This window comes from Alligator mississippiensis, chromosome 2, assembly GCF_030867095.1.
Source record: "Alligator mississippiensis isolate rAllMis1 chromosome 2, rAllMis1, whole genome shotgun sequence".
NCBI classification, from domain to species: Eukaryota; Metazoa; Chordata; order Crocodylia; family Alligatoridae; genus Alligator; species Alligator mississippiensis.
The window spans coordinates 124,189,390-124,445,234 of record NC_081825.1 but is presented as its reverse complement, the minus strand read 5'-3'; the positions used below and the strand labels follow the sequence as shown (position 1 = coordinate 124,445,234).

Below are 255,845 nucleotides of genomic sequence, written 5' to 3'. Positions count from 1 at the left end.
ACCCTCTCTGGTTGGCTGGGAGGGAAAGCATGTTGCTAACACATTCTTTAGTGAACCTTTTGAAGGTTTTTGATAATTAGCATCAACCAGAAATAAATAGTTGAAAGCTTTTACAACTATTTCATGGATGATATTCTGAATAAAGTGAGGCAGTTATTTTATTTAAAGACATGTGATTCAGCCAACTCAAAACTATTTTTGAATTCAGAGTCTACTATTTTCAGCTGAATTTTTTTTTAGGGCAAGGACCACAAATCCAGTGGTAGAGGTAGTGGTACCCTTATACCAATAACCCAATAGTTAGGGCACTTAACCAAGATACGGGAAACTTGAATTTGAACCCATGCCACTCACCTAAAAGGGAGAATGCTCTAATCACCATGTTGGAGGCACTTTGGGTTTGCACTCTCATCTCTAGTTTTACAAAGGTTATATTTGGGGTGAAGTACCAGAATATGTATATAGAAAGGTTAAGATGTTCATTAAGATATTACAATACCACGTGACCATGCTATTCAATGTGAAATACTGAATAAAAACTTGAATTAATACAAATACCTGAATATGGGAATAAAAGTCAAAATATAACTTGCTTGTTATAAGAAAAACAATTTAAAGCAACAAACAACCTGGGGGTTTTGACATTATGGAAAAAAGCTGGAGACTGTTTTTACAAGGAAACAGTGAAGACAAAAAACAGACATTGCACTTTGACCAGTATAAGTGATCAGAAACCAGTCTATACCCATAACAACAGAAGTTAGGCACACCTAGACTGATTAAAAAATGGCAGAACCCAGTGTAAGATTTGCCCTCTACCACCCAAGGGTGAACATGCTATTAAACTACATCACTTATGGAAAAACCACATAACTTCGACCGATTCCACCTCAGGCTTTTTGAATGTCTGTATCTAGCGATAGAGCAAAATATTTTTTCCTGACAAGCACTTATTAATACCCTGATATACTTTGTATAGATAGAATTTGTACACTCTTAAGAATTTGTGCTGAAGCATAGCCTCCTCCAGAGATGGGCAATTATTTGGGCCTGCGGGCCACATAGGTAGTTTCAGGGATGGGCCAACCAACACCCCACCTTCCCACAACAGCCCACAGCCCGCACATCCTGTGGCTCCTCACCACCATCAGTGGAGTGGCAATGAAGCAGAGCCATAGGGCAGCCTGAGCATGGGCTTTGGGTGGTTGCAGCAAGAAGGGCCTGGTAAAAGTGAGGGGGAAGCGGCTGCTTTTCACCCATGCCCAGCAGCAGCTTCTGCCCAGTTGCTGCTGCTGCTCCTCACGGATGAGTTGGTCCGGAGCAGGCACAGGGTGGGCCGGGGTTGGGGCTGTGCACGTGGGTCCTGGCTGGTCTGGAGCCGGCCTGCTCCAGCTGAGGCAAGTGCGGAGTGAGCAGGGGCCAGGGCTGGACATTCAGCTGCTGCTGGGCATTGTGCTTGTGGTGGTGGTGACAGCATTGAAGAGGAGCCACAGGGCATCCTGGGCATGCCAGACTCTGGAGAGCTACAGCAAGGAGGGCCTGGCAGTGGTAAGGGGAAAGCGGCCATTTTTCCTTTACTCCCAGCAGCAGCTTTTGCCCAGCTGCTGTTGCCACTGCCGCCACTAATTGTGGGCAGGTCCAGAGCAGGCAGGGACAAGCCAGGATATGGGCTGTGTGCACAGGTCCTGGCTGGTTCAGAGCTGACCTGTTCTAGTTGGGATGGGTCCAGAGCAGGCAAAGGGCAAGCCAGGCCAGGCCAGGGCTATGCACGCAGGTTCCCACCAGTCCCAGCAGTATGTGCCACAGGCCAGATGGCATCCCCTAAAGGCCAAAGTCCCTCTGCAGGCCAGATTCAGTCCATGGGCCATATTTTGCCTCCCCCTGTTCAGTCTATGGATAGCAACAAACATCAGCTCTGCTGTTTGCTCATTATCTCTTTAAAAGAATTAAGTGACAAATGTAGTAATAACAACTTTACTAGATATCTCCTGCCACAGAAACAGCATGGCTGCTGCAGGGGCATAGCAGCCCTGCTCCATGCCTGGAGCAGCTGGATGGCACCTGCGGCAGTGCCACCTCCTGCCATGCTGATTGCAGTGGTGTGAGATCAGCTTTGGCTGTGGCATCAGCTGCTTTAGTGCCCCCCTTCCACCCTCACAATTAACCCTTTCCCCCCGAAGCACATAGGACCAAAAATGTATCCTTGAGGATGTCCAATTGTTAAGAGGTTCTGAGTCCATAGAAACAAAGCTGCAGAAGTCAGATGTAGATATTCAGTGAGGTTGAATCCATGGGTCTGAAATCCTGTGCCTGTAATCCCATTTTGAACCTTCCCTGTGTTGTCAGGTGGCATGGACCAAGGCTTTGCATTCATGTCTGTTAAATTAATATTGCTACAAATTCTTCCCCTCCCAAAGTCATGTCACGTGACATCTATAGGTATGACCAGTTTGGTGACTCACTGCTGCCTAAGAAGTTAAACAAAAGTGTATGGTAGGAAAGGATTTGTACAAGGAGTAATAAACACAAAGCTGCGTCTAGGTCAGATGGTCACTTACATCAGTATACTTTGAACAAGTTTTCAACAAGTTCTTCGTTAAGCAGAGAAGACAAGCAGATCCCCTTGGTACTGAATAGAAAATAGTTGAAGTTAATTTGTCCTGGCCTCACAGTGTTTGGATTCCCCTGTAGCCCCTCCCTACCAAGCAGCAGCTTGCTGGGGCTGAGGCTCTGGGGTCTCGCTTCCTGCAGTTGTCCTTGCGAGGCTGCACTGCAGTGCAGCCTGGGTGGGGGGGCACAGGGAAGGGGGCCGGAGTGTCTCCTCCCCCAGCCGGTGTGACAGTCAGCAGCTGGTAGGGTGCAGGGGGCTGGGGAGAGGGGCCACCCAGGCAGCCTCCTGGGAGGCATGGAGGAGCACCCATGGTGGCCAGGCTTTGAGCCCACCCCACTGAATGTCTGTTTGGTTAACTTGCACTCTTATAGTGCTTTAAGTAAAGCACAATAGAGTGCTTCCACTGGGGGCTTTTTGAACACTCATACACAGCCGTTTAAGTTCCATCTGCCAACAAATTTGCCTAGGCTTGATTTCTTATGAATGCCCCTAACAAATTATATTATACCTTCATTGGATTTCTGAATTTCTTGGCCTGGCAGTCCAAGGATGACTTTGGGATGTAAAAGAAAAAGTCCAATTGACTTCCAATAAAGTGTGTGTTCCTAAATCCTTTATTGACTTTTGAAAACTTTTGTCCCAGCATAGAGCTCACAACTACCTCAAACATAGAAAAGGCTGAAGTTGACAATTTTTTAAAGACGCAAAGTAAAATTTGAAAAAAAGCTTTCAGAATGAATTCACTTTCTTTTAGGAAGGGAAAAAAAAATCTTCAGATCCAAAATAGCTAGCTCAAAGCTGCAGACAGTACTGTTTGTAATAAAATGCTTTTCATGCAGTTGTTTTCATTAGCCTATATAACAGGTGATCAATTCACTTCTGAGCAATTTTTAATTCTGGCCAGTGATTAAAGAGTCACAATCTACCTCTTGGTTCCATTCTGTTCAAAGAGGTATCTTATCAGTCTTAAAACTAGTCCAACAGGGAGGGACAGAGGCCAGGAACCACCCATTCACTGATTTTTTTTCAGCTACATGCATGGTGATGGCAGAAGAAGAGGGTGTGATCTCTTAGATCAGGGGTTTTCAACCTTTTTGGATCAGTGCATCCCTGGCGGCTGGACATGGAGGAAGGATTACGGGGGTGGCATGTGTCTGGATGTGGAGCTGGGGGTGAGGTGGCTGCATGTGGCTGAATGCAGAACTGGGGGGGGTTGGCTTCCTTTACCCCTTGCATCTGGCCAGGTAGGGGGCACCTGCGCAGCAGCATGGGATGCTGTGTGGCAGTGCTCCATCCATGCTCACCCACGCATACCCTTTAGGGCATTCTAAAGTACCCCTGGGGGGTATACATACCCCTGGTTGACAACCCTTATCTTAGATGAAGCAGCAAAGTGGAAAAAGCAGGGGCAACGTTGGACCCCTGCTGAACCAGATGGGGCAACTGACAACTGACGCCCAGGAAAAAGCCAACCTATTAAATAGGTACTTTGCGTCGGTGTTTCATCAGCCCCATGGGACACCCGTGCCCGCTACAGGGCCGGGAAGTCCGGGTGAGGGTGATCCCCTGCCCTCCATTAATGCTGACTTTGTGAAGGAACATCTTGAGAAGCTGGATACCTTCAAGTCAGCCGGCCCTGACAATCTTCACCCCAGGGTACTCAAGGAGCTGGCAAGCATCATAGCCCAGCCTCTAGCGCGGATCTTTGAAAACTCTTGGCACTCTGGTGTAGTGCCCGAAGACTGGAAGAAGGCCAACGTGGTGCCTATCTTCAAGAAAGGGAGGAAAGTGGATCCGGCTAAGTATAGGCCCATCAGCCTGACTTCTATCCCAGGGAAGATCTTAGAAAAGTTTATTAAGGAGGCCATCCTTAATGGACTGGCCGACGCCAACATCTTAAGGGATAGCCAGCACGGGTTTGTTGCGGGTAGGTCTTGCTTGACCAATCTCATTTCCTTCTACGACCAGGTGACCTATCACCTGGACAAGGGAGATGAGATTGATGTCATATATCTTGACTTCAAAAAAGCCTTCGATCTGGTGTCCCATGATCGTCTCTTGGAGAAACTGGCCAATTGTCGCCTTGGGTCCCCCACGATCCACTGGCTGGAAAATTGGCTCCGGGGTCGGACCCAGAGGGTAGTAATTGATGGAAGTCACTCATCGTGGTGTCCTGTGACCAGTGGGGTCCCTCAGGGCTCTGTCCTTGGACCCATACTGTTCAACATCTTCATTAATGATGTGGACACTGGAGTCAGAAGCGGACTGGCCAAGTTCGCCGATGACACCAAACTTTGGGGCAAAGCATCCACACCAGAAGACAGGCGGATGATCCAGGCTGACCTGGACAGGCTCAGCAAGTGGGCGGATGAGAATCTGATGGTGTTCAACACCGATAAATGCAAGGTTCTCCACCTTGGGAAGAAAAACCCGCAGCATCCTTATAGGCTCGGCAGTGCTATGTTGGTTAGCACTATGGAAGAAAGAGACTTGGGGGTCATCATTGACCACAAGATGAACATGAGCCTGCAATGCGATGCTGCGGCTAGTAAAGCGACCAAAACGCTGGCTTGCATCCATAGATGCTTCTCAAGCAAATCCCGGGATGTCATTCTCCCCCTGTACTTGGCCTTAGTGAGGCCGCAGCTGGAGTACTGCGTCCAGTTTTGGGCTCCACAATTCAAAAAGGATGTGGAGAAGCTTGAGAGAGTCCAGAGAAGAGCCACGCGCATGATCAGAGGTCAGGGAAGCAGACCCTACGATGACAGGCTGAGAGCCCTGGGGCTCTTTAGCCTGGAAAAGCGCAGGCTCAGGGGTGATCTGATGGCCAGCTATAAGTTTATCAGGGGTGACCACCAGTATCTAGGGGAACGTTTGTTCACCAGAGCGCCCCAAGGGATGATGAGGACAAATGGTCACAAACTACTACAAGATCATTTCAGGCTGGACATAAGGAAGAATTTCTTTACTGTCCGAGCCCCCAAGGTCTGGAACAGCCTGCCACCGGAGGTTGTTCAAGCGCCTTCATTGAACACCTTCAAGATGAAACTGGATGCTTATCTTGCTGGGATCCTATGACCCCAGCTGACGTCCTGCCCTTTGGGCGGGGGGCTGGACTCGATGATCTTCCGAGGTCCCTTCCAGCCCTAATGCCTATGAAACCTATGAAGTGATGTCTTCAACATCCTTAATCCTCTGCATGACTTTGCAGAATGGATGGCAGTCTTTGTAAATTGAATTATATAGTCCCCAAAGCCCTAGTGAGGTTAGCAACTGCACAGATGTAACGTTTTATTAAAATCAAATCAAAATTTTGTTTTCTTGTAGCAGCAGTCAATTCTTTGTTTTACCTGCAATTGGCCTACTGCAGTGTTATTTGCTCTTTCTGGCAAAAACAGAAACTGTCTGAACTATGAAACAGAAACTTTCTGATTGTAGTCTTGACCAGGGGTGCTCAACCTCCCATCCAATGGCCAAATGCAGCCCACAGAGCCATTGCCTGTGGCCTGCAGGGCTCCTCCTGGGTGAGGAAATCTGGTGGTGGGGAAGCAGGGGTCATTAATGGCCATGCCATGTCCCCAAACCTCAAGTCCTATACACCCCATTACAGCCAGGCCATGGCCTCTTCCTCCCATCCCACATGGCTGAGCCAAGCCCCCCTTTCCTCTGTGGGGCCAAGCAATGCCTCGTTTTTCCCCTTGCAGGGCTGGGTTGGGGCCAGGTCATGACCACTCCCTTCCCAGGGCTGGGAAAAGTGCCCCCCACACAGGGTTGGGGTCAGGCTGGTCTGCCCCCTAGTCCCTCTGCTGGATGTGGCTGCCACGCTGGCCCTGGTTACTGGATTAAAACCACCACCCAGCCTGTGGTCAGACCAGGCACTTCCCATCTGGCCTGCCAGGAAAAGAGCATGAGCACCACTGCTCTATACCAGAGAGTGTTAGATCACAATTTTGTAGCTTGCAGGATTTATTCTCTCATCATTCAATCACAACATGACTTTTAGTAACATCAGCTACTGAAAACTGCAGGGTTCTAAATACTTGCCACAGAAAATGCTCTTAGCTATAAAATTAAGCTGTTACTAACTGAAAATCCACTCGTCATTCCCTCCCCTCCATAGCCACCATAGTCCTTTAATCTGAGCCCTCATAGAGAAGTCTATCAAGCCTTACATGTGCTCAGTTGTACATTTCCCCTGGGCCCAGTCTCCTTTCTCAATACATTGTTCGCCTAAGGTCAAGCAGGCCTGTCCTTTGACTTATTTCAGCTCAATTGCTTTGTTCAACCCTTCTGAGAGCCCTGTCTGTGGGTTTATTTTTTTGCTGCTTTTTCACTAGACACCTTAGCCACCTCTCTTGTGCTGCTCCCCTCTTCTCCAAACACACATTTGACAGTTCTACATTCCTGTGACTGATGTCACTTACCCATTTCTGTCATCTCCGATCAGGCATCATGACCTTTGGCACTTATAGCTGTGCTGAGATTATGGACTATCATTTCTTTGCCTGTTAAGAAAAGGCCACTTTCCCCAACAGCCTCTTTCTGCCTTTTTGATTCCATTCTTCTGTGCCAACCCCTACTGTTATAATTATTTTTTGTGTGCTCAAATTTTCAGAGATCCTCTGTTTCTGTCTTTTGGAAAGTATTAGTAGCCTGCTGTAATGATCATTATTAATGTGACATAGCTGCTAAATTAGCAGATTTTAATTAAGACTCTATAGTCCTCATGGCATTTTTCCCTTCATAAAGTATAGTGTTTGACTGTGCCTGACGTTAATCAGTAACTCTGCAGTAATGCGTAGGTTTCAGAGATCTCTCTTGCTGATACACAAGAAGCAGTCACAGATTTGCATAATGTATTCCCTCAAGTTCAACAGGATACAATAGTGTAACAGAATACGATGTAGGATAATAATATGGGGATACAAAGCAGAGACACATACAGCTCAGTGGAACAATTCCAGTTATTTTGATAGCTAAAAGAAATATAATTTATATATAAAAATGTTCAGGTCTGTTTTTCTGAAAGTAAAAGTAAAACAGAGACTTTAATTAGATAACAAACTTAAATGCATGCTAAACAGCAGGTGTAGAAACTGGACAAATCTGCAGCTTGCATCTGTTTTTGAAGGTCAGTTTATTTCTAATGCTGTGACATGACTATTTTCTCAAAGTTACAGTCTAGGATATTCCTGAATAGGTAGTTCTTTGAGCCATAGAAAAGGCATATAATTTAAAATGAATAGGGACAGGAGAAGCTGTAGAAGGTTTTTAGCTTTCTTTATAGGAAGCTCAGAGGGAAAAGAGTTTCTGATAAACTCAAAATTTCTACACAAAACTTTGAAGAAATCAATTTTTCTCTGCTTTTCCTTCTGGGTTTTTTCTTTCCCACTTACAGTTGTTTATATTTCTGTAGTACCAAGGAACCCCAGGCATGTACCAAGACCCCTCATGCTGGACAAAAAAAAAAATGTCCCCTGCCTGGCTTACAATCAGAGGTGAGAGAAATAAAAAGGCAAGAGTTGGCTATAGAAAAGGAAATACAAGGAAACACTGAAACAGCACGATCAATGATCATATTCCCTGCTTTCCCACCCACCACACATTAAAGTACCTGCAGACTTCTTAGTACAATATTTTGACGTCACACTTGCCAAGTCTGAAATCAGTGCATTTCCAATCGTGGACCCAATTTGGGGGAGTGATGGATTTCATAAGGGTAATTATGAAAACTAAACCATATACTAAATGAAAAAAGGCAAATCTAAGGAAACCAAGAGCAGGCTGAGAAGGAGCATATAAAGAGGTTTTTTTTGTTAAAGGCAGAGGTTTAAATTCAACTTATACACTAGCTAGCCTGTATCATCTTTATCATTGTTAAACTCCTTTCTTCCCTTTTTCCTTGCTACACCCACCTTCTTACAAATAAGACAAATTCTGTAGCATTGGGAACATGTTACTATAATAGCCAAGGTAGATGCAAAGTTCTGGCTTTTCAAAGTTTAGTTTTGGTTCCAAGTTTTCCATAAAACGAAAATCGAAAAAACAAAAACAACACCCCTCCTCCCCAAACGAGACTTGGTAGGCAAATGGGGGTGAGTAAGAAAAGTGTTTTGATAATATTAATCCTAATTTTAGTATCCAAATTAAGTATCAGTGTAAGAAAAAAGTTAAATGAAACTAAGTTTAAAAATATTTTTCAACTGCATCCTCCTGAAATTTCAGCAAAATGGACTAGTTTGAATGCAGTGTTTTGATTGTTTTCTGAAAAAACTACATGAGTTTGTGAACAAGCTCTGGAGTGCAGCTCTCACTCTAGCCAGTTGATGCTGGCCAACTAGCACAAAGCAACTGTGCACCTGGAAGTAGTATTCTGCCAATTCCTGGAGCTTGGTTTCCTATACTCAGTCCTTTAACTACTGGAAGCATTCAAGTCATAATCCTGATCCCAGTGCTACAGAGTCAGGCACAAAGGGCAAACCTACATTGCAGACTGAAGATAACATAGTGTAGCACCTTATAGACTAAGTGGCTCAGAAAGGCATGAGTTATAGATGAGTGTAACTTAGTAGTACACAAATTTAAATGATCTAATTTAGGTACCAGGAGCAGTCAGTAGCACAGTGCTAAGGAGCTGAGCTGTGTAAGTTACCCCTAACTCTAAGGGCAGACAGTCAAAAAGCCCAAGGCTGTATTGACTGGATCTTCACAGGTTAGTCTAAGCTGCATAGATTGAACCAATAAGCAAATGAACAGACATTCACTTTTGATTCCAGAAATGCAGCCACATGCCTGCAGCAGCCCAGGCCACAAGCCTGCAGGGAAAAGAGCACACCTTGCTCAGGAGGAGCAGACAACTTGGACCAAAGCTAGCCCACCCACCCTGCAAGAGGGTCTTGTGAGGGAGGTGCAAGGCATCCTGGGATCCTGGGGGACTGAGTTAACTTGACTCTGGGAGGGGATCTGGGACAGAAGTTCAATAAACTAATTTAACCTAAAACAGTTAAGTCTGATACAACATCCATCCAGGTTTATCTTAAACCAAGTTGGGCCATTTTGAAAGTGGTTTATGTGCACTGAACAGTTTCCAATCACTTACACTGGTTTATGTGTAATTTATATCCCTAGCCAGAAAGATCTCTCTGCTGCAATAGCTAGGTAGCTTCTTATACCCAAGCTACCTTGACTTTTTCTACACTGTAGTCTGCAATGGAGACATACCCAAGTCACTTTGGTGTCTGCTCGAGTTACTGTAAATCCGGACTTTCATTTCCCTTCTGCCCTGAATGGCTTGTGGTGCTTATTATCATGTAAAATCAATAAGACAATGTTCTTAAGTTATGTTCACAAAAATGGAGACAGAGCAAATCGGAAGGCAAATGTTACAATTCACTCTCACTTTAAACACCTTATCAGGTTAGAGTTATAGTTATAGACTTTTGAATTCAGTGAAGAATACAGCTTACATTGCTGGAGATGTGCACATGCAGGTCTAACCTTACACAGTTTATCATCAGCTTTGTTAACATTTTTTCAGGATCTAAGGACTAAGACCCATATAAAAAAGTTCTTTCCTACTTCTACCCTTTTTACTTGGTCATCATTTAAGTTCCAGTTATTTGCTTTCACCCAGTTGTGCAGTTTAAAATCTGACAGGTGCCTACTCTGACCTTTTGTACAATGAAGGATATGGAATTTCTGCACCACTAATTCCTGCAACCAGGGTTGTCCCTGGTGGGGGGTGGGGGGAAATCAGGGTGGACTGTCCCGGACCCTGCACATTGAGGCACCCCACGGAGCCGGGTGGAGTGGTGGTGACCCCACGCTACCGCCAGCTTCGTGTCCGGCTGCTTGGCACCCTTCCCCCCCTACCGAATCCACCACCTCCAGCTGCTTGGTACTCCCTCCCACTGCCAAATCCACAGCTGGCTTCTTTGCATCTGGGGCATAGCCCTGCACAGGCTGATTTGCCTCGGGCCCTGCACCCTGCTCAAGATGCCTCTGCCTGCACCAACCTTAATGCCATGGCTGAATTAGGGAATCCCTCTGTTAGTAAATCAGCTAATATTGAGAACCTCATGTGCTGGATAATTCACTGTATTCCTTGGATAAATATTCCAATGTTTCTTCACTCTAAGAAACAAAATCTACAGCTTATTTTTAATTCCTATGTATCTAGCATTAACATGTTATTCCATTATGTCATTGGTTCTCAACCTTTTTAGAACCAGGGCATCCCTCCATACTTTTCTGAATTTGGTAGCACTCTGATTGAAAACCCATTGTTCTAAAATCTTAGTTTATTTACTTTATCTCTACACTGCCACACCACTGCTGTCCCACATGCCTGTTTCTAGGAGGGGTATACAAAACCAAACTGGGAAGCAGGTGTGGCAGGTGCAGGAACTCCTACTTGCATTAAGTTTATTTAGACAGAAATGCCTGGTTATTGCTGCATCTGCTTCCTGGTTGAACTCTGCACACCCCTCTTGGAAATAGATACATGCAGGAAAGTTTCCTCTGGCTGTGGCCAGAACTGAACCAGCATTGGCATCATGGTACCCTAGAAAGGGTTGTGAGCACCCTGGGGTGCCACAGTTCCCCAGATGAAAGACATGACTATGTCTACTTTGTCTCAGCATAATGATAGGAATATTCCTAACCTACAACACACATTGGTGTGAGGTTACTATAGTTTCTAGTTGGTATGTGTGCATAACAACTTTGTTCAACACACAATGTCAGTTAATGCTTATCAAAAGGCAAATCAATTCATTCTCTTACCCAGTGGGTGAAGTTTTTATTTGCAGTCCTTGCCCAAATGTTTGTCCAAACACAAATGTATTCAATCACTTTTAGACACGTTTATTAAATTCAACGGTTGTGTTTATGCTTGGATTATTAAGTTTTAGAGAGCAACACTGGAAACACCCTGTGGAGAAGGTGGTATTAGATGTATCGGAAAGAGCAATCAGCAACAGTCATGGACTACTTAGAAGTAGGACATGACCATACAACTATAAAACATGCACCCAGCAATGAAAATATTTTTCTTTAGCAACCCATCATAAAAACTGTATTGTGTCACTGATTGTGACAAATCCATATCCACCTGAATGTTGTTGGCGAGTTCCTCTGTTTGGGAGAGGCAGCTTCTGGCATGAAGTTACTGATGGCAACAACAAAACAGAAATGGGTCAGCAACTCTGCGGTGGTTTAAATATTGCTTTAAGTGCTACAAAATATATTAACTGGATAACCAAACATAGTAGTTGTACCTTTCAGACATTAAGAGAATATAAAATTTGCAAATCTAACTTGAAGGGTCAGATTCATTGTGGTTCCTTAGGCTCATACGTGGGAGTTAGGTAGAATATAGATGCCTGAGTTCCAAAAATCTGTATCAAATAGACCTTCACTAGTAGCCACAAAATGCATTAGAAACCCAATTCATTAGATGCCTCCATTTTTTTTTTTTACTTCAAAGTAGCCTAAGCATATAAAACTGGAGCTTTATGGCATACCTGTAAGTGATTTAGATGGAGTCCTGAAAACTGAGCATTTCATGGTGTTCAGCTCCCATGCAAGGTTCATTGCAATTCAGAGTTTTGCTAGTAGGGACATAATTTCTGCTGAGTGGCAAGAGAATCCCTTCCTCCCCTGTCCAGCCCCACCCACCCACCATTCCCACAACTGTAATTCATACTGATAGTATTAAATTCAGCTCAAAACCTATGTTGGTGCTGACCCATCCAATAGGCTAGCACAGGGGTTTTAAACCTTTTTAAAGACATGTACCCCAGCTGGTGGCAGTGGCTGGATGTGGAGCAGGGGGGTGGACACATGCACATACACATACAGAAGCAGAGATGCACACACACACACCGCCCCCTAGTCACACATTTCCCCCCCCCGGGACCTCCCCCTCCCCTCCCCCACTCTCGATCACCATGAGGCATCCCCTTTCTCCTTCTTCCTTCCCCCTTCCACCCTCCCCCACCCCCACGAGCTGGCCCCAGCTCCATCTTGCTCCTGCCTGGCCTGTTACACTGCCCTGCAGGATCTGCTGCTGGCCTGTGTCTGTGAGGCTGCACACATGCATGGGACTGGGCCAGGTTAGGCCACGAGCACTGTTCCTCCGCAGGTGGGTGGTGGCACTGGGAGGGTCAGCTGTGGGGCACTAAGGTGAATTCTGGGGGGGCTGTAGCCCCCCAGGACTCCCCCCAAGCACCACCATCCACCTGCAGAGGCACAGTGAAGCACTTCCAACCCCCTCCTCCCCCTCTCCCCAGGCTTGGCACTGTGCAGCACTCCTGGCTGGTCCAGCCCCAACCTTGCCTCCCCCAGCCCCACTGGGGAGGGGCTCCACTCCTGGCTGCTGGGAAACCATTGTGAAAGCCAGGATTTTAAACTAACCACCATTTTTGTCTCCTTGCTAGGAGACAAGAACACTCCAACTTTAAAACCCAGCTTTCTCTTCTCTGATAATGAGTATCTGGGGCCCCTGGACTTGTGCCCAGCTGGATTGTGCATTAATCTACCAGTGCACATGCAGCTCTGTGGGCTGCTGATGGGCCTTGCATCCGGCCAATCGTGCATTTCCTGTCAGCAGCCCGCAGAGCCACACTTGCTACTGGCCATGGGAAAGGGGCATGCGGCAGCGGCACAGGGTGATGGATGGCAGCAGCAGCTGCCACATGCAAGCTCCCCTCCCGGTGTCCAGCCAGTTGGGTGACCCCTGTGCGCCCCACAGAATGACGCCACTGCCCACTCCCCCCCGGCTCTGCTCCTGGGAGATGGCAGTGTTGGGTGGTGGACAGCGGCACTTCATTCCTGCACACCCACGCATACCCCTAGGATCTTTCCAAGTACCCCTAGGGGTATGTGTATGCCTGGTTGACAACTCCTGGGATAGCAGTTGGAGGCCCACATCTCTCACTTCCGAGGACTGTACCCTAAATCACCAAACTACAGACAATACTCAGTAGACACAGGTTCTTTGTGTCTCGGCTGGGCTGAACCGATTCGAGGCGATTCAGAATTTACCCGTTCGTCAGGGCGGGCTGGTGAATAGAGAGGCTGACAAGCTTAATGGTTGCAAAAAACTTTACTTACGTCGCGGGTGGCTGCGACGGAAACGGTTCAGTCGTCTGGACAACAATGTAAGTTGCTCCAGCTGGCGAGGCCAATGCCAGTAAACTCGTCCATAATTCAAGCCGGCAGGAAAAGGGCACGTCTGGGACTGCGCTCGGTGACGGGAAGAAGGATCGATAGGTGATCAGTCTATCGATCAGCTAGCCGCAAGTCGGATCTCTAAGAGGCACTCTGCAGCGTGCTCAAAGTTCTTCGACTTGGGCGGAAGTTGTGCTAGTTTTTAAACGGCCAGCAAGCCAATTACCGGCCGCCACGTGTGAATAATTTAGCACTAGCCAATTGCGGGGCACGAATTTGCATCCGAATGGCGGGAACTCTTTGCACCGTGCACCTCCGTGCTGCAAAGAGAATGCATCCTGCAAAGACAGCTGCAAAGTGGCGGGAACTCTTTCCTGCATGCGGGTTCTTTATGCAGCAAAAACCCTCACTGTGCAAGAGGCTCTCATGTGTCAAGAAAATTCCATAGTGCCGAGGCACCAAACTCATTGGGTTATGACACTTTGGATAAATCTGATATCTTTTATTAGACCAACTTAAATAGTTGGAAAAATTCTTCCTTGCAAGCTTTCAGGTATAAACACTCTTCTTCAGGCAAAGGAAGAATCTGCAGCATGTGTCCTCTGTCTGAGGAAGGGTGTCGGTACTCAAAAGCTTGCAAAGAAAAATTTTTCCAACTATTGAAGTTGGTCTAATGAAAGATATCAGATTTACCCAAAGAACCTTGTGTAACTATTTTGGATGCATGCCTAATTATTCTGTTCTTGGTAGTCTTCCAACTAGTACCCAACACTACATTACTTAACTTGTAAATTGGCTTGTTTATCTGTTTGCCTTCTGCTGCTCCTGGGCCATCTTAACTGAATGTCATATTTCCTTTGATAACAGGTAGTAACAAGTTAAGAGACCCATTCCAACAGCCATGATCCTTTAAAGCCCAGGACCTGCCTGCCCTTATTGGAGAACTGAATGTTCAACCTCAACTATGAAAAAGTCACTAAAAACAGACTTAAGACACTGTCAGAACAAATGAAAACAAAGGGGTACACTGGTCATGAGTCAAAACAAAGGAACTCCAACAGAAGTACCCAAAGACAAAGATATTATTCCCACTACCTAATGATGCTGCAGACTGCATTTTTGCAGATAGTCACATTGAGACTCCCACTGATGAGAGCTCAACCAGCAGCCAGGCTGGAAATGCTCCTGAGGAGTGCTCTACCAATACGAAGATTTAAACTACTTTTTTTTCCTGGATGCTGGCTGTATGTTTCCAATGAACAAGGGAATACCTTGTCTGCTTGGTATTTAACTCCTTATTGCCTATCAAAACTACTCAAACTGCATCCATATAAGGAGAGGATATCTTAGATGCATGTTTGGTCTGATACAGTTAAGTCACTGAAAATAAAGTGACCGCTAAATTCCAGAAGCATCCGTAAGTAGCAATGGCCTAAAATAGACTAGATACCAGTTCAAAAGAGTAAGCATTGGCTCAAAGGATGAAACAAATATGCTGCAATTCACAATAAAGAGAAAACAAAGGAGTAGAAGAGAAGCTGGCGTTCCACTTTCTCCTCATTTAATTCTTGGAGTGCATCTTCAGCCATGGGAAAGCTGTCTGCAACTCAGATTCGTTTTTAGTTGTAGCAGTCATTTTGTTTTTCCTCTCAATTTTTACACCCATACTTTATAAATCAAAATCTTAGCAGCAAATCAAATAGTCTACACTGTTTTGAGTAGGAATTCATAACTCCTCTGAAATTATAGGGCAAGGAAAACTATTTTCAATCTTAAGTAAACATTGTTGGCTAAAATTAGATTTATCATCTATTATGTAGCAAGCACAGTACCATACAGTCAAAATTGATGTGGACAAAAAGAAAATACTACACGCAACAACCCTAAAATTTCTAAGTCACCTCCGAGCAGAAGGGATGGCCAGCTCCATTATAATTATGCCATCTGGGGCACAGGCCATGTAAAAAACAAAAACAAAACACTTGTCTTCAAGCTGCTTAAATGATACTTGGAAATACCTTAAGGGTTTTTAACTTGGCTCCCTATGTTTGATTGTATGTAAAAAAAAACAAACAACAAACCAAACTAACAAAAACCAAAACCCTCAAATACAGCAGTGTAAGGAGGGAGTCTCTAAGAATATCAGTGTTTTGGTGACAACCGTGTTTAATAGGTTGCTGTGTTTAATAGGTTGTGCTTAATAGGTTATTTATGTCTCTGTTATTGTCAAGGACAAAAAAGTACATTTATCAGCAGTGTGACAAAATCAAAGGGTGTTGGGATGTTCCCAGAGATACACCCTAGGCATACTCATTCAGCAAACAGAACCCAGATTATTAATTTGCTCAGAAATCATAATTTACCACAGGCACTTTGGTAAATAGAATTAAAAACAAAAGTGATCAAATGCTTTGGCAACAGAGTATTGCAAATAAAACTGACTAAATTAGGGGTTGGCAACCCCTGGCACGTATGCCGAGCATGGCACACAAGGCCATTTTCCTTGGCACATGGTGGAGCTGGGGCAGGGAGGCAGCAGCTGTTTGCAGCCTTCTGGATGCAGCCGGTCCTGGCTCTGGGTAGCTGCTGCCAGCCGGGAGACCAAGCTGCTCCCAGCAGGTGGCTGGCTACCCCAGAGCCTGGGCTGGCTGAAGCCAGGAGGCTGCAAACAGCTGCTGCCTCAGCCTTGGCCCCAACAGGCGCAGTGCTAGCACCTGCTGCCTTCCTGGAGCCCAGGGCCAGGAGACAGCTGGAGCCGGAGTGGGGAGGCAGCAGCTGTTTGTAGCCTCCCAGCTGCAGCCGGCTCAGGCTCTGAGCAGTGGCTGATAGCCATGGAGCCTGGGCTGGGGGGCTGTTGTGGGGGGACCCACACAAAACAAATACACAAGATCAAAACGGAGTATCAAGTTTTATTTATTGTCACCAGGTTTACAATTTTTAGACCATCTGATTTTTACCGTAAAAAAAGGCAACATTTATGATCATCAACTATGCAGTGCATCCTTCCATGTACCCGCTCCCCTTGTTTTATTTTTCTGGCATGCTGGCACCTTCCAAGGTAGGCATTGTTGGGTTTTTTTCAGCACTCTAACCAGAAAACATTGCCTATCCCTGGACTAAATCTTTACCCTACATTCAGACTACCACCTAGCCCTCAGAAATTCCTGTGGAAAAAAAATTCTCCTGGGATTAACCTCCTTTCAGTCACAGACAGCCACCTGAATTGGGGACCTCCATTGCCCCTTTCTTCACAGGGAAGGAGAGATCCTCTCTCTAGCAATCCCCTAATGGTCACCGTCCCCAGAATAGTCCACACAGGCTGGTGTGTGAGATTTTTCTAGTTGTAGCATTCTGTGTTTATACATGCAAGAAGGCTCTCCAAAACTGGTAAAACATGTTTTAAAAAGGGTAAAAAATATTCTAAGTGCCACCAGTTAAACATGATTTACAGTACACTACATTAATTTGACACCCCTATAAGTTTTTTTTTTGTATGAGTTCTAACTTATCACTCAATGTCTAATTAATAAAAACCTGGTAGCCGGTTTGGTAACTAGGGTCTTTAGCAAAAAAAAGATGCTTATTTAAAAAGGAAATGGAACCTAACTTTGTTGGCTAGAGCAATGTGAATTAATCACAAGCATTCCCCATCAGCAACAAATTGTGGGATGCAATTTAAAATGGAGTTTCTTTGTTGGACTTGTATTCACAATTCTTGTAGGAGCTGTTTGGCAGAAGTGTACATTTTCTTGAGAAATGTACATTAAGCCCAGAAATTTCTGTACTCCCCACAATTAAACATACTTCCATTTTGGGGTCTTCAGAAAATGTAAATTACTTAGATTTTAGCCACTTAAAGGCCTGATTGAATACCTGTCTAAACGCAGCTGGAAAGTTACTGCACTTGCAAATTTAGAAGCAGGGCCTGCTTAAAAAGTCAATCCCAAATGTTAAGAGAACCAGACCCTCAGCCAACATAAATCAGTATAGCTATTCTCCTTGAGACTGTAGAACTTAATTTCAATCTAAAAAAAGGGTTTCCAAGATGCTAACACACATTACCCAATGACAGCATTAAATGCTTCCACTTTTGCAGAATGGTTTGGACACTGCTTTGATTTTTATACCGCTGATGATATTTGAATGGGGCTGTGCATTTTTGATGTCACAAGTAGGGAGTGGGAAAGGATTTGTACTTTAGTTTAAATTTCTTGGAAAGAAGCAATATGTTGTGCAGGAGTTAAACAAAAATAATAGCACAGCTAGAAAGGGAAAAAGAGATGGCTTTTATCCCAGAAAAGAGAGGTTGAAATGAAAGACAAAAGGATAAATGAAGAAAAATGTGCTGGAATAAAAAGATACCGTGCTGTATCATTTTATGTTAAATCTGGCTCTGCAGGGTTTGGAAGCTTTGTGCTATTTTTAATACTCAGGCTATCATTTTCCCAAAGCACTTGATTGAACACTGAAGGACAAAGGTATCATTCTGAAGGGTGTAGCTGTTTGTAGCGAGGTAGCCGTGGGATCTTTATTCTGTTGATTCAGTGTCTCTTCAGATCAGATGAATGGCAGAAAGCACATCTGTCAGCAGCTTTGCAAGTTCATCTTTATTGCACACTGCCATGCCAAAGCAAGCAGGTCAATAGCATCTTAGTGCTACTCACTGATGGACTGTATCCTCAACATCAGGGATACAGCCAGGATTGGATAGATTTTTATATTCTACAATCCTCCTCACACATACTCCCAGTCTCCTGTTCTCCAACGTTTTAAATCTTGCCTGTGGAATTTAATTGGAAATGAATGGCCTTCTCACTATCAAGCTATTTTATTGTTCCGGTTACCTAAATTGTGTTTCTAAGAATACTCCCCAACTGAGTTATGGGTCTGTTTCTAATAAGCATTACAGAGACCTTCAGGAGTTGATTAGAAGGCCAGCTCCCAGAAGAGAGTGCTTGTTATAAATATAAACTGGTCGGAAAATTGTTTTTATGTTACGGGCAATTCTGTTATTTCAACATTTCTCTTCAGAAATGGAAAAAAAAACATGTTCATAAAAGCAGAATTTTAAAAAATCCAAACTATTCCAATTTTAACCTTTTAAAATGCTAAATTGTATGAACATGCATTTACATCCAATTAAAAAGGTAAAGTGTTCATTCTAAAATATACAGGATGTTTTAATGTTGAAATGTTTTCTTTTTTCAACAAACACTGACTTGAAATTTACATTTTCCTAAATGTTTTAGTGTCAACAAAAATATTTCAATACCATCATTAGCCAACCTCACTTCTAACTGATATTTCAGTGATAGCTATGTTGTATAGTTCCGAATTCGTTATGAACCTTTAATTTTTTAATGTATGTACAAGCAGATTAGTCAGAGTTCACTTAACTTACCCAGATTCATTTTTTTTAAAAGGTGTAGTTTTGGGATATTAGGTCAATAAAGATAAATAATGGGAGTGCTGAATTAGCCAGTTATTCAGGCTAGTGAAGGCAGCAAAACAGGCAGATAGTTCTGTCTTATGAAAGACAAGGTAGCGAGTACTTTTAACCAATACAAAATACATGAATGTTTGAATATGTCAAAAATAAAGCTTGTCTTTAGATGTTGGAATCTACCTCGGAAGACAGACATGCATTACTTTAGGTAAAGGTGGAGCTTGAGAACTGCTTGACACAGAAAGAAATTCAGCTTTGCCATGACAACAGGCAATAATTGCTCAACAGTATCTTTAGAAATAGAATAGTTAATTGACTGGCAGTAGCTGATATCCTTCCAGAACACTAAATGTGTCTAGATTTAAGCCTTAGGAGCAGGACGCAGATGTTAGGTACACCTCAGGCCTGTCCAACAACCTTAACTCACTTCCCTTAAGCTGGCAAATGCCACCAGGAATGCAGTATAAATGTTTTTTATGACATGAGCAGTCATGAGTAAAGACTGCATAAAAGTGCCATTTTGTCTGGAGAGTTGTGACCTATGGAATGAGAATGCATGAAAACAAATAAGAACATATATGTCCTTCACTGTGAGAAATAGCTGTAAATAGTGAGGTGCAGAGATTTCCTGAACTGCATCTTGAGGACAGGGGCATCTGCACCAGAGGGATTAGATCCCTCATTCCTATGCTAGTTTATGGATTATACAACTAGAGATACATGGGCTAGGTACAGACATTCAAAGAGCCCAAGGTGGAATCAGTCTAAGCTGTGTGGTTTTCTGTAAGCAGTGTAGTTTGATTGGTAGAGACCAGAACGTACATTTGCCGTTGGGGAGGGGACCACAAATCTAAAACCAGGTTCTACTATTTTAAAACCAGTCTATGTGTACCAAACTTCTGTTCTGTTATGGGCAAAGACCAGTTTCTGATCAGTCATACTGGTAAAAGTATAATGCGTGTCCCAGCCTCCCCTACAGGTAAAAGTATAAGGTGCTTCTCTCAGCCTCCTCTACCCTACTGGGGACAATCTGGTGCATGCTGGAGTGCATACAGAGGTGTGCCCTGGAGTACAAAGCAGAGGCACAAATGTGTGCCACTGCTTTGTGTGTGCTTGGAAATGTATATCTCTGCACACTGGAACACACCCCATGTAACCTTCTCCAATGGAAGGGGTAGAAGAGATATGAAGAGGAATATTTACCTCAAAGCAATAGTCCCATACAAATCAAATATAAAGATAACAGGCAAATTATCTGTAAATTAGGCAGGTTGCTTTTCAACCAGTTTATTAAATGCAACTCCTTATTGCTGACAATATGGCTGAGGAACATCTTGAGCAATTGATAGTAGCTTGCATCACAACTCTACCTTGTCCTTTGTGCATGACTTGTGATAGGGAGCAACTCTGCCACTGTTAACATTTCACCCCTGTTCATATAGAAAGCCTGGTGCATGGTCTACAGAAGCATCATTTTTTTGGATTCAACTGCCCATTTTTGAATTCAGCTGTTTGTGCACTGCTTAGTTTTTCTATTGAACTTTGGGAAGAGAAAAATATTTCCATGAAGGTTAGGGGTCTTAAATGTTTTATAATGTCTGACATATTTCAGAACTTTTTTCACAGAAAGTAGTGCACTTCCAAGGGAAAAAATGATAGCTGAGGCATGTAGGTATACTAGTAGTAGACTGTCCAGACCCATTAGAAAAAAAAAACAAACAAAAAACACCATGATTGAGGGTCTGAATGGTCTAATGACTAATACCAGAAAAGTTAGCGCTCCAGATAACGCACTATGAGGAAGAAGTAGAGGGGTTTAAAGCCGTCTGGGATGGTACAAGATAGTCTGTAACAAACTTTCTGCTAACTCATTCTAGTGTCAACATGCCCTATTTTTGTCTACTTCAATCTTCTTCTATTCACCACTAATCTAGAAATATAGAGGCAGTGGCCTGGTAATCAGGTAGCTCATTCTCTGAATAGTCAGAGGTGGTAAAAACAAAATACATCCAATTTTGGGGCAGGGAGCATCATCTGCTTTGTTTGTACGTCGGAACAGCACATCCGTCTGGTGAAAGCCACTTGCTGCTCCAACAGTTTAAAATGATCAATCAAAACAGGGATCATGACAGATGATGCTGAGGATGCTTTGAGACTTGATTTTTCATCTTTCTTGCAGAGGAAGATGCAGAAAGCTACTTCAACTAGCTGAGGCTGAGAAAGAAGAGCCTGAATTGAGAAGTGGGATGGAATGAATAGAGTGTGTGTAAGATGTCAGTTTTGACTGGTCAAGTCGAAACAACTGGGCTCGGTCCTTGGACCGATACTCTTTAATGTCTTCATCAGCGACTTGGACGAGGGAGTGAAATGTACTCTGTCCAAGTTTGCAGATGACACAAAGCTATGGGGAGAAGTGGACATGCCGGAGGGCAGGGAACAGCTGCAAGCAGACCTGGACAGGTTAGACAAGTGGGCAGAAAACAACAGAATGCAGTTCAACAAGGAGAAATGCAAAGTGCTGTACCTAGGAAGGAAAAATGTCCAGCACACCTACAGCCTAGGGAATGACCTGCTGGGTGGCACGGAAGCGGAGAGAGATCTTGGAGTCCTAGTGGACTCCAAAATGAACATGAGCCGGCAGTGTGACGAAGCCATCAGAAAAGCCAATGGCACTTTATTGTGCATCAGCAGATGCATGACGAATAGGTCCAAGGAGGTGATACTTCCCCTCTATCGGGCGCTGGTGAGACCGCAGTTGGAGTACTGCGTGCAATTCTGGGCACCGCAATTCAAGAGGGATGCGGATAACCTGGAGAGGGTCCAGAGAAGGGCCACTCGTATGGTTAAGGGCCTGCAGACCAAGCTCTACGAGGAGAGACTAGAGAAACTGGACCTTTTCAGCCTCTGCAAGAGAAGGTTGAGAGGCGACCTTGTGGCTGCCTAAAAGTTCATCACAGGGGCACAGAAGGGAATTGGTGAGTATTTATTCACCAAGGCGCCCCCAGGGTTTACAAGAAATAATGGCCACAAGCTAGCAGAGAGCAGATTTAGACTGGACATTAGGAAGAACTTCTTCACAGTTAGAGTGGCCAAGGTTTGGAACGGGCTCCCAAGGGAGGTGGTGCTCTCCCCTACCCTGGGGGTCTTCAAGAGGAGGTTAGATAAGCATCTAGATGGGGTCATCTAGACCCAGCACTCCTTCCTGCCTATGCAGGGGGTCGGACTCGATGATCTATTGAGGTCCCTTCCAACCCTAACATCTATGAATTTATGAAATTGATGATGCCCAGATATAAAGTCACAGAATATCTTCAGCTTTCTGACTTGTAATGCAATAAAGGCATCACTAGTACTTGGATGGAAAGATCTGGTCATTCAGATGAGATCTAGCTATCATAGTCTAGTCTTCTTAGTGCGAGCCTCTGAATGTAAGTTACCAAATCATTCCAATGTCGGACACTTGCTGAATGCATATGTAAAAGCATAGAAACGAAAATGAAACTAAGTTTGCATTTCAACATTGTATGAAAAACACTACATGGCCTGGAACTTTCTAGCCCGACAGGCAAAGTTGTTTCACAAGAAATGCCAGGGACCTTGAATAATAGAGATATTGCTAGTTAGAACTAAGGACCAGCAGAGTTGTCAGTGTAAATCTGAATTACACTGAATTGTCCTGGAACAAGTATACACACTTGTTAAACAACATAGAAAATCCAGCAATAAATATGCTTACATACAAATTGTTAGAGTAAGGCCCTTAATGCATTTTCAAATCTAATTCTTATCTCTTAGCAACCAGTGAAATTGGACCAGTATTCTGATTTTAGAGGTCCTGTGCTAGCAGAACTACATAGATATGAGAAGCTTGGGCAAGCAATAAAAAATGTAGTATGCCACTTACATTGTAGAACCTGCACACCTGCAAGATCCATATAATTTGCATCTGTTGCCGATAGTGGTCTTTTCAGTTTAGGTATCTAGTTTAAGGATCAGTAGACAATTAACAATTGATAACCAGCTCAAATAGCTCACTTGATAGCTCCGTCTCTGAGGCATATTCCCACACTCTCATTGTCCCAGATCACTCTCTCAGCTATACTGAACAATGACTCCAAATCAAAACTGAGACAGTTGCACTAACAACGGCAATAATAGAAGGGCCTCAGTCATGCTAAAAATTTAACATTCTTTGTCCACATTTCCTTTAACCAAGAAATCCTCTAGCATGGTCTTAGTAAATAATGAGAATAGTTACCCTATAATACTTACAAATACATTGCTGCTTAAATGGATTTTGAGAGGGAACTGTTATCATTGTACAGTGAAGCCTTAAAATAATGGAAAGTGGTGAAGCTGAAATTTGACACAATAATAAAAAGTGTCACATAGGTGTGATTAAATTAACCCGCACCCTGAATTTCTCAATGAAATCCTTTAGATTGTCTGATGAATCTTTCAGTTATTCCATTGAAAGATGTCAGGTTAAAAAGCAGTTCCAGAATACAGAGACAGAATGCAGGCTCTTCAAGGCAGCATACCACAGAAGCTTTACTGGGTACAAGTCAAAAGGCATCTATGCATATTGGCCACAAAGGAAAGTTTCAGGAAATGATTATTTGCCATTGTAACTAATGAGGTGGCAACCCAGTAAGGGATACTGTAATGAATTAGTATGTATACCACTTCCTTTGACTGGAAGAAATCAGAACTACTCAGCTTAGTGTCATTAGCTGTATGCAGTTAACATCTGAGAGCATCTCCTTTTGTTCAAGTAGTACAGACTTTTGCTTTAGAACAATGGTGCTCAACCGTTTTTCCTGGTAGGGCAGAAGGGTGATGCCCAGTCTGTACATGGGTTGGATCTGACCAGTGGTCCTGATCCAGCACCCAGGGCAGGCCAGGCAGGCACCATCCAGCCATGTAGTTGGGGGCAGAGGGGGAGTGGGGGCAGACAAGTCCCAAAATGGCTTCATAGGGGGAAAGTATCTAATCTGGCCCCATAAAGAAAGGGCATATGGTCCAGCCTTAACCTGACTTCATAAAGGAATGATGAGTAGGCAGGCCCTGACCCAGTCCCATGAGGGAAGGGGGTGCAGCCTGGCCCCAAGGATGAAGGGGGCACCAGACAGCTCCAACCAGCTGGGAGGGCTTGGGGTTTGAAAATTTGGCAGGGAGGAGGGTGATGTATTAATGGCCACTGCTGTTCTGCTAACCAAATTTTTGGAAGCTGGGGAGCCTCACAGGCCAGGTAAGAAGGCTCCATGGTGCACGGGCTGGAGGATGAGCACTCCTGCTTTAGAAGAATGCTTGGAGTAACCGTGATGCCAGTCCCAAATGCTAAAAAACTCATAACTCCCATGCACAAAAAAGAAGAGTTGCCAGCTATTCCAAGTGTATAGAACAATGTGGTTTTGCCACCTTTTGTAGGAGTTCTTGCTGAAAGCCGCAGTTAGGATCAAATTGCACAGATTTGTGTAGGATACTGCCTATTGGAGCAGAATTTCCAGCATCTCCTCAACTCTACAGTTCTAATTCATTTTGCTTTCCCCAGCATTGCAATTAATATTCTCCTCTTCCCTCCCCAAATGCACCATTAGCTTTGTTCCAGGCAACTTTTCCCTCATAATCCCAAGTCTATGCTGTATACCGTCTTGCTATCTGACAGTATACATTTGCTCCTTCTGAAGCTCCACATTTTCTGAAATCTTTTCTCCCAGGTCAGGTTGGGGGGGGGGGGGAGGGGAGGGGGGAAGAGGCAGAGGGGGGCGAAGAAGAAGAGCTTCACTAGGATGCTTTTTTCACCATTGTCTGGCCCAAGGGATAGGTAAACAAACATCTCTAAGAGGTGGACAGATGAACAGCTTTCCCCCACAAAGCTTATGTTACCAGGAATATATAAAGGGGAGCAAAGAAGAGGAAGATTGTGCTTCCTCTTCCCTGAGAAAAAAAAAAAAAAGAACAAACCAGAACAAAACAAACCCTCTGAGCTTCTGTGCTCCTTGCTACTTATTCATAGATTGATTCACAGATTGTTAGGGCCTGGAAGGAACCCTGTAGATCATCGGGTCCAGTCCCCCTGCACTAGGCAGGAAAAGACAACTAGGGTCAAGTGACTCCAGCGAGGTGACTGTCCAGTCTCCTTTTGAAGATTTCTGGGGTCAGTGACTGCACCACCGCTAGAGGGAGTTTTTTCCACAGTCTTGACACCCTGACTGTGAAGGAGTTTTTCCTGGAATTGAGCCTGAAGCAGCCTTCCATAGCTTCCCCAGGGGTGCCTGGGTGAACAGGTGTTCACCAAGTTCTTGATGTACACCCATGATGTAGCAGTAAGTTGTTCCCAAGTCCCCTCTCAGCCTTCTCTTCTGTAGGCTGAAGAGGCCCAAGTCCCTCAGCCTCTCCTCATATGGCTTGGCTTGCAAGTCCCTATTCATAAGAGGGTCCAGAGGAAAGCCACCCATAAGTGTTTCTAATGTCCTTGTTGAAGTGCAGCGCCCAGAACTGGATGCAGTACTCCAGCTATGGTTTCACTGTATCACTTCCTTAGTTTTGCATAAGATGCAACCATTAATGCATGCCAGCGTGGTGTTTGCCCTGCTGGCCACAGCATTGCACTGCAGGCTCATGTTCATGAGATGGTCAATCGCTACCCATAGGTCCCATTTGGTCATGGTGCAAGTCAAATTATCACCACTGAGCCTGAAGGTATGTTGGGGATTGTTTGCCCCCAGATGGAGCACCTTGCACTTCTGAATGGTGAACTTCATCTGGTTCTGGTCTGCCCAGCTCTCTAGCCTGTCCAGGTCCACCTGTATCTGTAACCTATCTTCTGACATGACCAACTCCCCCATAAACTTGGTGTCATCCACAACCTTGGCCAGTAAGCTTTTCACCCCCACATCCAAATCATTGATAAAGATGTTGAAAAGCACCGGTCCAAGCATGGACTCCTGAAGGATACCACTGGTTACTTCTCACCAGGACAACACAGATCCATTCATGAGACCTCTCTGGATCCTACCATGAAGCCAGTTTTCCACTCACTGAACTGTTGAGCAGTTAAGCCCACAATCTACTAATTTTTCCCACAAGGATATTGTGGGATACTAGATCAAAAGCCTTTTGAAAGTCTAGGTATATAACGTCAACCTTCTCTCCTGTGTCCAGGTGGTGAGAGAACTGTTCATAGAAGGAGATGAGATTGACAAGACCTACCCATGATGAAGCCATGCTGGCCGTTATTCAGAATCTTACCCTCAACAAACTTATTGCACATCGATTCCTTGATGAGTTTTCCAGGATTTTCCCTGGGATAGAGGTTAGGCTGACTGGCCTATAGTTGTCTGAGTCTTCCCTGTTCCCCTTCTTGAAGATGAGCACAATCTTGGCCCTCTTCCAATCCTCAGGGCTCTCCCCTGTGTGCCATGATTTCTGAAAGAGTTTTACCAGGGGTTCCACAATGACCTCAGCCAGCTCCTTCAACACTTTTGGGTGAAGTCCATCTGGTCCTGCTGACTTAGAAATGTCTAGCTTTTCTAGTTGGGCACCAGCTCAGCATCCACAGCGGGAAGGCATCCTTATCTTGCTTGTCTTTCTCCTTGGTCCGGTGAAATACCAAAGCAAAGTGGGCATTCAGGAGTTCAGTTTTTTCCTGAGTGTCCGTTACCAACTGTCCCGAGGTGTTGAACAGGGGCCCCATGCTTCCATCTATTTTCATACATACTTAAAGAAAGACTTCTTATTGTCCTTGACTCCCTTGGCTGACTTAAACTCAATCACCGCCTTGGCTTTCCTAACCATTTCCCTACAAGTGCAGACCACTGTTGCATAGTCCTCCTTGAGGACTGCCCCTAGCTTCCACCGTGTGTACACCTCTTTTTTCAAGAGGACCACTATAGAGGGCTACACCCTGCACTGAAGGGACTGAGCAGGGAGAAAAGGCAGAGGGGTAGCTCTCTCTGTGAGGCAGTAGTATACCTCTCTGGAGGCTGACATAGGCTCCAAAGGTAAGCAGCTTGAAACCCTCTGGGTCAAGTTGGGGGGGGGGGGGCAGGTGAGAGAGACTTAAATGTGGGCATTTACTACAGGCCTCTGAACCAAGGAATTTCTCTTCTTTGGTTGTAGAAGAGAAAAATATTTAAGAACCCCAAAGAATCATATTGTTCTAAAAATGTCAGAGTTTTCTGAGATTCAGCTTTCAGTGAAACAACTGGATTGTCAACTCCACACACCTTCAAAGTCTAATGGGATACAGTCATAGCACAGATTTTTGGACCAATTCTTTTAATCCCAATTAAATGACATCCTGGGTATCTGTACAATTGCTCTGGATAGGAAACATGCAAATATTTGATGAACACTGTCCCAAGAGCCGTTTTCTGTCTTTTTTTTTTTTTTTTAAATCCACAGGACCATAAAGGACTACCTGTGTTGCTGAGTCTAGTTCCTTGTAGGCCAAGTTTTCAGACAGTAGTCAGACATTTTGAAACCATTCATACATCTGATCGCAAACTCTCTCTCATTCAAAAGTTTATACCACAAGTGAGTCCATGTCTACACATTTGGCCTAAGGCTACACAACCATTTAGGTGTCACTTAAGAGCTAGAACAGGTCTTATGTGCTGGTACTAGATACAGGCCTTAATAATTTCACCCTGTTTGTAAGGCTTTCTACAGCGTTCAGTCAGAGTACAGAGAACACATATATGACTAGCTACACCACAAAAATGATCAGTAAATAAAAAAAATAAACAAGCTGTTCATAGATAGAATCACAAACTATTCATTAAGTGCTCAAAAACACATTCAAGAAAAAGGGGAATGCTTTGTGACACATTTGGTTACAAAGTAAGCCTACAGCAGCACAGCTTGTTTGAAGCTGCTACTGCTGGAGTCAGTAAATTAAAATCTCTTGTGTAATATTATTAAGCACACAGATGAGCTGCCATGCTTGTATGGTACTCCACTAAAGTTAATGGGACTCCCCATAGGGTAGTAACACATTTAAATCTTTCATTTGCAGGAATGAAGCTTAAGTCTGTGGCAAATGGTTCAACCAACTCCAGTTAAGAGAGATGAGCGATCTCTTCAGAAGGTCTGCATTCCTAAACATGTCAATCTTTAATTGAAAAGCAAAAAAGTACTGTAAAGATAAAATGCACACCATAACTTGCCCTGATCCAAATTTGCCCTTACAGACCCTGCAGAAATCTGAGACCATGCTGTTAGCTTTTGCTGTCCACAGCTGAGCATGACTGCCCAGAAGCCATTCCATACTGTACAAGGTCCTCCCCAAACTCTCCAGCTGTGAAGCTGACAAGCTTAAACAAGAGCTATCCTTGGCAGAGGTCACAGCTATCACTGAGGGCCTCATCACAAGGAAGGTGCCATGCCTTGACAAACTGCCTATCAAATTCTACAGGGTCTCCTACCCTACCCCTCAGACTACACTTGTGAATTTTCCAGGAGGGTCTTGAAAATGGGATCCTATTGGTCAGCTGCCAGCAAGCAGTCTTCATGATATCGTCAAAGAAAAAGTATCTCAGTGACAGTAAAAACTGGTGACTGGTATTGCTTCTGTGTACTGATTACAAAATCCTGACTAAACCCTGGCCAACTGGCGCAAAATAGTCATGGCATTAGTCATAGGCCCTAAACAGAGGTACTGCTTATCCAGAAGAACCATCCAGGGTAACCCATTTCTGCTACCTAACTTGCTGGCAGATGTGGAACATTTCAGTCTAAACATCAGCCTTGTTTCCCTAAATTAATAAAAAGCCTTTGATTGGGTTAACCATGACTTCTTATGCCAGATTCTGGAAGACTTTGTCTTTAGGACCCTCTTCACCTCAGCTATCCAACTCCTGTACAGACACATCTTTAGCCTCCTGAAGGTGCACAAAGCACTATGTGCCCCATCCCAGCATGCAGGGGCTCTCCAGAACACTCCAACCTCTCTCCAGAACACTCCAACCTAACCATAAAGCCACCATTCCATGCACTGCAGAAGTGTCTCATGGGCTGGCCCTCTTATTGGCTACAGTCCCAGCTGCTGGCCCCTCATTTATGGGTCAGTAGCTCACCTCATTCAAGTGTTTGTGTGAGCAGTGAGGGTGATGTTCAGTCTATGATTGAATGCCAGTGGGACTATGAGTGCACCTTCTCAACCAAATCAACTAGGCAAAAAGCAACACTTCTTTTTTTTTTTTTGACACTCAGCCTCCAGACCTCCCACGATGCCTCTGCTAGAGTTGTGATGACTTCAAGACCCTGATCATTTTCCACCAGCTTATCTAGTAAAGAACTGAGAAGGCGTCAGTAAAGAGGTTAAAACAGACTACAGTGATTGTGTTGGTACCTGCCCAGCCTCTCCAATTGTAGCCAGGTCCTGGTCATTAAGGCTAGGGACAGACATTCAAAAAGCCTGATCCTGAATCGATTCAATCTTTGCAGGTTAGTCTAACCTGGGTAGATTAAATTGGTTTTGTAACTGCACAGACATCCCAGAAATGCAGGCACATGTCTGCAGTGACTCAGGCTAGAAGCTGGGGGGCGCTAGAGCAGCCCTCCCTTCCTTCCACAGCATGGAACTGAGGGGAGTGTGGCCAGGCTCTGGCAAGAGCTCCAATTAGCCCAGCAGTGAACTGATAACAGTGTTTATCACCCAATTAAGAAAACAGAGTGACATTACCAGCTACTTGCTGGTTCTGCCTGTTGATTCAGCAGGGACTGTAGCCAGCATGTAGTCTGCTAGCTAATACACAGACAGCTCTCTGCAAGGCAGAGGGGAGGGGGGAATTCTTGCTTAGAAGGGAGTGGTGAGGCAAAGGGGAAAGCAGTCCACAGTCTCTGGAGCTGCAGCCAGGGAGCAGAGGGGTGGGGCCAGCTGTGCTGTGGAGCAGAGAGCCCAGCCCAGAGAGCATGCCAGGATGCTTGGGGAGTCTGATTTAATTTAAACCAGCAAAGGGTATGGGACAGATATTGCATAAAGCAGTCTGAGCCAAATCAGTTAAGTCTGATACTCATTCGACCAGGTTTTTCCTCAGACTGGTTTATGTGCACTGAACATCTTTTCCGTTACAGGTTTAAATCGGTTTCTACACAAACTGGTTTAGGTGATCAATGTATGTCCCTAGCCTAACAACCTGACATCTGCTACTCTGTGACACAGGTTTGCCATCTTGGATCTGCCAGTCACCTTGTTCATAAAGCTCCAGAAGCTCCTCTTCTAGAACGTGCACCACTGGCTTCAGTAGGCTGCTCTTTACCTGCCCACCCAATGAGGGGTATCAAGGCCTAATCAACCATGTGACTGCTTTCTGATGCAAGTCTTTCAGTGCCTGCTCTTCGCTGGTGAACATTTTTCAATGGCAGTGGCTGGCCTTTGCTTTCCTGCATTGGGTGGGGGGCTTCAACCTTAATCAGAAACTCTTCCTCTTGGATCCTGATCACCTAAGCTGGGACAACTATGATAAAACCAACCCAGAGGCTCATTCTACACTTCCCTGGTTCTTTATGATCCTCTCCCTCCCTAGAATTGCCAGCCATCCCTTGATGGAAGAAAAGCACTCTGGGGAGGTTTCCTAGTGTCCAAAAGGGAAATCCAATAGTACTGACCCACAACTGGGTGATATCTCCAGTGTTTTTTCTACTTTCCTTGCTCTAGCAGTTGTAACTGTGGTTCTATAGCTCCTTATCACCTTATGGGCAAGAAATAGGGTATCCTGACACCTCCATAGCCAAGACCCATGAGTTACAGGTTGTACTCTGTCTCCATTTACTGTGCCTCCTAGTCATCCTTGTTTTAGTCCTTGGATCTCTGATCCTCGCCTCCTTGGGCCTTAGCTCAGCAGCCTCCCCTTTCTTCATCTGGGCCTCAGCCCTGTGGCTTTAACTCCTCTCTATTCCAGACCATTCACTGTAGGAGAAACCAAAAGGAAAAGCCATGGCATACAGAGCACACTACCATGTGGCTTCCCAACTACGCCTCCCAGCCCCTCCCATGGTTATAAAAACAAACAAAGAAACCCCACATCAAACCTTACTGGGTAGTCCTCAGTAAAAATCTTAATCCCCCTGGGTTAACACAAACAGTCCTCAAATCCTCACTTCTTCAGGTGTACTCACTCTCAGCTAGCAGAAGCTCCCCTTCCCTTAATGGAATCAAGTTCCTCCTATCTTGTAGGACAGTTCTATTCTGCACTATAGTTAGGGTCAGCATGTCCCTCTGACATAGAAATGAGTCTATATACAGGCCAAGCCCTCTCTTTTCTGGTCATTTGACCTGGCTTGCTGTTAATGGAGCCCAGGTGCTGCTAACTCCCGAATCAGCAGCCCTAAGGCCCATTGAGCCATGTTGCTCGCACCTGTACTTTGAAGCTAGGCTCTTTGCAAGCAGTACTTGCTCCATTTGCTCTATCCTGCTCCACTCTATTCTAGGTCAAAGAGTATGGATCCTCTATTACAATACCATCCTTCCCTTGTACTGCAGCCTTATCCAGGCCTGGGACTCCTCCTGACTGAGACAGGTGCTTGTGATTTGCAGGGATTCTGCAGGAGCCCCTGATCCATAAACTGGCCTTGTAGCAGTGGGGACTGATTGTTTCCTCCATAAACCTCATCACTTTCCTGATCTGGTTACACACTGTGAAGCTGATCTACTGTCTCTACTCAGCCCACTTTGCCTGGCTCTCAGCAAAAGCCCTGGCTGACTGGCTGGGCCTACACTCTGTCTACTTTGCTTCATATGTCTTGGATGTAGTGAAAGCTGCCCTCCTCACGGATGCAGCTGCTGCCCAGGGGGACCATCTCTGCCTGCAATGAGCTGAATAGCTCTTCCCTCTGACCCCGACATTGCTTCTTATTTCCCCAGCTGCAGACAACAATGAGCATTGGATCCAGTACTGTGCTGTCCCCTCCATATTCCCAATGAGAACAGTGTTGGGATCTGTTTTGAGAGCCTGTCTGGGAAAGCACTGTATACAGGGACAGTCAGAATGCATCATGCCCATGTCCTTACCAGCTTTACACTTCCTGGAGGCTGTGCCCAGTGGCAGAAACACTGGAGCAATCCTGCCTAGCCTGGTACATCCTGTACAAACTATCCATCACTAAAACAACTGGTAGCCACCAGTGACATCTGCTGCACAAGGTCCTGGCTGTGGGTACCATTGTCCACCACTTAGATGCAGCAGTGTTGGAGGGCTGCCCTTTCTGCAAGAAAAGAGTGGAGGATATTTTCTTCCATACCTTCTTGGACTGTCCCTGAGTGCAGCCATACTTTTCTGCCCTCAATGCCCTGTTGGGCATTCTAAACTTAGAGAAAACGTACCTGTTTCAGAGAAGTCTATCCAAACTGAGTAACTGATGGGAGCATGATTTGCCTGGCCAATTTCTTGCTGGACCAGGCCAAGATGGCAACCCAGAAAAGCTGCAGAAACCAGCTCACAGGGGCCAGCTCCAATGCCCATTAATTATTCCACTTCTTGGTCTGGGCATACCTCATATTTGAGTCTGGACACTTCACCTTGCAACAAAATGTGGATCACCCAGGGCTACATCCTGGGCCATTGAGGAGGTATTGGAAGAAAACTGACACCAACATCAAGAGCTGGGAAAAGTTGACTGTTAATCAAGTCCAATGGCATTGCAGCCTTGACCAAGTGGCAGCCCACTTCAAGGTAAAATGTTGTGCCCTTGAAGCAGAGAAGACAGAGTAGAAAAAGGAAAAAGACACAAATCTTAGCCTAAGACTTACTCTCCCCTGTGAAAAACTATAACTTTTGCAGATGGATTTGTGGTTCAAGGATTGGACTCAAGTCACCTCAAGACTCAATGAGTCATGGTAGAGATCACCATTGAATCAAGGAATTGTTACTGCTACCATCAACTCTAAAAAGTGGAAGACAGAGAGCTATGTGTAACCTCATGTAGGAATCAGGATTTCAATCTCTGGTGATATCATTATTGATAATGTTTTTTATTAATTATTTTTATAATAACAGTTTAAAATAATCAAAAGCATCTTTCTGTCTCTTTTTATACTTCCAACTCCTACTCCTCTCTGCTAGCCACATGTATTTTCCTATGAATTTTGAGGAAAAAACCATCCTTTTAGAAAAGGAATAGAAATGCTTGGATTAGCTGCTAAATGAGTCCTTACTGACCTTTACTTATGAATAAACAATGGTGCTTTTCCAGAATGGATAGGAATTCATTGTATTCAATGAATGTGTCGTTTTGTTGTCAGACAAAAACCCAAAGCAGCATCAAAGCACATTATTCTGTGTTACTTTTACTCAGTACACTTTCTGCATCTTGTGGTTCTTTACAAAGAGTGAAATTCATTCCTGTACAGAGGATTGGCACACCAATCAAATCTAGCCCCCTAAACAGGGCTTCAATGGAATGTGTGTGATGCTTATTAGGCTGAGTTAAATTTTGCCGGCTGTTTCGTTTTGACACTGTTTCAACTTGTTTCGAGCTCAAAACAGTGAAATCAAAATGAAATGAAGGGCTTTGAAACAGCCTCAAAACAAAACAAGGCCAGTTGAAACATTTTGAAACATTTCAAGTTTCAAAGCAGCAGCCAGGTGGTGGGAGGCAGGGAAAAGCCAGGGCTGAGCTCCAAGCACTCTGCAACCCCATGTGGCTCAGCTCGGTGGGGAACACAGCCCTGGCTCCCCCTGCCTCCTACCATCAGGCTGTGCTCTGTGGGGCTGGTGGAGCCGATGGGAGTGCAGTGCAAGCTCTGTCTACCTCCTTCCACCGGGCTGCACTCTGATTGGCTGCACCAGTCCCACAGAGCTCAGCCTGGTGGCGGGCAGAGCCGGTGCTGCATGCTGCCTCCCACAGGGCTGAGAGCCACTGGGTGCTGAGCCCGGTGGAGGGAGGTGGAGCATAGCCCCAGTGCTGCATGCTGCCACCCTCCACTGGGCAGCAAGCCACAGCACCAGCAGTATGCACCACCTGCCTCCACCAGGCAGTGAGCTGCTGTACACCACCTCCCTCCACCAGGCTCAGCGCCCAGCAGTTTGCTGCCTGGTGGAGGGAGGTGGTGCATAGCACTGGCACTGCACTCCACCTCCCTTCACCGGGCTCAGCTCCCAGTGCTGGTCCCAGGCATCAGTGGCAGCCTCCCACCTGCAACCCCAAGATGTATCTGCTAGACTCCTCTGGGAGTGTGGGCAAAACTCGAAACAGCATCAAAACAGCAAAACTGTTAGGACGAAATGAAATGAAAAAGTGCTTTCAAAACAAAACTGAACTCAAAACGAAACACTGTTCCATCGAAATGTCATAACAGAAGTTGAAGCACACATTTCTAAATCTTATGCCTTTCACACACTCTTGGAATTGCATCTTAACCGTTGTTTGTTTATTCTTCTACACTTTTCTAGTTGGATGAAGGTATGAAGACTCTTTAAAATGTAATACCCATTTTATCCAAATGGTTAACACCCAAGAGAAAAGAGAGGGAGGTAGTTAGTGACGGTGGTCTGAAGTTAGGCAAAACTCAGGGCAGGGTGACATCTTATATACTAACTCAGTAGTACCCTACCTTCTTGCCCTGTAGGCTGGTCTATGGCTAGTCTGTGGACGGGACCCCACAAAGGCCTAACTCCACACACCTGGGCCCAGGCCCACATGTTTAGGCTGGGCCTTGTGCCAGCCTGACCAAAGGGACTGCCTGGCTCCAAAGGGGCTGCCTAGCAAAACAGTCCTGCTTATAAACATCAATTTGATAGGAGAGATCCAGGTTTCAGATTTTTAACAGCAGGGAGAATAGCTAGGGATTTTCCTGTTCCTCCAGATTGACCCTCTAACTTAGCCTGTGAGGCATTCTTTTGACAAATGACATGACCTGTTGCTTCCCCACCTTTTGCTTATGGAGGAAGCAGGTTTCTTTCTCAGAATCCCACAGTGGCTAATATCTATGCTGCCATATAAGTGGCCCTTGTTACTGCTATTCCTCTTCACAGAAACCTAGTCACAAACCTAGTCTCTCCAAGGTGTTTCATATAAGATTTTGAAACCTATCAGCCAAGGATTAGATGCTAGCTCAGCCACATTGCTAATATCAAGATAGGCCAGCTCCCAAAACAACATACTTCTTATTTTATGCAAACAACTGAACACCCTGTCTATTTTAATTAACATATTTTAGTAATTGCAAGCACTGGATTACCCTATTTCACAATATTAATTATTTTTTCTTTCATAACCTTAATGCTGCGGCATTAACAAGGGTATAAATAAGAAGAACCCAACTTTATATTATAAAGAATTTCCCAATGTGTTTACAACCAATGTCAGAAGATATGTTTCAGAAACAAAGCCAGATATTATAGGAATAGAAATGCATCCTTAGCCAAGGGAATGCTGGGCTGCTCCCTCATATGGCATGGGAGAGGGACTTCTGAAGATATTATGGAGGAATGAACCTTTTAATGAAACAAGGTTCTTGTGTGCTTCTCAAGAGAAGTTACCTAAGATTCTGCTCTATTATTCACTCCTACTTAGCCCTGCCTCTATGGGAAATTCATGAAGCTTTTTTTCCTTATGTGCAGGGAAACCACATGCACATAACTAGCACAAACACCATTCTTCATTTCACACATTTAAGAAGGGTTGGAGGTACCACAGACCTAGACCTCAATCTCTCTCTCCTCTCAGGAAATTTTAAGAGTTCTGAGAGTTAAACTTCTTAAACCTGAACCACTCTGCTACCCTTTGAGCCTCTATAGCAAAGGCAGGCAGTTGAAATCTTTCCTGTAAGAAAATGAATCATTGCCTGGAAATGCTCATAGATGCAGCACATGGACTATCCGACAAAAATTAACAGTGAATATGATTTTGTTAATTGAATGATTGCTGTTGCATGGCCAAACACTAGTCAAGAAAACTCCTAATACAGCTATTCAGATCAGAGTTCTGCTCATCCCATAAGTTAAAAGTATGCTTTCTCTCTAAGAATTGACATTGTAACAATACATTTTTTAAAACAAATCTGGATGTAGTGCTGATCATGTTTATGACAAAAAGCTATGGCAGAGTAAGCTAGATGGTATTCCTTTCTATGCATCCTCAATTCCAAACTGAGTTTCAACTGTAGTCAGTAACACAACCAGGAATCTGCCAATTCTTTTTTACTTGGTTTGAAGCATGAAGCCTGATCCAAGAGGAACATAGGATTTCCTGGGGTAGCAGATATAAATACACTGGGAAATTACCAGTAAACGTGATCAGAAACCAGCTCGAATCTGTAGCACAACAGAAGTTCAGTGCACATCAACTTCTTTCAAAATGAGCAAAACCAGTTTAAGATAAACCTGAATGAATGCAGGATCTGACTCAACTGATTTGGTTAAATTGTTTTATTGAACTTCTGTCTCAGATCCCCTCCAGATTCATGTTAACTCACAGTCCTCCAGCATCCCAAGATGCTTTGCAACTTTCCCACAAATCTCTCACAGGGTGGGCAGGCTATCCTTGGCCTAAGCTGGCCTAAGCTGTCTGCTCTAGAGGCCCCCAGCTTCTGGCTTGGGCACCACAGGCATGTGTCTGCATTTCAAGAATCAAAAGTGACTGTCTGCTCACTTTCTCATCAGTTCAATCTACACAGCTTAGACTAACTTGCTAAGAGTGCACTGATTCAGCCTCAGGCTTTTTGACTGTCTCTACTTAGTCTAAGTACATGTACTCCACAAAATTGTGAACCTATTCTATTATGTAGCTGCATCTGTGCTAGCAACAGTGCAAGTGTTAATGTAAAGTAGGGCAAGACATTTCATGTTGATGACACAGCATGGAGGGTGTCTGAAGAGGTCTAGATTAATATTGACACTGCAGTAAACTACATTGTTGCTGAAAAACAGAATTCTACAACTAAATACAAGTATCTAGCTGATCAGTGAAGCCAGTCAGTTAGGTATAGTAGTTGGAGTCTGAATTAATTCAGGTATAAAATTGAAGACAAAAAATTTCCTGGATCCTATTAATAATTTGTAAATAAGTATCATGTAATTTCAGGTGTCTGCATCTTTCTTGTCAACAAGATTTAACATACACCAAGCAACACAGGTTTCTGTGTTGATATCTCTGCCCCACATACCACTTCTCCCGTCCCACAATAAATACAGGCAAAAAGCAAAGAAACAAACAAAAAAGCTAAAAGCCAAATCCTTATTTCTGTAATACAGGAGACAAACCAGAAAGGCAACTCACACATGTTTAAATCACTGGGGTCTTGGCGTGAGACTTCCTTTGCAGAGATAAAAGAAAATAATGGCTTCTTCTCGATAAGTGATGTGTCTTCAAACAAAACATCATGCCAATGTTTTAGAAATGTCTGGTTGTAAGAGAATTTTCTCCTGCAGAAGTAAAAAACTGTAGACAATATCGTATTAAATTCATAGTAATAATTTTTGTTTTAGAAGCACTTGTCAGAATTAAATTTGAATACGTCAAAATCCTTTTCTGAGTTATCTGTGTTTGTTTCACAGAGGAAACAACCTTAAATTACATGATGGCTTGCTTGGTAATGTTGTAATCCTATGCTTCCTTCAGGGACATAAATAGGATCTCTTTCTGGCATATTAAGTTAACCACAAAATAAGTGTCTATTTTCGTTAAATTTAATGCTGACTGAATAGACCTGGACCAACGGGTCTCAACTTTTTTGGACTCAACACACCTCTTCATAACTTTGGTGAATTTAGTGGCACTCAATTTCAAAAACAAATGTATATGTTATAGTACTTACCTCCTGGCAGATGGGCCAGATAGTGTGAGTGGGGCATCATCCAGCCACAGACAAGCCTGAGACTGTACTGATCTGCCTAGCTTATCCACTTATCTCCTCACACCTGGCAGCTTTCAAAGGATCTGGGGGCAGCCTAGGGTGCCTCTGCACCCTAGCTGACCTTGACATCTTTAATGATACAGTTGAAGTAAACAGCACTAGATTGTGACTTGCTATATACCTGAAGGAGAAATTAAGAATGAGCAAGTCATTGTTTAGATACATCCTTCTCTTCATCAAAACCTGCTGGCTGATTTAGATCTCTCTCCAGTAAACATGCTAACTTTTATAATTCCTATTCCTTATGCCTTCCATTCAGTGCTTAGGGAACATGGGAACCTCTTTTGGGGTTACAATTTCCACTCTGACAGCTGGTTGTGTAAAAGCTAGACCTAATGATGCTGAACATCACCTCACTGTGACCCATACCCATTCATGGATTTGAGTTACTCAGTTTACTTTTTCTGTGCAGAAAAGTGGGAAGCTGGAAAGCAATCGTTAGAAGATGTTGTGGATTTTCATGTAATTCCTCATGTGTAATTCTCTGTCCAGGGTGCCTGAGCCAGTGCAATGTGGAGATGCATTGTAATTTATTACTCCTACAGAGCAAGTAGCAAATTACTGACATACGAGGAGTAAGAAAGAGGGAATTCTAACTCTAAGTAACCCACACACTTTCCCTAATCATTTTCCCCCACCCCATTCAACGTACCATGCTAGCTGGACATACTCTTGGGAATCAAGGGATATCAGTTTAGACAAAGGACTGGAAACAAAGGAACATGGTACCTAAGTGATTGTGGGGTATATACATATACCTGCTGGAGGAAAACAATTCCAGAGTCTTGGAGAAGGGGCGCTACACACTTGTCTGCAACACAGGTGACTTGCAAAGGGTCAGGGGAAGGCTGCTATTGACAGGAGTCATCATATACTTTTTATTCTTAGAATATACTGTTGTATGGTTGTCATTTTGGGAATATAAGGTGCTTGGTAAATGAAATTATGCCCGCATCATAACAATTGAAGACATAGTATAAGAGTTATGGCGCCTTTTATATTCTTATCCCAGAGTGAATTCCAAAAGTCACTAGGGCATAAAACCTAATCCTACTGACCTCAACTTCAATTGAGCTGGATGGTATCATAGGAAAGTATGGCTGGAAGAGACCTCATTAAATCATCGAGTCCAACCCCTTGCTTAAGGCAGGATCATCCCTTACTAAACTATCCCAATCAAGTGTCTGTCCAACCTGCTCTTAAAAACTTCCAAGGATGGAGATTCTACAATTTCTCTGAGTAGCCTGTTCCAATATTTGACCACCCTTATAATCAGAAAGTTCCTCCTAATTCCCAACTTAAATTTCCCCTGCTGAAACTTGAGGCCATTGCTTCTAGTCCTGTCTCCTATGGCTGCAGAGAAAAGCTCATCTCCATCTCTCTGAAATTGTCCTTCTTGAAGACTGTTATCAAGTGCCCTCTCAGTCTGCTCTTGTCCAGTCTAAATTACCCTCTTTCCAAACTGCCCAAATCTTTCTTGAAGTGTAGGACCCAAAACTGATTACAGTGACCCTCCAAATGAGGCCTCACCAGTGTTGAGTCACTATGTAATAACTCACATAAAAGCACAGGATCAAATCCAGATGTATTGGACAAGTACCACTGTGTCATTGTGTTGAAAGTAGCTTTTTGCACATTTTGGACCATATTGTGATGGACACAGGTGGATGTTTTATAGGAGGAAATGAAAGAGAATGACAACTAGGACACTAGGGTTTGCCTTAGCTCTTTCTTCCACACACTATTGAACTTGCATCTAAATGGTCAGCAGAAGGCTAACAGCAATGAAAATGAAGTACTTGAGGGATAATGTCAACATTGCTCTGAAGATTCATCCTTCTATCTTTGAATAACTATGCAAAATCACAAGAAGAAAATATGAACACAGACCATAAAAAGGCAACTAACATCCTGTACACCCAGCAGAGGATCTGAGACTGGTACCACCGGAGGTTAATGCTGTAATGCCTGAAGGAACCACTTGCCAGGTTGTATTGCAAGGAAGAATACTTGTAATAAGCCTAAGGGTCACTATTAAAAATTCACATGATACCAAATTAGACAAGGGACATGTCAATTCTTGGGGGTCTCTGGTAAATGGAATCCTAGGGGCAACAATGTGTATCTGCAAAATGTAATTGCATAAGTAATCACTATTATTATAACATCTAGTTATTTCTACAGGCGGGATAAACTATGCTAGATCTGAGTTGACATTTTAGGCAAATGGTGGGAAGTCAGAGGGAGAAGTTCTTTTCCAGTGAAGCACAGTCCACAGAAGCAGTCCAATATTTGGATGGAATAGCCTCTGAAGATACTTAAAACTGCTCTTCTACATTTCTCCTCATACATCTTTCCCCTGGATCAATAGCAAGCTTCTCTGAGATGCTTTGGAATAGCATCAATTCCTTTGCTAATATCTGTCTCACCCATGAGGCTAGCCCCCGATTGCTCTTGGATGCTTTTCAATATAATTCACATTGGGGTATCAACACATTCGTAACTTTAGGGACTGAGAAAAAATATTTTCCATGATCACAAACTACTATTTCCTTGCATTAACGACTGGTCACTTTCAGCTGTTTTCTTCATGCAGTACCCATTTGGACACTTCTCACTTGACTACTTGATCTGTTCTAGTAGCAATAACTACAAATGCAGAAACATTATGTGATATACAACTATTATACATAATACAAAATACATATGGTTTTCACACTGGTTTCTGATCCTCAGAGCATTTCTGCTCCTAACCCTGTTCCCTATTTTCTGCATTTTGCTTTTTCAGGAGTTGATTTTCTTTACATATCTTCCCCCTTACTATTTTAGAGATTTTTATTAGAAAGGGATAATATGAAATAATCTCCAAATGTTCTCAAAATAAACAATTCAATAAATATGAGACGTGTTGCCATTTCTGAGCCCACAGAAGAACTGCTGCTCCAAGAACTTGAGAGAACTGACCTACAATCTGCTGCAGTGCCGCCAAAGATGATGCTATTCAAACTGTTCAAATTAGACTGCCCCTGCTGTGACAGCAGTTCTAGTATTCATGCACCACTGAACTTCCAAAATGTAAGTGTTTTATGCAAGCCATATGGAAGTTGTTGGCCCTACTAAAGAAACAGAAAGAGAGACAAGAAAGAGGCATCTAAGCCAATCATTTCATTTAAACTTTTCACTAATCTGGTCAATAGTCCTTTGATTCAAATTGCTGTTATATCAATACTTTGGTTCCAATACATTTGTTATTAACTTATCCAATAATGTTTTATATCATTTAGGTAATGCTAAAGCAGATTTGTAAGTGCTAAATTACAGTGATAAGATAAGAAAACCAAAACTTGGAGTGAAAAAGATATATTTTTATAAAGTTCTAGTGACCTACGATAGTATATTACAATGTTACAAATAGGACTTTCTAACCTGTATTTCTACTGAGTTTATTTCTCTTTCCTTTGACTGATCAGTAATGACAATAGGTATCTCGTAGTCTTTTGCATGGGACATATAAGACATGTTAACTGTACTTAAAACTTGAGAGCTCATGTGTTCAAGCAATAAAACACATACTAAGTGCAATCATATCGTAGCAAAATTAGGACTTCACACACAAGGAGCATCTCCTGATAGTTTTAAGCAACACATGTTCAACTATCATCAGACCACTCCACAGAGATAACAGCAATTTGTGTTCCTCATCAGCTAAGGACCCTTCTGCCATACCAAGCCTCTGTTATTGGTCCTAGCCCTTGCACCTCCCTCACCAGAGCCAGGCCAAGACTGTGGTGTTGTGTGAAGGCTGAGACTGACAATAAGCGAGCTGTGCATTTAAGAGATTGTGTTAGAGGTCCTAGTAAACAATAGTATGCAGCTGCTCAGAATATGTTCTAACTTTTAATAATGCTTACTACAGTCTACATACAACAAGTGATAAGTGTCTTTTACCATCAGGTCCTCATTCAGAGAAGGCCTGAGCTTGCTCCTGTTGAAGCTAGTGGTAAACTAGAGGGGCTCATACACAGTGATCAGGCAGGGCAGAAGATTTTCACATGTCATACACAGCATACTGTCTGTGCATTTTCTGGCTTATGTGTATCCAGAATGGTTGGACTTTATTAGGTCAGAAGAAAATACCTTCACCTTTGAGCAGATATCCAAAAAGAAGAAACAGCCAGAACCAGGTAATTAGCCATCTAGCTCATTGAAATAAGCAGGAAGGTATATTGTTCAGGAATTAGGCTCTGGAAATGGAATTAAACATCTACAAACCTGCATCAATCTGGGCCATATTGTCTCTGTTATTTTCTTCACTGTAGAATTTTATGGTTAGAGAGAGTAAATTATCATTGTTGATTTTATGGTTAGAGAGAGTAAATTATGAATATGCTCAGCTGTAGCTTCTTTCATCTCTGCACTGACCCCTACCCCAAGCAATCCTATAAAGGCTTCTTGCAGTCACATCAAACTCCTGATTTTATTTACAATTGGCTAAAAATTCCAAAGGGCATTCTCAGCCAGTGTCACCAACTAAACAATGCCCAGAGAAGTGCCAAGGGGCAGCTCCCAGCGTTTAAGATTTTTTCCCCCAAAACAACTTTGGCATCCAAGACCAAAACAAATTGTGCTTGCCTTGGCACTTCTGCCTCATTGGCTGGCTGAGAACATCATGAGTACTTTACTGCTCTAATAAATTCCTTACAATAGGCAAGACAAGACTGCAGTTTTTTTGACTTTCCAACTGCCACAGCCTTCTGATGCAGCTGGTTGGCTTTGTGATTTTTTTTGACACACAACTTGGTCCAAAATACTGCTTATATTTGTCCTGAACTCTGCTTTTGAGATCATACAATTGCATTTTATTCAAGTACTGTACTTGCTTGAATCTGTAACTCCCTCCCCCCCATATGTGGCACTTGCTTGGCAGACACTCAAATCCACTAAAATGGATTGCCTTAGTCAGCCATGATGGGGGGAGGAGGAAGAGAGAGAAAACAATCTAAAAGCAAATGTACTATTTTTTGCACAGTCACTTCTCAAGGTAGAAGCACATCTATACTTTTGATGGGAGGAAGGGAGAGAGTAGCACAAAGTTATATAGATATAGATACATAGATATAGATCATTACTGATCAATGTGTAGTGTCAGACCAAAGATATGAAGCTGCAAACTGTATTACTTGTACTCTGAAGAAGTTAGCCACTAGGGATAGGGACAGACAAACAAAAAGCCTGAACATGAATAGATTCATTCTTAGCAGGTTAGTCTAACCTGCCTGGATTGAACCAGTTTGCAATTGCATAGACATCATCTCTGGACTGAAGAAATGCAGGCACATGCCTGCAGTGGCTCAGGCTAGAAGCCAGGGGGCACTAGAGCAGACCTCCCTTCCCTTCTATGGTACTGAGCTGGGGAGAGCATAGTCAGGCCCCAGCTAAATGCTCTGATTCTGGAGGGGTGACCCCCGCCCTGCCTGCATCGTCCCAGGCTTTTCCCCGCTCACTGCTCAAGGGGCAGAAGTGTTGCCAGACCCTAGCCCCAGGGTAGCATTCTGAGGCAAAGGGGTGGGGGGGAAAAGGGGGAGTGGTGTGTGTAGTGCATGCATCTGTTGATGATACTGAGCTTTTCAATCTCTCTCTCGCTACCTCTTCATACTGTCTGCAAACCGGACAGGCAAGGGAGCCAGCATGGAACTGATAACACAGCATTTATCTGCCCATCAACGAAACAAAAGCCTCTCTCATTAGTTCAAGCTCTTCTTAAACAGCTTTTTCCAAGGAAGGAACACAGGCACATTACCAGCTGACCTATTGATTAGCTCGAAAACGGACACTGTTCTGTCTATCTGTCCCTATGGAATTGGATATAGACACCCCTCAGCATTAGCTAGCATACCACATGCCTAGGGCCCATGGGGTTGGGATCTGTGCTGTGGGAGATAAGAAGGAGGGAGCAGGGCATTCCTGAGTAGCAAGCAACAAGGAGGGCGGGGCAGGGGGAAGCCTGGCAGGCCCTGCTGTGCCTGCAGTCTCCACCAGAGCTCTGGGTAGGGAGCAGAGGGGCAGGGACAGCCCTGTTCTCTGGAACAGACAGTCCAGCCCAGGGCTGCAATGCATCTGGGATGCTGGGGGTTTCTGGATTAACTTAAACCAGGAAGGGGTCTGGGACAGACATTGCATAAGCTGGTTTCACCCAAATCAATTAAGTCTGATACTACATTCAACCAGGTTTATCTTAAAGCAGTTTCAGCCATTTTGAAACTGCTTTATGTGCACTGCACTTATGTTGTTACAGGGTTAAACCAGTTTCTGACCACTTAAGTCCATTTGTGTGTAATGTGTCAGTAGCCTAGTACTTCCTGTCAAGTTCACAATGAGCTACTGATAAAATAGCAAATGTATTTACTTAGAGTTATACTGAATAAAAGCCCATAGCTAGTCACTACAGTACCCTTCACATATTTGAAGATACAGATACCCCAAATTCATTCCATTGTTAACAAAACTGCAGCAGACTATGCATCCATTTTTCTCCTTTTTTTCTGATACATGGGGGAAGGGAAAAATAGGATTTTCCCAGTTTTTCATGACATACCACCGCTCTAGTAGCTTGTAGAAGCTAAGTCTGTTAGAGAGCTCATAACTATTTAAAGAGAAATGACCGATTTTTAATACTGCAGGTGTCATTATTGATTTTCATCATGAGTTGTGTTACACAACTGACCACTGAAGAGTAGCACAGCATAACATCGGAAGATTGCTTATCTTTGTGTTACTTTGCTGCTTGTGTGCCCTGGACAAATAACAAGGCCTCTAATCAGGTGTAAGAAAAAAAAAAGTCTTCCATCACCTTCAGGTCCTAGAAAATGATTTACTCGGGTCTAGAAAATAGGCCTTGGGTAAATCCCTGTAGTCAAACAGTAGCCCTATATTAGGCGTACCTTCACTTAGAGAAGCTCTGGCAAGTTGTAGTCTCTTAAACAAGTTCTTGGCCTCAAACAGGCTTCTCCCCACAGATACCAAGAGAGAGCCACAAGTCTGTTTTCAATACCGACCAGGTCTACTTTGGTTCTGCTCCTTCCAAGCATGACAGTCACAGCAGGTGGAGTGGGGTGGGGCTGACTAAACTGACAACAATCTCCTTCCTGGAGATTAGCTACTCTATTGCAATCCCGATAGGTTATATTCATATTCCATGGCACACCAGAATCAGGGTGACACATTCTTAGTCCAATAATAACTTGTGTATAAAATGGATATTTATTTTCTACCCAAGCATCATGGAGAAATGCAAGACATGCATTAGTCCAACACCAACATTTAAAAATATACCTATTTTTACAAGGCAATGACAATTAGAAAGTCAGGAAAAGTTCTTGTAAACTAGTGAACTTCAATGATCTGCTTGCCAGAACAATGCAACAGTACAAGTCAACATTTGCTGTTTCCTTTTTAAATATGAAGTATAATAAAAAATGACCTTTGGCACTTTGAGGTGTAACAGCCCAACAAGGCAATCTAGGTGCAAAGCCCCTCTACTGAAATCCAAAATTCTTTAACTGTAAATGACATGTAAGCTGTATTTCATTAATAAACTCTTACTTACTAAATGAGTAAGTCTCAAAATGGATGATTCTGACATGCTTATAAGAGCTGAGTCATGCTGGTTGAAATTTACCCACAAATAGAATATTGTACCAACTCAGCAGCCCCAGAACTGGCACGAGAAGCAAGGGAGAGTTCTCACTTTTATGTAGAAAAGCATAGGGGTTAGGGTCATAAGCCAATGGGCCAAAGGGAGGTAAAAGGTAAAGAAACATCAACACTATGGTAATATCTGAGGCTAGGGACAGACATTACACATAAATCAGTTTAAGTGATCAGAAATTGATTTAAACCTGTAACAGAACAGATGCTTAGTACACATAAACCAGTTTCAAAATGGCTGAAGTTCATTTAAGATAAACCTGTCTGAATGAAGTATCAGACTTAACTAATTTGAGTCAAACCAGTTTATGAAACGTCTACCCCAGACCCCTTCCTGGTTCAAGTTAACTCACAGTCTCCCAGCAGTTTGTAGCCGTGGGCTGGGCTGTCTACTCTAGAGACCAGGGCTAGCCCTGCCCCTCTGCTCCCTAGTTGGACCAGTGAAGGCTGGCTGACAAGGGGGAAGAGGGGGGGCAAACCCAGCTGGAGATGCAGCCCAGTCTGCAAGGGATGACTGCCCTCCAGGCAAACAGCAGCTGGGATCCAGGGCTGTGAAGAGGGGTTAAAAACCTCTTCCCCCACTCAAACTTACTTCTGGCTGCAGCTGTGGACTACGAATCCCAGACGCACCTGGAAGCAAGAAGAGGAAGTGATTAGCACCCTGAAGAGTCCTACTGCTGTAATTCTGGACTGCAAATCCCAGAGACCTCAGGGCAGCAGGAAGAAGTGAACACACAGCCAGAGAGCCATTCTCTAGCACCCCCTGGCTTCTGACCTAAGCCACTGCAGGCATGTGGTTGCACTTCCTGAATCAAATGTAAATGTCTGCTCACTTCTTTTTCAATTTAATCTGTGGAGTATACTAATCTGCAAGGATTGGATCGATTTAGCCTTGGGCTTTTTGACTGTCTGTGTTTAGCTGTACGTAACATCTTAATTTCCCCCTCATACCTCTGGAAGTGTACTGAAACAAGCCTTTAATCCCTAAAGTGCTCAAACAGCAGCCTACGAGTCTGGGTCCAGCTCCTTCAGTCCGCAGTCCTGGCTGACAGAGCCAGTGGGATCTCCAGCTCCACTGTACACTCTTCTTTGTAGAGCTGACCAAATTCCATGTGCATGCTGTTCTCTCTTTCTCTTACTTCAGCTTCCTCTTCCTTTTTCTCCCCCTGTTCTCCCAGCCCTTCAATTTCTGGGAGTTGTCCAAATTAACAGTCAGCACAGCTCTGCAGATTGCCCCTGGTTCCACCTGTTATTACACACATTACGTTCACATTACAATATGTCCTGTGCTGCCTAATTATTCCCTTAATTCCACGCTGTCCTTTATTTTGGGAAGTGTCTAAATGGCATGGTCTACCCTTGTGTTAGTCAGTCCTTAGCCTGTTTAAAATCTAATTGGTTTTATTTAAGATTCTTACAGATTTTAAACCTCTATGAAACTCAAATCTGATTCACATAACAAAGGATTTTCTGAATACTGTTTTGAAATAGAAAAGATGCTTCTCTCTTTTAAACATACCATGTTTCCCCCTTTAAATATTCTTTTTCTTTCACTTTTTGGTAGTTCAACTTCAAAGCACTTACTTTTTGAAAAACTTAACATAATGGATTTTGTTTTGTTTTTCATTCTCCCCCTTGAGTGTCTAATTCTTACACCCCTTCTCACTTTAAGTAGTGCCCTACTCTATAAATCAATTCACAAAAGGTCAGCAAATGGCTCAAAACAATTGTGAAACATCTTCTACAAGGCAAATAACTTTCTTTATTAAGAGAAGCAAGGTTTATTTTGGTGATATTTTTATTGGACTAACTGCATACTTGAGATGTTAGACAAGCTTTCAGGCACAAAATATCCTCAGGTATGAGGAAAGTCTTAGCAAACCCCTTTTGTGCCCAAAAGCATGTTTAACATCTTTCTCAACTGTGCCCTGAAGCATGTTTAACATCTTTCTCAACTATACAGTTGGTCTAATGACCAAAACTTTAAAAAATGTTAAACCTTGCTTTTTTCATATTTCCTGAACTATCACAGCTGGAACAACACTCCAACCTTTCCTTATGAAGGTAGGAGGTTGCTTGAAATTCAAGAAAAAATACAGAAGGAAAACAGAATGGATCTGATGGCTTCCTACATATTGCATAGTATACACATCTGATCAAAGGAGCATCATCTTACAGCACACATTTCCTCAGGTATACATGAGCACACAAATTGGAAGGCAGTGGAGACTTTCTATCATACAGAAAGTAGGTTTACTTTTTTATTATTTTTTTATTCAGTGGGAATTAAACACAGTTTACACACTTGTACATTGATGTAAATCTATCTGACTGAATCCTTCATTAGTACAACACAGTAGGGCATGGAGGCAAAAACATATTTGTGCTCCTCCCCAATCCTGGGAGTTTTGCAGAGTTACACCACAGCTTGGCCTATATAAAACAGAAAGGTCCTATATTTGTTCCTGGGGATTGTCTGAATGAAAGGCTGACTGTCCCTATCAGTCTTCTTTACTTATATCAGCAGCAAAGTTCAGTGGGGGGGTTATGTTAGTTATACTGGTATTCACCTGCTGGGGACTCCCACACAGGGAAAGAATCTTTAGGTAGTCATTTCTGTCAGGTTTCTGAAGCTGTGCTTTTATAGACCAGTGCAAAGGAATCAGGAGTACAGCAAAGCCCTGGCCCAGCAAGTTGAGTGGAATAACTCACTTACAGCAGTACAAAGCACCAATGCAAAATCCTATCAACTTAAAAACAGATTTAAAAACACACCTCAAAGTGCCGATGAAGAGTTCCAGCTTAAGTAAGTGTGTTACTAAGAAATAAATGCATGGTGTGGAAGACAGGAAATCATCTGGGCTGTAATTACAGTTTGTGGCACTGCCCAAGAAGTTCCAGTTAGTAGGGATCAGAACTGTGCTGCTATTGAATAGATCGAGGCCTTGAGCAACACCCATTTCATTGCCCCTATTAATTCTACACTGTCAATTGTTCATTCAAACAGGTGAAAATGAGAAGGCTCAGAACATATTTAACTCCACCTTTCTCTGCTTAAGCTAGCCATGAATCTGGCAGTAGTGAGACTGATGCTGACCTGAAGGTATCTGCTCATCAGGGACAGGAGGTACTGTTGGGGTAAACAAGCAAGATTCCTATTCATGCCCAAAGAATGCATACCAGATCTTTAAAAGCAGGGCCTATCCAATAACTGAATGTTTAACAAGAAGCAAATACTCATCTCTTTGTTGTTTCCAAAGGGAAGTGTTCTCGGTCAGCATTCTCAGAAACATCATCAGATTTCAAGCCATTTGGTTTAGTGTCTGCATCTTATCTTGCTGATTATGTAAGAAATATACAAGGGTTGCTCATTAGAAGTATGATCGACAGAACACTGAAAGCGTTGTGAGTAGTTCTGTTAACTCAGTGAGCCTTAGATCAGGCCCAAGACCTTCAGATCTTATGCCAGGACATCATAAAGTATCTTGTTTGATGTAGCTTCTGTAAACCTGATGTTTTGGTTCACTTTTTATCCTTCACAACAGATACCTGCTCCAAGGGCATTAAAAGTAAACACAGGATGCATCTACATGAGAAACTATGTCACCGTAGTGGTGAGCTACATCACAGCGACGTAGCGTTGGTGGGCACAAATGGTGACACCAATGCTACATCACCATAGTGATGAACCATGTCACCATAGCTTGTTGCTATGGAGATGTAGCATTTACATATAACTGTGCACCATCGGGACTGTGTAGTACCAGCAGGTACTGCACAGTCATTTAGGGTATGTAGTGACTGCCATATGTAGTCAGGGACACACCCACAGGGACAAAGATGGGAAAATTGTACTACCTCTTCTGTACTAGTGTCAGATGCCTTTGTACTCTAAAGATGTTTCCAATGCTTCTCTTTTCTCTGAAGTCCTGTGTATATTTAATTTGTGAGTATTTCTCTAAAGTCTTGTGTACTGAACAGCTTCCCTGGGACTACCTCCCTATAAATGGTTCAGTTTCACCTCGTGTCAAATGTATTACATCATTTCCTCTGATGTCCTTGTCAAGCATTCCCAAAGAGATGAAGGGATTTAAGCCAATATTATGCATTGGACATAATTCTAACTTGGCCAGTTGAGAAATATTTCCTGAAACTTCATACCAGGCTAGTGAACACTTCAATGAAATCCATGACTATTGCTGAGACAAGAATCACCTCCACCCTCACCCATATGACGTAACATTACTGCAACACTACCACCATTATTACAGTAATTTTTAGTAGCTACTTCCTCCAAAGTGGCTGCTGTGACATGTTGCTATGGCTACATGTTCCTTTTAATTTTACTGCCTGTTTTTCAGTCAGTCAGCTCTGTATGGGTCAGGTTAGGATGTCAGGCACAGACAGAAGTGCAGTTCCCTGCTGTAACTGAGAATGCTTTGCAGGAAGTGCTGTGAGTTACAACAATCCCCTGGACCCAACAGAAGTTCACTGTTGGTTCCAGGGGGAGGGGAATCTAGCTGCTGGCTGCAGCTGGTTTCCCCTAGCAATGGCCCTTCCTCCCTGCTATGCTGCAAAGTTTTCAGAATGGGAGCGGGGAAAGGGAGCAGAAGGAGCTCATTGTAGGGGTTCCCCACCCTGTGCTGGAATGTGGGGTGGCTGAATTGGAGCCCACCCACCTCTGAGGGGCTCCAGTACATCCACCCCACCCTCCAGTGAGGGCTGAAAACCCCCGAGACCAAACTCACTCTGCTCCCTTCCCTCCCTGCCCTCCCCCCCTTCTGAAAACAGGAGGATCCTTCTGGATGCAGGAGGAGGGGTGGATATCGTATACTTAGACTTCAGGAAGGCCTTCGATATGGTATCCCACCCCATACTAGTGAACAAGTTAAGAGGCTGTGACTTGAATGACTACACAGTCCGGTGGGTGGTGAATAGACTAGAGGGTCGCACCCAAAGAGTCGTGGTGGATGGGTCGGTCTCGACCTGGAAGGGTGTGGGCAGTGGGGTCCCGCAGGGCTCGGTCCTTGGACCAATACTCTTTAATGTCTTCATCAGCGACTTGGACGAGGAAGTGAAATGTACTCTGTCCAAGTTTGCAGATGACACAAAGCTATGGGGAGATGTGGACACGCCGGAGGGCAGGGAACAGCTGCAAGCAGACCTGGATAGGTTGGACAAGTGGGCAGAAAACAACAGAATGCAGTTCAACAAGGAGAAATGCAAAGTGCTGCACCTAGGGAGGAAAAATGTCCAGCACACCTACAGCCTAGGGAATGACCTGCTGGGTGGCACGGAAGTGGAGAGGAATCTTGGAGTCCTAGTGGACTCCAAGATGAACATGAGCCGGCAGTGTGACGAAGCCATCAGAAAAGCCAATGGCACTTTATCGTGCATCAGCAGATGCATGACGAATAGGTCCAAGGAGGTAATACTTCCCCTCTATCGGGCGCTGGTGAGACCGCAGTTGGAGTACTGTGTGGAATTCTGGGCGCCGCACTTCAAGAGGGATGCAGATAACTTGGAGAGGGTCCAGAGAAGGGCCACTCATATGGTTAAGGGCTTGCAGACCAAGCCCTACAAGGAGAGACTAGAGAACCTGGACCTTTTCAGTCTCCGCAAGAGAAGGTTGAGAGGCGACCTTGTGGCTGCCTATAAGTTCATCACGGGGGCACAGAAGGGAATTGGTGAGGTTTTATTCACCAAGGCGCCCCCGGGGGTTACAAGAAATAATGGCCACAAGCTAGCAGAGAGCAGATTTAGATTGGACATTAGGAAGAACTTCTTCACAGTTCGAGTGGCCAAGGTCTGGAACGGGCTCCCAAGGGAGGTAGTGCTCTCCCCTATCCTGGGGGTCTTCAAGAGGAGGTTAGATAAGCATCTAGCTGGGGTCATCTAGACCCAGCACTCTTTCCTGCCTATGCAGGGGGTCGGACTCAATGATCTATTGAGGTCCCTTCCAACCCTAACATCTATGAATCTATGAATCTATGAAAACAGTGACAGGCTGGCAGGTAGACAGTAGTTACAGAAGACCTTCTGTTTTGAAATGTCTTCATCTAACCCCTCTTGAATGGTGCAAAAACATCACCATGAATTTTACTAGTTTAAGTATTTAAACATATGATTTAAAAGTTTTGAACTACTTTGATGTTTGCATCTTAATGATGATTTAATTTTCCCTAAATATTTTGCTGAACTAGTACTGCTAGTGATGGTCCTCTGAATGAGATGAAAAATAGTTTTGTTTTGTTTTTAATTTAAACAAGGTTATTTGAGGGAAATTTAAATTTTAAGGGAACTTTGCTCTTCTAATTAAATGGAAGTCTGTGTTATGCAAACCATACAGGTTCCTTTCTACAATCCAATATGGGGCAATGGTGCTTTCCCCAACCTTACATTAGAAGGATGTACAGACCTTACTCATATGGGCATGGACTTTGTAGGATAACACATGATGACAAATACTGTAGAAGGTACACATTGCTTTCTGTTCATAATTAATTACCAAAGGAGAGAGAATATAGTCCAGTAAACAGAGAACTTGTGTGCTTCATGACTTGAAGCAACTCACTTGACCTTTTTGTTTCCATTTCTCCTCTACCCATTGTAGGTTGTCTGTTTAGATGGCAGGGTATTCAGATCAGGAGCTGTTTCTTACTATATTTTTGTATAGAACTTGGCACAAGAGACTTCTGAGCTTGGTAGGAGCCTCTAATAATAAGAGTTATTGTCACAAAGGTTTTTATCTGAGCTCCAAATTAACTAGCTATCCCATCCACAGTAGAAAGATTGAGTTATTGGTCATATAAAGTTGCAGCATGTTACCTGTTACTTGAAATATCCATCTTGATATAGTTAGTAGGGGTGTGCGAAGTGGGCCCTATTTGTTTTGATTCAGATTCAACCTGAATCATAGACAGTAATTTGATTTGTTGATCTAGATCGCTGTCCCTGACTCGATTCGGCCGAATCCGAATCTGAAGATTTGATGCTGATTCAGAGAATCAGCGATTCGGACACAAACACAGCTTTAAAAGTTTCTTCTATATACCTTGAGGTAGCAGGTACAGCTCGTGAATGCTGCAATGCTGGGGTGCATGGAGCATCCCACAGGAGTGCACGGGGGCCCCCCACATACTTAGTGGTAAACACAGAAGTGGACCAGAAGTACTTCTGGTCCACTTCTGGGTCTGCCAGGGAGTGTGCTGGGCCCATCACCCTTGCCCCCCCCCCCCCCCCCCGGCTTGGCGATTGGCCACAGGGGGATCCTGGAGAGGACTGTGTGCTCCCCGACGGATCTGGAAGTAGACCGGAAGTGCTTTTGGTCCACTTCTGGGTCTGCTGCTGATCACACTGGGGAGCCCCCCCTGCTTCTGTGGGATGTGCCATCTGCCCCAGCATTGCAGCACTCACGAGCCCCCGCTACCTAGAGGTATGTAGAAAAAACATTTAAAGCTGTCTCTGTGTCCGAATCTCCAAATCTTTCTGAATCTCTCTGAATCAATTTGGAGGGTTCCAATTCGATTTGGAGAGATTAAAGGGTCCTCTGATTAGATTCAGATTCAGAGATTTGGCCACTGAATCAGGCCCAATGTCTGCCAAATCAAATCAGGGACCGAAACTTTTCACAGCCCTAATAGTTAGACTTTAATCTAGTAAATGCAGTAAATTAATTCATTAAATGTTTAGCAGCATGTACAATAGTGTTTCATAGCTGTTAATGTCCGTGTCCCTTTTCTATGTTTACAGTCTTGAATAAAATCACACAGGCAGAGTGTTAAAGGAATCCTGCATGCCTGCTTTCAAAGGTGTTAGAAAATGTCAGAGGTGGTTCCAGAATCGTTTTTAATACCAAAAGCACAAAGAGCAGCTGTGGCAACTCTCTGTTTTTTGTTTCAGATAGGATCTGGCTGGTGCTTGCCAAAAACCGTTAACTTCTTCAACAAATGAAACACAGAGCCTAATACAGGGGTGGGCAAAATGCAGCCTGCAGGCTGGATGCAGCCTGCCAGGCCAGTCTATCCAGCCCGCGGGGTCCCTAAAAATTTTAGAAAATTAATATTGATCTGCCCTGACTACCTGTCATGCAGCCCTTGATGACTTGCCAAAACTCAGTAAGTGGCCCTCTGCATGAAATAATTGTCCGCCCCTGGCCTAATACCTTGATGTAATGATAGCTATCACTTAAGTTCCTGAGGTGACCAGGAGTACAGCAATAAAACTAGACTAGCTGATTTCTTTACAATTTTGAGGGGTCTCAGAAAATCTAGATATATTCCATTAGAAGAAACCATGCCCCCAGAATGAAGTACTTTAAGGTAGATAAATAATTAGTTAGAACATTGTCATCAGTGGCTAGGTGTCTAATTGGGAGGAGGTAACAAGTGGGACCCAGGAGTGTTCTGGGTCCAGTACAGTTTAATATATCTTTATTAATGATTTGAAGGATGGGTTTGAGTGTACATGGAGCAAATAGAGCAGATGACACCAAGCTGGGTGGAGTTCCAGACACTCTGGAAGGAAAGATTATGATTCAGGCCTTGATAAACTAAAAAAATGGTCTGAAATGAAATGAAATGTAATAAGCACAAGTGCAAAGGCCTGCACATAGAAAAAACAATCACATACAGAAATATAGCCTGGGACTGGCTGGACTGCAGCACTGCAGAAAAGGTAATAGTGGACTATAAGCTGAATATGAGCCAGCAGAGAGCTCTCGTTTTAAAGAAAAGGCGATAGAATACTGGGCTCTATTAATAGGATCACTGCTTGCAAGTCAAGGGAAGAGCTTCTTCCACTCTTTTTGACTCTGGTGAGGTCTCATCTGGGGTACTGTGTCCATTTCTGGACACCACATTTCAAGAAAAACATGAAAAAATGAGAAAGAGTCCAGCAAAAAGCATCAAATTTGAGTAGAAGTCTAGGAAACATAACATCTGAAGAAAGGCTGAAGGAATCAGCATTAGTCAGTCTGGAGAAGGAAAGTCTGAGGGGTGGGGGGTATTTGATAACAGCCTTCAAATACCTGATGGCTGTAAAGAGGATGGTGACAGATTCCTCTCTCTTGCCACAGGCCACAGGAGAAGGAGGAACAGTTTTAACAATGCAGCAAGAGATATTTTGGTTGAATAATAGGAAGAGTTTGCTAACTTATTAACTGTTGATAAGCCCTGGAACAGACTGCCTAGAAAGGTTGTGGAACCCCCATTCCTGAAAGTTTTTAAGAGCAGCTTAACACTTGCATGGCTTAGATAGGGATGGTCCTGCTTGGAGCAGAGATTAGGTTTAAATGCCTTCCTGAAGTCCCTTCCAGCCCTATTTTCATGTGAAGCTATGATCCAATCTGCAATAACATTGGAATTGTACTACTAGGGCCTTTTAGAGGGATTTAAGCCTGTGATTGTTGAACAATGGAAAGATTTAAAAAAAATGAATAGAAATAGCAAATGTGATGTGGGGCCAATTCTCCAATGGTGAAACTCTACTCATCTATGTAGAACAGACCATTTTGAGCTCTATTCCACGTAAGAAAAAAAATGGAGGAGGCAATATGCTCTTTTTAACCACTAGAGTTGTGGGGGCATTGCTGCTTATTTCCCTTTATCCTTCTGAGACCATATATTCCAAAAGATGATTTAACCTTAAGGGACATCATTGAATATTGAAGAGTCCATATTTATTCCTATCTCTTAAAAACAAAACCAAAGTGCACTCAAAGGCATGGCGCAACTTACAGAGTTTTCAAATTGTGCAGCATGTGCTTACACTAAATGTGTCTTTAAAGACTCTTTCAGTAGTCTGTTGCCATTATTTGAATGATAAGGAGCTGTTCTCAACTCTCTATTTCCATATGGAGCAAAAAGGCTTCCAGGTGTCTAACAACTTTGAACCTCCTTGCAAATCTAGCATAGACAGATGCTGAAGTATTCTGTAGGAGGAGAAATAAAATCCCAGTTCCAGATTTAAAAAAAAGTCGGGAGCTTTGCCTGATGCCAGTAAAAATCTAGGAGTTTCATGAGCACTTATTTGAACAAGAATCTCCTACAGTTAAAACTTTACCTAAGAAACTGCCCATGCCAAAATATCTGGAAATTTGAATAATTGATTCCTCTACCCCTCCCCCACCTTATTTCATTTTTGGTACTGACTCCTGGCGGATGTTTGGCACATTAAACCAGCCTTTTTTTAACCTTTTCAGACTTAAGGCATGCCTCAGAAAATGCAAGCTCTTACATTTCTCTCATTTTTTTTAACTACAGAAAAATAACAGAGTAATTTTTCTGTTGCAAAGAACACAGAAAGACCATAATACATAAGAATGTTTTGGCATTATGGATTCCTATATGAAATTTCTGTGTTTATTTTGTGAGTCATGTGCAAGTGTTTGTACACCTATCAGTGCTCATATTGTGTGGTACCCAGCAGCACTCCTAAGAGGATCTCATGTGACCTCAGTCGAGAAACACCACATTAAATTAATTTGTTGCAATTAGAGGAAGCTAATCTCACTGGTCTGCTTGCTCATTCTTTGTGTTTTGACTGCTTCTTTTAAGTTACACTCCTGGAGGAAGAGGCTTGCGGGAAAACTATAATAAGCATCCTTAATGGACACTGGCTTCTCTTGAAATCTTTTGCCAAGCAAGTAGTTCACTAGCCTTCTGTGGAACAATCTCAGCAAATTAAATGAAACATATACAGTATGACAATGTTCCACATTTTCCACCAATGATTCAGATGCATCTCCTTCAGTCTTCATTTTAGTATCTACACAGTGTTTATGTTTAGTTAAATGGAGAATCCAGAAAATGACCCTTTTTTTGTTATTATGAAGCAGGTAAGTATGTATGTATATATGTGATTTATATCTCAGTTTCTGTCTTCCTCCAAAAGTTGTTTCCTACAGCAGAGAATAACCTCAAATAAGAGGCAGCAGTACTTAATTTTTTCGATGGATGTGTAAAAAAACCCTTTGTCTCAAATTCTACTGTGTAACACTGGAGTTTATTACATGAGGAGCAACGTGAGCCTGAAACCAGGCACCCAGAGCAGCAGCGTCACAATAGTCTTTGTACAAACATTTGAACTACAGAAAACGAACAATAGCTTTCATTATCTACAAACAGCCTAACTAAACAGACCCTTCTGGGTAGTTTTGTAATTGCTACAATAAAACCCTTTCTCCCTATGGACTCACATTAAACTTCAACTTTCTTCTGTTGTTCAATACCTAAAAAAACCTTACCGACTTTTAAGCAACTCATTCATAATTTGCTAGTCTTATCGCTATGTCTGTAGCAAAGATCTGAAAGAAAAGTTTTGAACTACGTAGGGAAAAAATTCTTTTATGATGAAGGAAGGCAAATAAATTCTGAAAATGATTGCTGCTTGAATTTTCTGAATTGCATGTTTAGCCAGAGCATTATCATTGTCTGGACCCTGAAACTGAGCCTGAAAAAAATACATTTCAATCATCTTTCCATCAGCAATGTGAATGTTTTAAAAAATATTTAAAAGTTATTTTTATTTAAAAAATAGGTAAGGTGTGGTTACATTGTGACACCGTAAGAGGTGAAAGAGGTTGAGTAGAGGACTGGAATAAAAGTTAAGTAGAGGACACACAGTGCGCATCCAAATGCTACATTTAGATAGACCTAACTGGGATTAGGGTGATCTAACTGCGGTTCTGTATAGATGTTTGGGGAGGTTAGATTGAGAAAACAATGCCTGACCTGATCTAATTTAGTTTGTCTGAAGCAGTGAACTAAAGTAGATTGGGCATGAGATAACCCACTCTACCTAACATCTGTACAAATTTGGAAAGCAGTCCAGGCCTAGGAAAGCCCAGTTCTTCCTAACTCCCACCCTGACCAGACTATTTTTAGCCCCCTGACCTCCTACCCCCAGACAGGCAACCCAGGGACCCACCAACCTTGCCCCACAGACCTGCCAGCCCCACTCATCCCATCAAACCCCACCTCACCCCTGACTTAGGTTGGGTGTCTGGCATAGCTCCCAGCATGCGCAAACATGTGTGCAAGCTGCTGCAGATCTACAATCATACATCTTAAAGTAAGCCATATGATTGTAGATCTGGTACAGCAAATGGCTGCATGTACCCTTAGACTGTAGATGGTCTGGGATGTTATGAATGAGTCATAAGAACTGTTCATATTGTTTCATGAACAGCACTTTATGCAATAACAAAGGACTGCAGGAACTTGGACCTTTATTTAAAGTGCCATGTGCTCAGTATTGTTGCATGCATCCATAATGTAAAGTGTGTGTTTGGAGATATTGTGAAATTCTGCAATTACATGGAACTTCTTGATGTCATCCTTTTTACTTACTACTGTATATCAGCCAAATTAGTCAGTTCTTAAGCAGGTAAAACACCAATATTTGGTCCTATCTATATAACCATTCATATAATTATATTTCATTATTACTTATCTATTGAGCAAGCCTCTAACAGGTATATAAACAACGCATGGTTTATTGGGTATGAACAGAGCTAGGGTTAACTCATGGGTTCTCAAAAATCAATGTGGGGACTGGAGGTAAAAATTGGCTTTTAACGTGCATACATAATTAAGTTATAGAACACATGGCTAGTTAATGATTGACATTATAACAAGCTTCTTGTTTGTGAAACCTTGAAAGATGTGACTGTCTGGCACCAAATATGGATGTCATTGTGTTAAATGAGACTGTTGAGTCCGTGACAGGTACAAGGTGCAATGAAGGGGAGAAAGTGGTTTTAGAGCTAAATACAACTGATTTTTTGTGATCATTACAGTGGCACAAAATAGCAAGAGTAGGATTTTATTTTAATTCTTGAAGCACAGCAGAATGCTGGCACTTAATGCTAGAGAGTGAATTAGCTATGAATCATGCCTCTCTTTGTGTTAAGAATATTAGAAATCATCACATACAAACTGTGAGGTGAGAAGTTAATTGTGGCTTCCTAATCTAAAATCTCCTTTTGTCTCATTATAGCCAAAGACAAAACTTCCATGGCATCAACAAGAGCAAGATCACATCCCTTAGAGAGCTTACTAGGCAGCACGGAAAATCTCTCTCATTCTAAATGCATATATACAATGTATTATATATATATATATATATATATATATATATATCTCATACTACATACCCTAATGCCATACCATACCATATATTAAAAGATGGGGTGCATGTTTTAAACAAAGAAACTGATTTCCCAAAAGTTTGGTCAAAAGTCATTCTTCCTTCAAATTCGAAGATGACCATGACATCACTGGTTGGTTTGAGTTCTGTGAATATGTGAAAGACTGATTAGGCCAATTTGTGCTTTGAACTATCTAGGGCACACTGGGAAAGAGATGCTGCTCTGAGTTGCTTGATCAAAAGTATGGCTTGGCAAGTCAATAGCTGGGCAGGCATCATGATTTCATGTAAGCCTACTGCAATTTCTGATTGTGTACCAACACTATATCCCCAAGCTTGCTGAGTTAGTCTTGTAGTGTATGCAAACATGTACCATCATGAACGGAACAAAGTGGCTTTATGTATCTTATAACTTGATATTTAAATGAATTACTTTCAGGGAAAATACTTTTTGTTTCATTTTGTCTTCCCAATACAACATGTGTGTTTATTGGATAGCTATGCAAATAAATACAGTAATATATACCACAGTAATTTGGGTAACACATTTTGCACTTATTATACTATTATGAAACAAAATCTTTAAAAAATAATTACTGGTAAATGTTTGAAACAAATTTAAAAAAACCCCACGGAGATTTATTTTAACCATATGGGTATTCATAGCTAGATTTTCTAAAGGGTTCACTAGCATCCAGAAGCTTTTGTTTAGTCATTAAAATGAATGGCCAAGTTTAAAAAAAAAAAGCTCAATTCTTACTATGCTTTAGTTGAGCCACTGGGTTCTGAAAACTTTTGACAATCTGACCTTTAAAGCTTAATTAAAGGGCCAGACAGTCTTCAATTACAGTCATGCAGCCCATTGACTGACCACGTATTCCAGAAGTTCAAAAGGGCAGAGTTTGACTTGAAGTCTCTAAGTCTAATGTTATTTTAAATGAATACACAATGACTTACTAAGTCTAATCTGCTTACACTAATGCATCAAATTAGTATTGTTATTCTAGAATTTCAGAACTGTGAGAGAGCATGAGATAGCACTGAAGTGGCCTCAGAAAGCATTAAAATATAATTAATTATGTCCTGCAAGTTACAGTTCTTGAATCATTAACAAGTTTGGGAAAGCCATTACAAGGTTAGATAGGCCTTGCTTTGCAATAGAGCAGTACAGCAAAACAAAACAGACATACCGTAACCTATTTGGGTGTAAACAGAATTTCACCTGATATAATACACCACAAAAGATACTTGTTTTCAAGCTTGGCTGAAATGCAGGCCTTATAGCACATCTCTGCTGTGAATTTTATTACAAAATAACAAAAAAAAAAAGATTATTTGACTACATAGGCTAATATATAAAGGCCTTACAGTACTGGATTTATCTATTTTGAGCAATGTCTCAGCTTTTGTTCTGAGTGTTATGAATCAGTACCAGATCATATATAGTTAGTTCACACATGCTATCCATTTAGACAGGGAGTTTACATCTTTAAAACTGTCTCTGTTGCACAGATAAATTAAACCCTGATTAGCATCAGCATATGAAAAGCAAACTATATAGTGACCATATTGCTAGAGCTCTTTAGTAGATAATATATATACAGCTGGACATAGTTGAAATAAAAAAGATATCTATGCCAATCATAACCTGGAGCAGTGTAGAACAGCAAGCAACACAGTTTATGTCTATACCATCCATACAGTTGGTCCACTAAATATATCACCCATAAGGATTCTTACTTTGTATCTTCTGGACCATCATGGCAAAAATATCATCTCAATGCTACTGAAATAAAAAAAGGAAATTTAAATAAGCTTACACCTAGGGTTGCCTGCCTAATGTCTGCTTATTATGTACTGATATGTACACTGCATATATATGTACATGCATATATTCATTGCATGTGTGGAGAGATAAAGTGATCTGCCCACATGCTGATTCAATCCCTTGGGTCTGCCTCAGTTTTCTTCAGTGGTAAGAGCAAAGTAACCAGCAATATTTCCTAGGCATACTAAGAGTATCATTTAAAGTTAGTTATTTTTAGGGTTCAGTCCTGCAAACACTTATGCATGCACTTAATTTTAAGAAATATCAAGAAATATAAACTGTGGTATTTGCTGTTTGTACTATATGTTATTGGTATTCTTTATAGGGCAGAAATGTCATGATACATTGTACACTGTATTTGTGTCTGATAATTGAGACAGCTTTTTATTGAGCTGGAAGTGTTCCTTTAGTACAACTGTTCCCTGTTGAACAAGGTTGCATGTCAGACTGGTATATAACTTCATACTCATCATACTCAGTGCCTGACCACACACATCTTTAAAGATGTGTTTCTGGAAGAGGTAAGACAACATTCTGAATTTAAGTCACACACTCTTGGACTTTAGTGAATCCTTCATAAAAAAAAAAGACAGAGAGAGAAATTTATAGCAAAGTCTATAAAAATATTTGATAGTGTTGTTTCCACTGGACACCCATTAGGAAATTTCTACAGAAAAGTGATTAAATTGTAGAGATGTATTATTATTTCCTTTTGGAAAATATATGAAATACAATTCTGTTTTTATAAATTTGAAAAAAAATACCAATGAACATTTTGCTATTTTACTTTGATAAAATAGTCTTAGACTAGAACAATAGAAAGGACCAACACAATGAGCACAGCATGTGCAATGTGGTGAACAAGGTACTTCTGATATGGTGGATATCAGTACTGAAATTTCTTGACATATCCTGGTATTTTTCTTACAACAGACAGGAATGACTAAGCAACTGGCAGCATGCTGGGAAGTCAGTGTGTACTCTGTAACATCAGGTAGTGCTACAGCTAGCCAGATTCATTGCATTACTCTGCTCACCTTGACTTACTCACTTTTGGGATCACCTTTCTACTGTGGAAACTTCAGAGGTGTACAAGCTTGCCTTAATAAGTAAGTATTAAATCAAAGTATAAGTTAGTTTTGTAAATCCAAGGGTTTCTTAAAACAGTGCAAACAAGCAAAGAACAGCACAAATGGAAACATGCTAACATAATGCTAAGAATGTGTATCTACAGTACCTACCTCAAGGTTACTTTCTTCTAAATCAATTAACTTTTCTTTATACAGACTCTGTAACCACTTTACCAATCATAATCATTTTCACATTTATTCTGTACTGGAAGGAGTACTGTACTGGAAGGAGTAGAAATGTCAGGTTGAATTCTGTAATCTAATTCAATAGTTGTGAGGTGGTTTCTGAGGTAACCTTAGCAGCCCAACTCTTCTGTCATTTATTTGCATTGCAATTTCAGTGTTGCAATTCTAATATATATATATATATATTTGTTTTTACAGGGTCATACTCATCAGTATACATCAGCTGTGGTAGGCTGGGTTGGTGATGCAAAGCATCTCTAAATCTAATTCAATTATCTGGTTAAGATGAATTTATAGCTATCTTGTTTCACTGTAGTGGCTCACAGCAGATAGAGAGAACTGGTATATTTTGCCTTGACTATTTAGTCATGTTCTGCCATCAGTTATATCCTTGAAACTCTGTTCAGGGAAGTTGCCTGGGTGTAACAAAGAGCGGAATTTGTCTTTAAATGCTTCAATGTTTCTGATATTTCATTACAAGATGTTTCATTACATTCACAGCATGTTTAATATACAGTGTTCAAACTGTCTTGTAATTCATCCAGTCATGAATTCAGTGAGTCAAAGTACCCACTTATACTGGTACTTAAAACCTTTGTATCTGTTTCTGAGTTATGGTTAAATGTTCATCGGTATTAGGCTAAATTTTGCACTGACTCACTGCTATGCTCAAAGAGAGCTAGTTAACCATGTTAGGCTGAAGTCAGACAGAAGACAGGATACATTTGCACCTCATAGGCTAAATAAATGGGAAATGTATACAGTAAGCTTTTGTGTGCCCAAGCTCACTTACAGATGCTTTCTGATTACTGCTATGCTGCCTTTATGTGCTTACTAATCATTCAGCAGAGTTTATCACCCATTTAACTGAGAGCAGAATTTGGGTTAGAATGTCAGATGAGAGATTTTCCAGGACAGAATGATGCAAATGTAGTGATGCTCTTGACAGTTCTAAGAGAATCTCAGTCCAGGGTCATTCATAGAATCATAGCATCATAGAAAATGAGGTTTGGAAGGGACCTCAGGAGGTCATCTAGTACAACGCCCTGCTCAAAGCAGGACCACCCCCAACTAGATCATTCCAGCCAAGACTTTGTCTAGCTGGGTCTTAAAAACCTCCAAGGATAGAGTCCACAACCTCTCTGGGTAACCTGTTCCAGTGTTTTACTACCCTCCTAGAGGGAAAGTTTTTCCTAATATCTAACCTGAACTTCCCTTGCTGCAACTTGAGACCACTGCTCCTTGTTCTCTCAGCTACCACCACTGAAAACAGTTTAGCTCCAACCTTTTTGCAATCATCCTTCAGTTGACAGCTGCTATTAAATCCCCCCTCAGTCTTCTCTTCTCCAAACTAAATAATCCCAATTCCCTCACTCTGTCCTCAGAAGTCATGTGCCTCAGCCCCTTAACCATTGTTGTTGATAACTCCTGGACTCTCTCCAATTTTTCCACATCCTTTCCATAATGGGGGCCCCAAAACTAGACACAGTACTCCAGATGTGGCCTTCTCAGTGCTGAAGAGAGGGGAAGAATCATTTCCCTTGATCTGCTGGCAATGCTCCTACTGATGCAGCCTGGTATGCCATAAGCCTTTTTGACAACAAGGGTACACTGTTGACTCATACCCATTTTATCGTCCGCTTTAAACCCCAAGGTTGTTTTCTACAGAGCTGCTGCTTAGCCGGTCAGACACCAGCCTGTACCAATGCATGGGCTTGTTCTGTCCTAAGTGCAGGACTTTGCACTTGTCCTTAATGAACATCATGAGATTTCTTTTGGTCCAACCCTCTAATTTGCCAAGGTATCTATAAATCCTAGCCCTGCCCTCCAGCATATCTCCCAGCTTGGTGTCATCTGTAAACTTGCTGAGGGTCCACTCTGTCCCACCTATATACTAATGCTAGGAGCATGGGGAACAAGCAGGATGAATTAGCGCTCCTGCTAGCACTAAACACCTATGACTTAGTGGGGCTAACAGAGACCTGGTGGGATTCATCCCATGACTGGGCGGTACATATGGAGGGCTATAGATTGTATAGAAAGGACAGGTCAGGGAAGAAAGGGGGGGGGGGGTTGCACTTTATGTCAGTGAGCAATATACATCAACCCTCATCAAGACAGAATCCAAGGTTGAGGAAGTAGAAGGATTGTGGGTTAGGCTACATGGGGGGCAAGGAGAAAGGGATTTGGTGGTAGGGGTCTGCTACAGACCCCCACACCAAGGGGAAGAAATAGATGCGGGGCTCCTGAGGCAACTCTCGGAGACCATAAAAGCTAAAGAGGCGGTAGTCATGGGGGACCTAAACTACCCGGACATCTGCTGGGAGACGCAGACAGCAAGGTCCCATCGCTCACACAGGTTTCTAACCTGTATACAGGACCTCCACCTGACACAGGAGGTGCATGGTCCCACTAGGGGGAATGCCATACTGGATCTGGTATTGGCAACAGGAGATGACATGATAGGAGACCTCCAGATCGGTAGCCATTTGGGAGACAGTGATCACCTAATAATAGAATTCAACATAAGACGGCGAGTGGGTAAGGTAACTAGTAGGGTGAAAGTGCTAGACTTTAGGAAAGCTGATCTCAATGCACTCAGGCGATTAGTCAAGGACGCACTGCAGAGTAGGAGTTTTGAAGGGATGGGAGCCCAAGAAGGGTGGCTGTGCCTACAGGAAACGATCCTTCGGGCACAAAGCAAGACGATCCCCGAGCGAGGCAAAAAAGGGAAAGGGGCCAGGAGGCTTCCCTGGCTGACCAGAGAAATCCAGGGCAGCCTAAGGGCCAAAAGGGGAGCACATAAAAAGTGGAAACAGGGTGAGATCACTAAAGATGAATATACCTCCTCTGCTCGTGCTTGTAGGGAGGCAGTTAGGCGGGCCAAAGCTACCATGGAGCTGAGGATGGCAACCCAAGTAAAAGACAACAAGAAATTGTTTTTTAGATATATTGGGAGTAAAAGGAAGGCCCAGGGAGGAATAGGACCACTGCTAAATGGGCAGAAACAATTAGTGACAGATAGGGGGGACAAGGCTGAACTCCTCAACGAGTTCTTTGCCTCAGTGTTCCTAAGTGAGGGGCACGACAAGTCTCTCACTGGGGTTGTAGAGAGGCAGCAGCAAGGCACCAGACTTCCATACGTAGATCCTGAGGTGGTGCAGAGTCATTTGGAAGAACTGGATGCCTTTAAATCGGCAGGCCCTGATGGGCTCCATCTGAGGGTGCTGAAGGCACTGGCCAACATCATTGCAGAGCCACAGGCAGGAATATTCGAACGCTCGTGGCGCACGGGCCAAGTCCCGGAGGACTGGAAAAGGGCTAACGTGGTCCCCATTTTCAAAAAGGGGAGGAAGGAGGACCTGGGCAACTATAGGTCAGTCAGTCTCACCTCCATCCTTGGTAAAGTCTTTGAAAAAATTATCAAGGCTCACATTTGTGACAGCCCGGCAGGGCAAATTATGCTGAGGGGAAACCAGCATGGGTTTGTGGCGGGCAGATCGTGCCTGACCAATCTAGTCTCTTTCTATGACCAGGTTACGAAACGCCTGGACACAGGAGGAGGGGTGGATGTCGTATACTTAGACTTCAGGAAGGCCTTCGATACGGTATCCCACCCCATACTGGTGAACAAGCTAAGAGGCTGTGATGTGGATGACTGCACAGTCCGGTGGGTGGCGAATTGGCTAGAGGGTCACACCCAAAGAGTCGTGGTGGATGGGTCGGTCTCGACCTGGAAGGGTGTGGGCAGTGGGGTCCCGCAGGGCTCGGTCCTTGGACCGATACTCTTTAATGTCTTCATCAGCGACTTGGACGAGGGAGTCAAATGTACTCTGTCCAAGTTTGCAGATGACACAAAGCTATGGGGAGAAGTGGACACACCGGAGGGCAGGGAACAGCTGCAGGCAGACCTGGATCGGTTGGACAAGTGGGCAGAAAACAACAGGATGCAGTGCCAGGGCCCTGTAGCTGCTCATGGCCCTGGGGCCCAGGCTTCATACACTACCCAGCTAGGCATCAGCTCCAGCCCCAGCCCTGCCCAACTCACTGCCTCCCTCCCTATGGTGGCCTTAATCTTCCCTGCCAGATTTACCTGCAGGAGCTGCTCTTTAGGCTGCCTGGCAGCCATGTGCATATACATGCACATAGAGCTCCCTATCTGACCTCCCTTCTTCTGCTCCCCTCAGCCCCCTGCAGGTTGGAACTCTGCTAGCTTGCAGAGAGCTCTGCAAAAGTGGAAAATCCACGTCTTTCAGTTAAAAGGGAAAATCCATATTTTTTTCCATCTTTCCGTGGAAAACAGAAAACCCTGTTCATAAGACACTGCCACTTGTGCAAAGCTGTTCATTGTATTCCTAAGAGCAATACAGAATACTTTTAAGTGATCATCTAAAGACAGTTGCAAGGCTCTTGAATGGTTCATCTTGTGGATTGACCCTGGTACCATGCACGGTCAGCAGCTATGCAAAGCCAGCACATCTGGAAGAGTGTGGATAGTGATATAAACCATTTAGGGCAACAGTGGAACTCCATTCCGAGTGAACTCACACATGCATATCTATGGAATTTTCTACCTGTGTCATACGAATTCCTGGAACTGATCCCCATAACTATCTGAGTATTTTGTTGCCTGTTACATGTCTACCAAGCCTGTGTGAATCAGCCAGTATTCGATCCAGATTCAGATCCAGCTGATTTAGGGGACAGTGATTTGATTTGGTGATTTGGATCACTGTCCCGAATTGTTTCGGCCAAATCGGATTTGAAAGATTCGGTGCTGATATAGTGTGATTCGGCCATAGACTATAATGGGGAATTGCTAAAATACCTATAACTTTGTCATTTTTTTGTGGAATTGGATGAAAACAGCAGGGATGGTAGCCCATTCTGAGGGCATGAAGCCTCCCAAGTTTCAAGAAGATAGGTGCAGGGGTTTCTGTGAAATTGCACCTCAAACTGTTGACAGGGTGAGGCCACAGCTGGAGTAGTGCATCCAGTTTTGGGCTCCACAATTCAAAAAGGATGTTGGAGAAGCTTGAGAGAATGCAGAGGAGAGCCACGCACATGATCAGAGGTCAGGAAAACAGACCTTATGATGAGAGGCTGAGAGCCCTGGGACTCGTCAGCCTGGAAAAGTGCAGGCTCAGGGCAATCTGGTGGCCACCTACAAGTTTATCAAAGGTGTTCACCAGGATCTGGGGGAACATCTGTTCACCAGAGTGCCCCAAGCGATGACAAGATTGAACGGTCATAAACTCCACCGTCACCAATTCAGGCTGGACATAAGGAAGAACTTTTTTACTGTCCGAGCCCCCAAGGTTTGAAATAGACTGCCGCCAGAGGTGGTTCAAGCACCCACTTTGAATGCCTTCAAGACACATTTGGATGTTTATCTTGCTGGGATCCTGGGATCCCTGCTGACTTCCTGCCTCTGGGGTAGGGGGCTGGATTCGATGATCCTTCAGGGTCCCTTCCAGCCCGAATGTCTATGAAATCTATGAAACAAGGAGAAATGCAAAGTGCTGCACCTAGGGAGGAAAAATGTCCAGCACACCTACAGCCTAGGGAATGACCTGCTGGGTGGCACAGAGGTGGAAAGGGATCTTGGAGTCCTAGTGGACTCCAAGATGAACATGAGCCGGCAGTGTGACGAAGCCATCAGAAAAGGTAATGGCACTTTATCGTGCATCAGCAGATGCATGACGAATAGATCCAAGGAGGTGATACTTCCCCTCTATAGGGCGCTGGTCAGGCCGCAGTTGGAGTACTGCGTGCAATTCTGGGCGCCACACTTCAAGAAGGATGCGGATAACCTGGAGAGGGTCCAGAGAAGGGCAACTCATATGGTCAAGGGCCTGCAGACCAAGCCCTACGAGGAGAGACTAGAGAAACTGGACCTTTTCAGCCTCCGCAAGAGAAGGTTGAGAGGCGACCTTGTGGCTACCTTTAAGTTCATCACGGGGGCACAGAAGGGAATTGGTGAGTATTTATTCACCAAGGCGCCCCCAGGGCTTACAAGAAACAATGGCCACAAGCTAGCAGAGAGCAGATTTAGATTGGACATTAGGAAGAACTTCTTCACAGTTCGAGTGGCCAAGGACTGGAACGGGCTCCCAAGGGAGGTGGTGCTCTCCCCTACCCTGGGGGTCTTCAAGAGGAGGTTAGATGAGTATCTAGCTGGGGTCATCTAGACCCAGCACTCTTTCCTGCTTATGCAGGGGGTCGGACTCGATGATCTATTGAGGTCCCTTCCGACCCTAACATCTATGAATCTATGAATCTTCCAAGTCATTGATGAAAATATTAAACAAAACTGGCCCCAGGACAGACCCCTGGAGCACTCCACTTGATATTGGCTGCCAACTAGACATTCAGCCTTTGACTACTACCCTCTGAGCCCAGTGATCCACCTTACATTCCTGAGAGTCTAGTTTCCCTTGCCACTGCATAGCTTGCCTAAGCTTTGGTCTCTGATCTTGCTTATGAGCATTAACAGGATAATAATAGTTTAAGCAGGATAATCTTTATAATCCACCTTGGATTATGTTATTATCTGGATAATCAGGTGTTTTAGGCAGCAGCAAAGCACTTTAGTCATACAAATTATCCTTTCCTTCAAGGTAAGAGTACTCTAATGTAATATCAATAACATTTCCCAAACTGTTTCTAGGCTTTTGAACTGAAAGAGCTGTGTCCAAACTACATCTAGCATTTATATATGAACTTTCATTTCATATACAATCTTATTGCAGTATTTTTCAGATAGATCTTCAGAATAGGATTATCCATTAAATCTTTGGCCACTATTCTATCCTGACTCATCCATCCCCCACCATACTGGCAGAAGATTAGATTATATCCAAGGCCTACTTGTTAGTACAGTGGACAAAAAGAGGAGCTAATATAAGCAAGGGTGGTAGTTTTAAAGTTGAACTAGATTTGAGTCTAGCCTGGGGCAGTTGTACAGGTGTAAATGAGGGCAGACTTTGGCTCACCTAATATAAATAGATTGAGCTGACATTCACTGCCAAGGCAGATTTCAGGCTTTTACCTGAGTCAGCAGTTTTGTCTAGGAGTGAACAATTCAAGCATGAAGATTTAGATGGAACTGTCTATACTGAGCACATGTTATTATAGCATTAATAGGAAGAACAGAAATATTTGTGCAGCTCCTCCTTGGGCTTCCAAGTCAATTTTTCTGTGTAGATGATTGGCACAGTAGCCAGATGGGAAATGTGTTACATAACATCCGGAAGAAGTCATGCAAGTACTTCACTGCCTAATGTCCCGTGTACAGGAAATTAGAATGATCAGCACAGGTCACCTTCAGATTAGCTTGTTACTATAAGGTTCTTTACAGAGTATTGTGTGTCAACAACCTTTTTATTTTTCTCCCAAACCAAGAGGTATCATCAGTAACCATAAATTAACAAAAATTGAATTTGGTGGTAGAAATGCAGCCCTATTCAAAAAAGCAGCACAAGACCTATAAACCATTTAAGTCACCTGTTAGTGATATTTTATTTTATTCACTGAGAATAAGTTAGTGTTTGTTCCGAGTCGTAGGGCTAGAATCTATTCTGTTAGGTGCTGAAGTGTAATTCTATTCCACTCTGCTTGGGATCCTAATAAAACCACCTTTTGTAACATGCCATCGCCTGAACCTAAAAACAGGTTCTCGTCCATTTAGAAGGTACACAGTCCTTTTCCCCTTTTCTGTCTACAAATTTCCAAACTCCCATGGCCTATGCTGTCCTTAGAGGAACTTCCTGCATCTTTGCAGTCAGGAGTGAGGCATTCTAGAAGAACAGTATATATTGTCCTATAGATTAGTGGTTTTCAACCTGATGTCCATGGACCTCTGGGGGGTCCACAGACAATGTCTAAAGGGTTTGCAAATAATGACTATGATCAATCAAAAGTCTGTGAATACCCACACTTACAAATCAAAGGGGCTCACACCTCCTTTCAAAATTTCCAAAGGGGTCCACACCTCCATTCAAAAACTTTTAGGGGGCAGCAAATGAAAAAAGGTTGAAAACCACTGCTATAGATAAATAGAAAGCTGTATTTGCCAAGAATATATGGCAATATTCTAATTCTACACAGTGTTAGAGTGTAGATTATGATTATAAACAGATTATTTTCACATAAACAAATCACAAACACCTTGATCAGCATACCTCACCTGGGCTACACAAAACTTCACAGCTATGCCACAGTTTTTCACAGGACAGGGATACAGTAGCAACAACAGAACTTATTAGTGAAAATATTCGCAGAAGAACAGAAAATATTCCTGGGCCCTACAACAGGGGTACCAAACTCATCAGGATCTGTGGGCTGGTTGAGTGGCATGGGGCTAATTTGCAGGTTGGATCAGGGCCACAGACTGGTCCCGCCTGCCAGTGCACAGGGCAGGTGGTGTGGTGCCACATGCAGCGGATGCTCTGAACCAGTCTCAAGCACCACATGCAGTGTGCACACCAGCCCCAGCTCCACACTCCAAGTACAGCACATGCCAGACTGGCCCCACATGCCATGTATGTTGTGTGGGGCTGAGGCCAGGGCCGGTGCACACTGCACGCAGCACGTGGAGTGGACCAAGACATGTGGCACGTGGATGCAGTCCAAGACCCACAGGCAGCACCGCAGGCTGGACTCTGCAGACCATATTGTTGACACCCTTGCCCTACAGAATCCCTCTGAAATATTCTTGGACTTAAAGTGTGAGAAATGTTGTCATAAATTCATTGTAGTTGCCAGATTGTGAATGCCAGTAAACAATCAAATCTCATGTTTTGGCATCAGCATTAAACAGGTACAGTTTGCAAGTGCCTCTTGAAAGGTGGTGGCAAAAGAAATCAGAATGACCATGTGCACAAAATGAGGTGGTTGTGACTTGTAATCAAAAACTATCACAGGAAAGCATGAGCTCTGAAACAACAGTTACCTTTTTAACACCATGGTCTGAAACTTAAATCAGTGGTTCTCAACTTTTTCAGTCTCAACAAACCTAAGGCAGCTCTTGATAGACTTGAGGCATGCATTGTAAAATGCCAGCTCTTAATTTACACTTTTTTTGTGACTACATAAAAACAACAGAGCAATTCTGCTGCTGCAGAAACTCAGAAAGACCACGATAGAGACCTGTGTGGGTCTGATTTTGCAGGCCCACTACAACTTGCACCCGAAATTATAGAACTGGACTCGAACCTGCAACCCACATTAACATCTTAGCCACGGACTGGCCTAACCCACTTTAAGCAAACTTGCAAACCAACCCATGTTTCCCTAAATGACATGGGCGGCCACTGTATGTGGCCCCCATTGACACATTCATATGCTGACAGGCCTGACGCTTTCTTACTCGAGAGCCAAACACCAATGAAGTGTGACTAGGATTTGGATGTCTTGGCTTTGTGCTTCAGCTGTGAACCTAAGTGGTAGGAAGAGACCAGAACGTGGCAGAGATTTCAAATTCCTGAATGTTGAATTTATGAAACCCATGTCTGATATTTTTGTCATGTGTGATTGTTTATCTATCCAGTATGCTAATTTATTTTATACAAAAATCCCTATCTTAAAATTTTCACACTATGTTTTTGCTTACTATGCTTTTGTCTTTGCTGTGTTTGGGTCACTAGCTTTTCATTTTACATTTTTTTTTCATGCTATATATTGTCAGGATACCGGATGCAGAAGGGCATTATTTCTGTGGGTTATACCAGGGGACAAATGTAGCTGTGGGTATACACTAATATAAAAACAGTGACTACTGATAACAAGCACATTCCTGTCCCACTTTCATTATTTTCTGTGGGACAGATATATTATGTAGATGGGAAGCTCTATGTAGTACTGTCCTGGAATTGAAACTATTTGTCCAATCATGCTTATTGTAGAATGCCAATACTGTCAAGTTGTCTGTTATGACTGAAAGATACTTGAAGTTAGAGAAGCCAATATTGTAATTTAACAGAAGGGATGTGAGATGTCAGACTCCAGGTCTTTCAGGATTTTGGGTCTATGACAGGGAAGCTGGAAGCTACAAGAACCCCACTGAAGCTGAAATTCTCAGAGGTTTGGGGGTCTCAGATCAACAGCTGGGAATACTGAAATGCTGGAAACACTACTTGGGCTCTCAGGATTTCTATGCACCCTATTCTAAGAAGAGGAGCTTCTAAGGACTGCTCCTCATGCCTCCCATCTCCCTAGAAATGGAAATTGGGGCATACAACTTCTCCATTTGTGTCGGAAAAAATATAACCAAAATATTTTATGGTTTCTGGAAAACATTTTCCTCATCTTCTTTGCAAGAAATTTTGGAATGTCTTACTTTTTTTTTCCAATTCTGAATAGAGAACCGGAGGCATCACCTTATTTCTCCCTGATTTTTCATAGTTCATGAGAATATAATATGGGCCTCCATCTTATTTCCTCCAGAAGTGCTGGCCCTATGAATCTTCCCTGCAGTAAATGATCTGCCTTAGGTCAAAATCTTTAGTGAGAAGTAGTATTATTTCTGTGGGGGTTTGAAATTTCCCTAAGAATGTGGCAATCAGGACTCATAGTAGAGATGATATCTTTTATTAGACCAACAAGATTTTTACAAAATAAAATCTTTAATTGCAAGATTTTGGGCACAAACACCCTTTACTAGGCATTGGAGAAAAGATTGTAATAGTTCTCTTGAGTAGAAATGAAAGTTCATACTTCAGAGGATTACACAGAGGATTCAGTAGATGGAAAACTCCTCTGGGCAGTCAGTTCATAGCTGGTATGGAGCATCTCACCTCCTGTGAGGATCTGTGATGAGGCAAATTACCTTGAAACAAAGGCAGGAGCAGGATCTCAGGTTTCAGGTGGTCACAGTTGTTTCCTGCTTGAAAAATATGAAGATTTTGTTTTTAAAAATGCATGTGTTACACTTACTCTCTGAGCATGTTGTCATTGACACAAACTACTGTTTACCTTACTTCCCTATTTCCATATAAAAAAAGACCTGCTTAACACTAGCTACTTCCCCACGTTGTATATCGAAGGAAGTAGTTGCTCCATCATCAATGACACCAGGAACACTTTTTCCACATATTTACTGTGCTTTTTCAAAGCATTTCAGTAACCTCTGTGACTAGCTTTTGCAATTTATTTCACAACCACATCAGCTGAAATTGCATGCCATTTCATAAATGTTTCTTACATTATAATTTGTATAGATCTATTTCATAGCTAGCTTTCAGGAACTGGTCACAGTAAACAAGCGCAGGATAGTTTGGAATAGGCTTATGAGTCACAAACAGCATTGTGCCCCTACTAGTTATGCACTTGCAAAGATATCAGTTCATTATATTTCTTCTCTGTTGACTTCACTTGTTTCAGCTGCATCTTAGGCCCCTAGACCAGCTCTGCCAGTGTAGAGGGGGCTGAATGAGAAACAGCAGATCTCTATGAATGTTTGTAGAAGAGCAAAAGCCTAGAGATGATCACAGTTCCACACTCTAAGGGCATCTGTTCTGTTCAAAGAAAACCCTTTGTGTGATTGTCCCCTGTATCAGGCAGCAACCAGTTCTTTGTCTTTCCACAGAGAAATTGCTACACTAGCACTGCATCTTGCTCAAGCTAGTGCAAGGTTATGTAAAGCCATGCTACTTTCTATATCATGCACATGACCAACTGTCTACATCAGGCGTGGCCAACCTGTGTCACAAGTGCCCCAAGTGAACAGCCTCCATACATCACATGTGGCAGATCAGTGAGGGGACAGGCAGCACAACAACAAATAGGGCATGAAGCAGAAAGCAGAGAAAGAGATATGGTAGGGGACACAGAGCAGGAAGCAAAAAGCGAAGCAGGAGATCAAGCAGGGAGCACACAGTAGGAAGCAAAAAACAGAGCAGCAGATCAGACAAAGGAAGGGGGTTAGCATGGCATTTGGGAAGGTTGCAGGATTAATTTGTAGTATACTTGCCTAAAAGGTTGGCCTTTTCTGGTCTACATAATCCATAGGCACCAACTTTTATTTTTGCTGGTGGGGAGGGGTAGGAGCTAAGATGATGAACATATGGAAAGATTTCATTTCAGGTGACAGCCCTCTTCCTGCAGTTGGCCAACACCCTGGGGCTCCCACGTACTTAGCTCCTATGCCATAATATCACCACACAGATGGCAGACCTCAGTGAAGCTTCTTGTCCCAAGAATAACTTATTTCCACGTCTGTGCAGCCAAGATGGTTTGTATTTTCCTCTGTGATACCTTTCCTGCAACAAAGGGCAGTGGCATTTTTCTGTACAAAGAATGTTTTGCCTCCCTCCCTTTTCTGCACTGCATGTGTAATCAGATGACTAAATGAATTATTGGATAGTTTATTCCCAAAAAAAGTGAGTGCACACATTTTTACACCCAAGTTTAGGCTGAGAAAGAATTAAGGGCTTTGATTAACAAAACTAGCAAAGATGAGATGTCTCCACTTTATCCAATCACCCAGTGGTTAGAGGCACTCACTAATGAGGTGAAAGAGCAGAGTTCAAATCCATTTTCTACCTAAGAAAGTTTGAACCACCATTTTTTACAAGAATGTCCTAACTACTTATCAATGAAGTATTTTAGGATAATTTTTTCAATATCTAACCCTTCATTTCCATTGTTTTATTTTTATTAAAAATACCTGAAATTTTTGCTTAGCAAGCAAAAGTAAAATATATATGATGTAAGTGTAGATCAAACTGAATAAATCATTTTGTTTGCTTTCTTTGTGCTTGGTGTCTGAAGTAAATACATTTTTACACAGCTCTAATGATTATCAGACTGGGAAGCCTATATGCTCTTTGGGCCTACCGAGGAGCCATCATCACTCTTGCCTGGGGCATGTTGCATAAGATTTTTCTCTGATGACCTAAGTCCTGTCTTCTTTCTCAATGCTCAGTTTATAACAGCTGTTGTTTCTCAACAGCTCCAAACTTTGAGGCTTTATTGGGTCTTCATTTCTATGGAAGGTTATTTTCCCACCTCTGGTTCTTATATGGGAATTTTCCTGATCCTCTCCCTCCTCCATTTCTCTAGCATTTTTTTGTTCATTACCAACACGTAGGATTCTTTGTCTGTTTCTTTTCCTATATGTCACTTTCTGCTGCTCAGTGGTGCATTCAATGTAATGTGCCGGGTTCAGTGGGGTCTATTTGTGGAAATCAGCCTGCTGTTAACACTATACGGTGCTATATCTCTGCACCTCACTTTTCATTCTGGACATATGTTCCATCCAAGAATAGTATCCTGGAGCATTATGATTTCTCTGCGTCAGGTTGCAGGTAGGAAGGATGGAATCTCACCTGTAATTGATACTGCTGCACTTGATGTGGTTAATCCGCTAATCCAGTTACTCCCAAGGGATGTGCCATGACATACTAGTGTGCTACATAAGCAATGGAAGTATGACAAGAGATCCCCCTGTGTGAGGAGGTAAATGCTCTTCTCCAACTGACATCCTGTGCCAGTCCTAGTAGGGCTGTGTGAAGCTTCAGTCCCTTATTCAATTCAATGGTGATTCAACCTGATTTGGTGGCTGAATCTCTGAATCCAAATCAAATCAGGAGATCCTGTAAACTCTCTGAATCAAATTGGAACCCTCCAAATCAATTCAGAGAGATTCAGAAAGATTTGGCGATTTGGACATAGACATAGCTTTAAATGTTCTTTCTACATACCTCAAGGTACCAGGCAGCTCATGAATGCTGTGATGCTAGGGTGGATGGCATGTCCCACAGGAGAGCAGGGGGTCCCCAGCATGCTCGGCAGTAGACCCAGAAGTGGACCTGAAGCATTTCCAGTCCACTTCTGGGTCCGCTGGGAAATGCGCTGGGCCCTCCCCCCCCCGCCGCCCCCTCGGCTCGGCGACTGGTGCCTGGTGGGGCACTCGGGGTCCCCCCACAGCTGATCGCTGAGCCAGGGGGGGTGGGGAGTGGCCCCCTGCATGCTCCCCAGCAGACCTGGAGGTGGACCGGAAGTACTTCTGGCTGTTGCTGCCAGGCTCATCCCTGCTGCCCAAGCATCCTGCCCTGTCTGCCCTGCAGCCACCACTGAGTTTGGAACCTGAGCAGGCAGGGAGTGTGACCAGGCAGCTGGGATGGGACTGTGCCTGGGAGATGAGCAGGCTGGGCTGGGAAGAAACTGGGATCTTGGGTTGGGGACAGTGTGAGGCTGAGGCTGAGGCTGAGGCTGAGGCTAGGGCTGGGGAAGAGCTGTGATCTGCTACCTGCCAGCTTGAGCAACAGGCATGGGTTCCTTCTGCAGATCTGCCATTTTGATTCCCTCTGCCCTAATGCATTCTCTCCAAAACCCAAAAAATTCACATTCACCATTTTTGTTGCATTTACTTTTTAGACTGAACACACACACACACACACACACACACACACACACACACTTTGTGCACTTAGCCAATGACCCTAAAGTACTTTGTAAATGGTAGGGCCAGATTCCATTCCATCTATTAGGGGTGTAAGTGGACATATACATCTAAGTACAATTCTACTGTACACTGCTTAAGCCCCTGAAAAAAGTGGTCAGTATAAAAGGTAAATAGGTTTTGTTATGTTTTTCAGGGGATATTCATAAATAAATGACTCACTTCAGCCACAAATATGGGAAAGAGTGATATTGCCAGACAGGCAAGCACAGACTATACTGTAAAAAAAGTAAAAGTATATATACATTGCCACTAGCAGATTCAACAGAAAGTAACTTGATACACACATGCAGATTCAACACATATGCATATATCCAGGTTTTCCCTCTCTCTCCCCCAGCTACTTTTTTAAAATTGTCTTAAGCATAGATGCATTATACATTAATGGATTTAAAGAGACTTGAGCAGGACAGAAGAAAATCATGTTTAGGTCCCTAAATCTACTTACATGCCTAATAAGTGGAATAGAATGTTACCCTTGTTGTAGAAATTTGGCCAACTTACTATACCCAACAGAGGCATGAGCATGCCACGCTGCTTTACCTGGGCTGCTTCCTCACCTGGAAGCAGTGCAATCACACTTGCATAAAGCCATTTGTCCCCTAGCAGCACTAATTAGCCTGCTGTAAGTATTTCATGGAAACAGCTATTCTCCACTGAAGAGGTAGTCTCTGATTTATCATTGAAGAAGTGGTCTGTATTGGTCAGTGCGTTGCCGTGCACTTGAGGGTGCTGTTACTAGATATAGTACATTTACTTTGTAGACATAGTCAGTATCTCTGCTTTACTACTGAAGCAATGAAAGGAAAAAAACAAAACCAAACAACCCAAGGGTATACCCAAATTCACCAAGAAGGAGAGCTGCCAAGTGTGAACAGAATCCTAGTCCTCTGCCTTTGTGTTCCCACCACTAGGTGGGGCTTCTTGTTTCTTATAACTTAATTAAAAAAGATAACATCTTGTATTTCTTTTGTGGGAAACAAAGATCAACATGTTAGCATACAAAAGAAGAAAATAAAATTGGAACTGAAAGCATAGGCCTTAATGGTATGCCTCTTTATGGTAGAGAATAGGAGCTTTCAGCTGTGCAGAAATGTCCTTCTGGGTATTGCCCCCTGTTATCCTGACATGGTTACAGTACACTATACTATGGTTATTATCAAATGCTGTCTGCTGTGGAGAGTCCATAGGAAGCTAGGCAGAGAAGAGTGAGTTAGTGAAGCATCAGCGCTGACTTATGCCACTGCCCTAGAACATGCGTTACGGCAAAAGATAATCAACAATTGCTTTTGCTTTTCAGCTCTCATACCTGATCCAAACAGTGAAAACTGGAATCAATGGCCAAGGGACAGCATAAGAACTGATGTTATTAGCCCTTGTAAAATGGCACCATAATAAGAAAATAATTTTCATATTTCAGTGGCAGCCCGTAATAAACAAAATCACAAGGATTTGACAAAACAGAGAAAGATCTTGGTGGTTTCCTTTTGAATTGTGTTTATAAAATGCATTTTGTTTGGTTTTGTTTTAATTTTTGTTATTGTTCCTGTATGGGCATAATGCTAATCTGGTTAAAAGTTTAAGCCATATTGTTTTGGCTTGCATTTTAGTCAGGTAATGAATAGAACATGGCACAGAGAAGATATATACATTTTAATTTTATCTTTTGTATAGGCCCATTGTTTATTTCAGCCTGCCTATCTGAGAGTCCTTGCACTACACGCCTCTTGTTGCATTCCATTTGAGACAAAGGCATATTTTAGGGATGTACCTCTCACAAAGAAGTATTGATGGACCAAGAATCAGAGTTTAGACAAATGACCATTTTATTATAAACACAGCCCAACTGTTTAAGCTTTTCTTGTCTTAGGGAATAAAAATTTCATTATTCATCACTGTGGCTCAGCAGCAAGCGATTCCTCCCCCTTCCATCACTTAAAGAGCTACTTCAGAGAAATGCAACTGAAATGTTTCTGCTTTTCTGACTCTCTTCTTGCAATATTTACTTTTACTTCTCAGCTTGGTCCCAGAGATGATCAGTAAAAGAGGCCCTTAGAGCCTGTTCCATCAAAAGCTAAGTCTTTGAAAAGAATCAGGCAGCATTTTCTATGTCCATCTGCTTACCACTAACTGGTTTCAAGATCTGTCATCTTCAGGTTCATCATCTCCTTTCTGCTTAACTTTTGTCATTCTGGGCGCATATACACAAGGCGCTTAATGCCCATTGGACTCATTCTACTGCATATTAGCACAGCTGGCAAAAACTGTCTTAATGTCCAGCAGATTAGTCCAATGAGCGTTAAGAGTGCCCTTCCTGAAAGCACCAACCCCCTCCTTTACACCAATCATAGCTCTCCTCTCCTGTTTCCTTATACCTCAAAACTGCCCTCATTCATTTTTAGCCCCTTGAGAAGGAGCTGTCTCAGCTACTTCACACACACAGAGTAGATTATCAAAATGAGTTACTTTTGTCTGGCCCCCACCTTTAAGAGTCTTAGCATCAAATTCTGGTCTGAATCATGGCTTTTTCCCCTCCTTCTCTCCACATATAGTTTTTTTTATATTCCCCCATCCCTGGAAACATGTCCTCTATTTCAGTACTCATAGGGGTCCTTCAGCGCACAGGTTTACTGTACAGAAGAAGAAATCACTTATCCATGTTATACAGTTTCCCCTGTCTCTAGGAACAAACTTTATATAATAGAATCATAGAAAATTAGGGTTGGAAGGGACCTCACAAGGACATCTACTCCAACCCCCTACTCAGAGCAGAACCATCCCAAAGTAGAATATCCCAGCCAAGGATTTGTCTAGCTGGGTCTTAAAAGCTGCCAAGGATGGAGAGTCCACAACCTCTCTGGGTAACCTGTTCCAGTATTTTACTACCCTCCTGCTGAGAAAATTCTTCCTAATATCTAACCTAAACTTCCCTTGCTGCAGCTTAAGACTATTCTCCTTGTTCTGTCATCTGCCACCACTGAGAACAGTCCAGCTCCATCCTCTTTGTAATTCCCCTCCAAGAAGCTGAAGGCTGCCATTAAATCTCCCCTCAGTCTTCTGTTCTCTAGACTAAATAAACCCAGTTCCCTCAGCTTCTCCTCATAAAATCATGTGCCCCAGCCTCCCCACTATTTTCATTGCCCTCTGCTGGACTCTCCAATTTGTTCACATCCTTTCTGTAGTGGGGTCCCAAAACTGAACACAGTACTCCAGATGTGGCCTCACCAGTGCAGAATAGAGGGGAATAATCACTTCTCTTGACCTCCTGACAACACTCCTACCAATGCAGCCAAGTATACCGTTAGCCTTCTTGGTAGCAAAGGCACACTTTTGGGTCATAATCATCTTATTGTCCACTGTAACCCCCCAGTCGTTTTCTCCAGAGCTGCTGCCCAGCCAGTCAGCCTCTAACCTGTACCAGTGCATGGGACTGTTCCATCCTAAGTACAGGACTTTGCCCTTGTTGAACGTCATGAGATTCCTTTTGGCCCAATCCTTCAATTTGTCTAGCTCACTCTAAATCCTAGCCCTACCTTCCAGCATATCCTCTACTCCCCCACAGCTTGGTGTCATCTGCAAACTTACTGAGGGTGCACTCTATGCTATCTTCCAGGTCGTTGATGAAGATATTGAAAAAAAACTGGCCCCTGGACTGACCCCTGGGGCACCCCACTTGATACCAGCTGTCAGCTAGACATCAAGCCATTGATCACTACCCTCTGAGCTCAATGATCCAGCCAGTTTTGTATCAACCTTACAGTCCATTCATCCAGCCCATACTTAGCTTGCCTGTGAGAACATTGTGGGAGACGGTATCAAATGGCTTGCTAAAACCACATCCACTGAGCCAGTCACCTCACCATAGAAGAATCAGGTTGGTCAGGCATGACTTGCCCTCAGTGAATCCATGCTGACTTCCCAATTATCTTCTTCTCCTCGAAGTGCTTAGAAATGGATTCCTTTAGGATCTGCTTCATGATTTTTCCAGAGACTGAGGTGAGTCTGACTGGTCTGTAGTTCCCTGGATCCTCCTTTTTTCCTTTCTTAAGTATAGACACTATGTTTGTCCTTTTCCAGTCATCCAGGAGCTGTCCCGATCGCCATTAGTTTTCAAAGATGATGGCCAGCGCTTCTGCAATCACATCAGCCAACTCCATCAGTTCCCTCGGGTGCATCCCATCCAGCCCCCTGAATTTGTGTATGTCTAGTTTTTCTAAATACTCACCAACTTGTTCTTTCACCACTGTTGGCTTCTCACCTCCTCCCCAAACTGTGCTGCCAGGTGCAGTAGTCTGGGAACTGACCTTACCTGTGAAGAGTGAAGTGAAAAAGGCATTGAGTACTTCAGCTTTTTCTGCATCCTCTATCACTAGATTGCCTCACCCTTCAGTAAGGGACCCACATTTTCCTTGATCTTCCTTTTGTTTCTGACATACTTGTAGAAACCCTTCTTGTTACCCTTACTGGGACAGAGTGCAATTGTTCAGATTTTTTCAGATTTCCATGTCCATTGTCCTGGGGTAAATCCTAGAAAGGTTCACAGGGTAAGAAATACTAACAGCTTAATCATGGAACAATATATGCCTGAATGGTTGTTCTGGGATTACATCACTAAATCAGTGGCAGAAAAGTGACAGTGCATTCAGCCATTCACTGAAATTTGGCTGAGACTGAGATTATTGGAAGTTTTTTGATTATTTTTTTACGTTTTTCAGATGATGAATGATTTAGTTCTCCGCAGGCAGCTGAAATAAGGGAACTGTCCTAAAGACTTAAATGGCTGAGAGCAGCTTGAGGAGGAGAGAAAAGAACAAACAATAGTTTAGGAGAAGGGGAAAACTCATCAAGAAAACTTCATGAAGTCTTGATCACATTGTAGTTTTGCCAGAAGAACTTTAGTAACACCATCTTTAATAGCAGGATGGGTTTTAACATCAGTTCACAGCCTGGTGGCATATGTAGACATGCCCACACCTTCAGCCACTTGCCATGGCCCCTTCAGCACTTCACACTTTTCCTAGGATCCACTTTGCCTCTGCTGGCACTGTCCCTCCAGTGGAGACATGCAGATCCTCCACAAGTTATGCAGAATAAACAGAAGCCAAGTGGATGCAAATGTCCTCTGGCATCTGCTAGGAGAAATTTTGGCAGTAGACACAGTTTCATGAAGAGAAGCCTTTACTCTCCTTGAGATTCCTCTGTTTACTCTCCAATTTTTTCCCTCTCAAGCAGATGTCACTTTTATGAGTGACCCACAGGCTACTGCTCCTTAAGTCAACTTTCAGGCATTTGAGATTGCTTTAACTTACTGGAAAGTCTGGAACACAAAAAGTATCTGGGGCAGGAAGAGGAGCAGCATTGAATCTAGTTTAATATATTTGAAAATGTTTTCTTCCTGCTGCACCTCCTTCTTTCTTGAGAGAATTGTTAGGAATCCAGGGCACTAAGGTTTTAGGTAGCTACGTAATATATCTGGAAGAGCTTGACAAAGATGACAGGGGTTTTATGAAAGTTGCTCTGACATAGAAGCCATCTTTTCAAGAGACATAGCTTCCATAGAATTAAGAACAGATCTATACAAAATGTATACATGACCTCAAAGGTTTGGTAAGCTAACTGGAACTCACTGATGGGTCTGGGAAGTATGCAGGCTTTACACATATAGGAATAGGGGACACACGTATTTTGGCAGCTACCATGCATAAGGGCAAGGGGTAGGAAAATGAGTAATATTTGATGCAAAACAGAAAAAGAAAGACTGCTTTAATAGCAGATGCTTGGATGGAATGATTCCAATATTGTGTCTACATGAGGTATTAAGTGCAGTGAAAGTGGCAAAAGCAGCCAACTGCAGACCACTTTAAAGTACAAAGGGATTGGGTGGTGCATGTTCTGTCATAATATACTGTCAGCTTAATCTTGCTTGTAGGAGGAAATACAAAAACAGGCATACAAAACAAATTACTGTTTTGTATATGGTATGCCAAGGCACTGAACGTCTATGAAAAAGCAGGAGGAGTTTTTTTAATGGTGTGGTGACTTTTATACAGTTCCCTTCCACTGCCAAAGTAATAAAAATACTGACAGGTCACATTAGTGACTAACATCACTGTTAGCCACATTAGTGGCTAACATCACTGCAGCAAGGCCTGCTGGAAGATGCTTATAGATAGAGAAGACCCACTGCCTTTGCTTGCTCATGTCAACAGCTATGTTGCCCTTACCTTTAAAACACATCTAAATTTGCCATATTTTTGGCTACCATTATTGTACATCAGTTAGGTCATTCTAGTTCACACTCCCTCACTTCAGTTTTATTATGTTTTGCATAAAATAATGATAAAATGCATGAACAGCTCTTGAAAATAGGGCTGGAACCAAGGATTCCTCCATCTCAGGTGCATGACTTCACTGCTGGTCTGAAGAATTATGCTCAGTCTTGTAAATAAATTCTTTAATTTGGTACAAAAGAATGGAAGAAACCTTCTGAGTCACTGATTGCAACTTATCTAAGCATTCTAGGTATATCTTTGAATCCTGTTTATCGTCTTATCAAGCTCTTCCTTAAAAGCAGCAAAGCAGCATAGTTTCAACAGGAGTGAGCGAGACTGCTCAACAAACACGTTAGAACAATCTTCCAGGAAGTAGGAAATTTGGGTTTAAGTGTACTCAAAGAAAGGGACTGAATGCCAATTTCCCACATCATGGGGGAATGTACCAGTTGTTGAGGTATTCTATAAAAGGGGAAAAACACTTCTTCTTTTGGCCATCTTTAAAAAAAAAAAAAAAGTACCCTTCTCTTCTTCCCAGTAATGACTGAAAAGATCGAGGTGCCTATGTTTTAGGAGATTGATAACCAATGATTCTCTGAAGTGGAGGCAGATCTTCTTAGTACTAAGCAAAGAACCTAAGCCCCAAGAAAGGTGGAAATTAAGATGATTCCTGCTCTCCCTATTTCTTTATTGGATAGAGTAGGTGGCTCCCATCTTACTGTGAATGTAATTGTATATCCAACTGACACACCTAATTCTTCCCATGCTCAGGATAGCAAGATTAGGTGCTTAGTTCAGAGCTGGAAATTCAACTACAGAGGCAGGGGATCCAAGTCGGGCACTGCAGTGCTTCATATTGTGGCACTTTCAGAGCCAAAGTGCTTAATGGACTACCTGCCTGGATGCATGTGATTCATCTCCTGAACTCACCAAGACTAGAAGTAACTTTATGCATTGCTGTGTGAATACTAGTAGGTGTTAAAGGCCAAGGGATGGAGTGGAAGAAAGTTTAGAAAGTGGGTCAAAGGCTATTGTAATATCTATTGTTGACCCAGATATGGAGGTTTTATTTGACTGATTAATAAACTCTAAAGGGAAATGGTCTTCAATTCTTACAGGTTCATATAAACAATACAGAGCAAGTGCCATGCTTCAGGCAGCATCATACTTCAACCTGTCAGCCTCAGTTTTAATTTTTTTTATTTCCCATGTGGCTTGTCACTGCTGAAGGATCTCATGAGAGCTGCAGTGCTCCTGAATCAGGATTTGACACATGCTATGTTGGCAAGTGCCATTTGAAGGCAGCACGGAATGTATGCTCAATCTCTCTGTTATGATACTGCCTAACAAGGCTTCACTACCATACTCAAGATATGAAAGAGAAATCCATCAGGTTATTTTATAGATGTGCTAACTAAAGGTAGCCCCTGGCTGGTTGTATAATGAAAAAGCTTACGTCTAAATATTTTATTATTTGGTTTTTAATGCCATATTTACCCAAATTCAAGACTACTTTTAATTTAATTCAAACCTGCCCAATAATTAAATTCTACACATTTTTTTTAATAATTTTCCATGTATAGAATCTAATTTACTAGAGGGTCATCTTAAATGCATCCCCCTCACCACTCAGGGAAGATCCCAGACCCCTAGCCCTTGCTCCCCTGCCACTTGTGCTTCCCTCAGTCCCTTTGCCTGCCCCCACCAGGCCACTTATCCCCTCCTGGTGCCTGCCTTGCCAGCTAATTGACCCCCCACCCTCACCCCCACACCTGATGCCACTGCTGCTTACCCTGTGCAGCTGCTCTGGCCCTGGCCCCAGCCCAGGGCTGGTAGCAGTTACAGCTGCCACTCTGGCTTCAGGCCCAAGTTGAAGTCAGGGCTAGAGCCATAGCTGCAGCAGGGTTTCCACACATATTCCCCCTTGCACCATGCAGTCTTCCCCATGCTCCCCCCACTCTGTAGCCCAGGGGGAGCACCGGAGAGGGGTTGTGCACTGCTTTCTTACCTGTGCTTCTCCCCCCAACCCCCTCCACCAGGGTTACTCCTGCACCCCCCTTGTTGCAGGAGTTGCTCCAGGTTGGTATTTAACACCAAGATGAAGGGTTCCATGCCTTCCCACCCCCACCCTTGAATGGGGAAAACCAACCCCCTCCAAAACCCCCCCCCCAAAAAAAACTTTATCTTGGATTTGAGTAGAAATGGTAATTAGTTTGCCTTCTGGTCTTTTATTATCGTATTTTGATTGAAAGCAAAAGTGATCATTATGAATTTAAAATATTGTTAATGTTTAGTCAGTTTTTTAAAAAAGTTGGGCTACAGAATTTAATGGGATATGGGCTTGCTCAAAAATAACCGCATTGAGGTCTTTAGGTAAAAATTACTGTTTGCAAGAAGTGTTGCTGCCTCAGCCTTTACAAGTTTTAAAACAAGCCAACAAACATGAAAGGCAGACCTCTCCACTGCATTTAACTTAACAAAAACATGGGGTTCCTTTAGGAAGTTTGAATCAATATTTGGTTATTTAAAATTTGATTACTCGACAGTTAAGGAATGCTCAAGCAAGACTGTGGCTGCCTTTGACAGTCATCTACAATATGCAAACAGAAACACACACACCCCTGTTAATTAACTCAGTGTTAATTGGTCAGTCAGGAACAGATTAGTCTCATTCTAATTAGCACTCCCTTGGAAGCTCTACCCCAGTCCAAGAGTTCAGCCCTACTTACTTAATCATTTCCTTTGGGCAGTTGTATGATGCAACCTAAAGAGCCATACCAATAAAATAATACAAACCTAGATAATTTAGAAAAAATAATCACCATTATGTGGTGCTTAAAAGTGTTTAAAGTCAAGATATATTCCAGAACCAAATTTTTTACCATTTCAGACAAGGAGGTCATTATGTGCCAGTTATTGAGCATCCAACTCTGAATCCACAGCAATGAATTCTGCTACAGGAACAGGGAGTCTAACAGACATAGCAGTGCTTAGCGAGTGGTGCTCTGTCCCTTTTAGGATCAGGGCCAAGGTGCCTAATAGCTGCATAGACTATTTTGATACATCAAGGATTGTGGCAGGTACTCTTATAAAAAGCTAAGATATATTCCTGAACTATTAATCTTACTGTTTAAAACAAGATAACTAATTGTCAGCAAGTCAAGTGTTCTAAATTAGCAATTTAGATCAGTGTTTTTTCCAACATATTTTCTTCATAAAGTCTTCATATTTTCCCAAGCAGGAAGCAACTGTGACCACCTGAAACCTGTGATCCTGCTCCTGCCTTTGTTTCAAGGTAATCTGCATCCTCACAGATCCTCACAGGAGGTGCAAAGCTCCATACCAGCTATGAACTGACTGCCCAGAGTTTTCTATCTATTGACTCCTCTGTGAAATCCTATGAAGTATGAAATTTTATTTCTACCCAGGAAAACTTTTACCATCTTTTCTCCAATGCCTGATGAAGGGTGTTTGTGCCAGAAAGCTTGCAATTAAAGAATTTTTTTGCATAAATCTTGGTAGTCTAATAAAAGATATCATCTCTACTACGAGTCCTGATTGCCTTTTCCTCTAGACCAATATGGTTACAACCTGGATACCTTTTCCAACATATGGCACTCGGGAGGAACCATGTTGCTTTGGTCAGAACAAGCATTTGTCCATTGTAGCATCAGCTGCCAGGAAACCATGCTCCAGTCTTTATATGACAGGCTCTACCTCCGGGGACAGCCACAGCACCCACTAGGGACCACACTATGCCCATTCTCCTCCTCTGGCTTCCCTGATCTGGTCCTACTCTCTCACCTGTCAGACCTTGATTCAAAATTAAGGTATTTAGAAGGCTGACTTCAGAGAACCAAAGTTCAGCTTTCAGTGCCTTGCTCTGCCCTGCTCATCATTAGTCTACTAGTCGGCCCATCCTCACATACCAACTTCAACAGGACTCTCTCATCAGTCTCTGAGGAAGCACCTAGCCTTCCAGACCCTCAACTGGGTTCTAGCCCGCAACTCATGCCCCAAGCCACAGCCTGGGCTGCAAGTGCTGGGCTCCAAACCAACAGCTCAAGATACCAGCATGCATCCCTTGCGTCTCCCCCCTCCCAGATCCCTAGCTTCATCTCCCTGTGCTGGACCCTTAGAATACAGCCCCAAACTGTTGTGTGCTTCCCTAGAACTCCCTGTAATAGCACCCTCAGCACCCACTCATGGCCATCGCCTGTCTTTTAAGCCACCCTGAGTCTCACAGGATAACACAAACCCCAAACAACAGAAGCAAAACACATAACTTATCTTCTTGTCTACTGCTCCTGCAAAGCTCTTTCTGTTATGAGGACCTACAGCAAAATGAGCTTTAGGTTTATATGGCCTTTCTGTCCCCTCCTCTCCCGCAACCTCTTTCTGGTCACCTTGCTACAACTGGACCTGCCTTGCTGTGAATAAGGCTCAGGTGCTGCTAATTCCCTATTCAGCAGTCCAGTGTCCTACTGCCTGCAGTCCCCAAGCTGAGTCCTGAAGTCCACTTAACTGTTCTACATGCACCTGCTGCCCCTTGCAGTTGGTCTCCTTGCAGGCTGTATTTGATCTTCAGGGATTCTGGTTTTCCCTGATTAAAAAAAAAAAGTCCCCAATTTTAGGTTTAAAAAAACGTATCCGAAAATCTACATTTGTCCATGATTAAATTGAAACACAGCTATATGTATATCTATATATTAGTGGGGTTTCATTTTAATCATGGAAAAATGGGGATTTTGGGTTACTATTTTTAATCTGAAAATTGGAGATGTTTTTTAATCATAGAAAACCAGGCTCCCTGTTGATCTGTCACTATAACAGGGGCTCTTTAGCTTTTTGCTGGTAGCCTACATTCTGCCACCCTGTTCCTACTTGTTCCAAATGACAGGGGACAGGTCCCCTGTTACAGTGATAGCAAAACCTCATTGGAAAACAGCCCCACAGACCCTAGGGGTCCTCCCAGCCAGAGACTCCTTCCTGGTCAGGTAGGATTGCTAGCTTGGCTAGAGGTTGACCAGGTCCTGTGTATGGGGAGTGCGTAAACAAAAAGGTACATAGAGTGGTGTAGCCAGGACCCCAGCAGGAGTTTCTGGAGTAGGTGATGAAGGAACTGCACCCTGGGACACTCCAGTTAGACATGCATTAGGGTCTCCCTCTGCTTATAGGAGAGGCAGGTGTCAGGGGAGTCTGAATCACACCAGGTATGTACCCATGGCAATGGCTCTTTGGAGGAGCCACCATCTGAGGTCTCTGGTGGCTCATGGGATGCCAAAACTAAAAAGAGATAGCCTGTGTACCTGGGCATGCTGTCACAAAGAAGCCTCTGTAGCATTACCACCAACTTAAATCACCACATGTATCTTTATCCCAAAAATCAGTCCTCCAAAATTGGGGTGTATATCTTAGGTGGGGAAGCTGCATTTTCTTCACTGGAATAGAAGCATGGAGTCGCTGTGGTGTAATGGCTGCTGAAATGGCTCCTGCTTCTCTCTGGTCCAGCAAGCAGTGGGTGTAGAGTCTCATATTAACCATCTGACAGTTGTTAAGGAATTTTCAGTAGCTATTAGCTAAACAACCAAAAGTGGCTACCAATTCCTTTGTGGCTGTGAGAGAGTTAACACTGAAGCCTATGCCTGAAGCAGCAACTAAGCTGCTCGGGACAAGTTCAGATGGCTGACCACATCAAGCTCAGATGGCTAACCACATTATCTATGAATGCCCTTACGACCCTCCTTTGGGTGCCCAAGGTCTTACTGACGTTCACCATTCTACCTATATCTGGCTTTGTGGCTCACATGCTTCTGACATATGAGTGTGGCAACACTCGCTTCATCGTCGTCATTAGAGCAAGTCAGCTGCTATGACTGGAAAAATATTTTTGCTACATTTTTCCTTCCAAAAACAGAGTGTTTGTTTTATTTGGGGGTGTGTAGTATGCAAGAAAATATGGTATGATGCCCAGAAGAGTTAACTCAAGAAAAGATGCCAAAGAGGAGAAATTTTGGCAGGGGTAATGAAAAGTAGGATTTTAAGCAGCAAAAACATTTTTTTAAACATTGTAAGTGTAACAGTAATATGGGTCTGGCACAATATTATGATTTCTGATTGGCATGTAGCATAGCTGCTGTCATTTAGCCTTCTGGGCATAGATGGATTAATGAATGGGCCAGCTGGGCCCAGACCTAAAAGCCTCCAGATGCCTAAATTCCCCCTCCACCTCCCATGCCTAGGAAACTGCCCAGGGGATTCCTGCCATTACTTGAGTCCAGTATTGTCAGGTATGTGATAATTAGTCTTAATTTTTGACTCAGTTCTCATTCACTCTCCTGGGCAGTTACAGTGAGCAATATAAAGCAAATAAGATTTATTTGCATGCTTATTTGCATATTGTACTCCAGGAATATGCAAATAAACATGCAAATAAGTCCTTTTCTTATTTAGTTTATATTCCTTACTGTAAATCGCCAGTCAGCATCAGTGAGTAAGACCTTCCACAGCAGTAAAGGAAGAGGTTTTAGCTCTTGGGACTTACCAATCTTTTTCTTGCTCAGGATCCCAGAATCTCTTAATTGATCTCTGCTTCTGGGATCTTGCAATAGGTCAACTATTATAGTGACTACTTATCTCAAAGAAGAAAAGTCTAAGTTATAAGGTTAACATTTAAAATGAAAAGGACCCTTCACTTAGGGTCTAAGCATAAAGAAAAATGTTAAGCTTTCTGTTGCTGAAAGTCAGCAGTTTGCACTGTTGCCACTTCAGGATCAGTGCTGGAAATCTAACCTTTGTGACATCTTTAAACTCTCTGCACCGTTCACTTAGCTTTTTACCTGTTAGGCTTATTTCAGCATCTTCTGAGGAGTTTAGACGTCTGCCAACAACTAAATTTGACAATATAGCAATGAGGAAATGCTGACAAGCCTAATCCGCATTAGTTGTATGGCCTCTAGCTGCCTAAACTATGATTTTTAATACCTACATTGTCAGGCCCTTAATCCTGACACAGTATTCTTTTGTCTTTCATGTTTGTGACAGAATCAGGCTACATTTATGCAGTGCTCAAATAACTCCCAAGATCAGAATCCTCAATACATCCATCAGATGAAGTTCATACTATCACTGTTCCTAGATCTCTATATACTTGCAGCATCATACCTAGACTCCTGGTGGCCCAAGGGGAACTTCTAATATTGGGTCCCCCTTCACCAGAAATAATAATAATAATGGTTGGACAACGGGAAAAAAAATTACCATGTTTGGGCCACCTTTCTGTCCGGGCCCCGGGTAGCCTCCTGGTTCACCCATGCCTGTGTCCAGCCCTGTACACTTGCATGGATTATATGCAAAGCCAGCACATATAACTATACGCAAGTAATAGGAATTGGAAACCATTCCTTCCTAACATATGCCTATAATGGTCCAAAGCAGGATAATCACCAGGGAACCTAGTTTTCTCTGATTTAAAAAAATCCCCAATTTTTGTTTTTAAAAAAGTAACCCAAAATTCACATTTTTCCATGATTAAAATGAAACATTAGTGTGTCTCTGTGTGTGTATATCTCTCTCTCTATATATATATATATTGATATATTAGTACTGTTTCATTTTAATCAAGGAAAAATGTGGATTTTAGGTTACTTTTTTTAAATGAAAAATTGAGGATTTTTTTTTAACAGAAATGCAGGATCCCTGATAATCACACAGTTCTGATGAAATGAAGGATGTGATCTTACTAGCCAAAGAGGTTTAGAATTTTATGCGTAATCTGTCTCCAATTAAATGTACATAAAGGGAGCAGAAACAATGTTTCTATGCTCCACTAAATTAACTAACAAACATAACAGTCTTATGAAGAGCCCTATTAAGATGTTAATTTATGATTTTAAATGAAAACATATAACTATGTTGGTCTCTTGAAAAGTGGGGAGCTAAGACGACAGATATTTAATAAAAACAATAAAATTGCTGGATTGGTGTTGTGGAGAAGATGTGATTAAAAATTGAGGTTCTACTAGTAGCATGCTCTCTGTACTTGCCATTACATTAGCTTCTAATGATATCGTACAAAATACCACCTATGTGATTGTGAGACATGCAGGATAAATTCTGCTGGGTTTAGCTGTTAGTGAACAATTCACCACTGTAGTGAAAAGATGCCAGAGAGCTTCAATGGAGCTGTAATGCATTTTGTTGGAGGTGGCCAATGTGCCTTATATGCTTTGATTTTAAATACTGAAATTAAAACAGCTTAAAGGGTTGATTTAGGCCCAGATCCTAAAAGACAGCTAGGCCTAACTGGACTTGGCTTTTCATAGAATCAAGCACAGGCACACCCCAGTCAAAATCCTTAGCCCTGGTTGCACCCAATACCCAATGCCTCTGAGAAAGGCTTAAAAGAACCCCTGGTAATCAACACACCTCAGAAGCATGGGAAATAAAGATAGTAGAACATCGGCATAGCTATGCCTAAACCATCCTGGACCTCTTCTTGAACACTTCCAATGATAGAAAGTAAAAAAACTTCCTTAGGCCGTTTATTCTACTGCCTCATTGTTCTAACAGTGAAGACGTTTTTCTTGATATCTAGTCTAAACCTACTTTGCTGCAACATCAAGCCATTATTCTGCATCCTATTGTCTGCAAGAGAGAAAAGGGGTTTTCCCCCTTCTTTATGGCAGCCTTTCAGGTATTTGAAGACTTCTATCATATCCCCTCTTAAGTGCCTTTTCTGCAAGCTGAACATGCCTAGCTCTTTCAGCCTCTCCTTGCATAACTTGCTTTCCAAGCCCTTTATCACTGTTGTCATCTGCCTCCAAACCCTCTCTAACTTCTCTGTGTCCTTATTAAAATGTGGAGCCAAAAACTGCATCTGTTGGCATACTTTATTAGCTTCCATCATGCATCATTTTGGAATGAGCACCACAGTTCTTGTCAGAAGGAGCTCTTTAGACTCCATAAAGACAAAGTTCACCTTTGTACTGCCTACTATCCTCAGTCCGATGGCTGGACAAACAAATTGAGCAGGTCAACCAGATTTTGGGACAATAATTTGCAATACATATTTTACAAATATTTATCAGCATTTTATCATGCTTCCGTTATCTATCCATTGGCTAATTTTTTATTGTAGAAAAACGGAATCATTTCCCCCCTTTTTATTATTTTAAAATATATCATCTTTCTTTTTTATTGGATTTTAAGCAGGGGAAGAGGGTGAGTGTACTGCCTTTTCCCTGTGAATAGTTATTTGTCTACCTCTTTCTGGTAGAAATGTGATGGATGAAACAATGCTTACTCTTTTTATTCTCACCTCCTATACAATTTTGTACTTTTTTTCAGCCTATATTCAACCCCTGATCTGTTCTCAAGATGAGGCCACCACAAGTCAACATAGTATTTCAGGCACTCTTATCAAAATATTAATTAAGTTATTATAATTCAGTATTGCCTTTCTTCTTAAACTTGTCAAGGACTGGTGTGTGGGTGGTCCAGAGTTACGCTTGGAGCAGGACTGCATGCTGGGGTTCTAAGCCAAAAAAGAAGTACAAACAGTAGGCTAAAGTCAGGAACTCAATTGCATTAGAGTGGCTGCATTTCTCTCCTCATACTTTCTTATAACAATGCAGATCAACATTTTACACAATAAAATTCCCAGCTGCTGCTGCCACTTTAAGAACAGCTGGGACAGGCAGAGTGTGGGGTAGTGGCAGCACCAGCTCAGCCAGTGACTGTTTACAAGTTCCCAGATTGAGTAAGACTGCTGCCCTACTCCCCTGTCCCCTGTCCTGTTCTTGCAGAACCTGTGGACACCCCACCTCCTCCCTTCCTTCAGGGTTTGTCCCAGGTGCCAACACTGCGTGTTACACCACTGCCAGCCAGCTGTGGACAGCTGCAAATACCATGCTGTCCAACTGATCAGACACTCAAGGCCTTTCAACACAGGACAAGGTTTGTTTGTTTATACAGAACTTTAGCTTTGCACATCCTCCAGACAATGCAGGTAATCACTACCTAGGACTTGAACAGATTATTCAGTCTATTATCCCTATCACATTGGAAGGGTGCCTGCAATGGGGTTGCACTTGATTTTCCATGTAGTACTACTGAAACTCCACAGGGAGCACTCCACAAGTGCTAGAAGGTGGTAATGAGATGAGCAAATCCAGGTACCTGACATACCTACACAGATATGCCCTTGGCATGATGTAACTCACCTAGGCCATGCCCAGCATGAAATCCTGACTCCTATGCAACCATGACTTTTCCAGAGTCGGTCATAAAAGGACTGAGAGGATTGCTCAAAACCATCTACTCAATTCGTCTTCTTCATATCTTGGGTGTCTCTGCTAAGGCTAAGCTTTGTCTCCAGTTCCTACCCTGAGACCTACCTAAACTTTTACACCTGTCTGGGTTCTTGCATATCCCAACTTCTGCTCTAGTTTTTCTTTCCCTGAGCATATCCCACTTCCTATTAATTCCCTGTCTCTGGTATAGATCAGTGGTTCCTGACTTTAGCCGACTATGTGGACTTCTTTTTTGGCTTAGAACCCCAGCATTCAGTCCTGCTCCAAGCATCACTCTGGACCACCCATCTACCAGCCCTTGACAAGATCAAGAAGAAAGGTAATACTGAATTATAATAATTTAATTAATATTTTGATAAGAGTGCCTGAAATATTCTGTTGACTTGTGGTCATAGCCTGACAAAAGTATAAAACTGTATAGGAGGTGAGAATAAAACCAGTAAACATTGTTTAGTCCATCTCCTTTCTACCAGAAAGAGGTAGACAAATAACTATTTTAAGGGAAAAGTTAGCCCACTCACCCCTTCTTAAAATACAATAACAAGGACAGATGGTATTTTTTAAAATAATAAAAAAAGAAAAAAATGATGCTGTTTTTCTACAATAAAATTAGCAAATGGATATATAATCGTGGCAAGGTAAAATGCTGAGTAACATTTGTAAAATATTTTACAAATAATAAAAAAAAATCTATATTACATTGGATAAGATCAATGTTTATTTATAATAAACTTTCATGCTTCAGGGCATAAGTCTTCCGCTACCTGATGGAACAAAAAGAAGATTGCTACATATGTATGCTTTACCACTTTGTTGTACTGTTTCTTGGGGGGGCGGTTTATGCTTTTCTCTGCAGCTTCCCTATGTTGAGGGAAAGATTCTGGCTTGGATGGAGTATTGATTTGTTTTAGAAAAGCAGTCCTATGTTCCTGTATACATTCCTACCTTTAAAAAAAATCATAGTTTTACTTTTACTGTATTAACATATGTATGCTCATTTAAGTAAACAGGTACTTGCTAGTGCTAGTGCGCTACTCTGATAAAGAACTGTAATGTGCATGACAAACACTGTGCATACAACCTTATTTATAATGAATGTTACACAGTCTGGGAGGGCAGCTTTTTACTACTCATTAGTCTAATAAATGTGTTACTTAATGTCTTTGCCTTTGTTTTGGATTATTGTTTTGGAGGAAAAGAATCTGAACTAATAATCAGAAGCCGCATCTTACAGGAAAAATATAAAAAAATACATCTGTCAATCTTGCTTGATTCTGCCAATCTTTGTACTCCTAACCCCAGACTGTATCATCATTGTGTGTGAATGTTTGTGTGATCTAGTCAGACAACCTGTAGTCTAGGTAAACAGTTTACTTACAAGATGTATAGCCTAGTTCATCTTATTAAAACTAGACAGTGCAACATACAATTTGTCACCTGCTTAAATTCAGTCATCATGAATTCTAATGTTGTAATGCAAGGCATGTACTTAATTTCTGTTGCTCTAATATGAGTCAGTAGCCAACTGGAGCTGTATTGTAGGATCCAGATAATGCAGGTTGACTAAGAGAAGACACATATGTATTGTTTACCTTGGAAAAAATAGCTGGCTCTAGAGGGATACAGGTGCTCAATTAGAGTGGTGTAACTTTTGTGCATAAAAATATGTTGAAGTCCTTTTTTTGGTGGCATACTGAAAGGAGCCTTTTCTCTCCATTTTGGTAATACAATTTCTGAACTTGTGGTGAAAATTTGGCACACCATGGCAGGATCAAGAGGCCACAGACAGTTCCAGCTTTCTTAGGGTTAAGGAAGAGCATCTCTCTTTTATATATGTTCTGAATTTGCTTGGGAAGCAGAACTTGGTTAACTGGTCCTTCAAACGACGGACCGTGGTATTCATGACACTACCAGGCTTGTATACTCTGGTGTCAAGATTTCCCCCTCCCCACCCCTAAGGAGCTACTACACATCTTTTCTTGTTAAGCAAATTGAGTTTGCAGAGTATGGGCCAACAAGCGGTTAAGATCCAGATGCTGGGGTCTTTTGTGCTGTCTGGAACAAACAAATTGAGCAGGTCAACTAGATTTTGAGACAATAATTTGCAATATTTTCTCGATTGGATGCTTGGATTTCCCTCCTCCTCTGAACAGACCTTGCTCATAACAATGCAGATTGCAATTTTACACAGTACAATTTTCCTTTTAAACCTAATGATTGCAATCTCTGATTTGAGCCTGCTCTGCCTGAGACTTCTGCTATGTATCTAAGGCTAAGCTGTTCACTTTCAGCATGTTCAGCAGGAACTGAAAGGCCACTTGTGGGGCACTTGCATAACTAGGGGTGGCAAGAGGGGCACCCACCCCAGCCATGAAGAATATCTCTGTGGAATATGAGCCATAGGGGGGTCGTCACTGGGTTGGAGCCATCAGGATGAAGGTTCAGGTTGCGCCAGGATGGTTGCACTTGGGATATACCAAGCCCTATACCAGCGTTTCTCAACCTGTGGGTCGTGACCCACAAGGGGGTTGCAAGACTATATGACAGGGTTGTGTGTGAACTTGAAAAATGGATTCTCTTTAAAGGATAAAAAGGTGGGAAACCGTGGCTTTTCCCTTGCAGGCTGGCAGAGTTTCAGCTTGTGAGGGGCTGCTTGGGGCCCTCCATGCTCCCCCCTTCTGCCCCACCGCTCCACCCCCTGCCCCACACATTGGGGCCTGGGGGCAGGAGTAAGGGGCACTGGGTTGGGACTGGTGTTTACAAATGGGTCCTGGTACAGAAGAGGTTGAGAACCACTATGACACTAAGTAGTATAGCTCTTGTTCTTTATGGGGGCAGGAGGATTTCGGGGTGGGGGAAAGTGGAGGGTCCAGGCATTTGGTAGCAGGGCTTGTTCTCCACGGGGATTTTGGGGTGGGGGAAGGTGGAGAGTCCAGGCATTGGGTGTACTAGGTAGCAGGGCTTGTTCCCCATGCGGGAAGCACAGTGTTGGGTGGGGGGTGAGGTGGCAAGGCCAGAAACGGTCCAGATCCAGCTTTCTCCCAGGGCAGCAGCACAACCCGGGCCCAGCAGCAGGGCCGCCCTCCTCCTCCTCCTCCTCAACTCCACCAAGTTGTGGCTGCTGCGGGCTAGCGCCCGCGGGGCTGATTGGAGGAGGGAAGCGACGGTCCCTCCTGCCGGAGGCGGGGAAGAGGCAGCTGCCCCCGGGGAGAGGCGCCCCCGGGAGCGGAGCCCGGGCAGTGCCGGGGGGGGAGGCTGAGCCAGCCTTGCCTGGCCCGGCACAGCGAGCCGGCAGCATCCTCGTGCCCGCGGCGCCGAGCCGGAGCCAGGACCAGGCGCGGGCTGAGGCAGGGCGCGGAGGGCGGCGGCGTCGGGATGCGGAGCTGAGCGCCCCGGTGCCCAGGGCGGAGGCAGCGGCGGACGGGCGGGCGGGCGGGCAGCAGCGCTCCCCGCGGGCACCGGCCGGCAGAGACGCGGGGCGGGGAAGGACCACGCCTTCCTCCGCCGAGCCTCGGGCACCGCCACCCGCACCCGCACCCGCACCAGGGCGGCTCGGCCCAGCCGCGGGGCAGCGACTCCTTCTGCGCCGCGCGCGGCCCCGGCCCCGGAGCCAGGTGACAGGCGGCGGCGGGGCCGGGCGGGTGCGGGCTGGGGCAGCACCAGTGGCCCTTGGGCGGGGGGTGTGGGCGTGTGTGCGTATGGGGGTGTGTATATATGTGTGTGTGTGGGGGGGTGTATATAGGTGTGTGGATGTGTGGGTGTGCGCGCGCACACACGTGTTGCGGTGCCTCTCTGCAGGTGCCTGCACGACTTGGGCCCCTGAGCTCAGGGCAGGAGGTCCCTCTCCCCCTCCCTGCTCCTGTGAGGGGAGGGTGCAGCAGTCCCCCTGGCACAGGAGGGACAGGGGGTGTCCCTGGGGCAGGGAAGGGGAGGGGTTCCCCTGTGGAAGGAGAAAGACAGCGACCCAGCCAGGGCGGGGGATACGGTGACTCTCTGAGGGCTCCTGGGGGGTGGGAAGGGGCATCCTGGGGGTGGGTGGGTCAGTGGAGAAGTGGGGAAGAGTCCTGGTGTGGCACAGCACCCTTGGGTGCAGGTGGAGAGGGGGAAATGGGGCTGTCTTGATGCTGGGTGTCCCTGGACAGAGGAGGATCTGGGAAGAGGATCCAGTCTGGTTTTCCCCTCTCACGCAAGGGATAAGCCCTTCTGGCAGCAGGCTTCAAGGGGACCCTGTCTTGGGAAGGGTTGTCAGAGTGCAGAGGCAGTGGCAAGAAATGCTAATGAATCCCATTCCTTCCCGCTGGGGAGTTTGGGAATGAAGCCCAGGAGGTAGAGGTATCTGGTGGGAAAGGGACTATCTGCATCTGGCATGGTTCCTCCACTGCAATAAAGGAGGCACCCTTGGATCCCATCCTCAGCCAGGTTCAATAATGTCCTATTATCTTACCCAGCAAGGGTCATTAAGTGAGGTTATGTGGCAGGTTTAAAGATCAGCAGTGTTACCTGCTGCAATGCAGCTTAATGGGAAAACTGCTTTGTTTCCATTTGATTTATGCCTACACACACATGGGCTTGGTTCCTTATGTGGGGTTGCCACCCTCATTCATGTCTTGTGGCACCAGTGACCCAGTCTTCCAGCTTGAATGGATCCAGTTAAAAGAACTGAATCCTTCTGTGGATACTCAACAAGTTATCTAGTGACCTGCAGATTTATAGGTATGGCAGGCAGTCCAGTTGCCTGTTTGACCCTCCCAACATATCGCTGAAATGTGCTGCCCTTGCCGTGAATGTTCAGCTCAGCTTAAAATGCTTTGCTGTTTGGTAGAGAGTGTTACACAACTTTCGATTTCTGTGCCCTTCTTAATTAAGTATTAGAATCAGCATTTGGGAGAGGAAGCTTTAATTACTTGAGGTGCTTTGTTTCACTGGATCTGAATACCATTTAATCCATTGCCTTTCAAGTTGTCTGAAGATGAGTAGCACTGAATACTTCAGAGCAAAGGATCTTCATGGAAAAATCAAACTGTAAGAGTCATGATTCCTCAAAATAATCTTTTGCAAACTAAATACCTAGACTTTATTTATTTATTTAGTCTGACGTGAAAATCAAGGGGTTTTATTTATTTTGGGAATCATTTAAAATAATATCAGTCTGTTTGAATACAGTCATTTTACAAAGATAAGATTGAAACTTAATGGCTAATCTTTCAACTGCCTGCCTTTAGCAATATTCCTAACAGCTATTGCACAAGGTCACTTAGGAACTTAGAACAGCTGAAAACCATGATTCCAACCGGAGACGTATGCCACTACCTCTAACTTCAAATACCCTTGTCTGTCTTGTTTCTTTGTATTATTGTTCTGAAGACTCAGTGCTTAATATTAAGGTGATTTCCTTAGTAATTAAAAAAATGCATTAAAACTTGATGTTCCTTCAGACTTTACATGATATAATGCAAATGTGTACCTGTGAACTTCTGGAGGGGGTGAGGGAAAAGGATTTTTATGTAAGTAGAACATACTTTCTGTAAAATTTTAACAACTGGATTATTGGCCTGAAAGGATCAAATTTTATTTTGATTTTTGTGCAGTGTCTCACTGATATCAACAGGAGTTCTGCCCACACAATAAAGGAGGAACATGGCCCTCTGACTGCACCACTCTTTGTGAAGCATTTAAATTTATTTAGTTTGAACATCTAACTTGAGAATCAGATTGGCATGTTCTTTGTAAATGGTTCATATGGTAGGGATTACTGCAGTGCCATAAGCAGTTGTATCATTCTAAAATCAGATTTGCATTGAGAAATCTCATGTCTCATGACTGAACAAATCTCATGACTGAACAAAAAGAAAAAGAAACACCAGGACTCCCTTGTGCATAGAGGTTTTGTCATAGAACCTAGTTCAGTGGAAGACTACTCTGTAGGAATCTAAGAGTGGAGGATGTTTCACAAAAGCAATGATGTGCATGTGACTAACTGGTCCGTTAAGTTCATGGATACATTGGCTGCAAGTTCTACATAATGAATGGCTGTATAAGCCACTACTGTGGTTCACTGGCTGTAATAGCAACTGCAGACTGAATTTGTGGATATCCTGCATCCTGGTCTGAAATCAAGACCAGGATTCTCTAACACAGTGGGTTTCAATCTGTCTGACAGGCATGCCACAAATTAGTCCCATACCCTCCCTGAGTGCTACTCTGATACCATTCTCCTGCTGCCGGATCAGTTAGTTTGCTTTCTGCTTCCTGCCTTGCGCTCCCTTGCCCAATTAGCTCCTCGGTTTTTTGCTCCTTGCCCTATCTGCCACTGTGTTGCCAAATGCCAGTCTCCTCCCAGGCCTACTGTGTGCTACACATAGCTGTTACCCATCCCACTTGTACCACGTGTGCCACAGGGTGGCTACCCGCACTCTAATAAGTTTGTATTAGCCTCTTGTGTTAGACCTGTTTGTTACAGCTGCTTTTTGAAAGGCTGTGGGCATTCAAGACTGTCATCTTAACATGATTTTTATTGCTTACCTATTTATATCTTCGATAACCGTAGAAGTAGGTTATCAACCCACTGAAATCACTATTTCATTCTAACTGGTTTATATGGGAGGATCCCAATGAATTAAGAAACAAACATGAAGTACCAAGCATTATGAGTACTTTGTAAAACACTGTTAAGAACCGTCTTAAATCACTGCATTATACTTTTATCACCAACATTTCACACAACAGCTTCCAAAATAAATTTTACTACCAAGTCACTGAGAAAATCAAAACTTTTATCAAAATTTCTTCCTGGCATTGATGGTCAGTCTGTTACTAGAGATGCAAATGTTTATGTGAGGAGGTTTGTCAATGCACATTACCGTCTGTGTGATGCTGTAGACATTGTTAGTACACATGGACAGACCTTTTTTACACCTGTTGTCTTGTCTAGAAAATGCTTCTCACTTAAACAGTCCTCCTTATCACCTTGATTATTAAACATGATAAGCATTCTTGTTTTCTCTTCTCCTGTTTACAGAATGTTCCCTTACTTCTCCTTCTCAACAGGAAACCAAGCATTCAGTTTTCCAACTACCAGACTTCCTTTTATTTTCCTGGCCAACCTCCTCTAGTGTCTACAACAGACTTTTCTTTCTCTTCTATATCTTGGACACATTTTAAGCCTTTCTTCCCAGCATACTTCAGAAAATACATAATTATGAATGCCAAACAGCTCTTACCACAAAGAGACTAGGATCTGCGAGCAGTCAGGAGCCACGTGCTTTCCTTTAGCCAGCTGACATGGAAGACATCAGCTTTTTGGACAGGTTTCCTCCCATCAAATGTTACCAAGAATTTCTCTCAACCCACCAAGATCAACTGCTCATCTCAAGGACCTAACTTGAATAAATCCTTTTGTCAGGTTATCAGTGATCTACCAGGGCATCACATTTGAATGCCAGGAGCTATTAGGGACTTTGCTGTAAAAATATACTGCATGTGTTCAACAGTGGTGTTCCCAAATGAAATAACTCCTCAAACTTCCATCTCAGCTTAATTTTAGTTTCTCAGGGTCAAAATCTAATGTTGTGTTTGATTAATAATTGTTGACTAAAGAAAAAAATGAAATAACCAATTCCTCATTGTTTTGTATTTACAACTTTAAAAATCAAACATATTTGCAATCATTAACAGAAAATATCTTTAAGCTAACACTGTGGCAAATTTAATTAAAAGTTTATAATGGATAGTGCTTCTAAATGTTGGTATTTTTTCTTGATTATCATGTTTTATTTGTTTGATAAATTATGGCTAGTTGAGGGAATAAAAAGAGTTTGCTATGAAAATTTCTTTTGTGAAGAACTCTATGTGCCCAGGATGAAATCCAGTGACTATGAGAGATCTGGTAGTTTGGAGCCTCTAAGGCCAGTACAGCTGGCAGAATTTAAATAAGTTGACTTTAAAATTTAAAACAAATAGGAAGTGCAAGTGTAGACCTAGGGCTTAAATGCTCAGTGTACTTCCTCTGTGGGAATTTCTTTCTAGTCTTCAAACTTGCCTATTGCTTTATAAAACAAATCTCATATTAAATTGCCTTTACCACATTTGCTGCAGCAGAATCAGTGGATTGGAGTAAGGGAGGGTGCTTTGTTCTGGTAGCTGTAGCACAGCAACTGTCTTAAAGAGCCTTAGTTGTACGTATAATTTGAAAGCAATACTAGAGAGAAAAACCAAAACTTTTCAGTTATGTTTTAGTGAAGAATTATGAGCATTACTGTGAAACTACAAACTTTACCTATGACCAAAATCATCCCTTAAAATAGAAATTTTAATGATTTTTTTAAATCTGTAGTTTTATGAAACTCATCAAATAATTTAGTGTCTTTTGTCATGTATGTGGGCAGAGCTTTCATTTGTGTTTGTTCTAAAGTACTCAAAGTTTTATTTACTAGGAACAATGTGCCAAACTAAACACATTCTAGACCAGTAAGCTTTTGCTAAATATGTTAAAGATGACATTTTTTTAGCTCCACCTAATGGAGCTAGCTAGAGAAAAATGTCTAGTTACTTAGTTCAGCCTGATTTTGAAAACAACTGGAATGTATGGTTTCATTAGCATCCCCATGTTAAATATCAGATAATTTAGATATTTTTGTTTACATCAATTACTGCATATAGACAATTGAAAGTAGATCTGAAAACATAGTACTGAAGCTTTGTCAATGGAGAGTAATGCTGAGATTTTGATTTCTGAAAAGATTTTACAATCAGTAAACAATATGGCCCAAATATGATTACAAAAAATGAGGTCAAATTAATTAAATTGATTTTCCAGGATAACCATTTTAGAATTAACATTCTGATGCACATGCACATCATACAATCAAAACTAAATGTAGTTTTCCTTTTGTTGGCCATATGCTATTTTCAGCCAAGGGGGAGGGAGTGAGGTTGAGGAGGGAACTTCTGCCTCCTGTTTAAGTGGCTGCAGCCTCCAGCCCATGCTGAGCCCAGCCTCCTGATGTGACTGGTGCCTGTCTGCCATCACTCCAGCACTGATCTGTAGTAAGCACCCAAGGCTCATGCCCTGGTTATTCAGCCCTAGTTACCCTACTGAGTGGCCCTACTATGTACAGCAGTATTACAACACAACTCAGGTATTTGTGTTAGACACAGTTTATTTATTCACTCCTAGATGAGAACAGGGTTTAATGAGATGCTGTTTTATTACTGATACTTACATTTGTTTCACATACAGAGTTGAGTACTCAATGCAGGTGCAGCACAACTTGCGAACTTTGAATTCTGTAGTTTATTTTAAACACTTATTTGAATCAGTATTCTCACTTTTGTAAGGTCTAGAATTTGAAATCTTACTCAATTCAGTGACACACAAGTAGTCCCACTGAACTCTGTTGTAAGTGTTGTACCATTATGTGTGTGAAAGAGTTTGTGCAATCTTATGAAAACAGTCATTCACAGTATGTACTTACTTCATTTTGGGGAAATAAACTGGTTTTGTAACAGCTTTGAAGAAAAAAAAATAGTATTTGCTTTAAAAATAAATAAAAGTGACTTGTGTATTTTTTACCTGTAGCTAAGGTCAGGGAAATATCAAGCATGCCTGAACCAGTGAAGGGGATCAGAGAAGTGGTCTGGTGCATTGCCTGATGTGGATATATGTAAGATGATAGGAGGAATGAGTATTTTGGAGAGAGGACACTTTGTTCACATTCAGAGCTGGAGTGGCTTTTGCAATCTACTTGGTGTTGATGTCAGCAGGTACACAGGCTTGTTGAGAAGGTGGAGATTCTGAATGCTATTGTAAATGCCAATTTGAGATGTGGTGTACATGTGTGGGTGCTAAATGGGTATACCTCCTACAGCACCCTTGCGGGCTGGGGAACAAACCTGCCCTACCAAATGCAGATAGAAATATATTTCCTATGCCTCCTCTTCCACTGCTGCTGAATAAAGCTTCTCCTTCCCTCACTTCCAACTTTAAAAAGTACAAGGCATGATCTAGTTATTAGAATATTTCTTGGTTTCTGGCATTGATTTAATACAATTAGTTGTGATTGTATAATAAAAAAGCAGAAATAAAAAATGGTATAATAACAAAAAATCTGTAAAAAATCTATCTTAATGGTCAAGCTGTTGAAACTTTTTTTTTCAGCTGTTACTTCTTATATTTAAAATTTTGCTAAAAGTCACAATTTACAAAATTGTAAGTACCTGTCAATGCCTGTGGCAGGTTGATAAAATTAGTTTGTATCACTCAAGGATACCTGTCCAAATAAAATATGGTAAATGCACACAACTGATGAGAGTTCTAAGAGTATTTAACCCACTGGGGTTAACAATAGGTTAACAATATGCAATATGAGTTTACCTGTGAACCCGATTCAGCAAAAATTTCTTTTCTACTGCAGGGACGTAGTTAGCTGTGTTAGTCTGAAGTCAAGCACAAGGCAGGGCAGGGTGGCACCTTAGGTGGCATCCAGATATGCAGGGTTGTATGGCTTGTGGAGCAGCAAACCTCTTCATGACACCACAAACCCCATGGGCAAATATTAAAATGTGCTCCGCACTGCAAATTTGCAGCATGGGGCCAAAATTTGCTACCAGGATTTCCCTGTAGCAAAAAAGAAAAAAAAAAAGAAAAAAAGAAACAGAACAAAAAGTGGCATAACACATGCACAACAAGTGTGTGCCGGCACGCATAGAGGACAGGCCGTCCAGAGCAACCCTGTCTGCCACTCATGATTCTGTGCTACCTGACCCGTGCCTCTGCTGCTACAGGCCACTAGGTGAGGCCACCTAGTGAGTAGTCTCAGCCTCCTGCTCTCCCTGTCTGAAGAGCTGGGAGAGAGTAGCTTGTCCGTTGCAGGACAAATTGTCCTGAAATAAAACACGCATGAAGGGGCATGCACTGCAGCAATTTGTGCCACTGCAAATGCACACCTCTGAATGTCTGGATGTGACCTTAGAGGCTAACTGGTTCAGAAACGCATACACTTTCATAGGCAACAGCCTACTTTACCAAAGGCTATTACGAAGACGTGCTTTGTAGCAAAGAACATCTTTTCAGCACCTGGTAACACCTTAAAACCATCAGATGGAGCTAATATAGAGCACAAGCTCTCTCTAACTCAAGGGTTGGCGACCACCCCCAGAGACACTGGATTTGGTCCACAGAGTAGGAGCTTCAGTGGCAGGAGTCTTCAGCAGTGGGAAGCTTTGCTTGGACCATGCTGTGCCATGCTGTGTCCAGGGGCTTTGTCCATGCTGTGCTGCAGCTAGGCAGCAGAGAGAGGCAGTGGCAATGACGGCAGCTGGGTCCTGGCTTCAATCTGCCTTTGACCCAGGAAGGGTAATTCAGTTCTACCTCCAGAAAGCATTGCTGATCTCTGCTTTGTTTTCTTCTTAGAGCAGCTACATCATAGAGAAATGCTAATTGTTGGCTGTGCTGCATTTCTCTTTAGAGGCTGATCGAAAGTTGTGGGGTTTTTTTAGGACGTAGACCTATAACACATTTATATCAGTGTATTTTATGTTACTTTTGCACACCAGTATAGATTACACCAGGAACAGTTAGCCATTTCACGGCAGATGCACACAACTGTTTTTACAGTAGATGCTAGTATGACACCTTGTCAGTAGACAGTGAATGAACAGGTAATATACTCTGTTTGCCTTGAAGAAAGAGCTACCCTGAGGTAGCTGCAGACACATGACACTTATACCTGTGTTATGTTCTTTGGTATAGATTTACCCCTGATTTTTTTTAAGTCAGTCTATACTATATTCAAGTATGTTTATATTCAAGGAGTTTACTTTTTCTGTGCCGTCTTTGTTTACACCAGAGTAAAGGACAATTACACTGGAGTAAATATGTCATTATTATTATTGTTATTCTTGTAATTGTTATTATGACCATTATTACAGTTGTTATAGTAAATGTTATCATTTATATTTATATCTTGCCTTATCTAGAAAGCCTCAAAATGTCTATAATAAATGACAAACAATTTTTTGTATTCTTAATTGCGAACTGTATTAATTTAAAGAATTTCTAAACATATGTCCAAACCCTTAGGTGTATCTGCTATTTAGAGATTACATACTTGCAAACAGAGTGCATTACAAAGTGCCAAAATATTACAACATTTAGCTAAATTCACTACCTAAAAGTTTATTTTAGTAAATTGTGGGGTTTGAGACCTGGAATCCAGGGAGAGTGGAATTTATGAGAAGTCTTTATGTGTTCTAAAGTTGTATGCACAAATAGGGATGAAATATTGAAATTAATGGGATTTTGGGCATTTCAGACCTTTTCTTCATGGTAAAATAGCCAGTAAAAGGTTCCCTGCTCCAAGGACTTGTCAGGTTCACTTGGACTCCTTTATTGCTTATTTCTTATACTGTATTCCTATACACTTTGTTTAGACTTGACTAGGAGAGGGAATTGATGCAGATGATAAAACTGGCAGTCTGGAAGGGCTTTCTTGCTCTGTGAGGATATTCTGAAATCCCCAGTGCAATTTCCTTCATTTTATACTATATGGAAGCATCTATATGAATGGCTTGTGCCTCCTGAGACTTGGGGGGGGGGGTACAATTTGTGGTTGACAGTGTTGGCAGAGGGGTGGCAAGCGGTGACCACCCACAGAAGCCGGAAGCCAGCAGCGGGAGTGGGGTTTGTTAGCAGTGACTGCCTACAGAAGTAGGCGTTGGTGAGACCGTCCCTCCTTTCCATCTTTCCTTTGATCAGCTTTCCTTTGTACCTTTCTTCACCAAATTCATTCTTATGCTTGACTGAGGCAGGAAACTAAAAACAGGGATCATTGGCTTCAGATAAGATAGTTTACTTCACTCTGTTCCCATTCTCATCTACTAGTTTACATGCCTATCCATTACTATATTCCTGGTCTGTTAATTTATGCATTTTCCACATATATCCTCTTCCCTGCCTTTCAGATCATTTCTGTTTCTGCACATTTTTCCTCTCTCATTTACAGCTGCTGTATACATAAAGTTTACACATTTAGTTTGCTATAGACTGCCAGGAGGGGAGGGCCCATGTGGGTATCATCTGATAACCATTTCCTGCCTTGTGACTCCATTTTATTTACTCATTGGTAGCAAAGGAGAACAGGGAAGCAATCATAAGGACAAATTATTGCTGTTGGATAGAGGAAATGATCAGATGGGATACTTGTTCCTATACCTATTGCTGCAGTTGCTCCATCTACTGGTAGGCTAGAGGAAGATTTGATACTTCAAAGTCTAGCCAGACAAGGTTCTTTGGGTAAATCTGGTATCTTTTATTAGACCAACCCAAATAGTTGGAAAAAATCTTCTTTGCAAGCTTTCGGATATAAATACCCTTCATCAGGCTTAGGAAGCATCTGCAGTTGGTATTTGTGTTCTGCCTGGATGGAATGAATAGTAGAGAAGCCAGAGGCTGGGCTGGTCTGCATGCAGGAAAGCCAGTCAGTAAAGATGTAAACTGAGGAGTCAGTGGGTTAGAGACAGGTTGGCGGTGGGAGGGTGGGGAATGAATGCAGCTGGTAAATAGTGGAGAGGTACTTGGGGTCTAGCCAAGCACCAGGGCTGTCCAAAAGGCAGCCTGCAAGTTGCATGCAGCCCACGTGTGATTAATTCATGGTTTGCATATTCCTACCAGGCTCTCACTCCTGTATTGTTCCTATTGCTGCTGTAGTTGGATTCTCTGGACTCCTGCTCTCTCCTCCAGCTTCTGCTTCCTGCCCCCACCTTGGGAGTGGGCAAGTATGGCTTGCAGGTGACCAAGGTGCCTGTATGGTGGGGTGCCCCTGTGGCACGTGGTGCCCAGCTGCTCAGAAGTTGGGCAGCCTTCCTGTAGATGATAGGCTGCTCTTGGGAAATCTGTTTACCTTCCTGAGTAGGCCAGGTGTGGTTTATGTCCGTCTTCTTACTCTGTTTCACACAAAAACTCAGTTCATTGGGCCAGTGAGTGCAGTGTCTGACACTGTAGCCAAGTGACTTAACTGGGATGTGAAAGCTCTATAGGGGATATTGAGAAAACATACTCCAAAATAACTGGCAACTTATTTTTAGGCATTTACCTGGGAAGCGGGAAACTGTGGTTCAGTCATTGTTCTGAAGCAGGCAGGGGAGACATCTGAACCTTGCTTTAGTCACTGGGGTATTCTGAAGTAGTTGAAGGAATGAGTATTTTTAACCACTATGTTCATTTCTAGAGAAAGTTTTGGTTCTTGTGAGTTACCATTTTCTGATTAAAACATACATTTTAAAAAAAATTCCTGATTACTACTACACATAAGTTATTTTTTTAAAGATGCTGAGCACTCACAACTATCACTGACTTAAAGTATCTAGTTATACATTTCGGCATCTAACTTAAAGCCAAGTTGAAATTTTTGGCCTGGAGGTTCTGTAGAATAATTTTGAAGCAATAGAATTCTGGATTGCAGGTATTTTTCCAGCTGTTAATGTATCGAGTGGGTTTTACAGAGATAAACATTAAAAAGATACTGGGAAATTTCCAGATATATACAAAAAAAACCTGTTCTAAACTCATTGTAGTAAATGGAAAATGTCTCTATTGACTTCTGTGGAATTTGGAATAAGCCCTGATTTCTAAAAGGGGTCTTGTACAACTGGCTTATGCAGTAATTCATTTGCTGTAATAATAGTATTTGTAATATTGTAATGCTTTGTAATATTCTGGGTATGTGGTATTTTTCTATGAAAGCTATGCAGGCAGGATTTACATTAACTTTTCGAAGGCGGTATCAACCTACTGTAGAGGAAGTCATGATACCCAGCTTTGTTGGGAGAGACAATAGCACAAGTATCCATTGTTTGTCTTAAAAGTGATACTATTACTTGCTGGGAATTGGAGAGATTTTGTTATTAGGAATCTGGTTGGCATTGGAGGCTGAAACCCTTTTACCCTGCTAGTTAAAAGGCCTTCCATCCCACATATTCTCTCCTATAGCTCCTTTCCCTGAAGCCCACTGATCGTGCATAGCAGTACAGTGGAAGTGGAGGAGATTTATTTATTATTTATATTCAGTAATAAATGATTTATTTATTCTTTGTACTCCTGTAATCCCAATCAGACCAGACACCATCATGTTGGGTTCTGTGCAAAGATAAAGGAAGAGGTTAATTGTAGGGAGGTAAGGTCTTAACAGTAATTTCATTGCCTGATCAGGACATATTTAAACAGTCTCATCCAATCCAAAAAGGGAAAAAATACAGGGAAGGAGAAAGGTAAAAAATATGCTTACATGGATTAGTTACATGTACAAGTTGCATGTAAAAAACCCCCAAACAAACCCTTTTTAAGGCATAAAAATACGTACTAACAATTCCATAAATCCTTGCTCGCCCCTTGCGAATATAATATCCTGTCTCCTGGGTAAAATTTCAGCAAGAGGAATTGTGGTTTGAAAGGCAGTGTTATATAATTGGTGTTTCAAATGGCTTGGGACTTGTATTCAAGGGATTCATTTTTTTTCTCACTGCACAGAACCATCAAGGGAGAGGAGCAGATTCAGCATAAAGTATTGTTGTTGGGAACATATTTACAATGGTCTTCCTCTCATCCCTTCAGTCTGGTCACTGTCTCCTTAAAGTGAAAACATAGGTGTTACTGTTTTTCCCCCTTTTTTATGACATAATGTCTTATTTACCTACGTAGATAAATTTACCATGTGGGACTTCCTGGGCATGGGCTGTTGGTTGGGCCACTAAGGAGACTCTAAGGAAAGCACTCTTAAAGACAGTTAAGAAATTTCTCTCTCAAAGCTAATAATTTTGTGGGCTGGACTGTAGTCTGTTACATAATAATCTATGTCAACTAAATACTGTAGTTAACTTTGAAGTACAGTGCTAATGTTTCCTTTGTAATAAATGCGTATTATTCTAATTGGTATAATTATGATAATTGGTTTACATCAACTTTAAAAATTGCTCACTTAGTTTTCATTATTGTCTCAATTTCATATGAGTATGAGAATGATTTAAATTCAGTTTTCATGGTTTTAAATTGTTTCAGAATATAGACATTTATATTTACTTGATCTCTGTCTGACTTTTTTATTTTCATTATCTCTACAGTTATAATGACATAGCTAGACACTATGTAGTTAGGAGTGCTGTAACCAGAAGTAAAATATCAATTTCAAACCATTTTTATTAATTATTTTTTATATTGGTAGAGTGTCCAAAATGGTTTTTAGGTGCTTTTCAAACACAAAGGAAGCCACAAGCCTTTTTTGCAAAGTGTGCACAAACAGATTTAATGATAGGTACTTGTCTTGATAGTGATGGGGGTTTTTTTGTTTATTTATTGTTACAACCAAGTTGTGCCTAGTAACTTCTGCCCTGACAGCTGCAGACTTTCCATTTTCCTTTTTGGGACTGGTTCTTCCCTTGACCCAGACCAGTGACTATGCCTACTCCCCATCTCCCGGTTTTAAGTTAAGCAAACTAAATTTTCCTTTCTTGCTCTGTTCCCTTCAAAATTAACCCTTTTATCTTATCACTGATCTGACCTTGATCTGTCTTCACTGTTGACCTAGAGTTTAACAGAGAGTATCTTTACATCTCTAAAATTTGGCTGCTACAGTTTCAGCACTGGCTAAGATCACTACACCTCAAATATTGGGGGGGTAAAATTGGCACAAATCGCATACCTGACTCTAAATCAGGATCTGGATCTTCATGGGGATTTCAGTTTCTTATTTAGAGAAGAAGCATCTGAACAGTAATACGTAATATTATATACCAGTTGTGGACAGCAACTCCAGAACAAACTTTGCTAGGTGAGGCTTGTTCAAAAAATGACATAATAAAACAAATGAACAAAAAAAAAAATCTTCCAGTGTCCTTCATAAGTGACCTTTCACAATAGAAGATGTATGGATTAGTCAAGTGTGCAGTCAGCTTTTTAGGAAATTGAATTATGTTGTATTGCATTAGAGATCACAGAGCTCCCATATGTTTCATGCACACATAGCTATCCCAAGTCCTCTCTGTTGTAAAGGAGACCTTTGTTCCTTTTCATTTCTGTATGTTCCTTGGTTTGCACGTATAATGTATCTTTAAAAGTTCAGAATGCCTCCACAAAATCAGGGCTATTAAAAAAAAAAAAAAAAAAAAAGGTGAAGACAGTTGAAAACTAAAGGTCAAAAGGGCATAAATTGCCCTAAAAAAAAAGATGGCAGCATCTGTTGTATGCAATAATATGTGATATTCTGAGCAGCAACATTTGTAAGAGGCAGGAAAACAGATTTATTCTGGGATGTATTTTCAAATCTAAATTCTTAGAAATCAAAAAATGCCTTGTGACAAACAGTAACTGTCATTGATACTGAAGACAAGGAGTTACTTTAGTTGAGCTGAATAGATGAAAACTTGACAGCAAACATCATCAAAACATTATATGATCGATAGCAAAGATCATCAAAACATCATCAATGCATTTCATATTATTTTTATTATTTCCAGTTTATGTCTATGATCTGTCAGCTCTGATATCTTTTGCCCTGCGATCATGCATTAATGTGAAGTATTAAAATTTACTCACTCATTGGGGGATGAGGTCAGAAATAGAACAAAGAAACTCTTTCTTGCTGTTTTAATTCTTCTAGATCCTTGGCTGTCATCTGATGGTGTGACATGGGGATAGCTTGTACCACTCTGGAGCTGGCTGTGAGCGAGAGTGCGGGGGGAGTCCAAGGCTTTCTTCTCACCATCCGAAAGTTGATTTTAGAAGGAAAACCCAGTCGGAGTGAAACGAGGTTGTTGCTAGTGGTCCCAGAAACATGGGCTTTCAGATTTTTCAAGTGGCTCCCCACGCTGGGCCTGCAACATCATGCTGGGCATCCAGCCAGTGCTGCCTGCTCTGCAATATCAGCCGCTTAAGGTTTCTTCTCAAAATCTATTGCATGAACATCAAAATGAGCTCTCATTTTGCTCCCCTGCCACTGCCCACAGAGTCAAGCTGCTGTCACAGGCCTCTCACTGGGGGAAATGGTTTCAAATCAGTGGTGTGTTGGTGATACCAGGTTAAGCAAGGGTTGCTGGTATTACCTGGCTCCTGTGAAAGGTTTCCTCCCTCCCAGCAGAGGGAGGCAAAACACCCCAGCTCTGTGAGGGGAATCATCTCTGTCACTTCACTCCTGAGCGACACACTGGTGTCAGATGCAGATCAGGAAGGTGCCTGCTCGTGCAGGGGGGCCGTAGGTAGGCCTTGTTCCCTTGAGGGTGCGGGTTTGCTCCCTGCACCCCCTTTGTGCAAGCAGCTGGCTCCTTGCTCCTCTCGACGTGTTCATCTGCATGTCTGCTGCTGGGCCAGGGCAGGCTGGGACTGAGCTGCTGCCATTCTCTGCCACCTCTTCCTGGGTCCCTGACCCGGTCCCTTTCTCTGACAGCTTTGGTTTGAGATCTCCTCTCCTGCCTCCCTGCCGGTGCTCAGCAGCACCCCGCGGTGCAGCCAAACCCACAGACAGGCACTGCAGGTAATGGGATTTCTTCTCTTGCTGCATGCCCTATTCGGCCTCACACATGCCTAACACTCCTCCTGCCTCTGTTCAGCAAATGGTAGCAGAGGGGACACATCCTGATAAGTTAGTCACACCACACGTTGCTTTCTCTGAGCAGAAAAGCAGTGGGAGCAGGGCCACCGTTTCCAAAGAAATACATTAAGCTGCACTGATATAATTTAAAATTTGTACTGATAGTTGTTTAATCTTTTTTTTCCCCCTCACCTCCCATCGCTGGCATAAATTCATCGCTTCTGATTACTGCTTCTTGTGCAACAGGGCTGGAGCTGAGAAACAGTGCGTGTAGACTTGAGCAGGTGTCAGGAGACTCCCCCAGGAGAGCCACAGCGTGCCAAGATCTATTCTAGGGAGTGTACGATGTTTTCCAAACCCCGTGTGGTTCCAGGAATACAGGAGGGAAAAAAAAAGCAGAAACACTGTTCTATTTGGCTTTAGATATCCTGCCACGTATCTTATTGTGTACAATGAAATGTAAGATCCAAGAAATATAACATCTTACAGCAAGGTTTCTAATCCCTATTATTCAAATACACAGGAAAACCTAACCAAAATCTGTTCACTTTCTGCTATACCACACCCCCTGGGGTGATTGCAGTTGAATTCTTCATTATACTGTATGATCCTGAATCTTTTTTTTTTTTCTGGCAACGCATGCGAGTGAGCTGTTAATATTTCTTTGGGAGTGTTTCTAGACTTGATTGCATAAATCTCAGTTGTGATGAAATCCTTTGAACTGTACCTTGAGAATTATGGTTGCACAGCATTTAAATTACATAACAGAATATTTAAAAAGGGGGCATATCATCAAGATTTCTTGATGGGAGTGATGTAGCCCTATGAAATATGTTTTGTATGGAGATCACTGTCTTGGTGGTGTTGTGATACCAAACACTTGAAATTATGATAAACCCTTTGGCCTGACCCTGTGAGTCTCAGGCTCTCATTGACTGATAGTGAACTTTTCTTGGGAAGGTGCATGAACAGTCCTACAAGATATTAATAGAATGACCCTTTTATCTTTTTGGAAGCAGTTATCTCCCAAGTAGGCCATCCTGACATTGTCTTCAGTGACTCCTTGACCATGAAGCCTCATTTTAAGCAGTTGCTTCAAGAATTCATTGGCATGGTTCTAGGAATTTTATACCTTTATTTTCATTATTTAACATTTGCTTATTACAACAGCTTCCCTTGCATTTTTAATTTCCATATATATTTTCTTTAGGAATAATCCTCTAAAATTTCCTGTTTTAAGACTGCACCTGCTCTCTCTTTTGGATAAGATTTATTTCAAGATTATCTAAACTAGAGTTGTGTGTAAAAGTTTTAAAGGTGAAAGAGGAGTGTGTCCTTTTTAAGTACACTGCATTTGATGCTGTTTCTCCTTTGTAATTTTTTTTAGTGTAAAAGCTTATTTAATCTACCTATAAGCATGATAAAAACTGTTGTATAAATAAGTAGCTGTTTACCCCAAACTGTACCACAAGCTGCTCATAAACATTACAAATCTTTATGCACACACCCCCTTACTGACAGTAAAAACCATACAGTAAGTCTCTAACAAAGATAATTATATAAAAATATTATGAATGCTATTGGCTATGTTCTCCACTTCCCACTCATCAGATATAAAATATTACATGAAGAGTGAGAAATTGTATCTCATGCTTTGAAATTTATATATTAGTCCAATAGATGGATCAGGGTCCGGGTGGTTATTGCTGAACAAAGAGTAAATATAACACTCCTTCAAGCCTGTGTTCAGGCTCATGCCTTGACTTAAATGAGAGCCTGGAGTTGCAGAGCACAGTTTGTCCTAGGACACAATTCATAAAAATTGTAACATAAAATAACTTCATCATAAACATTCCTCTGCTTCAGTGAGCCACAGTAAGGTACATGATGCAAGAAACTTAAATAGTTGGCAGTTGTTCGTACTGAATCCTGCTCTGAGATAATACTCCAAGATTTTGTAGATCTGTAAACTTCTGGTAACTTGAATCCCTGCAAAAATTCCATTTGCTTCAATAAAGTTGTGGCAGGTATGAATTGCTTACTAGTTACCCTAGCTTCAGATTCATGACTTTCTATTTAAAAGCCCCTTTTTGGTGGCTCAGACTGAAAGTAGTGTTCATAAATGGTATTGGTCTATTTACCTACAGGCAACAGACAGCATCCTTACAAGCATAGGCTCCAGTCTCGCAGCTAAAGACTTGCAGGTATATCAGTCCAGCTGCATTTTTTCAGTTGCCACATCATAACTTGACTATTTGCTTCCACATGTTTGATCTGGTGGGAAGTGGTAATTTACTCTCACAATAGCGTCTATGATTTGTTTTCTTCTGAAGCTGCATAACTAATTAGTGCTAATTGTCCACCATTGTGGCATTGTCTTGCATCACCATCAAGTGTGAATGCTGCAGGTTGACTGATGTTAGACCTGAAAACATAAACCCAAACAAACATGCTTTATTTTCTTCCCCTCTGTTTAAAGAAGTATTTTTAGGGGGAAAAACCAGAAAGTAAGTTCTTACATTCTTTTGTGGTCTTTTTGAAGTGGCACTTGGTCACATTGGCTTAAAATGCCTGTATCCCATTCTTTCAGTGTCAGCATGAAACTATTCTATCAGCAATATAGGACAGAATTATGGTGGTTTTCTTTTTCCCATGGAATATACTCCAAGGTAATTCTTCAGACCATTTTTGGACTGGGGATACATAGATGCATCTCTGGTAGTCAGTAGAGTTAGACCAAATATTAGTTTGCTCTTCTACCCTCATTTCCAAGATGTTGGAAATATGATAAAATGACTGGTACCTTTCACTTAACTCTATTCAAAAGTTTTCTCTATAAGGTTTTAGTAACGACTTTTCATAATGTTTCTGGGGAAAATACAACTTTTTAAATATACAAACAAACAGTGATCTGATTCTACAGTTCCCTAGTAAAGTGTTGCTCAACAACTTATTCAGGAAGGGTAAATATTCAGTGAATACCCTTATTCAGTGAAAAGTTTGTTTTGAAGTCAGTGAGAATGTTACCCAAGTAGGAAGTTAAGAATTGAACCTTTAACATAGAATTGAACCTTTGACATTGAACCTTTAAAATACAGGGCACAAAAATCTGTTTTGTTTTAACATTCTGGTATCCAACTATTAAAAAATGATACTTTTCCTGATTCTTTAGAATTCATTGATAGACTTGACTCTGTTTTGTTTTATTTTCTTTTTAACAGAGTCTTTCTAAGTTATACTCTTTCAGTAGTTTTTGTGAATAGTGTTAACAGTGATCATCCTAGCTATGATATAGCACTTTGATTAGTACGTCACAGTGCTTTACAAAACTGTCAGCAATATTACTAGCAATTGTTCTCAGTTCCAGCTTCTTCTTTGATGAATATCTTACCTTTGTTCCCTTTTATAGCATGATGCACATGCTATATACTGCATAACACTTCCCTAAGCAGCTTTTAGTTATCATCTGAAACTAGGACTGCCAGTAGTGATGACTCTGCACTGCTCTGGGTTTTGTTTTTCACAGCATGAAGGGTGACCTCAAATGGTAATATTAGTGGATTCATTTTCTGCTGTTGATGGTGATTAAAATCAGCTTCACCTGCAGTACCCATAATGTTCTAGGCTTGGGATCATCTTGAGCAAATATTGTAATACATGTGATCAAGATTCACTCCCCCTGTGTGGATATTACATCAGATTGGCAGTCTTGTTCAAATGTATGTACCACTGTTGACAAAAGTCTAACAAACATGCCTATTTCTCCATTTGTGCAAATAGTACTGTGGTGCTTTTTTCTTCATTCTTGTTGGCACAGGATGAGATAATGGCATTCTTCAATTTCACGCTAATGTAAAGTTTTGAATTAAAAAAAATAAACATTTTTCACATATCCAAAATGATGAGAACTTGGATTCTTACGTCTGTAGTCTTAAACTTGTATGGTATATTTATGGGATAGTGAGAAATAATGGAGATGGAAAGGAGGAGTTAGAACATTTCCAGATTGGTGGCTGTAAGCTGCAATTTACCTGTTTGTGAAATTGTATGTAAATCTCATTTTTTATTATTGCTGTTGGATTGTATTCTACTAGTTTTTAATATGAGCCTAAGAAACTCAGGGTTAGTAAATATATGAATCCTGGTCTTCAGAGGTGGAATATACTTTATTAACTTGCTACTTTGCCAGGTTCCTTTAGGTACTCTGGAATAAGTTATATAGTAACCCAAAACCTTTTGGTAAGGTGATCAGAGTGATCAATGGTTAAGATTCTTCTGCTGCAGTCACCTCACTGGTATCTAATAAGAAGGACATTTTCGTACCTCTCTGCCCACCGTTCTCTCTTTCTGGACATATTGGGCGGGGATGCTTAAGGAGCTCGATGAGTGAAATGAAAGAATGGTATTAATATTAAGGGCGTTTGCCCTAGTTTACTTGTTGATGATATGTACAATCAAGTTACCTTACTTCATGCAGGACATTAAGCCATAATCATGCATTCCTTATTTCATTAAAACTCCTACGGACTTCTCCAGGGATTTTATTTTCCTTGTGTTATAACCCTGAGAACAAGCTTTGAAAACCCTCATTTTGGCAAGCTGCTCTCTAGCCTGCAATTACATGTAGTGTCACCCCCACTGAAGTCAAAGTTCAGGTGACTGCATTTGCTTTCGATTGTAGACTGAAAGACTGTGAAGCTATCACAGTTCTCAATCCTGCTTTATAAAAGTAATTAATTCATTTTTGCAATTTCAGGGTTTTTTTCCGAGCATTCATTATAGAAAAAAAAATATTCAGGAACTATAGCCCTTTCTAGTCTACAGAAAACATGTTCCCTCTAAGTCTTCTGTGCTTGAGCTTAGTTTACTTAAACAGATCGTTAAGACTGCATTTTCTCTTCCATTTAAAAGACCACATGTAATTCATTTACTTTATGTGAAGCTGTTAAAACTGTTAAACATTAAACCCAATCTGATTTTTACAATATTTAACTTTCCCCACTCCCACATAAAAACCTTAGTACAAACACTACTTTAAGGTTTAAAAAAAAAGGTGAAAAAAACCACTGATTTCTTATGTTTAGGTGTTTTGATTGACCACTGTGGCGTTTAAAAGACCACTGTAGGTTTCTGAAGAATATTAATTTAAAAAAAATCTTTCAACCTTCTGACTTAGACATTATCAGATTGTATAGGCTCATACTTTCCTTTATGTAAAGGAAGGCAAGTTCTAAGCGAAATCTTGGAAAGGGAATCTTTTTAAATTAAATATTTTTCAAAACTAATTAAAATAAAAATGTGTATCACTGTGGTAGGGCTTCTTTTTAAAGAATATATATATATATTGATATTGAAATAGGCTGATAATATTATTTAAATAAAAAACAGAAATATTAGTGACTTGCTTTTCTGCTCATCTATTACACCATTCAAAGTCATAACACAATAATGTTTGCAATTTAGAATTTATTGACTTAGCTTGACAGATAGGTTAACTTTTCCAAGAGAGGCATAGATGAATAGCCTGAGGCTTAGGAGCAGAGCTAGGAACTTCTAGGTTCTATTTCTAGCTTGACCACGGACAAGGTAGCCTCAAAAAGGCCCTTAACCTGCTTGGACATAATTCTGCTATCTTTACGCCTTTCCAAGGCTATTAACTACCCTTATGCTATGTCCCTGATAGCTACATCAGGTGCTTTCAGTGAGTCATTTAGAGCTTCAAGCTGTTTTTTTTTATTTCATTCTAATGATACAGATAGTTTGACTAGTACTTGTATAGTCCAGTGGACTGTGTGTGGGTCTGAAAGCTTTGTTTGCCAATAGGGTGAGATATTAGGAAGGTTAGAGTTAGCAGGTGCTAATTCTAAGGAATGTTAGTCTTTGTTAAGGTGAACTAGTGCTAGTGATCAGTCATATTTTCAAGGTTAATACCCACTCTAATATGCACTGCTCAGACCTGCCCCTGGAAGGCTGGCAAGCAGGGGTGTGACTAGGGGCTGAAAGTCTGCTCCATGTTTACCCTGCTCACGGACTATGTAGCCACAGTGTAGGTCAGGGAGAAGAGGAGGGGAAGGGCGCCCCATGCCCCTTGGATCACCTTCTCTGCCTCCCAAAATCACTCTGATGCCCCCACTTCCTGATTAGCTACTCCACCCCCAGATCACTGCCCTGACATCCTGCAGCCTGAGAGCAGCGATGGTGGCACCAGAGGCAGTGGGAAAGTCCCCCTCCCAGACTGCTCTTGGGGTCCCTGCAGCCCATGCCACCCCCATGCACACAGATGTAGCCCCTGCTGGGCATCATAGATACCTTGCAGCTTCATGTCCCCCATCCCCTACCTTTCAGTTGTAGGGTCTAGCAAGGGAGGGCTGGATCTGGGCTTGCTGTGGCACTGTGGTCTGCAGGGGTCCCAGGAGCAAGCAGGAAGGAGGAATCCTTCCACTGGCACCTCTGCCACTTTTGGGCTGATTGAGGTAGCAGAGCAGTGATTGGGGGGTGGAGGAGCCAATGAGGTACAGAGGGGGCAACTGGGGTGGCAGGGGAGCAACCTGAAGGTGGAGGGGGTAATTTGGGGGGTACAGGGGAACAGGTCCACAGCTCCCCAACCACCCACACACCTTTTCCCCCTCCTTTCCCCCTCTAATCCTCCTTCCCTTCCCCATGCCCCTCTCCCCTTGGTCCCCCTGCCCTCCCTTCACCTCTTTTTCTTCATTTCCCATTCACCCAATTCCCACCCACCAGTTTCCTGGCTGTTTCTAGCAGTAAGTCCAGAGCCATAGAGTCCTGGAGGATAGCTATTCCAGCTGGAAGCAGTGCCTTCTGGGATATAGGACGATTGCAAATTGCTGGTTTTATCTCAGATGAACACCCAGAAACTATTTAAACTCAAAACTAGGTAGCCTACCTCAAAGGTAATCCTCGTTTAAAATGGTGTAACTTTAAGATGCCTAAAGGGCACTTAGCAGTACTCAGTGGGCACATCTACACATGCACTGGCAGTGCAGTTGTTACTGCTCAGTCATTTAGTACTTCCTTATATAAGCATGTTACTGTGCAGTCTGGATGCCACATGGGTCTTTTCCCACACCACTGTGCAGTAGCGTCGGCATCACAGCTCATACCTGTAGATGCTATGTCGCTGTAGTAATGAGCTACGGTGACATAGCTTATTGCTACGGCAATGTAGCATCTTGTGTAGACGCGCCCAGTGAGCTTTGATGGATGATGATTTCAGTTTTAAGTGCTCTTAACTCTTCTTTGGCAAGCCCTCACAGTTGTGGATGATTGTTTTCCATGGTTATCTAACATGATCTACTTGTAATGTGTAATCTCACCCTCAGTTGGTCGCTTTCTTGCTTTGAAAAAGACACTCAACTTTTCAATTTTTCCCAGCCAGAACATGGAATAATACTTACAAAGTGCTAAGCATTATTATGTATCTTGGCATTGTCAGCTGTGTCAAGTTTAAACTTTTAGAATTCCCCCAATTCTGGTCCAGCTATGAGCTGGAATAACCTCTGGTGTCATTAAGAATAATGTAGGATGTTCTGTCTGCAGCAATCCCACATGGTAGGTCCAAGAATGAAGAAGAGTCCTTTTTCCTCTGACTTGATTCTGATAACCTGCGCAGTGATACTTCCCCTCTATGCGGCATTGGCCAGACTGCAGTTGGAGTATTGTGTCCAGTTTTGGGCACCATACTTCAAGAAGGATGTTGATAGACTTGAGAGGGTCCAGAGGAGGGCCATTCGCATGGTTAGGGGCTTACAGGACAAGCCCTATGAGGAGAGACTGAGGGACCTGGACCTCTTCAGCCTCCACAAGAGAAGGCTGAGAGGTGATCTTGTGGCTGCCTACAAATTCATTAGGGGAACGCAGCAGAGCATCTCCGAGCCCTTGCTTACCAGGATGTCTCTTGGGGTAACAAGGAACAATGGTCACAAACTGACGGAGAGCAGATTTAGGCTAGATATCAGGAAAAGCTTCTTCACGGTAAGGGTGGCCAAAATTTGAAATGGGTTTCCAAGGGAGGTGGTGCTCTCCCCTCCTTTGGGGGTCTTTAAGAGAAGGTTGGATAGGCATCTGGCTGGGGTCATCTCCTGCACTCTTTCCTGCCTAGGCAGGGGGTCAGACTCGATGATCTGTTGAGTTCCCTTTCAACCCTAGCATCTATGAATCTCCCATACCGACTTTGTGTCACCTAGGCTAGGGGCAAAAATTACACACAAACCAGTATAAGTGATCAGAAACTGGTTCAAATCTGTAATACAACAGAAGTTCAGTGTGCACAAACTGCTTTCAAAATGGCCAAAACCAGTTTAAGATAAACCTGGAAGGATGCAATATCAGACTTAACTTATTTAGTTTAAATCAGTTAATTGAACTTCTGTCCCAGATCCTCTCCAGATTCAAGTTAACTCACCCACCCCCCTCGCAGGGTGGGCAGGGTAGCTTTGACCCAAGCTGTCTGTTCCAGCTGAGCAGGGAGGCAGGTTGTAAGATCTAGCACCCCCTAGCTTCTGGCCTGGGCCACTGCAGGCATGTGGCTGTACTTCTGGAATCAAAAGTTCACTTGTCTGTTCACTTTCTTGTCAATTTGATCTATGCATTTTAGACTAAACTGCAAAGATGGAATCGATTCAGCCTTGGGCTTTTTTACTGTCTGTACCTAGCCCTGATGATTCCCCTCAATTAGAGCTGCTGCTGTAGGGAATCTTTCTGGGACCACAAGAATAGCCCCTTAGGCCTGATATTAATGTATGGATCTGTTAAGTATTGTGTACATATTATTGTTGCTATACAAAGCACATCTCTTGCAATGGGAGTTTGTATAATGCACTGTGAAACATCAGTATATGAAAAGAAACACTGCACTACTAGTCAAAGTATACATCTTGTACATTTGTAATGAGAGCTCCAAACAAAGAATATTGTGTTTTCTTTGCACTACTAGTATACCTTGTTTGAAAAATGTGTGAACAATTTGTGAACCTTTAATTTAATTTTGTTATTCTGATAGATTCAATTAATGCTCTAAAGAACATGTAATGTATACTGCACGGTACCTGTTAATACTGCTCTTTCAAGAAAGGGTTACCATTATGCTACTGTAGCTGTCAAGTGGAATTACTGCTTAAATTATGTAGCTTTTTGGGGGGAAATATATAATATAATAGAAAAAAATTTCCCCATAGCTTTACATTGTACTTCCTTCTTCACAGAGATACATATGCCAGGCAAGGAAATCAAAGCATAATGCTAGAATCCTCCCTATAGAAGCATGATAGAGCATCATTTACCCATAGGCATTTATTATATTTGTTGCATATTGATGTTACAAACATCAACTGGGTTTTTTTCCCCTTTCAATAAAAATGCTATGCTGCCATTTATTATCTACTTGGCAGAAGCAGTAATTTAATGCTATCAAAATGTTTATAGCCTGAGGAGATGTAGTTTCTAAATGTAAGAAAAATTTCATTCGATGTCATTTTGTTAATCATTGATTTTGTTATTGGAGATTTTATGGCAGAAGCATCTATTTTTGTAACACAAAGGTGATCAGATTTACAGCTGATGTAAGCCAGCAGAGTTCTGAAGAAGTGAATGGAATTGTGTCAACTTGTACCATTTATAGGTGTGGACCTGAATTTGTACAGTTTCCTCAAATTGCAGGGTTGCATAATTAGCTGACATGATTTAAGATACTTTTAAAATACTTTAGCCAGCCAGAAACTAGTCAGAGCATTAATAAGACGCTCCTTTTTTTATCCACAAGTGCCTGGGTGAAAGTATTCAGTGAGATTTTTGGGAGTGTCCCAACTTCCCAAGCATGTCAGAGAAGAGTAAACACCTGAAACTTTTAGATAGAGCAGAGCCTCCTATTTCAAATTCAGTAAATGGTAGAGTAAAGCAAGACAGCAAATAATACCAAAGCCAGACTCTTCCAAATTTTTCTTAAGACTGGAACAGTTGTTTTTGCTCTCCTGAAAGCAGAGATTTTCTGTTGTTATCTAGGTCAGGAGCCTCAGTAAGACTCCTACTCATAGGGTGCATCTACACGTGTGCCTGACAGCAGTTGTTTCTGTCATTTAGTACTTGCTAAAGTGACTGCACAGTAATCGCTGTTACTGCACAGTCCAGGCAGTTCATGGGCCGTTTCCAGCCCTACTGCGCAGTAGCATCAGCATCATGGTTTGTGCCTGCTGATGCTACAACACCGTTGCGATGAGCTATGTCACCATAGCTCGTTGCTGTGGTGACACAGTGTCTTGTGCAGATGCACCCACTATGTAGGAAAGTGTTTTCCAGTTTCGTGTAAGAGAGAATATGCATTAAGTCACATTAGAAGTAATTGTCTAAATTAGAGGAACTATTCTAGGGTGATGTCTAAAGAGATTAATTGCAGCAATTTATATATTCAGTAAGAGAATCCTAATGCTATCCAGATGTATATTTTTAATGCAGACTAAAACAAATTAGCCACTCATATCTGCAGAAAATGATTTTCTCTTTCCAGAATATATTTATAAAAAGACTGAAGAATAATTATTGGGACTTGTGACGCTTCAAAGGGTGGTCTCAAAAAGATTCCTTCCGCTATTTGTTGAATTTTTAAATGTTTTTAATGAATTTAAAATGTATAAGAGCTACTGATCTGTAGCCTGCTCAATGAGAGACCCATATCTCTATCCTTTGTTGCTGACAGCTCTGTGGTTACAATTAGATTGTACTCCCGGTCTATGGCCATGCATGGTGTCACAAGAAAACACCTCTAGCACTGTACCTGGAAGATTTTAACCTTCCATACCCATGCATACAACAAAAATACATCCAAAAAACCTGTTGGTAGCCATTGCTGTTGTTCAAGGTGTAACAATTTGGTGGTGCTTGGAGACTCTGTAGTGAAAAACTGTGGTCCAGAACTGACTTAGTAAAGATTAAAAGAAAAAAAAAATGATAAGCAGGGATACTATCAAAAAGATACTTTATATAATTGGATAGGAGCCATTCTGTCCTTAGACAGTAGCTCTGAAGAACAGGCAAAGATCACCAAACAGTTCTTGAGAGAAAGGCAGCAGCGCAGAAAATCCAGGGACCAGACTGTAGAAACAAACTCTCAGTCTGTTGCTTATCTGCAGTATGTGTACGACTAACTATTCATTTAAAAAAAATAATTTACTTCCTTGCTTTTGCACCAGGATTTTCAGTGATATTGAGCTAGCACTGGGGATGGACTTTGTTCATTGTTTCAGCTGTAGGGTGCTGTAGCAGCGCTATACAAAATATTTTAAATAGTACAAGGTATACAAGTATTTTACAAGTATTTACATACTTGAAATAGTACTGCAGTGGTACATCAAGAGTGTTTAAAGTGATAGAAAATAGACATTGTACTTGGTGGACTTTTCAAATTGAGTAAGAACATTTTTAGCAGAGTTAAAATTGAAAGCATAAAATGAGATCCTAATCTAGTGTATATCTCAGTGATCTGTGAAGTAGAGAGCAGAATGTAATATTTATTTAATCAGGGGAAGCAGTAACAAAATGGCTCCCATAGCAGGGAAAAAAATACTAACAAGCTGCTCATTACAGTTTATTGTTATCGTTATGTGATTTTTTTTCCATACTGAAAGGAAATACAGGGAAACAAGTGCCTCAGATTTCCAGTCTAGCACCAATTATTACCATTTCCATAAGAATAATTGCTCCAGTCTAGTCATTCTTAGAACCATTTCTGTAACTGAAAATTAAGAGGAAAAATTATAATAAAAGTCCTCCCTCTTTTATCCTCGAACTTTCTTTGCTGGTCATGAATGTAGAATTTTTAACAGATTTTTAACAGACAGGGTTTGTGTCCTGAGCAAATACTGCAGGGGGAGGGGGAATGAGGAAGTCTGGTTCTGAGAGTGCGATTGGGGTTGTAGGAGTCTTAGCCAGTCCCTGCCTACAGCTACTGCTCTTGCTGCTGGGGCATGGACTCCCTTGGAGGCTAGGGATGATTTTGGCACCCCTCCTAAGCCACTGCCTAGGGCTGGTGCCACTTTCACTCACCCCTACTTACTCTACTGTGCCTGAATAATTTTTAACCAAAATAAAATAAAAAAAAAAATCCCTTTTAGACTAGACCAAGCTTGGAAACTTCTAGCCCAGTGGTTAAAACGTTTGAAAGATATGAGCAACTGATAAATCCGAGTTTGCAATAGAAATAGTAAGATTAGCTGTAGCAGGCAGTGCTGTTCTTATCAAACTGGGCATTCAACACAAAATCCACAATCACAAATGGAGCCCTTGTTGGAAGTCTCAGCTGAGAGCAAAGACATATGTGTATGTGCAGAGATATTCTTCTAGATCCAGGGTTGAGGTACATTGGTGGGAAGGTTGTATTGCCTAGGCAAATACTGTGCCTACTTTCTGGATAAACTGTTAGGATTTTGGCCTATAGGTATTATTATTATTATTTTTAAATCCAGCATTTTTTATGAATAGCAAAATCACCAAAAATATTGACATGAACATGTTGCAGGCATGCCTGCTCTCTGAGGCTAGGTACAGGCATTCAAAAAGCCCAAGTCAAAATCGATCTAAATTATGGTTTTCTGTAAGCAGCTTGGTTTAGATTGGTCGCTTGCTCCAAAGCCTACAGTGGTCTGGGTTTCTAGAGAAAAATCATTGCTGTTGGCTAGCATGAACTGATATACACAAGTCCCTTGGAGGAGGTGACCATCTCCTTTGCCTTTATAAGTTTTCCTGCCATATATTGGGTGCTGTACCAGTATCTGTACTGACTGAAGTCACTCGTCAAACCTAGAAGGCAGATGGAAAGTGTGAAAGGGAAGGGAGCAGGCCCAACAACCTTTTTCTTATTAACAAACTGAACACTACACCCGTTCTTTTTCTCCCTAAAGCTAGGTGCCTGTGTTGTTTCCTGGTACTGGTATGAGAAAAAATAATTTAAGATAGGATAATGCTAAAAGCTGTCATGGCTGAAAGTCATCTAGAAGCCTATCGGATTTAAATTTGTTGAAGTAATTTTTTGTTTGTCATTTCAGCTATGAAGTCTTACACTGCAGTTTTCATTCTCCTGTGGGGCACTATCGGGATAGCCAGGGCTGCCAAAATCATTGTTGTGCCGCCAATTATGTTTGAAAGCCATCTATATATTTTCAAGACTCTGGCCTCAGCTTTGCATGACCAAGGTCACCAGACAGTCTTACTGCTCTCTGAGGGCAGAGAAATCCCTCCATCTGATCACTATAGACTCCAGCGTTACCCAGGGATCTTTAACAGCAGCACTTCGGATGATTTTCTTCAGTCCAAAATGAGGAATATATTTTCTGGAAGACTGACGATACTGGAACTATTTGATATCCTGGATCACTATTCTAAGAACTGCGACATGATTGTGGGCAACCAAAATCTAATGCATGTTCTGAAACAGGAGAAATTTGACCTGCTGCTGGTGGATCCTAATGAGATGTGTGGATTTCTTATAGCTCACCTTTTAGGGGTTAAATTTGCTGTTTTCTCCACTGGTCTTTGGTATCCAGCAGAAGTTGGTGCTCCGGCTCCTTTATCTTATGTTCCAGAATTTAACTCGCTTCTCACAGATCATATGAACTTCCTGGAAAGGATTAAAAATATTGTTGTTCATCTGGTTTCGAGACTGGGAGTCAATTTTATGGTTATGCCAAAATATGAAATGATACTGCAGAAATACAAGGCTTTGCCAGAGCGGTCAATGCATGATTTGGTTCATGAATCCAGCCTGTGGATGCTGTGTACTGATGTAGCACTGGAGTTTCCAAGACCCACGCTACCAAATGTTGTTTATGTGGGAGGAATCCTAACGAAGCCGGCCAGTCCTCTACCAGAAGTAAGGTTTGCTGAGCTTTATGGTCATTCTTGTTAAACATGGATGAATTCCTAAAATGAGTATTTTTTTGTCTCTCTTAAGGAATTTGAATGTATAAGCATTAATTGGTAAGCTAATATCCTCACATTTAAAAAAAAATGCTGTTTTAGGTTCTTTTTATTTTTTTATTTTATTTAATGCACTATCACAGTAGATAGAAATGCACTGAGAAAAAAAAACAAAACATTTATATGTAGGAACACATAGCATAAACATTCCTCTTTCTTGGCTTCTGTAGATGTCCTCCCCTTTTTTTGCTATTGTTTTGAATTAGATATTTTATGATCTAGCAAAGAGGCTGTGATACATGGCAGCTTGGCTGTTAGAAATGGAAGTCTTTACCAAGTGCAAATGAAAGTAGAAAGGAAGTGAGTATGATTCATTGCATAGTTTTACATGCAAAATCTCTCTTGTTCCTCCATTAATGTGCTTCCTCTTCCCTTATTCCTCATTCCATGACAGGGTTATGACTCCTGTTTGAAAGTCTTCTGCTGATTAGAAGAGTAAATCATTTCCAATTTTTTTACTACAAACATAGATAAAGGTGAACCAGTGAAAACAGAGCTGTGACTAAACAGAAATGCCCCTTAAAAAATGACATTTGGCATCGGCGTGCAATTTAAGTATGGATCATGCAATGCTTGTACTGGCTGCTAAACTCAACAAACCAGAACCTCACGCTGAAATGATGACAGTGCTTGAACACTGTTAGAAAACTGACTGTAGAGACCCTAATGGAATAATTAAATTTCATTGTTTGAGTGTATCACATACATGGTATCTAATAATGCCTCTGTTCAGTAATACTTTGACTGACAGAAAGAACAGAATAATTTCACAACAAATCATATAATTAACAAAGAATAGTTATTCATATATTCACTGTTGCTCGGTTGCAAGATTAATCTGTTCAATTAGTAGATGCTGTCTGGGCCAGAAAGATATTGGGGTGGAGGGATGTGTGTGGTTGTAAGATAGTGTAATCCTTCATTGCTTAGTTCTCAAAATATTTCATTCGGCTTAGTTTTGGAATCTAGCTGAAAACTCTGAGGCCTAGGTTTCACATAACATACTCTTTTAATTCCTAGACTTGTTGATATCTTACCTTAAAACTATGACTAGTTCTTTAATAGCAGTGACGACTTTTAGATTAGTTCAGAAATTGTAGCAGTTTAGAACTTTGGACTGCCTGATTTACAATACTTACATCCATACCTCCATCCTTATTTTTTAAATGTTTTTCTTTAATTGTTGTCCGCTTACAAACAGAAAATAGAAACAACTGCATGGGAATCAGAGAATAAAGAAGGTTCTATATGACAGCAAAAGTAAAGGAAACCAGAGTTGCATTATGGGATACATAGTTTACATTCATATTTATATACTAATGCTGTCTTTTCTTGTACTTATTAAATTATTTACTATTTAATTGAAGATATTAAATGTCACTCTATTCCAAACAGAAGATATGAAGTGGTGCACATACAAAATACTTATGATATTTTTGTTAACACACACTCTGAAAATAGTAGCAATGCCATAAAAATCAGAGACTCCTGTATATAACTCTGTGTGTGTGTGTGTGTTACCAAAAATATCATTAGTATTTTATATGTGCACTGATTGGTCACTCCTATGGATGGAAAATAATTGTATTTAACATCTTTAATTAAATATTAAATAATTTAATACAGAATACAGAATTAAGAAAAATATCTTTCTGTGACAATACCGATAATTATTATAGTATTTTTGCTGGGAGAACACAAGCAGCTGAGGTAGAGGGGGAGTAAAAACCTGTGACTACTCTGTTAACCCCCTTCACAGTAGGGTTTAGCAGGCACTGCTGGCTGCCAACCCAACTTGAAGAGGCCAGGCAGTTTGGATTCTGCAGAATGAAACCCTCTTCTCCCCATGTTTCCTTGTTTAAGACATGAACTTCAATTTTCACCAGCTAATTTTTAGGAAAAAATGTCTGTGTTATATGCAAGTAAATGTGAAATAGCATTATATGGGTTATATAAAATGCTATCATCAGCATTTTAAAATAAATTTAGATTTAGTGTCATCATTTCTGTGATGTGGACTTTGTTGGGCACTCTTTGTAGCTTGTTCGGTACTCACTCCTAAGTTAGTACCGCTGAGTTGGTCTTGTGATTGATTCCCACTGTGTATATTAAAAGTTTATGAGCAAATAAATCACCAAACTGCAATCAATAAAAAAGTGGATAGGAGCCCAAACGTCTCTTTAAATAATGAATATATGAGAGTGTTTGATAATCAAATTTAGATCATTTTAATTGTGAATGATTCATTTGGATCAAAAGGGAAGGAAATTAGTAAAGTCTTTGCAACGTGGACTATCTCATTTTCTTGTAAATTTTGCAATTAGAAGCCTCAATCCTCAGGTGTCCCAGAGCTCAGACTGATGCCCTTTTGAGCAGGAAGAGGAGGAGGTGGCCATCTTTTAACATACATAATCTGTGTGACAAAGTAAGTGTCCCTAAATAAATAGTGTCCAGGAAGTATAGCATTTTAGGAGACAGTCTGGGTGAAGCCAGTAGGAACTTCCAGGTAACAGAGGAAGAACAGGCCAGCCACACCCTTTCAAGATCTGTAGTAACAACTGTTCTCTTTTATTAGAAATAGTTTTGTATATAAGTTCCTGTACATAATAATAAGTTATTTCATACAGAAGCCTCATTGAGCTACCACAGCCTAGTTTTAGGCAGAAGGCAGGGCAGAGTGGCACCTCAGAGATTAAGATTGCTTGCAGATGTGAACTGCCTTCCCCCATGGCACTTTACTTTAAATTCAGTGCACTGCCACACTGAACACAGTGCACGTCCAGAAGAGGTATCATGTTAGTTGGACCTAGCTTGCTCAGGGTCTGTACAGATCAAGCGCTTTTGTGGGGCTTTTTTGGTGATTTTATCTAATAGCTCATTGAATTAGCTTTAGATAAAAGCACCAAAAAGCCCTGCTGAAGCGCCCAATCTATACAGACTCTGCGGAGTCAAGTTGAACTAATGTGCTGCTTTTTCCAGTAAAGCACATTTTTTTCCCCCCTCACATCTGTCAGTGTCCAAAATATCAGCTGTCATGACCAATCTTTTGACGTCTCATCTTTTAAACTAAAATTTTCTTCTTCTGTAGGATAGCCATTTTAGTATATGCGCTGTAACAGTGAAAAAATTGGTGTCGTGTCAAGTTTACCTTTTGCTCTATATGTAAAGGGTTTTCTTAGGCTAGGGGAGTTGGTGTTTTTTGAGGAAACAAAGGTTGGGTTTTGTTTGTTTGTTTGCCAAAAATCCGGTTGAACAGAATAATAAAGGGTGAGCAAAATATGAAGGCAGTAGATCCATCTATATGTGCAATTAATATGAAGCAGTAAACTCCAGAGCAGTTTGAGCATGAGTAAGTTACTTCCAGGTGCAGCGTCTACACATGCACCCAGGCCAGCCAGGGCAGAGCAGGCCTGAGCTGGCAGGGGGAATAGGGGGCTAGCCCCAGGCTTCATGTGGCAGCACTGGGTGGTGGAGGGGCTGGCTGTGACATGAGGGTGCAGAATCTGCAGAGCCATGTGGTTAGGTGGCAGGCAGGAGTCTGGTCCCCAGCTGGCTGGGCTGACCAGGTGCAGTTTAGGCCAGCAGTCAGTGTCTACACATGTGTTTTGTCATAGTTAATCACCAACAGTTCTAGCTTACGGTGTAGTTAATTAGAGATGGTGATGCTTTACTGTGCTGCTTATTAGTCTACTCTGCAATAAAGCACATGTGTAGATGTACCCAGTGTATTTTGTTATGACACCAAAGTGTAAAACAGCTTAGTTTTACAGAAGCTCAAAACATACTTCATTATAGTGCTTAATTTCCAGCAAGTAAATACCTCCTTTTGTTTTCTATCACCAAACTGATTCTTGGACTCTTTCCAGTGTATGTTAAGTTGCATATTCTGTTTAGCTTTTACTTATTCTAACTGGGTAAAAGTACTAAGAGGACTTGGAAAAAAAAGTACAACATTTGGAGGGCATTTGTTTTTATCAGGGTGATGTGGGTGATTTGGTCAAACACAGATAACAATAAATTATGCTATCACTGATGGTCTTGATGTAAAGTATAAAAAAGTTTGAATTCTTTGTCTGATGTATTTAGTTAAACTGGATGACTTTTGTACCCCCTAGTATCTGAATGCCTCATAGGACTTTCAGTAAAGTACACTAATGTAAGAGAAACTGCATCTTAGGTGCCTTGCCTCTGTTTAAGTCGTATTACATGAAAACTGGATAAAATGTGCTATACCTCCCTAGGATGCCTTCAGGGCACTGAATGGAATATTATGTTTCAGTCACATAAAAACTGGGTATCAACTGTAAAAAGAGCAGTCTTATGTTTTTTTTATCATGGACTGTGTTACCCTGAATCCCTAAGGACTCTTCGATAGCTCTTCTAAGTATTTCAATGAGCAAGCAGAAGAAGCATCAAAGGTTTAATAATTTCATTTCCTTGTGCTGCTGTAAAAGTGAAAATCTCTGATTAGAAGCTGCTGAAATCAAGGAAAGCCTATAGTAAAATGTAGAATGGTATGATGAATGGATGTCCAGCACTACAAATATATACCCTCAATGCTCAGTTATACCTTTTCTGTGTCTAGTACTTGGTAAAGACTTCCCTTAGCTTGTTCAGCATACTGAAGTATAATTAGTGACTATGGTTCTTATCTGTGGTTTTCTTTGGAATAAATACAGATTGGTCCATGTGAATTAGTGGTAAGTGTAGAGATGGTCAACTTGGGAAGATTTTGGTCAGTGTGCTATTGTCGGTGACATTAACTGGTATGTTTTACAGCCTTCCAGATTTTACCTTTATTCAAGAGTGAGATGGTATTGGCTTTCAAACAGGAGCTGTGCGGGAGTTCAGGGGAGGGACAAAACATTTGATATCTTTAATGCACTAGAAGCTTCTGTGGAGTATAGAATTATCTCTCAAAGTAAAGTGGCCTTGGAGAATGGCAGCTGGGAAGGATTTTGTACTGAAACTCATCTGTTGACATCTTTGCTTTAAATTGTATTTTGGTTCTTCAGCAACACTCAAGATTATTAGATCTTCTAAAATGGAAACATGCATTTGTGTTTGTAGTAAGAGTTCCTGACAGTGAATAAGTGGTATGCCACAGAACTTAAAAATGTGTTTTTTTAAATTAGTTTTTTCTCTTTGTAGATAAAACTGTTGAGGAAATAGGAGTGGCACTACAGCTAGCTTTAATCATAAATTTGAAACCTGGGTCTGTGTCAGACTGACTTTTCTCCAACAGCTGACATGATGGTGTCAAATTGCAATTGAACTTATTTAGCTCTAACGTTATTTTGTTGGGAAGCACCAACTGACAGACTTTGTTGAAACAATATTAGTTTATTTTCTAAGATCAGTTACTTCGTTAAAATGGCCCTTTCAAGTTTATTTGATTAATGGCAGATGGCCCTGGAAGGGAATGCTAGAATCAATTAGTCTGACCTCCTGTATGACATGGGTTATAGGATTGCTCCCAGAAACCTGCCTGGATTCCTGATTTGTGTGTCCAAAGTTGGGAGGTTCTGGAAAATGTAAAATAGTCAGTACATGGGCAAACTGAACTGGCAGGCCTGTTTAAGGATAGGAACACCAGAAACTACATTGTACCTGGCCCTGTAGCAGATCTGCTTGTTGCATCTGCCCTGAGCCTAGCGACACTGGAAGCTTTGGGGTGCCCGGTGCTAGGGCAGAATGCCTGGTCGGTCTGCTTTAGGTCAAGGACCTGTGCAGTAGCTCAGTAAAATTGTACCTTGAGAATTTCTCTGATACTATAACTGATGACCGGACTTGAAGGGGAAGTGGAAACTTACTTAAAGAATCTCATAGCTACAAAGATAAAAAAGCTCTAGGCCAATGGTTCTCAACCTTTTTAGATGCGAGGAACCCCTTGATGGACTTGAGGCATCCCTCAGAAAATGCCAGCTCCTAGTTCTCTCTCTCTTTTTTTTTTTTTAACTACAGAAAAAAAAAGCTATACTTCTGTTGCAAAGAACTCAAATAGACCACAACATGTCAGTATATTTTGAAAACTGGATTCCTATTTGACATCTCTGGGTTTATTTTGTGAAGCATGTTTGCACACCTAACAGTGCTAAGTTTATGTGGCCCCATGAAAAAATCTCAAGGCAGCCCAGGGAGCTGTGGTACCGTGCTTAAAAATCAGCACTTTAGTCATTTAAATAATTATAGGATGATTATTATAGATGCAACATGTTCTACCCATTTTTTGTTTGTTTTGTTGCTAGTATTCAGGAATTAACATAATCCTTCATGACATTGGGCAATATAGTTTAAAGTTCTTGCACTGGTGTCTCCATTAAATTTGCCTTTCCTTTCAAGATAACAAAATAATGCCTCATGGGCCTCAATCTGCCCCACCATGCCTCTTCCCTCCCCCCTCGTCCCTTCCCCCACAACAGACTTACCACCCAGACCCAGCTGCTTTCCACAGTGCTGGACTGCACTCCTGTCCCCGTGCATGCTGCGGCTACGTGCATACCTGGGGCATTTATTGGCCACATTATTGGCTACATATGACAAAAAAAGTTGATAGCCGATCCAGTATGGGACTGATGTATCAGTGCACCTCTATACACAGCTTGTTTTTGAAAGGCAGAATGAAGGATTATTTCAGAATTATGGCTGCATATAGCAGAGACCCAGTCTAATCTTTAGCTAACTTACCTTCCCTTTTCTGCTAAAGAGTGGTCTCCATGAGTAGATCCATGATTTTGAAAAAGGCTAAAGAGCTTCCAGAGCTGTGAAATCGGGGAGGGGGGAAACATATCTGGTGCAGCTGTCAAGCAGAAAAAAATGCTCTAAAATAGGTTAGCTTTATTAGTGGGCCATCAAGATAATTAAAAAGGAGAGCAATCCTTGCCACCTATGGAGTGAAGAACAATGAAACATTAAGCCAACAGGCTCTCTCAGATGCCTGAATAGTGATATCACAGCTGCTGCACTATTGTATAAGGATCAAAGCAAGGTGCTTCTGTGCCAGGCAGAACATCAGCTTTCCTGATTACTACATGCACCCTAGTTTTGGAATCCTGATTTTTTGGGGAAAGGTGCATATTCTATGTAAGACATGCTGGTATTTCCCTGTACAAGGTAGGCCTTGATTTGGTCACCTATGCATTTTACGGTCAATTTAGTCTTTGCAACTAGTTTTTCTTTTTGGGAAACAGATTGTCTGGATAATCATTCATTCTAATGTAGTAGTCATTTATTATTCAGCAAAATCCAAGATCTTTGGATGCCTAGTTGAAAGTTTTCTTCTGTGGTATTAACCCAGTATGTTGCTTTCAATAGGGTATGGCTTGTAGATTTAGGGAATGCTTTTTGTCCCAATTAATAATGTGTTCTGAAAAAGTTACATGCCAAAGGGTTGGTCCTGAGGGCTGGTTTTCAGAGGGCTAGTTAAGCTGATGTAAATGATTATAGCCTGGGGGTGGGCAAAATAGCCAATCCTGCTGGCAGCCGGACTTCATTTCCCAGCAGCCCTTGCCCACATGGATGGGGCTGGTCTCTATGGAGACCCCAGTCGCACCTGCGCTGTAAAAGCTCAAGGCTGGGGTTACCATGGAGACCAGCCTCAGCTGCGCTAGCAAGGCACACGAAAGAGCAGAGCAGGGGGCTGCTCCAGAGCCACTGGGATCTTGCAGTGGGGGCAGCTTGCTCTGAAGCCAGGGCAGAGCCGTGATTTGTAGCCTCCACATTTCAGGCAGTGGCATGCAGGCAGGGGATTGTAGCTGTGCCCTGGCTCTGGAGCAAGCTGACCCCATTGCAAGATCCCAGCTGTTCCGGAGCAGCGCCCTGCCCTGCTTTGCTGCGTTCCCTGCCAGTGTGGCTGAGGCTGGTCTCCATAGCAACCCCAGCCTTGAACTTTACAGAGCAGGTGTGGCTGGGGTCTCCATGGAGACCAACCCCAGCCATGAGCACACGCGGCTGGGAAATGGAGTCCACTGCCAGCTGGATCTGGCCCACGATCCGGACTTTGCCCATCTCTGTTATATCCCCATTGTAGCCACTAGAATGTTTGATCTTCACTAGTGGTGCAATTCTAAATAAGTGATAAAAAGTTAAACATTGAAGGGATTACTATCTGAGATGAGCAGTCTCAGTGAGAGGGTGCACAACAAGATGAATGAGAGTTATGTGATCCAGCCATGAATAAATGGAAAAAGCTTACAGTGTGTAATATGTGGGACCCATGTCCACTGTTCTTTATTGATAGGACCATAAAGATTGCAGCCCCATTCATAGAATCTTCAATGCAGATCTGAACACATTTCTTTGGAAATTGAATAAGAGTTTTTAAAAAAGTCCATGAACTGTTTGTAATCAGAGAAAACAGACACTTCAAAGGAAGTTTCAGACACATTTTGCAATTGGTTTTCCGCAAAAGGAATTTTAACATGCCATACCCAGAATGTAGAATGAAGATGATGTACTGTGGAAATAGGTTTATTTGGATTTTCTTTACTTATTGATCCTCCCTTAATTATGGTCTGTCCTTTTTAGTATCTGTAGGACACCTCTAACTTTATATATGTGTAACACCCTGCTGCAGGGTGCTAATCACTGCCAGTGGCAATATGTGGAACACTGAGGCACCAGCTAGACCCGTCCTTTTGGTTCCTTTGGGCGAACCAGGAACCTCAGGATCCCAGTACAGGGATACCTCCTGTAACAGCACTCTGACAGAATAGGCAACTATTTACAATATCTATCTATCTATCTATCTATCTATCTATCTATCTATCTATCTATCTATCTATCTATCTATCGAGAAATATGTATTCATTTGTATTCAGATATTTACAGACATATATTTACATTCATACCCATACATTGCTAGCTATTCTAAGGTTTAATTCATAACTCAATTAACTTATGGAATAATACTAATGAACTCAATGCTTATAGATACATATAACTTGGTAACAACACCAATACATGAATAGGTAGGTGATCACACCCCTGTTAGATCTGATGTAGACACCCAAAATAATGGTCTTTTGGTTGAGTGCTGTTGTCTTGACATCACTTTAGTTAAGGAAAATGTCATCAGTCAGGTGCGGGTGCGATGGGAGCTCCATTGATGGCCCCGGGACTCTACTCCTGATGATGGCTGGTACCCATGTTCAACCTCCTGTAATACATAAACAGCCACCTCCCCACGACACCCTTTTCTGCCCCTCTGACAGGGCTGTTGGGTCTACTTTCCTGGCTGCTCACTCACGGCCCCCCATGTGTGGGTCCACTACAAGATGAGAGGGCTATACCCACTCACCAACTCCCAGTCCTGAGTGCTTCCCCTTTAATCAGAGCCAGGGCTCACCTCTGGGCTGTGCTTGCTTCTGTCACTCATCCAACAGGTGACTCGGCTCCTGCAGCCCCTCACACTCGCCACTCTGGCCCCCCAGCAAGATCCCTGCAGTCTCCTCACAGCGGTTTGTTCCTCCCTCAGCTCCCCCACTGTCCTCAATGGCCAACCCTCTGCACCGGACCCTGGTGGCCGGCCCATCCTGGCTGCAGAATTCTGGGGTTCTGAGAGGGACCCTGTTTCCAGGGCCTGAAGGCAGAATTGCTCCAGTCCTTTTGTTCTTGTGTCTTCAGGGTCACAAGAAAATCTCCCAGGCTAAGCTTGGTATTGGCTCACCATGAGACACCCCCCAATGGGTGAGTATCCCTTCTGTTACAGCCTGTTATATGTGTATACTCTCTGAAAAAGTACATTAAATTTAATTCTGAGTATACAAAAAAGTAATAGTATTATGCCCTGAAAAAAAAGTTGTATTTCCCATAGTACATTAGCAACCTATTATTTTCCATGTGGTTCCTTGTCCTGAAGGAAAGCTTTGTAGTGCATGTGTTCAGGAAGCCAATGATAAACTAATCAGAGCATCCTGACGGGGCCTGGCAATCCTCCCCTCCACCCTGCCCCCCCCCCCCCCAGCTCAGCACTGTGGGTGGAAGGGAAGGAAGGGCTGCTCTAGTGACCCCTGGCTTCTAGCCTGAGCCACTGCAGACATATACCTTCATTTTCTCCTTCACGGTTTTAAACTGCTTCAGCCTAGCCAGGTTAGACTAACCTGCAAAGATTGAATCAATTCAGGCTCAGGCTTTTTGAACGTCTGTCCCTATCCCATCAGAGTGTCTTCTTAAGGTCAGCAAATTTGGCTTTTGTGTTTAATATTAAATGAAATCAACATTAGGTATATCTGTCTTATCTTATTTATACCTTTAAAAAAGATCTTTGTTTAGTCAGTTATTAATCAGTAAGCTAAGGAATGTCCTTGGTGAAAGTAGAAAACAAATTACACTCCTAGTTAGTATTTAATGTCTGAGGACCAATAGTTGAAAATGTCAGATCCATAATTCGGTGGTGTTGCCTGTAGCCATTTTCGTCTAAGCACATAGGTAAACAAGGTTCTCTGGATAAATGTGATATATTTTGTTGGTCTAATAAAAGATATCACATTTACCTAAAGAACCTCAGATCCATAATGAAATTAAAGGACACTGAGAATGGTCAGAGAAACTATTTACACAAAAGGATGCTGTGGTATTTTATGTAGGCTTATTTACATTGACAGTCTTTAGATTATATGCATTTTTTATATCAAATTCTCTCTATTGAGTAAGCTACCTGAAGGAATTACCAAGGTTACTGCAAGCAAATATCTCTATTATCTCAAGTCCTATCCATTCAACCACTGCATTTCTCCAAAGAAATATTCCATCATAGACTTACATATTGTCTTGCAACTGCTGCTCTGACAACTGAATCACAATCTTTTCCTGAAGCCAGCAACAGAACTGTATCTTCCTAATATCTTATGACACACTTCTGTCCACAAATAGTTTTGTGATGCACAAACAAATGCATTAATGACCAGTTTCTTTCTTGTGATTAGTCCATACACTATAATATAAAATAATTATTCCCATAGCTTGAGTGGTGGAGGATGGTAGTGGAAGCTAGTGACACAAGGTCAGTATTTCAGTGTCACTGCCAGCAGCCTATCTGCACCTGTTGCCCCATATACCACTGCTGCCCCAAGCACAGATCTATCTGCTAGGTTTTGCCTCTGCAATATTTGAACCTGGTGATGAGAGATCTCAAACTCCTGAGGGTTAAAGGAGAGAAAAATTGTGTATATTTCCATTTTCCTTAAAAAGGAAATCTAGGAAGGCTAGTTTCTTTAGCCTTTGTGTGAAAATGTTTTAAATTAAAGACACAAAATCTTTCAGTAATGCTGACCTATGTAGTAAAACAAAGGTGTTAGTTATTTGTCATAATTTGATTTCACATGTCACATGCAGAAATTTTAAGACTGAGTGTTATATATACAAAATAAAAATACATATGTTACTTTCCAGGTTTACTAGGTTGAGACATGGACACTAGAATTAGTAAACACTACATGTTAACAGCCCACCCGATTTTATTTTCAGATGTTTTGGCAGAATTTTGAAAATACTTCAGTTTGACTGGATGAGATGTTTTGATGGTTCAGGGCATTTTCAAAGCTGAAATTTAAGAATGGAAAGCAGAATTTTGTGTTTCTTTTTTGAGTGACCTTCCATTCTTGTCAGATGTTTCAGGTATTTAGAGGAAGGTTATCTAACTAAAGTAGATAACTTTTGTATGTTCTGATAATCATCTGTTTTCACATTTATTTATCACTGTATTGATTAGTTTTAGAGGGAAGTCATTATTTACAGTAGGTAACAAACTCAATCTGCAGTAGGTCATTTAGAAGAGATCAACGACTCCTGAGACAGAGGAGAGGGGAAAAGAGAGAAAACACTGTCAATAATGCTTTTACTATGCCCAATTTAACATCTAAGAATAAACAGCAAATAACATTTTTATAGTTGCTTGACGTCAAGACTCTTTTATCCATCCTTTAAGGAATACTGGGAAAGTTAGGGAAACTAACAATCTGTCTTTAGCTTCTCTGTCATTTAAAATAACAAATCTAGTAATGCCATTTTCATCTAAACCATGACTTCTTGGAGTCCATAGCGGTGTTGTGTTATTTCATGTTTGGCCGAAACTTGACAGACAACAGAAGTCTTGAAAAGGGGACTGATGTGTTACACAAGTAAATTGAATGTGATATCAGTTTCAAGTAGGGCTAGTTCATGACAACTTCTTGAACCAATACTTTTTGCTGGTAACTGTCATTTTAAATATTCTGTAGTTTATGCAAAATTAAGCCTCTTGTCTTTGTGACTGGAAAATAACATTCAGAATATGAAACATAGGTAACCCAATGCAGTAGTGTTTGACGGAGCCAGTAGACCTCTTGACATTTAGCTCTGAGAGATGTGGACTGCCTCGAATTCATCATACTAGGGTTTTTACTATGAATTTTAAAGATCATAAAAGTTATGTTCAGCTTGTTATTTTTCTTCCAGTTACATAATTCAAGAGGTTTGATTGTACTATAAAAATCTGTATTATCTGCACTCTATATCATTGGATTTGGAATCATGAAATTTTTGAGATTAGAATGTAGACAGATTGAGAGGAAGAGGTCCCCCCTCCCCTTTTTTCTTTTATTTCTTTTTTTCCACTGGATTGACCACTGATATTTGCATTTAAGATTTGTAATGCCAGGCAGGAGGTGGCTTTTAAATGTGTTTTGCAGTTTGATACTGCACAGTATGTTTCTTCTATAGATGATTCAATTTTTATTACCAGAGGATTCCTACTAATGTACAAACTTAACACTGGCCTGTAGTAGTAACTATACAATAATAAACACAATAAATAATATTATTTATCATAGCAATATCAGTATTATCATCATCTCCAGATGTGACTCTTAGCTGGTACATCATGAGAAGTAGTCTTGATTTTTTAAAATAGTACATTTAGGAAAGCAGTTATTTTTTTATGGAAAAAGGTGAAAGTTTCTGCTGTCTCACATTTTTGTGCTATTTGGTTTGACAATGTGTGTATACGGTCCTGGGAAAAATAGAATATCCTTGAGGGACCTGGACTGGGTAAAAGTAACTTTATTCATTTAACTTCTATATAAAAACTGTAGCTTCAGAAGCACTCACTGGCTTGAATTACACTCCTTTTCTGCTATACTCTCTGGCCTCATATAGACATTCAGTTTCTCCTGGGAGAGTTGATGTTTAGGTTTTTTCTCCAAAAGTAAAAATAGTGGCTTCAAGAGAAAAATAACCTAGGGGTTAAATCACTGTCAGGGGAGTTCCTCTTGAGAGAGCCACATGCCATGGCTTCTCTCAGAAGAAAACACTCTAGCATTCCCTTGTCCCCTGTAGGGAGGCAGTGTGTTGCTCTCAGGACTCTGCTGCTCCAGCTGGGAGCAGAATATATCTCCTTCACAATCCCAATATTGTGCTGCAAGCAAATGTAGGCTGACTGTGGTCAGTCTGGGTAAGCCAATCAGGGCTTTCCTATGCATTGCTGCCATCTGTCACTAGGCAAACTAAGTGAGCCTGCAGAGCATGCTGAGATGTATGCTCAGGGGTCCCTTTAGGTGCACAGTGTCAGCACTGCAAGATCTCCACTCTGTAGAGCCTCAGCAATCAAATTTCTGTACATGCAGGTCTGGGTAGGTTTCTCTACCAGGAAAACAATCCTGGAAGAATTCTCCCAGATTATTTAAATATATGTATACTAGAGGTGCACTGATACATTGATCCCATATTGGATCAGCATCAATTAAAGGAAAATTTTCAGTATTGGCAGCAACTTGTAGGTGGCCAGGAGCACAGCCAGAGAGTGTGGAGAGCAGCCGGGTCTGGCTGGGAAGTCTGTTGTGACAGAAGAGGCGGTGGGGCGGGGGTATCAGTTCAAGGCCCCTACAGTGAGGGAGGGAGTGGGGCTGGGGCTGGGGCTGGAGCAGGGGCTGGAGCAGGGCCAGGGGCAGGCACTAAACAGCTGGGACACGGTGTAGGATGGAGCCACAAGTGGCTTGTCTGGGCAGTGTGGGGGGGGGGTGGCTCCTGTCACTGCAAACACTCTGGGAGGGCATGGGGGGTGTGTTCCTCTGGATCACCGCAGGGCAAGGGCGGGCAAGGGCGGGCTGCCACTGTGGGCTGGGGCCAGGGTGGCACCAAGCTCTTCCCGACAGGGGGGCTGGGCCAGGTTGTGCTGAGGGTGGGTGGCAGTGGTGCTGGGAGTGGGGGCTACGGAAAATTGTGGGGTGGCTGCAGCACTCCCATAGCCCCCTCTCAGTGCCACTGTAGCAGAAAGCCCCCTTCTCCTCTTGCCTGCATTTGCTCTCCCCTCTTTGGATATGTTTCTCTTTTTCTACCTTTTCTTCCTTCCTCGCTCTTTCACTTTAAGATAAGGAATTGTGTTTTAAAATTTGTATGTGTGCATTTTGTATCTCCCCTTGTAGTTTGGTATTTTTATCTATTTGTGTGCCATGGCATTTGTAGCTTATATTTTATACTCCTCACCTTTCAACTTTCAACTAAATGTGTTTTAGTAAGTTATACATTGTAACATTGTTAACAAGGGCAGGAATCAAACTGCCCTTCCTTGTATCAGGCTGGCCTGTGAAAGAGTGAGTGAATCAGTGATTGAATGTGTAACATGATTGAATGTGTAACATGGAAGCAGGCAGCAATTATCACCTGGAAGCTGAACTCAATAGAAGACAATGTAACAACCGGGAAATCTCTAAACCTCACTGATCAAGGGCTAGAAGCCCTGGCCTGACTTAATCAACACCAGAGACCAACTTTTGGGCTGAGTATCTCCAGATCAACCGCTCCCAGAACCCTATTCTAAATTCATCAACGGACTCCCAAACCTGCACGTACATGTGGACGACCCCTGGGGCTGACAGATGCTGTCCAGTAGCCACCGAGGGGGTGGGGAGTCCCACGAGGGTCAATGACCCCTGGATTGGGCAAACCAGAAAACTGGGGAGTCACCAAAGTCTGCCAGGGACTGATAAAAGGCAGTGAAAAGTGACCCTCAGTGACGCCCTCTTGATCTCCAACTCGACCAGACCTGTCCAGCCAGAAGGACCAGCCGGCGACCCCCTTCTGGAAGATAACACCATGCTGAAAGAAGCCTCAACGACAGGCTCCAGCGCTTGTAGGATAGGTATACCTGACTCTGTAGCCTGCTACTGTGTGTGCATGTGTGCATGTGGGGACCAGCCCCAAGGTTTATGATTACAGTGTTTCAATCCGCCTAATAAACTAGAATTTTAAGGATCCCGAGTTGGACATTTGTAGCCAACACCACTGCCACACGCCTCAAGCGCAACCCTGGCCCAGCTCCCTGCTGGGAAGAGCCTGGTGCCACCCCAGGCCCACGCCACAGTGCTAGCTCTCCCTGACCACATAGACCCAGGGGCACACACTCCCATGCTCTCCCGGGGTGTGTGCAATAGTGGGAGCCTCCCCCTGTCTATACTCCCCCAACAAGCCGCTAGAAGCTTTGTCCCCCACCCTGCCCCGGTACCAGCCCCACTCCCTCCCTCACCACGGGGGCCTTGATCTAATCCCCACGCCCCCCTTGCCTCTTCCCCCACAACAGGCTTATCAGCCAACATGCTTTCCATGTTGCCTGGCTGCATATCGGCAATAGGATCAGTATCAGCTGATATGGCTTGCTAAAAATTGGCAATCAGTATTGGCCCAAGAAACCTCTATTGGTGCACCCCTAGTGTATACAGACTTTGTGTATCTACAGCAGAATAAACATGATACAAATTGTAGCCTTTGAAGATTTCTGACAGAAGATAGCATGGGAGAAGCAAAATAATTAGAAAGATGATATTGTTCTTCCTTTTCTGAATATGTACTGCTGTTAAAATCTTGGTACTTTTCTGGATACTTGGGTAATCCAAACTTCAGAGCATGAGCCATTACTTTGTTTTTTTGTTTTTGTTTATTTCAAATCAGAAACAGTTTACTTTTTGGCTTAATAACTGTATGGCCCAGTTTTGCTTGGTTACACCTATGTCACCAAAACCAATTGTTTTCCTTCAGATTGTCCGAATGTAAAAAGATAGGATTTAGCATCAGTTGTACCTGTGATTTAAGTATGGCTTGAAATAAAACAATATCATTTTCCAGTGTAAATAATTTAAAATGCAAAGGCCATTAAAAAAAAATAGAGCATTTGAATGAATGTCTGCTTATGTGATACTGTTTAGGTCAGATTTAAACTAAACTGAGATAGGACTTAAGTTATCTATCTGTACCTTATTTTACTATTTTAACTTCTAAGTGAAGTTAATTAATCTATTTAGTAAAAATTATTTTTCAAGGAAATTTTTAATTTGTTTCTGTCTGCTGCAGGTAATATTTTAATGTTTAGTGTACACATTTAGTGTAGAGATGTATCTGTGTTTGTATTAAAGAATGATCATCCACAACCATAGTCAGAGAACAGACATTTGTGCTATTCTACATTTGAATCTAACAGTTGAAAAGGGAAAGCTTCTGATATTTAAACCCAGCTATGTTTGTATTTGTATACTTTGTTTATCTGAAATAAAGCTCAGTATTAGGCACCACTGGTTACTGCCAGCTGGGGCCTCACACTATAGACACAGCTGTGCATTTAGTATTAAAGCCTATTAAGAATAGCTAATTAGAAATTCCAATAAGACAAAGCTTACACAGTCATGTCAGCACAATACCATTTTTGTCTGAGAATGATAAAAATATTTTTTTCTATACAATAAAGGTTTGAGTAATAAGTACTTATTCCAAATGTACAAGCACAAGGTACAGTTTAGTAAAAGATTATTTTTATAACATGGTGTTGAAGATTAATCATTACTCAGGGACAAGTGAATTTATCAAAGAAAAAGAGCAAAGTACAGTCATAATATTTACTGCTTTATGAACTTTAGGCTACAATAAATACTGCTAATCAAGGGAAAGGTATGGACTTCCTAGGGCCTTGTTACAGAATAATTTTGGGTGACTCCTAGAGTTCTTAATTCCTGGATTCTCTTCACATTAACACCTTAAAGTATTTGGAAGCACTCCTTATGTGGCTCAAATTTATGCCGCCCCAGGGCAGGTGTATCTCTGATCCACACTACCCAGATCCTGTTCCATTAAGGTATGGCCATTCTCCACAGATGTGCCACTCAAGTTAAAGTCTTCCAATATCCCAGGATCTTTCATACCCCTGCCTGTAGAGATGGGAAAGAAACCTGTCCTGGCTTACCAGCCCTCTCTAGTGGCAAGTCACAGCTGTGCAGGTGGGGAACAGTCAGAGAAGGTTTCTAGACTAAGGGTTTGATTGCTCCTGACTCCAAGCTAGCAGCACTAACGCCGACAATCAGTGTTTGTGTGGCTCACAGTTTAAGGTGTAACAAGGCCCCTAGATAATCTCTGTGAAAAATATTATGCACAATGGTAGAAATGAATTAAAAATAAATTCCTGGTTTCTGACAGAGATTTAGCCCAGTTAAAAAATAATGAATTACTTCTTATAAAGCCTAAATAATCAAACATCCCAAAATCTCATAAAAGAGTGTTTGGGGTTTACATTTAATTTGGGGCATGGTTAGATATGAGATGATACCTATATAATAATGATTTAAATCAAGTTAGTAAAATTGGTGATTTAGATCACTTTTTCAGGCTTAGGTTATTTTCCTAAAGAGATTTAATTATCTGGTATAACTGTAAAAATAAATAGCATGACACTAAGTTGTCATCTTTAACTAATGGAGAATATACACTATAAATTATTTTATAGTATAACATACATGTATTCAGATTTTTAATTTTATGCTTTTTATTATTTAAAAATGGAAATTGATTGATTTTCTGAATACCAGATATTAATATTTAACTCAGGAGTTATCAAACTATAGATGAATGAAAGTTGGATTTTCTAAAAATGCACTAAAACTAGTGCATTAATTTGTTAAACTGCATTAAACCTGTTCAATGCTTAAAAAAAATCAAAACTTGCTTTTAATTTAAACTGATTTACCAAACACTGAAAGATCATATTATTTAACTGGCGGAATTTTTTTTCTGGTCACTCTGGTCCAGAAGTAGCTAAGTGCCTACTCGGATTTTGTAAAGTACCTAAATAAGTTAGGTGCTTTGTCCCATTGATTTTTTTATGTCCAGTATTGTCAATGAGAGGTAAAGGCTTCTCTGCCTGGTTAGGTAATTTTATATCAATGGGACTTTTTAAATCAATGGGTTTTAGGTACCTAGTTGCTCAGGTGCTTCTTTTCAGAATCCCACCAGGAACTGATCTGTATCTTAAGTACTTTAATACATTTGAAAATCTGACTTTGAGTCCTTCAAGTTTTTGGAATCAGTGGCTGTCCTTTCCTATCTGTTTTTTCTTATAGGTTAGAAAAGGAAAACATATTTTCCCTACTTTTTCAGCTTCCAATTTGGGTAGTCCTAATGAAGGAACTGTTATGTCTGTACCTGCTAGCTAAACTGAAACATAAAATAATTAAGATGAAAGCCTAAGGCACAACAGAAACTGAAAGTATGTGAATCTGGAAGAAGGCAAATATTAGGATTTGTTTGGGTGTAAAAACTGAAATCCTTCTTTGTGATACTCTAGGAGATGTATTAAAATTTGAGGAGGATTCATCATGGCAGCATATTTTTTATCTATTTACATGATTTTAAGAGATTATAGGACGTTTAGGTCTTAATATAAGTTTTCATAATTTCAAATATAAACAGATTTGTTTTAAAGGAGGAGAATGCATATTATTTAAAATTCAATGTTTTAATTTTTTTATTAGACATCACTGATTTGTCTCTAACCTGTGGGAATCTGTTCAAGCTTCCTTTTTCCTTTCCAATATAAACTGCTTTTAGAAAAGCAAGCTGTCTAAAATTTCTATTGAAAATATTGTGAAATAAAATCTTTAGTCTCTCTTGGAGTCTTGAGTAATAAATAGAAACAGTATTTAACAGAAAAGATAAATTTATATAGGCATCCAAAAAAGGAATAAGGAGAGTACCCCTGAAAGTTTTATATAAAGGTGGAAATTAGAGAAAGAAAATGTTTTATGTCACCTAATCTCTCCCTCAACCAGTTTTTACATTTTCTCCAGTATAGTTCCCAGTGTTTTGTCAAAACAGTTTTAAATATTGGAAGAAATTGCTTCCACCACTTTCCAGCATAATAAATTGTCACATCAGAGGTCAAAACAACAAAGTAATGAATAAGAATATTTTGCTGCAATCTGGATGTGTCTACATGAGACGCTAACTATGTAGTAGACTAATAACACTATGCAGTACTGTGCCAGGCCAAAACTGTGTTAATACGCTACTGCACAGTACTATTAGGCTACTGCACAATAAGCCTCACTAAAAACCCATGTGCCAACGCTGCTGTGTCGTAGTGCAAATTACTGTGTATTGGTTTAGTAGTTGTTTAACTTGGTGGACGCACCGTCTATCCTGTAACACAAGAGAGTCTCTCTTGAAACATGTTCAGAGTGGTATTACCTGACTTGAGAGACATAATTTTTTAAATTAAAACAGATGCCAATTAGCCTCTGATCCCGCAGGAACCAATTTATCAGTAGCATCATGCTGTTTGCAATTTCCACTTGAATCTGAAGGTCTTTTATAATATGTTCATATTAAATATGTTCATGCTATTATGGCTTTCTTTTCTGTCATATGTAGTTAGTTCTAAAGTATTACAAAGCTTAGGTGTCTCTAAAAAGGACTAGGAATGGATTCCAAAACTGTTTCAACAATGTGTGATATTCAGAGTTCAAGAAATTAAACTTGAAGGTTAGTAAGCAATTCATTTGAGGAGAAATTCCAAACAGACTAACATTATAGGTTCAGTGACTTTCATCCTGAAGGCATACGGGGGGTTATACAGGAAAAATGTGCCAGGGTAAATGCAAATGGTTGCCCGTGAATGTAAACAGAGCTGCAGTTTTGTGCATGGAATTTTCTACTCATGGTGCACTAATACCATGCTTGGGGACAACAAGTAGAGGTTCCCAGACTAACCAAGTTAATATTTTCTAAGTGTCTTACTACAAACTAGAAAATGCCAGTCCTATGAACTTTTTGTTTGGGGGGCTTTATATGCTGTCGAGTGTAGTTTTCTAATATCCAATGACAGTTGGAGTATTTCTTTGTTCTTTAAATAGAAAATTCAGAAAAGTTACCCTTTGAAATGAGAAATGTGATGTTCTTTTATATAAGGAAAATATATTTCATTATGCCTTGAATGAAAAATTGGATGTAGGGAAGGAATAGAGGCTGAAAACACATTTTTATTTGTCTTGTATAAGAACTCTGGTAGACAGACAGGTTGTTCTGTTCAGTTTTGTCACAGGTCTGGGGATAGTCTGTTTCTACCCTTTCTCAGGGAAACGCAATGCAGAAAGGCAACAATTTGCAAAACTTTGGTTTGGGGATTCTGAAATGTGAAGAGAAGCAAGGACCTCTTGATACTCAGAGTCCCTAAAACCATGAAAAGATACCCCTATGTACACAACTGTTTTGTAGCATTTGGTGAGAGAGAATAGCAGTTTTTAGAGAAGAGGATCTGAGTCAGGTCACCTGGATTGTATACTGGGACTGAATGCAGAACACTGTTCAAACATTTCTGAGTTGGAACTATAATCGTCTGTCTGTCTGTCTTGTCTTTTGTAGGTAGAGCTGTTGTGTTCCACAGCTCATGCCTCTCTGAACCAGTTAGTCTAAGGTGCTGCCCTGTCTTACTTTCTGCTTGTTTGCAGACAAGGCTCACACCACCTCTCTGCCTTTAGTGCACTGTCTGTTGCCTATCACAGGGATGCCCAAGTGGCAGTCCATGAAGGGTTAAGATGCAACCCCTGGGCTGGTGCCTGGCCATAACCAACCCTATCATTCTAGCAGCAACAGCAGCTTGAATCTTTAGGCTACTCCGCTCTCCTCCAAGTTCTGGTTTTTGCACCCATCTCAGGGAACAGTGTGGCGCAGCATGGTGAGGCTGAGGCCATGTGGCATGTGGTACAGCAATGGGGGTACCCAGTTGAGTGCGCAGTGCAGTGATGGGGAGGGGCGTGGAAGTGTCTACACAGGATCGTTGCAGGAGTGTAGGGGGCATCTGTATGGGCATGTCCTGCAGCAAGTGGGGAGGGTTCAGGCATGCACTACAACTGGGAGTGTCAATGAGGCCTATGGCCCGGAGTCCTGTGACTCCCGCTAGCGTGGCCCACACGATGTGTGGCCCCCACCAGTGCAGCCCAGGGGTTCCCAGCCACTTAAATGTTGGATGGCTGTAGCCTATCGTAAAGACCTCTTATTGTTTCTCCTGTCTGTATCCACCTTTTATCTGTCTTGCGCAGTAATGGTAAGCTATTAGAGTAACGATCTATAAAACATGAATTATTTTGAATGTATAACAACATAGAAAGAGGCATAACATAAGACTGTAGACAGGTAGATAACAGTGGGAAGAGACGCATGGGAGTATAATGCTGACATTCTTTAAAGCAGCAGTTGGAAGCATTTCAGAGCTGCAGGCTGGAATAACCTGGCTCAGATCCAAGGTATTCCAGGTTCCAACCCAGCTGCAGCTGCTCCTTTTTCCTGTCTTCTCCCCAGCCCCAGCTGCAGCATGGGCTCAGCTTCCAACTGCTTGGTGCTAGAGTTGCTCCTTGCCACCTGCATGGGCCTGGGCAAAGTCCTCCACTGGCAGAATGGTGCCACCCTCTCTCTGCACCACCATCCACACACTGCTGAAGCCCCTGCAGGGTGTATGTTGCTGACCCCTGCTTTAAAGAACTGAGCAGCACAGGCCTAAGCCTAACTAGGATCCATAAACTGGATGTTTCTTTACCTAATGGGATGGTTTTGTAGGCTGTGTTCTGGAAATAGCCACTGCTCCTTATAAAAAGTGGTAGGAGTTGCTTTTTAATAAAAGAGGAGAAGAGGGCATTATAGCTCATTCCCTTTAGTCCATAGGTCAAAGGTTAAAGCAGTATGTGGCAGGTCTGTGGTCTATACCCTTCTCTGGCTGAATGGATGTGCACTCGAACCTCTTATGTCCAGAAAAATGCTCTTATCTCCTTGATGTAGATTCTTGAGGGGTTCAGGAACTCTTACTCCCTGCTGTTGAAGCTGCTCTGCTTTGCAGAAAAATAACTCAGGGCTCAATGGGCAAGAGTAAGCACTTCCTTCAGTAAAGCTTAGGACACTTAGATGAGAAGTGTCCTGGTTTCCCATGCCTCCTCCACAATCTGTTTCTGTATTTAATAGTAATACTTGAGTAAAGTGCATAAACACTATACAGTGTAAGAGCAAATAAGAAAGAATTAGTAAGGATCTACTTAAATCACTTTTTTGCATTTCTCAGGGAAAGCAGGAAATCTAGGACTTTCCAAGAAGAGCAGGGATATACCCTTCCCACCTGAAATTGGCATGCAATCACCTGGCGGAGGGGGGAAAAGGAAAAAAAAACCCTTACTGGAGGCGAGCAGCAGTAAGCAGGGAGCAAAGGAAAGCACAGGAAACCTTCCCTTGCAGCATGGGGGCCCCAGGGAAAGTACAGGGTCTCCCAGCCAGACTTAGTGATTGAACCAGTCGGCATGCTGATTAGCCCAATCCCTGGGTAGTATGGGAGACCAGGAGGATTTAAAGAGAGTGCATGCAGGGCTGTCGTGCTAAGCTGGTCTGGGGCTGTGGGGAATGTAGCCATCCTCGGTGGGAGAGGGGAAATGGGAGCAAACTGTGCGGACCCAGGAAGGTTAAACTGAAGTGGCACCTGTCCCACAGTCATCTCTGCTCCTGCTTCCAATCGTCCCCCACCTGCCGCCAGCTACCACCCCTAATGGATTAGCCCTCCCATCCCTACCAGATTTTTTTTTTCTTTTTCAACAGCTGTTTTGGGGCACTGAACATGCCTGTGGCTGCTGGGGGGAAAAAAAACAGAAAATGGTGAGGGGTGGACATACTACCAGGCTCTCAGCAGATGGGCAGAGTGAAGTGGGGGGTGGGTCCTGCAACATTGTTCAAGGTCCTGCAGTAACTGGAGTTACTGCACAGTTGCACCAAGGAACAGCTTTTTCATCATGCTGACTGTCCAGTAGTTTGTGACTACTGCGCAGTAGCATTGTGTCATACTTCCTGCCATGTGACCCTACTGGGCAGTAGTTGAGGCCTACTGGGCAGTCAGCATCTCATGTAGCCACAGCCTCCGAACACCATTTAAGTGGAAACAAGTTTATGTCTGCCTACCCTGAAAACCAGGGATAACAGAGTGGGACTAACAAACATGAAACTATGGCCAATAAATCATTCTTGGCTAAGTCTCACAGGACGCATCTACATGAGACGTGTACTGCAGTTGCCTAATTAGCTCCTCTTTAGACATCTCAGCATGTATTCGTGCTGGGCTATTAGGCTGGAGTAAACTAATCTACTCTGCCATAGGCAACTGGTAGGGTGTGCATGGGGGTGCTGACAGGGCCGGTGCCCCCCCAACAGGGTTAGTTGCTTCTGTGGCTGCCCCCCAAAGATTCAGGAGGCACCAGTCACTCATGAACTCCGCTGCAGGTTATTACTTGTACACACAAGTATTGTCCTATGATGGAATTTTTTACTCCACAGTAATGCACGTGTAGATGCTGACAGGGCAGGCTGGGGCATGAAGTTGCTTCAGTATAGGTACTTGCCTGCTGGCTAGACCTGCACTGAAGCACCCTTGTGCCCCAGCCAGCTGCTCTGCAGCACATTGAGCCCGGTTGGAGCAGCCCTGGGCTTGCAGGCTGCTGACCCCACAAGTTCCTGCCAGCCAGGGTGCTCCAACCTGGCTTAGTGCGCTGCAGTCTTGGGCACACATGTAAATGTGGCACCTGGGAGCAATAAACTCCAGCACAATATGTGCCAGAGATTGCGTCACATTAATATGCATGTGTAGATGCATCCAAAGAGACTTAAGTCTTACTATACCCACCAACATACCACAGTTAGAGAGAGATGTGGAGGGCAGGAATTCAAACCTACAGGCTAAACCAAACCATCAGAAGGAAGCTGCTGTGAATTCAAAGTGTTAATATAATCAAAACTGCTTCCTAAAAGAAGTGGTAATAATTCCGCTGAGTCTGGAGGTCCTTTAGTCCTATAGAGAAGTCATTGGGTCTCCAGTTATATACTATAAAAGAGAAAGAGAGGTATACAAGGAAACAGCTGAGACAACCTAGACATACTGAAGTTTACAAAGGAAGAGATGAGCAGGAGACAAACCAGGGAATAGCTCCTGGGAGTACCTCCCAGGGAAACGCTTTGCCAGAAGCTTAAGAAGTTTTTTATGTGTAATGAGTTAGTGTTTTAAGTAAATGACATACAGTAATTTAAAATATGATGTTGAGATTGGTTACCTAATTTGGCTCTTGACGAATGTCAGAAGGTTTCATCTTGCCTCCCAGACCATGTTGCTCAATGTTAGGTGGGAATATTTCAACTGGAGAGGGGGAGAACAAGGGATAAGTGCTGGCTGCACTGGTGGTTTCTGCCCAAGTGTATCTGATCACTTGGGATTGACAGTGATATGTTTTCTGAAGTGCACTGAAATGAAAGGACTGAAGTATCTAAAATGGAGAAAAGAAAGGAAGGTGGTAGCAAACCTCACTGGCAGATTGATTTGTCTGCAGAAATATAAGATGACCCAGCAGAACTAACAAAACAGCCTTAGCCTTATTGAAGCGAATGATAAATGTGACTTTTGACTTCAATGATGCCCAGATTTCACCCAGGGAATTTCCTTCTAGTCTGATGGGGAAGGCGAGCAAAGAAACATTTTGAAAAATATTAATATTTAGATCATGTGAGAGGAACTGCTGGTTTTATGAAAGTGACTTTTCTTTCCTGTTTGGTAGTATATCATTGCCATTTACTATTTAAAATATTCCTATTTTATAAAGCAAACATGTAGTGTCAAGTAAGGGGAAGCCAACCAGAGTCATGTGCCTAAGTATAAAACCAGCCCAATAAATTGTATTCTCGAATGCTCAGAGATGGAATGCAAGTTTACATTTAACAAGTGCATGTGTAAATAAAATAGCAGTACTACCACTAAAACCTTCAGTATGTATTATTCTGTTGAATCAGTGTGATTACGTATGTGCCTAAGGGTTTTGTGAGATGTAGCTCAGTATTTGTATTTTACTCAGTAATTTTATACAAAACTTTTTATAAATGTATTGACCAGAGTGATCAATACTGGTACAGGATCAAAACTCAGTGAGGAAGTTTCTGAAGTGTGCTCCTGGATTTTCAGCTCAGCCAGATGTCATATGGATAAAGTACTATTGTCTTTTTTTTTTGCATGCTAAGTTCATATTATAACTGCTAAATTGCACATCTTACACTATATACGAATAAGGAAGTTATAAATAATATTTTGCAGCATTACTCAGTAAATGTTAGCAGAGCATAAAACAGATTATTAATGGATTTAACTTGCATCCTTAAAGGTATGTTAATACCGATTGTTTGGACTTAATTTTTGCTCTTAAATATAAAAGATGTACTGGAAAAGAACTCTAAGAAGGAAATGTGGAGGTAATAAGCTGTTGGAGTCTATAAACTGACTTTGCAAGGAGAGTGTGAATTCCCTGCTCTTCATTTCGGGGTTTGTTCCTTCCAGTCACTATCTTCAAAAAATATTGTAACAGTGCCCAGGTATTCCAGGGAGGATTACAACCATGTTGTGCCAGGTGTAGTGATCATTGGGTTCATTAAATACAGACATGCAATGAATGAGAAGAACTATACAGCAAAGTTTAATAAAGGAGCACTAGGCAAACTATTATGTTGATAGCTTAGGGAATCCTGAAGGATTTACCATCTGTAAGACTTTTGGATCGGGAAAGAGAAAAAATATTTAAGCAGCAATACCAGTTGTAGTGTTTGCTGTTACAAGGTGTATGCACAGAGTTTGGCATTTCTGTTGCTTAATATCAGTAAAGTGTACACACCATGGCAGAGTCCCTCATACATATGCTTTTGTTCTGCTTACACTCAACATAGTGGCATTGAGTTGAAAAAGGGAAGTAGAAAGGGTGCTGACTTGTAGCAGCCACGTTAAAGAACCCTGGACAGATAGGATTAAACTGTACAAGAGATGTAGAGGCCTTGTGTTTTTTCCGCTCTATTTCTGCACAAAGTACGGTAAAATCTTCGCTATCCAGCATTTAACTAACTGGAAATTCCATTAACTGGAATTTCCGGCCGGCCGGCCAGAGACAGGGGGAGGCAGGGGATGGAGGACTTTTGCATGTGGCAGCTGCTGCCACTGCTACTCTGCATGCAGCTGCCGTCACCCCCCCCCAACTCCGCGTGCAGCCTCTGCCGCCACCCACCACCCACGTGCAGCCACCACTGCATTCCTTCCTTCTCCCCCCTCTTTGGAGGGGTTTTCAGATAACCAGAATTTTTACATAACTGGGAATCCCCTTACCCTGGGGATGCTAGATAACATATTTTACTGTACAGGTTTCCTTCGCTTTATGCGGGTTCTGCGTGTGTGAATTTGCTCTTATGCGATGACCCTTTTTATACCAAAAATTAGTTATATGTGAGGTAAAATCACTCTTATGCAATCAGTGTGGTGGAAGCTCACAGTCAGCCACTTTGTGCGGTGCATTGTGGGAGTGATGTGCATCAAAATATAGTCTCCTTCGTGAATCCTTGCACCTCGCTCACTGTCTGCGATGTGTGTTTCTGTAGTTGCCATCCCCATTATGGTAACATTCACCACTACCCTGTGCTTATATGTACTGTCTGCTGTTGGTGAGTACCAAAATTGTTTTGTAAAAGTGGTAGAAATAGGCCTGGGGGTGAGTATGGTTGAGGTCTTGGAACGTATCCCTATTTGTTACATTGTAAAGTGAGTTCCCTTTATGCGAATTCAAGTTAAGTGCCGTTTTCCAGAAATGCATGTACAGCATAAAGTGAGGGAAACCTGTCTGCTATATTGATATATTTTCTTAAATCAGTGTTTGAAGTTCTGTTTACATTCTTTATATTTATCTAAGTGAGATCTGTATTCTTATTTCCTTTTTCCACGAAGAAACTGAGGCAAAAAGAGATTTTGAATCTTGTGAAATGCAAGCTTTGATTTGCTGATCAGAGAGAAGATTCTCTAAGCACATAATCTTAAGGGAGTTCAAAGAAACAAGTAAGTCTTAAGAAATGAGTATTGAGTGGCTTCAACTACCAGCATACAAACTGGTCAAATGTTGGAATTGAACTATTATACCTTATACCAGGGCTGTCAAACATGTGTCCCATGGTCCAAATCCAGCTTGCAGAGCCTCCTTATCCAGTTCTCTGGGCTATCAGTGGGCCACTGGAAGTTGAGGGGTATGAGCTGTTGAAGAATTCAGGGTTATTTGTCTCTTCTGGCCGTGGCTATTGGCAGTGAATTTAACTCAGTGCCGCTGACCCCAGACCCTTCTCCTGTGCCCTCCGGCACCACCAGACCACTGCCCCCAGGCCCTTTACCACCTCCAGACCCACCACTGCCAACACAGCCTGACCCCCTTGCAGCCACTAGACCCATTGCCATCATGCCCCAGGCTATGGGGCCATCTTGCCCCAGGTTGAATCTGGTTCACAAGGAGCCCATGGTCTGAATCTGGCCTGGGACCCCAGATGGGTTTGATACCACTGCCTTATACAATACAATTGCCTCTTGAAGCAATTTGGTCTTGAGCTCCCAAGAAGAAAGTGAAGAATCTTGTAAAAATGAGTTCTTTGACAATAAGCATTAGAAGAAGGATTTTTTTTTTCCTTTTAAAAATAAGAAAACAGTTTTAAAAGAATTTAGTTGAAAGTAAATACATTTTTAAAAGTCTCAGATTCAGCCAGAGACTTTATAATACACAGTAATGTAGTCACAGACAGAGTGCAGGCTTAAAACAAGTGCAGTGAGAAGACCAGGGGAAAAGCTCAGAGAGTTAGGTTGCCCAAGTTTGACCCATTCAGAAAATGTAACAGAGGCTGCTGCATGGTCCTCAGACCAGCATACTGGCCCTCAATAAATATATACTACAGGAAACCTTTCGTATTTTTGGGTTCAGCATTTGTGGTTTCAAATATTCGCAAAAGCCGAACCCACACACTTACCGGAGCTCCGCTCTTACTACTGCTGGGCTCCCGCTGCCGCCAGGCTTCCTGCCTCCCAGCTGCCGGGGACACTGTTCATGAATGCAGACTGCGCTCATGAACGCAGTGCCCTATTCACAGATTTCACCATTCACGGGGATCACAGGAACATATCCCCTGCGAATGGCGAGGGTCGCCTTTCTACTGTATTAGAAAGGATGCTAATTTTTGTGAAGGTGTGATCTTGGTACAATAGCAAAATATAGCAATGCTACTGTACAGGTTATGGTTTCAGTAGGATCTGAGTCTGTGCTTTTAATCCCCCCTTTATTCTCTACCCTGATGACATTGTTCTCAGGTTTGTTTTGGAATTTTGTTTAGCTAACAACTCTTCTCTTTTTAACGCGTGGAAATATTTTTTTCCTGTGATTCTGAAGGGCTTTGCCATCACAGTATTCTTGGGAAGTTTTATCTGCTGGCTTGCATTTTCATGTTATATAAACCTAATTTTCCCATAGTCAACTAAAAGGTTCAAGTTTTGCTGTGTCTTTTTGTAATTTAACTGCCATGGCAACTAGGTAGATGACCTGTAAAGAAGAAAAACCATCTGTGACATTCCAAGTGAAAACCAATACTTTACATTTAAGGTGTTTATTTTATATCCCAGATCAAACACTGGCATCAATCAATAAAAAAATTTCCTGTACTTCATTCCTTTTCTTTACAGAATGACCAAGTTGACCTTATTATAAGTGTTCTGCTATATATAACAAAAAAATAGGACAGGCCACTTAAAGGCTCTTTTACGTCCATCTGGAGGACTTTTTCTTACCATAAATTTAAAAGGGTTTCTGTACTTGGTTCCATTAAACCAACAAGACAAATGCAGTGTATGTTCAAATACCAGATATCTTTTAGAACTGCTTTTCTATTAGTAATTACTTCAAACCAATGAGCAAAAACTCATTGAAGCCAATAATAAAACTCATAGTGAGTTCAGTATTTCTCTCTACCTCTGGGTGCATATAAGCCTTTTAAGCTGTTTTTCTTGTAGGTAAATCATTCCTAGAATTGTACTTAATGGTTGACTTGGCTGGGAACCATTCTGACATTCACTGTTCTGAACAGCATTGGGAAAACTCTAATTCAGACTTGTGTAATATAATAATATTTCTTTCTTTGATGTGCATTGTTGGTAACTGTATTTCAAAAGTAGCAGATATTGTTTAATATATTATCAAATACCATTTTAGCTATTGAAATATTGTAATTTATAAATGGTTTGTTATGTCTTTAAAAATATATACAATGAAGACTTCAGTAAGTGTCATAAAATACAAAGGATTGTACAATAAGCTGATAGGATCATAGGAAAGTAGGGCTGGAAGGACCTCATGAGATCACCTAGTCTAGGCCCCACTCAGGGCAGGACCATCTCTCACTAAGCCATTCTCATCCGGTGCTTGTCTAACTTGCTGTTGAGTATTTCCAGGAATGGAGAGTCCACAGCTTTCTAGCTAGTCTGTTCCAGCACTTGACTACCTTTATGCTCAGAAAGCTCTTGCTAATCTCCAACCTAAATTTCCTCTGCTGTATTTTGAGGCCATTGCTCCTAGCTACAGAGAAAAGTCTCTATCCTCTTGATAATCACCCTTCAGGTATTTGAAGATCGTTACCAGGTCCCTGCTTAATCTTCTCTTCCTCCAGACTAAATAGCTCTTCAGCCTAGGTATGTTTCCCAGGTCTCTAATCTTTTTTGTTGGTCTCTGCTGAACTCTTTCCATTCTGTCCATATCTTTCATGAAGTGTGGAGCCCAAAACTGGTCACAGTACTTCAGGTGAGGTTTCCAAGACCTGGCTAGACAAAGCCTTGGCTGGAATGACCTAGTTGGGGATGGTCCTGCTTTGAGCAGGGGTTGGACAAGATGACCTCCTGAGGTCCCTTCCAACTCTAATTTTCTATGATTATGACTCACCAGTGCTGAATAGAGAGGAAGAATCATTTCCCTTAATTTTCAAGTGAGGTTGCAACCCAGTATGCTATTAATACAACCAAGTATGTTGTTTGTTTGTTTGTTTTTGTTTGGGTTTTAGTTTGTCTTGGGTTTTTCCTTTTTTTCCTTTTTTTTGCAATAAGAGTACACTGTTGGCTAATATTCAGCTTATGGTCCACTGTAACCCCTGAGTCCTTCTCTGCAGTACTGCAGCCTAGCCAATAATTCCCCAGTTAGTATTTGTGCATTTAATTATTCCATCCCAGCTGCAGGATTTTTCACTTGCCCTTGTTGAATTTCATCTTATTGATTTTGAATAATTTCTTTAGTTTATCCAGGTCCTACTGGATCCTAGTCTTACCCTTCAGCATATCTGCAGCTCAGCCCAATTTAGTGTCTGCTAAATGTGCACTCAGTCCCATTGTCCAAACCATTAATAAATGTTACCCTCAGTTCATTTTCCCTGTACTCAGTTCAGTTACAAAGTAGCTACAGCTTACAATTTTTTTGGAAAGTGAAAGAAAAACTATCTTCCTAAGAAAATGAATAATTAACATTCTGTATATAATGATAATAGTAGTAGTAATGATAATTGTAATTACACTAACCGATTATCCCTAGTGACAGCAAATTGAGTTTGTAATACATAGCTGGCCTATTTGCTGAGACTATAAGTGGAGAAATTAGAGAAGGTCCAGAGGCAGGTAACAGAAATGATAAGGGGCTTGGAAAGCAAGTTATATAAAGAGAGGTGTAAGGAGCTAGGAAAGTTCGGCACTCAGAAAAGGTCCTTAAGAGGGCATATTATAGCAGACTTCAAATACTTGGAGGGCTGCCATAAAGGTGAGGGAAAACTCATTCTCTCTCTTGCTGTGGAGAGGAAGACACTGACCAATGGCTTGAAGTTGCAGCAAAGTAAATTTAGATTGGATATCTGGAAAAACTTCTTCAATGTTACAGGCAGTGGAAAAGGCTGCCTAGGAAAGTTATGGACTCTCCATCACTGGAGGTGCTCAAGAACAGGTTGGGCAGCCACTAGTCGGGGATGATCTAGGTGTACCTATGGGTATTCTCTATTATGGGTATTTCTAGTGTTTCTGGACTTTGCTGGTTGCCCCCATGCCCCTCTTTCTGCTACATGGGTAAGGGTGTTTTTAGGCCCACCTCATAGGCATTGGGTACTGGCTACATCTAAGGCTGAGCATTTTGACTGCAGTGTGCCAATGTTCATGCTGGGACCAAAGCCAGGGTCTTGTCCCTCTGCTCAGGGTCAGAGTGATTGCCATATTTGAGGTCAGGAAGGAATTTTATCCCATGGTCAGATTGGTATGAACTATGGGGGTTTTTACCTTTCTTTTAGTGTGGGTCATGGCTGTTTACCCAGGATCCCTTGAGAATATATTGACAACATTTTATACAAGCAGGACATTGGCTGCTGCTGTTTCCCTGCTTTACCTGTGGCAGGTTAGGGTGTTAGGTCTGTGCTGTGTCAGAGTTGATGGTAGTCTTATTTAGGGTTTAGATTATAGATTGCATAGGATGATTTGGATAAGGATGCTCCTGCCTCAGGCAGGGGGTTGGACTAGATAGCCTCTGGACATCCCTTCTGGCCTTGGTTTCCATGATTTGATGTTTTTAACTAAAATGTTTTTAAAATGTAAATGTCTTTTCTTTTGGGAGGGTGAATGTACCAGTGTTAAACAGATCTGTCTTAGTCCTGCTAGGTTCACATTCCTTCACAAACAAAATAAGCTATTGCATGGTCAGGAAAGATGAATTTTAATTTGCTGTTGTTCCTTTGGTTGACTAATGAAGGTGCTCAATAGTATTATAATATTGTTAATTTGTTTTCTTGGAAGCTTTGCAGTTATGTGAATAAGACAAAGAATCTTTTACCTTCTTTGATTATCTCTGGAGATTACCATAAACAAAACCTCTTGTATAATGAAACTTGTCCTTGTACAGTACTATTCATTTCTTCTTATAAATGTGGTTCAATCTCTTTCCCCAAATCTCTAGTTCCTTGTATAGATACACTTGTAGTACTATAGTAAAAAACCCCAAACACAGCTATCTAAAGTTCCTTTTTTTCTTTCACTGAGGTCAAATACCAAACCTCTGATTTTGAGATTTCATTCATACATTTTATGCATCTTACTCATGTGCATACAGATGGATTACCTATCCATTTCTAGTCAAACACAAGTCTTTTACATGGATATGTATATATTTGTTGATTCTGACCAAATAGGAAATAATCATTTCACTTGTTAAACAGACTGTTAATTAAGAAATTTATACCCAACCTCAGGAGAAAGTTAATAGTCTTGGTATAAATTACGTTATCCGAATCCCCAGCTCATTATCTCTCTTAATTTATAAAATTAAAATGTCTTTTGGGGTTTGGATAATCCAGTATTACAGTGACCAAAAGAAGTTTTTAGTATTTAGTGGTAATTTTAGCTCTATTCTAAGTCACGTTTATGCTTTATGGTGCTGACTGTAAATTTCTGATTTAACAGGACCTCCAAAGCTGGGTGAATGGTGCTAATGAAAATGGCTTTGTCCTTGTCTCATTTGGAGCTGGAGTGAAATATTTGTCAGAAGATATAGCAAATAAGTTAGCGCAAGCCCTGGCAAGATTGCCTCAGAGAGTTATTTGGAGGTAAGCTGTACAATATCTTCTGGATTTGAGGTAAACTTGAAGAATAGTCACTTTCTACTGAGTTGGGTTGGTTTGAGACTAATCAAATATAGGACACAATGGGCGCATCTACACATGTCACTATGGAGATGTTGTTACTGCGGAAGTACTAAATCATGGTGCAGTAACACTCCATGCTGCACCGTATGTGCATCATATGTGCAGTGCAGTTATTTTTAACAGCTACTTCGCCATAGTGGTGCGCTATTCTAGGGGAGCTTGTCACTGCGGTGAAGTAGCTGCTGGTCACATGTAGATGCCTGCAGATGCTATGTCACCATAGCACATTGCTATGGCATTGTAGTGTCACATGTAGATGCACCCAAAATCTAGATGGCCCAGGTATCAGGAAGAATCTTAAGGGTGGATGCTGCTCCAATGCGCTGTAATTACAGTGCATCAGAACAGACTCCTTTAATCGAGTCTGCTGGAGCATGGTGATTACTGCACTCCAGCAGCCCCCTGCGTCTTATGTATCAGTGTCCCAAAATTAAAAAATTGGTGGTGGGGGTGCTTGAACTAAATTCGTCAAACGAGCTTTAGTTCAAATGCCCCTGCCAGCATTTGGAAGCATGGGGATGCTGATACACAAGACGCCGAGGCGCTTTAATTAGAGCGACTCTGAGAGCTGCTCTAATTAAAGCGCCACACCTCCTACCTCTTAAAAGTGCCCTTATAACTTTTTTATTAAAAGGTTTTTTCCCTTCTATTTTGTACTTTTTCATAGAAAATAGAATTACTGCAGTGTCTTTGTGGCAAGGAAGGGCAGCAATCTTCTGGCAAAGCATAATAAGGTTATATACTTGCACAGTTATCAAGACAAGAATAACGTGACAGAATGTGAGAAGATATGGGGGAGCCAGAAGAAAGGAGTTTATATGAAGATATAGTACTTTGGACTTTTAATCTAGCCAGAGACTTCATACTAGGAAGTGAGAATGACATTCTATTGATAGGGAAACAAACATGACAGAACAAAGAAAGAACTGTCATAAGACTTAATTCAGATAGGAATTCTACCTCCACTCAGCCATTTTTTCATCTGCTTCCTATTTCTCAGTTTTTTTAATCTACCAATTTTCCCCTTTACTGCCTATCTTATCTCTGTGTCACTTTACTCTGTTATCAAGTCTCTTCCTTCTCTGCACCTTCTTGCCTGTGTTTCCTCTCTTCCTTGTCTCATTCTAGTCTGTAAAACACAATGGAAGAAAGCCATGGTCTCTTCTAGCTTTCACTTATGTGCAGTCCTTAACAGGAACATTACACAGATGTAGATATTTGTTTCTAAACAAGCATCTTCACCCTGTGACTTGGAAACTTAGAAATCTCTCATGTCTTAAACGGATCCAGAAGCATTCATCTTGCTTAGCTTGCTTGGTAATAATAGATTTGAAGGTTGGAGAGTGTGGGGAATTCTGCTTTACCTTAAAAAAAAAAAAAAAAAAGGAAAGAAAGAAAGAAAACCCCCCTCATCTTCTGATTTGAGCTTATGGACCCACCCTGTCTCTAGGTGTCATCATGTTTAAATTCATTAGCTATTCAACACCAGGCAGCAATGTAAGATAACGTTAGGACAGGAAAAGCGTTACAATAATTTGCTGAGTCTTTTTTTCTATTGAGTCTGTTCAGAATGGGGGACATCACCTTATTTAAATTTTATTGAATTGCCCTTCCCCAGGCAATCCTACTCCTACTGTCATAGCCAATGAATATTTCCACTGTAGTTAAATACATTTTATTATTATTGCCAGTCAGCAATAAGCACAGTGATCCAGTGTGTTGTCCCCCCTCCCCATTCTTTTTTTTTCTAGAATGGCTTTATGAACATTTCCATATTAGAAGCAAAAATCTAAGGTTGTTATATCTAGAAGTCTGCTAAAGATTGTTTTAATTTTGGAAAAAACTCCCATTTTGGAAAATGTAAACCCACTTTTAGATAGCCAAGTCTGACTATAGCACTGCAAAAACTGAAGACATATTTTTAAAGAACAAACGTGTACAATAAATGTGTACTATTTATTGCCAGTATTTCCATATATTCATGTAAGGTAAGAGGTACATAGCTTGACAGTCAAAGCTAGTATCAGGAAACTACTTGGTCACTCTTTTTCCAGAAAGAGTAGAGTTCCAGAACTGTACAGCTCACTTGTGTTTCTGTCTTTTATTCTAGATCTCATGCATAAAAGATGGAAGAAAAGAGGGAAGTTCATATTGCAGTACTTCTTACCCATAGAAAAGAAAGGTTCCTTTTGTTTAGATCATCTGTGTAGAGCTTTGATCCTGGCTTAGTCCAAAAATCGTATTTGGAGCAGAATTGCTCTATAATATATACAGCAGAATCACTTTGACTCTGATTCTATGGCCTGGGTGTAAACCAGTTTTATCTTTGAATGACTTTGTCTACCAGCTCACACAAATGATTTTGACATGTCCTGGTAGCAAACCTATGACATAAACCATACTACATTCGTCTTTTCCATTCCTTTTGACTATTTTCATTCTTAGTAGTTTAAAGAGTTGAGAATGAAGCCATTTCATTAATGCAGAATATCAAGAAAGGTCAAACAACTTCTTACAATAAAGCATGCCAGAAAATATTTTATTGGCTAGCATTAATCGGGGCCTCAACAATTACTCTGTAAGGATCCAAAGATACTGGATATTCAACAAGGAATTCTTATATAATCTGCTATCTTCATTAAACTGGGACTGTTGGCTCCTTTTACTTTTTTTCAAAGAGGGGGGCAGGGCGGCGGTTCTTCTAATTTCATCCATCTAATATATTTTGGTTTTACCACACTTTCCCAGAAACTCTGTTGTAGAATAATTTTCACTCTGATGGTGTCAAAACAATTCCTAATTTTGTTCCACTCACTTTATTTTAAACATACAGAATTTTTGCTGATCCATTTCAACAGGGCCAGATGGAGAGCTATAATATAGATGATTAACACTTACAAATTGGCTTTCGTGTAGAAAGATGTAGAAAGATAAACTAGATTAATTCCTACACCAAAGAAATGCAGCAATACTTGAGGCAAAAGATAACAATACTATACAATAGTTTAGGATACAATGTGAACAAATTGATTGTGATCCTCTCCATTACATTCACAGCCTGCTCCTCTAGAAAGATTATTTAAATATCCCAGTGCCTCCTGAGAAATAACATCTTTCCTATTTCAAACAGTGCACATCAGCAGCATTAGAACAGGTTTAACACATTCTAAAGGTTTTCCCACCACCACTGGCTTTCTCCATCAGTCCACACACTAAAACAAGTAGAGTTTCAGGACTTGTTTCACTCCTGAATTTGAGGTGCCTTCTTACTCCCTCTTCTCACTACTAGCTGTTTGCTGCAGAAAGGTGCTTATACTCTTCATTCTACCCAAAGTCACTCTGTGCCTGGAAGGAGTTGGTATACCATATTACATTCCTCTTAACCGAGGGGTGTCAAACTCATCTACCCCATGGACTGGATGAGTGACATGGAGCCTGGACCCCCTCCTTCCATCCTTCCCCTTAGTGTCAGATCCAGCACCCATGGCACCCACTCTGGCCACTGTGGGATCTGCGTTTGCATGTGGCCTGCATCCCACAGTGGCTGGGGTGGGGACTGCTTGCAGCATGGAAACCAGAGTGTCCAGAATGGACACCGGGGTGGCACAGTCAGGCCAGGGCAAGCATCATACGTAGCACAGATCCCAGATTGACGGGAGCAGACATCATGCTACATGCAGTGCCTGATTCGGCTGGACTGTTCTGCCCACGGTGACCTTTCTGGCCACTCTGGGATCTGCACTGTACAAGGCACCCCCAGTGGCAAGTGCGCCACTGCGTTACACATGCAGGTGCCTGCTTTAGCCAGTCGAGGCCTATGGGCACCATGTACAGCACTGGTTCTGGACCAGCTGGAGCAGGCACCATGTGAGGTACATATCCAAGAGTGCCTGGGGCAGGCATCTCATGCAGCACAGTTTCCAGAGGGTGCCATATGTGGTGCCTGTCCCATGCCCTGTTCATGGGGCTGGTCTAGGTCAATTCAAACCCAAGGACAGTACTGGAGACCAGATAATTGGGCTCTTCAGGCTGGATCCATCCCAGGGACCATATATTTGATACCCCTGTCTTAACCAATTGTAACCAAAATAATTTTGGGTAAGATTCGTATAATTTTATATTGAAATCTGTTGGTTGACAATTTGGGGATAAACCTAGGCATAAAATTATGCTTCACAGATCTCAGTGGAGATGTGCCTGTTAGGTGTTTTCAAACATTATTAATGTCGAGGGAAGATATTTCTTCACCTGGGAACAGGAGGACTCAGGCTTCCCCACAAAAAGTTGTCGTGTTTGGCAGATGAATAATTTTATTCTTCCCCAGGTTGTAAAAATAAGGCCAGATGAATGTTTTCTGGCAAAACTGTTTTTAGACAGAAAACTGGGTTTTTGACAAAAGTTATGTCTGAAGAAAGCCTGCTTACTATAGCAGATATTGAGTTTTAATTGAAAAAACTTACTGTTTTTAAGATCATGTTTTAATTATTATCATCATTTCCCCTGGAAAATGTATATGAGAAAAATTCAACAAAATTTTACATGGGAAAATGTAAAATGCTTTTAAAAAGCATTTCCTGAGCAGCTTGGCTTACAAATGAATCTCTCAAAAGACTTTTAGCTCTATATTGCAAATATCTATCCGTAATTTTTCCTTTTGGAGAAATGAAGAGATGAATAACTAGAAGAATACTTTATTGTTAACTTGTTTTTCATAACTTCCACATTTCTTATCACTCTCTCTTTTCTATCAGGTTCTTTTAACATCATCTCCCCTGTAGCTGAGAGATTGTCTTCCCCTCTCTTGGAGTGGGAGTGATGAGTCAGTATTTAAAAAAATACCAGGAACTTTTTTTTTAGTCACCTGAGTGACTTGATATTTAGAAAGGTAAAACAGTGTTCATTGACTTTAGTGGGAGTTGCTGAATGTTCAGCAATTAAGAAAATTAGGATAGCTTATTTGGTGTTTAAGTATGAATTTAGGAGCCTAACCTCATGAGAAATTTGAAGATATTGGCCCTGGTCATTATATTCTTTTGATTAGTCACCTGTGGAAGTCTATTTGTGGCTAAAGAGTGGTTGGGCTGTTTCCTTTATAATTAACATTTCTAAGTCATTTTAAGTGGAAACACATTTCTGCTTGTCTCCCTTTTTTCTGTTGTTTAATGGAGGAAGAGAAGTATAACAAATGAACATTTTATGAGGTAAATTTCCCTTACTATTCTTTCATGAAATTATAGTCAAAGATTGTGACATTTTTTTACATTATATAATTTAGAGATAAATAGCATAGCATTAAAAAAATTACACATGTAGCGTAATTAAATTTTAAAACAACATATACATTATTTTACTGCTAATATGTGGAAGTTTATTACTTACAAAGCAATAACTATATTCTTTGAGCCAAAGAGCCTTAACCCATTACATGGTTGTCACCAACTTAACAGAGGACACCTTCACATAGTTATCATGCAGTCCTGAGTCCATCTCTCCTGTTAAATGGGTGTGACTGCCATAAATCTTTAAACATTTACCAGACTCATTATATATATTCCTACAGACTAGAACTGTCAAATTAACCCAACTGAGTTGCGGTTTTAAGGGGAGTTAGGTACCTAACAACCTCAAGCTCCTTTGAAAGTAGTATTCACTGCAAACAGGGCTGCCTGAAATTATGATTCCCTCCGGTGTCTTTACTAGTATCTTTTCTAATTAGCTGACTTAGCTCATGCTCTTCTCCTACCTCTTAACAGCATTTCCTTTTCAAATTAAATTAGTATCAGGAGATAGTTTAGACTGAAAAGCTGAGAGGTCCTCAAATGTCGAGCTACCTGTTGGCTTCTTGACATGTTGATTCAGGAGTTCTTACTAAAAGAATATAAATGATGGTAGTAATCAGAGAACGCTTAAAGCGGAGCTAAGGAAATGTCCTGCTCTACTTAAGAATAGACTTCAGCCAATCAGAATAGAAGGATTTGTATATTGCACGGGTTTTGCAAAAGAACTACACACACGCGTACACGCACACACACACTGCCAACAATAGTACAGGAAAATTGAGTAATTAAGGAATCATTCTGTAGTTTTTGTTCAGTTACTTTACAGTATTTCAGCTGTGTGGCTGAGATATTTACATTATATGGAAATTGAATTAAGTCCTGTCTACATGGGGTGAAGATCTATTAAAAATTCAGGGACCATTTAGTTTGATGGTAAGTTTCAAGACTATCAATTTCAGAATTTTGAGAATTCATTTTGAAATAATTCTGTCTTATGTCTAATTTAGGTTTTCAGGAAACAAACCGAAGAACTTAGGAAACAATACAAAACTTATAGAATGGCTACCGCAAAATGACCTCCTTGGTGAGTACACAGTGTAGTAGCCTGAATCTTTTTAATCAGGGTGTGTACAGTTCAGACACTTAACACTGTTTTACTGTAAAATCAGTTATTTAAAACACCAAGATGAAGCACCTTCTTGGAAAGGTCAAGTCCTGGGTTCCAGTCCCTGATTCCAGGATGGTGTATGCATTTTTGCATTAGGCAGTCATTGGTTATAACCTTGCATCAGTGACTGGAAAGTAGGTTTCCTTACAGTATTGCTTGCTGTCCTCCTAGCCCTATAACACTGGAAATCTTATCTGTTCAGTAGTTTACCTTGAACAGGGGTGAGAGTGAGGGGTCAAGAATGTACCACCCAACCTGTCCTACAGCATGGTGGTTATAACACACAATCCTTAATCAGGCTGAGGATGGCCTACAGCCCATTTTTTGGAGCATGTTCTAACATCTAGGCTGTTCTGTAAGACCAGGTAGCACCATCACCAGCCATTCATTTAAAGAAAAGAGTCAGTCGCTCAAATATCCACACATGAAGGGAAAACTTAGGTTCCTAATTCCATATAGATATTTAACTCAAGACTGCAAGTAGGAGACTGTGGGCACATTTACATGTTGCTGTACTTCCTTACTTTGTTTTGGAAATACTAAAGCATGGTGCAGAACGGGCAGTTATTGCATCATGCGCATGGTGCATGGATAGATTTTGCCACTACATCGCCCTAGCAGCGTGCTATACATGTGATAGCTAAGTTTCTGTAGCTCACTGTACAGCGACGTATCATGTTGATATGTCACTGTAGGGCAACATGTAGACACGCTCTGTATGCCTGGAACAGAGGCAGGATTTTTTAAACGTCTGTCTCTTCAGCATTTCTGTTGGTTACGCAGTTCCCTGCTCATATTTCTAGTGACTTAGCTATCTGCATTTAAAATGTGTGGAAATTAATTGACTAATATGGGGTTGAGTCTGGCTCTACTACTAGAGCTTGGAACCATTTGATAAAATAATATTACAGTTAGACCATGCCATCCCAAAGCAAGCCCTATAAGAGAAAAGAAGAGTCCATAGTGGTGTCATTAAATGTCTAAGAGTCATTAGGAGTAAGAATAGTATCCCCAATGTATTTAAAATGGTGTACCAATGGTAATAATCAACACTAGCCAGCCAACAGTAGATACTTTATATCAGTTATTTTTAATCACTCATGTAAAATGATATTTTTACATTGTTGATATACCTCATTTTGTATATTAGATTATGAGGAAATAGAGAACATGTATTACAAAATAACCGTGACCTTGATTTAAGAAGATGCGCAAGCATATGTTTACCTAGTTTGAGCAACTAAATGTACCTTCTTTAATCAAAGCAATGGAAAGTTGGCACTTGTTGGGACATATTTAGTAAAATATTTCCTATTGGTTTTCACATTAGATTGGCAGAAGCTGACGAATGAAGTAATTGGCCTTTTACATCTCTAGTTTCAATGACTATAATATATTCATGTATGTAAAGCATTTTCTTAACTTTACCTCACTGTTCTCCTATTTAGGTCATGCTAACATTAAAGCCTTCCTTAGTCATGGTGGTTTGAACAGTATTTTTGAAACCATGTACCATGGGGTGCCTGTGGTAGGAATTCCCCTTTTTGGAGACCATTATGATACTATGACCCGCGTACAGGCCAAAGGCATGGGAATATTATTAAACTGGAAGACAATTACTGAGGGTGAATTGTATGAAGCTCTTGTGAAAGTCATTAACGATCCCAGGTAAAGAATTGTTTTTCTCTAATTTGTAACTGTGTGTTAAATGTTTACAAAAATATATTTGTGCATTAAAATATTTATGCAAATCAGGATTTGTATGCACAATTGAGCACAAATAATACAGTCTTTTGGTGCGTCCCCACAAGTGGGAATGTATGTTTCCCCAGGGACAAGTAGCAATGGTACACTGTGCCCCAGGTAGGGTAAGGGAAGCTGAGGCCAGCAACTGTGCTGGCCCCAGCAGCCTTACTTGGGGTCCTGGGAGCCTCTGGGAGCTGCAGATGCAGCACTCCTGTAGGAGGGAGCCTGGCCAGCAGCCAGAGAATGGATCCAGCTGGCCAAGCTCTTGTTTTGGGTGGCACGCATTGCCGCCATGTGCACCGCCCCACTTCTTTTAGTCATGGATTTTTTTGACCCCAGCATCTCCTGGGGTCAAACCTCCCCATCACCCAACGCTGCAAACTAGCAGCGCAGCGAACACCTGTATATGCGGCATGTGCAGCATTGGGTGCTGGAGACATCTCTGTGGCGCCACATACTGCACATCTGCGCTTTTCTGGATGTGCCCATTGTCATTGTTACACAAAGTTGATCCTTTAAAATGTGATCTTGTGTGTGGAGCTGCTAAAACTTTCAGATATCAAGAACATTTTCTGTCAGATCACATGTCCTTAACTTATTTACAAAGATCAAAAGTAAACAATGTTCAGCAGTCACAAGGCGATCCCTCACCTCTCACCATTTATTTCCCAAAAAGAAAAGCCATGATGAAAACAAACATAGAACTTGATTTCACTTTATCCCACACTGCAAAATGATATCTCAGTATATCTGTTATGATGGCATTATTAGTAAAAAGTGTTGGCATCTTTTGTTTGCAGTGTTTCCTTTGGAGGTTTAAATATATATTTTATGCATATATTTTGCTCCATCAGCTGGAATATTCACATTTTAAAGTTTATTAGTCCCATGGTATAAATAAAAAAAATAGATATGAAGGAGGACTCTGCCTATCTTGTCCTTAAATCCAGTAGCTTGGTTTTAAGGGTTTTATATTGGTTTTTGTTCCCCCGCCCTTCCTAACAGGTAGTTTATGTTGGTTGGGCTAGGTGTGTTATGGAAGTTTGTCAGTCAAGTATTTGTATCACAACAAAAGATTATGAATCTGCGGGCTCAAGTGTGCATCAGAATTCAGCTGGATTCAGCAAAAGTTTTGATTCATGAATTGGATTTCATGATAGCATGGCTGGACCTCATGTTGTGGTCATTTTTTCATATGCAGATTATTCCAACTTAGTTTGAATATTAATCACTTCCTTCTGCCCATCTTCATCTAGTATCTGGAGTCCTCGTTCACCTGGTAGTTACAGGATAAAGCTGATAATCTGGCAGTAACTATCCAGACACTCTGGATAAGGTATCCACTCTGGGGCATACAATGACAGAAAGAGAACAGAAAGAGCTTTCAGCATTGGCAGGTTGGAGACTGAATAGTCTGACAGGCAATGCGCTATTCAGCATGAGCATGAAGGGCAAAATACCTAGGATCCAATGATACGATTACCTGACCTAGATGTAGGTAAAATATCAGGATGACATGAATGTGATATAGTAGCCAAAGCCTGCTCTGTTTTCTTGTGCGTGGAAGGAATGTGTTGTTCCTGTTGAGTTTTATAGACCAACATTCTAAGATTCATTGGCTGAATCAGACCTAGTCTCTCTCTGCTACATTGTCTGAAGATTTACCAATAATGGGGACGAGATAGAGACCTGATGGCTCTCTAGTCATAGAAGAATGTAGAAATGTTCTTCTTATAGATTTTAGAAACTTTATATGTGACAGATAGTGAGACTTGAACCCAAAGCATGTGGCTTCTGTCATGATCTTGTGGTAAAGGAAGTTACACCAGTGTGTGGGCTTGCAGAAAGGACCTTGGAGAAGTTACAATATCTGATAATAAATTACTGTCAGCTGTTAGTGAACAAAACCAGCTTACCTGTGTAGCCTTTGACTGTGTGATTAATATCATATGGCTCACAACAGCACTGCCATGGGTAATAGTTCATGTTCTAGGGAGCATTCTTGGGTTTACACCACAGCTAATGTAAGAAAAATCAGACTAGAGAAGTACTAAATGCCTCTTGTTCAATAGTGTTCAATAATATTAAAGTGTTAGAGAAGGAGTGGTTGTATTTTAGATAATAGTCCAAAATCAGCCTTGTCATTTGTAGTACATAATCTCTCTAAATTAAGTAGGTGAATGTTGCAGCTGGTTGTCTTAGGCATTATACTGTAGGAGTTTTTAGAATACACTGGAGCAGAGTTTACTGAATTGATGGGACAGGGTTTGTGGGCAGTCTTTTATTTTTTTTAGGATAGAACAAAGCTATGACGAAATAAATTAGCTGGTAGTAACAAGATTTTAATTAAAGGGAAAAATAGCTGGGGAATTTTATGATCCACAATCTGAGGTAAGAAGTCAAAGTCCTATTAATTAGTAATATCCTTGTCCTGCAACAGAAAGCAGAAAGAAGTCTTCTATGATCAGGTGACTGGGATGTTCTTTTCCTTAAAAACTAAAAGTTGGCATCCATGTCCCAAATGGGAAGATTTGATATTATATAATATAAAAAGCTGTTCTGTTAAAACTACATTAGAGATAGTGAAACATCACTTTACAAGAATATGTCTCTACAGGAGTATAAATGAACACTGTATTGCACCTCGTTAGGAAATCTTTGTTATTCATGGGTTTGGCATTTGCGGTTTCAAATATTCGTGAATGCCGAACCCACATTTTAAATATACTTTATACACTTCCAGGGGGAGCTGTGTGCTTGCTGCCAGCAGGCTCCTGCCGCCACCGCTGGGCTCCCACCGTTGCCGCTAAGCCGTGTCCTCCCCCCACCCCACAAGCTGCTGAGGACACTGCATTCATGAATGTAGACTGCGTTCATGAACGCAGCGCCTTATTCATGGATTTTGCCATTCGTGGGGGATACGAGAACGTATCCCCCACAAATGGCAAGGGTCACCTGTATGTGTATTCTAGATAAGAAAAGATTTATTTTTATGTGTTGACTTATAGAGGGAGGGAGAAACATCTCCAGTGTGACAGTTAATATTCAGTATGAAATTCAGGCCAGCACAAGACCTTTGTATCATTTTAGAACCCTCTTCACAGAGGTAAACATCACTATATCAGTGCACGCACGTGCATTTTTAATATCCATTTTTCATATATATGAAAAATTTCATAATATCCTCTTCAAGGAAACAGTTCATGCTTTTTACTGTTACCTTGAAGAGGATTTACCATGATGTATGAGGGCTCCTGAAATAGCTGCAACTGCTACTCTTTGTCATTCTCAGTTATACGACTTACCCAAAAGTGTCCCATGCTGTTCAGATATGTCCAAAGAGCTATGGGGACATTTAAGACTGAAAGCTAGGTAATGTTCTTAATTTGTCACTTGATTTGTCTCTTTCCCACACAGCTACAAACAACAGGCCCAGAAGCTGTCTGAAATTCACAGAGACCAACCTGGGCATCCTGTTAATCGGACAGTATACTGGATTAACTACATCCTCCGCCACAACGGAGCACATCATCTGCGTGCGGCTGTTTACAGCCTGTCTTCATATCAGTATTTCTTACTGGATATCACCTGTGTTGTATTACTTGGTGCAGCCTTATTTTATTACATTTTGGCCAGGATTGCAAAGTTTATTCGCAAAAAGAGCAAACATCTTTGGTCATGTGATGAACATAGCACCGTTAATGGACATTACCAAAATGGGATCCCAAATGGCAAATATAGAAGAAATGGCCACATTAAACACGAAAAAAAGGTGAAATGAGCCAACCATCTGTGTACAGTAGTAACGAATCAGATCCATAATTGAATTTTATCGCTGTAACTTAGTCTAACAACTACTTAAAATAAAACCTCAATAAACAGTTCTAACACTCCCCTACAACATGTAATTTTATGTGATGGAATTCTACAGAACTAAGAAAAGTCTTAAAACAAAAAAAAAGCACAACCTAAAATAGAAAATGTATTATATTCTTAATACTGATGCAGAGAGGTTATTTTGGCACTGATGTTTTTAGAAGCCTTAATTCTCCAAAGTAATTCAATGACCATATTTATGATTTCTCAGTTTTTATATCTGAATGTGTGTGTCCCAGATAAGGAAAGGTTTCTTTTTTACGCGCAAAGTTTTCCTTTTTTGTAATATATCCATCTGTTAGCTTAACGGATTTTAGAGCCAGCTCTGTGTTATATTGGTTGAAGGTTTGACATGTTTATAAGAATGATGTTTAAATAAAGTAATTTTTACCAGTGGTTGACACGCAGCAATTAACAAGTTGCAGATTGAGAAAGCAGCCATAGAAAAGAACACTCTCAAAAATGAGCACTGAAAAAAAATGGTAAAAATTGCATTTTTTTCTCTCCTAGACCTCTTTTCTCTGACTGCTTTAGAGAAAAGGATGAGAGCGCATACAAGAAGTTATCATTTCTTATTTATTTACATTTTTGTGTTACCTAAATTATTTATGCTCTCCATAAAAAAATGCAATTTAAGTTTTTGTGCTTTTCCCCCCATTAATAATATGCCTATGTGGGTAAAATTATAATTAAGAAAAACATAATTAATTCATAAAATAGAAAAAATATCTGGCCTTGAGTTCAGTCTAAAAGGTTTTACTTCAGCCTTGGAGTAATTCAGGATCAAACCATTATTTGGGGTTTGTTGAAAAAAAAAAGTTGAATGTCTTTCCTATGAATTATTATTATGTTATTATTAAGTTTTTTCTAAATCACAATGTTATCAATGTTCTCTTTCAATAGTTAAAACTGGAAAAAATATTACCTTATACCGGTCTGGGCCACACAATCCATGTTATATAGTTGCCAACATATAATTCTCTGAAAGTGGGATGGAAGCTATTCTCTGGGTTGGTAACCAATGTATACTTAGAGGTTTGATATCATGTATGACATTAAACCTAGCAAACTGAGCATAAAGTTCATAGAGATTGCCTCTTCCTTTCCCCGCTACGGTCCCTCCCCACAACAATCTCTTTCAATCATTGTAGCTGACATGGGACTTTTATTGTTTTCAAATTGAGGGTGGCGATGCAGAGCAATGAGCATAAAATCATAACTGCCCTGCTGAACCAAAGTTGGCAACTATGAGCTTATTTCCATGTCATTCTGTTTACTTGGAATTTGCACTACACATGTTGTGAGAGTATGCTTTATTTATTTGTAGTTTGAAATCCCATGTCTGGAAGAGAAAAGAAAGATACCCATTTATCTAGTGTTGTTCACTAACATGGGAGAAGTTGTGATAATTACAGAACGCTGAGATCATCTTCATACATAGTGATGTAATGCTTCATTATCATTCCATCAGGAGCCTCTATCCTATAGCAGTAAATAACATTACAAATATGTTTCCAATGTACAGTACAGATATTTGTACTGCTTTCTGAATACTTGAAGAATATGGTATTATAAATAAGCCTGTTAGTTATATCTTTTTACAATCCTATCGGTATGTGGCAACTAAAGGAACATATAGAGGCGATGAGTGGTGGGATGTTAAAAGGACTTAGAGTGTATGAATGGGTTGGTTTTAATGTTTTTTGGCATTGAAGAAGGTACAAAAGCACTGACCGGATGATTAAGCATAATTTAATCTCCACTGTGATAAAACTTAAGCAATAAACATGGATTTAATAGAGAAAATCTGTTGTTGCAAGTACATTTTTATTCAAATGTGTGATATTTTTGTTTATGTACTTTAACCAACACAAAATGTGTGTGTGTATATATATATATATATATATATATATATATATATATATACACGTATGTTGAAATATGCATATGTTGTACCATACAGTATATGCTCTCTCTCTCACATAGTTTGCTTTGAAACCAAATATTATTATATTTTGTGGTCCTTTTATTCTTTTTAGTGAAAGCATTGTTGACAAAGATTATAGCTTTGACTTCCACTGAATCCCTTGCCAAGTTAAAAGGTGTGGGAGTTTAAGATTTTCCAACAGTTAATACTAAAATCTCCAATAAAATACAGTTTGCAATAAGCTGTTTTTTTGTGAGGCAATGTCTGTAAGTATAGGTAAACTGATACACTGGTCCGGTACCAGATCAGCACCGATATAAACAAAATTGTATTGGAAATCGGCCTGATGTGGCCAATAATTTGTCCAATAAATGGCTGGTATGTGCACGCAGCCGCAGCACAGTATGTAGGCAGCAAGGAGCACAGCCCAGCAGCTTGGAGAGCTGGGTTCAGCTGGTAGGTCTGGTGTGGTGGAAGGGGAGGGAAGGGGCATGGGGACACAGATCAAGGCCCCCATGGTGAAGGAGGGAGTGGGGCTCAGGCGCTGCCCATCTGGTGCAGGTCAAGGTGTGGGATGGAGCCATGGTTCCTCCAGGGGGTGTGGGAGGGGCAGCTCCTGCCACTGCGTGCACCCCGGAAGGGCATGGGGGGCATGTGCCCATGGATCTGTGCAGGGAAGGGTGGTTGCCACTGTGGGTTGAGACCAGGGCTGTGCCAGGCTCTTCCCAGCAGGGGCTGTGCTGGGTTGCGCTCAGGGCAGGTGGCTCTGGGAAGGTGGGTTGAGGGGGGCTATGACAAACATTGAGGTAGCTGCAGCTCCCCCAACTTCCCCTCCCAGTGTTGCCATTGCCCACCCTGAGTGCATCCCGGCCCAGACCCCACTGAGAAGAGCCCAGCACCGCTCTGGCCCCAGACCACAGCTGCAGCCGGCCTCACGGAGATCCAGGCAGCACACACCCCCTCTCCCCCATGCCTTCCTGGGATGCCTTCCCTAGATGAGCTGCAGCTCCTTCCCGTGTCCTGCCTTGCCCCAGCTAGGCAGCACCTGCCCTTGCCCAGTCCCTCCCTTACCACAGGGACCTCAATCTTCCCCATGCCCCTTCCCTTCCCCCTTCCCTTCCACCACAACAGACTTACAAACTGCATGCAGCTCATCAAGCTGCCTGGCTGCGTATGGGAAATCAGATATTGTATCAGAAATCAGATATGGTATCAGCTGATATGCCTGCTTAAAAATCTGCTATCTGTATCAGCCCCAAAAATCTATATCTGTGCACCCCTATCTGTAAGTGGTTATATCTGGGCATCTCTAGGGAATACTAACAAACATACAGAATATTAGATCAAATATTTGATTTCTAAATAGAAAAGCTGTCATGTATGAGCCAATTCTAATTTAGTATGTTGTAGGAATATACATCCATTATGCATTTTTATACCAAACTGTTTTTAGAAAGGTTGCTTTTTAGCTTGTCTTTGGCATTCAATCGGACACTTAAATTATAGAATTAGTAAAATACAGATATTGCTGGGATGCTAGGTTTTAAATACAAAAGGCCTGAATTTTCTACTCACTTGAACATTCAGTAGTCATTTATAGCCATGGAAAGTGAGTGCGAAATGGTTTTAACTACTTCTATTAGACTGAGGAGAATTTTTATTTGGTAGCCTTTTATGTTTTCTTGTGCAGGTACAAATAACTAAGAACAGAATTATTTTTCCTTTACATGCATAAATGGCAGTTATACAGCTACATAACTGCTAGTTTTGGCACTAACACAGTGTGTGGAAGTACGTGCACTAGGCTGTGCTGTGGCTTGGAAGGTGTATGGTTTTATGTGTGCATGTCCTAGGCAAGTAGAAATCACAAAATTATACCCAACAAAAACCACGATATTAAGTGTTGGAAGAGAAGGAGGAGGGCTCTCCCATGTTTTAGCTCAAGACCACCAGGCCACAGGTTAAGCATTATCTAGTCCCCTCTGCAGTCCTCTTCTTGAAGCTGAACCAATGCATCATAATATTCAGTGGATGCTATGGGTAGAGAGCAGTTTTGCCCCAGGGGGTGCAAGGATCCTGATTAGAATCCAGGGTCCCCTTTAACTCCAAAGCAGCATTCAACTCACTGAGGTCTGCTTTTGTTCCCCTCCCTCTGGCTCTACATATCTCCTTGTCTTGACAGTTCAAGGATCCAGCTTCAGAAGGAATACTGGATAATGCCTAACCTGCTGTTTGCTGGTTACAGCACAGTGCTCAGAAGGTGGTGAAATGTAGGTTGAAATCCTTTCTGCCAGTACTCTTTATACATATTAATTATACCGTCAATTGTTAAAAAACAAAAAATGAAATCCTTTCAGAACCATAGACTCCTCAGGGCAATGATGTAACCACTAGGCAGCACAGTTAGGGCTTCAAACTCAGGCCTCCCCCTTCCTGAGTGCTCTAACCACTAGGCTATTAGATCTAGTGGACAGTACTAGCTGTATTTTGTAATGAACTATGTGCATGCTCTCAGGATCAAGTACTTCCTAGGCATGGTCTATGGCCACTTAAGGAATTGGGCAGTTAGCTATTGTGTATGCTCTCATGTTCAGTGGTTTCTAAAATCCATCTGAGTCTAGGTGTCTCAGTATTTTTTCAGCTAAAATCTACAAGCCTAAGGAGCTTTGTGGTTTTGGAGAAGGATTGACCTGGACTGCTCTTTCTGCATTAGGCACAATGATACTACGATGATTTGGATGTGGTCCAAAGTGCCCCCAGCTGCCATACTTCAGGATTGAGCTGAGTGGACTCAACACCTTCAATGTCAAGAAGAGGCATTTGAAAAAAGTCATTCCAACTTTTAGAGTTGTTCCCCACTTAAGCAATAATCTCCTTTTTAAGCACAGGCAGTATCTATCCTGACCATCTTATATTTGTGTATTTGATGTAATCCTATATTCCCATAGGTTTGCATTTGGCTTTTCATCAAGTCAATTGCCAACTTCATATGAGCTTTAAGAAGGATTTCAGATATTCCCACATTTGGCTATATTCTAAATATCTATAAAGACAAGAACCTACCTTTAACTCAATAGCTGGTTGGAAGTACAAATGCAGGTCAAATATTCCATGGGTATATTTTGTAATGATTTGTAATTATTTAGGCCTTTCAGTGCCTTTGAAAATCTTAGCTTTACAGGAATGTATGTACATCAAGTAGATCCTAGACTGAATCATCTGCTTAACCTGTGACTGTTTGGAAATTATCCCTTAGATTTTAGGGAAAAAAAAGGATATTACATTTGTATGTATTACATTTAGGGAAAAGACAACTTTGCACTTCTACTTGTTTTAAAATTTTACAAAAGTAAAAAAAAAAACAACTCTCAGGCACATAATATGTCTGAATTGTATATTAGCCTGGCTTTGCTATTTTGACATACAAATTATATTAATTAATTAATTAATTAATTGGGAGCTGGCATTCCAAGAACCATTATCTATTTTTCTCTTTTGATTCACCATTATGACAGGTATTACTATTATAATTGCTATTATCAGCGGTAATGTTTAAAGCAAATAGACTTCATTTAAATTTGTTTAAAGCAAATAGACTACATTAAAAAGGGTTCCTGAAGTATTCTAGGTAAGTATTCTTTATTTGAATGGTTGTTTTCTGTATAGTATCTTATCATGATCTAAATTTCAGACCCTCTATGAGAAGAGCGGGGGAGGGGGCAGTATGGGCTTGGGAGACATGCTCATCTCCCCTGGGTGTGAAGCAGGAGAGTGGGAATGAGTGAGCAGGTGGGAGAGGAGGGAGTATAAAGAGGTTTTGTATGAATGAAGGGTTAGAAAGTACAGTTAGGATATGGCATAGGGTTTGTTTTCCTGGGCATTATGCAAGGAAATGGAAGGGAGTGAATGGGGTGGGGTGCTTTAAAGTTTTAGGGTGCCAACTGGGGAGTCTGATGTCTTTTTTTTATCTGGTGGTTTGTTCATCTGCTGTTGTAAGCCACTCCAAGCCTTTTCTGGGTAGGGCAGGGCATAAATCACCATCATGATTTCCTGTCAGTTGCTGAGTGTGTCATTTCCCATGTACACAGTATCTTGACCCAGAAAGCTTGTAGTCCCCCTATTTTACAAAACATTGATTGCAGCAGGATTCCCTGAACCTATAATGGAGATAACACTCGTAATAGCCTCAGAAGAGCAATGAACCTGCCAAGTCCATCTACTGTATATGGCATGTACTATCCTTCTCAATTCAGGCAAAAGGTTTATGGCAGTTGAGAGCACTGAACTTTCTAGAGCAGTGGTTCCCAAACTAGGGATCATGGGATTAACAAGTTAAGAGCTTCATAGTACATCTCTTAGAAAAGCTGGTTTTGTGAGAAAGCTTGGAAAAAATGAGAACCACTATTCTAGGATGTGTTTAGTTACTTGCAGGATTGGGGCACCTCTGCCCCAATCTTGAAACTTCATTTGAATGCAAGGACTTCTATGCCTGTTATCCCATTGTTTTTAATGTTTATATTAGGGGTTACATTGTGCTGTGATTTAGACCTGCCATTTATTTCTATGAGACTGCTAGGGATGTGACTCAAGCCTGATTTGCAACAAGTATTCAGTAGTGCAGATAATAAGTAATCCTCCAGCTATCTTCTATGATGTCAAGTCCAACTCTAAGATTTCAGTGTGTATGTGTAGGCATAAGTGAGTCCTGAGTTTGTTTGTTTGTTTTTTTTACAGACCTCTAAATCTGTAAGGAACAAAATGCTACTTGATTCTGTTATGCCACTGAGTCATGTCAGAAGGGCAGTCTTTGGACTTGCTTCATTCTAGTAATTTGCATGGGTCCAGGGAACAGCTTTCATAAATTTAAAAAAAGTGCTTGCAGAGAGCCTTGGGAAAAAAATGTCAGCATGATATTCTGAGCACCTAATTTTATGGTTCTTCAGTGACTGTGCTAGTTATATAGGAGGAAATATACTTAACGTGTTAGCCAGTCTTCTGCCCTGGATTGCAGTTGGTTGCCCAACCCATGTTTCATTTAAGGAATATTACACATTTCCATATAACGTGGCTTATTTTTTAGAATTGTATGAATCTAAGTGTAACATAATATTATTAAAATACTATTATATTCATACAGTTCTAAAAAAGTAAACTGTGTTATATGGAAAGGGCATTGCATCCCATGCCTATATAAAATATAATTATGTTAGAATCATAACACACTGAAGTGGGCCAAGTTAAACTTCCCATTAGAGATCTTTTGGGAGCAACATGAATTGGAGTGCAACAGCATTTTAAGAGCAGGTATTGCCTTGAGCAGAAAATTGAACTAGATGACTCTTTAAGGAGACTTCTAGCCCTATTTCTTTGTGATTCTACAACCTTATAATTTGATAATGACAGAATTTTAACAAGGAGCTCCCAAAAATCTGAGAATCCCCTCTAAAACATCCCTGGGTACAGAGGAACATAAAGTAGTCATTTGAAATGTACCAGCATCTGAAGCCACAGATGACATCTGAAATACAAATATTTTATAGAGTATTTTGCTACAAATCTATCCTTCGGATGCCAATGAGAAGATTTAACTTTTTGTTATGTCATGTACACACTACTACATGGTGTAATAGGGCAGAGAATAAGTAATCAGCATTAACTGTATGCCAGAGCTTTAAAAAAACTGCAACAGTAATTACACACTATAATAAGGAAGTGAAATTAAAGAAGAAAAAAAAACTCACCTTGCAAAACAGTTTTAATAGTAAGTCAAAGGTTTCTAAATCATATTTAACCACTAATATCTTTGTCCTCCCAATTTCTCTTATATACAACAAAACAAAGTGCATATATTAATATTAATATTTGATTAAAATGTTAAGAATTATAAAGACAGTTAAACATTTGCAGTTTTTCTCCACTGGCTATTCTATAGTAACTGACTACTGTGGTAAATAGGGAGTACATATTTAGGTAAGGATGATCCTTTTATCCGTACACCATTAATATATTCCATTCGAAGAAACATGAACAAATAGAACTGCATGTGATTTTCTTTCCTATATAAAATTTAAAAAAAAATCCAGAACATTGCACGCATCTCTCCACCTTGCATTTAGTTTTCTCAGTCATTCTGTAATGAAAAGAGATTCACTGTTAGATGGATCCATATCTTAGTAACTTTAGAAAAAAGAAGCTTAAATGATAACTTTTCTTAAAGTGATCAGGGCTAAATGTAGCTGCTGAGAATGGTTTTAATCTTCACAGACATTCACCTTGTGACTAAGATGATTATGTAGAACATAATTAGGTAATATAAAGAAACTAATAACATTTGGAGAAGATTATACTTCTCATAATGTGTTTTGGGTGCCTCATTATGAAGCAATTACTATTTACAAGTCCTGTCGATTTCAATGTGAATTTGGGAAATTTGGCTTGGAGGATAATTTAATAAATAGATGTATGAACTGTGCCATAGACAACAACTAAGAGATATTTGCATGACTAAAACATGTTGGTATGTTGTAAGAAACAAGAACAAAAATTGGCAAGCATCTATCAGGCATAATGAGGCTACTTGGAGCATGTTATTGATTTTATTTAATGTCAATTTTCTTGTGTTTCAGTCAATAAAACAATTAAATGCTGACGGGGTCAGATTTTAAGATGGGGAGGGGAATCTTTAATCAAAAACAAAGAGTAAGTATGCAATTATCTTTCCTCCTTATGAGTATAATTACTTTGGAGTGCAAAATATCTCATTTGTTCTCACCTTTGCATTTTTGCAGGTACCTAATGGGTTGGTTTTTTTCCAGGCAATCTAACACTAATCTAATATTTTCTACAATGCTTATTTTATTATGGCCATTAAAAACTCATACAACACATTAATGAATCTGTCTTCATTTCAGTTTCTAAGATCTACTCACTTCCCTCTTGAACTGATGTCCACTACTTAATTTTCAGCCTTGTCTTTGATGATTTGCTTACATGTTCAGTAGTCTACTCAAATTCAGTTCATGGCCTTTTGTTCTCATATTAGATCTTTCTCATTATTTATACAGTCCAGTTCAAAATGCAGCTCAGAGTCACTTGGCAGTCACTTATGCTGCCAGCACTATGAAATATACCACTGCCACACTCTCCCCCCATTCCACAATAGCTATGTTAGTACATTTCCAAGCACAGCCAAGCCCTAACTTTGTTTTCCAGGAAGAAGCAGCAGCTATGGATAGGCAGGAGAAAGAAATGGTTAAAAATAAATAAATAGTACATTTTTTTTTAGTCTTTACCTGTCAGTTCAAGGGCTTTTTTTAGTTCAAGGTATGAGTACATGCTATTTTTATCATTGTCAAATTCTTGAAGTTCCTCTCTCTGAGGTGTATCTTCTCCCAGGACCTTTTCCATCTCACTGAATGTTAGGTATCCATTTGCATTTTTGTCAGCACCATAGAAGAAGACTTGGAGATCTATCCAAATAAAAAAGATTGATCAACATGTGTAAGGTTTTACATTTTTGACTCAGAATAAACACCAAAATAATTCATTTGAGATTAAAACTGTAGGGGTTTCTAAAGATTCCTAGCCAGTCAGGCTTTTAATTTATACCTGAAAAAAATGTCATTGAAGTAACAGATTGCTATGCTGGTAGGGTTTTACAGACTGTAAACTGAATATGAGTCAACAGTTTACCCTTACTGCAAAACAAGCCAATAGTGTTCCAGGTTGTATTAACAAGAGTAACACTTGTAAGTGAAGGAAAATGATTCTTCCACTCTATTCAGCTCTGATGAGGCATCTTCTGGAGCACTGTCTTCAGCTTAGGGTACCATGCTTCAAGGAAGACATGGACAAATTATAGAATCCAGCAGAGACCAACTGATGTCTAAGAAACATGATTTATGAAACAAGGTTGGAAAAACAGGGGTATTTAGTTTAGGGAACAGAAAATTGTGTGTGATTTGTAATCGTCAACAAATACCTAAAATATAGTTATAAAAAGAATGGTGATGTTCTTTCTAAATTTCTATGTGACATAGGGGACAGAAGCAGAAGAAGTGATGGTCTTTACTTTAGGCAAGAGAAATGTAGGTTAGGATGAACTTTCTATCTATGAGAGTAGTTAAGCATATGGTGGTTAAACAGAGTACCTAGAGAGGTTATAGAATCTTCATCCTTGGACGGTTTTAAGAGCAGATTAGATAAACCATTGACTGAGACGGTTTAGACGGGGCTGATCCTGCCTTAAGCAGTAGGTTGGACTAAATGATCTCCTGAGGTCCCTTCCAGCCATATTTTTCTATGGTTCTATGACTCAGCCCATACAGAAAGGGTCACACTGACTTGAACAGAATTCCTCTTGGGGCTCCCAGGAAACACAATATCTTCTCAGCTACCACTTTAGCTTATGCGGCATGCAGTCCTACCCACATTTGAATCCCTTGCCTTTTTCATGTTTTATCTTTTCTCTGTTTTCTTTCATTCCCTTGATCAATAGGCTTTCATTTTATGGCCCTGCCCAAGCAATTTAATTAGATAAAGGGAGAAAAACGTTGGAATTCTCCTGCAACTTTAAAATGAACTAAAGTAAAGTAAATCAATTAGTTGTTTAATATTCCCAGAGCACCCAGCAGACAATATCTGAGAGCAAAGGACAGAAGATGAGGCCTCATGAACATCAATGGAACAATCAAAGCACTCATGGCAAAGCTCAAAAGAATATTATTTTTACTAGCCAATTGCCTGTCAGGAATGACCGGGTTGGGGGGGAAGGGCAGTGATGGAGCTCTGCCACTACCTCCCAGGAGCGCGGGAGGGGGGGAAGAGAAGCTTGCCACACCATCCCTTCCACCCCCCTTGGCCAGAACCCCATGCCACCACCACCTCCAGAGAGTGGGGGGGGGGGCAGGGGGCAAGGCCAGTGGTACTGGCCTTGCCCCCCCTCTCTGTCCGCTCTATCTTCACCACCGCCACCTCATGTCCAGAACACTCTTGGAGCACTCTGATTGGTTGTTTCAGTAACCAATCAGAGTGCTCCAAGAGCATTACAGACAGGCAGACAAAGCCCTTTATTATATTAGAAATGGATGTCCTTAGTGATGATCTAATTTCCTATGGTCCTTAAATACTTCATTTGACGGGCTATTCCCATTGCAGTCAATGTGAGTTTTGCCAAAATAGGATCAAGTCCTCAATCCAAGACTAAGTAGCAGGTCTGAGTGCTGGTTCTTCCACATAGGTCCAGGAGTGACCAAAACTGGAGCTATACAATCCTGCCACCATGACTGTGACCTGACTACATAAATGGCAATAATGGATGAACCAACATAGTGAAGTATTGGCCCTGCTTCTGCTCTTTCCCTGCCCTTCAGAAAGATTAAACACATTTCATGTGACAATGATAAATAGTCACAGAAAGTCACATTCTTATAATGCTGAGCAAGATAATTATTAGAACATAGAAAACAGATTTATCTTTAAAGCTCCTCTGTCTACTCAGCTTCACTGAAGAGCTTCTGTCTAGAACCCTCCCCGATTATTCTTAAGTGAATGGTACATTAAATGCCCTCTGAACATCTCAAAAGTTATGCCACTTCAAGTGAGGGTTTTCTTGTGTTAATTAATAATTTCAGTCTGCTCCATGAAGATAAATTGAGCAATTTACAGTAGTCCAAGCATCCCAGGATGTACAGCTCCCAGCCTCCCTCCCCCCTGCACAGGAGGGATAATGCCAAGGTATCCTGGCTCTTAGCCATGCCCCTGGTCACCAGCCCTGCAGGCTAGGGACAGACATTGCACATAAACCAGTTTAAATGATCAGAAACTTGTTTAAACCTGTAACAGAATAGATGTTCAGTGCCCATAAACCAGTTGGAATATGGCTGAAACTAGTTTGAGATAAAGCTGGTTGAATGTAGTATCAGACTTAACTGATTTGGCTCAAACCAGTTTATGTAATGTCTGTCCCAGACCCCTTGCTGTTTTAAATTAAATCAGACTCCCCCAGCATCCTGGCATACTCTGTGGGCTGGGCAGGGCTCTCTGCTCCCCAGCAGGGCTGGCCACTCCCCTGTGCTCCCTGGCTGCAGCTACAGAGACTGCAGGCTGCTCCCTTCCCTCCCCCTCACCAGTCCCTGCTAAACAGGAATCCCCCCTCCCCTCTGCCTTGCTGAGGAGGTGTCTGTGTATTAGCTGCAGACCACAAGCTGGCTATGATCTGCGCTGAATCAACAGGTAGAATCAACAAGCAGAATCAACAGGTAGCTGGTAATGTCCCTCCGTTGTTTTCCTAATGGGGTGATAAACACTAAGTTTGGGGTGAAAAACACTGTTACCTATTCCCTTCTGGGCTAATCAGAGTATCCTGCCCACACCCTACCTCACCTCCTGTGGAAGGAAGGGAGGACTGCTCTAGCATTCCACGGCTTCTAGCCCAAGCCACTGCAGGCATTTCTGGGATTTCTGTGCAGTTACAAAGTGATTTAGCCTAGCCAGGTTGGACTGATGTGCAAAGATTGAATCAATTCAGGCTCAGGTTTTTGAATGTCTGTCCCTAGCCACAGTGACAAGTCAGAGCTGTGCAGGCAAGAAATGGGATTAACTCTTAATGTGCGACTGCTCACACCACATTCTAACTTTAACTTCTAACTTTAACAATTCCCTAGATTTAGTATGGTTGAAGTGTAACATGTAACTTCAACCTTTTACTTTATAAGGGAGTGAAGGTGGGAGATCTGTTGTACAAATAGTGAGAAGAAATGGACCATACTTCCAGCTGAAGCCAAGGGCTGCTTGGAACAGCTGAAGAGTTGCCTCAGGCAACTATTCCTTAATCCTTAAATTGTGTTGCATTTGAATGATTTTCTAGCAGTTAACAAATAACCATAATACTGCTCTTGAGCAGCATATCACTGGTTAGGATGCAGATGGATTGAGGAAAACTGCTGTTCAGCCAGCTCTAGCCTGAAACTCCAGACTGGTTGATGCTTATTGATATAGCCTTTAAGTGAACATGATGAAAATAATCCTTTCTACTTTCCATTGTCCTTGTGACACAGATAAATTAGTTCACAATAAACTCAAGTAATTTCAGACTCGTATACATCACCATAGAATTATAAATTCCATATATATATATATATATATATATATATATATGCATACCCTTTCCAGATACTCAGTACATTCTTTGTATAAATAGGATCTTTGTAAATGTCCAAAAATGAGATCTATAGATAGATAGATAGATAATCTCATTTTTGGATATTTACAAAGACCCTATTTATACCAAGAATGTACTGAGTATCTGGAAAGGGGCCAAGTCTGAGCTCCTAGTCAGCAAGTACACTTATTATCCATTTCTCTGACCCTGAGACAGAGAAATAATTTTCTAATCAGCATGTACAAAATAGAAAGTCACTTATAAAGATTACAAGATACTGCTGTTTCCCAAAGAATCTGTAGAGGCAGCCTCTCCCTTTCCTGAAGCAGGTTTTTTTGCTGATGGATATTTAGACCAGAGTATATGATTTGGCTTATGGACATAAAACAACCAGTCCTTTAGGAGTCAGAAAGAATTGTCCGTCCCTCTCCACATGAAGTTTTGCATTAACCACTTTGGTAGGATGATTATTTACTATATTCATTTCCTAGGGAAAGGTATAAAACAGGTAAAATATACCAGTGACACAACATTATTTAGCTAATTTAAGACCAGAGGTGATTATGAAGCACAACAGAAGGCGTGTCTGCATGAGACGCTGTGATTGTACCTCGTATTAGAGGTACCTCATATTAGAGGTACTAAACTTAGTGCGCAGTAGCAAAGGTGAATTAATGAACTTGTAGATGTGCCCAGAAAGTTATAAAATAAACTAGGAATTTACACAACAAGAGTGTAGATGATATTCAAGTACAAAATAATGACTGGAGGGTTCTAGATTAACTATGTCTAGTCAAGAAAATAGTAGTAGGAGCAGTAGTAACAGTACTAGTAATAAACTGGGGAGTCAATGTGAACAGCTTAGTGGAAATAACTGCTAAATTCCCAACAATAATCAAAGAAGAAAACAAAATCAAGGGTCAGAACTTATATTGATTTCTCTGTTGATATCTGGTCACTCACAAATGATTTACCATAAATACAATATGTCCAGAAAAGAACAAATAAAAGATTTAGAGCCATGGGAATAATTCTGTCTGATGAAAACCAAGAAGAAGATTAGAATTTGATTTTGACCTTACTTTTACCAGTGTAAAGTAGAAGTTACATCCACATAAATCTGATGTTGTATTAGGATGTTCTCATTTGAAGCCTTCTGCAGTCCCTCTGTCCAGGACTGAATTTTATCCCTAGTGAATATTGTTTAAAACTGAACCGATACAAATCTCACAGCATTTGTTCATTCTGCTCAATTGCAGATAATACGTTCCGACACCAACAATCTCACCTGTAAGTTTCTTTATAAATGAAATGTTTATTTTGGGCTTCTGCATTGTCTCTGGCCCCATTGCTTCTGTCTTATGGTCTAGAAGAATTTGGGCTGTTGGATTCTTCAGTAGTGCTATAGGGAACATTATAGTAGATCCTTTCATTACATGAGAAACCATGTGAAGATTACATTACTTATACTACCAAAGACAGAAAGACAAATATTGCATAATTTATTTTAAATAAACTGATTCTTAGGTTGCATGATGCCTGCTTCCAATGTACAATGGCACCAACTTCTCTTTGTTTTCTGCAGTGATTCACCCATTGAGGGCAAAATGAACTTTTAAACTGAGTAGGGGCAGATCCTCAGATAATGCAAATCAGTGGGCATGTCTACACGTGTATTTATGCCAGCTTAAATTTACTGCTCAGTAAATTACTGCACAGTAAGCAGGAATAGGCCAATATCTTACCTGTCCAGGTGTTAAAGCTCATTAACACTGCAGGATGCAGGTATCAAATTTACATTATAGTCGGCATAAGTCACTATATTTACTGCACAGTACAGGCATGCACATGAAGATGTGGGCCTATGCTGCACAGTAATTTTGGTTACTGCTCAGTAAATGTGCACGTGTAGATGTTCCCAGCGCCATTCAGATTAAGCCATCTGAGGAACTGCCTTTAATTAATAACAATGTCGTACAAATTGACGTAAAAATTGGCAGTTTAGATGTGACTGGCATACTGATTAAAATGTTAAACATAGTTCCTATTGAATGACCTGTGAGCATTAGTGTCACTTCTTTGCTCGATATGTTGAAGTGTATTTGAAATAGGGTGTAATGTAAAATATCTTCCTGTAAAACCAGCTGCAATGCTGAAATGAGACAAGGTCTTTTTTATTCTGAGCATTCATTTATGTTGAAACAAAATAAAAGGATCCCTGCAAAAGAGATATTAGGCATCTTTCAAAAAATCTTTTCCTGGGTTATTGTTAACTCAATAAAATATTCTGTATTTTTCCTACTCAGAAAATGCTTAAATAGCCACCAAGTAGCTTCAGCAAGTCAGGCATCAACAGTGGACTGAAGAACCAATCAACAGAGACCTCTACCTGGACTGTATCTCTAGCTGTCAAAAGTCTTCACATTAGCTCAAAGTTCATCTTGGTTGTTCCATAGGACATTGAAAAAAAATCCCAGTATGTTGATAAATAGAAAGTATGTGATACTAATGACTGGTTAAAAAAGTTGCAGATGCCAAATGCCAAAATGAAGACGATAAAAATGATTACTGAGGCTTATATAGAAGAGACTACAAAAGAAAGATTACTTATTCTGGAAAAGGAAAGATATAGCAATGGCTTAATTGAGGTATTCAGATTTATAAAGGGTGCAGTGAAAACTGATCAGCCATTTATTTTTATTTTTGCAAAATAAAAAAATACCAAGGAGTGATTTAATGAATATAAAGGGAAATAAAACTTCAGCCAATAACAGGAAACATACTTTTATACAGTAAATATAATGGTTGGAGTTATTCATGCAAATACTGTAAAACACTTTTAAAATGCAAAACACCAAATACTAGTAGGTATGGAAGTTAAAATAATGGTACAGATAGTTTAATACCATGCTTCATGTCATAAAGCAATTGCCATCAGAGACTGGAGAGGAAGTTTCCCCCATGAATAGAATAGCAAAATTACACTGGTATGATCTGTAAGGACTTGCATTGACCAGAAGTGATAATATTTGATTAGATGAATTTCAAATGGGCTTTCCTTTTACTATTATCATTTCAGGAAGAAGAAATAACAGACTTTAAAATCAGTGACTGCTATTTCACTGCTCCTAGCTTCTTGAAAACTTGCAAGTATTGTTTGGGCAGTAGCTGCACCAGGCAGGGAAATCAAAAGTAAAATGAACTGTGCAATCGCAGTGCCAAATCCCAAGAGCTAACTCCCATTCTCCAAGTCAGCTGGGGATTTTCAGTTCTCAGTACCACTGAGATGCATCCTTTCTTTTAGTAGAGTGAATTGTTCTATTTAAGGGATGTACTTACAAGTACATCTCAATCCAATCCAATTTCTGCAAACTCACTTGATCATTCATATTCACTTGAGGGCTAAATTTGAAAAGATAAATTTAAATCTTAATCTGGACTAAAATATCTGACCCACCATCAGCCTGGGGATTTGGAGGGATAGTTGCAGGTGTATCTTCTGTTTCCTTTGAGAGTTTAGATGCAGACATATAGGACTTTGATCTTTTCATATCTGTGTGATTCAAGAAGCTCTCAATAAAGAAGAATTCGTCTTTAAGCTGAGAGATCTGTAAAAACACTGTGTCCAGTCCCTGTCAAATAAAGAGCCATTATTAGATATGCTATATGTTACATCAGTGAGATTTTAATCAGTGCCAATGCACCACATAATGCAAAGCAATACATTTTTTATGCATAACTATATTATTCCTTTATAAAGGGAAAAAAATATTTTCTGTCTCATGAGTGAATAATGTATTTGTGCAAGACTACTCCTTATAGCTCCTCAAGTACACTTCCCACATTCATTCAGAAGAATTGTAACCTCTTCCAAACCCTAGAGAGGGGCTTCAATGTTACCACTGATGGATGGGTATTGGGGCTCCACCTGGTACTACTAGCACTCATTCCTACTTCCCTGTGCAATTCCAGCCCTGGTGAGGCGAATCCAATAGTGGGTGCCATTAATTAGGCTGTAGGCATACAGTACACTCTCATACTGACTGCACTCATAACTGCCTGATGATCACACTAAACCAAAATCTATTTCTTTGCAAACACTTTGGAAATAAATATCTCCGTGGTAGTGAGCATAGAAATCCAGTGTTACAGCAGTTTTTATTTTGAAAAATGTGGGCTTTAAGTATACCACTGTGTGACTTAAGTGCTCATGGAAGGTGCTGGGTTGAAAGTTCCAAGAAGTTTGAACATAATTTTCATTTATAATAAGGCCTCTTTATTTTGCTAGTGTGGGACCCTAAATTCCTCAGCTTAGGTCAAATACAAAACAAATGTGGCCTAACCAAAGGGAGTGCTATACTACAGCTACCCAGGAAGGTCTCAGCTAAACATATTTTTCATTAAGAAATGCCAATTTGCTCTAAACTGCTTGTAGGAAAGAATCAATTTCAGCAGTTTCATCCCATTTTATGAGGGATGACTAAATTTGGCTTCTTCAGCCTAGCAAAAAGACGACTCAGGAAGGAATATCATTGCTCAGAGGTGTAAAGATGAGGGAAAGAAAATTGCTTTTTAAGCTGAAGGACAATGGTGGCACAAGAACAAAGGGACATGAATTATCAATGAATAGTTTGACTCTGGAAGCTAAAAGACCATTTCTAACAAGGAGTGAGGTTGTGGAAGAATGGGACAAAAAACTAAGTAGCTTAATATGTAGCTTGATAAGTTTCTTAAAGTAATTAGTATGATGTGATTGCTTGCTATCACAGAGAATTAGATACTGAGTGGCATCCTTCTATTCCTATGATATTATGAATTTCTTATTTTGAAAATATTTCAATAAAGTTCTGAAACTCTCTGAAATCACTTTTATTTGGAAATTTAAACCAATTCCAGTAAAACGAGCAAAAAAAGAACATAAAAGTATCAGGATCCAAGTGAGCCAAACTAAATCTAGCTTTGGTTTGCTTGCTCGCAACAATTTTCCAGGATGTGACATTTTGTCTTAATTCTATATGGGAAAAATACCCAACTTCTCTAAAGTTTTCCTGAGGTTGGGAAACTGGCTTACTCAGTATTCACTTATGCATCCCAACCTATTCTTCAATCCCAACCACTGGGGAAGATATGTCACCAAGCCCTGCCCATCACTAACCTCTTCATTTAGATTGCCAAAAAAGGTACTTACTATAAGCAACAATGAGGCTCCAACTCATTGCTGAACTTTATATAACAAGGATCTTGAGTCTTTTATTGTAGACAGCATGTTAGAGTGTTGGTTTATTTGGTGCTTCTACATGCAAATTACCGAAACAAAGTCATTTTCCTTTTCTTGAATTGAATCTGTATGTTTTGGGAACATTTTATTTCAATGGTAAAAGGGCTACAGTTGCTGAGTTGTGAGATAGTGTTAGTATTCTGGTGACATCTAGTGGTGAAGTCAGTTTTTTGTTTCAGCAATATTTGTTTAGGATTTGGCTGAACTGCAAAGGAGGCTGTCTTCTCAATCTGTGGTACCACCAATGGTATGCAGACAACCTGTCTTAAAATTTAACAGCCTTAAAATACAAGAAGGGAGAGCATAAAGAAGTTGGTGATAGACTATTCTCTGTGGCCACAGAGGACAGAACAAGAAGTAATGGTAATACATTGCAGCAGGGGAAATTTAGGCTGGACTTTAGGAAAAAACTTTCTAACTGAGGGTGCTTAAATAATGGATCAGTTTACTTACAGAAGTTGTGAAGTTTCTATTTTTGGAACCAGGTTAAGAGCAGGTTAGACACACCTAGAATGATCTTGCCTTGAGAGCAAGGGGTTGCCCTCCTGAGGCCCCTTACAGCACTTTTTTTCCAGGATTGTGTGATTCTACAGATACCAAATGGGACTCAGGCCGTATTAAGCAAGGCCCTATAGAAAGATATCATTCAAGGTGGCATCATTTACCTGCCAACTTTTTACAGGGTTTAAGAATGAATGATACTAGCCCTGTGCTCCAGAATCTTCCCCACTTCTATCTGCAGATTGATGATTGTAGGGGTTGGGGATTTTGAAGACTTTTTTTTTAAGGCGGGAGTGTGTGTGTGTTGTGGGGTATTGTTGTAGAAGCAAGTAACTTCCACTTAACCCAGGAGTACGTCTCTGCCTTGTTCCTAAAGTAAGCAGCAGTGCTTGTTTCCCAGTTAAACACCGTAGTACTTCCTATTAATCGTGTCCATAAGGGTTTAGCCTTATCTATGTACTATGAATTGTGCATTCTGAAAATGTGAAATGATAAGGCCACATTTTTTACCTTACTAATTATATCCCTTCAAATCAATCAGGTTATATAGGTAACTGAGGGCAGAACTTGGCCTTTACTATATAACAATAAATGTATTGCTATTAATATTCATATATCCTGATTGTAGGACCAATGATAAATCGCATTAAGATTGTAAAGAAAAATATAAATATTACCAAAGATAATAAATCACTATTCTTTCTAAGCACCATCCTTTTGCATAATCTCACTGATTTGAATTCACATTTGGTTCTAAGACTACTTCATTTCTATGAAAAGTGACCAGGCCTTTGGTCCACCTGAAAAAGCAGCACCATGTCCCCTCCCTTCAGTTGTACCTGAGAACTCAGAGATGTAAATTAAATCCCAGGATATAAACTGCCAGAGCATACATTTTCCACACCAGTCCTGCTTCCCCACCAGAGAAGATTATTTCACCCTAGATAATTGACTGTTTGCTCTGTGTGTGTGTGTGTGTGTGTGTGTGTGTGTGTGTGTGTGTGTATACACACACACACACACACACATATACCTGAAGCAAACAGGTACACACACACACACACACACACACACACACCCTTTGCTTCAAGTATTATTAAACTAAATGAACCTGAGGACACCATGATTTTGACTGAGCGAAAGAGAATATGATCACTTCAGTGAAAACTTTGAAACTAAATAGTGCTGATCCTGAACCTGGGAAAAGAAAGTAGCATTGCTCTCTACGCAGCCCAGTCCAGTCTTTTCGTTAGACTGTGCTGGGGATAAGTTCAAAGATACCTTATGCAAAATGCAGAGTGATACTGAGCTCTGACTGTGACTGAAAACAAGGCAGCAATTCAGTGAAATGCTTCTGTTGATGTCATGATGGACAAAAGCACAATTCAGGTGCCAAACTGAGGGCTGAAATTGCAGCCCTTGTACTCTGCCTGGGATGGGGCCTTGTTTGCCAATATACTGCAGCTCCTCAGTGTTTTCAGTGTTGAATCAAGAGAAGGAAATTTGGATATAAATGCAGCCGTGAATGGAGCTATACATGACATAGGCATACGACACTGAACTAATGCAGGATGTACAGGCAATGATTTATCTGGGACAGGGGGATACACATGCATAGATTTCATAGACATTAGGGCTGGAAGGGACCTCGGAAGATCATCGAGTCCAGCCCTCTGCCCAAAGGGCAGGAAGTCAGCTGGGGTCATAGGATCCCAGCAAGATGAGCATCCAGTTTCATCTTGAAGGTGTTCAATGAAGGCGCTTGAACAACCTCCGGTGGCAGGCTGTTCCAGACCTTGGGGGCTCGGACAGTAAAGGAATTCTTCCTTATGTCCAGCCTGAAACGATCTTGAAGTAGTTTGTGACCATTCGACCTCGTCATCCCTTGGGGTGCTCTGGTGAACAAACGTTCCCCCAGATACTGGTGGTCACCCCTGATAAACTTGTAGGTGGCCATCAGATCAGTATATATATAGAAATATACACACAGCTCTGTATACCCTGTAGCCAGTATTGCTCTAGTGCAGTATGGGCAAAGTGCTCTGTTGCTCCTTGACTAACACACCTGATGCCCCTATCATTATCCTTTTGATAAAGCATCTGCATAGATGATGGTATAGATAGGCAAAGAAAATAGAGCTGAGTTTAAGCCTTAGTACACTTAGAGGTGAGTAACAAAATTCATAAAGGAGCTGCAGTACAAGCTGCAAAGAAAGGGAAGAAAAAAGTAGGCATGTTTAAATTGGAGAAAAAGAAGACATGACAGCAGGCTTTAAATATTTGAAAGACTGCCATAAAAAAAAGGGAGAACAACTGCTCTATCTTGCCCCTGAAGGCAGGACACAAAGCAAAGGGTTTAAACTTCAGCAAAGCAAATTTAGATTAAATTGGAAAGGGGGTGTGTGCTTCCTTACTATCAGTTGAATAGGACAACGGAACAAGCTGCCCAAGCAAGTTGTGGAATTGCCTTCACTGAAAATATTCAAGCAGCTGGATAAGCATTTGTCTAGCATGCATCCAGGATTTTTTCAGAGGGTTGAATGAGTTGATCCTTGAGGTCCCTTCCAACCAGGGTTACCAACCCAAGAGGTTTTTTTTTTTTAATTGACAATCTGCAAAATTTTAATGACAAACTTTTTTTTTTACTGACATATGCTTTAATGATGATATCTGTTTTACATAATGTAAAAGTAACACTTCTGCTGCAAGGCCCCAGTTAGAAGAGCTAGGTTCAGATGTAGGGGTTTAACACCAAGCATACTGAAAAAGCCAAAAATTTCAGTTGTCGGTAAAAAGTTTGCAACAAAAAAAGAATCTTGGGCTGAAAAACCTGCTTGATGACAGCAATAGTTTTACCTCATGCTGCCTCTACCTCCAGGGTCCCCTATTAATCCCCATACCCTGCTGGTCTTGACCACAAAGCTGCACCCTGCAGCCCACACCCAACCTTACCTCTAGCAGCTCCACTGCCTGTGTCTGAGCATGGACCCCGTGTTAAAGAAGCATATCTGCAACCCAGAAGTATTATAGGATGGGAAGCATCAGCAGCTGCACATGGCTGAGGGAGGTGGTGGGGAAAGAGGTCTAACAAGGCTGTTTGAGAAGGCTCCTTGCAGGGTGCTGCAGTCCCACTTGGACACCAGATGGCACTGCTGTGCTCTAGCTCTCCTTCCATCAAGCTCTAAGGGGCAGCTTCTTTCCAAGAGGGAGTTTCACAAAGGAACTAGAGCTTGATTGTTTTTCTGGACAGTTTAAATGTATTTATGGACGTTATGGACAGGCATTTTTAACCTAAATTTTTATTGACAGCTTGTAAATTTATGGACAGTTGGCAAACCTGCTTCCAACTCTATGATTCTACGTAGGGGTGACTGGTGCCACTTGAGTCTGGGGGGGCACAATTTATGGGCGGGCCCAGGGGCAGGCCAAAAGCCCCAAATCCACTCCTATACTTCTGTGCCATGACTTAGTGCCCTCCCCCCCACCAAAACACGCTGCTGGCCCACATGGCAAAAAACCTGCTCCGTCCTGAGCGGTGCCAAGTTGGGAGCCAATTTCGGGGGGGGGGGGGAGGGGGGCATGTGTTCCCCTGTGCTCCCCACCCAACAGTTGCCTGTGATTCTATGATTTTCCCTAGAAAAAATTACAAGTCCTAGAAAGGAAAATCTAGTAAAGTTAAAGGGCTTCTTGGAAACTCATTGATCCACTGTTAGTAGGGTTAGAGTGTGTAGCAGTACAGAGCAGGAGATTACTTGTCCTGGCTGTAGCTGATGAAGGTAGAAGTGTTGAACATGTTAGTATCTGATTTTCTTGTGGGGAGCTGAACCTTGGCTCTTAGAGAGTTCTGTATTTCTTTAAATACTTTGCTATCTTCTGCATTTTTATACATCCTATATAGAAGCCAATACTTCCAGTAGCTTCCTAACCAAGATATATAGTTGCCTTTGCCTTGATGTATTTTTTACAGTAGTTTGTGCACCAAGTACTTGACGGCAATTATTGGTTTGATACATTCATGTGTATCCCTGTTCCACACCCTAAAAAGGACTGTTACAAATAAGACACTGGGCAGAAGGAGTCAATGTCTATTGCACATTGTATTTTATTTCAGATAAGTTAGCAAGCTAACCTCCTCAAGGCGGTTTTGAAGGTTGCTCAGAGCCTCTGTGGCATTGTTGAATTGCTTTTCCATGGCATTCATCTTAGACTCAAAAGGGTCCTGCAAGAGTTAAAAAGAAAAATGATGCTAAGCCATTTCTGTAAAACTACAAGATAGGAAAAAAATTTGACGGGGCCAAGCATTCCCACTTAAATGGAAGGAGGATATTTATATGACCTTGCTCTGCTGGGTTCTCCCAAGGATCTGCCATTTCACATTGTGAGAAATACCATAATAATAGTAGTATACAATACTCATTTCTGCTGGGTAGCCATATTTAACTTGCAGAGTCACATTTTGAATTTGCTTCTCCCTTGAAAATGGATTTCTGAATAAAAGTGATTCAAAGAAATCCTAGCCCCATTAAAATTAAGCAGTTATTTGATGTCATTAGACTTGTACTTAAATTGCATATGTGAAATCTTGGCCCCAGTGAAGTCAGTGGGGATTCCAAAGACTTTGGCTACTAATTCTGAAATTTTCATTGTAAGTGTGGGTTAGCAGAAGTCAGCTTGCTGTAAAAGTGGCACAGAACAGGGCAAGGCCAGGAGATCAGGTAACTGGTGATTTTGATTTTTAAAAGTTAATAATGTGGTCTCCATGTGGCATTTTAATTCTTACCCCATTTTAATAACCTCTGAAGTAAAAAATAAATGATGTTGAACATTGTTTTGTAAAAATGGGTGTCAAATAGTTCAGGCAGAAAAATACAGACCTGTGAGTTTAATGGATGCATCAGAGCGTCATTTCTTTCCTCCACACTGAGGAGCTGGCCTGTGAAATTAAGCATGTAGTTTTGCAGCCATGTTATTTTGCCTTTCATTTCTTGGAGCTCTATTGCTGTGGACATATTCAATTTATGAAAACACTCCAGCAGATAAGAAGTCCCCTGTGATGAATTCAGAAAGGAAAAAAAAGAAACAGGGATGGGTTTATATTAAAGAATGAAGAAGTCTATTATTGATTTAGGAAATCTCTCAAGAAATACAGATGTTACCCATTTGCCATATAGAGTGTGGGATCCACTTTATCTTCTTGACAGATGCATACCAGAAGAGTTCTGCTTTAAAGCACATGATAGAAAGTGTTTCTCAACATTTTAAATCCTACATATGAGCATAAACATGCTATGCAAAGATGATCCTTACCCCATTTTCACAGTTGTAACCAGCACTTTGTGTTTTAAGGCACAATTCTTTGCCTCGTGTATCTCAGTCTCTCCTTTCCTGCATTAGTTTTTTTATCTTTAAATCTAAAATTCAACAGAAGCTTTCTGAATGGGAAAACAAATAGAAAGTTCACTTAATTCCATTCTGAGATATTAGGCCTGGAAACAATCTATTTAAACTTGCACTAATCTCTGAAGAACTCAGATCTGCAGCTAGAATTGATTCATAATAGAATGAATTGGCATGAACTCTAGTCACATTTAAGAACCTAGAGCTTTCACTTCCTTTTGAACCTACCACTCAAGAATTAAACACAGTAACAGTCTCTGCATTTGGGGAAACAAAAGGACTTATTTTTCTTTACATCATTGAGGGTGTTTATTGCCCCAATATAGTAACCATGTTTTGCATCCCCTTCCTACATCCCAAGCTGAACAGAGATATTAGAGGATCATATTGTACCTTTCGAATGGATGATGGAAATGTAAGCACCACAGTATGCTGAGATATTTGGGGGGTGGGAGGATTGGGGGAGGAAAGCCAGGATTTTGCCCCTTCAGGCAAAGGCTGTCTCCCTCTCAGGCCATATTCCTGTTAAGGCAGTACTGAATAGACACAACTGATAGCTCATTCACTAAAAAAATGCATAGCCATAGCACAGATGAATAATGACCCAAAAAACGTTTAAAAGTTTTTCATTCCTTGTTGTATATTATTTTATTACCTTCTACTGAAATAATACCTAAACAGCCAAAATTGGTGCCCCATTTAAACAGTGTGTCACAGCGGGGTCCTTCAGGAGGGCCGTGATCTCCTCAAAGTCCCTCGCTCTGTGTCAGGCAGGCCCAAGGCACCCTCTTATTCTCGCCCGCCACGTCTTGTTGATAAATATAAGGTTGGGAGGCTGCCTATGACTCCCTGGGCACGGATACTCGGGACCTCTGTCCCCGCGGTTCTCCTGGACCCCCTGGGGGTCTCCCAATACAATGGGTGCTTCCTAGGCACCCAAGCCTTATGGGCTATGCGTGGCTCCTACCTCCCCTGATACCACGCCCCAAGCCTCGCAGATGTTCCGGACGTTGGTCCATCAGAATACCATGCCCGTTCTCCCGGGCCTCCTCTGTAATCTCGCCCACTCCTGGGCCTACCCTGTAGTCTAGCCCACTCTGGGCTCTCTCTAATACCCAGCCTCTCACTGGGACTCTCGATCAGCCCACTCTGAGCCTTCCCTGACGGTGTGGTCCTGCTCAGGGACTCTCTAGCAGGCCTCTGGTCCTTCAGGCCAACCACACGGGTACCCTCTCTGACCCCAGCTCATCGAGCTGCTACTCCCCATCTTCTCGGCGGCAACCGCAGCGCCTTGCCTCGGTCTGAGGGGTGTTGCCGCACTAGCCTGTGGCCGGGCTCGCTATGCCCGCCTCGGGCTCCTCAATATGGCCTCCCTCTAGGGCTGCTCAGTATCGCCCCTCTCTAGGGCTGGGGTCTATGCACCCTGCAAGTGATGCCCTTGCTGGCCTCTGCTGTGCCCGTCCTGGGCTCCCTAATATGGCGCTCCCCCTCTTCAGGGCTCGCCGTGCCCACACTGGGCTTCCCAATAATGCAATATGGCGCTCCCCCTCTTTGGGGCTCGCCGTGCCCACCCTGGGCTTCCCAATGAAATCGCCCCTCTCTCTGGGGCTGGGGTCTACGTACCCCTCACACGATCCAGGGTCTATGTCCCCCGTCTACAACCTACTGGCTGCGCCTGCAACCCACTGGTTAAGCTCCTCGCTGCCAGTTGCTCCTGCACTGGCGTGCAAGCTGCGCCTTCACTGGCGCTATGAGAATGATGCGCCCTCCTGGTGCTAGGCCGTGCCCTCACTGGCGCTGGGGCACCCCACCCCTCTGGGGTCCAGTTGAGGCACCTATGAGGTACCTCTGAGGCTTGGCCGCTCCTCTCTGAGCTAACCTGACCCCACGACTCTGCCCTGCAACTCTCAGGGCCTAGCGCACCCTCACTGGCGCCGGGGCCTCACACTCCCTTGTGAGCCCCCGATGAGGCCTCCTCCAACCCCTACAGCCTCACCCAAACCTCCGGGTGTAATAACAGAGCCAAACAAACTCAAGCCTCCTGGCTGTAACGCAAACATAAAGCCCCCTGGCTAAACCATAGTGCCCAATCCTCTCAGGGCTATCATGAGCTGTACTTGCAAGTCGGGCTTCTCCCCATATCTCGGCTGAGGGAGCTCCTGCCTCTCCAGCTGCAGGCAGAGAGCTGCCAGCCTGGCCTCAGCCCTGGGCTTTATAAGGGGCAGGCCCTGCCCCCTACAGGCAGCTTGCTCCCCTTAGTTGCTCCAGCAACTCGCAGCTGTGCTCAATTGGCTCTGCCAGGGCTCTCTCCCTGGCAGCTTCTCCTCTCTAGGAGCAGGCACCGAGGTGTCCTGTGACACACCTCCCCCCTTAAGATCTTGACTCACCGAGGCAGATCTTCCTTTTTCCTCTGGTGTTGCCGTATTCGGGGTCTCTTCTTAGCCTGTCTTCTGGCACCTGCGGGTAATTCCTACAAGCGGCGGAGGTTTTAAGGCGCCTCCTCCTCGCCTTTTACCCAGGGGCGCATCACATGGAATTTCTTGGGAGCTACCCTGCCAAAGGTAGCCCCGCCCACATTAGCCAACCCTGGTAGGGTGCACTTCAGGCCCACCTTCTTTTTCTGTTCTACAGCCCCCTCATTTTACCCAGCCGGCTTCTTCTCTCTTTCTCAGAGAGTTACTCCCTATTGCTTGGGATGGATTTCCCTCTCAGTCCTCCTAGGTCCCGAACTTCCTCTTCTTTGGGGCCCTTGTAATGAGTCCCCTCTTCCTAAGGCTTCTTCCCAGTCCATAAGCCTTCCCCAGAGCTCCCACTGTTTTCTCAAAGCCTTCTGGGCATACTCTTCTCCCCAAAACTCTACCTTCCCTCGGTTGGTAGGTCTTCCGTTAGGCCCTTTATATATCTTCACATAGGCCACCCCTCCAATCCTCAAATCTATGAGTTTCCTTGAAGTCCACCACTGGACTCGCCCTGGGAGGTGGCTAACGTACACGCATGGCCTCTTCTTTCTCTCTTGATCGCCTCTTGACCAAATTACCTTTGGTGAAGATGGCCCTTCCGCCTCCTTAACTGGGTCTGCCCTCTGCACACGGTCCGGTCTCTGCTGTTGTGCCGGGCTAGATATTTCTTCTTTAAGGTGGAGCTTGAGATGTCCATCTCCTCCCCCCTTAAGTTCCCTGGGGTTCTGGCCCCTTCTTTCCGATTTAGGCCCCTGTACCTTTCCTTTACTCAGAGCATCCAAAGGGGAGAGAGTGGCAGAAGCCCAATCTGCTTTATTACCCATCAGAGCCTTTGCCATTTCCAGACTCTGGTCCTTTTGCCTTAGCTGTCCTCCCTTCTGAGTATGTCTAGGGTAGCTTAGGTCACCGTTTTTGCTGTCCCCATTGTCCGGCTCACCGCCTTGAACAGCTATTGTATCCCCCTTATCTACCTTCATCCGCTGCCCCTCTTTTGGTACTATCAGTACCCCAGCATCGTGCTTGCTGTCCAGTTTCTCTACCTTTTTCCTCAATCCATTTAATTCCTCTGTATACTGGCTTGCCCAGCAACTCCATTCTTGTTTGAGGTATTTGATCACAATGGGGATACTTTCTTCCCCCATTCTTGCCACATCTGTCTCAGGGGATCCCTCCGTCATCGTACCCTTTTCTAATTTCTCTATTCCCATCTTCTCCTTGGAGCTTCCTCTCCCAGTATTCTTATGGAGCTCTTGGTCTTCTTGGACCTTCAAATGTATGGTCTGTGCCATCTCTACCCATTTCTCCATTTCTAACAAGACTTTTCTCAAGGCTTCCAGCTCCTGCAGCTGCTCCTGGTGCTCAATGCTAATCCTAGATGTACACTTCTCCAACTGCAAACTTACTGCAGTCAATCTCTCTCTCTGTGCTTGAGCAACCTGTGTCAGTTGCTGCTCGAAGTCTGCTTGTACTATCCTCTCCATGACTGTGCTCTCTTCTACACGGGTCCTCAGGGACTGCACCTCTTTCTCTAGGTGGTCCTTTTCTCTTTCCACCTTTTGCCTTTGAGCCCGCAACTCTGCACACTCCTTTGTTTTATCCCTCAGCTCTGTTTTGAGGGACTGCTTCTGCAATGCCTCCTGACTGGCCATATACTGTTTCATTCTCTCCATTTCTTTTATTATCACTCCCCTGGCTTCCTTTACCTGTATATGATCCTCTGACAGCTTCTTTCTAAGCTCTTCAACCATGTGTTCTGCCTGGTCGCATCTATCCTGCCAGATCTCCAGGCTCTCCTCCAAGCTCTCTATCTGCGTCGCCTGGCTACGGATCTCCTCCTGGAGAGCATCTATGAGGTTCTTGGATACCTCTAGCTGTAAGTTCTTTTCTTTTTGTTCCCCCATATCAGGTTCTGGGGATTTCTTTTCCCATACTGCCATCTGTTTTTGCATCTCTCGCAATTTCTCCTCTCTCTGTCTACTTTTCTTGGCTTCCTCTGCCACGAGCTGTTCTACTCCATGAGCCTTCTCTGCCTCTGCCGCCATTAAGCGCCTCAGCTCTTTAGAGCCTTCTTTCTTTCCAGACTGTGTCTGTGACTCTAAAGTGGCCACTTTGGCCTTGGCTTGCTCCTTCTGTGATTGAGCCATCTCTAGCTCCCACTCTAATCGCGCGATGTTTTCCTCCAGCTAACTCAACCGTAACAGCCCCTCAAAGTTCTCTAGTTTTAGGCTCTCCATGTCCTCTATACCTGTCATGACTCTGTTCTTGGTTTAAACCAGACCCAACATCCTTGGTCTCTCGGTTTCTCAACTGGCAGTGTCTCCTTTGATCTGGGCTCGCCTTCCCAAGCCCCTCAATCTCACTGCCTTGTCTACCTACAAATGTCCTGTCCTAGCCCTAAGGTTCGTTCCCTTCTAAGGGACACGGGTTCTTTCCCCGTGCATGGCCGGTTCCCGGCCAATGCAACAGTGTCATGGCAGGGTCCTTCAGGAGGGCCGTGATCTCCTCGAGGTCCCTTGCTCCGTGTCAGGCCGGCCCAAAGCACCCTCTTATTCTTGCCCGCCACGTCTTGTTGGTAAATATAAGGTTGGGAGGCTGCCTATGACTCCCTGGGCACAGCTACTCGGGACCTCTGTCCCCGCGGTTCTCCCGGACCCCCTGGGGGTCTCCCGATACAATGGGTGCTTCCTAGGCACCCCAGCCTTATGGGCTATGCGTGGCTCCTACCTCCCCTGATACCACGCCCCAAGCCTCGCAGATGTTCCGGACGTTGGTCCATCAGAATACCATGCCCGTTCTCCCGGGCCTCCTCTGTAATCTCGCCCACTCCTGGGCCTACCCTGTAGTCTAGCCCACTCTGGGCTCTCTCTAATACCCAGCCTCTCACTGGGACTCTCGACCAGCCTACTCTGGGCCTTCCCTGACGGTGTGGTCCCGCTCAGGGACTCTCTAGCAGGCCTCTGGTCCTTCAGGCCAACCGCACGGGTACCCTCTCTGACCCCAGCTCACCGCGCTGCTACTCCCCGTCTTCTCGGCGGCAACCGCAGCGCCTTGCCTCGGTCTGAGGGGTGTTGCCGCACTAGCCTGTGGCCGGGCTCGCTATGCCCGCCTCGGGCTCCTCAATATGGCCCCGCTCTAGGGCTCCTCAATATGGCCTCCCTCTAGGGCTCCTCAATGTCGCCCCTCTCTGGGGCTGTTCAGTATCACCCCTCTCTGGGGCTGGGGTCTATGCACCCCACAAGTGATGCCCTTGCTGGCCTCTGCTGTGCCCGTCCTGGGCTCCCTAATATGGCGCTCCCCCTCTTCGGGGCTTGCCGTGCCCACACTGGGCTTCCCAATAATGCAATATGGCGCTCCCCCTCTTTGGGGCTCGCCGTGCCCACCCTGGGCTTCCCAATAATGCAATATGGCGCTCCCCCTCTTTGGGGCTCGCTGTGCCCACCCTGGGCTTCCCAATGAAAATCGCCCCTCTCTCTGGGGCTGGGGTCTACGTACCCCGCACACGATCCGGGGTCTATGTCCCCCGTCTGCAACCTACTGGTTGCGCCCGCAACCCACTGGTTGCGCTCCTCGCTGCCAGTTGCTCCTGCACTGGTGTGCAAGCTGCGCCTTCACTGGCGCTATGAGAATGATGCGCCCTCCTGGTGCTAGGCCATGCCCTCACTGGCGCTGGGGCACCCCACCCCTCTGGGGTCCCATTGAGGCACCTATGAGGTACCTCTGAGGCTCGGCCGCTCCTCTCTAAGCTAACCTGACCCCACGATTCTGCCCTGCAACTCTCAGGGCCTAGCGCGCCCTCACTGGCGCCGGGGCCTCACACTACCTTGTGAGCCCCCGATGAGGCCTCCTCCAACCCCTACAGCCTCACCCAAACCTCCGGGTGTAATAACAGAGCCAAACAAACTCAAATCTCCTGGCTGTAATGCAAACATAAAGCCCCCTGGCTAAACCTTTAGTGCCCAATCCTCTCAGGGCTATCATGAGCTGTACTTGCAAGTCAGGCTTCTCCCCATATCTCGGCTGAGGGAGCTCCTGCCTCTCCGGCTGCAGGCAGAGAGCTGCCAGCCTGGCCTCAGCCCTGGGCTTTATAAGGGCCAGGCCCTGCCCCCTACAGGCAGCTGGCTCCCCTTAGTTGCTCCAGCAACTCGCAGCTGTGCTCAATTGGCTCTGCCAGGGCTCTCTCCCTGGCAGTTTCTCCTCTCTAAGAGCAGGCACCGAGGTGTTCTGCGACACAGTGGCTACACCCCCAAATAACACACATGCAGTTCCTACCCAAGAGAGCTCACAGTCTATGATTCAGATAACAGAAGATAAAGGAAGCAAAAGACAAACCGTATGGTTGAGGCAGAACTATTTTGTACCCTATGTACTCCATGACAATTGCTTGATGAGAACAAGCTGATATTCCAACTTTAGTTTAAATTGTTTTTCCTCTCTTTGGTTTAATATTAATAAAATATAAGGGTATATCAGTTATTCCAGCTCAAACAGATGGAAACTAAGAATTCCTTGAAACTGGGAATTTCAGCTGATCATTCCAGTGTATGACTACATTGTCTATGGATTTAGTCAAATTAATTCCAGTATCAAAAGCCTGTAAGAGTGTTTTCTATTGAATTCCTTCTTAAAACAAATCTAGCAAACTCCACGGCAATGCACACTTCTCAGTTTCATTTGCATTTTCTTTTATGCTTTTTTCTAAAAAAAGACATAAAAAAGACTGCTGATAATAACATGTTCTAAATGGAAAACAGAGGTTTCATAATTTTCAAGAAATTGGACTCAGTGGCATTCACATCAGAAACACGCAAGAGTGAATGTAAAAGTTCCGACACAATAAGATGTTTTCAGTAATATTGCCATTTACAAGGTGTACTTTCATGTCCTGGAGATGAACCAAAGAGATTACAAAGAAATGGTTCATTTACTTTGGATAGATGGCACTTTCTAGAATAAAATGTCATCGGATAGATTTCATTTTACACAGAAGGTGCCTTGTAGAGAAAGTCTCTAAGACAGATGAATCCAGGCCTCTCTAACCTGATCAATTTGACAGGTTTCCCAAGATGACAGAAATCCTGTGTTATAGCTAGTTTCTCTGTACCCTTAACACTCACTACTACCTCAGGCAAGTGAGTCACAGTGTTTCAAGTTTCTTGTGATGTCACCAATACATTTGGGGCATGTAATTAGAGGCCTCAATAGAGCCTCAAAAGACTGGAGTAGTAGAAACACATTTCGAAGTGCTATGAAAGTTCAGATCCCGATCTGGTTCCAGACTCATCCTTTGTGTTACCATGGAAGATTTATTGCTGTTTCCTTTTAAGTCTTTCCTTGTTGATTCAGCCAATGGTGGACAAGTGATCACAAAGTATAAAGCTCCACATTGTATCTTTACCAGCCAAATAGATTTGCATGTATGCCCACTATCCTGTGGATGAATGTGCTACCCAAAAGACAATGATATTCAAAAAGTATTTGGATATATTGCTATTTACTCAGTCCTCCAAGGTGGTGAGCCCCAATCCAGCAAACACAGAAGCAGATGTTTAATGTTGAATCTGTTAGTAGCCCCAGTGTCTTCACTAAGACTCCTCAGACATATAGGGAACTTTTACATGTGCTCTGCAGCTTGTGAAGGGTGGTGGTTTAATAAGACCGGCTCCAAGAGTTGCTTTAATTAAAGTTCTGTAGTGACTCATGTATCAGCAACCCTATGCTTCAAAATGGCAACAGGGGTATTTGAACGAAAGCTTATTCAATGAACTTTAGTTCAAGTGCCCCCACTACCATTTTGAAGTACAGGGACGCTGATATATGAGACGAGTAATTACAGTGCATTGGAGCAGCCTCTGCGCTCATGTATAGGCACCTTTAAACACTAGCTTAAATATTTTCTGGACTGAGAACAAAGTGTTAAATCTCTGTGGGATCAAACTCAAATTCAATAAGGCTTTAACACTGTATTTAGCATATCCTGAATGATGTATAGTGATATAAGAATTCCCCAGGGTGCTTCTGTTGTCTCTAATGTGACCTGCAGAGGCTTTGGCCCTACTACAATAAAAGCTGTCTCATCAGATTACATGGATTCCAGAAAATAATTCAATAATATTGCATTTACTACATATTTTTTTATTTCACTAAACAATGTAAGTTACAAGAAACTATTCCTTTTCACTATGACAATATGGGTTTCTGGACATCTCATTCTGCAACCATGGATCAAATGAAAATGTGAAAAAAATGAAGTGTGCAAAGATGATAATTACACCAATGAGTTTAGGTTGGATGCCTCAAAGCTAAATAGTTCAGAGGAAAAACAACTCTCTGTTTTAAAATAAAACTGAGGATTAGACTCAAACACACAAGAACAAAGCTTAAAGCTAAATTAAGGCTATCAATGTCCATTATGTAGATTCTTAAACTTTGCTTGAACGCATCTAGTCCTGAACACTGGCAAAGACTACATTTTGGACTGTTGGTATATAGGAGTTACTCTACTGTATCTGGTCCTTCTAGATGGATGATTTAACTAGATGCAACTCTAGTCTATTAGATGAAAAATGAATTACAAAAGCATGAGCAATATATATATAAAACAAATGGTCAAACGGCTATACCAGGATTCAAGAGATGTGGATTTGTTTCCCAGCTGTACAATTGTTATCACTGGTAAAACATTGATTAAACTAACTCTGATATGGAAACAGATCCTACAAGGAGGTTCTGGGAAGCCTGTTTATAAAATTAAAGAAGGGGGATTTTAGGTAGTGCCAATTGTACTCTCCATCAAACATCTGCTTCCTGATTTCTCAAATGACTACTTCAGGGATGGTGACAAAAGTGACAGTCTATATTATTTCAGTAGTGCTACCACTATCCATGTGCCAAAAAATTAAAAAATGTAAAGCAATATGATATCTGAACAAGGGCTACAATCTATAGGATGTTCTAAACTGTTTTCACTTTGTAGTATATTTAGTTGTCAGGAGCCCCATAGGTGGTATAATGGAGCTGTGTCAAATGATTTTGTCATGAAAAGCTAGGGATATCTAAGTAGTGCTTTGTTAATTGCAAAAAAATCACTGTGTGTAGTAAATGCCTGGCTAATGTCTGAAGCAATGCTAGGAACAGCTCTATGAACACCAGCATCCAGAAGATTATCAAGGTTCTTACAATGATTTCCTAATGACGATTTACAGAAAACAAGTATTTACAGAAAACAAGTATTTACAGAAAAAACCCCCCGCAAAACAATGGGGCCAGGAGGACATGCCTTGATAGTTCAAAGCAGGCCATCATACCTGGAACATGTACCGGGCGATAGCTGCCCAGGTCGCCGGGCAGAGGGCACACATGGCAGTAGTGCCGCACAGAAGCCAACCTTGCAACCACAGTCCACTGGCAGCTGGCCCAGAGGGGCAGATACCTCTACTGGCTGTGCAGTCCCCATCCAGGTCTGGCAGGAGTGCAGCAGTTCACAGCCAGGCAGCAGTTCCCACTGCCAGACCCCTGCAGTGGGTAGATGGTACAGGGAACTCTCAGGGCTGCTTCAGCAGTCCAGCTGGCACAAGGGGTAGTGTCCCCAGGTACCAATTGGCTCGCCCCAGAAGCTTCCAAGACTGAGTAGCCCTGAGCTACTTGCCAGGGCGGCTTTTTATACTGCTGGGGACAGCACAGGTGCTGCCCCTGAGCTCTAGCTTCCCCTGGCTGCAGATCCGGGAGGAGCCAGGCAGAATTATTTTGCTCCAAGTGGCACAGTTTGCTCCACAACAAAGTGCATGTCTGAGCATGTGCGCCGAGGCAAAAAGCCCCAGCTCAAATTTGCACCACTTGCAAGTGTGGATGCGCCCTTTGTGTTCATTAGTCACTGGTTTTCATCTTCATTAGTTAAGGACACTGGCAAGTGGTTCAGGATTTAATTTTTTGACACCTTTCCTCATTAAAGTTACCTTTCCTAAAACCGAATACTAGGTGTTTGACTTCTTGGGTGTTTTCAAGGTAACTGGGAATAGTGCATCACTCCTATGAAATCAGGAGATGCAGAATGCTGTCTCAGCTTGAATGGAGCTTGACTTAAGCAAGACCAAAGTGAATAAATATACCATATTTTCTCACATACCACACCCCCAAAATAATACACATGCCTTAGTTCTGAAAGATAGAATGTAAAACAAACAAAAAAATTAAATAATAGAGAGATTTTGCCTTGAACTGCCTCTCTCATGAAAAGGCTGTCTTGAAAAATACCTGCCAGCTTCGCTCTCAGCCATCAAGAGAAAGTGTTGATAGTAAACTCCACCCTTTCTGCCTTTCTGCTGTATGCTTTACAACATAGCATCTTCCTACTTTGATTCTGGTTAAGAAAATCAGTTTCACTGCTTAAAACATTGTCTTAAGAAGATAAATAAATATGTCCAGTATCCCGAGATGCCTCAGACATAATGACCTTAATATTTCTGAGTCAAAGCTAAATAAATGAAATGGCACAACAGAAGGTATTACGTGTTCCAGGAAAATTAGTTATTTCAGAAACTACTTCCCACTCCTAAACTATTATATGCAGGGATAACTGATAATAATATAAACAAATAAAAAATATAGGAATACTACAAATATCAAGGTAAATGTGAAGTAGGACCGATCTCATACAGCATTGCATGAACAGTGGCATATATGTATTATAGAGATTTAGAGAAGGAAGGAAGTGCAAAAGATCTGCTAGTCCTCTGAGGGAGGAGCAAAGAAACTATCTACCCATTTCTTTAAAATCTCTAAGGATGGCCTTTCCACAGCCTCTGCAGGTAACTTTTTCTACTGCTTAATTATCCCTGTAGGAAAACTTGTTTCCTAATATCTAACTTAAATCTTCCTTTCTGAAAATTAAGCTGGCTACTTATTGTCCCACTTTCTGTGGCTAATGAGAGAAACTGATCAGAGGCCACTTTATAGTAACCTTTTTACACACTAGAAGACTTTTCAGGTCTCCTCTTCATGGCTAGGGACAGAAGTTATACATAAACCAATTGGGCTGTGCTTTCTAATCTAGCAGAAAAGGGTTGGGGGGGGGGGGAGAAGACTCCCCCTCCCCAGCAAACTCAGTCTGGGCCAGAGGTGTGTGTGTGTGTGTGTATGGGGGGGTGTTAACCCCCCGTTCCCCTGGTTAAACCCCCTTTCCCCAAGTACAAAGCTGTTATGCCCTACTAAACTTACTGCAAATTACTGCTGGCTGTGACTGTGGACTACAAATCCTAGAGGCACCTGGAAGCAAGAAGAGGAAGTGATGAGCAACCCTGCAGCGTCCTGTTTCTGTGATGCTGGACTGCAAATCCCAGAGATCTTGGGGGCAGCAGGAAGAGGAAGTGTCAGAAAGCCATGCTCTAGCACCCCCTCACTTCTGGCCTGAGCCGCTGCAGGCATGTGGCTTCAAAGGGGCCAAAAATCCCTCCTGGCTAAACAGAGGAATTCAGGAAAGCCTAAACGGCAAAAAAAGGGGCATTCAGGCTGTGGAAGCAGGGGGTAGCTACCAAGGCTCCCACTTGCAGGGAATCAGTTAGGAAGGTCATAGCAGCATTAGAACTCAGGCTGGCTACAAAAATTAAGGACAACAAAAAGTCCTTCTTCAAGTATATAGGGAGCAAAAAGAAAGCACAGGTCAGCATAGGACTCCTACAGGATATACAAGGGCAGTTGGTGACAGATAGGAGGAACAAAGCAGAGCTCTTCAATGAGTTTTTTCCCCTCTGTATTCTTGAACTTGGATCTAGACATATCTCCTAAATGCATTACTGACAGAAGCAGGAGAAACACCAGTCCACCAACTGTCAGCCCTGACCTAGTGAAGAGACACTTGGAGGGGCTGGATGTGTTTAAATCAGTGGAATCAGATAAGCTCCATCCAAGGGTGCTGAAAGATTTAGCCAGTGTCATAGCAGAGCTACTGCCATGACTGTCTGAGCACTTGTGGTGCTCAGGTGAGGTCCCAGAGGACTGGAAAATGGCCAATGTGGTCTCTATTTTCAAGAAGGGGAGGAAGGAGGATCTGGGTAACTATAGACCAGTTAGTCTCACCTTTATCCTTGGGAAAACCCTTGAAAAAATTATCAAGGATCACATTTGTAGCAGTCTAGTGGATAATATAATGCTGAAGGGCAACCAGCATTGGCTCATAGAAGGTAGATCCTGCCTGACTAACCTTGTTTCTTTCTATGACCAGACCACTAAATGCTTATGGGTCATAATCTGAGGGTGGTAGTGGATGGGTCGGTATCAATCTTGAAAGATGTGGGCAGTGGCGTCCTCCAAGGCTCAGTCCTTGGGCCAGTGCTGTTCAATATCTTCATCAGCGACCTGGATGAGGGCGTGGAAAGCACTCTGTCCAAATACGCAGCTGACACCAAACTATGGGATGAAGCAAGCACACTGATGGGAAGAAACCAAATCCAGGTGCACCTGGACAGGTTAGAGAAGTAGGCAGGGAACAATAGGATGCAGTTCAATGAGGACAAGTTCAAGGTGCTGCACCTAGGGAGAGGGAATCACCAGCATACCTATAGGCTAGGGGATGACATTCTCAGCAATACAGCGGCAGAAAGAGATCTTGGAGTTGTTGTTGACTCCAAGATGAATATGAGTCATCAATGTGATGAAGTAATTAGCAGAGCTAACTATACTTTGTCATGCATTAATAGGTGCATCACAAACAGGTCCAGCGGGGTGAGGCTCCCCCTCTATGCAGCACTGGTCAGGCTGCAGCTAGATTACTGCATTCAATTCTGGGTGCTGCAATTCAAGAAGGACGTGGACAACCTTGAGAGGGTCCAGAAGAGGGCCACTTATATGGTTAGAGGCCTGCAGCGAAGGCGTTATGAGGAAAGGCTGAGGGATGTGGAACTTTTCAGCCTCCATAAGAGAAGGTTGAGTGGGGATCTTGTGGCAGTATTCACAAATTCACAGGCGGAGGGCGGGGGGTGCAGTAAGGATTAGGAGATGCTCTGTTTACCAGAGCACCCCTTGGAATAACCAGAAACAATGGCCACAACCTGATATAAAGTAGATTTAGGTTGGACATCAGAAAGAACTTCTTCACGGTAAGGGTTGCCAGAATCTGGAATGGACTTCCAAGGGAGATGCTGCTCTCCCCTACCTTGGGGGTGTTCAAGAGGAGACTGGACAAGCACCTGCCTGGGGTCATCTGACCCTAGCACTTTTTGCTGCCACTGGCAGGGGGTCAGACTTGATGATCCACTGATGTCCCTTCCGACTCTAACATTTATGAATCTATGAATCCATGAATCTATGACTTTCCTAAATCAAAGGTTAATGTGTGTCCATTTGTTTCTCAGTTTAACCTTTGCAGCTTAGCCTAACCTGCAAAGAATTAATTGATTCAGTCTTCGACTTTTTGACTGTATTTAGCCCATCATTTCTCTCTTTGTACACTAAATAAACCCTGTTCCTCTAAGCTTTCCTCACGAGTCATATTTCCTTAAACATGTCCCACATTTTTTGTACTGCATTCTGGACTCTTTCCAATATGTCTACATCTTTTCACAGTGTGGTGCCTCCAAACTGGATACAGTACTCCAGCTAAGTAAAAAATAAAAAAAGATTATCCTGCCATGTTTTACCTTTGACCTGCCTGTTAATGCATCCCAGAATTCTATTTGCTTTTTTGCATAAACAACACATCAACTTGCATTTAGTTTGGGATCTTCTACAGTTTGACAGCAAGCAATGGATAACTAGGCCAGGTCTGACTGCTCACGTAGGTTCCTTGCTGAGATACAAGACCTCCACCTAACCCAGGAGGTGCACAGTCCCACTAGGGGGAATGCCCTGCTGGACCTGGTCCTGGCCACAGGCGATGAACTGGTGAGGGGACTCCAGGTCCTCGACCACCTAGGCGATAGCAATCATCGCCTACTAGAATTCACCATCCAGAGCAGGGTGTCAAGGGCCTGCAGCAAGGCAGTAGCCCTTGACTTCAGGAGGGACTACTTCAATGAGTTGAGGAGATTGGTAGGAGAGGCATTGCAGTCCTTGAGAGTAGGGGAACTAGGTGTCCAAGATCAGTGGTCATTCCTTAAGGAGACAATCCTGTGAGCCCAAGGGGTGACAGTCCCAATGCAAGTCAAAGGGGGCAAGAGTGCTCAAAAGCCCCCTTGGCTCACCAAAGGTGTTCAGGAATATCTGAAAGCCAAAAAGTGGGCGTACATCCAGTGGAAGGGGGGTGGGGGGGCTATCACCAAAGAGGATTATACCTCCATAGCAAGAGTCTGTAGGGAGGCTGTTAGGAAGGCTAAGGTGGAAATGGAACTGGGGCTAGCAACAAAGACCAAGGTCAACAAAAAGTCCTTTTTTAAATACATAGGGAGTAAAAAGAAGGCACCAGGCAACATGGGGCCCCTGCAGAATATGTTTGGCAGTCTGGTGGTTGCACCAGATGAAAAAGCAGACCTTTTAAACAAATTCTTTGCCTCCATTTTTATGAACAGGGACCAGGACTTCTCCCCCACCAAGATTCAGGATAGATTCAGGAGTGACTCTGCCAGGCCTAGGGTCAGGGAGGACTGAGTTAGGGAACTTCTGGAGGGACTGGACGTGTTCAAATCAGAAGGTCCAGATGCTCTCCACCCTAGAGTGCTGAGGGAATTGGCAGGGGTCATCGTGGGGTCCCTGGCACAGCTTTACAAGCACTCATGGTGCTCTGGCCAAGTGCCAGAAGACTGGAAGAAGGTCAATGTGGTCCCCATGTTCAAAAACGGGAGGAGGGAGGACCCAGGCAACTATAGGCCCGTTAGACTTACTTAGGTCCTGGGGAGGCTCTTTGAAAAAATTATTTAGGAGCACATCTGGGAGGGACCAGCAGGGGGAAGGATTCTCAAGGGAAACAAGCATGGGTTCATTAAGGGCAGGTCCTGTCAGATCAACCTGATAGCCTTCTATGATCAGGTCCAAATCATTGGATGCAGGTGTTGTGGTGGATGTAGTCTTTTGGGACTTCAGGAAGGCCTTTGACACTGTCTCCCACCCCATTCTCATTAAAAAGTTAGGTGACTGTGGCATTGATGCCTACACAGTTAGATGGGTCAAATTGGCTAGGGGGCCACACCCAGAGAGTGGTGGTGGATGGGAGTCCCCCAGGGCTCGGTTCTCGGGCCCGTACTGTTCAATTTCTTTATTAGTGACTTGGATGAGGAGGTGAAAAGCACCCTGTTCAAATTCGCTGATGACACCAAGATTTGGGGTCAGGTGGGCATGCTAGAAGGGAAGGAAAGGATACAACTGGACCGGGATAGGTTACAGGGGTGGGTGAATGTGAATAGGATGGGATTCAATACTGACAAGTGCAGAGTACTGCCCTTGGGCAGGAAGAACCAGCAGCATGCCTATAGCCTGGGGAACTCTCTTCTTTAAAGCACAGTGGCAGAAAGAGATCTTGGAGTCATTATTGATTCTAATATGAGCATGGGCCACCAATGTAAAGATGTGATCAGCAAGGCTAACTGCGCCTTGTCATGTATCCACAGATGCATCACGAGCAGGTCCAAGGCTCCCCCTCTATGCAACACTGGTCAGGTCACAGCTGGAGTGCTGTGTTCAGTTCTGGGTGCCACACTTCAGGTAGACAGCATCAAGAGGGGCCAGAGGAGTGCCACTCACATGATCAGGGGGCAGCAGGGCAGGCCCTACGAGGAGAGGCTGAGGGACCTGGACCTGTTCAGCCTCCACAAGAGAAGGCTGAGAGGGGATCTAGTGGCGGTTTATAAACCTATCAGGGGGAACCAGAGGGGAATGGGTGAAACACTGTTCCCCTGAGCATCTCCCAGAGTAACAAGGAATAACGGCTACAAGCTGATTGAGAGTAGGTTCAGGCTAGACATCAGGAGGCACTACTTCACAGTCAGGGCAGCCAGGATCTGGAACCAGCTTCCAAGGGAAGTGGTACTGGCTCCTACCCTGGGGGTCTTTAAAAGGAGTATTCATTCCTGCCCATGGCAGGGGGTCAGATTGGATGATCTGCTCAGGTCCCATGCAACCCTACATCTATGAATCTATGAACTACTCTTTGACTGTTTTTCCTCAATGGTTGTACACTGCATTTTTTGTAATTTTATCTATAAAAAAATATAGCTTATGGGTATGTGCAGACATTAGACTTAGTGCAACCTAACCCTGCTTAGCTTAACTAGGGTTAGGTCAATCTAAAAGCTGATCTGTACAAACATTTGGGGAAGTTGGAGTGGACAAAAAAAAATGGCTGGCTCTATCCAACTTAGTTCACCTGAGGAAGTGCACTAAGTTATATCTGGCATAGGCTACCCTGATCTATCAAATGTCTGCACACATTTGGAGTGAAGTCCTATGAATAGGGAAGCCCAGCCACTTGCCTCAGCCCTGAGGCTGTGCTCTTCCTACTCCTTTCCTCCCTGATCGGACTACTTTTAGCCTCCCAATCTCCCTTTATCCTGGACAGACAAGCTGCTCCCCTGCCAGAAACACTGACCATCCTCCTGGACCCCACATCCCCTCCCCAATTCCACCAAATCCCTTTGCCTGGACATGTGAAACTCCCCTGAGGACATCCTACCCCCTTCCCCCGATCCTGTCTGCCCCTTCCCCTACCCCAATTTACTTAGATTGCATTCCTGGTGTGGCTCCCAGCATTGGCAGATGTCTGCTCAAACAGGACCCAATCTATGATCATACAGCTGAAAGTAAGCCGTGGAATTGTAGAATTGGGTCCTGGCAACATCTGTATGTGCCTTATATTATTATAATCTGTATAATTATAGATTTCCATTTAGTGGCCTGGTTTTTGAAGTGACATAAAGCCTCTGTGGTTTGTATGGGGCCTTAACATTTATTAGGGTAATAATCTTGGGATGCTGGATAGCTCTTTGCTGTCCTCTGTTCAGATCCGGCCAAATTAGAAGCTGTCAAAATTACCATCACTCGGAAGTTTACATGGGAGAGCTCAGTTTTTGGCAGCATGCACCAATATTTTTATGTTCTGTGCATCAACAAGTAGCATTTTACTACAAAATGTTATATGTAGAGCAACTCACTCTCAGGACATACACAAAACTGAGCAGAAAAGGAGGAGAAAGATTATTCTCCTCCTGCTCACCCCCATCAAAATATACTTTTGTTTAGTATAAGTACACTCTGTTGGGAACGAGGAGGTCATGAGTTCTAGGGTTACTTGTAGTCTGGTTTATATTCTGAAGTGTGAGAGTTTATAACACTTCCAAAACCTTTGAAAGTGTTGTAAATACTCTAATCTGTATAGTCTTCTTTTCCAAGAAGTATCCAGACCTTTCCTGAAACCTGCTAAGCCCTTGCATTTAAAATATACCTTGTGCCAATGAATTCCATAGGCACACATGCATTTTGTGAAAAATGTATTTCCTTTTACTGGTTTAAATTTTCTCATTTTTAGTTAACTGGATGGTGTTTTATTTTTTTTCTACTTGGAGAAAGGATGTATTGAAATCTCTTATCTACCCCTTCTGTACCATTTTTATTTCTATTTTTAGTATATGCTGCATATTTACCTCCTCTATAAATAACTAGTTCAACGCTTGTAAACCTTTTTTTCATATGCATATTTTTTCAGACCTTTAGTAATTCTTGTCACTTATCTTTGAACCACTTCCTTCATGAGTATGCGTATATATACATGTGACATTAATTCAAGGACTATTTATGCAATTCATTTAAATAGATATTGTGACGGGGGCCAATCCATCTCAGGGCTGGGATCTTACATTGGCCCGCCCACCTGTCTTAGTAGGGCAGTCTGCCCAGTCTCTCCTGCCATGACTTTGCTTTTCCCCAAACTGCTGTATAAATACAGGAGGCTGCCCATTTTAATGCCCCAATTCCAGGGGTTGCTGTACACAACTCCGACCTCCCCTCATGGTGTGCCATATCTCACAGATGGCATCCAGTTTATTACTACAGCTCTGGCCTGAGGCCGGGCCAAATGCAGTTCACTATTAGGCCTCTCTCACATTGCCTTGTTCTGAGCCTCACTCGTACTTCCCCTCTCACTGAAGCTTCAACCACTCTGGCCTCTATCACCAGGCCTCTTACACACTGCCCCTTACTGGGCCGCATACACCCTAACCTGCTCCCTTGAGCGGCTCCTGTAGGCCATCAGGCTTGTCTCTTCGCTCCTTGGCTGGCCATGGTGCAGCCTTTCAGGCCTCTCCCACAACCCTCATCTTAGTGATGACCAGCTAATTTACAAAACTCTGGGCTGATTCTGCCCCTAACCCCTCACTGGGTGACTTTCTACATTCATATACTCTGGGGGAGGTGAGGAGGTTTGGCCCATGTGCTGTCCTTCTGGCCATCCTTCAGCCCTACTCTACTCTATGTTTACATACAGTCCTTCAGGTCGTGATGACAACCCCTACTCTGTGCGGGCCCAACATACAATACTGCCCCCTCTCTATCCAGGCCATACCTCTGTCCCCTCCCTGGGGTCTCTGGGGTCTTTCACCCTTGTGGGGCTCCCATGCCTATCCCTAAGCCTGGGTAACCCACCAGGGCATGGAGGCTGGGGTTTTGAGGTGCCCCACCTCACCTTTCACTGGGGAGATAACTGGCCTGGCATTTTTGGGGGGACTGTCCCACCACAGACAGCCCCACCAGACCACCCTTCCCTGGCAGGGTGTAGTTTTCAGTCATACCCAGGACCAGGAGCCTCCTGCCATCCGCATAGCTCCTGCCCTCACCTCCAAGATGTTCCAAGCAGGAGCTCAGCTGGATGTTGCCTCCTTGGCTGCTAGCAGCAAATTGCTGGCCCAGGCCTGTGGGTTTGAACCTAAAATGGCTGTCTCATCAGGGCTAGCCTGCACCTGCAAGCTGCCTGTTCTGAGCCTTAAAGTGTCAGGTACCCAAAAGTGCCCTGCCACAGATATATAGAAAATATTAAAATCCTCTGAAAAGGTCATAACACAGTTATCTTGTTTTCTGCATATTTATGTGAACTGTAAAAATGTATTTGTGACCATCTATTTGAACCACATTTTCACTCTTTCTAATGGCTTAGTAAATTAAACAGCAAACGACCCTGTTTATTCATTTTCCAAAACAATTTTCCACAAGTAAAATTTTATTCACAATAAAAATAATGGTAATTAGAATTGTTTGATTATTCCTGGACACAACTTTTTGTCTTGACCCCGAACTTGGAAAACTAAGGATCATTCAATCAGGAATCAGCAATAATATAATGTGCTTTAACTGAGTTATATCACACTGTGTAAACCATTAATACTCGATGTAAAAATTATGACCAATAATTTGTGAGAGTGCATGGGTAGTAATATGCTTGCATAAACAAGTCAACCAGTCATTAGATATTTTTGAGTAATGAAGACAATAGAAAGTCAAGTCTGTTTGCAGATAATCCAGAAACAAGAAAAGAGATTTAAAAGTTAAATGAATTCATCACAGCAAATAAATCACCCAGCTCTGTTCCTTTTGAGCAATGATCTGAGAAGAGACCTGAAACCGCACGGTCTTGCAGCCTTCATTTTATATAAAGAGAGCTGTAATCCAATACCCGAGAAAGGTCACCAGTCTTTTTGCTGTCAGATACTAGTTGTGTCCTGGCAGGGGTAACAAAATACATCCAAATAAATGGGACATCATCAGGACCTACTGTACTAGGAATATTGATTTAGTACTTACAATTGATCTCATTAGATCTTACCCTCACCTTACACTTGGGGGATGGGGTCACATGGGTGCTAAGGCATAAGGTTGACAGCCCTGAGGTTTGAGGCCATAGCAGAAACACTCATGGCATGGCCCTGTTAGAGTCTAACAAATCTAAATACTTTGTCACAAGGACATAAGAAGGAAGGAAGGACTTTATACTTACTGGTTCTGGTGTCCAAGTCTGGTCAAGCTGTACTTGATGCGGGTTTTATACCATATTTAGATGATTTTTTCCCCTGATTCTGAAACCATCCAGTGGTCAGTCTGGCCCCTCATACACCTTAAATTCTGCTGGTTGGTAACAGTTCCACAGGGATACTATTATGGCCAAAGTTGCCTATAATCTGAGGCTAAGAGGGTTACACTTCTTATGGTTTTCCTGTGAGACTATCACTGAGGGCTTCAAGCATGGTTTGGGTCCTATATCACTCTTAATAGGTGTAAATGACTAACCATCAGCTAGCAGTAATGCAAGGCAGTGGAGAATACATCTCCACACCCTCACAATGCTTTTCACATTGCATGACACATTTGTTCACTATTCTACATGTAACCTGGGCCAGTTCAGCATATCACTGATAGTTTCAATTTGAAGCCATTGGCTACTACTTGCTGTTAAGAGTATTTGCACTATGAACTTTTTAGGATTAATGCATGCTGGTTGCATCTACATGAGATGCTGACCATGCAGTAGCTTGTTACTACTGCACAGTAGCATCGAGTCATGATTCATGCAGTGTGACGTTACTGCATAGTATCGAACTACTGCATAGTCAGTGTCATCTAAAAGCCGTTCGGTTATTGTGCAGTCATTTAGTGCTTGTTTAAACAAGCACTAAATGACAGCTCAGTAATGAATGTGTGGTCAGCATCTCATGTAGATGCAGCCACTGTGCTTCCTAGCTGAAATTCTGTTTCCTCTAATAAGATAATCAGCTGGTTTGCCAGAAAATACCTGGGTTTCTTCCTTGGGGCTGTTTTCATTCTGCTGAGACTGCACTGATTTCATTCCTTCAGGGTTTTGGGAATCAATCATCTCTAAGGATTTAATGCCCTAAAAGCAAATAAATAAGAAAATAAATAAATAAATAAATAAATAAAATCAAAAGAAGTGGAAGGTCACAAATATTGCTCATATCTATGAAGCTCTCCGGATGTACTTCACATACAGCTCTGATTCTCCAACATCAATTCACCACAATCCACAACTGAGAACAGGACAGTCTTTGACCTTTATGAATCTAAACCATGCGGCTTAGAGAAAACTGCATAACTTAGATTGATTCCACCTTGGGCTTTTTGAATGTCTGTACCTATCCTAGACAACTCTGCAGGGAATAAAGGCACCTAAGCCCCACACTTTGACCCACTGCACAATTTGCTTGGGTCACTGCTCTAATAAAAAAGGGGAAAAGAAAGCTCCATGACTTTCAAAATTCCATGGTGAGTGATTGGGCAGAGCCTTGGCTCTATTCCCCTCACCATAAAGCACTAGAAAAAAGGCAGTAAGTACTTTTCCCCCCACAGTTTCCCGAGGCTACTCCAAGGGCAGCACTGCTACATCTTTACATAAGATTTTAAGTTAGGTCCAAGTTTGCCCTGAATTTCTAAGTCTGTCTCCAAGAAAGGAACAATCCTGTTACTTGGTATCCCTGGATCCTGAAGTTCATCATGGGAAATCACTCAAAGCTTCTGGGGAATCAAAATAATAGTTCTAAGGTCTAGCTATTATGAAATAATAGTTCTATTTCATTAGAAATAGCTTACCATTTCTATTGCATCAACTCTTTGTCTCAGGGAAATAGCCTCCGCAATAGAAAAATCTTTTTTGGGATCCTTGGCTTCTGGAATGGATGTTGATGGTTTCAATTCATCAGTCTAATGGGCAAAAATATTTGGTAGCCATTATTTCCCTGTTATAAAAAATCAAGGCCAATAAACTGGGATGTAGGAAGCCATGCTTTTCTTATGAAAACATGGATGCATCAACCCCAAAGTTCAACTTTATTACCAAACCTAAGCAGGATATGCACTCAGAAGCTTTCAAAGTGGGAACAGAGATTTTAATGGGTGTGAATCTCACAGTCTAACAGAGAATACAGGAGCTTCTATTTTGATATTCAGAGTTCAACTGTATTTTACTACCTTTGGAAGCAACTGTATCAGAGTATATTTTCCCATAGACACAAGATCAATCACTTTCTAGTAGTTCCAGTAAAAATTGCATGTATACATCCCTTATACTGTATATTAATAATAAAAAACCCACAATCCTTTTTATCATGTTAACTCAAAGACATGAATGTTCCCTCCTTTTTCTTTCCTAGAACCCTAAAGATGATAGGGAGGAGGCAGGCCCTTGGGTCTTCATACCATTATCTAGGAACCAGTGGAAAGTAAAAACAACAAGAATAAATAAAGCAAAGTATTAAACAGCATCTTCTGAAAATGACTTCAAAATGCATGCATGCAATTATCTCAGGGCCTGATTTTCTCCTATAATATGAGGCAATGCTATTAACATTATTGATTTTGTTAATGCTTTACCCTGATCATAGTGAGACCCAAGAACTGATGAGGGCTATTTTTACACATAGTGATCCAGGCCTTTCCCCTCATATAAGTACATTAATATTTCTCACCAACTTGTATCTGTTGTGCATCTCTATTCCCAAGAACCAAATCTAAGCATGCAAAGACCATGTATTCATTTATACCTGCTGGTTCAAGAGTTTGGATTTCCCTCTGCTGTTTGCTTCCACATCCTTCTGTTCAGCTGCAAAGTTGCTAAGAGGGGCTGTTTTATATAAAAGAGGAAAAATACATAATATGCTTCAAATGTTTATCATAAAATTGGATATTATATGAGAAATGTTCTTAGAAAGTCATAAAGGTGGGTATAAAAACTTGAAATGATTTAAGTTTTTCAGTCTTTATAGGTTAGAACAATATAAGGTAGAGCAGAGAGAACAACTTAATGTGTTCCAAGCGTCTGTATCCAAAAAGGTGGGTTTTACAATTCTATATGCATATGCATAACAGAGATTGTATCTATTTCCTTTCATCCACATGGAAATTCCTCCTGAAATACACTGAAAATCCAACACATCTGACATTTAGTAAGTAAATATTTACAGAATAAAAAAATATAATTCCAAAAATAATCTTAAAATAGGCTTTGCTGCAAATTACACTGATTGATTGTCTGGATCGTAATGGGATATAATTAGATACAGCACAAACCCAAATTAGTTAAACAAGATGACAGGGTGTGAGAGACAGAAAGGTCTTAAAAGCAGCAGATGAGGATTGTAGAAAACCTATTGACTTAGTAAATGTCATTCATGAAGGTGGTCTGACAGCAAAGTCAGGAAATAGTTGTCAGTCATCCCTCTACCTAATTATTGAATACGTATGAATTGCTGTACTATCTATGGCCTTGATTCAGAAAAGATTAACTTTTAAATATAAGTGTCCCAGATATCCTTCTGACCACTGTACATAAGCAAAACATGCTCCCACTCTGGATTGTTTATGACTGGTATATCATGGGAGAGCTAGCCTGGTTGGGAAGCCCATCTGCAGAGCAGACTTGGGGTAGAAAGCACCTTAACAACTTATATGAGGCACCATGGTAGTATTTTCAAACCAGAAGGGTTTTTGTTTGTGCCTTTTCACCTATTTTGTTTTGCTTTGTTTTAAAATCAAATCCAAACACAAATTGAAAAACTGTGTTTTCAGGTATGTGTTTTTACTACAAAAAGTCCAAGTTTTCTATGGATATATTTCATACAAAACACTGTAAATAGAAAATCCTCAAAGGGGCCTAAAAGCTCAGTTCTTCAAAGGGTATTGTACAGCTTTTTGGTATACTATAGGAAGCAAGATTCTTAAGAACATCTTTAGACTTGATGGAGAACTATGAATTACTTACTAGAAGATAGGTCAGCAAATATCACACATGCCATAATTTGGAATAATACACATTTTTTTTTTCTGAGGAAACAACTGTACATCAAGATGAGCAAGACAAAACAGGCAGAAATCAAAGCATTTTTTTCACTGGCTGTGGAACAATAGGTGTGTTTACTTAGAGACAAAGTAAATAGGCATGTGCAGGGAACAATTTACCTATTGCTCTCTCTAACAGTAGTCATCCATCTAGCCAAATTAAGGAGCACTTATCATTGTGGTGTCTGAGAGGCTTCAGCTGCTATCTTTAGAAAGTATCACAATCAAATATGGGTAAGATTTTCAACTGTTCTCCCTCAGACAAAAAAATACCCTTATCTCACCTTAATGGCTCACATATCTTCAATTGGTGATTCCCCTGGAACTCAGTTTAATTATGTGCAGGCAGCAATGACTTTCCCTTGCTGAAGCAGTGGCATTAGTGTGAAATGAGCAGGGTGTTTTTCTATTGTTAGCAGTTGATCTGTAATAAGATGATCAACCACAGTTTTTTAAAGAAGGTTAATCATGGAATTTTTATGGATAGCAGAGGAATTATATGCTCCAGTTCACATTGATATCAGAGCACCATACTTATTGTTGGAGTAATTAGATATTGATATCCATGATTGACATTCATGGAGTTTCACCTGTATGCACTCTAATCCCTGATTTGGAAAACATGCCTCTATAACATATCACTTAAGCGTGTGCTCAGCTTTAAGTCTGATATACTGCTAAAGACTCGCCACATTTTGTGCTGTAAGAGTACTACTTAGCAGCTTGTCTTTTTAGCAGGTTTTTAACAAGAGGTTTTAACGCTTTTTTGCCAGTCAGAGGTGAGGTATTCTCGGGTCACTACATTGACGATTCCACTTGTGGATTTAGTATTCCCCGCTTACTGTAATCCCCCATTGCAAAGACAAGAAGAGTTGAAAATGTCAAAAGTACATATGGAAAGTTTAGCTCTTTTGTGCAAGATATTTCTAATATGCCATATTAGGCCATGATTCCAGAAGACATTTAAGCCTGTTTTTTTTAACAACCTCAATATTATACTTAATATCAACTACCCATTTGTTCTAAGTCAAATATGTTCTTAAAACCTCCCTGAACCAGTGAATTAGTAAATTGGGAAATGGAAATGGATATATATATATAAAATGGAAATAGTGTGTGTGTGTGTGTGTGTGAAACAAAAAACTTTTGGAATGTAGGAACAAGTTCTATGGTGCTTGGAAATCCCCTGTTATTTGAAGGTAAAATGTAGCTGTTTAAGTATCAAGGGCAGCAGGGTTTCATTTGGGAATGTCACCTTGCACATGTATAAAAGGATAAGGATACAGTTGTCACAACCCAAGGGTGTGATTTTTGTTTGTGTGTGCTTCGGCACTGCTAAATTATTTCCCGCCACTCGTAGCTTTCTTTGCAGGGTGCATTTCTAGGTTGCAAAAGAGAAATGCACGGTGCAAGGAGTTCCGGCCATTCGTATACAAATTTGTGTCCCACTCTTGGCCAGTTCTAAATTATTCCCACGTGGTGGCTAGCGATTGGCTTGCTAGCCGTATAAGAGGCTTGAGCGGTTTCTGCCCAAGTTGGAGAACTCCGAGGAGAACCCCGCAAGGGAGGACTCCACAACCATCTGGAGGAGGAGAACTTCACATCTCGTGAAGATCTCTAAGCGCTGCGGAGCCTATCGGACCCAGCGTGTATCTCAAGAAGGCTATAGGGGTCTGATCAGCCTCTTGCCTCTCCCCGTCACCGCCTGATCCCTCGACGTACCCTTCCCTGCGTGCAAGTTCCACGGAGCCTAGCAAACTTCGTGTGAGTGTATCCAGAACTCTGTCCAGGTTCGAGTCCTGCAGGTTTATCTTCCCGTCGCCAAAAACCCATTGCGACGTACTCTTGTGTTTTGCATCTTCCTGTCACCGAAAACCCCCTGCGACATACTCTCGTGCCCTGCAGGTTCGAGCTTTGTTTTGTTTTGTTTTGTAACTGCAACTCAAGCAAGTTTTCCTGCCTGCACCACGACCATCTTCAGTGTAAGTAAAATAATCTTTAATCAACCACTAAGCATCCGTGCCTAATTCTAGCGTGCTGCCTGCCTTCCCCGACCCGGCGTGTCTGGGCTGCTGGCCACAGCCCACCGCACGAAAAAAAAACAAACCCCTGAGGGCCTCGGACTGCTCCCAGCCCGCACAACAGTGAGATAAGAAAGCACAACAAGTCCAAACGTATCACAAACATTTTTTTCCTAATTAAAAGGAAATTCTCCTTGCAAGATCCTCTTTCCAATAGATTTATCTCGTTTATCTTCCCCTCCCCCCTTTTACATAAGTATTCAAGCACCACTAATTTACTCCCCTAAAGTGTGCAGAGAGATATACAAAGTCTGAAAGACAAAAATGGATCAAATCATAGTTCCAGTAGGCCACAGCAGGGGAGAAGGTAAATGTGGATCCCTCCTGCCTCCCGTTCCCTTTCATCCTCTCTGCAGGTGCCATTGTTATTGCTGGGAATTAATACAGAGAGTTACAGGAGATTTGAAACTAATAATTCAGACAGAAAAGAAAAAGAAGTAATATCATTCTCCCTTGCTCATGGCAATTTTATAGACCACTTATTATATTACATCCATTGTGTGATTTACAGGGACTTCTCCTTTTATCTAGCCAGCCATCAGGATCAAAACAGTAATAAAGCTCTGTTGACAAGTACCACAAAGCTGACTTTGTTCTAAGAGTCCTCTTGAATTTCTGCTTGGTCATAGTCAGAGAGCAAATAAATACAATGAGGATCTCCTGGGGCAGAATTACTGTTCACTTTAGCTATGTTAAAAGGCTAGTGCTATTTAGACCCTTGAAATGATTCTGAAGAACTAATGCAATCCATTCCTTTCTAAAGTATTTCCATATGGCTACCTTTACCAGGAAACTAAAAATGTGCTGTAGCTGAAGAAATGAGAATGAAAGTATGTTTTCATCTTGTGAATTTTCAAGCCTCTGTAAGTTGGAGGGTGAACAACTATTTACATTATGCTTGTGGATTTTCTGAAAACTCATTGCAGCTTCATGTAAATGGTTCAGATCTGAGTCTGATCAGTTTAATGTGTTCAGGCTGCTGAAACCTGCTGTGTATGTTAAGCTCTTTCAGTGTCCTAGGGCCAGTACAGTGATCACATGGAATTAAAACTGGTAAAGAAAGAGGAGGAATTACTTTCTCCCTTTTTCTTGCAACCAGTCATTGTGATGGGATATGAAAAGATAATAGGATTGATCCTTCTCTCACATCAATGTAAATCACATTCAAGTCAATGGTCCTAGTGGCAAACAGCAGGCACTCTCATTTTATGATGGGAGGCTCATGTCCAGTGGCCATAGGTTGACACAAGTGAAAACAGAATGAGGTCTATCTGCTTAACAACTCTTGACATATATGTGAGTAGAGAAAACTGCATTAGTTGGAAAGTTTATCAGATTTTTTATGTGAGTGCAAGCTGTTTTACAATGAAATTGGAGGGCAAGTTCTGAGGAAAGCAGATTCCTTCCCAGTATACAGAGTCATTGCATGAAGATTTAATGTCATGCGTCTCCCTGATAGTTTATGAGTATTCTGAGATTCATGATGCATCTCTTTATGACAGCTTCTGTATAAGAGACATTCTGTATTTAAGAATAAAATTTGTAGTAAATTTTCAATCTCTTCTCTGCTTGTTCAGTAATTTATATCAGTGCAAAGTAGGTCTTAAATACTACTGTTCTGATTTAATAGTGTGACCTGGCAAAAATGACCACACACAGGATGGAATAGTGGAGGTTCATTTGTGTAAGTACCAGTGAGTTTTTGTGAGGTACCATTTCGTCTGCATACATTTTTTGCTGATATATACCTGGTTTGAATTTCACACCAGAAGACTAGAATGGGCCTGATTCTGATTTCAGTTATATTAGTGTAAATCTGAAGCATCTCTCAAGAGATCAGTCAAGTTACACCAGCACAAGATCAATATAAATAAGTACAGCATAAGGCCAGGTGACTTTAAGATATTGCACAATGTGACCTTGTAACTTAGAATAGTCTGACATAACCAAAACCAAATCCATCAGCATTCTTTTCATGGCAATAATCTGAACACAGGCAGATTTTACTATACTGACTTCCTGAACTGCTTTGGAGAGACCCCAAGAGAAGCCTCAGAGTGACCTTGTTGCACAATCTTATTGCCAATGAAAACGATCTGTCTGTCATCTGCAATTGCAGTGCATTGGATACAGGGCAGGGATCCTGGTCTGTGCCTATGGGGTACTGTGAGTCAGCATATTAGGGAAATTTAAGCCTAACTTTTTATTTGTGTGTTGGATCACCTCTTTTTGTCTTTATTATAGTAGCACCTGGATTCTCTGAATAGTCATTAAATCCAAAATTAGGTGGCAATAGGAGAATAATAAACTTTTTTTTTCCAACCCTGTAATCAACATGAATCATGATATTGCTTCCTAACTGGAGTTTGTTGTTGGGTAATGCATAGTCAGCAGACCATAGGGTTAGCTTTTCACCCCTTAAAATACATTGGGGTTATATTGTTGTTTACTTATAATTTAGCTTAAGTGTTGGTACAGATAGCACACAAACCTCTTACGGCTACATGCTGCAACTCATCAGTACTGGTTAAAGCTCCCAGCCTTTCCCTTATGGCAAATTTTCAAGCCTGGGTGCCTTAAGTTAAGCGCCTACATAAAAGCCTGTGGAGAGGTCACATTAGGCACTGTGCATGTTCAGTGCTATGAGAAATAAGTAATATTTTTATTTAGGTTTTTAAATACAGAATTAAGTGCCTAGTGACATCAGGCACCGTGTTTTATGCATGTCCTTAGTGATCATTGTACCTTTTCTGAAATGTAAGATAAATTTATTCAGCCACTAGATGGCACTGTGCCGAATGAAAAGGACAACTAAACCTGCTGCAGTCAAACAGCAAAGGCATTAAAAATCTGTACAGCCTTAATGACTATACTGGCCAGGACATGACACATCAAACTGAGTGAGGAATAAAATCTTTTTTTCAGAATTTTTTATGGAAAGTGCTTTTATATGTTAACCAATCACATCTGAGCCATGAGCTTGTACATACAATTATCCTTTTTTGCATATGTACTAAGCCTTTTGAAGCGGACTAAAAAGTGCTTTAAATATATCTCCTACTGACATAAAATGTTCTGTCTGCTCAGCCTTCCAGAAGAGAGAAATATCTAAGATGACCATATATTTTACTGATTTTCCTGAAATCCTTTCTGCCTTTGGTCTCCTTATGTATATAACGCTACTACATCTGTTCCTCAGCCTAATAAAATGTAAAGTTTATCTACATCATTACTGCTTATGCTGTTATTTTCATCAAGCGATCTCAAAGCACTCTAAAAATGAAGGCAAGCATCATATGAGTCATTATGCAGATTAAAAAAATTAGATACAGAGCAGTTAAAATACTTACAAAATAACACAGGGTGCATCTGCAAGAGACTAATTAGCTGTGCAGCCTATATGGAGATGCTGCCCTGGCTGGCTGGGGCATGAGAGTCCTTCAGTGTGGGGGGGTGCCTGCCAGGTAGCCCCTCACTGAAGCCCCGTTGGGCCCCAGTCAGTCTTTCCACAGCAGGTTGAGCTGGGGGGAACAGCCCTGGGCTGGTAGGGTGACCCCTGGACCCCTCTGTCAGCTGGGGCTTCTCCTTCATGGCTCAACATGCTGCACTTCCAGGTCCACATGCGCCCGGGAGCAATAAACTCCTGTGCGATAAGCACACCAGGGTTTATTCAAGCATATTAATATTAGACACACCCACAGTGAATCAGTAGCAGAAACCAAAAATAGAGTTCATGACTCTTGGTATCCAGTGTCATGCTGGACACTGCTGCCTATTTCTTATGTATATGTTCAGGTGGCAGATGCCATGGAATGACATCAGTTATACAAATTAATCTGGTATCAATTTTAATTAATCTAATGCAAAGTTATTATTTTAGCCCCTTTTCCATTACCCTTTGGTATCATTCCTATTGCTGAAGTGAAGTTTGTACATCATTAGGAATTTTTTCAAGTATGACATCACTCTAGAATACACACACACCCATCTATATCTATATCTATATCTATATCTATATCTACATCAAATGTATATATGTACACTCATTGATGTGGAATTTTCTGTAAAAATATTATCAGGAAACACATTTATCTCCCAAAGCTCTCTGTGGTATTTTTTTCTGTTTTAATGGTGAGGACACATTAATAACTGAAAATGGCATTTCAATAATCCCACAACACAATTTTCCTGTTATACTTGTTGATATCTAATGAGCTCTTAGCTCAATTTAGTGCCTTCAGGATTTGTGTTTGGGTCCATTAACAATCTTGTGATTCAGCAACTTCGTATCATGTCACCCAGATGCACCCCAGCGATAAATATATTCTAGATTTTATGGGCCTCAAACTTTGTAAGTTTTTAAAGGGCATAATGAAGATATCCTTGTTCAAAGTTCTCTTTTACTCTGGAGAATTGACTTTAGTACTAAAGTCACAATGTTTCAACAAGCAGCATTTGGGTGTAACTTATAATACCTTAAAAGAACTTCATTGACTTCACAGAGTGTGTTGATGCAGGAACAGGGCCAGAGCTATTAACCTTTGGGTGACACTCTACATTAAGGGAAATTTTATAAATTATGATTAATAGATGTTATGAACTTAACACAGAGATGAGTAGTACCTGTAAAAGGGCTAAAAAAAATCAAAAGAGGGTACTGGAGATGGCAACAGGAAATAATAATGAGCAGTTTTGTTGTACTGTATAACAATTGCTTAATCATTGATTATAATGTCTATTCATGATTTTTTAACCCTTTTAAAACTGTCTGTATGCATATGTTTAATACGAAAATGTAACCAAAGTTAGGCTTTTTGTATGTTAGCTTTAAAAAAGAACACAAAGGAAAATATAGTGACAGATTTGAAGATGCACATGAGGTAGTAATCTCCACATAGTTTGAATTTTCAATTCTGCACCAGCCTTAGTTCCAAAATTATGATGCATTTTTCAGCTGAAATATCTGAGATCAACTTTGGTCATTCAAACAAGATACATTGTCTGGAAACTCTTTTCCTCCATCCTTCCTATTAGTGTTTTCCATGAATGCCATGTGCCCCTGGAGACTGGGGGGGCATGGCGACTACCTGCATGCAGCGGTGGCGGCAGTGGTTGTGGTAGCGGGGGTGTGGTGGCGGCAAGCAGGGAGCTCCCACAGTTGGCCACAGTGGTGTTGGCAGCAGGGGGGGAGGGTGGGGGGGAGAATGGTGAGCACTGACCAGTGGTCGGCAACCACCTGCAGATGCCGCTGGCAGCATTGGATATGGATAGCTGTGTTGGCGGCAAGGGGGGGAGGGTGGCAAGCAGCGACCACCCATAGGTGTCACCAGTAGTGTTGGCAGTGGCCAATCGCAGAGGGTGCACCGTGAATCTCAGGGGGTACATGTGCACCCGTGTGCACCCGTTATGCACCACCAATGGTGTTTTCAGTGTTAACATATTGCTAAACAATTACAAAGCAGAATTGCCAGGACTTGTGGGAAGTGATATAAAAATTCCTGCAACAGGGTCCATATTTGATACGGGGTGGTGAGATAATTTACAATTTTTATTATGGTATGCTGCTGAACAGTATAGAGCTACCTGAATGAGCATGTTTAGAAATAGCTTGGGTCCAGAAGGAGTCTAGCTGCTGTAGCATAGAGCTGTGATTTGGCTAACTTATCCTACTGAGATAAAAGAGACCCTTCGAGCCTTGGGTATCTGTGTACCATACCACAGTGTGTAGGTGTTGAACAAAAGTCTCTGTTAAATGTGCAGTGTAATGAAAAAAAAAAGAAAAATACCATGGGGAACACCCACCTAAAGTACAAAATGTGTGTGACTTGACAGAAAGAAGAATATTTAGGGGCCTTCAAATCAATCAAAGAAGATGTTGGCAAGATAGCAGTCTCCCAGATCACCCCTGGGCCATCTGTCTGAGGCTCACAATAGATGAACATGACTACATATCATAGCTGTCATCTTGGAAATAAATGATCCATTGAGTTATTAGTCAGTTTATTTACTTGTTATGTTTATGAATATGTTTTGGTAGCATCTATTTCCCTTTTCTTTGTGTTTGTACCCTCATACACTTGTGCATAGTCTTTTTCTACATTGCAGAGACAGATTCTTAGTCATTAGTCCTGTGTCCACTGGTATGTCAAGGATTCCTGTGAGGCCCTGGGAAAAGGAGAAGTCTAAGGAGGATCTTGTAACAATAGAACATATATCTATTAAGAATATTGTACGGGAAGGTTGGAGTTTTGGTTAAGGCAGTGGATTGCAACTCTTAAGGCCATGAGATATGGGGCATTCTCAAGGCAGGTTCACTGCCTGATTTCTGCATTTGGCACGTGGAGGGTAGAAGCAGGTGGGCCAAAGTGTAGTTCATGGCAGAATTCTAATGAACCTCCTAGAAGTGTTACAGACATGCCCCAAAGTTGTAACATCAGTTATAGGACCCCACAGCCTTCAGGTGTAATCTTGGGCAAGTCACTAATCATTCTGTGTCAGAATGTCATGGAAAAATAGGGCTGGAAGTGACCTCAAGAGGTCATTTAGTCCAACTTCCTTCTCAAAACAGGATTATTCATATATAATAAAGGGCTTAGTCCATCTGGCTGTCTGTAATGCTCTTGGAGCACTCTCATTGGTTAGTAAAACAACCAACCAGAGTGCAGAGCACCTCCATGATGGCGGGGACAGAGGGGATGGAGCGGGGGGGGGGAGGGGCATCATGGTGGCACTCTGCCACCTCCAAGAAGCAGAGCTGGGGGCAGGAGCACTGGAGGCAGCAGTGGTGTGGGGTGCTGGCAGAGAGGGATGGAGGGGACAGCAGGGCCAACTCTCCCCCACTCCATTCCTGGGAGGCAGCAGTGGTACAGGGGGTTGGGCACCCCATCCCCGCCCATCCCCACCCCCTGTCATTCTTGATGGGGAATTACCTAGTTACTTTATAACCCCCAAATGCTTGCCTAATCTGCATTTAAAGACTAGGTCATCTGTTCTAGTATTTAACTTTCTGTTAAACAAAATGTGTCTCATTTCATCATTTGTAGAAAACATTTTTTATCCAAAGTTTTTTTATGTATACATTGTCAGTTATTTGGGGCAGGGATTGTGTTTTACCATGTGAATGTACAGCTCCTAGTACACCACATACTATTAACTTGGCTGGGACTTCCAGAAAAAAACTGTGATACACATTGTACTATAATAGCAAGGGGATGCTTGTAAGGGTGTTATTGATGTTATCTTCTCTGGGTTTGAATAGGAAGTTGTTATTGCAAATATTTAGTGACCCTTGGCTGGAATTCTTTTGTAATTCTTATTATTCAGCATACATTTCCTGGCTCAGAGGAACTTGATTTATCAAGGCCTTTGGTTCATCATCCAGTATATGCTAGCTTTGCACCTGCTCACAATTTATCAAAATCTTTTCTAAATTACTTGGAAGGTGCGAAAGAGTCAGTAGCTATTTAGCATGTCTGTTGTAATTGGAAGTGTGTGAGACACATAATAATAATCAGCACTTCAGATTTATCAGTATTACTTACAAGCACAAATGAAAAGTCTGGAGGGTGTTTTTATTATTTTAAATTCTGTGGATTCATTTAGTGTTTTGCAAATGAGGAGACAAAGACAACGGTTGGAAATAAAGGCAATGTTAGGTCCATTATTTCTACAAAGTTCTGGTAATTTACCTTAATCCAGAAAGGCAATATGTATTCTACTTCATTCCTAAGGCTTTCTTCATCCAAGACTATGGGTAATCATGTTGAATTGTGCCGGCATGCACACATTACAAAAAAAGCCACAAAATTGTAGGCCACATGCAAAAGACAAGGACCTGAAAATACAGCAGGATTCCAAACATAGAACACTGATATCTTTCTGCAAAGAGTAAAACACACTTTTGGAACTACATAAATACTAACAGTTAGTGCACCAGCCAATAAATATATCTCTATTTGAAGTACCAAAGATGACTAGATCGAAGGAGCATTAAGGTTGCAAAATCAAGCACAGAAAAAAAATAAGAACCATCAGAAATTAAGTTTTCTGTGCAACCTCAATGCAGTTTGTTTGAATTACAGTTTTACAGGAGTCTTTAATTACATAATCAAAGTCTATTTTTTTTTCCTCAGGACCTCTGCCTCTTTCAATGAGGAGACTGGACTGTGCTTCCTGAATGAGCAGCTATTCAATATTTTCTTTTCCCTCATTGTTCAGTGCGTGACCCCAGGTCTTTCTTATTGTACACTATGCATACTAAGCTTGAAGGTCCAATTAGTAATTTCCCCCTGGACTTTTCAGTGCCATTCTTGATTGTTTATCTGAGTACTATATAACATCAGTTACTTTAATTTCACAATATACCCATTTATAATGATCAGTATGCTTATTGCCATTTTGCAAGTGGGAAACTGAGGCACAGAGAGAGTAAGGTGAAAAGTGTCCACTGATTTTGTGTGCACTTCAAAATTTTCCAACAAGGGCTCAGCCTTTCTTCAAAATGTGTGTGCTAGGCCTCCAACTTTTTAAAGCTTCTTGTAAATGAGAAAGACACAAAATGAGTGAACACCTGTGAACAATTTATTTTAAGTGACCTGTCTAGTATTACACAGAAACGCTTTGCCAGAGACAAGGGTACAATCACATTCTCCAGCATTCATTTGCCATAAAAAGATCTCTCCTTTGCTTTTTTTTTTTTTTTAACAGGGGGGGGGGGAAAAAGGGTTGGGGTTGGTTTTTTTTCTGTGGTTAATATCCTTAGAAATCGCTTTACCATTTCTGTTCAAACTTTCCCAAAATTTAGTGAATTAATTTCCTGAAACAGACTCCTGACATGGGATATTTCAGCTTCAATGTTTAAAAGTTTGGCAAAACTACAAGCAACTGAATACAGCATCTTATGATGGGAAAGACTGAGCAACCTTAGATGTCTCAACTACTTCTGCTTATGGTAAATTATTGGAAAAATATAGCTAATGCTCTTACTCAGTGTAGCTGGATTGGAAAATAAATTTTTCCAAACATCAAGGCCTACACACTTTGAATGTAAAGCCTGAACAAGCCTAACAGATACTCCTTTGAGATAATTCAGATAATTCAACAATTTGTGTTAATCCTAACAGTGAAAGTGGTGTTCATATATTCATCAGTTGCAAAGTTTTTGACTTCCAAGGTGCTGCATGTTTTCCTTCAGAGATTTTCTATGATGTTTAGTTCACTAGCAACAACATCAGTTTAGTTTAATGGCCTCAGAAATCCTTGGAGTGATTGCTCTGCATCTAGTACTAGAACAATAGATATATGAAAGAGCTCAACTGGATTAAAAATAATAGCTTCTACCTCTGAGAGAAACTTTAAAAATATGTGTCTGACGAGTGGGTCTAATTATCCTGCCAATTTTCCATCTGCAGTAATGAGTTTGGTTTCTGATGTTAAAAAGTTCCTTCATTATATTTAGTATGTATTGTTTTTACATATACTCTGCTATTTCATCTCCTCACCAGAAAACTATAGTGTAAATATCATGGAATTTATTTTTATTTAAAGTGAGGACTGAAAAGAAACACAGAATAAATGACATTTGCAGTGTTTCTAGACCATATGACCTGTACTAGGAAAACTGTTGATTCCACTGTAGTATTTTTCATACTGAGAAACAATGTGGTGCACTGACAGAACCAAACGGGCCAGAAGCTCTTAGCTTTGCCACTAATTCACTGCTCAGTTGGAGCAAGATACTAAATTACTTCCATCATCTTTTAAAAAGGTAGAGACCTTTTTAAAAAGGACACGTAAAAGTCGCACTTATGGCAAATGTTTTTGTAAATGTCTACTTAGCTGTCTAATTGTCATGTGTACATGAGTTTCCTGATTTATAAATTCAACTTGGATACCTGGCCTTCCAGAATCTGTACATTTTTCTTAATTTTTATTTGGACACAGGCCACATGCAAAAAGAATCAGCTCTGTATCTCAGATTCCATATAGGAAAAATTGGTATATTAAGAAACACATGAATGTCAGAATACATTTTACCTTTTGGATCTATTTGTTTTGTACGACCCAAGGTTTTATAGAGCTTTTTCTTTCTTTTATAGAACTTTTTGTTCCTTGACAACAGGAAGCAAAGTATACTCAAAGAGGGCAAATAAGCTCACTGATAGACATGTAAGAAAGCAAAGTAATACCTCAAATCTTTACGGCTAAACTCACGGGAAATGCCACTCTGACAAGAGGTACTAAACTGCTATACAACAGCATTAGCACTTCAGCATGTGCTGGTAATAACTTGGATTCTTATATTAAGGTCTGAATAATTGAGTTAGTATACAAGCTTCCATCTCAGCATTTGTCTTCTTCAAGTGTTATAAACAAGACTGATAAATAATCTGTTGTGCACAGAGCAGTCTATACGTAACATACAATTCATAATTCCCAAGGACCTCAAGTACCAATCAAGAAATATACAAACGTTGTGTCTGATCCTTCTATTGTGGCCTTTAACTATCATTACATGCCTTTCCATTTTCCGCTTTCTTTCTTGTGATTGGAAATGATCAAATGCTAAATGTTGCTGCTTTCACATTGTTACGATGACATTTCCATGGATTCAATACATCTGCTAGAAGTTTTAGCACAAACTAGGTTTATTCCCATCAAACAGTAGTGTAACTGGGGTATGGGGCAAGCAGGGCATCAGTGCTTGGTGCTGACTATGAGGAGGTGCCAAAATCACCCTTGTCCCCTTGCTCTCTACCCCCTCCCTCCTTTGCTATGTCAGGGGCATATCTGGCCCAAATAGCTTGTCTTGTGAGAGGGAAGCAACCAGGGGAGCAAGAGCCACAGGGGTGATGCTACCTGTGCCGATGCTGCTACCGCTGTGGCAGTAGCAGTAGTGGCAATAGCAGCTGCCTTCACTGTGCAAGTAAAACTTCCTCTTCCCTTACCACCCCCTCCGCTCACCTACAGGGGTTGGCATACCCTCATTCTGCTCCAGGTCCTGAAGGAGCTCTCTATGTCTTTGCTGTCAACTAGCACCCACATGCTATGGGAGACTTTACCGATGATATTATGTTTATGGCTATATTGGGCTCCTTCTCTGGACAAACTGAATAGATGTTTCATGCCTTGGTTATGTTTTATACTAGAATGCTTGTAGCAGAAACTGGGGCAGAAGTTGTACCAAATGCTTCAAGGCAATAGAAACTAAGCTGAAATCTGGAGATTGCTCTTTGAGTGTCTTACAGCTTTACTGACAGTACACTGCTGTGTCTGCAATGATTCCAGTTGTCAAACAACAGTCAGGTAACTGCATTTTTAAAGAATAATAACACACAGGCATGACATCTTGTTGGTGAAGTTATACATACTACATTGTTCCATGGTGCAGGTGGCACACAGGGCTGGCAGAAAGCAGATTGTTCACCTGGCAAGGTTCTCAGCCTTTTTGGATACAAAGCATTTGACTATAGACCATTTACGGTAAAGAGGAAGAAGACAACTTTAGTGGGACTAAGTAAGAGCTCACATTGAAGGATGAATGAAACTTTGATCAGGTAGGTCCAGAATCTAGAAAAAAGAACCTCCCAACCTAAGATGGAAGTAATTTTGGTGGTTCAAAACTCACAACAGCTTCATCTAATGCCATTGAACTCAGTCCTGTGCCACTGTTGGGTCCTCTCCACCCTCCAAGTACTAACTGATACCATCTTCATTTTAAGTGAACCAACATGATTATGTGAATTTTTCTTTCTTACCATCTTTCCATGTTGTGACTTGCTTCAGCTTTATTGTCTCCACGTCATGATACAATTTCAGAACAAAGAGACTCAGGACTACTTGAGAAGTGAGCAGTATAATGATGAAGAAAACCTGACAGAACCTCTGTGGGTGAAAATGGAGTGGAAACTTCTTATTGCTGTGCAACTGTGTTTTCCTGCAGAAAAACATATATTGATGTCTTATTAATAAATCTGGCAACATTTGCACTCACATCTAGACAGCAGGCAGCAGCTGCTCTTTCTTCCACTGGGTTCTCAACAGCTACTGAGTTAACAATTTGAGGCAGTGGAGTAATTAGACCAAGGAGATTAAAGGAAAATAAATATTCTCCTAATCAATGAGGTGTTCCTTTTTAATACCATGCAAAGTGGTACCATTGGATAGTTGCTGTTCACTATTCTTGAGCAAAATATAAGCGGATCCAGTGTGGAAGTATTAAAATTTGTGGGAACTAGTTCACTGTTTGCACCTGTAAGTATGGAGTGAACTGTTTGCCCATGGAGTGAACACGTTTTAATACCCAAACTAACCATTTTATATCAAAGAGAAAGTGACAGGGGAGGGGGACACTGCAAAGAGAGGTAAAGAGTGGATTGATTAGATCAGCTGAGATGAATAAGGCAGTTAATAGCTTGAAGGACTCTGGAGTTAACATCTAATCCAGGTAATGCTACAAGAATCCATAGTCCCTGTTGAGACCAGGGTTAGCATAATCCAGTCTGTGGATAATTTATTCTGCAATTTTGCATTCAAGTTGGTTTATAAAGTCATTTTTTGTTTAAGGAAAGCTACTTTGAGGTGGAATATCTAGGACGGTTAAAGTATTCTGCCATGGGCTTTGGTGTGTTTCTGGAATTGATACCTGCTACAGGAAATGTGCCTTCAGGACAGATGAAGAACAGAGAGGCCAGAGGAAGGTGCAGTGATTTGTACACAGTCACAGAGTGCAGTTATTGGGGATTCCAGTAGTAGAACCCAAATGCCTTGTCCAGCCTGTGGTTCCTACCCACTGGATTATTCTGCTTGTATAGATTTCCATGCTATACTTTAATATGAGTTGGTTTCTTGGTTTGATTCATCAGAGGTACTGAATCACATTAGGAATGGCCACCAAACAACAATATTACAAATACTTGGGCCTATCTATAAACAATGAAGCTTTGTCAGGGCTGACTGAACAAATGATGGAAGGCATCTATGAAACATGCAGCACCATACTTCTAGTAGAAGCAAAAGGACAACTCTGCCACTATCAGGGTTGCTGTTTAAGAACACTTAGGAACAATTATCTGCTGTGGAAAAATCAAATGATGTCTACTGCAATGATTTATATCCAGGAGAAAAGGGAGGGCTCATGGAATTATAAGTCAACCTAACTTTGATTCCAGGAAAGAAATTACTAAATTAGTGAACAATCTATTTGTAGGAACCCACAAGACAATGCAGTGATAAGAACCAGACAATATAAATTTGCCAAGGACCAATAATCCCAAATCAATCTAATTTCCTCCTTTGACAAGGAAATTGGTCTACTGGATAATGGGAAAGCAGTCTATATAATGTGTTTTGACTTTAGTTAGGCTTGTGACATTGTCCCACTTGATAGTCTCATAAGTAAACAAAGGAAATGTGGTCTAGATATAATCACCATGAGGTGAGTGTACAATTGGTTGAAAAGCCACTGGCAAACAGTAGTAATAGGATAGCTTACTGTCAAACTGGATGGGTAAGTCAAGTGGAGTTGCCTAGAGGTTTTTTGGGGGGCCGGCTTCTATTCAATATTTTCACTAATGACTTGGGCAAGGGAATAGATAGTGCACTTAAAAAATTATAAATGACACCAATCTGGGAAGAACCGCAACCATTATGGAGGGCAAAATCAGAATTCTAAATGATCATAAATTGGAGAAATGATAAAAAATTAAGATAAAATTTAATAAAGACAACCTCAATGTGCTATATTTAGGAAACGGTATGGATACAAATGAAAAATATATGGCTAGGTGGTAGTACAGTAGAAAAAGATCTAGGGTGATAGTGGAAGCTAAATATAAGTCCATAATGTGATGCTCTTACAAAAAAGGCAACTATTATTCTGTGATTTAGGAGAAGTGTCCTACGTAAAACATGGGGTGTAATCAGTTGTCCCTAATTAGTTGTTGCTGAGGAGATCTCAACTGGAACACTGTGTACAATTCACCCCATTTTAAGAAATAACTAGACAAGCTGGAGAGAGTCTAGAGGACAAAGCAAGAATGATAAAGATTTAAAAAACAAGTGCTAAAAGGAAAGGTTAGTCTACACAGAGGGCTGAGGAGGGCATGCTAACAGCCATCAACTATGGAGAAGGTTTTTATATAAAGGATGAAAAAAAACTATTCTCCAAGTCCACTATGGGAAGGATGAGAAGAAATCTGTGTAATTTGCTGCAAACAAAATTTAGGGGAAAATATCTGGGAAAACACCTGCTCTAAATGGTAGATTTTAAAATAGTGGAACAGGCTATGGAGGGAGATAATAGAATCTCCTTCACTGTATGTTTTTAATATTATGTTAGACAAATATCTGTCAAAGATGGTATAAATACACTTGATTCTGCCTCAGATGAAAAGTTTGGATTAGATGATCTCTTGTGGTCCCTTCCAGTTCTGCACTTCTATGATTCTATGAATTTCTAATTGTTCATAAGGTGGTAGACTCAGTAAAGTTGTGATTTTTATGCCCTACACTCTATACTGCTTCCTAATTAAACTGCTCTTAACTCCTTTCTTTTTCTTTTTCTTTTGCATTGCTCTAAACCTGGATGCATTGTCTTCCAAATTAGTGAATGGCCTGAAAGCTATATCAGATAATTTTTGGTAAGTTAGAATGTGAATGCCAGATTGAAATAGTCAGAGAGAGTTTCGTGCAAAACTACAAAATGGATATAGTAAATGCTGTACTCAGTAGATTAATGGAATGCATAACACTCTTTTTGCCTCTGAAAATGATCCTAAATTCCTGCTTGGAACTCCATTGAATTATAATACACTGGTTATTTATGCTATACTGAGCAATTTTCTGATTCTCCCCTTGTAAGCAAGGCTTCAAAACTGCCTAAACTGGACCTAAATTCTGTGGTGCTCTAGTGAGGCAGATTGGAAATTCTGTCAGCTTAAAGTACATTAAAACGGTTTTTAATGTAATCATTATGAAAACGAATAATGCAATCATTGCTGCAGTTACTTAGCAGTCCAGGGTTACACAGTTGGATTTTCAATTCAATTTATTGTACACTTTCAATATGCCAGAGTTTTCTGTATCAACAGCACAACTCTATATTGAAGTAGTTTTTAAGGGGGAAGGTAGAGGTTTTGACAACTGGCAAGGAGGCAGATTCTGCAGCAGAATTCTGCATTAAACAATAGGATCTCCACCAGTTTCCACAGCTGTAAACTGCATGGGGTCCTGCCTATTATAAGAGTTCAGCACATAAATTCTGCACACAGCTGCACTCTGAAATTCCCCTGTAATATGTGTGTGTGTGTGTGTGTGTGTGTGTGTGTGTGTGTGTGTGTATGCTGTACTCAGAAGCTCTCTAAGATCCCCCTGTGTATATATTTTTCTCTCTCATAGGTCAATGGAGCTGAAATAAAATGTGCATCTGTAAAAAGAAAACTTCAGTGATGACTCAGTCATGGTAGGGCTACTGCAAAGACTTTATAATCTTGGAAGAGCACCCCAGCAGATTAATTTCTTGTGTGAGTGTCCCCTTTTTTTTAGGATTTACTGTTTTAAACACTGAAAAGACATCCCCTTTTCCTGCACCTAAGGGTTTTGAAGGGGAAATATTGATATAATAATGTTCATACAGAATCAAATGCAGTATATATGCCACAATTACTTTTGTGTCAGCTTCTGGACCAAACCAAAATAAGAACCTTAACCCGTGTAGGGTAAAAAAGTGATTGGTTTTATTACCTGTTGTTAGGAAGGTGTGTAACATGTTGCAATAAAACTAAAGCAAGTGTAAGGAAAGTTTAAAACCTGTAGTAACAAGATCAAGTCTCTTACTCCCCTGAGGTATGAAAAATAGAATAACTTCATTGTCACGAATGGGGTCAGGTAGGATTGACACCCACCTGTAAATCTGGCTTTGTGCACTTAAATCAGGGCACATTAAGAATTTCCTGCAATGTAATTAGTGTGGCTCTTCTGCAGATGAAGGGAAACAACATGTAGGGGACCCTATTCAGTAGTGTTTTTGAAATGAAATGGAATAAAAGTTTTGTGAAGGCTTCTGAGTACTGGGAAATTGCTTGGGGTAGTGGTGGATTTATCAGCTATTTGTGTGGGCTGCTGCTATGTGGATATACCAGCCATTTTGTTCTCAGTAGAGAGGTGAATAATTTTGCCTTTCCTGAGGCTAAGGTAGTGTGGAGAGGTTTGAAAAACTTGAGAAAGATTCTTTTCTTCCATCCCCTGAGATCTGATCATGAAAATTGCTCCAGGGAGGAGAAGCCCCTAGGTTTAATTTCTGGCAACACTGGGAATAGATCCAGGTTCCAGTTCCTATCCATTATGCCATCATACCTCACAGTTCATTTTGGGTCTTGCATTTACCTTGCCCGTACACTTGAATTAAACAACTTCTGACCTAAACAAATAATTTATTCTTATTTATTAAATTTGTGTGTACATGCGCATAATTGTACATGTGCAAGTGTGAGAAAGAGAGGAACTTTTTATCCCAGACACCATAGCTTTTGTACTGTGTTTTTGTCCCCAAGGGGGAAAAATATGAAGAGATTAATTGCTTGAATTATTTTATTGTTCTAATAAAAATCAATGGATTTCTCCTAGCCCCACAACTGTTTCCAATGAGAATTTAAGAAGGATGCTTGACTTGATTGAGGGACAGAGTTTCTGATTCTCTGGTGCCTTACATAGTGCTAATACAAAATGTGTGCAAAATACCACCCTAAGCTTTGTATACTAAATTTGGACTGGCATTCACAATTGCACAAGGGATAAGGTAGTTACAAATAAGATCAAAGAGGCTTATTCACAAAGGCAGAGATTTGTAAATGAAACCAATTCAGTCAGAAATAAAGTTCAAATTCTTGAGGGTAATTAGCCAAAGGAGCAAACTTCCAAGAGAAGTGATGAATTCTCTGTCATTTGCTGTCTTCAGATCAAGACATCTGGCGCCTCTCTGGAAGATATGCTTCAGTCAAAGACAAGTTATTGTGTGTGTGCTAGAGTTAATTACATGCTAGAGAATTACATGAAGTCTTTGGCCCATGTCATGTTGGAGCTCAGACTAAATGATCTAATGGCCCCTTCTGCCTTTAAACCTAGATGAAACAGAGGCACAAAGGCCACATCCAGGTGAGCACAGATGTGCAGTATGTTGCACCACAGACCCATTTGCAGTGGCACACACCACACATGCAGGCATTCCCCATGCTGCTACCTTGCAGTGCAGGGGGTCAAAAAAACTCATGCGGAAAAAATGTGGGGCGGCACATATGGAGGCAGTGTGTGCTGCCCAAAACCAGAGCCTGGCTGGCTGGAGCCACACTCCAGCTTCTGGCCAGGCTTCTTGCCATAGCTGCAGCCCCAGCAGGCCCTCAGAACCCCAGGTAAGGCTGCTGTCCCCAGCTGTCCCTACTCCATCTGGGGTAACTTGATATGCACCAGAGTGCACAAGGCATGGGCATTCCCAGGGGGACAAGCAGCAGCCACACAAAGTCTGTGGCTGCTACTTGTTCCCAGGGCAACAAACATTTGATCTCATCTGGACACACCCAAAGAGTGCATTAACACAATTGAATAAACTCCGGAGTTTTTTGAGCCAGAGTACTGATCCCAGGTGCAGTGTCTACACACGTGCCTGAGACAGCAGCAATTTGGGGGTGGAGCAGCCCTGAGCTGGCAGGGGGCATGGGGTGTCAGCTCTGGGCTCTGGGTGGCAGCATCAGGCAGCAGAGGGGCTGGCAGGAGGTGAGGGTCTGGCCACTGGCTGGCTGTGCTGACCAGGTAAAATTTGTGCTCTGTGGTTACAGTCTATGCGTACATTTGATTACATTTAGTGACTCTGCCATAAGATAGTGCTGTCCCTGACAGTACTATCTTATGGTGGAGTTAATTAGTTTACTTCTCCCTAATATTGGCACACGTGTAGACTGTGACACTTTACTGTGGAGCTAACTAGTCTACTCCACAGTAAAGCCCACATGTACATCCGCTCAAAGAAAAGTGAATTGCCCAACTCTTGAGGAGGGTATTACACTTTGGAAAATCTTCCTTTACGAGGTGCTAGACACATCTTGCAATAGAAGATCAGCCCAGAGAGTGGTGTTACTCAGGAGCTTCTTTTGTGATACTTATTTTGGTAAAATGTCATCACCAAGTGCTAAGGGCAGAAGGGAGTGCCATTCAAGAATGGGCTCTATAGCCACACTCACAGATGTTCAATGAGTTGATGCCTCACTCAGCATAAATACATTGGCTCACACAACAGAAGACTACTACATCATCAAATAAGTTACCACATTTTACTTCCTGTTGTGTGACTAGACTTTCATTTTATGGTGGTGTTAGAGTGATGTTGTAGCTGTGTAATTTAGAAATTATGCAAGAGGCAAGGATATTTTAGGGTGATACCTTTTATTGGACCAACTGCATAACTGAGATAAAATTAACCAAGCTTTTGAATGTAAGTCATTCTTCAAATGTTCAAATTACATGGACCCAGAGGAACAGACTTCCACCTTCAGCTTTCTCTGTGCAAAAAATAAGTTTATTCTCTACCTATGGGGACTTTTTACCATCTTTAATTTTCCTTGAGCCTAAGGAAGGGCATGTGTGCTTGAAAGCTTACAGAAAAAGATAATTTTTTTGTGTGTTTTCTTAGTTGGTCTAATAAAAGGTATCATCTCTGACCCAAGAGTTCTAGGGCATGTGTGCATGAAATGGGGGGCCTAAATTGAAGCAGTGGGTTTTTAAAAGCACAACTTCAATTTAGGGCCAATTATACCCCTGTGTTGTGCACACACTCGACTTACCTGCCTTTCCAGCGGCGAGGAGGAGAGGGCAAGCTGCCAGCGGTTCCTGGGCTGAGGTGGAGGGGGGCCTGGTGCTTCCCTCTGTGGCAGCAGTGGTCCCCTACCAGGTGGCACCAGCCCGCAGACACTTGGCTTGGGCGGCCCCAGGAGGCACCACAGACACGGAGGAAAGCACTGGGCCCCTCCGCAGTTCAGGCAGGCTCCGGGGGAGGGAGGGGGGTGAAGATCAGGCTCGCTGCTTTTGGGTGGAGCCTGCCTTCCCAGGCTGCTGCCAGGCTGCCTGCAGGGCTGCCTGCAGAGCTGTGGAGCTGCACGGAGCCCGGTGCTTCACTCCATGGCTGTAGGGGCAGCAAACTAAAACTCCTTGGAGTTTCATGCTGCTGAATTTTCTACAGTGGCTGGAATTAATGCGCAATACACTGCTGAGGTGTGCAAACAATGACACCATTAAAATGGTTTATAATCATTTATCTTGCTTTAAAGTGTCTTGCACACTCCTCCTTGTTTTGTCTACGCACGGTCAAAGAATTTTGCAGACATTCTTCAAATGTCATTTGAAAAATTCTTCATATTTTGCATCTGAAAGCTCATCTAACTCTATCCCAACTATGTAGTAACTATGTGATATCTTGCTTGGTGATGAGATCTTAACAAAATGATTATCCCAAAAGAAGCATCTAAATAACACCACCCTCTAGGCTGATTCTCTACTGCAAGGTAAGTCTAGCACCTTGTAAAGGAAGATTTTCTGAAGTGCAAATACCCTCTGTGAGAACTGGACTCTTCATGCTTGAATTTGAAAGCATTTCTAACTTCTCTGAACTATGCATATGGTTCAGTAAAAGATATCACCCTAAGAAATCTTTGCCTCTCTTTTACTTCTATTGTGAGACATGATAAATAAACATATTAGCAAAGCTATATTAAGAGTTATACTAGTGCTACTGTACAATTCTGCCACCTCAGTCTGTTTTTAACAGACTGGTGTTTAATTCAATTTTTTATTTATTTGACACACATTCTTTTAAAGGCAAATTAGAAATAGAATTTACAAGTAAGGGTTCAGGACTAGCACTGAGAGGTGAATGTGCTGTACCAGGGTCCTATATTACATTTATGCAATGCTTCAGTTAAGAAAGGTACTGAATCTTAGAGGGAGAGGGAGATAATTTGGCTCCTGTTTTTCCCAGATGGATGAAAGACAAAGAGAATCTTTTATTCATCTGACACTGTTTTCAGACTCTCTTATATAATACTTGTTACCTGTGACAGACAAATGTAAATTCCTCCTGGCTTCTCCCTCCCTAATGGGAAACAGTCCTGGCTAACCCTGCAAAGGAATTGTTTTAAACTACTTTGATTATTTTGGTGATTTGCAAACACCGAGGTCAACAGACTGAATTCTAACTTGATATAGTAGAGGTGGCCTCGGTTTCCACAGGCCACTCAATGCAAGCAGGTCTTAAAGTAGGGGTGCAACTTACACAATTGCAAGCATTTTCAGGCACTTTTTTGATCTCGCAAAGGACAGAAATATGACTTCAATTTAGCCCTTATTTCAATGAAGGCTGAATACATCGGTGCATGGATCCAATAGCAGACATTAGTGTAAACCTATACATTTCAGGCTAGAGTCATGAACTACATTGCCTACGATGGTCTGTTCTTTCCCCATGCATCTGTGTGTGCACATAACTAGCATGTGAGTGAATCCATAGGACTGTCTTCATATTTATTTTAATATTTAGAGCCTCTAAAATAGTATCCCTTCAGCTCTTCTAATACAGTGCAATGAACTATCACTAATATGCTCTGCTGTAGTTGTCCTCTAAAATGATTAGGACTTAGCTAACTAAATTGCAGCCTTGTAAATCGGAACCGGCACAAACTTTTTCAGCAGCATGATGTTCAGTATTGAATCTCCAATGCCAAATGGCTACAACCTCTAGACATTATTTATCATTAAAACACTCAAAGGAAAAGTTGACATCCACTTCTAGCTGCCTCTGGGTACAGGGATTTTATATAACTAATTTTAGCTGCAGGCAAAGCAGAATACAATGTCCACAACAGGATTCCAAGCTCTCAAAAAACAGCAGTGAACACTTTTCATAAATAATGTGGTAAACAAAGCATTAGCACAATGACATAAAAATGTAGTGAATCCTTCTGAACAAAGGAGTTAGTAAAGATGTTGCTTCATGACTTAACAGTATTATTTATATTTCCTTCAGCACATTATAATTGTTCACATATTACGTTGTTGTTGAAAATGTGTTTTTCCCCCCAGCATCGGTAATCGGTATACTCACGTTTTGATGTTTTAGCTTTTCTGTTTTAAGTAATCTTGGCTCCTATTTTAACATCTGTAGTCATAGACCTCAGTCCCGTACTTTATAATGCACAACTGTCACTATTATCTTGCAGCTAAAAAAAAAATCCTTGCAAGAGTGATTTTTCAAATTCAGGGGTGGAACGTATCTCATACCACAAACAAAGCTTGCAAAAAATTCTATTCACTACTCAGTCAGCTAAAATGAACTGTGCTATTTATTCCCAAACCACGTCTTCCCAAAATATCAAGTCTATGTAAGTAACAAAGGCGGTTCCATCCAAAGTACCATGCCTTTGACATAAATAAAGGGCAAACACCAGGAGATAAATCTTCCAAAATGTCCTTATAGCTAGTTAATCAATATGTCACAACAGACATATGGCCCTTTTATTTTCTCTGTTGTACTCCACCTTGGATCCATGTATAACAGTGTTGATGCCAGCACAGGGATACAAGAGCATAGAGATCAATAAGAAACACTTCTTCAGGTGTATTGATTACCATCTGCTAAACAATAGATGGCAATACATTTTTATAAGTTACACTTCTGTCTCCAAACCTGTTAAACCTTTTTGCTATAACTATATGTGACAATAGAATACTGGAGCCTGGCATAATCACACCTTAAAAGGAGATACATATTTAATTCAGATTCAGTACTAAATCAAAAGCAGTCGTTTCACATTGCACAGAACTCACCCAGCTTGGGAATGGTGCATCACAGCCACTTTACTTTTATCAAACTCTTCCGTGTCAGAGTCATCATTTAAGAGCACATACTTCTCTTGTTTGCCTGCCTTCATTGTTTAATTCATTATAAAACCTCAAAAACTGCAAAAATCTCTGGCACTTTAATTGTAACTCTACCACAGTAAACTCTTCTTGCTTTTGCTGCCCACTGGAAAGTTCAGCAGCAACTTCAGGGTGGATGACTTTTCTGTTTAAGCTCCCTGACTCTGAAAGGTGATCTTGCCGTGTGATTCCCAGAATTCTTGGGTTGCATCCAGGTTTGTTTGCTACTTGCTTGTTCCACTTGCACACAGGTCATGTTCCCAGTGCTTGCTTGAGATACAGTCACTTTGCAAGAAGTGAGGAAAAGTTAGGGGGAAAAAAGGAGAAATTGTGGGAAAAGCCCACACTTAATGTTATTTGTTAATGTTATTTTGCTTTTACTGTTATCATCTTTAGCATATTTTTACATGACCAACTGACGTAATATTACTGTGCTAGTCTGCTGTACCAAGAGACCAGAAGAAACCATTTCCTGACTAAGCAAGCTATCCAGCCTAGGTGCAAGTTCAGTGCAGATAATAAATATGAAATGTTGGAGCCACAATTGACTTGCCCAGGCTGGTAGTAAGGCTGATGGCAAAGTAAGGAACTACTACTTTGTTCCCTGATTCCTAGCCCAATGCTCTAAATATTGTCTTTCACCAACAGGCTCCAGATAAAAACATACAGGGCTACTTTGAATTTCCATGAGTTAGATGTAACTGAGATTCCTGCCCTATTAAAAATGCTTAGAATGAAAGTTTAATGTAGCTCTGCTAAGTTAGTAAGCTCACTGGTATCAACCTGTTGTGAGAGGAGATTCTGAGTAATTGTGCACTGCCAGGATTTTTAGGTAGGCTGAGTTACATTAATCAAATGAGAAAGTACAGTACATACAGAACCCTTCAAGGGCAACATCCTCAAATTTCAGTTTACAGAATTTCTGACTGAATTAACTATTGGAGCTCCAGTTAGTGCCTATTATCCTTCAATTTGTGAACAACAATGAAAACAAATCTGCAAACTTCCTTAAATATATATGAATTGTTTAAGGCTTTATTTCTGTTTAGCCTGTTGTCAAACTGAATAAAGTGCACTCCGCTTCTGCACAGCTGGCTGTAGTTCTCTAATACTAATGGGGTTTTAATGTTTCAGTTAGCAAAATGATGGACTAGATGAAGTCCGTATCCTCTCAGCCCTGATAGTGGGTGTTACTCTTCTCCCCACTTGAGGGCAGATCAATGGGAGGAAAGAGTGATAAGGATGGAGGCTTGAAAAATGAATTGTGATGTGTCCTTGGGGCAGCACTTAGGGCTTGTGACATGATTTGGTGAAATTTGAGTTCACCCGAGGTCAGTTCTATATATTGGGTTTTAAACCAGAAAATTCCATAAATGTGTTTATCAGATAGGTGACTACAAAAAAAAACCAAACACTGACATCCATGTTACAGCATGCTGTTTAAGATATTATGTTCTGATTTTGTAAAATGTGCATGTAGTATGAGGAGTGTCTCAAGGGATGATATTGCAATAGCAAAACATCAGTACAGGTAAAATGACTTCAGCCAGCAAAATGGGAATAGAGTGCTTCCATGGGTTGTAAACAGATATCAGCAATACATTTTTTATGTGATATTGTAATAATAAATGTCTGCCAGTTTTTCAGTATTTTAATCAATGAAAGTACTTTTTATTTTGAAAACTGTAAAGTGTTACTATCAGAAAATCTACATGTGAAGGAAAAAGAAATCAATGATGAAGATGTAGGTGTTATTTTGTTGGCATAGACTTCATTCTTCAATAAACAATAAATAACAAAACCACAAACACAATAATAATAATGTAGGCAACCATTGATCCTCCAGATCATGATGTATGCATAAGAGGTCTAGTCAGGTGCCTGATGAGTCTGTTTGTATGAAGTCCTGAGATGCACCTTTGATGCATATGCCTAGGCAAGAGTATGGAGTATGGAGGAGTGGAGGCTGCCCAAGACCCACCGTTCCCCTTTAGACCATTGAGACAGAATCCAAGGCCAGATCCAGCCCAGATGTTCAGTGCCTCAATGGTTGTCGCTTCTGCCAGAGAGCAACAGATAAGAACTGCCTAACACTTCAGCAAGGGTGTGTTTCTGTCAGAGCGATGTCCCTTAGCCTATGTGAAACCAAAGAGTGCCCACAAAGCAGTAAGGGCTAGGGTTTTGAGGTACCCTATACTTACCTTTCTCTGGAGGTTGCAACATTGTGGTATTTTATAGGAGCTACCCTACCATGAGTAGGATTACAAAGTTCCCACCAGGCCCTCCAGTCAGATGCAGTTTATGGTCATACCCAGAATCATTATAATATGAATACACTAATATTAACCAATATTAATTAATCAATAGTTAATACTACCACTTAGCTGTTACCAATCAATATTTAAAATTAAGTTAAATTAATAGGCAATATTAATATTGATCAATATCAATTACTGTTGGTGTTAATTAATATAGTTATTATTAATGGTTGACATGTATGGGCCCTGGGTTATACCCAGGACTAATATAATAGTAATAGTAGTAATAATATTGGTAGTGGTGATGTCCAACATTTAAAAGCTGCAACCTGCCAAATTAAATGAATACCACAGATGTCAAACTTGTAACCTTGCCAGCCCAAAGGTTAGTTTGAAAACAGCCTTTTAAAGAGCTTTCTATGTCATTTCTTTATCATCAGAATTTAAAAAATGCTGTTTCAAATATTTATAAATGGATGTAATATGCAATATCTTCCCCCAGAAGTTAGTCAGTGAATTATTTCTGGAATTCAAAAGTGTCATCTATCAGCTGGATAAAACATACTCAACAAATGCTACATGTTAATCATATGCATAGAGCATACAGATTTTTCATACTTCTCATCATTACAACTTGAAAATTTTACATTTTTCTTTTATGTATTCATATTATTTTCAATATTCATTATTTCAACCCACCTAAATATGCAATATTTCCCTCTTATTTTAAATTATACTTGGTATTATTCCTTTGAAACTAGTGGTTATTCATATTGTGGACTATCTGAAACATGTTTCTGTTATCCATAGATAGCAGTGACCCTCTTCATGAAGTTCTTTTCTCACACAGAAATGTGTGAGATCAGCTGGCTTAGAAGCATCATTCCTTTTTGCAAAACCCACAGAAGGCATCCATGGCCATCAGGATACATTAAGGGGGAAAAAACAAAGAATTCTCTGCCAAGTGTTGGATGACATATAGAAATAATTACTATCTTCTCCTGTGCCCTGTGGAAATTTCCTAAGAAAGGTTATGCAGCTCCCAGCTCTAAAGAATTATCCTTTGGAACCACAAATAACGCCTAAGCAATACTACTTGTTATGTGCTTTGAACTCCTGATTATCTGTACTCTAAAAAGTGAAATAATACTATTTTTTTAATCGAAGAGGAAGGACGAATCAGCATAAATAAATAAGGCTATTAGATTATGACAGTGAGCAACGTGCTTTGTCATGGGCACTTGACAATCAGCTCCATCAACATACACTGATTCCATGGGCAGGCTTCCCATTAATCACAGGCTAATCACCACAGGACAAGGGGCTCAGTGTTGAAATAACAGAGAGGCAATACTTGGCTGGTGATTTAAGTTCTGCAGTCCAGTCTCATGAAGGCATCCTGGCTGCAGGAATTCCTGGCATGCAGGCATCCTGTCTCCAGTCTATGAAAATGCCATTGTGCCATGTGGATAATTGTGTCATTGCTGCTGATGTTTGGGCAGGTAGTTGCAGATGCTATTTAATGATTAATTTAATGATAGAGTATTGACAGATTATTGTTGATTGCTCTTAGAATATTCATCTCATCCATCGTAAAACACACATGGACAGCTACACACACACTGTGTTTTCAATTACCTTCTAGCCTCCACCAAAACACATTTGAATGGTCACCTGGAAATAATCAGGTAGAGATTTAAAAAAGGATTCAGATAGCAATAGTCCAGGCTCTAACCCAGGCTGTAAGCAGCTGTAATGAGGCTCCTAACTAGGGCTGTGCGAAATTTCATTAGCCATTTCGTTTCGGAGGTGTTTCAGCCTGTTTCAGTGCCCAAAACACCGAATCCGAAACAAAACAGAAGGCCCCAAAACATTTCTGAAACGAAACCATCCAAAACTTTTTGGAAATGTTTTGGATGTTTTGGAATTGTTTCAGAGTTGCCCTTGGGAAAAGTCCAGCACAGCCCCACAGCCCTCCTTTTAAAGTGCCGGGAGGCTAGGGCTGGGCGGGGGATGAAGACAGGCAGGGCAGCCATGGGGGATTCTCCTGCAGCTCCCCCCACCAGGGCAGAGGTAAACACATTTGGAGGAGCTGCAGGAGAAGCCCCCATGGCTGCCTTGCTTGGCCTCATCCCCCGCCTGGCCCCAGCCTCCTGGCCCCTTAAAAAAAAAAAGCCCTGCACTCACTGGCTGTAGCAGTGGCAATCAGGGCCTCTGAGGGCTCATGGCAGAGCCCCTCCATGTAGCTTAGGGCAATGGGGGGCAGCAAGGATCACCCCCCTGCTTGGCACCTGCACCACAGCTGTCGCATCGCACAGGTGCAGTGCAGCTTGGCAGGGCACTGTGCACTGTCTGGGAGTTGGGGTGACTCTAGCAGTCAGCTGGAGCCTGGCGCCACTCAGCCCCAGCAATCCCAGCTCTCAGACAGTTTCCGTGCTGGTGCAGGTGCCAGGTGGGGGTAAGGCGATCCTCACTGCCCTGTGCTGCATGGGCGGGGGGCTAGCCTTGGCCCAAGCTGTGTAATTTCTGTCCCTAGCTAAAAGGTATTTGCAAATGTATGCTTCTAGGATTTAAAATAATCTGTTTTCTATGCTTTAGACAAATCTTTGTAGATACAGGACTTTCAGCTGCATCCTCATGGCATAGAACCTGATCTAAAGCCCAATAAAGTTGATCACTGTGTTTGATCACTGATGTTAGTAGCCAGCCCTATCATCCTGTGACTTCTTTGCCTTGGCATAAACATGATTGTTACTTCCATGGAGCTATGTCAGTGTAAGAAGGGAGGATTTGGCCCTATATATTTTAAATGACAAAACTGATATTACAAATTAAAGCTTTGTTTAGTACAGTAGAATCACAAGCATTTTTCCTCCTTAGGAGATTCCTTCTCACACATCTGAATTAATAAGTCTGACTTCCTTTGTGTACTGCATAAAGGCCTTTTCTTTGGTGAGGAACATGCAGCAATCCAGTTTGAACTTAGAAAAGATTTTTAAAAAGGTGCATTGTCAGAAATTGTCTGTGTGGTGCAGCGTACTTGAAATATTTCATATCACTTCATAAAGAAATTCTTAGAGCTTTACCACTTAACAATCCCCAGTGCAAGATGGTGTTATTTCACCAAATTTTGTATTTCCTAACCTGAGCACCACAAACACTAAAAATATATTCTCCATGTTAGCTGAGAATAAAAGCTGTTGAAGTAGCTGCTGACATCTTTTTCCATTCAGAGATGCAGAGAATTAGCTGTTTTTCCTGCAATTCTTCTCAACTGCATAATCAGAGAAATAAGTTCACATTACAAAAAATGTGTTAGTCTAGTTATTAATTAACCTTATATTCTGATAGCAGACACAATCAAACATAGCATCAGCATTGTTAGAAAACAAGATGACAGCTGTGCCTTCTTGCAAAATGACAGGCAGTAGGGAAGAAGTGTGAGCACAGATATATATTTAATATGTTAGCCTGCAAATAGCTGATCCTTATATCAGCTTAATGGTATCTGCAAAAAGGTTGTTTCCATTTTACCCTGCCTATTTAACTCCATCAAATACCTGATGTCAGCAAGATTGGAGGCAAACGAAAGGTATCTTTATCTCAGACTCCTGTAGGGTCAATCTGTAACCCATAGAAGTATAATTGGGGGGGAGGAAGGGGAGGGATCCCTCTGAGTCCCTCTTAAAATACAAATAAAATCTTGGAAGATACAAAACCTGGAAGTCAGACATAAAGCTAATGCATTAATGTATCCTATTTTGAAATTTGTGTCACTGGCAGAATAGAAACCATGCATAGTAAAGCTGCCTGTATCTGTATATTCCAATGCATATATAAATACTGACTAAAACAATTCTAATTATAGAAAAAAAAATGAAATTGTAAGCCACAGATGTGGAAATTTTCACTCAAAGGGATTTGTAGATTTGGTATTTGTAAAACAATTTAAAATACTTTTTTAAACAAGCAATTAAAATAAAATGTTTTAAAAGTATTTTTGAAGAAACATACAACTTTGGTGCTAGATGGAAGAATATAGCTTAAATTGCAATTGCAGTGGTTCTGATTCAGTGTCATTTGAACTCGGTAAGAAGCAATTGACTTTAATGGGCTTTGACTGAGGTCCAGGAAGCTTGATCCAAAGCATGCTATAAAATCAGGGAATCTTTCCATTGACTTCAGTGGCTGTTGAATTAGGCCCAAAGGGCAAAATCCAAAGAAGGATTTGGGCACCTCCAATTTAAGCATCACTATGCATAACTTTCAGCATCTAGCCCCAGAGTGGAATCCGTAGTCCAGAGGTAGGTGCTTGGGGATACCAAGGGGTAGGTGCCTAGAAGTATGAAATCTGGGCTCTAGAGCCTCAGCCTGAAGGCATTCAAACCCATATTTATCACTTCCCAGGAGCAGAGACATAGCAATCTCTTTTAGCACCTGCAGCACAGGTGGGGAAGACTTGGTGGGATTATGATGACAATTGCAGAGGAGCCAGAGGAGAAGTGGAGTCTTACCTACCAGGGCTCTGCTCACTCAAGTGGCAGGTAACATTGTGATGTAGCAGCAGGAGCTTGGCCTGTTGCAGCTGAGGGATAGGCAGTGGTGCAGGCTTTCTGTGGATACCCCATTCACTGCCCCCCCCCCCCCCCCTTCTGGTGCAAGGCTGTGCATCCCATGCCAGAGCCTCCTGGGGCAACATAATTCAGACTCCCTTTCCCCTTAGATACACATGCCTGCCATGGCAAAGACTCCTGGGGGGATAGGCCTTACTGTTGCCCTGCACACATACCATCCTAGTTACACTACTGCCCAGAAGCCAGAGGCTATCCTAGGTGACAGGATGGGGAGTGGGAAAGGGTATCCTCCACTCCCTTACCTAAAACTGTGCCTCTGAAAAGAAAGGAATGGAAGATTCATGGGGTCACAAAGCGAAAGCACAAGAGACAGCACGGGTCTGTAGCTTAAGAGTTAAGGGAACCACTTGAGAGGGTGAGCCTCGGTTCCATTCTGCTGCTTGGACTATTCATGCACCTTGCATTAGACAGGCATAGGACAAAATAAAATAAATTGAAGATGGTCCTGGGGACAGAGCTCAGGATTGCTTTGTTTATCCCACCTTAGGGATTCAGGATGCCCCCACTCAGAGTAGCCCATAGCCTGGTGACTATGCCACTCCTGTGAGGCAAGAGATTTTGGCTCATGTGTCTTTAGTCTAAGAAGGGTCTGTCACCCATGTCTTCCAGTTCCTGATGAGTTCCCCCCTGGGTAGTATATAAAGGGTAAGTTAGTAATAGCAGCAGCGGCACTCCCACCTGTGTATGATTAGGTACTTAGGTACTGCATTACCTAGTTTCATGATTTAAATAGGACTGGGGCAGTCTTGGGCAAGTGTAGAAAGTAGAACTATAGGTGCCTACACTTTCAGGTTGATAAAAATAAGCACTTAGCAAATTTAGGCACCTTTGTGTTTAGGTGACCATTAAACTCAGATTGGATTGAAACTTTGGGTTTAGACTCACCTAAATCCTGTTTTAGGTGCATAAATCTGCCTCGGGACCTAGCCAAAGGCACATAGTAAATGTAGGATTAATGAGAATTTGAACATAGCTATCCTTTTCTGAAGGCTACCAGTATGCTAATAAGAGCAGTTTATCACCATTGAAATAATATTGGAAATCTATATTTTAAAAATCATGCCTTCTTTAACAAAGTCAGGGTGGTTAGAAGATCCTGTTGCAATATTTTGCTATGATGGTAATTTATGCATTTTTTCTCATTTAGCTTAATTTAAAATGATTTACTCACCAACCTGCAGTCATATTTTCACGTCTTTTCTAATAAAAACAAACTTGACTTTTTGAAGAAGTCACAGTATGTCAGATTAAAGTGCAAATATCCACTTGAAGTCTCTAACAAGTTCTGTGCCACTAAAAGTCTTTGATTTCTGCATTTAATTATGTCTCATTGGATTATAATAATCCTATTCCTCCTTGTTTCTTATACTCCGTTTTTCATACTTGTCTTGCACTTAATTAAAAATGCCTCCTTTCCTACCAGCCAGGTAGTAAAATTAAGGCTGACACACAAGAGAATTTTGCATCTGGAGAAATCTTATTTTTAACCTCTAAAACTCAACACCTCAGGGGTTTGTTATGGGTGAACTTTTATTCTAATATTTTGAAATTTGCCAAGGAAAAAAATCCCATCTGTACTGCTCAAATATGAGATAAGTTTCCTGGGACAGCTGTCCTAGATAGTGCCCACCTTCCAAAGGGATTATAACCTATAATACTGTACATCATTTTGACCAGGTTTTTTCTCTCTAGAATTGTAATTATAGATGTGCTCAAGGGCTCAGAAAATATTTGGGAAGTCACACAAACAGATAAGATCCGCAGGCTGGGAGACAGCTGCAACATAGCCCACCCTGTATGATTTGATCATTCCTTCTGGGGAAAAGGCAGCATTATTAGTTTTCATTGTGATCACACTAAGTGAAGCCTGCCACTACAGGTGACCTTTCTAATGAAGATAGTGATTTATTTTATTCCAGAGATTTTCAGTAGAAAATTAGGAGTGCTGGGGTCTTAGATAGCTGAGAAAATTGGTAATGGGATCCCAAGCCTTTCACCTCAAGTTCAACAGCTTGAATACAGCCCAGGTAACTGACTCGTTACCATCTGAAGTCTGTTTCTGTGGCCTTTGTGAAGTGAGTTGGTGATCTCATCTAGTTCGTAGAAAAGTAGGATCCTCTCACACATAAAATCCACTACTACAATAGGCACTGATTGGGATTCTTATTCACAGTCTCAGCAGAGAAGTCAAGTATTGAGTGGCTATGGACCATTAGCCAAGGTCCCTCTAGGTCATCTTCAAGACACATTGGCAAGGTAGCATAGTCTTGCACTGCTGCTACAGTTTCTGTCCCACTGAGGCAGAAGGAGAATGAAACAAAAAAGGGATATACCCTCCAAGGGGATACTAAATGGAGGAGGTCATCAAAATTGAGTAGAAGCATAACATTCTCCTAGTAGCTCTATAACATTTTCCCATGAAGTAGTCATACAAAGTCTCATTTGATAATCTCATGTTCAGGTCACTGCACTGCTTTACTTTTTCCCTTGACTGGAAATGAATGTATTCAGTATGAACTATTACATCAGGCATCTACAATTGTTGACAATGATATAGCTATGATCAACACTCCTCACCACTTTCCAATTTCACGTCTTTTGGTTACCATACAGGACTGCATGTGAGGAGACATTTGAGGTAGACTATGGTTTGCCTCAAATGCACTTAAGTCAATATAATTTTGTATATCTAGGTACCCGGAACTATACCGAGACACCCCAAAGATTGGCCTGTTTTTCCAAAGCTTTGATTATTCAATTTCTTATAGTACATATGTAGGCATGTAAAATGACATATATGCACATATACATATATATAAAATTAGACCTTTGTTTTTAAGTTCCAAATTTCTGATACCCATGATTGAAGATACTGATGTTAATGCTTCAGTATCCCCATGTATAAAACAACATCGTAACACTAAAGGAAACTGCCTGCTTGCAGTTAAACATGTGGAAGTCTTTTGGAGGCTGTCAGTACGAATATCTTAATATATCTTGCAATCCTGTAATGTTATTTCTCAGTTCCCAAGTCCTGGAATAAATCAATGGCAAAACTCTCACTGACTTCACTAGGACCAGTGTGGCACCTCTGGTAATCAGATTATACCTTTAAGGCATCTTAAATCTTTACAATGAAAGATTCTATAAAAGGGAGACAGGAGCCACGTTTGATATGTATTCCTACCATCTCCTTTAGGAACACTGTGTGCCAGGGATGGGCAGCTTGTCTGCATTCCCTTCACGTTTGCTGTCCTTTGCATGGTGTATACAAGTTGAAGTTCAGGGAAGAGCAAGAGCCAGGGACATCTCATCTAGCACCAGACATAAAGCATATTCTTACTGTAATGAGCTCTCTGCAAGGAAAGAGGATTACACAGGCTCTTTGCAAGTCTCATAAATGCAGAATACCTTGGTGAATAATAAAATCACCCTTTTCAAAAACTCTTGGCTAGACTCATAACTTGTGTAAATCCTCTGGAGGCAAATAGACTTACATCACGGAAGAACTTTGCTTGTTGCGTAAAAGCTCATTCTGTTCTTAGGCAGATTGAAAGTTTCTGTCTTACAGAGTGGGCATTACTCATTATGACACTATTGGCTAGGATCTAGGTTTTATTGAGTGCACACACTTCACTATGAAATCAATGGCATTAAGTGTGGATATGTTTGGCAAGGACATCTAATTTATATGCATTGTAAAAACATTGCAAAATGTTGTTTCCCCCTTACTCCACCCACACCCAGTATTATATGAAATGGCTAATACTCTCAAGATTTAAGACAATGGATACGATGAATGATTACAACCTCCTTGAAACTAAATTCACAAAAAAATTTTCTTTACAATTTCATCTATTCTGTTAAAAATAGGTAGTAATCAGTTACTACAGTAATCATTGACAATACCACTATTGACAATACCATTGTTGCCAAAGTTGTTTCATCCTCAGAAATCCATCAGCATTCTAATTAACATGTTTTAAGTCAATTGAAAATGTAACTGTCCTCTTGGTTTGATAACAAAGAATGCTGCAAGCAAATCAAGTTTGTAAGAAAACTGAATTCGTGTGTATATTGTATCTCTTATGCATTTAATTTTTTTATATTATCATTTAAACTGTACTCTGGTTGCTGCATTATTAGTTGCTAAGTTATTAGTCACTCACTATTAGCTGTGGTGGCTGGAAAAAATCTATAGTATTTCAGACATTTTTTCAGTTCTGTTCTATCAAGTAGACTACTCTGTGTTTAGTGTTACAAACATGATGGGGAATTTTATCTTAGAGGCAACTCTAGAGCAATACATTTACTATTTCACTGTTAAGAGCAGAACTAGTGTATTTCTTTCTTGACTCGTCAAAGTCAGCCAAAAAAACAATAGGCCAAAGAAACAACCGCCATTCTTGAGGTGAAGATCCATGATTGTTAAATCAATTCCAGTGTTGTTGAAGCATGTTTGCTTTGTAATTCTCTCCTCTGATCAACATTTCCTCCATATCCCAAACTTTGCTATTATCTTCTAATAACTATTGTGCGTCATTCCACCTGTATCTGCAGCTGTGCATTGTTAATTAGGGCTGTGTGAAATATTGATGAGTGTTTCTTTTCAAAGCTGTTTTGATGTGTTTCCAACTCAAAACAGCAAAATCGAAACAAAACAAAATGTTTCAAAACAGCTTCAAAACAAAATGAGGGCACTTAGAACAGCCCGGTGGCTGGAGGCCGGGGAGAGCTAGGGCTCTGCTCCACCTCCTGCCACTGGGCTGAGCTCCATGGGGCTAGTGGAGCCACTCAGAGCACAGCCCTGGCTCTCTCCCGCCTCCTGCCACCAGGCTGCATTTTGAGAGGCTCCATCAGCCCCACAGAGCTGAGCCTGGTGGTGAGAGGCAGGAGAGAGCCACTGGCCAGGGCTCCACATTGAGTGGCTCCGCCACTGGCTCTCCCATTACTGGGCTGAGCTCCATGAGGCAGGTGGAGCCACCCGGAGCACAGCCCAGTGGTGGGAGGTGGGGAAGAGCCAGGGCTGAGGTCCAAGTGGCTCCTACAGCCCCATGGAGCTCTGCCTGGTGGTGAGAGGTGGGGGAGAGCCAGGGCTGCGCCCACCCCCCACCACTGGGCTGAGCTCTGTGGGGCTAGTGGAGCCACTTGGAGCACAGCCCAGTGGTGGGAGGTGGAGGAGAGCCCATTCTGCACAACTCCTCCCAGGGGCATGGGTCCCCAGATCTGTGCATGGGATGACAGGAGCCTGCTGTTACTGCCTGGAGCCAGTGGTAGCACGAGTCTTCCTAGTGCTGGGTGCGGGCTGCACCCAGCACCAGTCCCAGGCGGCAGAGGCAGTCTCCTGTCATCCTGAGCAGATCTGGGGGCCTGCACCCCAGGAGGATTGATTCCAGCACAGGCAGATCTGCTCTTGGGATGACAGGAGGCTGCCGCTGCTGGCAAATCACATGAGTTTTGCTTGTCAGCAGCTTGAGGTGCAGTTTCCCAGAAACCTCTGCATGTATCCCCTTGAAACTTGGCAGGCATCATGCCCTTGGAAGGGGCTACCACTCTTGCAGGTTTCATCCAAATCAGGCAAGAAATTACAAAGCTATAGGTGAAATGTCAAAACCGCGACACAGTTTTGACGAAACAAAAAAGGACAGTGCTTCGAAATGAAATGAAATGATGAAACAAAACACTGTCCCTTTGAAACGGCAAAACAGAAGTCAAAATGAAACAGTGCTGTTTTGCACAGCTCTATTGTCAATACACTAGCCAACCACAAGGGTTTACATTAGTTTCCTTCAACACACTTAAAAGTGGCTTGGGAATTAGGCATT

At 41.8% G+C, this 255,845-nt stretch overlaps 2 protein-coding genes across 3 annotated transcripts; one reads left to right on the top strand and one right to left on the bottom strand.

The window, feature by feature from the left end:
* Positions 1–96,586: 96,586 nt before the first annotated feature.
* On the top strand, positions 96,587–172,423 carry UGT8 (UDP glycosyltransferase 8). 2 transcript variants are annotated; one of them, XM_006269623.4, is made up of 6 exons: positions 96,587–96,754; positions 124,768–125,591; positions 158,307–158,449; positions 164,835–164,911; positions 166,444–166,663; positions 170,159–172,423. In XM_006269623.4, the coding sequence occupies exons 2-6, from the start codon at positions 124,770–124,772 to the stop codon at positions 170,520–170,522; spliced, it is 1,626 nt and encodes a 541-aa protein (XP_006269685.1). In that variant the 5' UTR covers positions 96,587–96,754; positions 124,768–124,769; the 3' UTR covers positions 170,523–172,423. The 2 variants fall into 2 exon arrangements, with proteins under 2 accessions (XP_006269685.1, XP_014456270.1); XM_014600784.3 differs by lacking the exon at positions 96,587–96,754 and adding an exon at positions 97,253–98,162.
* A 5,866-nt stretch (positions 172,424–178,289) lies between these two features.
* Positions 178,290–243,269, bottom strand: LOC102575854 (uncharacterized). Its single transcript, XM_019495005.2, has 11 exons — positions 243,036–243,269; positions 232,928–233,106; positions 217,797–217,876; positions 216,847–216,957; positions 216,035–216,133; positions 194,359–194,532; positions 193,614–193,703; positions 187,163–187,337; positions 184,994–185,107; positions 179,837–180,013; positions 178,290–178,674 (listed from the first exon to the last, which is right to left on the bottom strand). Exons 1-11 carry the CDS (start codon positions 243,137–243,139, stop codon positions 178,670–178,672), a joined length of 1,308 nt encoding a protein of 435 aa, XP_019350550.1. The 5' UTR covers positions 243,140–243,269; the 3' UTR covers positions 178,290–178,669.
* Positions 243,270–255,845: the final 12,576 nt, after the last annotated feature.

What these genes read in the sequence shown, in the direction of transcription:
- UGT8 (XM_014600784.3), top strand. An exon ending in ACCGCAAAATGACCTCCTTG is followed by an intron (nt 164,912 to 166,443) that starts GTGAGTACACAG and finishes TCTCCTATTTAG; the next exon opens with GTCATGCTAACATTAAAGCC. An exon ending in AAAGTCATTAACGATCCCAG is followed by an intron (nt 166,664 to 170,158) that starts GTAAAGAATTGT and finishes TTTCCCACACAG; the next exon opens with CTACAAACAACAGGCCCAGA.
- LOC102575854 (XM_019495005.2), bottom strand. Translation starts at nt 243,139, where the DNA reads ATGAAGGCAGGCAAACAAGAGAAGTATGTGCTCTTAAATGATGACTCT. An exon ending in ATGCACCATTCCCAAGCTGG is followed by an intron (nt 233,107 to 243,035) that starts GTGAGTTCTGTG and finishes GTTTTTCTGCAG; the next exon opens with GAAAACACAGTTGCACAGCA. An exon ending in TTCAAAACCGCCTTGAGGAG is followed by an intron (nt 187,338 to 193,613) that starts GTTAGCTTGCTA and finishes TTTATTTGACAG; the next exon opens with GGACTGGACACAGTGTTTTT.